Here is a 288,358-nt window from a genome sequence, read left to right as displayed (position 1 = left end):
ATTCAACATATTCCTTTTCCAAGGGTTCAGATTTGTGGAAGAGAAGAAAAAAAAACAAACTTGCAAGTATGGGATTTTCTTTGTTTTGCCATTCTCACAAGGTGCTTTAGAGATGGAGTCTGTGTCCCATTTTATGCCATTTTACTGTTCGATACAGCAAGTTACTTTTCAAAACACACACAGTGACCCAGACGTTCTGCAGCTTTTGACATTTGCTCCACTTGAGTGTAGCCCTGATATGCAGCACTGTCAGCATAGACAAAACTTGGTTAGCTGTTGTGAGTTCCAAACAAAGCAAAAAGAACAAAGAAATCTTCCTCTTCCTGAATGCATTGAAGTTCATGGCACTCATTTATACTCAGTAGAAAAAAAAAAAACCAGGTTTATTGGGTCTTAATCCCCCCAAAAAATTTTTCTATATATGATAAGATTATCTTTGTTTCTTTTATCCACTGAAAGAAAGGATTGTTTGTTTGTTTGTTTTGCTTCCTAAAATACAATTGACACAATCTAAGTACCTTATGGCAATACAGAGAAACAGATTTAGAAACACCCTCTGTCCTTGACATCACAGAACAGGCAACAATCTCTCTTTCATTTAAACTTGAACCCGGCTACAGTTAAGGTTTTTGTTCTCTCTTCCACTTGGTCATTTACTGTTTAATTCCTTGTTTTCCTTTTGGATCATTGCTCACTGAATTAACATTCAGAATTTACAGCCTTCAGAGCTGGCATGTTTGTTGCAAATGATCAGTTTGGAGTGGGATAGGTTGAAACCCAAGTGGGTGATAAAGAAATCCATTAACTTACTGACACACAAATCTTCCGTCTTCCTCTGTAATGTACCCATGAATGGTTAAAGGCAGTACCCTGGGGAAGAAGAAGGTTATTCTTATTCTCCTCCCCCAATCATATGTAGATAAATATTCATTGGGAAAATAAACCCTGACACGGAAATACAAATGTTGGCATTAATGCCCATACCAGGAGCCCATGCTGTGGAGGAAATGGGCTGGCAATCTGAAGATCCAATTTCCTTTTTCCAGGTTCTGCTACCAACTTGCTATTTCACTGTATACAGAACACATCATTTTTCCATTCCTCATCTTCTCCCTCACAAAAGCCTGACTGCATTCCACAGATGGGAATTGCCATGTACAAGCACTAACTACTTTCACTTGTTTAATTTTAAGCAGCTTCAGGATACTTACCCTGAATGCCAGGAGCACAGAAAAACATTGGGACAGGCCTGGGAATGCTTTGCCATCATGGAAAGCAAGGAGTAAATGTTCCTGAAGTGAAACAGCCTGTCTAGCTCTTGCCCCAGCCACACTTCTGTTTTGACACTTGACATCATCTTGAAGGAAAGTGTGGGTTATACAGAGAGGAACAGCACTTAAATTTGCCGTTTTCCCTAATGATTCCCATTGGTTTGATATATGATGAAGCCAGCTGAGGTTCCAGGCAATGGAAGTTCACATTTAATTTCCACAGTGCTTCAAACAATAGAAAGTTACACTTTTAAAAGTACTTCCTTTTTTTCCTCCTTGTACATTACTCTAATACCTTAATACATCAGGGATTGCCCCTGCCCTGTCTGTCTCTTTTCCTTGCTCCCAGCCTACCCCCTGCACTCAGATGGTTACACTGCCATTAGCGGGGATTTGGCCCAACCTTCAGCAAAGCAAAACCAGATCCTCTGTAAGCCCAGGACACCTCAAGGGTTGACATGAAGTGGAGCCGATGTCCCACTTCAGATGTCCCAAGCCTTGCCTTACCCTGGTGTCAATGACTGGGCCACAACCAGCGAGATTTGCCTGCCAGCTGCAAGCTCTCCTATTATTCAGCCAGCCTACAAGGTGAAACTAACTTCCTTCCAATTTCTTCTTCTAATCATTAAAAGGCCTAAAGCAGATTTTTCCCAGCAGAGCACATAAAGCTGTTGGGGCCTGGAGCATGGAGCCACTATACTTCAAAAGGCGGGGACTGCAGATCTTGGGTTGCAGTTCCTCTCACTGACCAGAGCTTGATCTCACATTAATGGATTTTATACTGTGTTAATGCCACTGACTTCAGTGGAGCTACTGATGTTTTCCTACCCAGGCAAGTAACATCAGAATCAGGCCCCAAGCCTCATGGTTGGTAGGGTCTCTTACCTAACCAGCTCAACAGTTGTTTTTTTTTAAATCCTCAACTGACTACACTCAAGGCCTCACAGTTTTCAGAAAGGAAGATGTTTGGGTTTTCTTTAAACCAGATTCAGCTTGTCTGCCAAGATTTAGTCCAATTAAGTCCCAATTTTGTATTATTTTTCAGCCACATGTTACAACAAACAACAGAGTAGAAAGCCACATATGGTTTCTGATATTAGAATAATGAAACTCAAAGAAAGAAAGAATTGGATTTCCTGTGGTTCCTTTTAAAAATATAAAATGTGTAATATTTTAATGGACTAAAATCAGTACACATGGAGTATTACTTGGTCCCAACTGAATACAAGGTTACGCATTAATGGAAAAGTCCTGCTGATGTAAATGAAGAGGTAGAACACTGTACTAAATAACTGGGAATTTATTAGTCAACCAAAACCATATACAGAGTTGGTACAAGTTAAATCCACTGGCAGACAGGGAAAGCATGTTCATGTTAAACGCAGCTGTCTGTAGCCAGTGGTGGTGGAGTGAGCTGATTCTGATCTCACATGCCTACAAATGAGGAGTAATTCCAGTGTTTCCACAGGGGCTGCAAGAGTGCAAAGCAGTTGTGGAGAAATCTTAATCAGCTCACGGTGTAATTGACTCCACCAAGTCCTCATGAACTCATCAGCAAAACATATGTGATACTGCAGTCAAACAGATATGGTCAAGTACATTTCAGTCCTTTTCAATGGCATCCCGATCCTGTAAATGGTCCACCTGCCCCAATATCAATTTGCCGTCTGCTTCTTTTGCTCTGCAATGCATGGATTTGATGAGGGAAGATTAACACCGGTTAATGCTCTACAGGTTCTTGAACATGAGGGCCTGGTGGTGTGTGTGCTACTGGTCTTTCCCCTATGCAGATTCCGCAGAATCAATGACCCCCCAGGGTGAGAGAGGTTTAGCTCAAGCCGTAGCCATTCATGCTTTTGACATTGGTTGAATCCACTGTGTGTCAGTAGTGATGCCAGTAATCATACATGCATCATGGAAAGACTCACTTCAGGGGGCAATGGCTAATACCCACAGGGCACAGCCTTCTAACCTGATGTCTTACAGTAAGCTGTGAAGACTAAAAGATGTCAGACTGGAAGGGAAAGAACTGCAGAACCCAAAGTGTCTCTTCTCCTTCCATCACTTTCCACTTTCCATGATGTTGGAAAAGGAAAAAAAAGTAAAATAACAGTGACCTGTGCAACACATCTCAAAACAGTCCTGTGTGAAGAATGTACCATAATTAACCTTCCCCTTGGCATACATTAATTCACAGTATTCTTCACATTTGTAGGGTCCCAGACACAGGAGCAAAACAACTGCAGTAAGTAGAAAACAGCACAAAGTAAAAATATGATTTGAGTCTTCCGGACAATAGTAAAATGCAGTAATCCACAGGAGTAAAGTGACCGTTTCAAAATTAACCGCAAGGATTTACAGCTAAGAATTAATTTCATCTCTATTATTATGTCAGGTAAAATACTCGTAGTTATACACTAATTTATATGGAATCACAAAGAAAATCCTATTTCATTAAGTGGATTAAGCATTAATGTATTACCCTTTCCATTTTTATCTTCATTTCATAAAGTGCCTAACACGAGGTCAAATTAAGAGACCAAATTAACATTTTTAAAAGTCATAGTGAATGCTATAGCACAGTGATTCTAACCACACTATTCTTTATCATGATGGTATCAAGGCTATTTTAGCCTTGGTATGGGAAATTAATAACGGTTATTTCCATGGGGAACCATTTTTCCTGAATGTAAATCATTCAACAAAGTCAGACAGAAGAAACAAAAGCATTACTCATTTCATACAAAGGTGTAAGCAGAACAGGAAGAAAGAAAGCAGAAAGTGCTAAATCAGATTCCCCATTCTCCTGGCGTGAGCCATATGAAGGAAGCCCTCACAAATCTCAACTCATGTTTACGAGTGAAACCAGCAGAGTCCACCCTAAGCCAGTAAATTGTATCAGCTATTTTGAAGGCCTTTCTTTAATTACTGATCATTCAAAACAAGATGACATGACCATTACCCACGTAAAAACGCATGCACGCACAAAGCTTTGTACACAGTTACCCACCAGCACTGTTCTCCAAATCAAATTCCAGCCACAATATTTTGTTTGCTCTGCTTGTTTGTGTTTCTTTACACCACAGGCATTGTCCTGCTAACACAGTTTCCAAGTCTGTTATTTGTTGTTGGTAATTCGTATTACCCTCAACTAACATTAAAGGTTTATCACTCCAATGTTATTAGATCAGTTTTCTGAGGAATTTCTATTTTATTTGTGTAATGGTGTTTATATGTCAAATATGTGTCAACTCTGAGGGCACTGAGAGTTTAATAGCTTGGAGTAACTAGTGAAGTCACATCTGGAAAACAGCATTTGTTGGAATCTGAATAATAAACTCATCTTACCATAATGCCAAACAGGAAAGATTTCTGTATAGAAATACATAACTTTGAAGAAATATTTTTTGTATTCCAGTCTTCAGAAGCACCAGTGCCAGATTGTAGCCGGACCATTCAATTTAATTAGCACATGTATTCACATCTGCTTTTTCCCCGCTTTGCTCATAATTTGCTTTAATTTGGAATGCTTTTATACAAGACTGAAAATAGATTTTCCACACCACGTGGGTAGGGAAAGGAGCAAGAAGAAAAGTACAAAATGCAAATTGAACCTGCCATCCTTCCACCCCCTTTTCCCACCAGCAAGCAACCCACATCCTCCAAGTCTTTTCCTAAGAGCCACTCTTTCTGTGCAAGCCATTTCACAAACTTCCTTTTCCGGCAGCGGCTGGTTTCTCCACCATCCATCTGCTCCCACAGACAAGCGTAGCTTTTCTATTGGCTGGTATTCTTCCTTCTTCATATTTTTTCTAATTTTTGGAGGGTTAGACTTCCTTTTCATGAGCTTCACCTCCCTCCTTAGAGACTTCCCACGCTATGAAAAGAACACAAAGACAGCTCTGAACTCTCTCTGCCAAACTCTTCTTCTTACTCTTCCTCTGTCTTTCAGCAAAGAGCATTCTGGGTCAGTTCCCAGCATGGAAAAAACCGGCTGATATCAGTGGCTGGTAGCTGTATTGGGAGAAGAGAGGAAACATAACTGTGGATGCTAAGACAAAGTCTTTCCCGGTCAGTCAGGATCTGTCCCATGGATACTGCAACTGAAAATATACCTAGAGGTCAGGTTACAGAACTTCTGCAACTTCAAGTTACATTTGGCTAATCCTAAGGTTTCAAAAAAGTAGCTTGCCAGATTCACAAAAATTTGTATCCTATACGTTTTATATATCCATAGCTGATAAATTATTCCACTGCTAAGAAATATTGCTGTCGTACTGCACAGGGATTCCAGGAAAGGAAAAGGCCAAGTATGAATGAAATATCCTTCTTTTTTTATTCAGCGTGGGAATAAGCAGCTGAATAAGCACCTTTCAACGTCTGTTTTTCACAGCTATTTCTAATATATATGGTCTTGTAGAGATGTTTAGGTAAGAAGTGCTAGGCTGGTCCAGCTGGCAGAATGGAAAAATTCCCTAAGGAAAAATTCCCTAAGGTAATTGGTTTTATTGTTCTGTCACAAGTATTCCTCAGAGTGAATCAGTGTTACTTGACTTTTATCTAGCCAGTTTGGCCCACTGTACATCAGGGACAAAATGCAACACATGCCAGGCAAATATGTCACCAAGATTGTGCTATTTGTCCTCTGAACGTGTTTCTCTCTCAGCTGACTATGGAGAGAGGCTCAATCACTTGTATAGACCACCTGGACTTTTAAATGCCAAAAGTGGAACAAAAGCATGTTCATGTCAGAGGCCATGAGTAAATCCAACACCATTTTATATTGACACACAACAGAAATATTTTTTTGTGCCAGCCCAGCCAGTTCAACTCAGAACAACAGAAAAGAAGAACAATGATGATGAGATGCTACTAGTTGTATGTGGCACAGATAAACCAGTCATCTTCTAGTCTTGCATGAAACAAATTCACAGATGTGTAGGTGGCGAAAGGAAACAGGTATGTGTTGGTACTAGTTTACAGTACATTTGAAAAGGCAAAGCTTAGGGAAGGTGTGTTCGATAAAAGTCACATTCTTCCCCTCCTTTCCATTCAGCCAAGGAGTCACTGGGCTGGGATCACAGATGGGACAAGTTAAGGAAAGTCACTTCAGCAGTTTAGGAACACAGAAGGGAGCTTGGAAAATTATATTCAATCTTCTAGAACTTGCAAACAATGCAGTGTAGGGCAGACAAACCATAACATTAGCAGGCTGGCAAACAGAAGCCGGCAAAAGGGTAGAGGAGTCAGGGGTTCAGAGAAGCTGCTGAATGAGGTTAGTATCTGACCATTTCTTCACCGCTTTATTGACCACATGGAAAGTAAGGCCAGAAAACAAGCCCAAATGGCCACACCAGCTAGTCATCCTGATGGCAGCCCTCCAACAGGTGGAGTGGATTATGGAAGGAAGAATGATCTGTTTTGTACAAGTTATTGCTGGATAGTTCCCAGATGTGTTAATAAAGCTGCAGGCTATTCAAACAGCATCTCTGGGTCTATCCAGCATATCTGGCTCCTCCTCTACCTCCACCCTAATCTTGAAAAAGCAGGACTGTTAGGTAAGCCAGTGACTGGCTTAGGAAGTCTCACCTTGTCCTGTGAAATAGAGCAAATTTTGTTTGGAAAAAAACATTAAATTTCCAGGAAAACCAGGAATTAATGGGATTAAGCTGACTGGCAAAAATGGAATGACAGACACTTGACACAGTTCCATATGCAAAATATCATCAGTTTCCAGAACTCAGAAATCCAAAAGAAGGGATTGGCTTTTTTATGTAGGACTACAAACAGAAGTCCAAGAATAATTTTGTACAAAACTGTGCAAGCTTACATGGGTCTAATACATTACGTGGGTCTAAAATACATTTCTTTCAGGTACCAGCAAAATGGCAAGATAGCTTACTGAGCTATGGCTTTCTGTTTTACACAGCAAGCTTCCATTCTTTCCATCTTTGGGAATCTGTGACTAAACTACAAGGAAGAAATGCCCTTCCAGGTATGGTCCCTGTCAGCTGTTCGATTTCCCTCTGCCAACTGAAATGAGTCTGCTAGTCCTGGCTTTTCAGCAAGCCCATGCCCAGCAGAAGTCAGGAAAACTGGTTTAGCTTGTGTTTTTCCCAAGCACTGAAAAGAGACATTCAGGCACACAGAAAAATCTGCAGACATCATGAGATTAAGGTATTCCTGATGATTTTGCTGCATTTTCGAAAACATTGCTTTTGTTTGAAAAACAGTGAAATTTATGGCCCTTTTTAATGCCTTCACTATGTCAACCAACTGACTCTGTGGCCAAACAGACTGAAATAATAGCTTTATTCATTTAATAGGGTGTTAGCTTTGAAGTTTAATTATCAGGGATAGGAACTCTCTGCATTGAGGGAAATGCAGACTGAAGTATGAAATCCAGTTGGCTGCAGATCATTTCTACTTGATGTCAGTGCAAAGAGGAATTTTGATTGCGTGCCTGCAGAAGTGAAATCAGATCTGTAGACTCTCCTTGTTGCCTCTTACAATCCCAACATCCAATCCAATCCGTACAACCTCTCGTTCATTTCCTTCCAAGTCCCGACAAATTCTACTCATTTTCCCCAAAGTGGCCCCTGGGAAGGGTGAACTTGATTGGATTGGATTTTTCATTTCTGCTGCTGTCTGTACTACTTTTTGGAGCATCCAGCATTGCAGCTTTGGCACAGACATCAACAACCACATCAAAAATCCTGAGATATTGGGAACCATCCCAACTGCCTGAGAACTCTCCCAGAAAACAGGGGGACCTTTCTCTGCTATTTAGCACATTGGGCACTCATCTCACCTCCATGAGAGAAGGTGTAACACACTCTCCTCCTACTGCAACAACGATTGTCACTTGGAATGCAATGATGCAAACTGGGTTGATTAATCCAGCTGGCAGATCTGGCCCATGCAACCCATCTACCCTGCTGCCTTTTTTTCCTGTGGCCTCAAAGGAGATCACGAACAGTTGTTAGGACAGCACACAGCACAAAAGCCATTTGGAAACGTCTTACGCTTCCAGCACATAGTCAGGTATTTGGAGCTATGAGTGGCCACCACCACATCAGACATGGGGACAGTCCCCAGGCTGGCATCCAGCCTGAAACCAGCTGAGAAAGTTGAGACACCATGAATTTTAATGATCCCAGGGAGGTAAGAAAGAACAACACGAGCCACATGTCTGCAGCAAGGCAGATCTGCTTGGGAAGAGACTTGTAAGGATTTGGGGCTCTGTGAATATCAAGTCTCAAGGCTTATAAACAGAATTCCAAACTTTCTCTGAAAATGTCACTGCACTTCATCCAAACAATCCAAATCTGGTGACAATCAATTCTATCTTTTCCAGCTTCAGCAATGGCCCTTCCTCCCAGTGCCCATTCTCAGTTTATAGGCTGAAATGTCAGCCAGTTTCCTTAGAGCCTGGTTCTCAAGCAATGCTTAAAATGTTATATTTGTTACGGTACACAAAATTTCCCTTTTTGTTTATCTCAAATACCTCAAAAAAGACTAAGGATTTAATTTAAACATTCCAAAACTGAGATGTGCACCCTAAAAATTGTTCACTCCTGTGCCACTGAAATCAAATATTACAACTTCTCACAGAAATGATTTGAAATCTCAAGGTTTATTTTTTTAAAAGTCATTCTATATAGTTGAAAAACACAATTATTTTGACTCAGCTATCAAATACATCATAGTAAGTATCTTATTGCATTATTTTAGGACTAAAATAGATGAACATATAATAGCAGTATGAAAATACAAGATTATGAAATTCAACAGCTTCACAGTGACTCTAATCAAGAATTTTAAGACATTAATCACAGCATTGATTGAACAACAATATGCAACAAACTGAACATACAAGTGTTCATGGTAAACAGCTCTGCAGCTTCTCCCCCAGCATTAAACCAAATGTCTCTTAAAAAAACAAAATAATCTCACTTCTGATGCATAAATCCCCTTAAGCTAAAAAAAAAAGGCAAATAGGATGCAATAATTAGGATGAGTTATCCAATATGCAAAACAGTTCCTATGGATTGCTCTGGAGCTGCTGAATGTTATTCAGCAGATTTATCCAGAGACAGTGGATACCTTTAAAAAAAAAAACAAACTGGGAAAAAAGCACAATGGAATGAATAGGCCCTGCCCCTTCACAGAACATCTAGCTCAGATGTAGCTTGCTAAAAAAATGTAAATGATTTAAAGAAAGGCTAAGCAGGAATGTACATCAAGCGCCTTTATTTTATCACCCACTTTAATCACAGGCCGCTGTTCAGAATGGCTTGGGATGTTGGTTGTTACAGCAGAGATTTTTTGTACCATTATTAGTACCTCTGAACAAATGCAGTGAGCAGGGAATAAGAAAAAAAGACGGCGGGGGGAGAGAGAGTGAAGGCGAGAAGGAAAATGTAGCAGCGGTTAAAGCATAGTTTAATAACTCCAATCTCAGTCACTTTTTTCATATGGATTGTATGTGCAAGTCCATAGTACAGCATAATGTGTCATAATTTGGCCTCCAATTCTGACAGCACTGCTTGACTTGGGCATTAAATCATTGCCCCGAGGAATTCACATTCTGGCAATTCCTGATGGTAGGACTGTCATCTCCTCCCACACATGACCTATCATTTTTGACATGATTGAATCAAAATTAGTCAGTACATTTAGATGTAAATTAGAGACATCCAAGAATAATAATGAGCACAAAAATATAGCTCTGTGTAATTGACACGGCAACAGCTTAGTACAGTCTTCCACAGTGTCCTCGAAATTATTAATATCATGATAACAGAAGTACTGTATCAAAAAAGTGAGAAAACTTTTCCTTTTTTTTTTTTGTGAGGGACATATTTAACTAACCCTTAAATCCTAAGCAAATCTGTGTGTTTGCTCACCCAGTGCTTGCATTACCCGGATGCTCCTACCAGAGACAGACACTGCCAACTGGCCAAGGAGCGCACCAGGGGTCCTGCGCCCTGTCCCTCACCTTCCCCTCTGTGTTCCCGTTAGTCACTGGCCACTGCCCACCACCCCATCCCCGTTAGTCACTGGCCACCGCTGGGGGTCCCACCAGGAGCACTGCCAGGCACAGCCAGGCCTCCGCTTATGCCAGGAGGTGACGTCTTCCCAGAACAGGCAGGGCACTTGTGTGCTTTCCAGCCCTGCACTGCAGCAGTACTGCTCCCAGGGTTTTCTCCCTTATAAGCCCCCTTTTTGTGTATTTGTACTGACCCAGAAGTGTGACGCTGTCAGGAAGGTGCCAGAAGCCACCGACATGCTGCCCCATGGGTCCAGCTTTCCCAACACCTCCTGCTATATACACCTGGGCAGCTCCAGCTGGACAGGACCTGGCCTACCCTTGGGTTCCCTCACACCTTCCCAGCCCGGGGGAGCAGAGGGGGAAATCCCCAGGGAACACACAAGGGCAGGGGCCAGAAGCTCGTGCAGAGAAACTGCTCCAGTCCGTCCCCAGAGCTCTTTTCCTCCAGCGGGCAAGGGCCCCTCCATGTTGCCCCCGCCCAGGGCAGGTGTGAGGGGTGTAAGAAACAGTTGCAAGTTTTAGGGAAGAGAGACATCCTCAGCTCTGTAAAAAGTGCAGTATGTAACACCACCACCCCTACAGGCCCCTGAAGTCCTCTTTCATCAGGTGGGAGGAGGGGGGAAACAGGAACGGTTCTTAGTTTTTTTCTTGTTTTCCCATTTCCAAAAGGGTTGGTTGCCCTCAGGCCAGGCAGGTGCCTGAGAAAAGGACAGGCCTTAAAACCAGAGCCACTGTACATGGCAGGCTGAGGCATACAAAAACAGGTGCAAAATTAAACATTCACAACCGGTTTCAGTCTTCCTACAAAATGGTGTTTAATGTTTCTGGTGGCAGAATTTTGTGCATGGGGTGTGCCAGTGCTGCTGTCCTGGTGGAAAGGCTGCCCGCCCTCAGCCATCCAGAAGCTGCAGGGCACATCTTGAGGGCAGAGCCTGATTTTGTTCCTATGTGCCCCACAGGAAAACAGTAACTGTTTAGGACCAAAACAATTCAGTGAGTCCTTTTTTTTTTTTTTTTGTAATATGGTGGGAGCATTTACATGTGTTAATGTGGCACTCAGTGATCTTGATAACCCCAGCCTGTATTGCTACCTTGAAGCAAACCTAAAATCTCCTGGGGTCATGCCAACATCTCAATGGTTGCGTACTGAGTATCTCCCTAAAGTCTTTGATTACGATGTTGCCGGGGGAAAAAAGAAATTAGCTGGAACAATTTCTGTGTCGGTTGTCTGTGATGAAAAAGGAAGTGCCCAAGATTACTATGTCCTCAATGCGCTTGCCATACCTTCACTGAACAGAGATGTTAATATTTTGAGTAACCAGGTGAAGCAAGTGTCAAAGCTGTTTTATTGGAATATGTTTTTCTGGGAGCCACAAATCATAAAACCATTTGTGAAACAATATTGCAAACACTACAAAAGTTTCCCTGTGCAGAGCATATATGGCCAGAAACACTGCTTAGTGAAACAAGTGCTGGTAAGAAAGAAAATTGTCTGCTTCTCGCAATTCAGTTTTCAGGGCTGGTTAGTAACTTGCGCCCTGAACACTGCAGTTTTCAGGTGCTTAGCCATCTGAGAACCTGGCTAATGAATGCACTTAATTTGTGAGATTTAAATGCCAAAGCTTACTGACTGAAGAAATCTTACAGTATACATGGCCTCACTAGCTCTGTTTTAAATAATAAAAATAAAATCCAGGGATATTTCTGTCAGAGAAGAAAGACACCAACAGTTCTTATGTACCTCAGGCAGATGGTCAGCTTTCACAGAAGCTGAAGGTAAAGAGCTTGCTTTCTACCTGTTTTTTACCCTAAAGTATCACTGGATAGTTACTGCCTTATGAATTTGCCGTAGTACCCAACATGGGCTAAAGTATCACATCTCGCATTCCTAACAAATCCAGTACAAGTTGCTTCTTGGGGTTGAAAATGATCCACCCACTTGTGACAGAAAGCCAGAGCAAGTATACCTAAACCCAGCTGCAGCTTGTGCCAGCTTTGGCTGTACGAAATTAGTTCTGTAGGACCTATGACAAAGTTCCACTGGACTCAGAAAAGGTGGTGGCAGTTAAACTAATAAAAAGACTCGTGCACCATACAAAGATTCACAGCCATATTAACATATCTATGCTAATTTATCAAAAATGAAGGGTATTTCAAAATACTCTTTGGATTTGACGCAGAATGCTGCTAAGAGGACTGGCATTTGGGAATGTAAAATAGTGTTCTCTGGTAACAAAGGGCTTTGAAATCACCACAGAATGCCTGGCTTTCCTTCAATGATTATGCCTGAAAATGGTTGTCATCTCCCACTTCTTAACAAGGACTGACTTATTTAAAAGGCCTGTCTCTTTTTGTCTAGTCAAGAAATGTTGCTTCTAGTAGAGATAACCATTGTGGTGGGAAGTGACCAAAAAATAAAAATGAGGTTAAAAAAAGGAAAGAGGAGCCCCTTATACTTCCCTATGGGGAACAAACTGAAGAAATAGGGCACAAGGAAGAGTGAGGAGGAAATAAAGTAGGAGATAGAAATAGGACTGGAATGCCTTTTCTGAGCAGCATTACTAGCTAGATTCAGAAGTTTCAGAAGAAGGAAAAATGAAATATTTGGCAAAGGACCGAGTGAAGCACATCCCCCAATTTATGGAGGATGCAGCTGAGACTCGGTGAAGCTCCAGTGGACTGCCAATGGGAACGAACATGGAGAGGGAAGGCCTGCATTTTAGTGTTTCTGGAGGTGGAAATCTGAATTCACCATCTATAAATTCAGGATGAGAACCTCTCATTAAAGTTGAAAACAACTAGGATGTAACCCCACACACTTGATAACATCCTGTTTGAATTTCTTATATTTTGGGAATGTGAATTATATTCTCTTAGCCTCTGGTAACACCAGTTCTGATAAGCTTCTCTGCAGTCTGCACTACATCTAGCAATCCAAAAACTCAGGACAGAAGCAGAATTCAACATCTCCAAGCTGCCACAGAAACTGGATGTTATTTGTGAAGTTACTTGAGCAGGCTGCTAAATGCTACACCAAACCCAATCCACACCCATGCATTTAGAATTGTTTGACTGACTCTCTAAGATATACACACCTCACCTTTGAGCCCCACACCTTCAAATGCCCTGGAGTTTAAAACAAGGGGAGAAACTGCCAAGTAAATCACTTGTGCTGTGCCACGCTTACCCAGTGTCGTGGTTTAACCCCAGCCAGCAACAAAATACCACACAGCCACTTGTTCACCCTGCATCCATCCCCACTGGGACAGGGAGCAGAATTGGAAAAAAAGGTAAAACCCATGGATTGACATAAGAACATTTATCAATTGAAATAAAATTAAAAAAATAATATAATCCTAATAAAAGGGAGAGAACAAAAAGAGAGAGAGAGAGAGAGAGAGAGGGAGAAATAAAGCCCAAGAAGGACAAGTGATACACAACACAAGTGCTTCCCAGCGAATGCCCAGCCAGTCCCTAAGCAGCAATCAGCCACTCCCAGCCAGGTCCCCCCAGTTTATATACTGAGCGTGATATTCTATGCCAGGGGTCCTTAAACTATGGCCCGCGGCCGGATACAGCCCCCCAGGGTCCTCAATCCCGCCCCCGGTATTTACAGACACCCCCTGCCCCCCCCGCCCCCCCCCCCCCCCCCCGCCGGGGGTTGGGGGGGGAAACCAAGCAGCCGCAGATGGCTGCCTGCCACTTCATCCATGTGCTGGTCCCCTGGTTAAAAAGTTTGAGGACCCCTGTTCTGTGCTATGAGATACCCTTTTGGCTAGTCCAGGTCATCTGTCCTGGCTGTGCTCCCTCCTGGGTTCTTGTGCACCTCCTCACTGAGCACAGCATGGGAAAACGAAAAGTCTTTGACTTAGAGCAACCACTACTTCGCAACAACTACAACATCAGTCTGTTATCAATATTATTCTCATACTAAACTAAAAAACACAGCTTACCAGCTACTAGGAAGAAAATTAACTCTATCCCAGCTGAAACCAAGACATCCACACAATGAAGCAGAAAAATGTTTCTTTGCTCAGTGAGAACACATGGGTGGAATTAGCCACCTGAAAGACAAGAAGTGCTCTGCCTGCAGAATCAGGGCCCCACTCGTTAGTCATCCAGCTGGTTGCATATGGTTTGGCAGATTAATTGCCAGAGCAACACTTATACATTTGTATCTGCCTTTTTTTCCTGTCCTACCTTAATGATACCAAGGAAACCAAATGCAAAAAACAAAGGTGTTAAATATTACATTATAAGAGAGAGCATAATGCGCCTTGATAAAGCTGACAAGCCAGACTTATGGGGAAATATTACAAAAATAATTCTCTTGCAAACTTTAGCTATGTTCTTTTGAAACAAGTCTTCAAAAATTGAGGCAAATCTCACCTCAGTTTGACAGGTAACAATAATAAAAGACACACATGATACACAATATTTCTGTCTGCTAAACAGATCATCCAAGCTACATTAAATTAGGTAATTAACACTCAGTTTGTCAGACATGTTTAGGGGAACAACTTGATTCTTGAAAGTGTCATTACGTGCATAGTCTCTTCTGACCTTTCTTTACTTTCTTGGTGAAGAAGAGCCTGATGTAGTTAAAACTATAGGGTCTCTCAGATACATTTTGAAGGAAAGAGTAAGGCAAACTATACAGCTGTATTTAATGATTGCCTCTACATTGTATCCATGACTGGTCTAACTAGGACAAGGTGAAAACCCGCCTCTAGCTCAGTAGAAGCAGGAAAGCAGAGTGTATGTTTATTATCGCCCTGGTGAACAGAAATTCACAAGTAAAATAATCACACATTGTTATAAATAAGGCAACTCAAAATCCACCTGCAAAGAAGAATATCAGTATCTTACAAAAATGCTTTGGCAAAATACACTATAAACCAATGAAACAAATTCTTTGGGAAAGGTATTTTAATCTCCTTTGCATCCTTAGGTATTTTTACTCGTACTTCCACTACAGCAAATGGGAAACATTTTGAATATTCTGAAACATTTCAATTTAATAGTTTACAACACATCAGGGAAAAATTCTGTTATTACAGAGCCCTGCAGAAGTGGTAGAAAAACTTACTTAATCCCCAGATTATGTTTTGTTTGCCTCAAGTAACCAGGCTTTTTGAATGGCAAGAAGTTTTCAGAAAAAAGCATTTATCTTAAACAAAAAAAATAACATCTTTCTTCCCCATCTTACCTTTGAAATTTACTGGCATTTCTTGGTTTACAGAAGATATCACAGAATGTGTCATTCTGTGAAATCATGGATTTATGCAACCCTGATACCAACTGTGTCACAGAGGACTGCATTCTGGAATGTCTTTAGCAAATTAACAAACACCAAGAGTATTTCACAGGAGAGAGAAAAACTAAGAGTTTCATACTCAGATGGTTTCTCTTGCATATTCCTCAAGGTGGTTCACAAAGATATTCTCACAGAAGTCTAACATTAATTCAATTTTCTTGTTAGCACACTTCATCTTCAAACTATGACAGAGAAAGAACAAATTGTTGTCATACTGTATGACAATTTTCACAGTCTCACATACAATCTTTTTTATAAAAGCACATTTTCACGAGGACTGGTGCATTGTTTAAAAGATTTTGGATAGATAAAAGGTCTGTATAGGAACAGTAACCGGCTTTAGAGTATTCCAGATCAACATATTTTATTTAGACCATGCTACGTCTTACCAAGATTTCAAAACCTCCCCTTCATTCACCCATACTCAAAACCAAAAATTTAAGACTAAGCCTCAGGAAAAGATCATCCTTTAATTCCCTGGGCTACCTTGGAACATGTTATTTTAACTGCCAGATTCTCAAAAGTTTTCCCTGAACCCTTTAAACACATTGTCCATCTGCATCTCAAATATCCTTGTTCCTGAATGCTGCACCTGCTCTTAGTCCAATCCACAGGTGTTTTTTACCAGATGTTGAAAAAAAAATGTTCTCAATAGGCTGCAGTACAGTTGGTCTCATCTTGCATACTTTTATTTATTTATTTAGTTAGTTTACTCAGTTCATTCCATGAGCCTTTCATCTACAAATTGGAGGGGGAAAATGAATAGTTCACATGAGCATGCTATGCACATTTCCAGTATAGAAGATGATCTACAGAAAAGCTCAAGCCACTCTGAACAAACATGCATCTCTTTTTATTGTAAACATAAACTAAAAACTACCCACAGTTACATTCTTAGGAGTGAACAAAAAACCCAGAGGAACTAAAAAAGTGTGATTGTTTAAGAACAAGTTCTAATGCCCTCTGTATTAACAATTATGGGTTTTATGAAATGCAGAATTCATCATGGAGAAGAAGACAGTGGCTTTTGTCTGGCAAGAAACAGAGGATCATTTTTGGGGAAAAGAATCACATGGAAAACAACAACCACATATTTCAGGTTTTGAATACTTTAAAGACACTAAACCCTGTTGATGATTTTTCTTCTTGTTCTTTGCTTATTTGGTCATAAGTTAAATAACAGCATGAACTCTGAGGCAGCCATCATTAGGCTTCAGAGTCAACAAAATATTGAAGTGAAAGGTGTGAATATAGGCCATTCTGAGCTGCTGTCTCCAGTTATTACAGAGGCTAGAGGAAACATGGCATCAATTTGCTGTCAGTCCAAGTAGGGAAGGCTATTTTTGCAATTATATGCTAGAGGCTATTTTTAATGAAGGATTAGAATTTGGAGCACAAGATGACAGCTTCCTAAAACAATAGGGCTTGTTCAGCTGCTGTGAGCCAACATCATTCATCCACTGAGTTGTGGCCCTGATCCGTCAAAGCATTGGATCTTCAAGAAGACTCTTTGCATATTTTTCAGTTTTATTACTTGAGCACCTGGGAGTTTTTTGTCTTGGGCAAGAATGCCACTGCAAAAGGCACTGTATGAACTCCAGCAAAACAGCCCTGTCCCTAGCAGTTTACAGTCTAAGCTTTCTTCAAGTTTAGGGTTCTGTTGGATCGAGGACTTCCTGTACCTCCTAATTCGGTTCTAGCAACGCAGATGTTATGAGACAGTGGGCAAACATGGTATTTCTCTCTTGCAAACTGCATCAGTTTAAAAAAAAACGGCCAGGGAGAAATTTTAAAATGACGGTAGGAAATCCTTACTTTGGCTAGAATATGAGTAGGAAAATGCAGTTTACTAGCCTGTAATGCTGAATCCAAGCTGGTGTTTTCTGCACTTAAAAATAAGAATGTGCTCTGTAATATTCTATTTTAGAAATTGTGCTCATTTCGAAGGAGTCTGCAGTTTGGCTTCCAAAGCCACCAAGTTCTTTACTATGTAATTAATTTACTCCATTAAAACATACTGCAAATTCCTTGGCTGAAAGCAACAGTCTTATTGAGAGGATGAGCTGGATTCTCAGCTGCCAACCCTGAAGCTTAGTGAAGTAACAAAATTAAAATGGGCTTAAATTGTCATTTTTGGAAGAGCACTGTTTCCCTTAGTGTTTTGGCTCATCACAACACAGACTGTTGACATACACAAAAATCTAATGCAACATGGTGAGTAAAATTATTTGGCTAGTGTCACTCTGCAGAAGTCTGTCACTGTGTTAATACCCAGATTTGATAGATTTTGGAAAAATGTCATTGTATATCCAGTGTTCAAGCTCTTTCTGCTGGGAGTGTAGTGAAAGCTATCGGACCTCTTATGTTACATAGAATACTTTAGCAGGCACTTACCCTGAAGTTTTGTGGTCATAATTTACCATGCAATTACAGAGTATTACAGAAATCTCATAAATTGAACAAACTCCAGTGTGACTGCAGCTCAACAGGAACTCAAAGTGTGTTACAGTGGCAAAAAAGCACAGCCCTTGTATGCTTAAACAGGAGAAGCAGGAAGAAGAGAAGGAGGTGATTTAAGACATTGGTGAGCAGATGTGGTGTTCATTCTCAAGGAAATGGAAAAAATGGAAAACGTGAAGAAAGCATCCCAAAAGCTAGAGAAATGCTTTATCATGAGACTCTCTAGGAGCTCGTATATTTGTTTTATTGAAGCAAGACTGAGAGGTTACATGATTTCGGTATGTAAACACCTTCTCACTTAGCAAATACTGTGCAAAATTCTGCAAGAGAGAAGTATAGAAATAACTCAAAGGCTAAGAAGCTGAAGCCAAACAATTCAGATCAGAATAAATGTATCTGGTTTTAATGCCACAGGATGGCAATTAAGTTTGGGAACTCTGTACCACTAGAAATGGTAGGTTTTTTAAATTCTTTGGGTTTTTCCATGGAAGACTGGTCACCTTTCTGAAGATATTATTTCACTGAAGTACAAGTTATTTAGGTTCTATACATATAATTTGGGATATGTAATAATCTGTGATAATACAGAAGGCTCAATGAGATGATCACTTCCTGGCCTCCAACTCTCCATGTTCTAGGAAAAGAACAGATACAATTTCTTACAGCAGGGATTTTCTCTCTGCACTAAACCATTCAAATTTAAAATAAAGTTATTCTCAAGTTCCTGATTCTGATCACTGAGTAAAATGGGAGCCTGGGTTGACTAATTCATGTTTGACTTTGTAATATCAGATTAGAAAATTCTGCCTACTAGTAGACAAACAAGATCACCATCCCACTCTACTCAATATTATATAAACAAGGAATAACAGATAACCACTACTCCCAAAATGCCACATTTCAAATCTGACAAACAAGGGAAAATTCTAGCATTATGACAGCAAATGCTCTGTTAATTTTACAATTATTCTTCATGAGAGGGTAGTGTAGTAGGGACACTGCCCTAGGAATACAGCTACCTGCTTTGCCTGTGTCACCTTCAATCTCCAAGGTGTTAGTTGTGGGACTACACATCAACAAAGAGAAAAAAAATTCCTGTGAATAGGTGGAAGTCATATCTTTCTCCCAGTGCTACTCGGCATCCCCTGGCCAAAGACATGTAATTCAGCTAATAAATAATTATGGGTTACAAAGGAAAAAATTACAGTACAATAAAGCATAGTTACCACTACAACCTCTACCCAACTGAGGCACTACAATAGTATTAATCCAGAAAAAGTCACTGAATTTCCTGAATTAGTTTCATTGGTTTCACCAGATTTGTGCTCCTGTAACTGGGAGCAGAACTTAGGGTATTCTGTGCAATCATTTGTTTAACATAAGAAATATAATGAGAGATCTGTTTGCTTTCATTTTTTTTCATTTAAAAACAAAGCTTTATGAACAAACAGACACTTTGTAAAAGATGGGGTATCCCTAAAGATTTCAAGATGAAGATTACAAAATAAAACAGAAAATGCATAATTTTTTACTTTCTTATACTGCCATATGACATTTACTGGCTGAAAGACAACTTTTTGTCCAGCTGAGCTAAACCAATGGCTGGCAGTATGGAAAATGCACACAGTAGAGAAATTTCTCTAAATACAGTTCTGAAATATTACTTCGAGCACAATTAGAAAAAAAGTAAATACTACCCAATGCAATGAAAATAACCTTTAAGTTGTTCTGAAAGTTCAGAGGACTGGGATGGTAGAAGGTAGCAGATTTTTGGAGGGACATGTCTTGCACTCAGGGTCCTGCTTCCCTCTCATTGAGCACAGGATAGGCAAAGGAATGATGCCCTTGACTGCATGTCCTTACAGGAGTGCTATAACTCCAGTGGCACTCAAATGAATTACCCCATACAGACCTTCCCTAGCTAAGAAAGCTGCGTCATAAATGCAGAACTCCATAATTGTCTCATACTCCCAGGTTTTATTTGGATAATACATGATATAACTGGTTATAGCAAATGAACTCCTAGAAACTATAGTTGTTGCCATCCTTCTGCACCGTATTTGCGCTAAATACTTTCTGTGGCTTCCAAGTTACCCAGTACATTTGTCTGGTGTAGAACCTTTTGATTAAATGTACATTTCTAATATGTGTATGTGTGTATAGCATTAACAGAGAGATACACAGAAAATTAAAATGTAGTAAAAGAAAAGAATTAAAATATATCAAGCTAAATATGAACAAACACACACACACATAAAAAGCAAAAAAAAGAAGTATGCAGAAAGCAATATTCATTTTAATATGAGAACAACAAAACAGGTTTTCTGCAGAAGCTACGTCTCACATCAGGATGCCGAAGGCTGCCACTGGCAGAGACAATCCCACAGAGCACCTGGGGCACCTGACCACCCCCTAGAAGATGCTGGGTTTACCCCCAGAGGATGTCCAAGGCCCCACATCCTGACTACAGAAAGTACGCTGCCCCACACAGAGCCATGTGAGGGAAATGCTTGAGAGAGAGGCTTTGGCAGAGCTGCATCTGCCCCATCACTCCAGCTGAAGGAGCAGACAGGGTGGTTTGCCCCTCCATAAATATACTGGGTAAACTGCAAACTGGCAAACCTCTGCTGGTTCCAGCTGGTTTTGCCTGAGTTCCACCATTTCCCCATCAGACACCCCTGAGCCTGATATGGCATGCCTCTTTTGGGGGTTTTAAATTACAAACCAAATTACAACAGATGTAAAACCCTTATAGTTTTGTGTCCTTTGAGTGCAAGATTTTAAAAAGTGACTAGTGATTTTGGAAGGCTTCCATATGACATATGCATGTCCAGCAGAGACTTCCTTAAAGTGACCCAACTTCCAGAGATCAGGTACTCTTCAAAGTCTAGTGACTTTCAAAGGTCTCAAGATGAGCGTTCAAATGCTGAGAAACATAAAATCACTAAATTGCTTTGGAAAAACTTCAGCTAAAAATGTACCTACCTGCAAGAGATTTATTTCAGCTGCTTGACATCAAAACCCAACAGTTGCCTTTTCTGAGGCCAAGAGCAAGGCTTACTTTCTCTGATAAAGTGTTCTCCAAAAGGAACTCATTGCATCTGACGGAAAATTAACACAGGGCAAAGAAGATCACAAAAGACTATGACCTTTCTCCTATATAAATATTTAATCAGGTACTTGACCTCACCGGATTACAAATTAACAGTAATTGGGACCCAAAAGGTTTCCTCCTCTTAACAATTTTTTTCAATTGAACATGTTATTAAATTGGTTCAACTATTTTTTTTTCAGTAGAAGGGAATTTGTTACTTACGAAAAATATATTGAGGGACATTAGGAAGACTGCCATCCCTCTTATCAGTTTTCTGAATCCATGAATTTATGTTCTGCACGAAGAAAGTCACCCATCCTACCTAACCTTCACCTGAAGAGACTGTAGACATGAGGCATAGTGTTGTTTGTCCTGGACCCCAGATTCCAGACAGCAGATGAGATGCTTAGGGACTCTGTTAATATCCTTTCCTCCTTCTACATGTACACAACAGAAACAAGGAAACTTCCTCCAAAGCTTCTGAACATTTCCCAAAGCAGCAAAGGATGGATTTTGATCTAAGTTGGGACCTTAGACCCATTCAAGACAATGATTTTCCAGCGTGAGAATTTTGTTTGTAACCATCCTATTAAATAACACGCACATGTCGTAAAAATTATATGGGCATGCCTGTCCACTCACAGAGCTCATGAGAGCTCTCTGCACTCAAGCAAAACTACCACTGAAGTTTCCAAGAGGATTTTTATTTTCCCCAGGCTTTCTGACTCCAAAAAATGTTTCTTTCTTTCTTCATTAGTGCAGCAGCCTCCGCTACTTATGTTATATTTTTATCAGCAACGCAATTATTCACCCTAAGTTTTACAGTGTTCATAAAGCATAAGAAAAAAATTATACGGAAGGAAACATCCTGCAAGTTTTTGGGATAGGACTTTTACTGGACATAAAATAATTTGGTTCATCTGTGTGCAAGTTAAAAGAGAAAAAATGCAAATATAGCAATTTTGTGGGATTGGATGCTTTTTCTTTATATCTGTAATTCTAAACCAGCTTTGAAATGACAACTCTGTGTTAGGGAAGAGATTCATTCTTGTCTGCAAAGTGCCATGGGCACGTTTAGTGCCCTGCCCCACAAGAAAAATCCCTGTGTCACAATGATGTCTGCCCTTCCGAACAAGAAGGGTCTCATACCCTGGGACTGCACATCTGCAGCTTCCATTTCAGAGGAGTTATAGTGCTCAGAACAGTTCATTTGCAGCCTTTCTGATCTAACAAAGCCTCCTTTGGATGACCAGAGACTGGCTTGGATACAGAACATGAAGAAGCCGCCTGTGGAAGGAAGAGCTCGGAGTGATCCTATCAGTGGCAGTCGGAGGCCATTTTACCTGGGAACTGGCCACAGCATAAGTGAAAGGAAAACTCAAATAAATGACTGTGGGAAACAGGCCTTCAGGTTAAATCAACTATTCTCTAAGTTAATCTCAATGCAAGGGCTGATGGAAGTACAAAGGTGACTTTGGAATCAGCCTTGACAGGCAAGTACTGGTGATCAAATAGCTGTGGTGTTCTTGAAGCTCCTTAGTGCCTCTTATTCATGTCCTGAAGACCAGAAGATTGAGGTCATAGTCACCTTCACCTGGCAATAGCTGAATCCAAACTAAACACCAGGCCCCTGCACACCACTTGTGCTGCACCAGGCTTGTGCTGGGCTAGCTAATCAGGGGATTTCTCCAGCTCTTTCATCAGATGACTTTGTAGGTCTAATTTAAAAAAAGAACAGGGATATCAGCCAAATACCAAAGTCTAAATAAGTTTTCCTATAAGCAGGATGTCGAGATGGCAAGTTTGTGAAGTTCATTCACTAGCTCCAATCTCAGAATGCAAACCAGGTGATGTACCTTCACTCCTCTTTTCTGACAGCAGTAATCTTGCCAAAGTCTGTATTTCTGGGCTGTGGCAAACACCTGGTGACTGTTACAGTTCTGTGTCCATTTTTCCTTCTCTAGGCTGTTTGCCAAAAATCACAGTTATATGTTGTTCTTTGATTACAGTTTATCTCTATGTCTCAGGTATCTATGCAAACTTCTATGGCTGATTTTCCCATTTTTTTCCCCAGGGTTCTCTTGTTCCAAGTGTTTTTGGATCAAATTCTTTCTTATGCAGAAAGTGTCCTCTGGTTTGCCTCTGAATATCTATGGTCAAAGGCTCATGTGAGTTGCTCACATATGGGTACCTATGGGATTTGCAGTGCCCTAGGGCATCCACCATGACCTCCAGCTGCCACTCTAGTAAACCACAGGTCTCCTTTAAGTCCTGCATCATTCCTCGTGGATGTTTCAGGTATGTCTGTGCATATTAAATGGAACAAGAAGCCTATATGTGGGCAAGTGAATCAGGCCTTTGATGTCTTGTTTTAAAATGCATACACTGTAGCAGCATTTGGGAGTTCAGAATTAGTGGAGTGCAATAATATCTACTCTTAACAGTTACGCATCCGTTGTAAGACACTTGATCACAGCTAAACCTGTGGTCTTTTCAATTAGTTATATGCCTTGAGAGATGCTATGCTTATCCACATAAATCATGTTTCACTTCTGATTTTGGAACCTGGAATATATGGATATTATAGACATTACAGTCTAACAGAGATCTACTCAATGCAGTTAAATCAGTCTTTATTTATGTTCACTATTTATGCTGTTTCTCCATCTGTGACTAAAGTACAGCTTCACTGATATGTTTTTTGACTAGTCATTCCAAGGTGTCCTTGTTGATGAATTTCTTTCCTATACTTTTCTTTGCCTTACTGTGATAACTGCCATTCTTGTACTTTTTGTGACTGATCTCCAGATGATCCAATGTGAGCATGAGAAGTGTTGGTTTTTACCTTTCTCTGCTTATTGTTCATATGACTGCTTGTATGACTCATCCCCATCCAGGGTAAATACAGAGCTTCATACATTTGTAGTGGTCTTACACTCTTACAGTTCATTCCAGGTCAGCTGGTTGCATGTCATCAAGCAAAGCATATTGTCTTGACAGCATACTTACAGCTACTAGTTAATGTCTCAGCTGGACCTCCACTTTCACAGACTCCTCCTACCCTTTCCAAAATAAAATTGCAGTAAGCTTGGCACTGTTTCACTGAGTCCTTTCTTGTGTTTCATAAAAAGCGATCTATGCTTAGTGCCTTATCTTTTGATTCTAGACCAAATCACAAAATTTTCTGTGGCTGTTGTACGTTCTACTTAGAATATGTATTCATATATCTGTCGTGTGTCACTGTCATAGCCCTTGAGGCCTCTGCTGTAGATGAGTTAGGCATCATTCATTTTGTGGTCTATTTCTCTCGTTAGCTTGAGATTGACAATTTGGTGTTGTTCAATTTAAGGTTGTTTCTTCTTGCAGTTTCCAGTATTCTCCACAATCATTCCTGATGTTCAATAGTGGTGCTGCCCCTTTCTATTATGTCATTCAGATATATTTTCATTCCTGGGAGACCTCCTAGTGTTTGGGTCGTTGTGCTGCAATATGCTCCTGGTGCTAAATGGATTCCAAAAGGCAATCTCAGGAAGCAGCATCTGCAAAATGGTGATTTCGAAAGCAAATTTTGAAGCATTCAGTGTCCAGGGGAATCTGCCAAAACCTTCTCTCTGTATCTAATCTTCTGAAGAACTTGGCTTCTGCCATCTCAGCAAACATTTTGTTCCTTGAGAGCAAATGGAAATGTTTCCCTTTTTAAATTATCTTGTTCAGCATCTTGTGGTCACTGCAAAATCTAAGACCAATCCTTTTTGCTATTTTTCTCCACAGCTATAAAGAGCAAGCTTGTTTTATTACCCTGGCCGATTCTGTGAATGAAGCCATCTGTTGTCATGTTTTGCTGCATTTATTAGTGCCACATGTAAGAGATTCTGCATCTTCCATTAACTGTACCTTGAATGTCACCAGATGACCCCTTTCTTCTGCAAGCACACTTCACTTCACGCATTGGCACATTCACGTCTGGTTCAGGTTTGTTCCGGAGGGCCATGAATCTACTGGGCTTTGGCACAAACGAGAGCAAGCTTATGCCCATGGACTACTTGCTCGCCTTAGTGCATTACCACAACGTCTTGTTTTACTCTTTGTGCCTTTGAACATCAGTGACACTTCACACTTGGCCAGGCCTGGAATTTGTCCCTTGCTTTCAGATTTCAGTCTCACCTTTGACTTCTCTAACTTTATACTTTCTTTTGAACAAGTGTGTTTCGGTTTCTCTCACTTCTTTCATTTGTGCTCCTGGGCCTAATTTGTGCATCACATGGAGGCCATTCGTGCTTTGTTTTATTAGCCATTCTTTTAACTTTGCAGCATCTTTCTTTGTTGAGCAATTGCACAGCTTGCCTCTGCACAATGTTTATTCGCTCCATTACCTGCTCTAGCCTAAGTGTTTTTGCAAACACACGGCTTCTTTTCCTTTCTTGATATTGGCACATATATGGACTTCTTTATATTTATTTGCATCACCTGACAAAGGTATTTTTGACCTTTCTGAAAAAAAAGCACCTGCATTTTTTCTACAGACCCATTTGGTGTTCATAGTCATGGGCTCAAACATTTAGTCTGAGTATTCAGAGAACTTCCAACCGATGCACCACAAAGTGTGCCGTTTTGAACAAGAGCATTTTTCAGTGCTCTAAATTCACAAGGACTAACCTGGTAATTTTGAGTGTGGTAAGTTACTGTATCTTTCCATCTGTATCATTGATAACACATCTTCTAGAGCCTTTTTTTTTGTCCTAGGGGAACTTTGACAGTCAAAGGTTCGTTTCTTCCACTTTGCTCTCATGAAAAATGTGGTATTTCTATGTACCAAACTCAGTCAAAATTTGTGCTTTTCTTCTATTTATTTGCCTTTATTTGCCTTTACAGCTTTCATATGTACAGCTTTCACTTTACATATCTGCCTGAGCTTTCTCCTTACCTTCTGAGCATTCACCACAATTTTAAGAAGTTGGAGACTTTTATCCACTCCAGGCACTGGCTTTTTAGCAGGGAGAAAAATAAACTTCTATTTTTCTGCTCAAGGAACAGCACCAGTTGGCTCTGGTTTTGTTTTTGTTTTCCTAGACCCTGAAATAGATCCTATTGGTGGACTGCTGATGAAATCGGGGAGCTACTCTAATTGTGTCTCTGTGTGATGAAAGTAACATCTCCCATTCATAAATCAGAAACAGCCCCATAAGCCATCCTGTGAGCGATCACTGCATTTCCAGCCCTTATGACTCTACAGGCAATCACAGAAGATTTGCAGACCTGCCAGCTCTCCACCAGTTTGTGAAAGTTAGCCCTAATGAGGACAGGGAAATGTCACACCAGATTACACTTCCCTGGTTTTTTTGCCAAATCCAAAGCACTCTGTTTCACTTTCCTTTTCCTCTTACCATTTGTTCCCTTTCTTGGACTCTTAACACCCTTGTTTGCAATGCATTGCATGGGCAGACCTTCAGACTGGTGTGCCAGTAAGGCAAACTATTAAATCTGGAGCTGCAGCTGATATGGCAATGTTAAACAACAGGCATCACCTGTAACTTTGTACTTTTAGTATTATATTTTGAGGGAAACCTCTGGCATTATTTTATAAATCAAATGAAAATGATCATGAAAAATGATGAATAATGAGGTTTGAAAAACAAGGTAGCACATTTGTACCCAAACAGATGGGCAAGTATTTAATATGCTGCAGCTAACCTGAGCCAACCTAATACAGTTTGTCTCCTCCTTTCTCAGAAACTGTCTTACCAACCTTTCTGTCAGGCTTTATGCAGAATCATTTTTAACCAGAACAAAGCTGATGAGTCTCGCCTCCTGTGTAAGAAAAAACCTCACTGACTGTCATCTATGAGTTCTTTCTGTTTCACTCACTTCTGTCCATATTGATACTGGGTTTTACTTTGCGTTTGTTATTATCACACTTGACAGAAAGTTGCATACATGGACCAGAAATAGATGTTTGGGTCGTAGTTGTGGTTTTTTGTTCTGTTTATTGCTTCCTTTTTTTCAAATGGAAAAACTGTTGTGAAAGTAGTAAACCGTATTCTTAACAAGCCTGGTGTAAGCACTCTGAAGTTCATTCAGAGCCTAATCCTTAGTACTAAATTACACCAGTTTATCCTGGAGAAAGACTTGCCACGTAGCTTTGGGATTTTAACTGTCATAATGTTCTTCAATAATGTAGCAGGTGGTCGAGGGCTGAAGTATTATATTCAGCCCTTTGAAGTATGCAGTGGGGTAGGTTGGATTGCTGAAATGAAAGTGAGCATGTCAGAGGGGTTACAGGGAGGGAGATAATGTTAGGACGGCTGTATTCCATTGAGTTAAAACCTTAGTTCAAACTTGATTTTTTTTCTGGTGTGCAGACTGCTCTGAGGAAACACACTTCTGATATATTATTGTAAATATATATAGGTGCCTTTTTTAAAAAACATACTGTTCCAAAGTATGCACACAACAGTGATCCCACATAATAATACTGATATGCTCTAATTCCCTTAGAGTGTTTTTCTCACCTGTTTGCTTTTGGAAATGAAAGAAATAAATTTCCAGCTTTGTACATTAGACAGTGTATTGTCTTTCATGTTTAATTTTTTATTCTTGGGATTTGACCTTAAGTGTCAAAATATTTGCACCTAAGAAAAAGGTATTCATCTCAAACCAGACCAGTTATGTACCTATGCTCTAAAACTAAAGAGTCTCTGGGTACATCATTTAAAACCACTTAAGTGACGTAGGTGCTTGCGCAAATTTCAGATGGAATTGAAGGATCTGGTGGTGAGGGACGGGACTGAAAGCCCCATCCAAAAGGAGGCATCAATTTTTAATTTTGTAACCAGAGTCAAACTCTAATTTAAATTTAAATTTCATTCAATTTAAATATTTTCAAAGATTTTGTGTTTAAAATGTCAATGATAAGTTAAGAGTTTTCCTGAAGCCACTACCATCCAGATGAGGTAACGTAAGAACAGCAAGTGAGTTGTGAGGCATATAAAAAAGTTTTAGAAGCAAAAATGTAAGATTAACTGGTCATACATGTTATCCAATAGGGATGAAAAAATAAAACTAACACAAATGATGAAAAGTTACTTTTCCCCAACTTTTTACCTCCTTCATTATATTTTTTTTTATTTTGTACATCATTTCATTCCTGATAATTTTCACATAAGAATTGTGCTTAATTTTAACAGTATCCACAGTCACACCCTTTATGTTAAAAATCCTATTCCTCTGCATGAGCCTCTCTTCTGTTAAAATACGCCATTGCCATGCAAGCAACCCATCCCACTGTGCATTTCACTTGTGCATTGAGTGTTCTCTGTAAATAGGAAGAAAAACCTACAAACTCTTAGCATCCAAACAATTGTTTCTTTTAGTGTAGAAACCAAAGATAAGGTCTAGAATAGGCAGATATTAAACACGATTAGGCTAAATATATGCCTAAGGACAGCTTTATGTTAATTCTACATACTGCCTCCTCCACAGTCCATTGAGTTAAAAGCAAAAGCACAAACATGAGGCAAACATGGAAAATGCCATCACAGTATTTTGAGAAAAGCAGCAACCCAGTGTCAATGAAAATTTAATAACCATTGACATTTTTTTTAATTTCTTACTGTGAATCCAGGACAAACTTTTATTTGACAACCGTATGTCCTTTAAAAGAGATCCATAAGTCTTCAAATAACCCAGACTGTTCCTCCCTCTCTCTTCCCTTCCCTCTCTCTCTCTCAATCTCTCTCTGTCTCCCTTTTTAATGCCCACATCTCCACTATCAGGAACAAATATGATTTCTGATTGAACATCACTTTATTTGCCAGTTCTGTGGTCTTTTCTTATCTTGTTCCACACTTCTCAGGCTTTGTGGTTAAATTATGTATTAAGGTCAATGTCAAAACACGGAAGATCTGTAATCTACAGGGAGCTCCCTTTTATTCGTTATTACAGTGAAGGCTGAGCACAACTGTCAGGGAGCTTGGGATGTGCTCAGCATGGAGGCTTGCTACACAGCAGGGCTCTACAAAGCCTCTCTCCTTGTTCTCCCAGGACGAACCCTTGATAGATTTACCCAGATAACCCATCTCACTTTAAAGCTCTCTTGTCTCTGCTTCAATCTGAAAGCTGTCAAGTGCACCTATATAGTAATGTCATAAATCAAACGTAAAATGTGTACACTGGAGACACTGCGAGTGTCATGTATTCACTTGTACTTTGAGATCTTCTAAAGTAAAATGGTGTCAGAATAAGGAAGGCTGGGAGGAATGTTTTTTTCCTTAAAAACGACAGAATAGTTGAAAAGGTTGGCTGTAAACTTTTTTAAAAAACTTTTGTTGTTATAAAGCTGAATTCTGGTTTATCCTAAATTAATCAGGGACAACTATTTAGTAAACAAAAAAAAAAAAAAAAGAAAAAAAGAAAAAGAATCTATCTGTAAACAATGTGATTTAATGCAAGACCATGTATTGATTTTGTTTCTTTGGTTTTCTTCTTGACAAGCATTTGTCAACACGGATTTGTATTAGTGCCCAGGTTTGTTTATTAAAGACGCATCATTCTTTTGCTGAACAAGAAACAATTCTCTTGCAGCAGGAGTACAACATCAAAGAGGGATCCTAAAACAAGATGCCAAGCATGACAAGAAAGAAAAGGAGCCCTCTATGTGGAATGTACCACCACTGAACTTAATTTTTTTCTTATCCTCAGATAAAGACAATTTTAATTTTTTATTGGCAGAAGAAGCTTACTATTTCTTATTTAGTAGAGCCTGCATTTTATTTTTCTCGTGGAGGAAGAGGTTGCATTTGCAACATCCAGGCTGCCTTGTAATCAGGTAACTCCTAGCAAAACATCCTAAAAACTTGTCCTGCAATTCAGACTTCCTTGACTTTAAGTGTTCTGGCTCAAAGCTTATCTATTTTGAGGCCAGTTTGCATATGACCCTTAACTAAAGGTACCTGTGAATCATAGAGTATTGGGAACTTTTTAATCTATGTGTTCCATACTGCATCCCAAATGAGTCTGACAAGTTTACATCGTTAATCTGCAAGAGCACTAGCATAACTTTGAAAGAATCTCATCCACAGAAGCCCTCAAAGAGGATTATCTCTCCTTTTAAATCATTTGGAAGTGAAAAGTATCCAGTTCAGCTGGGATCCAGAGTGTGTGCACTTTCTGATGGAGGGTGAGGGGAGGCCCAAGAGGTGTTCCACTCTGGAGACAGATGTGTGAGTCTGAGCTGTAAACCAGCTGGTGCCAAAGGTCACCCCAGAGGGTGCCAGATTTTTTAGGCTGGGGAACCAGCCCAAACAGGATGTGATACTAGTTTTTTCATTCCCTCTCCTAGTGCTGGCTGCAAATCTCTGCAGCTCCTTCACCAAACACACCTATGGTCTGCTTAGGTTCATGGACATACTTGGATCTCTCAAAGTTGTAAAATCATTCATCTTTATTTTGGTGTACATCTTGCAATATTTCAAAAAGCTTCAGGTACAGGCAGTGATGTAGTCCATACTACTAACAGAGACACCTTTGCTATATGAGGTGTTACTTTCACACTTTCCTAATCTGTATCTTTTGTCTTGTTTTCTTTTTTAAAAACGGCCTTCCTGCTTGATAGCATCTGTTACACCTTCTTGGAATCTGAAAATGATGCAGATATGCTTTGCCATCAAGATCTTGACATGATCTGTCAGGAGCCATAATATAAGAAAGTAAGCATGACCATGCTGGGTCAGATCGGAGGCCCATTTGCCCAGTATCCTGTCTCTATCTTTGGCCAGCCAAAGAGCACACAAAAAAGTCAAGTAATGATATTTCCACCAAACTGCTCACAGCCCCCAACAATCTGTCATTTAACAACTTCCTGAGCCAAACATCACATCTTTATGTTTACTAGACATCAATGGACATTTCTTCCATGAATGTGTCCACTCACTATGTCACTGTGTAAATTTAAGCATCCACAGAGCAATTCCACAGCCTAACTACACACTGTGTAAAGAAAAGTCTCAATTCACACTTTTGAACAATTTACCCAAGATCTATAAAACAGAAAAAGAGCAGTGGAATGCTAAAAAGCACCTGCCTTAAAGGGAGCCAAGAAGCGTTAGAGGCTGTCTTGTCTTGTCATCATCTGGAGTCTTCTGATTATTCCAAGCAGGAGAGAACTTTATGCTTTGTACTTTGAAGTGCATCTGGATATACAACTCTATTAGTGGTGTTGTGTAGAAAGACAAGGTTTTATGAGGAGAGCAGTCCCAATCTGTGCATCTCCTTTACTAGGAGAATTTTTTCTGCTCCCTCTTAAATATTTTATGCATTATTGAAGATGAGAAAGTCTGGGAAAAGCCTTTTTCCCATCATCCTTCAGCCAGATTTCTTTGGGGTGATTCCCAAGTAACAGCAATGCTCTGTGCTACTGAAAAGTAAATGACTGTGATCTCACCAATAGTATGTCTGCATTGCAGGTTTAAATTCTATTAAAGGAGGCATTGTCTACGAGAAAGAAAATATCTTGGCTGTATGAGTCTATGTACACTTCTTTCTCTGGTGAGTGACATTCTACTAAGGATGGTTATTACAAGAATTAAGGATTTGCATGTTGAGAATCATGATTTCCCAGACTGCTGAAGTATAGAAAAGGTAAATAAAGCTGTGCTTTTAGATAAAGGTATAGTTTAAGATCTTCATAGAAAATACACTTCTCTCTAAACCTACTTATTGGAATTGAAATAATTTCACTTTAACTGTCCAAGAGAAAAATACCAACCCACGTTCAAATTTTACTTAGCCCTTCCTCACAGAAAAGTTCTTGTAGCCTCTAAAAAGTATCTCTGTTCCAAGAGTACCTTGAAATTGTCTGCTTAGTGTAGTAACTAGTTTAACATGACTTTTTTTCCCCTTTTTGTTTTTAATAAGAGACAAGTAGGCTTGTTGTTCAATGTTCTTCCTTTTGTAGAAGTCAGAGGGCATACCCTAAAAGCTCATGGTTACATTATTATCAGCAGTAGCTGATCAAGAGAGGAATGAACAGTCAGAAATACAAATCACATTATCATCCATCATCCATATTTTGCATCTTCAAATTCTTTTCAGTGTCAACATTTCTAAGTGGCAGCATCAGTAAAAGAAAGTCTCTGAAACCCCTGCAGATTTTTTAACAGGTCACTCCAGAGAGCAAGTTTAGGGCTTTCTTTAAATTCATGTTTTTATATTCTCAAGCCATTGAGTGTCAGGCTCACCACTGCTCCACTTTATATATATGCTTTCCACTTCAGAAGGAAAAGCCATGGTGTATCTGAAGCAAACCCTATCTGAAGAGCCATGAAAATAACTTCTGACTACCAGGCCTAATTAATGCCTCCATGCTGACCTCTACATCCAGCCCATATCAAAAATGTTACAGCAGAGCTGATTCAACATGAACTCAAGATCAGGCAAGACCTGGTACTAATGAATACTAATGAACAGTAATTATTGGAACTCTGCCACAAAAACCCACTGCAGAGACATATGCTAATGGGCTTTACACAACCAGGCACAGGACTTCATATCCACTAAGAAACTTCTGCTAGACTAAGAGCAAAAGGAACCATATGTCACACACTACCCTGTTTGCACCCATTTCCTCCCTTGCCCCTTATGCCTGACATCCAGCTTATGTCCCCTATACAGGCCAGCTCAGGTCCAGCTCAGTTCTGGTTTCCTTATCAGGCCCAGGGGGTTATTTGCATCAATTTGGTGGCTGGGTTTGCTTTTCTGATCTTGTTTCTCCCTCAGGGTGGGCACAATACTGCCTACAGAGGAGAAAGGGATTTTAGTAGGATAGGTCTTGGTCTGTAACAATTGTGCAGATAATAATACTTGCCAGTGGGAAGAAATAATGGGAAAACAGATCCAAATGTGACATCCAGACCTTCTCTGATACATTTAATGAAAAAATTACCCTCCAGAAGGGACACGCGTGATACTTTTAAACATGGTGGTGGTTGGTTTGACAAGCTTCTTCCCTTCTGTAACATCCAGTGCTGGTCTTGCCCCACTGAGAGGATGTCCTGATCTCAGTAAAAATTGCTCCTGAGATGACCTTGAGTTACAAGAGTAAATGCAACATAATGAAGTCCCTGAGTGAGCTGTTTATGTTATAAACTCACTATTCTGGGCTAGTGCAAGAGGTCATTATGAAAAAAGCAATTCGACTTAGGGCTGGATCAAGTGTCTGCAGCTGTGAGTGTGGGGCAGCATGGAGCAAGAATACCCCAAACTGAGGACAGAAGAGGGATTATCTATTCTCCCCTGGACTCACAAATACTTGATTTGCACAAGCTCCATAGTATCTGTGTTTTTACTGAAGCCTTAGCTCCTGGAATCATGTAATTAGGATCTCAGCTTTCATTTTACTTAGTAAGCAATTTTCTAACCCTGGTGGGTGTGGGCAAAAGCTTGTAAATACGACCTACGTGAACACTAATGGTTCCAAAACAGAGTGCTAATAAAAAAGCCTAATGTTCATTAACTTTTTTTAATATGTGATTCAAGATAACCTCCTCTTTGGAGTAGATGTTGAATTGCAGCCCTTAAAACTTAGGACTTTGTACAGGCTGCACAGAGATTGTGCTCAGAGTGTTGCCTGTCAAATGATAAACAGCTTCAAGTTACGCCAGGGGAGGTTTAGATTGGATATTAAGAAAGATTTCTTCCCTGAAAGGGTGGTCAAGCATTGGAACAGGCTGCCCATGGAAGTGGTAGGATCACCATCCCTGGTGGCATTTAAGAAACACATAGATGTGGTGCTTAGCGACATGGTTTAGTGATAGACTTGGCAGTTCTGAGCTAACAGTTGGGCTTGATGATCTCAAAGGTCTTTTCCAACCTAAATGATTCTATGATTTGCACTCATCTTTGATCACAGTACACAGTGACTGGCCCCGCCGTCTCCCCCCAAAACCTTTCAGTTACCAGATTGTTGCCAATCATACCTCACTCAGGCTGTTTAACATGCCCTGAATTTGCAATGTGTTAGTCGTAGCTTCTGTGCTGGTCCTTGTGTCCATAAACATAGGAAGGAGTTTCTGTGAGGAAAAAATAACCATCCCTGCCAATTTCCATGGGGACAGAGAGCAAAGAGAAAGCACAAGTGCACACCGTAGGTTTACCTCTTCACTTGACGGAATGCACCTACCCATACTTTTTGAGAGGGTTTGACTTTTACCTAGTATGAGATGATAGCACAGCACATGATTACCATAAATAAGGAAGAGAAATGACTGATATGAAAAGCAGCCACATGCTGGGCCCTGAAGGGTCATGAAGACTAAGGAACACAGGGAGCTGTGGTTAGCACTGCCAGTGGTCATGTACCCAGCCACTGGCTTAGCTGTCATTTAGCACTCTGCCCATTCAGCTTTGTTGTTCTTTGTGTTTTTTTGGTGTTCAGTTCTTCTCCAAGGGTATTTTCTGTCTCTGATCCTCAGTCTCTGTCTCTTTCCCCCCTGCATTTGCCCCTGCTGTACGTAGAAGTATCCTAGTAACTCATGCTTTCTCTGGCTTTAGAGTTCACTGGTGAGCTAGGAATGGAGAGATTTTTGTATTTGTAGGGGTTGTTTTAGCTGGTGTGTTCACTTAGGAAGAGTGCTGGCTACATCTGCTTACATTTAAAAGTTTCTAGCCTTCTGGCTAGTAGAGAAATATTTCAAGTTTTTCCCCTTTAAATGAAAGCCTAAACTCTACAGAATCTGAACCTACCACATCATCCATAGAAATGCATCAAACAATAGAGAGCCATCCCGTGGGAGAGCTGTTTGACATCTGGTTCTTACTTCTGTACTTTTCCATCTCCTCTCCAACCTCCTCCCTTCTCTTATCCCTGCTGTGTTCATATCTTGCTAACTGAAATTGAACTAAACAGGGCACCACGATGTACCCATAATGGTCAGCAGAACAAGAGGTGTATTTGTCAGCTGTAACTATTTAGGAAAAAACATGCACCTGCCAGCCGAAAGACCTCAATACACTTGACCTTCAGTCTGAAACAGCAAGCTACCACCCAGGCAATGCATGAAAATCCATATTCTTTGTCCTCTAGGACGTTAGTGGAATTACCCCATTTCTAGAAGTGAAGGGGTCCTATACTTTCCTTGTCTCTTGACCAGCACTTTTCTGCCTAGCACTCTGGAACAGCTCTTGCTAATTTAAGTACCTCCTGGTATTCCCTGGGTTGCAGAGTTTACAGAAGAGGATGTTCTTTTTCCCCTCTCCCCGCCTCCTCCCCCCAAGCAGAAATATAATATATTTTTTTTTCTCCTCACTGTCTATTGTCCAAAAGCAAGAAATCATTTTAACTACAGGTGCCTGGATCTGACTGGATTATTTCTGGAAAAGATCCACAGTATCTTTAATTAGCTACTACAAGCTGAAGGAAACAAATGCAGTATCTGTCTGCTTTGGCTGTAGAGCAGCTTCTCCTCATCTGTTCACCAGAACAAAAGCTTTTCTTTCAGTCAGTAATCAAGCTGTTAAGCTAGAATTATGTCCTATTTATCAAGCATGTTTTACAGAATTCAACACATTAGCATTGTTGGTCATCTTCGTCAACATATGCCTTTCTTCCAGGTTTTTCTCATACAATTTTCCTGTAGCTGATATATCCAATGAAATTCTCAGTTCTAATAGGCCAGACTTCAGTAATACAAAGGAGGTACACATTCTGTCAAGTCTCTCAATTCAACCATAAAACATGGTAAGCATTCATTACCATTTTTCAAACTATTCAAGAGCAATCAGTGAGGTATTAAAGTCAACATTTAAACACCTGCTGATTTCAGTGGAACCAGCAAGTACATCTGATGGAAAGTGCTCCTGCCAACAAGGTCATTCACTTGTCAGGCATATAGTTCCACAGCTTGATAATTTATTCTTAGAGATGTTTGGTGTCCAGGCAGACTTTAAGAAGGTAGCGTTGAATTTTTTGATATATGAAATCCTAGACAACATTGGCCCTAAATCTTGTCAGCTGTCCATTTCTTCTAGTAGAGGGAGGGTGCATTTGCAAAGACTGTAGCAGAAAAAGTCAGCTTTGAGGACAATTTAATTCAACCTACTAGTCACAAGACACAGGTGCAGATTCACTAGAAGACAGACAAGGACAGTAGCTCCCAAACAGTCAAGGCCACTGAAGCACAGACATACTCCTAGTCACATGATGCTACAACACCTACACAGCTTTCCCATTCACTTTGCAGCTGTAAATGTCTCTGAAAAATTGTCGTATTATATCAGCTTGTCCAGTCACAGATATTAGTCCCTCTTACAAACTTTAACTGACTTGTAACCTTACATCCACACACATCCACACAGGTACCATAACACATCAACTATTTCTTATCAGAACTACTTTAACATTAGCAATATTCCTGAACTGTACCCACTGTACTTCAGGGTTTTTTTTTTCCCAAGAGATGTTTTGGAATTGAATATAGTGCTTTAGAGTTCATTAAGTCATAAAAGAACAGGGTGTTATGGCAACTTTGGTACTACCTATACCTTTTAAAAATAACTGCACAGGACTGGAGATAGAAAGATGTGAGTTCAGTCCCTTGAATACTTTGATATCAACAGTGCAAGAGCCACATATGAGCAGAAACAGATCTGTTTGCACATCAGCAATAAGCTTTGTCAGAAAGATTCCCATCCGACCTGGTAGCTCTTTATTGTAAACATACCATTTTCCTAATTTATCCTGCGAAGAACATGCTAAACTTGAGACGCCCTTGAAAGCTGGCCTCTTTCAAAAGCTCATCTGCCATTTCTGAGGTCTTCCTTTTCAGATGTGGTAAAACTTTACATGTATTTGTGAAGCATTTCAGGTTGCAGGGAAGCTTAGAATATCTGCTGCTTCATTCCTAACAAAAAGCTTCTCTAAATGTTAAGAATAACTTGCTTTCTACTCATCTTGTTCATCAGCATGTGAACAGTCTGGTAAGTACCTGAAATGCTTGAATGTTTCAAAATACAGCATCTTCTAAACCTAAGTGGAACTTAGCTTCAGCCTTCAAAGTCAAAACAAAACCAACAGCACTGGCAATATGTAGTGTTATTCCCTCCTGAGCCTGCTTCCCATGTCATGTTCTTTGAAGAGCTGCACAAATATTAGCAAAGCTCCACACTTCTCTGTTAAACCAGATATCATTACGGACTTTTCAAATATGATAGAATTCATGAGGGGTGAAAGAGTCAAACAATTTAAACCACACAATACATCAATTCCAGACTAGCACTTGAGGAATAAAACTTTACAGAACCAGGCTGCAAGTTAGCTCAACACATCACTGACAACCCTTAAAATACATGGTAAGCATAAAAACTTTCCACGTCCCAGCAATGGAAACAAATCGGATGCTCAAGCAGCAGGATTTTACACAGCATTAGTCATGAAGCACTTGAGCGATTCATATTTTAATGAACGATGACAACAGGTCTCGTGCTTGAAACTTGAAACCTTGAAGACGAGTCTCCAAGGTTATCAAGACAAAGGTCAAGTCGAGGTGAAAAAAGCATACATCTTGCAAGGCAAGTCACAAAGCACTGCACAACTACAATCCAAAGCAGAGCAGAATAAATATAAAGTATGCCAGATGTAGCGATTTTAAAAAGCTAAGAAAAACTATGATCCTACAAAACTTTGGCTGACATCATTCAAAACTAGTGGAATTCAACAGACCCTTCCCATTACTAGCTGGTTATGAGAGCGTTAAGCTATTAACAGTTACTACATCCTCAAGATGTTGCTTTAATATGCTGTCAGAACAACATGCACCCCTTAAATATTCCATAAAGAAATGAGAACCCCACTGTGAGGGTTTGATGGTATCCTTGTATTGCATCAGTAAGCCTGTGCTTAGATAACATGCTGAAATCACTGAAGTTTCTGGACTGGAAGTGGACCAAAAGAAGTATGTCATGAAAATGAATCACTCATCTTTTATGCTGTGTTGTAGATAGCAATAAGAAAGATCTGGACTTGATAATCAATGCTGAAAATATTCTACAAATTCTACAGATTCAGTGAATGGTAGGAATCTTGGTGACTGCTTGAAGAGCATTGTTACATGCAGATGGTTGCCTAAGTGAGTCCGCTGACTTTACTGTGCCATAGACCAGGTCCTACAGTTCTGGAGTCTAATCCAGTTACAGACAGATTTGTGAGTTTTTAAGCAAATCTTTGAAGATACACTCACTCAGGCTCAGTGTTTCCATGCTTCTTCATTTAATCATAGTTTGTGCTATTGTGTTTTACTGCTTTTGACAGGAAATATTATGACAGCATTTAAAAAAATAATTTTAAAGGGTGGCTTTCAGACATCGTTTCCGAATTCATGCAGTGTTTAAATGCCCAACTTATAGAAAAATAATCTCTTTCCCCAGTAATTTCATCATCTTCTTTTATCCTTCAATTTATTTAATTGTAAATCTGTTTTAGATATACCTCGCCTTGAGTCACCTGGTCACAATATATGTAGTAATTTGCCAGACAGAATTCTTTATACTGGTGGTAATTTCATTAAACTTGTTATCCCACAGTGTTGGAGAAGTTTCTCAGTAGTTAAGTCCCAGGAGAGCAACTGTGCCAATGGATATCTGTCTGTGGGAGGAATTTCTGTCAGGCAACCCCAAATTTCCAGTTTTGTGCAGGGAAAAGCTAATTGGAGTGTTACTGTTGGACCAGGAAACTGCTGAATGGCAACTACAGCCCTGCACAGAATCTTGTCTACACCTTTAGGCCTCTTCTCTTTGATAGACAGCACATTTCACAGCAGGCAACACAGGGACAGCCTCCAAGTATATCCATGTTTCTGCACTGAAAGTAGGCATGTATGTTCATTGTTGAAGGCTGTTACTCCTTACTCGTTCCTTTTCACCCTCATGAGGATGGGCACTTGTTAATATTACCAGAGGAATTGTATTTTACTCATATACCCATATTACCTTCTATTTATGGAGGTCCAAGCTTAAGACAAACCTGCTGAGGTAAACAGATAAAAAGAAAAATCATGCATGAATATGAATGACCATATTGCAAACGTGGCAACTTTTGGTTGTTATGTACAACAGAACCTACTTGAGATTCTTCAATCTTTCTTCTTTTTACAGTCAGCTCCACCAGTTACACTTCACTCTTCTGGAAGGGCTGTAACATCTAGCAAAACAAAACGTTCCAAAATGCCAAAGATTTTTGCTTTCACCTCTCCCATCTCTGTTAGAGGATCGGTGAGGTGAACAATTATATTACAGAATGTGACTGCTGATGTGAAGTAAAAATAAAAAACAACAAACCTGCTTAGTACCCTCTGTCAAATACAAAAGCAGAGACTTACTTCATGGTGCTTTCCCCGCACCTTAGGATACTCAGCTCCTGCAAAAAGTTGTTGCCAGGTGCTCTTTCTGGCATTCCCCACCAAGACGCCAAGCTCTATGAGAGCTCTATGAAAGCAAACACAATGGTCTTCTAAGAGTGGCAAAAGGTGAACCAAGGAAATGAGAAGGAAAATGGCTTCTGAGACCAACAGAGAGAGCTTGTAGCAAGACCAGCATGAAAACTGAGCTGCAGATCTGATATCAGACCTGTGTTTTACCTGCTGATAGCAGCGCTCAAGTCACAGGAAGTACCTGATCAGTGGCACCTCCCTGTCTATAAAAGAAAATTAAAGAAAAGGAAAAAGCCGTGGCAGAAATCTGTAGTTGCCAGAAACCCAAAGCCACTGAAGAATAATACATTCCTTCTTTGGTAGTGCAGCTGTTTAGTTTGTGCTCCCTTTTTTTTTTTCTTCTTCATAATGTTCCTGCCCTGATCCAGAAGTGTTGTCAGTCTGTGCATACAACAGAAATCTCCAGAGCTTTGGCACCAAACTTCCATGTAACGCCTCCCTTTGTTTTGCCACTAGCCTTTCTGCAGTCTGAAAGTACTGTGGATTCAGGTTACAGACAGTGAAATCCTGCCACCAGAAACTTAATGGAGATAGAGCAGAATTTACCCTTTAGTCAATCCCTGACTGTACTGCCTTGCCCTGCTGATACCATTCTGCTCTTTTTTCACTGTATCGATACTGTCAAAAGTGATAAGCCAAAAGCTTTCTTTTATACAGCTGAAAAGATATATTTCCCAAGTCTCCTTTCAGATTTGATTGTACAATTTTTATCACAGATGAGATTAATGTGTATATGCAAGCACTCTTCATCCTAGATTCTTTATTTTTTATTAAAACAACCATTTCCAAATTTTTCTATAACTTCTTTTTACTCTTAACAAAGATCTTCATGATCTTTCTCTGTTTCTTTTCTGAACTCAAGTATTCAATCCAATTAAATTATCATCTTTATCCAGTATTTAGCATGAAGTCTTACTATTTAATACATGCAGTCATCTCTTTCTTCTGTCCAATACTTGGTCTTTTCTTCAACTGTTTGTACCTTGAGGAAAATACATATTTCATCAAAAGATCCAATAACACATTAAACACATACCCCCTCCTACCTTCAAAAGATCATACTTAACCCCCTCTTAATTTGGTGAGGTATTCATCCAGTTTCTACTGAAGACAATGAAAATACAAATTCTGTCTTTAAAGCAGATAATGCAAGCCCTTGACTAGCAACCACAGCAAAGCCAGGGCATATCCAGAAGGAGGCATCCTTTTCATAAATGGAGGAAGATGCCAGTCTTGAAGCTATCAGTCTGATGCTCTCATGTGCTTAAAATCCATTAAAACTACTCCTTTAAAGAAATATAGATAAAAAGATCAGAATATCATGTGACACAATATAACCTATCACAGCAATAAATCAAAGATTCTGACCATGATTACAGACATTATCTCTTACTACCTGCAAAAGAAAATATAAACCAGATATCTTATTTCGTATCCACAATGTCTCTAGCGGCTTAGTAGCTTTCTAATGAATATCAGCTTAAAATAAGCTCCTTAGAGATCTGTTTCTGTGAAGACAATATTCCCAAAGAAAACCCGTGACTGCTAAGTAACCTTTGTTATACTCATATGGCAATGATCTGTTGGCCTAGGAAGCATGTACATTTTGTATATTTCTCACTAAAAGGTTTTGGTTTTTTTCCTGGGAGGATTTAAGAAAATACCCCTTTAAAATGCTGATGTAAAACTAATTCTCTTTCCTGACCGATTAAAAAAAAAATTATTAAAATAAATACTGTGGAGAAGAAATATCAATGAATGCGACAGCAACCTGGGCTTGATTTGAAAAACAGTAGGAGAAAGGCAAAAGACTGTGAGAGGAATATATAAAGGTAGTACTTTTCGAACAATCTACTTAGATGGTGTGAAAGCTTTTTAAATCTTGCATGTGAAAAGTGAGTTTTTATCACTTATGTGTACTTTGCACCAATTTATATAAAATAATCCTAGCGGCTCATGGTGCAATTTTTATTCATCCCATAAAAGGTGTTAGAAAGTTACCACATAGTACCTTTGGCTAAATAAATCAAATTAAAAGAAAACCCATTATTTTAGTACACTTTTCTGACAGCTACAGTGCAGCAACGAGAAACTTTTTCAGCAACTAATCTGTATCCAGCATAATTACAATGTTTAACAGTTTAGTTTTCACATATTTGTTACTTACCTCATTATCTTCCTATAAACCTAGATCATCACATTTAATGATATTTCAAAAATCCTCCATCTGTGTTGAAAAGTTTTAAGAAACAGTCTTTCCCTTGCTCTTTCAGTACCTCTGGGTTCTGTTGTTTGATTAGTGGATGCCCTGTCCCCGTTTAAATATGCTAAAAGACTCACCTCTTCTGATTAGCAGAGTCTGCCATGCAAAGCCTTTGTGTTGCACTTTCTGCTGATTTGTACTGCATTACACTGAGATCCAAGTATGTGCCTGCTCTTTTCTATTGAACTCATTTATCTTTGACGGTCAGCCTCACATGTGCATTTGGTGTCAAAGTGTGGAGAGAGAAGCAGGCACAGAAATGCCTCTTCTCCTTACTCTTAATTTTTGTACTGAAGGGAATGTGGATTCAATGTGTAGCAATCGCCTTTCAAGTCAGCAGCAGAACCACAGATAATTATCAGAGTTTGGATTTGAAAACACTGTGCCAGACAAAAGGCTTCTTGACAAGTCTGCCTCTAGGGGATGGGAAAACGTAGCAGGATGGAAATCACAGTGGCCTAGCACAATGAGAAAGCGTAGTATACAACCAGTTCTTGGGTCAAGCTCCCTCAGCACTATCAAGATATTGTTGGTACCATTCCCCATCCAGAGTCGGGGAGGGCTGAATAGGTGCTCTGTGTCTTGCTGTGTCAGCGTTTCTAGGATTTCTAATAAAACAAAAGAACTTCTGGCCTTTTCCCTGCTGGTTATCTTTCATTTCAGTTGATTTCAATGCAAATAAAGGGCTGAAGCCATAGTTACTATACGTGTCCCCCACCACAAAAACATATGGTAAAACGCAGCTTACTGAGGCAGCTCAGGTGGCGAAAGTGAAGCCTCCAGCATCCCTCCCATCCCTGTCCCACCTTCTGTGCTAACTGGGCAAATGTGGCAGCTCTGTGCTGAGCAAGGTATCCAAGCGGGGAAGAGGTGAAAGACCACTCAGAACTATGCTGAGAACAAAGAACTGGACCTGTATCTTCAGGTCTTTTGTACAGGCTGAAAATCCTTTGAAGAGCGATCAGGTGTGTCTCTCTGCTGAGAGACAGTAGAGCTGAAAGCACTCAGGTGTCAGTTCTGAAACTCTCATGTAAGTGTCTCCTCAACACCAGCTCTATTAACATTACCAGCTTCATGGGTCACACTTCGAGTAGGTTTTTTATCTAGCAGTCTTTGCTTGCCCCAGATGAGCACTCATGGAGCAATGTGTGTTAGCCCTTGAAGATACATAAGGCACATGGTACGTCTTACTGACTCAAGAGTCATCACACCAGCATCTCTGAGGTCAGAAATTAGTCTGTGGGCTGCAAAGCTCTGTCAACATTTGCCGATATGCTGTCCAAACCACTTAGTTGCATTTGAAGCATATGTGTAGGCAGCGTACTGCGGTCCATACAAAAAGCGTACCATCTGCAGAGCACCCAAGTCCCAACCTCTAAATAAAGCTCTGCAGCTCCATTACAACAAGGCCAGGAATGGTTAATCTTCCTCTGGGATGAATGGGGGATGCAAGCTGCCTTTATTCTGCCTGCATTGCCTGCAGCCTGGTTTTGTACTCTCAGAACTTGTAACAAACACTTACCTCCCCAAACACATCCAGGTGACACAGAGGTGGAACAAAACCCTCGTCAGTCCTTCCATCCCTGAAAACAAAATCAAATTTGGTCTTACTGGACAGTCAACTAGAGGTAATTAAGAACTGGGGATGGGGGTGAGGGAGAAGGGCATTCCTAGCTCACTGATTGCTCTGTGACAAATGGACCAGATACTGGGGAATTACTCTCAGAGAAGAATGCTGAGTTCCCATGAGGCAGAAAGTGGCCTCTTGGGATGGAAATGTTGGCAACTCTAGAACGTGCCAACTTCTCTTGATGAAGGTATTATTTTTCAATGTGCAAAAGCAATGGAAAAAAAGGAACCAAAAGAAAACACTTTCCCCCTATTAAGGAAGTCTGATAAAAACTGTTCTTTCATCTAGCATTTGATACTCAAATGCACTTTCCCGTTCACAGTTGGATGGAGGTTTTTTTTTCAAGTTCAACCCTGATTTATTTATCTTAAAGCAGGCAATGTACTGTAATTTTACAATAAAGGACTCCCAATCAAAGCTTACCTTATCCAGAGGTAATTAATACAAAGATTGTTGAATTAAAGATGTGAGTCTTGACACTTTGGCGGGGGGTAAGGGACATGGTCTCAAAGGCACAAATTATGCCTGAAACAGACCAATTAACACCATGTATCTTCTTTTATGTTAACTTCAATTAAGGTTTCTTAAAATTTTTAAAGTTATTTTCTTCTTTACAATCTCAGAATGTCAGAAATGTACATCAAAGAAAAACGCTTCAGTGTGAACACCATAGGTAACGCTCATTTGCACACAAATCTGCATATTGCAAAGGAGTTCAGAGCCCATTTTGCATGAATTATTGCCGGATGTGAGTCAATGAATTAAACAGCTGAAAAATAACAACCGTCCAAGTGATGATAAGCTGCACCTACTTATGTTGACATAATGAATTTCAAAAAAAAGCACATCAGAATTTGAGTTAAGTTACAGTGAAAATAAAGATGTGATTTAAACTATGATGCTAGTCAGGCCCATGTATTTTAAAATACTTTTCAAATTCATTTTGCTTATCATGATTCACAACACCTGCACTGGAAAACGATTTTTGTTTCCTACCAGTTGAAACAGAAAGGGATAAAATTTCACACTCTTGTCTCTCTTGGTTTTGACAGTAAATCCATTGACTTTTTTCCAGCATTACTTACAGTATGTCATCTATGTAGCTTTTATTCTGCAGTCATCCATCTATAAGATCACTTTGTCCTTGCACAATTCCTCTTGCAAGATGCTGTCTCTTCATTTGCCACTGATTGGCCAGAACCTCACTCTTTTCCTTGTGCTAGTGCAAGCAACGTATTTCTGAAAGTGTCACAGCAAAAAGGAACACAGGCTAGCATAACTACTGCAGAAACAGCTGACTAAAGAGTTGGTTCTTCAAAGAGTTAAATATGAATCAAAATAAAATCACCAAATAAAAAGCAAAAAATCCAAAAGTTTTCAGTGTAAAGTCTTGTGTTTCAGAGTCACATCTATCCCTTCTAGAACCTGTATGTGGCTCCCACTGGCTCCAGTGTGCTGGCTCCTAATCAGAACAGGCTGCAAACAATGGACTCCTCTGCTGGGGGTTTTTCTTTTCTCCTTCACAAATTCCCCACACATGGAGCAAGATAATTTTTTTTTTTTTCTAAGTGTGTATGCTCTTTGTAATTGTTTGACTGATTGCTTTTATGAATATATTTGGGTTTACGGATTTTCCACCAATATTCATAATGACTGTTCTACAGGGCTTTTGCCATTTAGAATTCAAACCCCAGGTCGTGTGAGTGGTTATATATGTCACTTGGCACGCTGCTTCTCTCCTCACTGGATGACACCCCTTTTATAAAAGAATGGTAGCTTGAGAAATCTGAAGTGGACTGCATTTTCAAAAAATGAGGAGGGGTTTTAAGGGAGAAAGTGGTAAGTAGGATTACAAAAATTCTGATTGCACTTAAGGGGAAAATATTCCATAGTGAGAGTGGTTATGAATGGGAACAGGCTGCACAGAGAGGCTGTGCAATCTCTCCATCCTTGGAGGCGTTCAAAACACGGCTGGAAAGGTCCTGAGCGGCCTGATCTCATTTGGAAGTTAGGCCTGCTTGGGGCATGGGGCTGGACCACACGTCCCTCAAAGGTCCTTCCTGACCTCAATCTGTCCATGGCTTTAACGTGTGACTCTATGGCCTCAAAATTAATGGAGAAAGATTTGCCAGAAATTGACTAGGCCAAAAGCCTGATGTAGTTAACAGCAATGTCTACATTTTCCCACATATTCTCTCTGCTTTCCTAATAGCTGCCACACTCACTACAACATTTAAGCCAGTGACAACCAGAATGCATGCCCAGAGCAGAACTCAAGTGGTTTTGTGAGTAGCAAGTCTACTGTGTGTTGCACTTTTCTGTAGGTTATTACATTTATTATAGTAATTATAGCAGCTTGCCCTTTAAAGAGCTTTAGGAGAAGTGGAGCATGACCCCAGCTTCCAGTACATTAAAAAAAGCTTAATCATTCCCAATCACCACAGGAACAAGTAATGGTTAAGGTCAAATGCAGGTTTTGTATGCACTTTGCTCTCTAAAGACCCTCAAGAGTTTGGAAGTTATAATAAATTTTACACCTGTATTACCTCCATCTTTTTATGTTTATGATCACAGGGCAAAAAGAAAAAAAAAAAAAGGGAAGAAGAAAGAAAAGCCAGCTCAGCTCAAACTGTAAGGGCTCAAATTCCATCTGTTTTAGCTCATTTTTTCTCTGAGATGTCAGTATTTTTTTAAGCCTGACTGTGATAAAACTTATCTTTGATCAACAATTCTGAAAACACTGGCCCTTGGCCAAAACTCCTCTGTTTCTCAGTTTGGGATCAATTCAAAAGTCTCTGCTTTTTCATGAACTCTGCCATGAAACTCCTAAAGAACTGCAGCTCCAATGGGAAGGAACCATCCTGTCCAGGTGACAGGTAAATTGTGCTATCCTTCCTACCTATGTAAGCCCTTTCCTGAAATCAGTCACGGAGCCTCATCCTTCTGAGCATCCCAAATCCCACTCATTGGGATAAGAAAATCCTATTTGATTAACAGCGAGTTTTGGCCTTAGTAAAGGAGACATCCTAATCTTTTTTGATTTTAAACCAGAGAAATTCTGCCTGTAATACGGACATTTTGTTCCTCAGTTGCAGACTGAGAAGAAAGACTGTGGTAGCTGGTGTTTAACCAGCTGATGGGATTGTATCAGCAAGTTGCTATTTTCAATGAAAAGTCTGCGTACAGGCATTTAGCTGTGAGGAATGCAGGTGGTCTTTGTGCTGTTTTAGGACTGACAGTGGAACGTGTTCCAAAAAGTTTGGAATCACTGGTTAAAACAGCCATCATTACTACAAAGAGAAGGGGGTGTCCATTTAGCACTTCTTTTGAAGAACTCAACATCTGACCCAGAGGCCCAGCCATTAGTGTTTCACCACCATAATACTGAGTATGAGTCTAATTCCTGCTCATGCAACCTCAAATAAAGCAACAGAGCTACAAAAAAGGAAAAAATATCTATTCTTCCTATGCACTTTTGCCTTACCAGGACATAAATAGTAAGTATAATCTCCACTACCATTGGTCATCCGCAAAAAAAAAATCTGATAGAAGGCCATTGGGCAAGTAGCATAATCCCATACAGTATTGTACCAGGGCAGGGTAGCAGAAGAAGGGCTAGCTAGCTGTGAATATTCATTTAGAGACAGGTTATTAAAGCTATTTAAGCATCTAACCTCCCATTAGAAATAAGCTGTGAGGCACCTGAATTGGTGCATTCAAACCTCAGGAAAACATTGAATGCTTTAATTTATGGCCAGCTCCTTATAAACAGAATGGCAGAATTCAGTCTGCAAACATCATCATTAACTAAACCCTACAGAATTCTCACAATTATTACTATTAGGCCAAATAATCATATCCAAAGGTAAATGATGGAAGCACTGTTACTTGAGTTATTTAAAGCTAGATTAGATAGTTCTCCAGGGAATATTTTTGGGGGAGAAAGTGGGGACTTTGTTGCGATTAAACTGAGGCTATAAATAGGAAGACATTAATGCAGTGCAACATTACTGAAACAGCTATGCTGTTTTATGTGTTTTTTATAATCTGAAACTAGGGAAATTCTCACTTCCCACAGCAGTCTCCACCATCCCCAATTGCTCCTATTACATTGACCAGTAATAACACCCTGTGGCTTTTCATTCATTCTGCAATGCTGTAACTTCTACCCTTTTTCTCATCAGATGTCAGAAACAGGGAGATCTTGTGCCTGTCCCATGAGCCTGTGTGTGGCTTTTGATTCCAGCATTTACAGCCCACATGTATTCGGTTGATCCAGTAGGGCTTGGACCCTAAGGCAGAAGTCTCAGAGCAACATGGTAAAAATAAGGGGAGTTTGGCACCTCTCTGGTGTACCTCCAGAATGAGGAATGCCTAACAGAGTCTCTGGTCTCTGCAATAAGAAGCAGTTAAAGATATCTTACCCATACCTTTAAAAGTAGCAGCGTTTCAGTCCATACTTTAATAGTCTTTGGAAAGTGTCAGGGTTTCATTTGGGTGGCAACATATATTTTGATTCAACTATCTGGAAGAGTAAGGTCAAGGTTAACAAGATGGAGACCTGGAAATAGTGGGGTGTCTCCTCAGCTCCCTGTCATTGTAAGGACTTATCTGCATGCAAGTGAAGGCAAAGCAGAGGTAGAAAGTGTTTCCAGATCAGAAAAACCTGTGCTACATCCCTGCTACCTGAATATAAAGACGTGCATCATGTACAAAGCACAGGAAGGTCAGGCTTTTCAGGCAATATATGCGATCCACAAAAGCAGGATTTCAAGGGAACCCCTCTCAAGAGGAGAGTTTGATGAGTTGAGAAACCTGCTCACCTGTTTTTTTCTGTCTCTTGTTTTTTTTAATTTAGGGTGAGAACTTCTTTGCCTGACTTTTGCTTGTTTGTTTCAAGAATTACCTCTGCCTTGTCAGTTCAATGCAGAGGCAGTGGAGAGTGTGAAAGGTGCTTCTAATTCTGACCCACAGCATTGTTACAGGAACTAACAGACAGTACAGCTTATCATTAAAACAAGCCTTTTCTTCAAGTGCTTTCTCCAAATGGGGTTTGTGTTCCTGTCAACATGAGGTGCATATGTGCACCTCCTAGATCCATACGCTTGATTCTGAATTCACCAAGAAAACTTGATGAGACACCCAGCACTATGGGGATATTCAACCATCTCCAACCCACCTGCATGCTTGGCTTGTCAAGGCCATGTGACTGTGCTCTCCACCAGCAAGAGCCCCAGAAACAGCACTTGGGGTGAGAATTTGCTTTTTTCCCTTTAGACTTTTGTGTGTAGGTTTAAGACAAAGCTGAGGAAAATGTTCCATAGGCACATGCACCAGAGCTGGGCAGATTGCTTCAGTAGGCTGGGTGGCATGCACACATGCAAACAAACATACTTGAATGCACACAGGAAAACTTTTAGCTGGCCTGATTCCCATCCTGCTCTCACTCATCTTTCTTGTAATGTTGCCATGCTTGTCGCATTTTCCTGCAGGAATAGCGGGTGAGTTGTGTGGACAGGTATATGAAATACCTACAGGAGTGCTATCAAGAAAATCACTGTTCATGGAAATAAATAATAGTAGCACTTCCGCTCTCCCCATGAATGCACAAGGGGACACACTGTGAAACATGTCAAACCGTTTACTAGTTCTTGTCTCAGTTCTTGTCGTAAGTCCCCACTGCTTCTTACTGAATACTAGTCCTTTTTAAGAGTTATAAAAATCCTTGGTACTGTGGCATTCCAGAAAGCACAAGCCATGCTCAGACCCCTCTTCTAGTGCAGTCAACATCTTTCTTCTTCTGCCTGAGCAACAGTATTTTACTGCAGCTCACACAGAAGAAAAGCCCAGCACCCCCAGCACTGTGACAAGTAGACCTTCAGAGACCAAGGCCCACCCCTTCCTACCACTGCTGTGTGTGGCCTTCGGGCTTTAAAATGCTTTCCTTTTGCCGTAGTTACTATACGTCTTAAGCCAGAATTTTAGAGATTTTCAGAGGAAAATGTTCTTCTAATTATTGTTTGAGCACCCAGGGTGAGGCAGATTCACTGCACACAATGCTGCGGAAATCCTCTCTGCCCTGTTTCAGCCCCTTGCAGACATGGCATACAGACTGCTTGTGGCATCTCAGCAGAAGACAACAGGCAAGCCTGGGAATCACCCCAAGAGAAGAAATATGGACCTTTCCTTTTTTCCCATTCTGAAAGAAAACTTTTTAAATGCAAATACTTGCATTTCACTTCCCCTCAGTCTCATACACAGTCAAAGTTATTTCAGTAACTTGATTTTAAACGTAAGAATGCACAGAGCACTTCCTCCCCCTGACCTGCACATACAGACATGCCACAAGACATTTTCCAAATCCCTCCTGCTGAAGTTGGTTTAAAATCAACACACAGACAAACAGCAGAACACAGGCTACGGTTGCTGTCCGCATTAACAGCTTCTTGTTGAAGACAGAATTAGCAGGAAGGCATTTCCCTGTTGAAAAGAGGTTTAAAAAAATCACTGTTGCATCTTCTCTGACACAGGCTCTGAAACACCGCTGCATGCCCGCTCTGATTACTTTTATTTCAAGTGATTTATTTGAAGGATCGCTCTGCTCAGCCAAATACAGATCCGTAACAGAAAGCAAACTCAACCTATAAAAACAGAGAGTCAGCGGGTCCGTTCTTATCACAGCTTAGTCTCATCCAGTGAATTCATTTTTCCATTTCCATTCAGCTTTATGGCCACATATTGATTATTTCCCATAGTACTAATTACATACATTTGTAGCATGGATATTTTCAGAGCTGCAACTTCTGCCGGGACAATAGTACAAGGAAAAGAAATTCACATGACTGTCAGGTTAAAAACATTTAGGTCTCACAAGAACTTATTTAGCATTGGATATTGGTGTCAGTGTTCAGTGCCATTGCTATGCTAGGACTCTGATCAGAAAACTGTCTTACAGGAGGCTGCCTTTGTCAATATCATATGATCTGGCAAATTTTAAAGGTGGCCTTCCGAAGCCAAAAGTAGACATCCAAAAGACCATGTTAGAAAACTGAAGTTCTTCCTGAAGGCTGCCTAGCCTGGTTTATTGTACTGCTAACTCTCACCCCCCTCGGAGGATTTTCATTTGATGCTTCTCAGCTATTCACCTTTCTTCATCCCACAACTCCTGTACAAACATGAGATTATAAAGTAGGAAAAAAAAATCTCTTGGGTCTATTTTGTAGTATTTTGTGGCTTAAAGTCTTTGTTTCTTTTCATGATACAGTGAAAATCTGTGTGATGGGTGACTCTTGTGACAGTTTCATTTTTTCACAGTGCTGAGCAGCCTAGAAACAAATGTGAGCTATAAACAAAAGTGCAGTAATTAAGCAAGTCCTAAACCCCTCTGGACTTTGAAATAATGTTTTCTACAAAAGCTGTATAGCAGAAGGTAAACTAACCTACAGGTGTCTGTCCCAACCAGAGCTGTAACAGCAAGGCTGCTTCTGCCACTCAAGCACCCTTCTATTCATTGCATTAAGTCTCTTCTCAGTATGTTTTGGATAAAACAATGCAATTTCAAAGCTGAAATTGAGAAATATGAACATAAATATCGAAAGGGTGCAAAAAGTCTTCTGTAATTACTGGCTGTTTTTATATTACAGTTATTCAAAATTTTTGCAGATCACAAGGCAGAGGAAAGTGCGAGGTGAATAAAAGGAACATGATTGCTTCTGTTTATCCAAGAAGCCCAAAGTTCACACTAAACATATTTTCTTAATTCTTTGAGAAACAAGTTATAATATATACGTAAGAGTGAACATACATCTCAGGTTAGGTTAAAAACATTAGGATACTTTTAGTCACTTTTTACACCAGTCTGCCAGTGTTTCGTTGGCGTGATGCTTATGTGTAATGCATTGAGTGAAAAGGGACCTGATTCACCACTTTTTCCTCTCCTGCAGACACTGATATCTAAGAAAAGCCCCATCAAGCCAGAAGGACAACATACAGTCCAAATAACTACTCGAAATGGCAGGCAGCATTAATGGGAGCTCAGGGAGAGATTCAGAGATGACATACATCAAAGTAATTAGGAATCTTTGTTTCTTGCAAGTTTTTTCCTCTACCACTTGCCTGGGACTTGTGGACAATATTTTTGCCCTTCCAGGTAAAAGGATTTAGAGTGGAAAAAAGTAAAGCAGATCATTGCATTTTTTCTCTGAAGCCCAGAGGGCTCTGTCTGGATCCAGAGAAATAAGTGTAACAAACTACCAGTGCAAAGACCAAGTTCAATATTATAATGTATTGAAATGCTGATTTAGGTACCCTATCAGTAGATTATACTGTCATCTAGTGGCAACTACTCAACTTGCATCCCAAAATACTGGAGACCAGCCTACAGACTGCAGATACCTGACATTGAATTTCTCTTGACCAGCTTTCTAAAACAGCCAAAACGTCCAAGAACACTTTCAAGGGATATCACCATAACAATAGAAGACAAAGACACACATTGTGGACTTGATCCTCCAGCATACATTGAAAACAGAAGGCCCCTAAAAAACTATCATCTCAGAAGATGCACAGCCCACCTAAACTTATCCTACCTCCTGAACAGTGGAAGGTAAAAAACATGAGTTGAAAGTTAGAGAAAAGCCAGAGCCCTCTATCATGATGCAAAGGCAAACATGCAAGTCCCTAACACATCAAATTAGGGACTAGCTGGTGCTATTTTACTCTTTTATAGGAATGCATTTTACTGGGATGTCACTGACATAAGAATGCATAAAGCCAAATATTAACTTGGAAATAGATTTAGCAATAAAGTCGAAGGAACTTCCAGATGTTCAGAGAACATAAGTTAATGGAAGAAAAGGACTAATTCATCACTAGCTGAATATGAGATGTGGTTTAAGCATGATTAAGAATCCACAGGCCTGTTTAAGAGCCACAAGTCTCAGTGTTCACCCCATTCTAACATAAAACTGCCCATAAAACATTTGATTAAAGGATTGTTAGAGTCAATCTGGTATTGACAGAGCCAGTCAAAATGAGTGCAGCGGCACTGAACAGTTAGGCTGAAGTACTGCCCAGTCTGTTCAGAGAAACACCAGATTTAAACATCAAAGAGCAAAATTCTATCCCCCATCAAAACAAAAAAAAAAAAAACCAAACAAAAAAAAACAAAAAACAAAACCAAAACAAATAAATAAAACAAAAAAACAAACCCGCAACACATTCTGGATTGCATTTGAGATTATTGTAAAAAACTAATGAATTCCTTTAAAGTACATTGAAGAAAACGGTGGTTTTCAATTTTCTTATGTCACCAACCAAAGCACATAGGCTGGAGTATTCTGCTGTCTCTTATTTTTCTGAAGGATGGTACAGGTATGAAAAAGAGCCATAAAATAAGTCCAAGGAGAAGGAGACAGAAAACAGCAAAGAAATAGTGGACTTAGCCTGAGCAAACAGTCATGGGTGGGCCTGAGGGGAAAATGGACAAGATCTGTGGGGTCAGATGCTGACTGAAAGTGAGGAGTGTGGACACAGATACCGTATACTGGTCTTTAGTTCCTTCTGGTGTCCAGAAACAGAGATGGGTAAAACTTAGGGAACGAAGGATGCACAGTCCTGTGGCTGTGTCCTTGTCCTGCAACTGAGACCCCCTGCATCCTTCTCCCATGGATATAGCTCTATGTGCCCAGGGAAACAAGTGTTTGTATATCCAGATTTGCACCCAAGAAGCAGCTGTTCCTATGCCTACAATACCACAGATTTAACCAACCCTTCTGGACCAGAAAAGTCTCATGGCTCTTACAGTCATGTTCTGCCTGCAGCGCTGTGCCAGTGTAACCATAGCTCATGTACAAAGTGTGTGTGTAAGAAAAAGCAGACATAAAAAAGTTATGTCTAGCCTGCACCAATAAGGCAGTCTTTCAGAAATGCTGCCGTTTTGGTTGTTATGTTGTTCGGTTTTTTTAAGGCAGATAGTTACTCTGTCTTTTCCAGCTATCTTGTAATCCATCTCTTGCATGTTCTGATGTATTGTTCACTTTTGTGGATTGCTGTGGGAGAGATACTAATATTTGTTAGACTAGACCTTTGGGTTGGACTTGTGCAGATGTCCTGCTTGTGAAATCCTGCCATAGTCCATTATCCATTATCCACCTCCCAAGCCACCCAGTTCTCCAGTGAATTCTCTTTTTATGGCTGTAACAAGTAAATTTTCTGGCTTTCATAAATGATGAGGAAAGACAGTGCTCCCTAATTTATTTCTACTTACATTTTTGTAATTTGCACAAATGAAATGATCTACAGGAAGGGATTCTCAATAGTATAAATACATGTTATCACAAAGAACACATTTGTAACAGCATTAAAGAAACTTCAAAACTAAAAAGCATTTTGATTGCAGCAGGCCATTTAATATGCATACCCCTTGCTGAAATTAAGCTACATTAGCTAATGTGTAAAGAAATAAGAGAAGCAATATCTTGGTATGAATTAACAATGCTGGCTCTGAAAGACAGCTAATTGAGATCTGAAACACAGGGAATTACAAACAAGAGACCAAAATATTCAGAATTAGCACATGTACTGAAGTTTGACAGCGCTTCCACTTACAAATTTCTTATCTTTTAGGAAGAAAGGCATGACCAAAAAATCAAACACCAAGGGATGACCATTCATCTAAATGAGGCTGTAGCTCAGGTTTACAGAGGAGAAAAGCGAGGGCAAAAGGAGAGGCAATTTTTTTTTACGTTGTTGTTTCTAGACCTGCATTATCATACGGTTACTGCTACAAGAGCAGCAGTCCGGACCAAGAACCTCCTGTGCTAGGCACAGGAAAGAGAAGAGGAAGAGACAGGCCTGCCTTAGCTGCCATCAGGAGACAACAGATGGACAGAGACAGACCACTGACTGAGAGGACACAACAAGCAGGCAGGAGGGACCACAGCCCTGGAGCGTGGGCAGCCCAGCACCTCTCTATGCTTTGAGAACAGCACTTAGCAAGGATCCTAAAACCTTCCACAATGGAGTAGCTGGATTGTCTCCACTTCATAGATGGTAAGACAATCTCAGCAAAAACACACCCTGAACAAACACACCTTTTATATATACAGATGATGACTACTGTAGTGCTTTTGGGGACGCATGTCAGGGAAGCCTGTGGCACCCCACAAAGGCGCCTGCCTACCCACATATAATGAAGGAAACCAAAAGCCCTCCAGCATAAGCATGCACTTGTGCATACATACATCTCTCTCCATCTCTTTGCCCAGCTCGTGACAGAGCAGAGGACTGGCTTGAGTCCGCCCATTCTCAGCGCCTTGCTTTAACTAGTGAAGATGGTAACTGCAACACACACCCTTCTGCTATCAGCTTATAGTTTAAGACACCTTACTAGATAATTTCAGTTTTAACTGCTGTAACAGTACAAGAATTGTATTTCTATGGACCAACCTAATGTTCATTTGTATGCTCTTATCACCTTGTATTGATTACACTGCACTTTTTCACTATTATTTTCATTATATTGAACTTCCAATCAGCCAGGGCAATGGGGGAGGCTGGAGACAGAATAACCCAGCTAAAGTAAGAACATGGGTAATAGAAAACAGATGTAAATTAGGTTGTAAGAACAGAGCAAATATGTTTAACTTTGCAAAAGTTGCTATGAAGAATGAGGCAGTAAACATAATGAAAATTAGGTGGCAGGGGGAAGTGGTTAATCCACAACTCAAATAATCTTCACACAGCTAATCAAAAGTTGATTGTGCATGTTTACACCTGCAGTAAGCCCCTCTGCTGCTCTTCTGACCAAAAACTGTAGGCCCTGGCTGGTGCAGGCCTGGGACTACAGCAGCTAGGGGGAAAAATTGAAGTCTGATCTGTCTTGATGAGGGAGATCCAGTCTCTCATGGATACAGACATTCTCAAACTATAATTAGTGAAGGTGGAAGTCATGGCTGGTACTTAATGTTTTGCAGACCACAGATTTCTAGCAGATCACAGACCTCTGGAGGTGGAAACTAATGGAAAGCAGCCCCCAGGCTCCACGGGCATGCTGCACTTTCTTCAAAGCATCCCCACCCATTGCTGGACTGCGACAAATTCAAGCATAAGCAGCCATTTTTGGTGCACTTCTGCAAAATCAAGATGTGTTTTAATCCCTCAGAACTTGTCAGGGAAAAAAAATAATCTTTAATTCTCCTGCCACAGCAAAAAATAAACTTCACCCCATCTCTTCTCAATGCAGGTATCAATTTCTTTGTGACAACAGTGCAGTCACAGATAGGTTTTTGTGCTCTGAGTTTTGCTCTAATAAAGAAGTAAAAGCCAGAAAATCAGAAAAGTCATGGAGATTTTATGACTTTTGAAATCTGCTCTGAAAATCTCCCATGCTAAAAAGACATTATGTCCCATCCAAACCCTGGTCCCCAAGGCCATACCAGAAACAACGCCAATGAAGAAATGACTGAAGAACATAGTGCCTGTTTTCAATACTGACTGAGGAAGGCAGGGAAAGAATGCCACAGGACCAGTGAGTCTGGAATATTTTAGAGTTGGAACTCCTGCTGCAACACAAACACTTAATTCAAGAGCTCCTTCTAGTTTCTGACAAAAAATCTTGTTTATTTCAAGAGGTTTTGGCTGTTCCTGAAGAATCAGGTTTATTTATTTGCATTGCTGTAAAGAGCTTCAGAGGAAAACTGGAAATGTGCCTGGTGTTGGATAAAATCTCGAATTTACAATCAAAAATGGATGGGACAAATGCATTCCAATCTTGCAAATGTGAAACCAAAGCCTCAAATTACACTGAAAGCCCTTGGTAGAGCTCAACATTCAATTTACATTCCTGAACCTGATTTAATGCCTTACCTACAAATATCTTTGTCTTTTAATTGTGGCAATTTACTTTATAATTTGCCTCATTTACAAAGGTTATTAAAATTGACAACTGAAACTAGAAACTGACACAGTTTAAAGCATGAAATAGGAGAACAAGCAATGCAATCTTGTATCCAGCACAGATTCCTACAGCTCAACTTTTGCTGAAGTTCAGTGCAGGAGTTCCTCCTGTCTAGGTACCAGTGATGGCCTTCAGCCAGCCAAGGGTGACTAACTAGCACTCACTTGGTTAAGGCTGGTACAAAACTAATGTAACCACAACTGTGTGCCAATATATCAAGACTTGTCCTCATTTAGACAACCTTTCTCACAAGAATGAATGATCTTGAACAGAAATATCTTAGTTATGAGAAAATTAGTAATGGCAGAGGTGAAGCAGAACTACAGGTGACACTAATACTATCCATACATGTTTAAAATTTACTTCCTTAGTTTATGTGAACATATCATTTGCATTAGCAGTCTCAAAATGAGATGTCAACAAGTCTTTTCAAGTCCCATTACTTTCAGGAAACGCAGAAACAAAGACCTGTTCACCTTGTGAGTGACACACATCAAATTGTTGCTTGTAGCTTGGCTCCTTCTGCCCTTTTAACCTGAGTCTGCACTTGCATTGATTGCCTTTAGATCATAAGGCTACATCCATACAGAGCTGCCATCACTCCAGTACCATGTGTCACACAACCACCCCAGGTCAAGAATCATCTGAGCTGCACGTTGCTGAAGGCTGGGAGACCAAATCCCCCAGTATGGGTGCTTCTCTCACACTTCTGCTCAAGGACCCACCCCGGGCTTATCTGAGATCCCTTTTTTCAGCAGTGGCCATAAGCAGATCTTTAAAGGAGAGTAAGAGTGGGCCAAGGACATGTGATCCTTTCCCGCAAGCTCTTCCAACTGTTTTCAGTTCAGGGAATGTCAGCTTGATGTGGTTTGTCTGTCTGGTAACCCCAATAGATCTGTCTTCTGAGTACTTACTCAGTCTCCCCTGAAACTCATGTAAAATTTTGGTTCCCACTAAGTCTACTAACCATGGCATGAAGAACAACCTCTTTCCATTTGTTTTGAACCTTGCTATGGAGCTCCATTGACCAACAATCTCACCCAGTACAGCTGCTCTTATATTCTTGCACAGACATTTGGTTTGTGAAACAAAATCTGCAGCTCATACCTAATTTTACCATGAAATGCAGAGAGAAGATCTGACTGCTTCAAATGGGATTCTCAGCAGCCATCTGGCCCACAGTGTTATCAAAACTAACTGATGGGGAAAGCTGGAAGGAAGGGTGTTTAATAAAACCCCTGACTTTTCAGGCTAACGTTGCTAAGGCCCCAGGGAAACATCTATGTCAGGTGAGGATTCATAGCCCTTACACTTTTGCTCTCACACCACCTCTGTCATTCCTTTCCAAGCTGCAACAGGCATCAGTTCTCCTTGCTGCGGTACAAGCGGAGGAGCAATTTGGCAATATCACTGGAACCGGGATACTAGCCCAGGACAAAGGAAACATTCAAATTCCACCTTAAACTTCCATGACTCTGTCTCCCAAGACAGTGCTCCAGCCACCCAGCAGCAGATAGTTTTGGTGGCTAAGCACTCTCCACTCATTCAGTCACTGCCCAGGCACCACGGCAGTGGGAACTCCAAAAAAATTGACATCTGGTAATGCAGGCGGCTGCTCTGGGCATTCCCTACCTGAGGGACGGAGAGACAGAACTCCAGACCCTCTTCCAAATGCTGCTTCTGTATTTTATGCTAAGCACCCTGGGCAAGGGCTCCCATCTCTAAAAATCCCGAAGTCTTAGTCAGAAGAGAGACGGAGAGAAGCAGATACACGCCAGGGTGGTTTCAGTCCTCTGCATTCACAGGAGCAGAAATTCAGGTGTTCATTGTCCACCTGTAAATACATAGTGTTACCTTGAGATGTCCCAGGGCATCTGGCCTAGCCTCCAGCTGTCTCTCCAGAGACAGCATGTCTGCCATAGGACCTGAGACACGATTGCCAGGCTTGTGCAGACATTTCTTTTATCCACTGAAATGTTTCAGATGGTATTCGATGCCTGGGTGTAGGCAACTGAGCTGAGCCCACCTATACCTTCCCCTGAGTCGGTGGAACTTCACAGTCTATATTGAACACCGTAAGATCAGACGTAGGATCTGAGGTCTGTACGTTGCCTAAATACATGAATTCTCCTTTAAATGCTCTTTAGGAACCTGTATTCTTCCACAGAGCAAGACTTTGTCGGCTGCCACATGTCACATTGAGGGTGTAGGGTAGGTGTCCTGCGTTGCTGATGGACTTTCCCTTTCTCTGTTATGTGATGTCACTCTGCTAATGACAGGAACGTGGAAATCACTTTCTACCTGATGTGATATATTATGTTTAGGAGTCACGGACTGGTATGGCCATGAATCTCATGACACTGCTTTAATATTTCCCTTACTCTGATTGCAAGACATTTCCTTATTGTACTAATAAACTATATATCCTTAAAGTGAGTGCTTGGAGTAGATTTAGATACTAATGGTTAGTGCTCAGCAGAAGAGCACTATTTTTCTCTAGGGGACAGATCGACTAGAGAGATATGAAGTGATGTCCTCATGAAAATTTTGCTCTAATACATTTCCAGATTTTGGCAAAGTATATCTAAAGGATGGATCTCTGCAGTTTGTTCCTAACTGGAAATTGAGCCTGCCTGTGAAGGATGTGAGCTTTCCTGGGACTTAATTTGCTGTTCAGGATGTTCACAGAGATTTGCCTTTCAGGATCTTCACAGGGATTTGTTCTTACCTCAGAGCTCACAGCTTGATCTGGTCACTCTGAGGCATGGAGAAGATCTGAGCCAGGACCTTCTATTCAAACAATAATTTCCACAGCTACCTACATTTTAATAGTCACAAAAATCATGTCTTTTGCAGAATAGATCATATGATCTAGTTTTAGGTAGTCCTGCAAGGAGCAGGGAGTTGCACTCAATGATCCTGATGGGTCCCCTCCAACTTGAGATATTCTATGATTTTCATTACAAATAAAGCATCTGATATATCAATCATATTTCTTTGACTATGAACCAGCTCTTACTCCTACTGATGTCTTACAAGTTGCTACAAATAGGTTGGACAAACAGGAGGTGGTTTGCCTGGATCATTTACTTTGAGTGATCCTCACCTTAGATCAATACTCAAGACATTTCTTCTCCTTGGTTCGATGACAAAATTTAATGAGAGAAAAAAAGTTACAAATAGATAATAAAGAATAAAACCTGTTTACATTAATATTGCATTACACATGTTACTTACCCCCAAACCCAGACATTAACAAATCCAATGTCAATGCAAGCCACAAACAGTTTACAGACATTGTCAGATGCAAGGGGAGTATAACCAAATTTTTTCCAAGTCCTTACATTGCAGCATCCAGGCAGCTCTAGCCTATACTGCTGTGGTGTCTCTTAAAAAAATAGGGTTATTTGTGTACACAATTGAGTGTTTTATAAGCCACAGGGGTACCATTTTTTAAGTCCCTTTTTTTCCTACCTCTTTTCCTTTCACCTAAAAATTACACTCATCCAGTATATTTCTGCAGAAACTTTACTCAAGATTTTTCTTAAGTACCTTTTTGAATAAGGGCCAAAGATCATAAAATTAAGAATTTAGGACTACAGAAATCAAACTAATAAGCTAGTGTGCCTGGGGGAGCATATAAGAAACCACCATAAAATAATAACAACATATGTACATAAGAATACAGGGGTGTGCACATGTATGTGTTTGTGTTTATACTTACAGCCTCTCTTCGAAAGGTGTATTACACAACGTAAGTTAGTAAAGCATCCATGAAAATTATTTATAGAAGACACAATAGGGACCATACAGGACACACTAATATTAAAAGTCATTAGTAATAGCTTCATGCATCAGGTATACTCTTTCTCATGTCATCGTGCATCTGATGGCAACGGCTTGCAGGACTAAACACCTAGGACATGATGGGCTTTTTGGCAGATACTTGCTGGTACAAAGACACCACATGAAGGAATCTTCACATTCCTGTGGAGCTAGTTAAAAGCGTCTTACAGGGAAACTTATTACAACCTCTGTTATGCATAATTTAAACTTACACACAAACACTTTTGGGGTCCTGATACAAAGTCTACCGAAACAGTGAAAAATATCCATTTCCTTTGATGAGGGTTGCATTGCTTCTCACTTTTTTGCTAAGTTCATGCCTTAGTTGGAAGTCCAGCTCAGCCATTCAATTGTATGATGGCAAACCCCAGCTTCACAAAAATTGTTCATGGCTTCCAGAAATTAATTTTCTAGCTAAAAATGGTAAGACTTCCAAATAGTCATGTTTGCCTTCTGATTTTTAGAGCCTATAGATCCAAATGTACTTGCATCCCATTTTAAAGTTGTTCCTACATCCCTGAGATTTAGAAATTCATTTTATTTTAATTTAATGAAAATGTCTCTTGCACAGACACTTGCTCTAAGTCTTTAACATAGACATATTTAATGAAAGCACAAGGGTTAGCTTGTGTTGACTTGTAGTTGTGTTAACTATGCTAAATAAGGCTGAACCATAGATCTGCGGGAAGTAGTATCACTGAACAGTAAATTGGGCAAAAACTGATTTTCTAAGGAGTGAGAATATTTGCCAAGTCAAATCAACTCTTACAGACGATTTTAGCCCCCCCCAAAATGAAGAAGTAATGCCAAAAATGTCAACACTTCTCAACATTTTTTGAGTGAAATGTTTTATTTCAGAAACATCGTCACCTTGTATCCTCATTTTCCAAATAAGACACTGAAATTTTCTATTTGGAAAGGCACTTTTTGCTTAAAAATTGAACTGAGCTTCAGAAAGGTGTTAGAACGGGCGAAATAACCTCATTATACACAAGGAATTGTCTCATGTCAGCGGGTCTTGGCATTGTTTTTTAAAACCAAAATCTTCAAATCCATTGTAACTAGTCGTGAGGAAACCTATAGCTTCTTAGCTGTGAGGAGATGGCTTAGTAGTTTGAAATGATTAGGAAGGACTTGTCTTCCTAAATTTGACTGCCAGTTTTGACAATGTTTCCGCAATGACCTTGAGTACATCACTCAATGTTATGTGCTTTAGCTTCCTCGTCTATCTACTTGGATTTTACTAGGATTGAATCGAAATCATCTTGTGCCAAGAATATTCATTTACCAGTATGGATTGTCATTTACTTATCAGTTTATCTGTGACAAGGCTGTCCTGTAATGTCGTTGTCATCTTATTAACTGGGAAAGTAGAGCTTTAGGTGTATTTTTATCCCACTATGGATTCCAGGAGTTTGGTTGGTATGGTTATTTCCATTCCTCTAAGTAATCAAGTGATTTTTCTAGTGTGTCTGCATGCATTCCTAAATTGTTCCAGCTCACATTTGCCCCTCAGAAGTATTTCCTTCAAAAATAATTGTACTGAACTGCAGAAAATAACAAAGAGAAACATCATTGCAGACACAGTACAGCACACGATTCCTTCCCTGATGGGGGAAGGTTTCTCGCGTGACCTACTCCATGCTCACGGTTTTTGCTCTCCTCACAAGGAAATTAAATGAATTTCCATAACCAAGTTTAACTGCCAGTAAAATACCAACCCACTGGCACAGGCCATTACCAGCAAGGCAAAGCAGCTCACACTGAAACAAGTACTTGTGCCTAATTTGTGCTCTGGGACCTCTCAGAAGTTTTGCAATATCAGTTACTGGGACTAAGCCTCCGGGAAGGTATTTGCCTGCAGCATGGTTCCAGATTCCCTTTTCCTTAGTATGCCACTCGGTGGGCCCCTGGACAGGGACAACGTGAGGCCTCTGCTCCCAGGGAACCCACGTGGGACATGGCATTGCTGCAGGGTGCAGTGGCAGCCCCAAGTAGTGCAGTTTCTCAAGCATTTGCTGACCAAAACTGTCTCTCTTCCAGCAACAAACCAGGAGCAAAAATACGGGACAATTCCCAGTACCATGAGTTTCATTACGTAGCAAATTGAAACATTTTGCTCCTGAACTGTAAGAACCTGAACAAATGTGTTTATCTAGATTGCACGTGGATTATTTCCCACAGTGCAGATGGCCTCTGGCCACATTCACACTGTTCCTAGGACCAGGAAAACCCTCTGGCTTTGCCCTGCTGCGTTCTGCCTCAACTCCTAAATAAAACAGCCCAGGGACTATTCTCTCTCACATCCGCACCCTTAAACTCTCCCCCAGCCGGGTGGCCAAGTCCAAATTGCCTTGTGTGAGCAGTCCCAGGTGGGCACTGGGCTGCCCAGCAGAGCACCTGGCTTCCCTGGCCAAAACCCACACCCTGCCCCTCGCTGAGGCTCCAGCCCTCCTGCCGCTTCTGGGGCAGCTTGGGGACACTGAGGAATTTATCTGGGAGGGAAAGGCAGAATCGTACTGCTACAGTCTTGAGGATGGGATGCTGGCACTAGCAGAGCTAAATGATATGCCTGCGGTTGCAGGAGTTGCCAGTGGGACAGGCAGGCAGAGGGCCAGGGCACTGCCTGGCCACCCCAACACTTTCAGCACAGAGCTGTCTTCTGAAAATGCAGATCCTCAGTACGCATCCTACAAGCTGTCCAGAGTACAAATGATCACAGCAACACTTCAAAAGCACGAAGGGGTAAATCTTCAGCTGGTGTGGATTCAATTAAGCTATGGCAAAGAGTACCAGGAGAGGGTGTGATCACACTCAGGAGCACACTCACTCGGGAGAAACCAAGGGGAAACTCAGGTCACCTGTGGGACCTACCATCTCTCTATGGAAAGCAGAATGGCTACTAGAGACTGGGGTTTAATAACCAATTTCATAGCTCAAGGACCATCTGTTTCACAGTTTTCCAGTTTGTGATGGTGAGCAACAAACAGAAAAAACTTCTTCCAAGCAGAAGTACATATATGTTTTTTGGGATGTTATTTGTTAAATATTTTAAATTAAATAATAAGTTTGGCTGAGGGTAATATTATATGTAGCTTCATGGGGTTTATTCAAAGCCAGCAATGATACCTCAGAAATTCTTAACTTTAACAGGACACAAGTACAGGCTTAACTGCTTTCCTGAACAGAAGTGGGCTTCATCATCCATCCGAAGATAAGCAAATGTTTCAGTCTTTGAATTCTCCCTGGACAAGAGGTCAGAAAAAGCATGTGCTTCCTTCTCAATCCTAATCCATATTCCTATTTTATTCATTTTTCTACTGGGATTAGTTCCAGATCTTTCTGTTACTTGATGAAACATTCATAGAATGTCTTCTATCATCTCATCCTCTTACAGAAATAAAAAGTATGCTTAACTCCATAAAATATGTGTTTAGCATTGAAACCTGTAAATTTGACTACCCATCGTTACGTTTGTTATACCTCTTTCAGTGCAGGAAGCTGTTTCTGGAAGACAGAATATGCCCAGGTTGCCAAACTAGTAATGCATATTTTTAACAGGGCATTGTATTTTTTTATAAGAGTTTTGTTTTCTAAGGATACCCTCTGCAGTAGTCATGTAAGCTTAGTTTTAAAGCTGCAGATTCAGTTCCTGTTGAAATCTACAGCAAAACTGTGGTTGAATTCTCTTGCTAAATGTTCAGCACCTGCCTCTTTTTACTGACTGCCAGCATGGACAACCTTTCATTCAAATACTTAAAACTGTGTTAAAACCTGCCATATTTTTTCTGAAGATACCACGGACGACTGAGAATTAGTTTATGTGCTACAGCCTTTTTTGGATCCCCATAGCTGCACATTGGATACTTGCAGGGTTGTTGTTTGTCACTGCTAGGTACCACCAGGTCTGCACGTACGCTTGCTGGGCTCTGCCTGCTGTTGTGATATCCAGGTGTTTTTTAACATAAAAAGACCTTGGTTTTAAATAGATTAGGGGAAAGCATTTTGATCAAAAGACCAGGTTTTGTGTTGTACTTTCAAAGAAGTACATATGGACAGAGCTTGCTAATTTGAAGCATGAAGTAGCCCTGATCGTCAGAGACTCCATTTCCTATGAAGGGATGTCTCCCAGAAGCAATCTTCCATTTCTGTTTATGGTCTGTGCCAGGAAAAATCCCAAAGAATTCAGCAGAAGCTCATCTTTATTGACTCTAAGGCTTGTCCTCCACTGACTGGACCACGAGGACAATCGAACTATCGGAGACATCTAAGAAACATACACACAGTTGCTGATGCAGAATGGCAAAAGCAAGACACATTAACACCTATGCTGCCACTGCTGTGCACTACACAACCCAGCAGAGAAGATTCTTAAGCAAGAAGGATTTTTCTTTGAATGTTTTATCTGCCTCAGGCTGGCTTAAAGAACTTTTTCTCAGAGCATATGTTTTTTTTTTTAAAAAATGGTAATTTTTAAAAAATTACCAGAACAGTACCTCTGAAGGTAAAAAAAACCCCAAAAACGTAGCAAGAAAAAAAGACACCTGAAAATTTGTTTTCAGAAATTCTGTGTTCTCCAGCACCGATGCTGATTTTCTTACTGACCTTGAGGAAGAACTGCTACATGCATTTTGGTTGGTCAGCAAAACCAAGCAAGAGTGACTGCCGGGTGTTCCAAATGCCTGCGCATCTTTTCCATTACATCAAGATTAATGCTGCTTTCTGTTACAAATGCAGGGTCTGGCCACATTGCCATCAAAGTCAGAGGGAAATTTCCCATTGGCTTTAACAGTGCAACACAGGGCCTTTACAAAACAGACAGGGCACCTTTGTATTTCCTACTGAATATGAAAAAGAAAAACCTGTGTACCAAAGTCTTTGATCAAAAAGAAAACAAACACATCTTATGGGCTTTTTAATAACTTTTTTCCCAATAAAAAGAGTAAAGTTGGTCTGAAAATATTATACCTGTTTGAACAGAAAGCATACTTTCTTCCTAGCTGGGCATTATATCATTCAATCTGTGAACAGAGAGATGTAATATAAAGTAATAAAGAGGAAATACAACATAAAGTAAGATTCAAACATATTAAATTGCTTAATGAAAACACAAGAGAAAAAGAGTGAGTAGAAAATACGGTTTCCTTTATTGAGAAAAATTCCTTTTCAAGTGCTTAATCAATAATAAGGTTCATATTTCCTGACTTGAGATATTTTTTACATTTAGTTTTTTAGAAAATTATTAAATATCTCTAATGAATATAGATTGTCATTTTTTTGCAGCCCAGCCTGGCAGCATCCTGGATAGATTGTTCTCTGCTTACTCGGTTTCCCTTCTGCAGCTGACTGTTCCAAGTAATGCATTTCATAATTTCATTTCAGATCATTCTTGTCACTGAATTCTATTGCATAAATGTAAATACACATTTGCAAATGCACCTGGGGAAGAGGAAATCCTGTAGGATCATGCTGCTGGTAATCTGGAGATGAGTCAAATCAACATTTGTTACCACTTAATGTTTTTATGTTCTTGCACTGCAGAGCAGATTTAGGCTGTAAGAATGTTGTAGTCAAACCACCAATATTCCTGTTTCCATATTCTTTGACTCTAATTCACCGTCCACAGATTATTTAAAAATATCTGGAGTCTAGTGACCAGGATGTAAGAATGTAAGACTCCCAACAGTGTGTGAGGCTTTAAACCCGCCTACTTCACCATCTTCTGCCCAAGTGAGTATCTGTTGTACGGTACGCCTCTGAACCTTCTCACACCACAGGGTGGAATATCAGAATTATCACTTAAAGTAACTGTCACCCATGGAAAGCTATGGAGCACTCATCTTCTCTCAGGATCCTGTGGGAACTTTATATTTCCCACTCAGCATGGTCAGATTTCTCCCAGTTATGGGACTGCAAGCACCCAGTGCAGTACAGTGTATTTGGGTAAAACCCAAACCTCTGCATGTAGTTCCCAAATTACAAGGAGGAGGGGGGAAAGTCATGGCAAATCTGTAAGATGACCTTAGCTGTGGTACCAGCAGGTTTGGAGCCTCCATGGTGCTGGCAGTCTTGCAGGATGCAGCTTCTGTGGCACAGGGACCTATGGAGATCATTGAGACAGAACAGAAAATTCCCAGTGCCTAGGGAAGATGGGATGGAGAAGGAGGCCCAAGGTGTCTGCAGCGATGGTGCAGGAAAAGAGATGTGGTTTGAGGAGTTCTAAGAGGTAGGTGTGTAGATAGGCAGTAGTCAGGTGTGTGGGAGACAAGAAGTCCCAGCAGGAGTACCCTCTGGGGCAGCGGTGGTGGGCACAGAGAGGGAAAGGTGCCGGTGGCTTTTAGCCATATGAAGATGTCAAAAAATTTGATTGCTCCTGGACTAGCCCATTTCTTCTCTATTTGTTCTACGATCTGACGTCAAGACAGCAATCTGGTTCCTACACATATGTGAGAACTGCTGTTTTGGATAGCAGGTATCCAAAAAATTAGTTCAGGGCCAGAAGACAAAACAGAGAACTTCTGAAAGGTGGAAGTCCTTCTGGATTGGGACCTGATTGCCAGCTGGGAGGCTTCCATGGCATCTATGCTTAGGTTGGAAATAACAATGTGCCGAGTGTGGTGCCTGGTTCAAGCTGCGGCCATGGCCCAAAGGCAGGCAGGTCAGGAGGGCTGGAGCACCCTATGGACTGCACATGCCATGCAGCGCTGGATACAGGGGAGGAGCAGCTCCTGGCGATGCTTTGGACGATTGCGCTGGGGGGAAGGAAGTCACAGAAAGGGGTCAGGCAGGCAGACAGTAATACACCATAGTGTATTGACAGAATCTTATTTACATATCCAAGTTAAATTTGGCTAGTTTCTAAGGAGTATCAATATAGGCAGTATGCACCCATCACCTGGAGCATCATCTCCTTCCGTTATAAACCTCTAATGATGGTTTATGAACAGAAATGCGGTCAAGCTAGAAATAACCTGTCACGCAAAATGCTGACATGTCCAAATACCAACAGTATCCGAGATATATTTTTTCTCATTAAAATATTGTATTTGTTTTTCTCAAAGGAAGTAGAAGTCATAAGAAAAATCAACATTAAATTATCTAATCTTTCTCATTTTCATTTTTAATTCCCCCAGCATGGGGCTGGGATAGCTCTGCTCCTTTGCACCGACTGCCATGACAACCAACAGATCCATCAGGTATCTGCATAGCCATTCGGCTTTTTACCTGGGGAAAAATGTACGCACCAAACGCTCAGACTCTTTTTAAACCTATTAAAAATAAATTACTAATATGATATGACCTAGATAGCTGAATGTAATGTATCATAACATCCCAATATATAAAAAAATCACACCCCTAAGTGTAAAGGCATTTATATACATTATGGAGACTAAGTAAAGTTGCTACGAGTACACCACTTGTATTATGTTTTAAGACAAGCTTTCTTTAAATGAAATGCTTTCAAAGTGAAAAATTTTTGTATGGTATTCGAGACGTGAGGTACTAATTCTATGCTATAAATACACATGTCCACGAACAGACAGTGTAGTTGAAGCACTTTGAACATATGTACTTTTATAAATTATACACACGGCAAATCTGGATAATTAGTATCCCCAAACAAAAATGTTTTTCAAGTTGCCCTTAGAGCTCTAGATTTCGCACCTTAATGGAACCAAAAGTGCACAGGTAAAATACCACAACTTTTAGCAGTATTCGTCTATGAAACAAGCTGTAGTTACATACACGTTCAAACACAAGTAAGCAAAACAAAGATATATGAATTCTTGCCACTAGCCATTACACAAACACCACTCATGAATAGGAGCACCTAACTCAACTGCTGGTCTTGCATTTCTCTTTCATCTTGCATTTAATTGATATATGCTAGAAATGTTATGCAATACCAATGTGCAGTTTGCATTTGATGTGCAAACACCTACAATATATCCAGATTTACTGCTTGTCCTTCTAAATTATGTTATCATTTTCACAGATAATGTATAAAAATGTCCTAATGTTTTCCTTAAGAAGCACCATCATTCTGGCAGCCTGCCTTTACAGAAAAACATAATATTGGCATCTGAAAAATGATAAAAAGCTGTAAGACCAAACCTGACACTCTTGAGCTGACTCAAGGCTTTCATTTAGCACACCTTTATCTCAGCCAAATTTAAAGGAATGCATTTCTTGGTAATAGAGGGAAAAGGCCTAGTACTTGCACCCTATGACCTAGGTAAAGAAATTGCTTTAATGATGAAGGTTTTGGGGTTATCTGGCTGATTTTAACTTTATTCAGTTTAATTCTCCTCTTCTCTAAGCAGTATCATCTCATTCTACTGCAGTTTCCTCAAACATCTTTCCACTTTTCTTCTCTCATATCAATGAATTCCTAAAACCTTTATTTTGTATTTGATTTTATTTTCTTCCCTTAAATGTCTTTCCAAACACTTAATCGCTTTTTCAGTTTCCCAGATAACATCCAGAGATGCTCAAACATTAATGGCTTTGGTTCTAGCTACTGACCAGCCATATAAATCTGGTTTACACACAATCCTCTTTTTGAAAATTGGGCTCAACTCTGTCCCAAACTTCAATACAAAATCTGTTTGAAATCCACTGACTTAAAGCAGCGTGCCACTAAAAATGCAGTTGTTGATGCAAAACAAACACTTCCATGACCCTAATGTTTTGACACATTTGAATCTGTCAGGAAGTCAAAACAAATGAATTTCGTTTGTAGCTGGGAGACAGATAAAATTCATTTGGGTGGAGGTTTCCCCATAAACTGATTCCATTAGACTCACCACTGCCTTTCATCTGGTACCACACTCATTCATCTTTTGCTCAGAAACAGGAAGAGGAGGCTGCTTCTTCTGCCATCCCTGATTCAGACCACATGAGCTCCACTGAAGATGCACAAATTGGCTTCAGGCTGCAATTGGGCCCACAGGAGCTGGTGAAATTACTGTTTCTCTGCTGAGACCAAACACCACTCACAGAAGCGCAGCAGAAAGATGGACTGTAGGAAAACACAAACTGCTTGTACATGTTGTCTATAATCTATTAAGTTCTTATTCCTCTGCTTCGTGACAGTCTAAGTGGGGAAAAAATAGATAAAAAGTTAACTAACATGTGAAAATACTCCTCAAGGTCACCCCAATTACTTATTGGTGAGACTTTTTTTTTTTTTTTTTTGGTTTGCAGTTGTTGCAAGAGAATTCCTTTCACTGAAGTATCCCCTGGCTGCAGGAAAACCTGTTAACTGGAATTGAATATCAAGACTACCAGGTATGCACAGCTGCACTACAGAAATTATGTTATCTGATCAACTCTTGCATGTTATTCCACTTTTTTAAAGTTTAAATGAGTGTTGGAAAGAGATTTAGAGATTTGAGACAAAAAATATGTAAAAACAAAAGCATCAAATAATCCCTGCTGAAGGTATTTCTTACAAAAAAAGAGAACCAGAGAAATGAAGGCCTATATATGACCCAGGGCTAAGTGTACTCAGCTATCTATGAAATATATGTACATTTCTATGAGCAGAAAGAAAAGAGTGAGAAATGTGTTCTCAGCAAATGAGGAAGACTAACTGAATGATGTACAAGCACCACTTGTCACAGCCCTTGGAGACCCAAGCCAAACAGATCACTGTTCATATGAGAACAGGCAGGTAAATAGACATTCCAGGAGATAATAAGCAAAAGCAAACAATGACAGTAAGTGATGTCAAGGGTAGAGAAATCAGCTGCACGACATGCACAGACAGAGGTACCAAGTTCTGGGAATTCTGTGTTTTGGGACTAACTGGGAGCTATTTTGCTGAACTAGTGGCTACTGGCTCTGGACTGGTGTTACCTTTATAGGCTGGCAACGTTGTTGAAAACCAGTTTTGGGGTTCAGTTGGAGGTGTTGGCAAAAACTGACATGTAGGTAATGTAGAGTCCTCTTCTGGCTGCCAGCTACCTGCTGCCAAACTCCTGCCAGCCCATACAGCTCCAGCTCTGCATACAGTAGTAACTATGGTATCTCTACAACAAATCCTTTCCAGTTCTTCAGCACCTGGCAAAATACTTGCTTCTCCTTCATGTGCACAGTGCTAAAGTTACAAACAGAAGTTACTTTAACTTATTCAACATGCTGTCCCCTCTCCTACGTTGCCGTTGCACTGGATTGCCCTAAGCCCAGGATCACTCTGCATTTCCCAGCTGGTCAGCCATTGGAGTTAGGCCAGGCTTCAAGCCCTGTTTTACACCTGCTCCTTTAGATAAGACAACCTTGTGAGGATAACATGAAAATAACTGAATAAGAATCTCCTCGCCCTCCTTTGGACACACAAAACTGGACTTTTGATCAGAACAATTCCAGGGAGAGGACACCTCAGGGACTGTTTCAGTGTGTGAGAAGTCCTGAGCCAGGCTCTTGGAAGCACATGAAGGGACAGATGCACCAGCCAAGCTTCCCAAACCTTTCAGTCCCAGGTGGACATCAAAGGAATCCAAGGCACTGTTGTGCCATGTTTGCATTTCAAACACCGACCACATGTATCCCACTCCCTTCTTCAGTGAATGCAGCCCACAGGAAACCAAGATATCGACAGAGCTGTTCTCTTGCACTACAGCAGGCCAACGTTAAGAGCTTCTCTGTCTCTTACCTTCAGCAAAGCATTCAGTTTACCAGCAAGAACCCTCATTCCGGTTCAAATAAGGGAAAAAGGCAGCTTGCTCTGGTATTTGCTGAGTACAATGTATGTGTGAGAAAGAAAAGTGTGTCCGTTTCTGCTGCATTTAAGGATATAAACTTTGGCATCTGAATTTTCTTCCTCCATCAGCCCAATGCTGCTTTTAAACATGTTGTTTTCTGGCTGTCTTCATTTTCAGTGCACTATTTCTGTCACTCTCACCATCACAAGAATCAATAGATACTAATACCATGACATGGGTGGGGGTGTTAGCCTTGCAATAACTTCTGGAGACACAGACATGTGGTTTATTAATTTATGATATATCTTTGATGGCTTTTTTCCCCTTTGCCCTCTTATCTCTTCCATGGCCTCATGCTAAGACTGCACAGCCCTGTATAATGCACACCTTTGTTTTACTTAGGTCAAGTGATCAGGAACAAGTTTTCTGTTCCTACAAATATAAAATCACCTATGCTAGATATTACACTAACTTGTACAAGCTCTAGGAATGACAAAACTTGCTCCCTGGTTTGTGAGACAGATATGTATGTGATAACATTTCTGCTCAAAAATTGAAATAAAACCACTATGACATTGAGAGTTTTGCCACATGGAAAATGGAAGATTACTAGTTCCCCAGTGAGTGTCAGTTCTTTCTCCTAGCCCTGGAAGAAGCCAACAAAAATGCTGAGAAACTATTTACAACCATATTTACAGTATTTTATTCTGCCTTACAGCACAATGCAGTTAGAAGCAGGGGGGATACACATAACTCTATTACCTTCTTACATGATAAAACAGATGGACCAAAAAGGCAAAAATCAAAGAAGATATGTTACTTGACTTTCACGTAGTAATATTTCACGAGCAACAGTTTCTGACATTCAGAAGTATGGACATTCCTGTCACAAATGTCTGTGTAAATGAAACCAGCTTATACCAGGAACCACTGACCAGGAACACCTGCTACTCCTAACAGCAATCCCTGTTGTATATGCAGTTTACTGACCTATTCCATAAACTGCATTTATTTCTGTTTATCAGTGTTGTTTATGTGAAACTAATTAAAAACATCAAGATCATTGTTTCATAGTCACTAATATATAGACAACAGAAATGTCATTTTAATGACGTGTTAAATAAAACACTGGTTTGCTTTTTCAGCTCTGGCTGCCTAAATCTGCACTTACCGTAAGGGTACAGGATCAGGCAGACTTGTCAGTACTGCATACCAGTGACAATGAATATAGTCAACCTCTGAGCTGCCACCAGCAACAACAAAGGACACAGAATGACAACAAGCCTTCCACATAAATACCCGTTTTATTTTTGCTGAAATCTAGATTTCTTGTTTCATAGCAATTTTATAGACTAGACTTCATATGCATTACATTACAGGAAGCATTTATGATGCAAGAATGTTGTTACACTCCCTTTTATAGTTGTATTATGAAATAGTGCAAAATGAAAGGAAAACACTGCTTCAGCAGCCCACTGAGGCAGCACTGTACTTCAGGAGAAAAAAATAGTCCAGACCTCTGTACCATTCAAAAATCTTTCCTCTGCACAATCGCAGGTTTCATTTAGATATTCAGAGTAAGATATACTCTGCTGTAAGAGACATAGATGCCATTTGTTACTGGGAGAAAAGTCTTTTATGAATGCTTGTATAAGACAGCTTTATGTGCTCTGACATATCATTTACCTGATCTGCCATAAATATATTGCTTCTTCAACTACCTTGAAAACAGCAACAAAAACTAGAGGCACAGTCAGTCAGTCACGAGAGTACACACTTGTTACTGCCTCACTAGTCGCTGGAAGGCTGAAGTTTCTGTTAAACAGAAAATAATTAAAGCAACAGATTGGAATTGCTAATTTTAACTCTGCCTAGCCCATCCCAAATAATACCAAATTTCCCCTGTGATTTGGAAATTACTACACATTTTAAGTGAATGAAAAAGGTGGTGAAATGTTACAAGGAGACAGAGAGGCAGGCACATGCCTTTTTATATGATAGAAGAATATTTATACCATGTCATTATCATTTGAGAAAGAGAGATATCTACCTGATGCATTGGTTTTGATTAAGGAGAGAGGGTTTTCTTCCTTCAGTGGATAGATAACATGGATATACACATATTTTTCTTAATTTACAGCTGCAAATACAGTTGCAAGTCTTCTCCTCATACTTTGTGATGCAATTTATAAGTTCAAATACAGAAAGAGCAAGTCTAATATTTCCAGTAAATGTTCAGGAATTTTGTAGTGCTGATGACATAACATATCGCTACAAATATGACTTAGAGTCACTGCAGCGGCAGTACGGGAGACACAATATGTGCACAGCCTCCAGCATGTGCAGGTGCCGAAGAGGAGAAGCAGCACAAAAATCCTTTCCCTTTTGTATGTTCTCGTTGTTCCCATTTCCTAAAAGACAGGATTAGGTATGTGCCAGTTACACCAGCTCCTGCAAGGTAGGGAAACAAAATAGATCCTTTAGCTGCAGCAGTAACAGAAAATTCTTGATATTTTTCTTAGAGAAACATTTTGGAAGAGCTGTCTTGCAACTGAGATCAGGTTGTATGTGAGGTTAATACAAGTTTCCACCTGTGTTAAGAAATGAAGATTCATGCGAAATGGAAAATAATGTTCTTAATTCCCTTCCAAAATAAAATTCACCTGAGAAGACTTCAGAGACTCTAGACAAGGACTACTGCTTCACTCCTTTAATATGGCTAGAAGTATCCCATCTTGTTTCTACAGCATGAGGAGGAACAGGTACCACGGTAACACACACAGATCCTTTACATCTTAAGTTATTTAGAACAAATGAATTTGAGGCTTCCTTATGCATCCTCAGAGGAGTTGTCAAAGGAGTTCAATATTCACAGTTATGTATTTTTAAGCAAAACATTTAAAATTGTATCAGTAGCATACCAGCTGATGGGTGTTTTATGCCCTGTTCATATAAAAGCCCGTTCAACTGACTGTGTTTCAGCCTTCGGGGATAGTAGGAAGGGAGGCTTTAGCTGATGAACTGCACAGAGTTACTACTGAGGAATCCCTGTGCACACCTCTAGCAATGTAATTTTCATGATCTTTCTTCAGCAGAAAACAACATGGTTATTAGAGAATATAAGAAAGTTTCCCAAAGCCTAATAGGCTTTTCCTTTCTACATCTAGCAGTAACATGCCCACAGTAAGCCTTTGTACTTGACTATGGACCCACCAGTATGGGTTTGGTCTACTTACACTTTTTATGTCCCAAGAAGATGCTTTGAAAGTCCTACCCTGTACAACATCATCTAAAGCTCAAAACCCAAGAGTTTTCACCTGCTACTTGATTTTTCCTATTCACTTTCTCCAACCAGAATCTCCCTTCCCATCAGGAAAGGCTAGCCAGTCCTTCATCACGCATACGTACTACTCTCAGCTGAACTGTGTCTTTGGCAATCAGATTGTGGTAAATAAAAGGTACGGCCTAAGAGGAGTCTGCTTTGGTTCTTTCTTGCTTGTGAAGCAGAGAAGAAGGAAATGTGTTTCTTCTCCCTTTGTAAGACCCAGGTACCAAAAGAAATTATTAAGTGTGGAAATTCTATATGTACCAATCTGATATACTTTCTAAGAACGATTATACTGTAATACACTTATGTAACTCAATTACATGATTTGGTTTATCTTTTTAGGTTTATTTCTTTCTCCCTGATGGCAAGCTAATCATTACACTCTGCACTTATGCAAAGCCACCTCTTGGACAAATTGTGCTTGAGGATTTTACCAAATGATGACCATATTTTAATAAAGCCTATGATCCAACAGACAACAAAAGTACACAGGAAAAGCTCTGCTGGAGCCAGGCTCTCTCCGGGCTTTTCAGCTGTTTCTGTATGTGAAACAATTAGTACATGTGTACATATTCATGTACAGGAGAGAACAAGTTCAGATTTAACTATCAATATGCCATATGTGCATACCACATTATGCACTTTGTTGTTAATAAAAAAAGCTAATAAACAATGCTTTGTGAGTTTACTTTTCATTAGAAAAGATCAATAAACACAAGTGCTGGCTTTCCTCAACATAACTTATTCTACCCACTGAAAATTTTCACTGTTTATCAGTTTAAAATTGATCACTCTTTTCTTGTTTACTGTTGCAATAACAGCTCTGCAGCTGAAAGAGAAGTGTTTTATTCTTATAAATAAAAGGAACAGAGTCATATTCACGTTAAGACATTTCCCTTGTATTGTAGAGTTATAAAAATGGAGGAGGAAACTGTTGAAGGGAGGGGGCTGCCACTCTGTAAATTTCTATTAAATGGAAGAAACAATTCCAGGGAGTATGGCTACCCAGTTCTGGCAGTCTCTGCCTGCTTTTATTCCACTTACATTTTACTGAATGAAACTGTCTTTTACTACACCTGCATCTCTATTGGTCCTACTAAAGCAGTATCCTGCTAGCTGCAACATCAAGCTTCACTGAGATCCTTGATAGCTGAGGGTGTTCAACATCTCACTTAGATTCTGATCTAAAATATACTGAGATAACTGATGCACTCTTCTTACATTTCACATCACAGTTCTGTGGGCAGGCCCTTTTTCCACTAAGTGGTCTGTTAACACTTTACACCATTTGCACACTTGACTCTTCAGAAACTGTGTTGTTGACATGTGTGTAGGAAATTCCCTTATACCTGAGGTGTACACAACGGCATGCTGCTAGCTAAGACCATGGCCCCTTAATGTCAGAGATGACTACTTCCAGCAGTATTGATGGGAGCCAGAATGGATCCTTTGGTCAGCATACCATGACCCACAAAACCGACAGTATTTGTAAGATGCTAACGTTGGAAACTTCAGAAGGAACAAAAGATATGTATGGGCTGGCACAGTCATAAAAAAAGTATCACCTACTCAAGTGAGCTCCCTCCAGCTGTCCCTCTCCAAAAGTATGTCTTCTCTTTGTGGAGTTTTCTAAATATCTTGGTAAAACAGCAGCAAATTTAAGAACAGCATTAGAAAGGGCAGTCCCCTACTATTAAGCATTTCATGCTTATTTTCCTTGAGTCCAGCAGGGGTCATATGAGGGACAGGGACTTTTTTGATACTTTTTAACCTCCGTTCCCTCACTTCTCCAGGGGCACAACCACAGGGGACAAGGTGGGAGCTCGAATAACTCCAAGGAGGCTGGCTCATCCCCTTGGCTGCCATCCATGATGCGGAGTGGTAAAATGTGCACCATCCCTTCGCCAGCATACAAGCCTTGCTGCAATTTGGCTCTAATGATGCCAGCCCAGGACCTCAGGGACGTGGAATTCCACACTGGCATGCTGCTCTAGCCAAGTACCTTGTCTTCCTGTTCCATCTGTGTAGTATTTTTCCCATGGTGAAATACAATAGGGCTGAGCTTACTGCCTTGCCCGTTGGGAACTCCTGACTATTGAATGCTTGATGTCATAATCTTAACACTATGTGGAAAAAAGGGGTTTATATTTAAAAGGTCTTCCCAAAAGTATTTAGGTAGGCCAGTATCTTATCTAAATGACGTATTTCCTTCACCCTACTATGCAGCAGTCATTAGGCTGCACTTTCAAGCAGTGTTTTACCATTTAAGTGATTTGCTTGCATTAAGCTGACACGCACATGCATGGCCTTTAACTGTTTACCTCTGGCCTTCTGCATCCTTGGTTTGGCCTTGCAAGCGCAAGCTGGTACCTGGCCTCAGCTCCCTTTGAGTTCAGCTCAGAGCTGAGGATCTCCAGCATCTTACAAAAGACACACAGTGCAAATCACCCATAGGCCCTTTGTATAACCCTCATCCTTCTTTGTTGCCTATACCTCCTGGCCCCTCTGTTCTTAAGGTGATACCTCTGAAGGGAAAGGAAAGTCTTCTATTATATCTCAACGCATTCACAATATATGTGTAGTTCTGCTTAACACTCATCTCTGCCTCACTGATGTTTTACTGCATGACCTCTATTTTGCTATTTTCCAGCAGTCCACAGTCCATCCAAGTTAGTAAAAAAAATGAATCTCCTCTCTACAGTCCAGGTTTTACTTCCCTTTCCCAGATCTTAGGACTTAATCATCAAATTTCTACAGAAGGCCTACCCCATGAAAATTTATTCCCAAACACTGAGGCATAAGTTTGCTTTGAAACATCAAGTGCACTTATTTTTTTTTATATTTATTTTGATATTATTTTATATAATTTATTTTAATTTTAATAATCACTTGGTTTAATTTTCTGCATTGTATATATTTTCTTTTTGTTCCCATCATCCAAGTAGTTGTTTAACAGTTAGCTATAAATTTGCATTTGTTTGATCTCAGGTGTATTTCTGCCTAAAGAATTAATGGTGCTTTTGATAATATATACTCCAAAGGTATATTGTTCTGAACAACTCTTTTGACCTACTTGTTTCCATAATGTTTGAGGTTTCTGTCAATGTGATTTCTCTTTATCATTTTTCTTCCTTTCCTTTTACCAGAGGCTGATTTTTTTCTAACATCCTATTTCATTTCAGTTCAGTAAAACTCCCTTTATTTTTTAATTTTCTTAGGTTATTGAAGTCCCCAGATTCCAAAAACATTAATTTTACATTTTGTCAAATAGAAGGAAGTTCAGTAGATTTAAATAGAACCAGACTGAATAATCTTACCTATGTAATGTCCTTTTTCGTTCACTTTGAAAAATTCACCAACCGTGGATGAAATTCTTGTTCCTGTGATAGGTTGAAAAGAAAATTAAAGTAAGTCTTATTTCATTAGACTTGAAATATAAAACTCTTTGTCACTTTTCAAAAAAATTAAAATTATTCAAATCTCTATGTAAGTAACATGCAGACACTTCTGATCCATCTAGTAGGAATTTTATTTTACAAAGACCCCAATCTTGCCATCCCATCTGAACAGAAAAGCCCTTTCACTTCCACTGAAAGCCAGTGAATCTGTTAGGCACTAGGCTTACATAGGTGTTCTGGCACTTAAAAATACAGGCAGGTGCATAGCAAGACCTTTAAAAATGTACAGAAAGTGAATTCCCACTGAAATAATTTAATTTCAGCTCATTTCATTGTCTTTAACACAACCTGTTATACTTAAATGAAACATGCCAACATTTTGTTTTACAAACAAAATCCAAGAATTAAGATTTCTGTCCCATGGAACAAGAAAAGGTTGCTTTGGGGCAGATTCAGGCCATGAGTTCTAAAGGGCCTATGAATTTGGAGGAAAATAATTCATCTCTGTGGACTCTGACACACGTTCAAATATGTACCGAGTACCACATCATTGTTTCTGCTTCCTAACAATACTGAGTGCACATGCTCACAAAGCAGCAAAAGGACTAATTTCACATCTGTACATACAATCCTTGCACCAACAGAGAATGAAGGCTGTGATTGCTAATTTCAGGTTTTTTAAAAAGAGGCTATTTTGTTGAAAGGCAGAAGAATTCCATAGTCAATGTAACATGCTTTTAATTATTACACAGCATTACAAATACACCAAAAAGGCAATGTTCAGATTCATGTTATTACACTTAGTTTGGAGATTTGCTTTCCAGGTTGAATGTCAGAGATGACTGCATTTGGCTTCAAGAGTAACACTTTCAAATTACTTCTCATAGAATAACAGAAAAGTTTCACGAAGTTCTAGCCAATACTGGATCCAGCTCAGAACTGGTGCTGCTTAGAATTAAAGTATATTTGAAAGTTTGGTTGCATATGGTACCATCTATTCTAACTAGACAGATTATAAATGGTACTACTAAAAACAATCACTTACCAAATACAGAAAGTTTTCTATAAATACCAGTGATTTTGTCTTTGGAAGAACAAATGTTTAGGAAAAGACTGCATTCAAAATGGAAAAGCACAAACACAGCATAAGAATTCCTGAGCTACCTCAAGCCAATTTGTTAAATCACCGTGTAATTTCTTAAATTTAGGAAGTTGCTAAATTAGCATTCAAGGATCTCACTGGAAATCTTCTCTAAACCTTACCCTCAGCATTAGCTCAAATGCCTTTAACAAGAGGAAACCTCATGCAGTCACAGGTGTACTGGCAGCAGCAACACCAGTCATGCAGCTGAGACCTGAGCAAGCACAGCAGCTCTGCTAAATCACAGCCTGTATCTGTAATCGCTAATGTTTCAGAGGTGGCTACATTGGACAGGATCTGGTTTATTTTCTGAGTTCTTGGTATCTGCACTAAAATTAAAAAATAAACTAAAAAATTTAAAGAGAAACACTAATATAAATAAAGGGAAAAGCAAACATTTTTATGGCATAACACCATCGTGCTTTGACAATTATTTTGAACATTTATCATTTAACATTATGAGTTAAGGAGGGAAAACAACAGAAATTGTTGTCACAAGCTGTCCTAGAGGGCAAACTGATTATAAATATTTGAGAATTGTTCTTTCCTACAAGACAATTTTATCCATATAAATTGTTGCAATTACGTATTCATTATCTCTCCTGCATTACTGATTAATAAGCTAAAACTGCAATGGTTACGGCTATGAAGAACTGGACACTCCATGTCCATATGGACTTTTACTATCTCTTTATAACTGATTGAGAATGTTTTCTGGTTTATATTTAAGGAAAAAAAAGTTGAAACTGCTTGACAAATATTTCATTGTCCTCATACAGCCCACTGCTGCCACTTGTTTGGGAAAATGAAAGGTAAGTTGAAAAATGCACCTTTTCCATTTTCATCTCTAATTGAATTCTCTCTTGACCCCCTTATTCCCCATGGCTGTATTTCAGGTTTTGATGATAAGAAAAAGAATTTTGTATTTGGATAATACAATTTTCTCACTTGCCTTCAGCGACCTTCAGCTCAATTTCCTCTCCCCAGAGACACTGTATATTACAGAATTGAATCAAATTCCTTATTCATAGAAAAAAAGTTCCAATTTAATCTGAATATTCAGCATTTTACACTGGTCAGGGTGATGGATGGCAAATTGAAATGCTTTTGGTTCAGGTAATCAAATGGTAGAATTCAGACTTGTATTGAAAAAAATAATGAAGTCTATTCAATATTCTCATAAGGTGCAAAAAATGCACATTACACGGTAGAACTGGGGCTTTTTCTTATTACCTAACCAATAACATCTCCATTGCAAAAAGTATAGTAAAACATTAAGAATTTATGTAGGTTAGAAAATGTGAAAAGCAGACACCATTGAGGGAAAGTACGGGCATCTTCCTAAGAGCACTCAAACGAACGAATACAAAACTAGGGGAAAACCAGGTCTGTTCCAGTATGTACCTGCATTGTTCAGTGCTAGCCTACTGAAGCCTTCTAATATGTTTTAAAATGCTTTTAGAGAAAGAAACACAACCTTTTTAATCACTTCAAGTAGTTTGATATACTAAACTACTGTAACGCTTCATTTCCACCCCCAAAAGTTTTGTCAAGTAACATTATCAGGTATCTCATTATTTCCAAAGGACTACTGGTTTCACTTTGGAAAACTGTCTTGCTGCTTTCGAAGTTCAACCCCACATATTGATGCAGCATGCTTGGACACTTGGACAAGATGTCTCCAGGAAAACAAGAAGATAATGATGCTGTGTAAACATGGTTTGGTTTGAAAACTTCATCAACAGCTCCTTTTTTTCCTTCTAGAGATGCATGGAGTTACCCGGTTTGGTTTTTAAATACTGTATTAAAGTTATGTCTTTTCTACTTATTTAGAATATTCAAGCCACAAGGAATGCTTAACTGTAGGCACCACTAGCATTTAATTAGAATTGCAATACAGCAACCTAAATGTTAGGGCACTGTGTTAAAAATGTAGTCCTTGCCTGCCTTTCCTGACTGTACTGTAACTTGTGCGAAGGGGGAAGCCTCCTCCATGTTTATGCTCTCGCCTCACACATAGGTGCCTGGTGCACAGCTGTTATCTGGGCCAGGCTGATAAGGGGAACTACCCTTCAGAGCAACTTCCCCATACCTGGCAGATGGGACGTGGCCTTCACAAGCAGGGGAGAACATTTTTCCTCCCTCCACATCACAAGCAGCTCACAGGGATGGCACACAGACTGAAGCTTCCTACAAGGAAACAGAGATCTCTGTGTGATGCTGGGTGTGCTCACTGTGCATTTATTTTCTGTGAGTAACCTGTCGATGGAGTTTACCTTAACAGCTTGTACAGTTTCACAGCCAAGGAAAAAGATGGGCTATGAGGCATGTGGAAAAAGTATGCACAGAAGCACTCTCAGGAAGAGGGGAAGTGCTCAGACCATCAAGGATAACGGCTACATTAGAAACATTTAAAAGTAGAAGCTCTTAATATTGAACTAACTCTTCCAAAATAAGAAACATTGGCAGGAAATGGTGAATGCTAGCAAAAACAGTAACATGTGATCAACCAGCAGAGTCATGGGAGAAGAGCTGAACCTAGAGAGCCACACAAATATATTAATTTCAGTCAACCCTCAGATTAAAAAAAAAAGATTGCATTTTTCCAATTTCACCCTGCAAGAGCAATTTAGGAACCAAACATTACACAGCATCAGTGTATTAAGGGCAGCGCTGCAGCGGAAGCCACAAACAGGTACACCGATGACTAAGAAAATAGAGCCCAATTACTGTTCCCAGATCTCTTACCTCTTCAGGACTAGCAGGAATAAAGTCACTAAAATGCATTATTTTATAGGTTAAAGTGAACAGACACCAAATAGATACACAAAGGAGTAAAGTGTGGGGTGTCTTACATAATCAGAAACACAAAAATGAACTTAAGATTTCATAGAACAGGATTTAAGCATGTGACCTTGATAAATTCAAGTAGAAGCTTGCACTCTGTACTGAATGGGATGGGAAATAAGCGCACGCTTCTGACTAACATGTTAGCTGCATTTCAGGGTCCAGAACACTAAGAACATTTGCTGCATGCACTCACTTCTGCTGACATTTATTTGGAACTTTTTTAGTGAACACCTCTGTGGGAATATAAAAAGTGTAGGACACATATATGACTGAAATCTGTACAATAGAGTACAAAAGGAAATTAGAAAAATGTTTTAATTTTGTTAAAAAGTTGCATTCAGATCTTTATCCTTTCAGAAGAAGAGTTCTTAGTGTCCTTCCTTGTAGAAGGGCTAGGTATGGAGTCAGGACAGTAAGGCTACGTGAGGAGGCACTTAAAAGTCAGGAAACGGCAGCATTAAAATACTAATAAAATCTGGTTTCATGTTACCATGGGGACTATTCCCAAAGGCTGTATTAGCCTGTGGACACTAAGCCCCACAGGAGAACTTTCACAACCAAGGGATACCAACAGGCTCTTCTGGAGGACAGTTCAGATCAGGAACTCAGCTCACACACAGAGAAGTCTGCATCACCCAGATAAATTTAGCCTCTGTGAATGCTCCCCATACATTCAAATTATAGTCTTTAGCCTCAATTATTTTCCCCAGGATCATGTGGGACGTTATGCAAGCTTTGTCTTCTTTCGCCTTGCACTTTTCTCATTTCCATAATAGTCCAGTATTGGATCTATATCTTGGCAGTTGCTGACTGCTGTCACATTCACTTCTCTTTTCAGCTGATAATATTAAAAGCTAAACATTAATTACAGGGACTATTTCTCTAACCTTGTCTCTGGGACAGAATATTTAGTTGGGAACAGTATAGTCCATCACAGCTGCAGTCTATTTGATAAGTGCTTCTTAAAAGCCAGACTACTTGTCTGCTGGGTATGCTGTCTCACTGACAACTGGGGGAGTTGGGGGCTCTTAAAAGGAGTAACTTGGCTCAAGGTAGCCATTTGGTAGTGCGCCTCCAGTGCCTTCTTCAGAGAGGACAAAATATCATTGTGACAGTGTGCAAAATACACTGGCCTGGCATTACAAAGGGATTTTGTTCTTCCTCTGTACGCTAACCCCAATGAACATGGAGGGGAGCTGAGGTTCCCATGTTAGCGGGCACACCACGGCATTAGTTGCTGATATGCCGTGTCTTGTTCACTGTGACTGTAAGCCAGCTTGGGTAGCAATTTAATAAAGCAGCTGAAGCTAATGCCATTTTTTGGCACCACATAAGAGAATTTGTTGTAGGGTCACATATATGCATATAAGGGGTCATGTACCAGCAAATTTTCAGGAAATAGTAGACAAGCACATTATTAGACTGAATTGCTGTCTGGCTCCAATATCTAAAATATGTAACCAACTCTTAACCCCAAGTCTCAGCACTCTGATGCATTTAAATCACAAAAACATGTCAGTTTTTTGTGTCTTAATACATTTCTAGAGTAGGAAAAGAATATAAAAAATGTAGCACCAGATTCTATACAGAAATACTTGAAGACCAATACTTCTGGAATTAGTGCCACTACTAACACAATATTTAGATTAATAAACACTTCTGAAAATCTGCAATTGCTTCTAAAAGCTTGATTTTAAAGAAATTAATCTGGGGCTCATACTTTTTTTTTTAATTAGAGTTTTTGAGCCATTAATTTTATATTTCCAAGACTTTCTTTGCAACCACAAGGGCTCTTTTTAACATACACATTTAATGGAAGATAATATTATTTCATAATCATGGGACTCTGGAGCTGGAGCTTTATAAGAAAAACACTAAATCTTATTAAACTTGTGATAAAATTATTGGTGTTGGCAACCTTGCAGACATATGCCTAGAGCTGCACAGCATTTTCCTCCTCTAACTACTGCAACTAAAAGGATTTTAATGAGAGCAAAAGAATGTGGCTCTGTCTGCCCAGAATCTTTTGGAATTTTCACTTTTCCCTAATGAAAATGAAAACAAATACTTTTTTTTTTTCCATAAGTTTTTATGGACATCTGAACTGACTTCTGTAATGAAGAAGGATTAAACAAACTCAGGGAAATTATAAATGTGGTTTGTATTAGTGTACTAATTAGCTCATAAATTTAGAAATAGTTAATCTTTTAGATTTGCTGAATGAAAATAGCGGTCAAATCGCAGATCAGATCTTGGAACTGGAATAATGCAGTGGTGAGCTAAAACCCCCTGAGCATAAGTGTCTGATCCCATAGCATTATGAAGACTGAAAATTTTGCTACTGGCTTTGAAGAGCAGAAGGTGAATTTAACCTAAGTTGTAAAATATTACTCAAGCAACCAGATACTTAACAGATAATAATTAAAAAATGTGATTGATTAGGTGTGTGCTTCTCATTGTGTTATAACCCAAAGATTAACTATGTTAATTATTTCCAGTTCAGTAAGCTAATTAGAGCATTGGTAGCTAGCATAATCCTGTGGTTTACTGCAGTTTTAATTTAATGTATATATGTATGTACATAGACATTCAAAGGCCATCACTTAGAAATATACATATTATTTCAGAAAGAGCTCTGGGTGCCAAGTCATAAAAATGTACTTGCCCATTACATGATTGACATTTCTTTAGAACTGTCAAAGTAGAAACAGGGTACGGGCACTATCTGTCTTACACTTTCCCCTTGATAATCTGATGACGAATGCTCTGATGAACCACAGAGAAATGTGTTTTCTATCCCAAAACAACAAGTTTAGGTCTCAGTTCTTCAGACTGAGCCCTGGCCAGGTGGTGGAGATGCAAGAGCCAAGCACCCGGGCATGGTTTGCAGTATGGTAGCAGACAAGTAACTGGCAGACATTGCAGGCTGCTGAACAAAACAGCTCAAGAGTCTCCTCTCCCCTTTAATGGTTGCACCAGGACAAGGTTAGAAGAGAAGTGGGCTCAGTAACACTCAATGTGGAGAATAAATAGACTCCCATTCTCACACCCCATAAACATCCTCATGCACACCTTGTTAAACACCACCCTAGAGACTGCATTTCAAGCAGTTTTCCATAAACTCCATGTGACCTGGATACAATGCTAGATAAAACCATTGGATAAAGTACAGCACTACAAGTATGTGAACCTGGGATTAGAAGATCAGGGTGACTTAACGTGGAACCAGCCTTCACATCTGGACTGCTGTAAACATTGCCCAATCCAAGCCCCCTGTGGAAAAAACCCACACCAACAGCAATTCAGTAAAATGTACAAGGAATGCTCATTGGTAGCCCTGCAGTGATATGCAATAGGAATTCATCTAAATTTGATGGCAAACAACTGCTGAACCAATTTTCTCCTTTGGCTTGTAGTGCACCTGCTCTTACAGTATCTGCATTTTATATTCACTTTTTTTCTTGCAGAAATGTAAATATTCCCACATTAAACCAACTGCTCGTGTAAAGAGAGAGCCAGTGACAAGGCCTTACTCTAACTACACAGTGTAATAAGGAGGAGATGAAATGTGTTTGCGAGTACCAAATGTTTAAATGCCTGTTACTTGTGACACAAGCTGGCAAGTTACAAAGCAATTTGTAATTATACCTCCAACTTGCTCTTAAGAAGCTGGGCAGCAAGCTATTAACCAGATCATATATTACTGCAGCATTCCAACTCAAAGTGGTAGGAGACGGAGAAAATTTAAGCCTCACATCTCAGAATTGGGCTCTGCTGAAAACATTGCTGGCTGCTGAACATGTGCATCAAGTCAGCATTGCTGACATTTTTTTGTCTGCATATGATGCTACTTCTGGAGGCCATATGACCTGTAGTTCACCATCTCAGCTCTATTTTTGGTAAGCTGCTGCAAGAAAGGATGAAGTGGCATGCTTAGCTGGTATGGATGCATAGTCTAAGGGATTCCCAGTTATCACCATTTTCTTAGCCTTTCCCTACAGTTTAAGTGAGGATGCATAAGGCACCCAAAGTCCTCCCCATTCCCCTCCAAAACAGTACCAGGACAAGCAATTTTTTTTGGAGGGACAAAATGCTAGACTTTACTTTTCACTAAGTGGAAAGCAACATTTATACTCTACTGAAGTCTCCCTGATTGCATCCATAAGCAGGTTTACAAGGAATATCACCTTGGCAGTGCAATCTCAGTGATCCCTTCTGGCCAAAACTTTCAATTGCAGTGACTTAAATAAAAGTGACCGGCTTGTCAGAGATATTCAACACACTTGCTTCCAACTAAGTTAGCACATTAGCAAATCAGGACACAGTTATTTTAGTGATTATATATAGGTTAGAACTGAACTTCAGATGCCTAAATTTGAAATTTGTGAAATGTGTCAGCAAAAGCATTATAAGAAGCCTGATCAAAACGAAATATTCTCCTTAAAGCAATGTTCTAAGGATGTAATGTAGTTCTCTATATGACAGGCACATGAAAAGCTCTAGAAAAAGGCCTTATAAAGATCCTGCAGTGCACTGCATTTTGATCTCAGGCACATGTTCCACCTCAACCTCACACTCTGGAACAATGACAACACTACTTTTGAGACTGGGTGAGACCACACCTAACACAACCCTGTGCAACCAGATAAATGTAATACTGCAAACACATTTATCCTACCTAACTTTAGGCTTTGAAAATGTTGTGTATACCTCAGATACTAACTGAGATTCTTATTAACTAGTGGAGAGGAACAGGCACTACTAAGTCAGGATACATCTAACCTAGGTTAGATGTCTACCTCAGGATAAAATTAACCAGGCCTTAGAAATGCTGCTTTACTCCCACCAAGTACAGAGGGAGTGGAAACACCTCTTACATACTCATATGTCTAAGTTGTACATATCCAAGGTTATCAGGGAAGAAGTCTAGGCCTCGCTGCAAAATGCTGGTTGGAAACAGGAATATTCCCAATGAACACTGCTGCCCTGTGTCACCATAGCAATGACAAATAAAGGCAAAGAAGGACTTCGGCATTTAGCCATTAGTGTATATTAGCAGAACTGCTAATATCACCTTGTATGTCAAGACCAGTAAAACAAAGTCAGAAATGAGCTGTATGTAACGGGGCCAACAAGAACTGGAAGCTAGTGTGGCTCTTCAGTTTCTGCAGCAGGGTTAGTACCTCCACGCACTACATGGAGGGAGATACTGTGCTACATGGACATACTTGCTTGGGAGTACTAACTCCACTGCACTGTGTTGTTAGGTCCAAGCACTCCTATTAATTGGCATGAGTTACACCAATACACCACTCTCCTGCACTTGTTAAACAGACCTCTGACTTACCTAAAATGTAGTCTGCAACTTTTACAATACTAAGTGTGACCCCATGGCTCTAATCTTCAGATATCAGTAGGATATTGCACACTCAGTACTTTCATATTTAATAATTATTCAATGGACTTTTAAAGGAGCCCATCCTTAAACCAGGCAGGTACATTACACGTAAATTGTAACATACTAGAAAGGATTTCTGATTTCCATACATTGAAAGCAACATAGAAAAGGCGCAGCTTCTGTACTTACCGTGCCAGCAAAACCAGGGAAATTGGGGTCAGAAAGGAATTCCAAGTTTCAATTCTTGGTGGAAGATCTGAACAAAGAGGTTCAATTTAAGTATTTTTCAACTTTTGGTCAAGTTTGGGCTCCTATATCTCTACAAACACACATCCCTAGCAGTAGATACAGTGTGGAGTAGACCCGATTCATTTAGAGACATGTTCAAAATATCGCTGTCAATTGCAAGTATCAGTACAACCTGGTGATAATGCCCAAAGCGCTTTATCAGAAGACACATGGAATTGATTTCTCTCTCATACCAATGTTAATCATGACAAACTCTAATAAAGCCAGAACTAGAATTGCTTTGAATATACACTAGCATGCACAAGAGAATACTGCAACTGTGTGTTTTTCTGATTTTTTTTTTCTTTTTTCTTATTTCTCATATTCCTCTGGGAGATCTCATTGCCAGCTTCAACAAAGAGCATCATCTCTATGCAGATGATATCCAACTCTACAACTCTGTCAACTCACTCTCTGATCCCCTTCTTGCCACCTGTCTTCAACATGTCAATCAACAGATGGTTACACCATCACTAAGGAATGCTTCAAAGGCATTCAAAATGTTTTTTTAAAGTCCCCTTTGTTCCATGTCTGTGGCTGTGCTATCAGTCTTCTTAATTCAGCCCTTCAGTTCTTGGCCAAAAATCTTGCTGCTATCCATAACACTGTGTTTTCGTTTTCTTTTCCCTGGCTTTAAAGCTACTTCCACACTATTTACCATCTACTTCCTCTGTGTTATGTTGAATGCTTTATTCCAGTTTAAAATAATGCCATTTTGTCCACTTCAGTTTTCTAAAAACATACTTTCTAAACTTCACCAACCAATGGGCAGGAAACAGAGAACTACTCTGCTTCAAAAATGGAGACTCCCTCAAGAATTTTCAACACACTATAGGTTTTCTTGAATGCTGAATTTTATTGTAAGACTTGTGAAAACATGTTTCAGTGTCTACAGTAGTAAGTCAAAGCCCTCTGACACACTTAAAAGAATAACACTTTTCTTACCAGATGATAATGTTTAATATTATGAAAATATAATTGTGTTGACTGTACCAGATCTCTCTCACAGAGTCTAACCTTTTGCTTCTCCTCTGCCCTTTCTTACCTCCATGTCCTCTGAGGCCCCAGAAATGAGAAAGAAAGCCCATTCCTTCATTCACTTATCCTATTTTTATTGTCTGCATTTTTAGGCCTTCTCTTCAAACCACTGTAACATGCAAAATGGTATCATCTCAGGTACTGCCTCAGTTCCACAGTAGTAACATTCCAATGATCCGTGGATAACAACACACCACACATCTGGAGTGTCTTTTGCAGTAAAGGAAGCGGAATAACATAAAATGAATAAGCAAAAGTGAAATGTACCCACATGAGGAAAACACAGTGTAGTGGAAGCAAGCATCTGACATAAAAACACAGCTTACTCAGTGTTAGACAAAATGCCAAGGAAAAGAACTATGTGGGGCAAGGTTCAGCTAACACTCCATTGACAAGTGCACCTATGGAGCCTCACGGGAGCACCCACAGAGGCTAGAAGTTACCAGCGTATGCTACCTAATGCAAAACGTGGCTGTAAACAGATTGGCACACATAGTTCTCTTAATGAGTGAATTACCTTCATACTCGCTACTGCCTCCACTTCCCTTTTCATCCTGTGATTTGTAATACTGTAACATTAGCGGCAGCCACAGCACTTGTGTAAAAATAGCATTTTGTTTATTTCTTTAACAGCATTTAGCAGCTGTTGCCAGCTCACATACTTTGCCAGCTCCTGGCAGAAAGCCAGTGAGGAGCAACCTGCGAGCCGCCCGTCAGAAAATTCCGTCCTGTCACAGCTACCCTGTAAATTCCATACACTGGAGAGGCCCTGGGACCACGGTGACACAGGCAGGCGGTACTGCAGCAACTCACCAACCCACATGCCCCAAGCCGGACAGCAGGCCACCTGTCTCGTAACTGACTACCCCGGGCAGGAGGTCCGCGCACTTCACACTCCCCCAGCCCGCCCCTAGTTAACGGCACGGCGCTGCTGCTGGGCTCTGAGAGGGGCTGCGAGGCAGAGGCCGACCTGGCCGCGGCAGCGCCCCAGCGCCGTGGGGAGAAGGCGGCCCGCGCCCCCGAGCCCCCGCGCCCCCGCTCCCCGCTAACAGCAACACCGCCCCAGCAGCCCGCCGCAAAGGCTGCTGGGAGAGCAGGCGACGAGGCGGTAGTAAAACCGCCGGAACGCTCCGCCGTGACGCCACGACGCACGCAGCAAGCGCCGCATGCCCCTCCCCCGCCCCGCCCCTTCCGTTACCATAGTGACCGCCCGGCGCGTCTCCAGCGGGGCGGAACGGGAGAGTTCTCGCGAGGTGTCGGCGGGAGGGGCGGGCCGGGCCGGAAGGAGGTGCGGATTTGAAGGCAGCGGCGGGAGGGGAGGGGTGGGACGGTGCTGCGCGGCGTGGGTGAGTGGTTGCGGCCGGTTCCCGCGTGGCGCGTGACCCGTCGTGCCCGTCGCTCAGGGGGCGCGGGGCCTCAGCTGCTGGGCGGGAAGGGACGGCGCCGCCCGCCACCCAGCCCCCTCCCCGGCGAGCAAGCGTGTGGCGGCGGCGGGTCCCTCACCGCTCCCGGGACGGTGCCGCCCTCTGCCCGCCCCGGCCCCTGCGGCGCTGCCGCTCCGGGCCGCCCTTCCTCCGGAACCGTCCGCCCCGCGGGGGTGGCTCCGGCGCAGAGGCGGTCGCTGCTGCCGTGCATTGTGCCCGCGACCGGCTCCGTGCCCGCCGCTTTTGGGCGGCCGGCGGGAGGCCTTCCTATCCTGACCAGCCCCCCCCGGCCCGGCGGCGGGGCGGTGCGCTCCGGCCAGGCCCGGCCCGTGCTGCGCGGGGAGCGCTGTGGGGGTGTTGGGCCCAAAGACCAGTGAAACAACTTGACCTTCAGTTTCAGCAACCGAATAACTTGACCGTTAGGTTATTAGACACGAAAGTTTAAAATATTTATCCGGTGCAGTATTAAAAAGTTTATAGTTCTGCCCGGGGATGAAGGCAGAGCTTTAATTTTAATAGTACGTTTGTTTGCTAGGTGTTGCGCCTTTCCAAATCTGAGTGCTTATTTTAAGGCTTTTTCAGCAAGGTATTTGCATATCTTTGCCTTCTACATGAAATATTTATAAAGTGGTTTGTTTTTTTTTAAATGAGGCAGAAGTACAAGGCTTAGTTAAACTGTATCAGATCATGAGGTAATTTGATAGCAGAGATGCCAACAGTAACTTGGGTTCTGTTCTCAGGATTTAGTTCTCTAAAAAAAACTTACTCTTTGTTTAAGGTGAGCAACTGAACCTGAAATTGTATGATCCCAATTCTTGAATCATGGTGCATTTCATATTCCCTTTAAAAAAAAAAAAAAAAAACAAAAAAACCCCCCACAATAAAAGCAAATGTCAAATAGATCAGTTCTTAAAATACCAAATGACTGTGTGACACCGAGTGGGCAGGCAAATCAAATCCTGAGGAAGGATCTCTGGGAATTCAGTTTGGTATCCCTCATATGGGAATGCATCTTGCACTGCAGTATGCAATGCAAGATTTTAAATCAGAAGCACAGACTTCAGAATGAAATTTGAGCCTTCAGCCTTAGCTCTAAAACCCTTGACTGAAAGGTTTGCTTCTTAAATCTTGATTCTATTATTACCAAGGCTTTCCCTAAACTACCGAAACATTTATTTCCTAGCAGGTTTGATTGTGAGTCTTTTCAAGGTGGTTTGTCATAAGTGTGGTTTTTAACACGTGTTCTGGGAGAACATTTGTTAGATAGCGTTTTGAGAAAGTCTATGTGCAGCCTCTGACCAGTCTCCATCATTTAAACAGTATTCTTTAAAAAGAAATTATCCCTTGGATTTGATTGTGGCTGATTAATGGCTTATACTTACAAAATGTTGTAGTCACATGGTAGTGTGTATGTCACAACTCCTGTTGGTTTCTTGAGGGAATAAATAGCAACACTTTGCTAAAACTGTACGATTAAATAATAATATTTTTCTTAACAGGAACCCTGGAGTCTGTGAAACACTTAAAGTCAAGTGGAATAAGTAGATAATTGCCAAATCTTTATTTTGAATTTGGTCCAACAGAAAAAGTAGAAAATGTCACCTGGGAGCGTTCTGCAACCTGTACTGAAAATGAAGGTGGATGAACTTTTTTTGTGCTGGTTGAGTCAGCCTGCAACTCAGCTGACACTAAAGGACTGCTTGAGAAGCATCAAGAATGAGGAGAGATTTGAGATTGGCAATGAAGATTCAGGAAATGGTAAAAATGAGAGGTTCGCTAGTAAAAATTCCAATCCCAAGCAGTGTGTGTTAGGAGATACCAGGTTGCCTTTGATGTCTTTTAGTCCTCCACAACTTTCTACTACTCTTCCACTGGCAACTCCAGCCAGCCCAAGGAACGTTTCTAACATTAGAGCAACACGTCGACCCTCAGGAACCAGAGTAGTAAGTTTGTTTCTTACTTACTAGACATATTTGTTTAAATGGAAGTGAGTTTTGTGTTTGTGGTATTGGCAAATTATGCAAGTAATTTATTGCCCCACAGGAGGTGTCGGGAATGGAGTGAAGCAGTAGTACTGAACATAAAACGTCTATGTTTTTGTGGCATTAGCACTAATGGCTACTTGGCTCCTTGCATCTCTTGCAGCCATACGTGTCTGGCACAGTGAAAAATTAATTGTTTTCTATTTCCAGTATTTTTTCTGTCAAGAGAAATATTGCCCTTTAAAACTGCAGAGTGGAAGGCATCTTAAAAATTCCATTATCTAGTACAGCTCATATTTGGTGTATCTACCCTGGTTTTCTTATAATTGCAAACATCATGCAACACTGATCTTTGGAACTAGTTTACATGTTGTGTTTGCTTCGGTGTGTGCAGCTTAGGTAAAGAAAAGTCATAATAAATGCTTCTTGCTTTCTGCATTATTGCCTGTCCTGCGCAGTAAGGTTAGGGCTAGTATCTGTATTCTTGCATTTCTTAACAGGCATGAACAAACTAGAAGTGGTGGAAAAGCCAGAAATAGCCTTATAATTAAAAAGTAGTTTTCAGTAATGTCCTTGCGTCCACTGAGCAGTGTCCAGTGTGGGGGAGGACCCATATTTAGAGTCAGAGAATGAAAGAAATAATTGTAAAAGCCAGAACTTGGGATACATAGTCAGATAGCCATGACTAAGCTGGTGTCATTCGCAAAATAAATCTCACACTTTATATTAAAAGAAACCTCTAGCATTCTATCAGATGTGGTAGTTTACAAAGTCTATTTAGTTCACTAAATGGATTGCAGGCACTGGGTACCTTTTGTTCACTTTTGCCAGGGGTAACCCAAACCAGGTGTTGATGCTTCAGATGCTATGCTTTCAGTAACAGGCCCTTCTACTGATAAATACAATCCCATTGTGGTTAAGTGTAAGCCCCTGTGTTTGTCTGTAGTGTTACTTTTATAACATACTGCCTTGACTGCAGATATTCCTTTGTCTAATGATGCTAGGCACTATTGTTAGTACAAGACTCAAATTTGGCTCCACTGAATCTGCATATTAATAAAGTAATTGTTTTGGTACTGCATGGTACACTCGGTGCTTCCTTTGTAAGGAGGTCTTGATTTACAATAGACAATGCCCTCTGTGCAAGGATAACACCCCTGCCCCCAACCTGCATCTAATTTCTAGCCCTTTTAATAAATTGTAAAAACAAGACTGGCTAGAAAATTATGTGGTGACTGATAGAACTAAGCATTGCATATATGATGTGCCTTATATTAAGGGAGTTAAGAGGCATGCTGTTTCTGCTATAGGACTATAAATTCATATCACTTAATAATACTGGTAAGTTGTAAGTGGTCATCACTCCCCATCACTCTATGTACTTTGGTATCTCAATACGCTGGACAAACCTCCTGGTGTCCCAGGGAAGCCTGCTCAGGGTGGTAGGGGTGGAGATGTTAGAGCTGAGGATGTTGAAGAGTATCAGTTAACTTCTTGTCTGTTACTGGTGTGTATTGAATGTGTATACTTACATTTTGACCCACAGGAGTAACAAAATTACTACTGTTTTGCACTAAAACATTAATCTGAAGTGTTACCTTGCTTTCATAAATACTGATCTTTCAAATTTAGCTTGACAAGTTGAAGTCTCAACTTCTTGATTTCAAGACATCGCACTTCCAATCTAGTTTGTCTAGATTGACTTTATAATAATAGGGACTAGTATTTTATGTGTGTTCACTAGCCAGACAGCAGGGCATGATTTATTTATAATGGTGTGAACATAAAGAAAAAAAATGTTTTCTGTTCTAGTGAAATATAGAAAGCTATTAGATGCTCTGTTTATTCTTGTATCAGATAAAATGTAAAGGGAGAATTTCCATTAAAAGCCACTGTTATTTGATGTACTTGATTACTAACGTGTACTGTAATTTCTCTGTGTGTCTCAGTTGATCACTTTAAGTAAATCCCATAAAGAAGAACTAGAAGAGATTAATGAAGAGTAACATTCTTTACTTAATTGGAATTGTTTGTGTAGTGCTGAGAGAGAACCTAGAGGGTTAGGTTGTTGGTGTTTTTTTTCCCCCAAGGACTTGGGCAGGGGGGAGTTTCCAAGCAATGAGAAATTTATTTATGGCTTTATTATTTGGTTGAATTGAAGCTTCATCCAAAAGTTTCCTGATCTTTAAGAAGTATAAATTACATTTGGAGCAAGCATCAGATCTTAAATTACCACCAGGAGATGCATAATTGCATGTTCTGCCATGAGTGTATTTTCTCACAGAAAGCAAAATATACCCTTTTGGTTCTCATACATCCATTAACTACTTGCTGCAGTGTAAAAAGTAATGCACCTGGGTTTGTGTACTTAATCATGGTTCACAAATTGAGCCACAATGGTTTTACCTACGTTATTTGAGTTTAAGTAAGTTTGAGGTCCTAGTCTCATTTCTATAAATGGAAGAAAATGTTTCAGACAGCTTTTTAAAAAAGAAAGCTTGTATTGTAGGTCCAGTAATACAGATTTAAGTTCTAAATAGCAGTCCTGGAAAATGGTAGAAGTTATGTGCTTAACTCTGTGTGCCTGAGGGTGATATTAAGAAAGGGCTTTTACATCCAGCCATGAAGACCTAGAGAATTTCTTTTAGGACTATATAAGTTAGCTCAGGTGGCATCTTATTAAACTTTTTCTTAACTGTATACAGGAATTCTCATAATGCAGCATACAAGCAGTAAACTCATTTTGGAAGGATATGTTTTCAGTATTACTGAGCTGAATCACTACATTTGATTATGGCTAAGGTTTCTGTACACCTTTTCTTGTTTCTTAGAATGTTCCTGCAACTTTTTTGAAGGACACCAAACAATAAAGCTGATAACAGAAACCTGCATCCTCAGGTTATTACTAGGTAGTAAGTATGAATTAATAGGAAACCACATATTCATGCTATAGGTTTCTGTACTTGTTAGAAAAAGAGGTTTTGCAGGGTGGGAAGCATTCTTGGAAGACCAGGCTTGAAACTAATATTTAACACCTTAAACTGTAGCATATGAGCAAAACATGTTGGTGCTCTAATGGCAACTGTTAAATAGCATTAAAAGTACTGTAGCTGACAGCTATTGTATTCAAGGAGATGTTTTATCTTTTCCAGCAGTTAACTTGTAATTGAGATTTGAGGTTTGTATTTTTTATCCAAATTTAGATATTTTTATCCAAAATTCAGAAGTTACCATGTGTTTTTGCTGAAACACTGATGTCTTGTCAGAGGAGAATTTGTCTTTCAAGATAGTTGAAGCCCTCCGCTGATTAGCAAGTCCAAAGTACTTTCTCAGATAATGAAAGAACCTACGTGGTCTTTATGTTAAAGATGAAGAAAACCTGAGGTACCTCAAACAGAAGTTTGTTCATCTGGACAAGGCAGTTAAAGCCAGGTTCTAAAGTTCAGAATAAAATGTGTCTTAATCCACATGCATGTTTTGAAATCTAGATAGAGCTCTACCATGAAAGTTCACTTTATAATGTGTTTTTGTGCAAGTGAAAACAAAACAATGTTTGTTTAGTGGTGTGGTTTTTTTCTTTAGGGGAGGTACTTCACTTGCATGGTATTCACAGGGAGATCAGTGTCTGACTGCATCCATTGTGCAAACACTGTAATTGCAAAGTTCTGGTCATCTTTGTTATGTGATGGAAGTTCTTGCTAGCAGTTATTATCCTGCAAGTAGGCCTGTGATTTGTATGTAGTATATGTATTAAAATAAGATCAGAGGCATAGAAAAATCAATGTTTAGGTCTTGAATATTTTATGAGGGTATTGTTGTGAAGAAAGGAAATTCTACAGCTGTAACTTTCAAACTGAAGAATAGCTGTTGTAGCTTTCTTCTGACTGTTATCACTACTGTACATGGATTTAACAGTGTTTCTGGCACTCTAGATTATCTTAAACATATGGGGTATACACAATCGTACACTGTTCATCACATTGTCAAAAATGCCAGGCCTCAAGGCCTAAAAGGTGCCGCAGGCAAGATGTTTAATCCTAACCAGCTGGTGTGCAAGGCATCTGGGGAAACAATTCACAGAATTCCCTGTGGGCATTTTTTGGGGGGGTGGGGTGCAAAGAGAATGTGATATGAAGTACTTCGAAGTTATTTTCCATTTCTCCGCAGTGTCAACCTTTGATATGAAGGCATCTCTTGGACTGGTTTCTGTATATCCTTTGCTTGATAAGCATACTCTTCCTGCTTGCTATGCTGTGACAATTGTTAAAGCTCATTGTCCTGTATTTCTGTAATTGTGATTTTTTTAAATACTTTATTTTCGTTCCGCATAGCTTTTTTCATCACTACCATTCTTGCCAAATTTTTGTTATCAGTTGATTTAAATGGAGTGGTACTACTAGAATCCATTTTAGTTTAACGGAGACCAGAATGAAACCTTTTAAAATCGACAGAAGTTTGAAAATAGTAACACTTAGCAGTTGCTTTTTGGAACAAATAAGTTCTGAGGACTTAAGTTAAAGGGTAGCTAGGCTTATACCTGCATCTGTTAGACTGGTGGTGGACTGTATCCATGTTCTGCAGGTGTGCTGTAACCACCTTCTACTAGCAAGGAGAGAACTTATGACAGTGTTTGAATTCTGCTAGCTTTTCAGTTAAGTATTTATTAGTCTTTGAAGTTCGCCATGACTTTTCAGGTGTCTAGTCTTATGTGTGGTCTGCGTGTGAATTGCTGCCTAGTATATACCTCAATACTAGAAGCAATGTTAACTACTGAGTCTGTGTTATGTATTAGCATTGCACTGTACGCCAGATTACGCTGTGCAGGACTCGGTGTAGTCTAGAACATACACTCCCTAACTCTGTGTTATGCAAAGCTACTGTTAATAGTGCCATGTCCCATTGCTAAGTGGGGAGGATGGTGGACTTGGCTTCCAGCGTGAGCCCGTGACTTGAAGGAAGACTGTAAATAACCCAGTATCAAACTAATGTACTTTTATGATGATAACAGGGTACTATGACAGATGTCAGCACTAATGTGTTCACAATAAAGCTCCTTCTATGGTGCCAACAGAGGAAGGGCAGCCAGAAGTTCATATTAAGGTCTGGAAGAGTGCAGCTATAGGTGTTCCTAGAAAATCATTATTAGTTTCAAGTGTGGTGAAATAATAGTAGCCAGCATAAGCAACGCTGGTAGTATGTTGTGTTATTCTTAAGCTTTGCTGTACTGAATAGCTTGGAATAGAAGAATCATTATCCCTATTAGAGAACCAGCTATTCATTTTATGTATAAATGAGAAACTGAAAGTTATTCACTGTTGTAGCTTTTTGGTAGTGCTCCTCATTCTAACTGCGTCGTGTACCCTGGGATATAATGTTACACTTAGCAGTAGTATTAATTGTGTTTACTTTGTTAGAAGAAATGGTCTTTGGTCTGCTTTCAAAGTGGTTAGAAGAGAAGATATTTCTGTTCTAGTGGAAACTCATAAATATTTCTTATATGCTGAATTCATTCTTAAGATGTTTTGGCATTACTAGTGCTGAAAAATTGAATTCAGAATTATACTTCGGCTTTTTTCAAATTTAAAATTCACCTGAATCCTGACACAAGACAAACTCAAATATTTGGATTAAATTTATTAATCGCAGGCACTCTCTCCTGTGTGAGTAACTATAACTTAAAAGCAAAAGTTCATAGCTGTATGAGATCATTACTTCCAGTTGCTTCTCTCTGCCCAGTCTTTCAAAACATTTAAGCTTAATTATAGCTTTACATCAGTCACTTAAACCATTCATTCTTTTAACAGGTGGTCCGCCTGGGAGGAAATTAGATATTGATGTAGAGGAGATAGCTTTCTTTTTTTCCTTCAGTGATGCTTGAGAACCCATCTTATATTTTTGACAACCTCTCCATATGCCCTACACTTACGCTGTCAGCAAGAAAAAAACCTTAGGCCAAAAGTATGGGCTTCAGTACAAAATGGTTAATGCAGTTCATCCAGTGAACTAGTTTGTCCACTGATAGACCTAATTGATGACTGCACAAAATTTTTCAGCAAGCAATGTTAAGAGAAAAATCTACAAAATGCTAATGGTTATATTATATGGCTAAGTCTTGCATATATAGAGGCTTTGCACACACAACTGTCTTGAAAAATACAATGAAAGTTAGGCAAGTAGTTGCATTGATTCAGGAAGATACCAGTTCAGCGCTCTTGTTGTCTTCTCTAGTCCACACAAGTCGTTACTAAATTCAATGTTCTAACTGTGACATAATATATAAATAACTCCTTTGTGTTGGGTTGGATTAGTGTGGTGTTTATTCATGAACTGTTAACCAGCTGGTACCTATGTCTGTCTTGGTAGATAAGATTAGTTTGTATTTTGTGAACAACAAATAAGTCTTAAAATGGGTCCATAAAAAGCTAACCAGTGATATTTTAAAAATTTGTTCTTGTACTTCATGTTAGATATACTCCTTTTGAATATCAATCACTATTCCATATAAAAAATGGCTAGAATGTATAGAGCCACCCATCCATGTACTGTGTCTTGACCACAGTTACTTGGAGGGTTAATGGACTCTTAAGGCTCTTGGGGTATGTGCTTAAATAACCTTGTGCATACTGCTTAGTTTCATTTCTTACGGAATTAGTCTTACATATTTGTTCTGTGCAGTTCTTTGTAGAATCTGGCTGATTTCATGCAACGAATGAGATGAGTTGGAAGACTACAAGGAGACTTTAACAATGTTTGTAAAAATCTACATGCAAGGAGAATACAGGGGAAGACCTCGTGAGTGGGTGATGAGGGAAACATTTGCAAAACATCTAAAATTGAGTTCTAAATGTGCCCACCGCGAACAAGGTTTGATTGGATCTTCTTGGCATAGTCTTGACAATAACAAGGCTTTTAGAGCTTATGAAATGGCTTGACTTGATCTGCTTTTGGAATTCAGCAGAACCAAGGGAACAGTTTCTAAACAGTTTTATTCCTCTAGAAGCTAGATTTGTATTGATAAACAATTAATATTCTCAATTATGTAAACTTTTCTATTACATATGATCATCACTGACATACTGTAAATAGTCATCCTTGTGGCATATTTCATTGGCTAAGAAAACAAACTATTTGAAATTATGTTGAAAATTCTTAACGGCTAGATTATTCTTTCATCTATTAATAGTCTTCATGAATACCATCATTTACAGCAAATACTTTTTAAGTCTTCTGTCGTAACTTAAGATTTTAAACAAAAGATCAATTTTGTTGTCTTTCGTGTTGTTAACACACTAAAGAATGCCTCCTTAATTTTGTACTACTTGCTTATTTATCAGGTAGTAACTTTAAGCTTAGTATTGTAGAAAGATCTTCTAGAATGTTTGAAAAAATATTTAGACTTCACATCAAGGCTTCCAGTGATGGAGAATGGAGGAAACTGCTAGTCAAGAGTACTGTTGCTAGTCTGGCAGTGTATTTGTGGTATACCTATGTAAGTTGTCTTATTTCTTCATGGTAATGTTTGCCCCTTTGGTTATCATACTGGCAGCTGAAATTCAGTTGGTTACCAGTGACCAGCTTCTTTGCTCAGTCTTCTTTATTTACTTTGTCCTTTACCACTGTACCCTGCTTGCACATTTGGAAGTGCGTGACTTTTCATTGAGCTCTGTAGAAACCAGTATAGTTTCTGCTGCCTCTGTTTCCTGTATCAGCAATGATTTCATACCAATACATGATCAAAACAGTAGTTAGTTCAAGAGGAATTATCTACAGAAGTTCTAACAGAAATCCCATTGATGGTTGGTAAATTACAATTTGCAATCTTTCTGACTTGTAGATCAAGGTCTGTATCTTAAAATTCCTGATTTGTTGGTTTTGCTTTAAGATCTTGGGGAGGGAAATCTCAAGTGAATGCATAAGCAAGAAGCTGTCCTGCAGCTGTCACTGACTCAAAATTATTGTCTTGTGATTTCAGGGACTAAATTACATGTCATGTTAGCCTGTGATGCTGGAATTAAAAGTAGTGGTTATACTTTCATACACCAGTCATTCTAGTTTTGGAAATGATGAAATTTGAAGATGTAAATGTGTTTGAGAGGATTAATTGAAAATTCAGTTCATGTCAAAATGATGAAGTACTGAACAGCTGGTGCAATGTTTAAATAAGTTTCTGGACAGTTATAAAACATTGTCAATCATGATCTTTATACCAGATTACTCTGTCAGCTTCTAAATTAAGGTGACACAAGGTAAATAATAGCAATCTAGAAGTGACTAAATATCCAGAATGGCCTGTGTGACTTTGAAAAGTTGCATAATGCATAATATTAGACTCCATTATAAAAGCTGCTGTCTCCTGTAGGAAAATCTCAGTGGCATTCCAAATCAGCCTGAACTGATTATTTGTTTCAACCTATTCTGCTATTCAGAGGCTTATCTTCGTAAAGTTAACGTTGTGGGCTGTAGCTTCCTCTGTGGATAGACTTTATAGCATCATGGTTCATCTAAAATGTAAAAACCCAGCATCTTATTAGAGCAAGTGTCACTTTAATTTGTACAATCCATACTAGATGTCTTGCTTATGTCTTTCTCTGTTTAATAGCCACCTCAGCAGCATCAATTCGGGTGTAACTGGTTTTCGTGATCCAATGAACAAGGTCATCTGAAGAGCATGTATAGTAAGGCTTCATCTGTAGAAGACTATTCCAACAAACTGTTTCCATTAAAACTCCAGTTATGCTATACAGAAATAAATAAAATGTAAACTCATAATGTTTTCTTAAGATGGCAGAGAATATGAGAATTGTTCTGAAAGGAATATGAACGATCCAGTAACTGTCAGGCTTAGGTTTTATAGTATCTAGTGTTGATGCTTGCTGAAGTTAGTCTGCCAGACAGAGTTAGCAATCTAGTAAGGGCCATGCAATGTCTTTGGAGTCCAGGCAGTGTAATCATAGCAAGGTGACATGTATCTTGTCTTGCTTATAATCTGGTAACAGCTTGTGGTGTGGTGTACATACATGGCATTCTTCTGGTAATGTGCAGAGAATCTGATCAGCCCATCCTTCCTGGGCTACCAAAATGACTATATATCTATCTCACTTTTAACTGGTGTCTATTTATTCACTGTCTTGCCTCAAAAAAATCCGGGATTCTCCCAGCAAGTGTGGGAAGAACTTCCAGGCATTGCTCTGCCTAATCCAAGAGTACTGGAAAATGTAAATAATCATTAGAGAAGGCTGACACATGCAAGACTCATGGTTTTTAATTGTCTGTGTGTTCTATGGGGGAGGCATTGCATCCTCCAAGAAAAGAAAAAAAAACACAAAAAACCAACCCCCCCCAAAAAACCAAAAAAAACCCACCCTACATCTAGACCCAGATTCACTTGAACTTCCTTCTAAAGCCAAAGGATTAGTTTCTCCCTGTGAAGGTGGATTTCTTAACTACACATCTAGCAGTTCATCGGTGCAACACACCATATTCAAAACACTGTCCCTAACTTTAAAGCAATCAGTTTGGGTAGCTGGTAGCTGGGTATGAGCATAATAACTTGATTCCTTCTGTGATCTAGACCTTGTAGTCTTCATCTTCCTTGGGTTTTCTCAGGGGTCACTCAGCCAAAGGAGAGTTAGGGATGGATAGTTAATAGTTCATGATTCTGTTCAGCTCACAAGTGCATTGTCCTCTTGTTCTCTTCCCATACAGAGCAGTTAGAAATGGAAAGTTACTAGCAAGAAACAAGTTGGATAAGCATCTGAAGAACTGGGAAAATGATCTTTTTTGATCCTATTAAACCCCTTTCCTTATCCATCAGCATAATGATAGATAGGTTTCAACCTTGTGCATCCTTATTTCAGGATAGTCAGGGAGGTTGAGAAATGAAGAAAAAAAAATAATCAGTATTTGTGAATTCAGTATTGAAAAGTCAGTATCAGTGCCCCCCCCCCCACACACACACAGAGTGGGTCATCTTGTTAATAGATGTTAATATTCTTAATTGTTTAGGCATTTATATGGATAAAACAGAATTTTCTTTGCTACTTCCCATTTAGTCATGTAATTTCCCATTGTCTAGACTTTTAATGTTTTACAGTACCTGCTCTGCTAAAATTCGAAGTCAGTAAGTCTTGCTATGTGCTATAGTCTCCTGAGAAGGGAATTTTTTGTTTATTGATCATAATAACATAAAATAACGCACTTGGACAACTGAGACTTTAGTCTGTTGCTATAAAGAGGTTTTCCTCTGCAAGGGCCTTTTTGAAGACTTCAGAGGGAGTTTGTCCTGGTTTCAGCTGGGATAGAGTTAATTTTATTCTTAGTAGCTGGTCCAGTGCTGTGTTTTGGATTTGGTGTGAGAACAATGTTGATAGCACACAGATTATTTTGGTTATTGCTGGGTAATGTTTATACTATGTCAAGGACTTTTCAGTTTCTCAGGCCTTGCCAGTGAGGGGGCTGGAGGGGCACGGGAAACTGGGAGGGGACACAGCCAGGACTGCTGACCTGAACTAGCCAAAGGGATATTCCATACCATATGGCTGAGTATATAAGCATAAGGGGGAAGAAGAAGATGGGGAACACATAGAGTATTATGGCATTTGTCTTCCCAAGTAACCATTTTGTATGATGGAGCCCGGCTTTCCTGGACACGGCTGTACACCTGCCTGCCCATGGGAAGTAGTGAATGAACTCCTTGGTTTGTTTTGCTTGCATGCATGGTTTTTGCTTTACCTGTTAAACTATCTCAACCCATGAATTTTCTCACTTTTTCCTCTTCCAATCCTCCTCCCGCATCCCACTGTGGGGGGAGTGAGCGGGAGGCTGCATGGTGCTTGGTTGCCAGCTGGGGTTAAACGATGACAGAGTTTTGGAATTCTTTCCACAGAGAAGCACTATCATTCTTCATTCATTTATTTAGGCTATGTCAATGCCGAGCATCATTCTGTATAGTGTTAAGCAGAAAGGTACTGCAGGTACTACCAAGCCTGCCTAAGTAGTGTTTTCTCACTTGGTAAATCATAAAATCAAATCTGAAATGGACATTACTTTCTAATATTTCCCCTCAGTTTTTGCTTAGTACCTTGAGAACTGCTGTTACAGTAATGATCCACAGGCTACCACTGGTCTGCAGTAGTAAGTTAAAGATCTACAGACTAATGTAAATAATGCATCTACTCAATGAGCATTTTGTTTACTGAAGTGCAGTATCACTTGCATCTACTGTTACACAACACATTTTGCAGAACTTGGGTTAGGTTTGTTAGAAGTTCAGTCTGACTGTGGAGCTTTGCTTTAAGGAGTTAGGAACCAATTAATTAATGCCTTCTATTTATGTAAACAATGGGGTGTATCTAGTTCCAGCACCTTTCAGTATATGGAAGGGTATGGACTGTCTGGTCTAGACTTAACTCATGATAATAGTAAATAATTTAGGTCATAGTCTAGTTACAATCTTTTGTGAAGACTGGGGTGGGAAGAACCCTGCATTCTAGGGGGTTTTCTATTGTTTGCGTGTTTTCTTTGTCTAGCAAAGAATTGCTGCTTTCCTTTGTCTGTCTTGTAACACATTTCTGTAATTTCTTCCTTGTCATTCCTGCCCCATAGTAGCTGTAGCTGCCTGCCTGTTTGTTTTTTTATATATCTTCCTAAACTATTTGATTGTACTAGTAGTGCCTTTTTTCCACTTTAAACATCTGAAATACCTCTTTAGTAATATTGAGAAAGATGCTACCTTGCCTTAGTTATCTTAACTGTGCTGTTCCACCACTCACTAATCAGTTACTTTTGGAAAGGGTTACACTAGTTGCATAACTCTTTATATTGGCTGTTGGGGCCATACGACAGTTTTCTTCCCAGAGTTAACCTAGGAGCCGCTCTGAATTCCTACAGCATCGCTGGCTGAGGGGTTCTGTTAGGTTGCACACTGTTGCCACTGGGATTGCTCATTCAGCCTTATTTAAACTGTCTCCAAAGGCCAAGCAGGCTTTCTTCATCCTGGTTCACATTTTACTGGATTGAAGACTAGACTTCAGCAACTAAAGGTTTTGTATGGCTGAATACATCTTATTACATATTTAACTTATTTTCTTGGAAGCCTCCTGTAATGCTGGGATGCTTTTTTCAAAGACTTGAGGTCAGTTCCTCATAACCTCTTAACACTTTAAATCCACTGTCAGTATATGCTTCTGACAAGAAATTGCATTTCTGTAAGCAAATGCTTAAAGTTTTTTGAGATATTCTTCAGGTTTCTATTTCCTCCAAATTACCAAAAATATTAGTGATCCTCATCTTTGTCTCACTTAAATACTTTTATGTTACTTTTGTGTGTGTTCAGATCTCTTTTGAAGTGGTAAACTCTTTAGCCACAGTCCCTTGAGTCAGATCCATTCATAGTGTGTATCTTTAGCTTTGGAAGGAAGCTCTGAGCATGCATCTTCCCCTCTGTTTGTTTATCTAGCTAATAATAAGCTGCCGGGGTACTTGAACAGCTTTTATGGCTGGCATCCAGCCCTTCACCCAGAAAAGGATTTTACCTTAGCTTTCACTGGAGAGAATTCAGGTTTAGAATAAATGTCACACTATACCTGAACACTCCTACTTCAATCTAGATGGAAGCTGACTTCCCCTTTCCCCTGTGGCTAATTCATGACTGAAAATGTTAAAACAGATCTTAGGGGGTTCTGGACCACATTGCTTTACAAATGCTTAGTCTCCTTAAATGTGGCAATACAAAACCCATTTCTGTTCAGATGGTGAAACAGAGATGATTGATAGCTGCCAGTGTACTTACCTTTCACAATGTATTGCAACTAAATGCTCAATTGCATGTAGATTCTTCATATATTGCAACCTGTGAACTTTTGACAACTATACTGCATACAGGCAAGTAAGCAAGTGCAAGGCTTGAAACCAGACTAGTGACAATAGTACTAAAATAATACTAGGCTAACAGTGGGATTGACTTAAATCTGCCTCAAGCAGTGAAGTAATATTATGACAACAAAATACAGAACATTCAAAATACTGGACATACTATGACAGACTTGGCTCCATTTGAAAAAAGGAGAGAAATATGCAGCTTTTTCCAAAATGGAGTTCAGAACACTCATTTCTTAGTGAGGCTCCTTGAGAAGGCTGAGGTGAACTGGAGCTCCAGTCTTTTAGGTTAGCTTTCCATGTGGCAGTCAATCATCTCAGTGACATACTACAGCCACCGCAAACAAGACTGTGAATGTAGTAGTGAATGGGAGTCCATCACCCCAGGTGAAAAGGGTTGAAAACAGCAATTTAGGTGAGAAGATAAGTTTCCTTACTTTGCGAAAGGCCTATTTTGCCCTAACCTGAAATGCAGTCTGCCTTGCAATACAACCTTCCTGACCTTCCTCAAACATCTTGGTCTAGAATGGGTATCTGTTGCCAGAGTGGGATTCTTCTCCTACTCTTAACACCTCAGTTGTTCATCTCAAGTTCCAAGCATGTTGCTGTTGTGTGCTGTGTGCCCAGCTTCCTGCTGGCTTCCCTGTGGCCCGAGAGTTATCATAGGTTAGTTGATTTGATCTTACTAAGACAGCGAGTAGCAGCCAGTTCTGCTCAATGCAGTTTGATAGCCTAGTCATGCCAACCACAACATGTCTGACTCTTGCCTCCTCAATTCCTTTCTTGTTCTCCCACTTCCGAAAGGGATAAATACTTCACAGCAAGTCACAATAAAGAAGGGGGACGACGATGATGATGACTGGATATTAAATTAAAAAACAGAAAAGCAGGGGTTTTGTCATCATTGACTTTCTAACAGTGTGTGATAAGCTAAAAAGAATCCAATTAAGACAAATCATGTTTTGCTAGTACTTTTTCATAATTTCCTTTTCTTAATCTTACAAGGATATTTACTGTGGGGTTTTAACATATTGTTACATGACAGAATGGCCATGAACAGATAAATAGGGCTAGAAATTATAGATTAGACTGCATGGGGGGTAAAATAATGCTGTCCAGTAAGAGAAATCTTGAACTTAGTGATAAAAGTGTTTCTTGGGCTGTGTACATCTTTGTGAGATCAAGAAAGGGGTCTTATTTAAAGCATGAGGGATGAAAACGGAGTAAGAGCAGCCAGATCTTTCCTTTTATGCTGTTAGTTAGTAAACTTGTGCGTGACAAGGTACAGATAATAAATGGGCAATATACCAATATCTTAAGAGAATTTGGGGATACTAAGAGTGTTCACAGCTGGAACGGAAATAACAAAGAGTTGCCACACCCATAGCTGTAATGGTGATATTTGAATAAAAGCTTCATCGAAATAGCATTTCCTAAAGATTGCTATGGTAAAGGTATACCCATTTAAAATGTGAAAACTTCACTAGTTACCAATTCATGTACCCAAAAAGCTGTAAAGGAGGAAGGACAGAAAGTCACTTTAATTTCCACAAAAGCTTATCAGATTTCTGTTTCTGTGAAGAATATTGCTGTGGACTAAAACATGGCCTCACCCCGCCCATAAAATGTATTCAAAATTCAATAAACTGAAAATAGAGTGGTAGCTGACGCTAGTGCTACTGAAATGTGACAGGTATGCAATTGAGTATGTGGATGTTAATGTTTATAAAATTCCTATGTAAGCAAAAAAAAAAAGTATCTTGTCAACTTTTTTCAGATTTTGTTACATCATTGATATTTCTAATGTAGCTTTTCTGTAAACATGATTTAAAGCAACACTTCATTGTGGTAACATTTACCTCATATCTGCTACTGCTTTCTGCCTTAGCATTTGAATGATTAGATTTGTGCATTACAGTAACTTAGACCTAGAGGAGTGTAAAAAAAAAAAAAAAATTTTATTAAACTACGTGAGCTTTCTGGAAGTCTGCCTGTAGCTTTTTCTGTTGTTGCCTTCATTTTGCCAGTGTAATAGGGTTGCAGCTAAAGGACTGAAGAGTTTAAAAGGAATTTAATTGCTGTGTAATAAGCCTTATCCTTCAGTGTGGTACTTCATTGAAGCTAGACAGTGAGTGTTTTGTGACAGAAGGAAAAGCTGAGGGGGATGGGAGGAGCAGGAAGCTACAAAATGACCATGGCTGGCCTCTCTGCATTCCTGTAAGGCTTGCTTTTTTAAAATTGGAAGCTGCTTTTATAGATGCTCCTCCAAACAGGTTTGTTTTTTTCCATACTGTCCCATTTAGACTTTGGAATGCATGTACAAAAGGGCAGGCCCTCTAAGTGACTTTCCAATCTGTTTTTGTGATTCCAGCCAAGTTCCCTTTAATGTATGGAACAGGCGAAGTTGAGCTGACTCTTATAATATCACAGGACTCGGACGCAGCTGCTGCTGTAAGTGGCACTGTGTGATAATACAACAGCTCTGCTATTTACTGGGACTCAAGTGCCTGGACTGGCACACAGAGACATTATATGAAATCCGAAAGCATGAGGATAAAGGAGATTTCTTTGCGGCAAGATCCTGATCTAAGAAAGGAGTTGGCATTGCTAGCTCGAGGATGTGATTTTGTTTTGCCTTCTAGATTCAAGAAGAGACTGAAAGCTTTTCAGCAGGTCCAGGTTTGTCTTTCCGTTCTTATACAACTAAGTTATTGGTGTCAGTTGTACCTTCATAACCATGGCAACTGCAGGAAATACATGGAAGGCCTTCGTAAACTAGCAGGATTTGGACAGTCTGTTCCACGTATGATGATTTCTTCTGTGTTTTAGAAGACTGTGCAGGTAGTTTTCTGCAAACAAAAAAATGAGGGAGGGTTTACTGAAATGTGTAGCCTAGCTAAACTACAGTGTTTGCACAGAGGCATATGCAGTGGAAGCTTGGTGTGCTTAATGCTATTAGACTTTTAAAGATTATTTTCCTTAATCTGCATAATCATAATCTACATGCATTTCCCTGGGGATTTAATTTACCTGTTACTGAAACTGGGCATATAATACACTGAAATAGGCTGTAACTTTACTAACTCAAACTTAAAAGGTGCTTTTGTACTTGCACGATGATCCTGAATTTTCTTTAGAGTATGTTTATTTTAGACTTTGTATTTGGATGCAATCAGTTGTTGCTACATGGTTTACACATGTGCCTCTGCTGTTTTGCAGCAGTGAGTTAAATCCACCATTTTAAAGTGAGCTCCTAATTGAGAATGGAAACATTTGAACTGTTTAATTAGAAGGAAAACTACTTATAGAGTAAATGTTCAAAGAAAATACCTTAGGGTAGGGGAAAAAATGTGGAACTGTTTTACTGGAGTAACTGAAATTTGGTATTTCCTCAAACACACTTAACCTTAAGGCTTTTGGTGGTATGTGAAGGCATTCACTTTGTCCTTACCTCACCCTCACTTCCAATTCAGGTACTAAAGGTATATCAGTGGTGGCGTATGTGAGGTTTTTTTGACCCTTCTTTAATTAAGGAAAGTTTAGCAGTTGAATAAAAAAAGATTTCTGGCTTTTAAAATCATTCTAAATATAGCCTGCTACTTAATTTTGAATTCAGTGCACTAGTGTCCTTTTCATGTGACCTTCAAGAGAGGGCCATTGAGCCCTATGACCCTAAAAATGTCTTAGCCTTCTGTCTTCTACGTTATTATTTCAGAATTGTTTCAGCTGAGTTATATAGGCAATGTTTATTCTTTTGTGCAAAGCAGAATGCAAGTGCTGACCCTTCTGTTTTATGCCATTCAGCATAAAATTGTGAATGAAAGGATTTTATGACTTGTATTGTTTGTGCTGAACTGGAGTCAGAGAAGGAAACATTTACTAGAGACAGCAGGAATAGAAAATACTATTTTAATTACATCGAACTAGCAGTATCAGTTAATATTTAGGCACCTCAGAGCATGAGGCCAGTTTAGCCTAGTCATGGCATCCTGTTGTAAACAAACACGCTACTGCCTTGTGTGGTGGCCCTTAACTGGATCTGTCTTTCATGAAATGATAGTTGGATCACTTGCACTTTTACAGTGTCTTTTTATGTTGAGCTAGAAAACATGTCAATGTAGTATGGCCCTGCATACCTACAAGCAACTAAATACTTCAGGAAACAGTTTGTCTAGCTGTAGGGTTTTTTTCTGTTTTAGCATGCTGCTGGCCGTAAGCTTACAATGCAGACAATGAACACATATTTTTCAATTTTAACCAGACTTTCACTTCTTGGGCAAATAGGAACTGTAGAATAATGTATATTAAACCACTTAATCATATTACAGACAAAACTCTGTGGGCAAAACAGATTTAATAGGCATACAAAACTAAAATCTGATGGCTTTCTTTGCTCAATTTGATAGCAAGTATTTTATCTGAGGTTCCTTTTTGAAATGGTATTTTGCTTCAGCCTCATGATTTTAAGGAGACCTTTTTGGAAGTACCTTGAAAACCTGAAATACGAGTGCTAGTAACTGTTGATACAGAAGGAGATGGATATTCTTTGCTTGACACTTCATGTTTTTGTCAATTTCAGCTTGTCCTTGTAGGTTAGGTGCATTTCAAAGAATAACTATTCATCACGTACATAGTCATGGAAGAAATTTCATGTTGAAATTAAAAACTGCTTAGAGCTTTTGTAGAATAACTTGAAAAAAATTTCTCATTTCAGTTGCTAAGCATCATTGCCATTGTTACAACTTCCTATACCACTGTAATACTGGCCTTTCAGACAGAATAGGGCATGAATATGAAGTAAATTAGAATGCTAAACTCAAGCAGAAATGGAAGCCAGTTTTTCTGTACTTCTGCTACACTCTTAAAACTTCTTATATCCATGCAGATTCTCATAAAGAGGTTTAGTGCTATTAAACCTAGTCTCTTAAAATAAATGAGTAATGATGGTAGATGGTGAGAGAACATGTGGCTCAACATGTGCTCTGAGGTGGGTTGGAGTGACTGGATCTTCTGCTGGTTCTAGGAATTGTAGGGCAGTGGCATTTTGTATAGAGCCATGGAAGTAATCTTGTGTAGGTAATACCCTGTGTTTTAGAAGGGGTGGTCATTGGAGCATAGCAAGTCAGGCTTTGTGAAAATCTTTACATAGACAACCAGTAATGAGGTGGGTCACTCTGGAAAGTAGTGGAACAGGCTATTTCTCAGTGGTTGCATTTGTTAATGAAAATGGATAAAACTGCACAGAGTAGGGCTTTCTGGAAAGATTGGTTTCTGAAAAGAAAGGTAGAACAATATACAGCTGTTGAAATGTTCTCCATTACTTTGGGGAACTGAATATTTGAGTAGATAACTCCGCATAAAACTCAACAGAACTTCAGTTTGTCTACTCATGATGTTGATTGTAAGACCAAGACCTTCCTTAGGTAACTTAACACTGACAGAATATAGCAAACTGGAAAGGCAGCACTTGAAGGGCCACCGTGTCCATCGAGCTCATCAATTTCTCTGAAACTCTGGAGGGAGAAGAAACTATCACCATGTCAAATGTACTGGCAACTTAAAGATGTGAACTGAAAGGCTTATTACCTGCTGATAGCTGAGCAGAGTGTTTTAGCCAACAGCTGGTGACATCCCTACCTGTCAGAGCTGGAATAGAAGCAGCATCATTACCCAGGCTATGGGAGGAAAATGTATCTGAAGTTGGAAACAAAATGCTAACAGAATAAAATACATCTGTATACACTGATATGCTTATACCCATGTAACTCTCTCAGCTAAACTAAGAAAATAGGTATTTTTTGTTACTCAGAGGCCACACCACCTTATAAAGCATAGGAGTTCTAACTTTAAAACTAGACATTTTAAAAAATTGTATTAAAAAAATTTAATGTTTTTTTCAAAATAAATTTGTGCTGAATGTGATGATTTAAAAGGGGGGTGGGGGGGAGCTGGCATGAATCTTATATTAATCCTTTGAATGTCAGTGCCAGAACTGAGTGCTGGCCTGTTTTCTGAAACTTTTAATGTATCATACCTTTATCTACTGTTACTACTCGGTGATTCCTGTTGTTGCATGTGTCACACCTCAGTGTGGAAATGGAGAACTACTTGTTCCATGACCACCTGTTAATGATATTAAATGCTGCTTACATGTGCTATTTCTGTCACCTGTATGCAAACTATTTCTTCAACTTCTGTAGAGCCTCAGAAGATTGGCTTTCCTTCTGAGTAAGTTTAGACATTAGGGCCTTTTGATCACTTTTGCACTCCTCTGTTACCAAAATGCTTTATAAATGCTTGTGGCATGTTCAAGACTACAAAAAATACATAGCCTGTGAGTTCTAATGTGTGCTGGGCTGGTGTGTGGTTGTGCTGTAGTGCACTGATTCTCCCGGTTATGAAGCTAACAGTCCCGTTTCTGAGGTAGAATGAATTTTAAAAAGTTTAAGTGAGGCAGTTGGGTTTACAGCTGTAGTCACAGAAGTAGATTGCGTAACAATGAGAGGCCTCTGGCAGGCCAGCTTTCCTGTGAGCATCTATTTCATATCATTTGGAGACCTTTTAACACCACAGAGGGAGGACCCGCTATCCATTTTTACATAGTAGTTATAAACCACACAAATTCCTTTTAAAGAACAAAACCCAAGTGTTTGAGGGGAGGGGCAGGAATACAAATCTCATTCTGACTGTAGCTAATAATTATACTTGATGCTAGTTTGCTGATATAATGCCAATTTTCTGGAGCAGATGTCAACATTTAAGATAGAATGACAACATGTAAGCTGCCTGCTGAGACTGGCTAGTTAAGAGGTTTTGCTTAAATGGTTCCTTGCTAAGAGATTGCCAGGTCTTAAGCTCTAACCTCTTAAAGGAAGCTGGAAGCAAACAGATAGGTTTTTTATCATTTCTGCAATGGAGACTCCTGGTTTGAACTTAGAAATGTATTGGCTGCCCTGTCTTAGCAGCTTCTTTACCTGCTTCTGGCTGGTAATAGGTTTATGCAAATGTATACTGTTTCTGTAGAAAAGCCAATATGGTGCAAGCTTATGTTATAGCTTACTTTAATTGCATGTGTGATTTAAGAGTCTAGATGTCAGTTTCCTCTGCAGCTAAGGTTTTTGACCCAATAATTCAGATGCCGAAAAGTTCTGATTTATATATTTTTTTCCCTTGGAATTAAAGTTTCACTAGCCTTTTCTCCATTTTAACATACTTCCCATACCTTTTTAATCACTAATGGTACTAACAGTAGATGTTCAGTGACTGTTGATGGTAGTACTTTGCATGCTAGAAAGTCTGAAACAGTTTGACACATTTTCATATAAAATATCCTTCAGCTTTTACAGGGTGAGAGGGATATGAGATTGTTCTTGCAGTTGTCAAAATCAGAATCTGTTGAGGCGTTGCCAGACAAGAAGTTGACAGAATACTTGCTCCAACTGTTGCTTCTGCAGCTCGGCAACAAAACTGAGCTTGTTGGTATTTTTCTTGTTTGAGAGGACGTTTCCAAAGCTCAGTCACATTGAGTGATTGAAACTTGTTCTGCTGTAAACATCGAAGGATGAGAAGCTATTGCAGAGTTTAAGAATTAAGTGGATGTCTGTCTTAGCTCTGTTTGTTACTTTTGATGTTGAACTGATGGCCTGTCCTGACAAGGGCTGTTTTCTGTAGGCAAATGTTAGAGTTGCCTCAGATGTAACTGTCTGTCAGGTTTTTTTCCCATTAAAATGATGTTTACGCAGTCATGACTCCTTTGCAGGTAGCGAGTCCCAGTGTGGCCCACTGGCTGTGTACAATCAAAATGATCGCGTACTAGGAGGATCTTGCCAGCTTGTCTCCTGCAATCAGCTGAGGTAACAGAATATACTGGTAAAGAATAGGAGTACTTATTCAACAACCAGAGTATTTTCTGAGCAAGCTGCAATTATGTGACAAACCGGATATATTAGTGACTGGGGTGCTTCATTTGATGTAATTCATGAAATGGCGGCTGTTCGACATCAAGTCACAGTCAATGAGTAATTTGAACCATTTCTGTCTTACCGCAAAAGGTGGTAGAAGTTGCCTTTCCAAGGGTAGATTTTTCTGAAGAATCTTGCTTTTTCTTCCATTTTATAATTAGTATCTTTTTGCTTTTGTAAATTAGCTGGGCATGTGGAGGAGACAAAAAGTATTTTCACTGGTCAGCTACGCCAAACTGTTAGAGGACCCTACTTCTAAAGCCTTTGGTAAAAGTTTTGTCAGCAAATAAGGTTACTGATGGACATGCATGTAATATGCAAAGGTCTCTTGTGCTCATTGCATTGCAGGGGAGGTAGCTACCTCTTCCTTTTCCCATTCCATCCCCACCCCAGGGCATTTCTGAATAAACCATTAAACTCTTTCTAACGGCGTAACTGAACTTTTTTGATGCTGAAACTCTATGTGGCTGTACAAAAAACCAAACATAGGCAGTCATGTCTGGAGGTGTTTCTGCAGCAATAATGCATTTGCAATAGCATCCTCCAGTTACTAGCAGGACTGCATGATTTATGTATGTTCGCTATACCAAGCTGCAAATCAGGAGAATCCTGGTATTTCCGAAATGAGAGTTGTAGAACTTGGGTAAGAGATCTGTTAGCACAGCATATGTATTACTGAAAGCAAGGAGATCGGGAAGTGTGTGCTATAATGGTTAGGTATCATGCAGAAAAGTGATGATAATTCATCTCAGATGGAGAGTTCAGTCTTCACTGAACTAGGGAAGATGAGGGGTTGACCATCAGAAAGTTTTCCAGTATTTGCTTGCTTATTGCATGCTACTCCTGTATGTGTGCATGTAATATGACTTGTCTCTGGTGACTAATTACACATACTTTTAGTTGAATGCTTTTTTAATTTTAATACGCACGATGGTGTGTATGGAATGTATTTCATAGCTTTGGGTGGAAGCTTTTCCTGGATGTCACGACCTATAGTCTGCTTTATGAGAATTAACACACTATCCCAGAGAGGTTTGTGTAGATTGTCCAAAGTTTGCATGCTCTGCTGAAATACTGAGGCTTCGGTGGACTTTTTCTTGAGGCTCATTTTGGCTGTTTCAATATGGCTTAAGTTAAAGGAGAAAAGAAATACTAATAGTTTTGCCACTATCAAAAAATTTTGAAATATTTTTTTAAATTTTAGTAAGACTTTCAAGAGTATCCCATGATGGCCTCTGCCATAGCAATTTCAAACTGGGTGAGGTGCTTCTTTCCCTGGCTATCACTGAATGACTGTTACTGGGCTGTTTGGAGACTTAAAAGGAGAAATTATCTTCTGTTACAACTAACAAAATCTCTTTTTACCTCAGAATCAGAGGTTACCATACAAACAGCGTTTCACTGACAAAATAGACCTGAATTCTAGTTTGCTAATAAGCTGAATTTTCAAATGTCAAATTGTAAAATGAATGTAGATTCTTATCCCTGCCACTTGGTAGCCAGGGGCACTCTAGAAGGATTGATATTTTGCTGTTGAAGTTGATTTTGCTCTCAACGTGGACCACATTAGTGGTGAGTTACTGCACTAAAGGTACAGTAAAATTTGATACTGAGTGATTAAAAAAAACCAGAAACCACGCAAATCAACTAACTTCTGAGCTTTCTAGTTGTAGTTTGGCCACCAGTTGCCAAACCAGGAAAGGTTTTTGCATGACTCAGGTTGTCAGTGGACCGAAGAGGGAACAGATCAATTACGTTCATCATTTGTTTTATCTGAACTTAACAGTAACAGTGTCTGCACAATGAACTTCTGAACACAATGAGCTTGACAGATAGCTAAACCAAATATACAAAAGGTTATCCATTCTTAGAGCTGGTTTTTATATGCTTATAGCAAATAAATTCAATATCTTTTTAGGCCATGAAACTCTAGTTTCTCAGTCATATTCCTCCTTCCTTCTGCAAGTTGTAGTGCAAGTTCAGGGTTTTCCTTAGACTTCATTTTTACTGTTGTCCAGGATCCTTCTTCACATTACTCCTAACTGCTCCAAGCCTCACTGGATCTCCTTTGATTTACTTATGGAATTGCTGCTTGGCTGGAGCATGTCAATCCGAAAAACTCAGGGCACTTTAATTACACCAAATGGGGCAGAGCAGTGTATGGCCCTGTCTATAGGGTAAAGTTGGTTTAGCATTGGGGGTTATCATTTCCATTGAATCACGAGACCAAATGACCATAGGCCTTTGTACAGAAATAGGCTTGAGAGTAAACTGCCAAGAACGTGCATAGATGACCTGAGAATGGTAGCAGTCAGTTTGTGTAAAACTGAGTTGCGTGCACAACCTGGCATGCAGGCAGGAGCCTCCCAACGTTTGTCTGGTTGGAATTTGAAGGTGAACATGGAATTACTAACTGAAACACAGACTACATTGTGGGGTTTGCTGAACCCTGCTGCCATCTGTTAATTCAGGTAACCATTATCTATAAAATCAGAAACAGTGTAGTCTGAAGTACTTTTTTTCTTATAATAGTATATGGCTAGAACTTTATGGAAAAGCATATTAATTTTTCCGTTTCCTTCCCCTTATTTCAGCACAAATTTTAAGTGACTATACACCAAACTGGATCAGGTAAACGATCTGAGTTAAGACTAACAGCAAAAGTGAGCTAGTCTAAAACTGCATCAGAGTTATAATTAATAATGCTTACCTTTTACATGCTCCTCTTTCCACAGTATGACAAAATTAGTTTCTATGGTACATGCAAAAACAGCTGCCAGACTGTGACTGAAGGATAGCAAACTGAAGTCTGGGATGGGAAGAAGCAACTGGGACTAAAACGTTTGTTGCCAGAGGAAGAACTTTCGCATAGATACCCAACACCTGTTTCTGGCATAGGTTCATTGTCTGTAGGTGTCTCTCTGAGCTTAATCATTCACATATGTCTTGTCTTTCTGATGAAGTCAGGCAAAATGAATCACAATCTTAGCATGGTTTTAAGCCTAAGGTAAGCTTATTTCAAATAATACTGCCACAGTATTCTTCTAATCTTCCTTATGTTAGCATCAGAACCATGTTGCTTCTAAGTGGACCCAACTGTGTGAGGTTGGTTGAGGACAAATAGAGGGTTTTTAACTTTGCTCTTTAGCTGTCTCGGTGACCTGAGGTAACTCACCATTCTGCTTTACTATCACTAGTACTGACACATGGGTCAGTAAACTGTGTCTGGGAGTGGGGGAAGGTGCAGGTCTACTGTGGTGTAGCTTGTTTTTTGCTGTGCTGTGAAACTTCATTAATAAGCTTTCAGATTAACTTACTCTTTTCAAGCTATTTTTCAGGGCATTGGCTAGATTCTAGAGAAATATTTAGCTTGAAAAAAACCAGATTTCGAAAGCTTTAAGTTGTTAGAGCATCATCTTTCGCAGAGGAAATAGTACTGTTAAGCTTATCAAGTTGAATGGGAAGTGGTACAGTCAGTGAACTCTTGCAGTAATAAGTCTGTCTTTTTAGGTTGGCTAGAAAGATGCTAATGAAGAGGATACGGAGAACTTAATGATAACATTTTCTTACATTCACAATTACCATTTAACTTTGATAGACTGTAGTACACCTTGTATTCTGTAAGACCTTACTGAATTTAATAAAGGAGGGACTTGTCATTAAAAAAAAAAAAAAGGTAGCATAAGCTTAGAATTCTCAAATTTCTATGCTAAACAGCATTTGGGTCTCTGTGTTGACTTCTATTTCCTACAGTGTATTGCTGAACTTCATGCAACATCTGCTTTTGTTGTTGGGTGATTATAAGCATTGTATGTGGGTAGTTGCAGGGATGTTAGGATTTAAAAGGCTGAATAGCATACCTATGCAGAAAATCCTCTTAGCTCATTATGCACTTCGTTTTATCCAGGTAAGTTTATCATAAACTGTGATACAGAAGAATAAAAGACCCAGTCTGTTGAATGCATTAACTTATGCATTGCACATTTGAAAATTATTGCAACGTTCCTTCCTTTTTTTTTTTTAATTCCTGAGTTAAAAATACTAAGGATTTGTACCAAACTTTTATTTATTTGATAGGTAAAAATCTCTTTATAGTATTTGTAGTACTTAATGTAATTTTTTGTTTGGGATTGTGGGCTACCACTTCTTACTAGAAACTTAATAGGCATAAATGTGAGGTAGAATTTTGGGGGGTCCTATTGCCTTGACCCTGTTGTATGTATTGCATTGAGTTTTTTCTAATATGGATAGCCTTATGGAAATTCATGTCAAATAATACAGCAAGAGCTGAACACTAAGTCTGTAAATGTTTAAAATGTGGGGGGTTTTTTCAGAGAAACAGGTGTAAGAAGTGTTGGTGTCTGTTAGATGCTAAAAGGCCGCAGCATTTCTGAATGGAGTTATCTTTTTCTGTACTCATGTCAAAACAATGCAAATACCACATCAATTCAGTGAGCTTGTGTATTAATCAGTAAGCTGTCTAAGAAATACTACATTCATAAACATATTTACCTTGTCTCCTTTTCCAGCAAGTCCTTTTCAAGTGAGGTTTCACTTAATTGCATTTGAATCCCCATATTCAACCCCTTTGTGGGGTTCAGTACTTCTGGTTGCAGGTGTAGATCTAGGCTTTACTGACTGTACAGTGTTAAAATATCTGGGAAAAAGCACCCTTTCCTTTTTACTTCAGAAATACATCCTGCCATTGAATGGCTCCATCATAGCATCAGCTCTTTCTTTCAGTTGAGAGAGAGGGGAAAATGGCACCTCATTTTAAAATCCCCGCTGTCTTCAATTTTGCTTATAACAAAGTTAACTGCCAAGTGCAACTCGTGTTGGTAGATAAAAGACTGTCTATGAAGAACGCTAGACTTCTCTCTTTGGAATGAGGTGTATCCATGTTCTCTGTTATTTACTAACATGTTGCTATATAGTAATTATAATAGTGGTATTATACCATTATTATAAACAGCTGCTGGAAAACAGTTAGCAAAGGATCTGGAGAGCTGCAAAATAAAAGGGGGAGTCTGTCCTTTGAACAGTGACCCCAGTGGGATATTAACTTCCACTTCTTCCTTTGTAAGGCAAGTCAGTTGGATAGCTGTGGACAGTCCTTTTTGTTCTGTATGTCAGGAATGAAAACTGGTTATGTGTTAAAGGTTTTCTTGAGTTCTGTTACAGACAAATCTTACACGGGTTGTGTTTACATTATTACAAATAAGGAATTTTCAAGGAATCGACACTTCTCATCTTTTACATTAAAAAAAACCCTGCAGTGGCAACTTTACAAAATGATTACAGATTCTGGACTTGACATGTACTTACTGCAAAGGCTAATGCACCATTTGGTCCTGACACTGCAGCACACATCTGCTTGTATGAGTTATTTGCAAGCTTGTACAGCGGTTATTGTTAACTCCAAGTATGTTATTGTTTGTGCTGTTTCTTCATTTGCCAAACCAGTCTCTTTTGTCAGTTTAGCTTACTGGTACCAGTATTAAAAATTTTAACTTAAAGCCGTAAGAAAACTTTCTAAATGTTAAATTGACCACTGAAATTGAATGAATATGTAAAAAGAATAAAGGACCATTGCTGCAGATCTTCCAGTCAAAGATTTGGTGTTAGCAGACTTCTAGCAGTTCTTGTTCATGAAGAAATTCCCTGGTTAAAGTTATAATTAGTTTTAGAACAGCTTAATCTCACACAATTAGTGCGTTTCGATTGCCCTGAAATAACAGAACTGACTCTTTCCATCAGCTATACAATATGTGCATCTACAGAAGTAACTAGCTGAAATTATAGAAAGTAGTAAAGCTTTTGGAGACATTTAGTATCACATAGAGCAGAGCAGCCTCAAGTTGTACAAGGAGCCTTTCGAGTTTTGGATGGGACTCAGGCTGAGAGAAGAGGAATTCCTGGCCCTTCTTGGGAAGGCAAGGAGAGAGAGAAAGGAGATGCAATACTAACTTTGTAGTACATTACTTGGAGCTAATAGTTTTGGATGACCTATTTCTTTCCTTGTTACAGGCTGTTAGCCCTATGTTGATTGACATTAACGGTGCAATTCAGTTGTCCAATTACAAGTTGCTGTGGCATTTAAGAAGCTCACATAGTGTGCCCAGAACATCTGCATGGCAGATATAGAGCCAGAGCTGTGCTCTGAACTGGCCGCTGGATACCACGTGGAACATTCAAGGTCATTTTGGTTTGTGCCCTAGATGGTATTCTGTCTCAATGCCTATATGTAGGCACCAAACAAATCGATCAGAAATGATTGTGATGTGATCATCCACTTTCTAATGCATTTTTACAGTTTCTTCTTTATAGTTTTTTTGTTTCACTGACTGAGAAACTAGCATGTAAAAATAGGCAATATCTTTCAATATGGGGAGCGTTATTTTGTCTTGCAGTAAGAAGTTTGTATTCTATACTTGGATTTAGGGTTTAATAAATACATAATATTTAATCTAGAAGACAGTATATTTTTATACTAAGCATGCTGAATTCAAAGTCATGCTCAAACATAACATTTTCATCTTAGAAAAATCAGTTTTCTTCCCCTGTATGTCTTATCTTCAGCTCTGAATATTTTGCTTAACTTCCTTATAATCATGGTCTGGAACATGTTTACATGGAACATGAAAAATAAATAAATTAAAAACCATTTTTGTGTAATGCTTTTAATTAACATCCAAGGAAGTTACTTGTACTAGGATAGGTCTTACTACAAATCCTAAACTGAGAACTACACGTACATTTAAGAACAGCTTTTGACTTGAACTAATGAAAATCATTTATTGTGTACTCTGAGGTATCTGAAGTAAATTAGTAGTTTCTGAAAAAAATATGAAGTTTCCAATGAACAAATAGTTCTGTTGATAGCCTTTCTTCTTCTCTTGGGACCTACTTTTCCTTTAAAAGAAACTTGTTAATCTGAGGCTCCAAATTTTCCTAGCTGTGGATTTTAAATATGCTTTGTCTGTACTAGGTTTTCTTGAAATAGTGATTTACCTTGTGTTACCCCACACATTCGGAGGATGTTAGTAGTCTGTAACTGACACCCTTTTCTCAGATGAGGCACACCTCATCAGGCATCTCTGAAGAACTGCAACTCCTGCCGCTTTGGTAGCAATTTGGGCTCATGTTGGGAGTGCCTATCCAGGCAGATCTTGTGAATAGGTAAAAGGGGAAAAAATAAAAATAACACTGCTGTTTGGAATGAACATAACAGTTTGATTTTGTTAAATAAAAGACAGTTTGATTGCCAGAGCTCAAAAGCACATTAGCTCTCTGGCTGTAGGGTACCAGTCCAAGGAATAGGTCTTTAGTCCACGGAGGGTAACTACTAGGGCTCAAAGTGCTGATATGTAGACCTGGGTTGCTAGAATGAAACAAGATGTTAATCCAATTATACACGTTATTTGTAGTGCTGGTGGCCGTGTTACTTACAGAATAAAATGCAGCTATCTTTATAATTCCTAAAAGTTTGGAAGGCCTATGGTTGGAACGGATTTTTGATGCCCTGTGGCACTCTTGTTCTAAGCTGATGCCCCGTTAGCTGGACCACTGCACTAATGGCAAGGCATCAAAAGCTGTAATTTACAGGATTCTTAGAAAATTACAGACACTGACTGTAGGTGTCACAGATTTAAGGTAAGGTTTTCCTCTGTGAAATAAAACTTGTAACTTAGCTGAGGTAATTCTGCAGCTGGGAACAGGAATTCTAGCTGAAATGCAGAGGAGGGGAAGGAAAGGTTAATTCAGGCTTTTTTTAGCGTCTGTAGCATGAAGGCTTCTGGGTTGGAACCCTGCAAATTAAAATCTGTTGTCCATAAGCACCTAGTTCTTTCACTGATTTAAGGAAGGACTTTGATTGTGGTAGGAAAGCTGGGTATCCTTACAAGCACTTTGTCAAAGGCGGTAAGGAGTAAAATGAGGGTTGGAGGTTTTGGGAGGGGTTTGGATTCTCCCCCCTAGTTCTGGTTGGAAATGCGAGATGGGATTCAGGATCTTGAACATTTAACAATAGGATGAGCCACCAAGTAGCATTAACCATTATTTTTACATTTGACTAGTGGCTTTGGGATGAAAGACTTCATGTTTATTTGCTAATTTTGAGTTGCCATGTAACTCTGTTATTGTGCTTGTTATCTTTGTTTCTCTGCCTTATTGGACTTCCTTTTGGAAATTAAGTACAAGGTAAAGTCTTCTTTAATGAAGTTAAATAAATTTAAATAAATTATTTCTCTTGTTACTGGTTGTTGGGGGGGTAGTAGCACAGTATATCACAAATTCTTCAGAAACACAATTTCTAAGCTCTCATAATTATGTATATTTTACAGAAGAAAAAAAATCATTCTGCAGGAGTCATTTACTACCTTTATAAAATCAAGCATTTTTAGGATAAAAAAAAAATCTTCACTGTAACTAAATTAAACAGGTTGGTCATTTGTAACAAAGTTTTCATGGTAATTTCAAAAGTTTGAAGCTGTAAAACTAGAAATATTTTAAAAGCAAATTGTTTCATGACCTGTCTGTTAAGCTAGAAATTGGGTTTTTTTCTTCTGAAACTCATAATATAACCTGAGTTATTTCTGATGTCTCCAAGAAGCTGCCTAGTGTATTAATTCTGAAGTGAATTAATTGATATGTTGAAGACTGAAGTTATTTTTATTAAAATTTTAACATCCTAGAAATCTTTCCTAAATGACAGGTTTTGGAAATACTCGTTAATTTTTCCAATGTGCTCTCATTCTTAAATAGCTTATTTAACCTATGATCACAAATCTTTGTGAAGGTGTGTTGTAACATATAATACCACGACATTCAAGTCATCTGAGGATAACTAATATATGTGATTTCATTGTACCTGACTGTCAAATGTGTATTTCTTTATTTAGGTTCAGACAAAGAAGGAAGAAACTTTGCCACCATCACTTAGTCAAAACATTCCAACTTTCTATTTTCCTCGAGGATGTCCTAAGGAAAAAGTGAATATAGATGCTGTGATTGCCAAAATTGAGAGAACTTTCTCTGAGTTTCCAAATGAGAGGGCAACGTTAGAAGACATGGGGAAGGTTGCAAAGGTGAGAACTTACTGGCTGTCCGCTTTTAGTACTGTACACCTATGGAAAGGAAACGAGTTCTGTGTGCTTTGTGTTCTTGGATTATGCATTTTCATCTCCTACAAGGTAGTACCAGTAAGACATCATATTCAGCATTGTTGATAGCAGAGTTATGTGTGGAAATCTTTGCATTAACTGTCTCAAATGGCCCTACATTTTGCTTACAAAAAGAAACAACATTAAAACAAAACTTGAACTATTTTTTTAGTTGCGTAAACCACCAGATACTGAGGGGCACATTGTATGTTGTTCTGTCTTACGTTTTGACCAACAGACTTAAGGCAAAAACACTGTTAGTATGCATTTTATTTTCAGGAGTCCACACTGGTTTCTCTCATTCATCAGTGTCATGAATCTCCATTGTAAAGACACTGAAAGACAGAATGGTTTGGTAACTTGACATTATAGGCCTCGAGTTATTACTGAAGAGCTAATTTAGAGTTATGGCACAGTGACAAAATACTGAGCTTAGAAAGCAGCCAATATTTTTCAACTTGTGTGTAATGGACAATAAGCTAGTTAAATTAAACTTGAATCTCCATTTTGTTATATTGAATGAATGCTTGAAATATCACTGCAAGTCATGGTCTTGGTTATGAGTCTCAGGTTCTCATCCCCCTTCCTTTCACTTTGCATTTAAAGTCCAGAGTCTAGAAAATAGAAACAAAGACTTCTCACAAGAGCAAGACTGGACGTTCAGAAACTCCTTGGTTGCCTCACCAGAAGTGTGTACCTGCTAAGCTGGGTGGTGAGATTTCCTGCCTTCCACAGCTCCTTTCCACACAGAAGTGGGAGGATGTGGAAGAGACCCTTCCCTCTCAGCAGGAAAGGTGGAAGGGTCCAGTCACATACAGTTCAGTGATGAAAGGCTCCCTCCTGAAGGCTCTCAGTCTGAGAAGTATTTGTCAAACTCACTTTTTATTATTTTTTTGAAGTACTGAACAAACTATTGCATGAGAAGTAACTGGCCTTTTGCTCCAGAGACCTTATACATCTTGCAGTATTCAATCTTACTTGAGATCCACATGGGTCTCAGAGGTGCTGGCATGTCTGACTACTCCAAATCATAGTCAGTTTTAGGCAAGAGATAGGTACTTAGCTGTTACGACTGAGGAAGCTTGGAGCAGACACAAGCAGCGCTGTAGGGATATGTGGGAGCAGTGAAGTTGTGAAGGTGTAACTGCTGGGTATCCTGAAGCAAGATAGCTGCTGCTCAGGGCAGGCTGGCCTACTACTTAAAATTGGATAGGTGACGTGCCACGCATGGATGCAAGGATGCAGATGAGTTGAGCCATCCTCTGAACCAGACAAATGTAAATTTGCTCCAGTTCAGAAGCTGTGTAACTGTGCTGTCTTGAGCTTAGCTTAGAGACACCCAGCCCTTTAGCAGAGCTTATTAGCCTGGACGCTGTTCAGCTAATTAGAGAGTGGACAGAGCAATGAGACTGCATTCATCTATTAGGAATGCCGCGAGTTGCCCTATGTTTTGCTTTCCACTTCCGGATTTCAGCCTAAAGCAGTCGCTTAAAATTAATTATTTTGGAAGGTGCAGTTGGTTTCAGAAACAGTTTACAAAAAAATTGGTGCCTTAATGTTTCTTTCTTAACACTTGTAAAATTAATTTTTGAAAGATAAATAAGAGAGTAACCCTCAGATAAGCAATCAATAAATTGACTTGATGTATACTTTAATTCTAGGCTTGTGAATGCCCACTTTACTGGAAAGGTCCTTTGTTTTATTGTGCTGGAGGTGAGCGAACAGGATACGTGTCAGTTCATAAATTTGTTGCAATGTGGCGGAAGTAAGTAGATTACTTTTTTAGAAGTACTGCATTTTTTTAATTGAAATGTGATATTTTAACCTCTGAATGAGATCCAGTCTGTAAAGGGGAATAAAACACTTTCCCATAATCAGCCATTGATGGCAAACTTGTACCTGGGAAAATGTAACTAAATCATCACTTTTAACATAAACAAACAAACAAATCTTTTTTTTACAGGGTTTATAGTTTTTAAAATATTTGGTAAATGACTGGCTGTTAATGGGAAAAGTGAAAACCATGGCCCTAACTTGCAGATGCCAGTTCTGGACAAAATGCTTTTTATTCTTTTAGTTTTCCTTCCCGTTCTAACTTTAAAATGTCCTTCTGTGTAATCAATTACATGGTGTACCCACATCCTTTTAACATAAATGTGTGAGACATACAGTTCTGATAAGTTCACTTGGAGTGTGCTTTGACATTTGTAATTAGCTTTTGAATTAAATGTTGTGGTTGCAGTTTCATAAACCTTGCTCTAGCCTGCCTGTAGAAGGTAGCACAAGCAGTTTTCTGGGTAGAGTATTAAATGGAAATACTTACATTTCAGAATACTTCAGACCTGCTATGATGATGCTGCAAAGTTTGTTCATCTTCTAATGAACCCTGGATGCAACTACTTGGTGCAAGACGACTTCATTCCTTTTTTACAGGTAAATGGCAACTGAAACTAGTTCTGGAAACACAACAAAATGATGAGCTGGCAAAGCCCTGAATTTTTTGAGCTAAACGTACCTTTTCATGGTCTTCATTAGAGTTTATTGATAACATTTAGTGTAATTTGCTTTGTATAGTCCACTGAGATGCTAGTGAGTGACTTCTTTTACAGTTAATAATTTTGTATAAGGTGAGGTCTTTAAGAGCTACAGTAAGGTGCATGGATTTAAAATTGCGTGCAGGAATAGCACATTTATCAGAGAACCCTTACTGTTTAGAAAGGCAGTTGAAGTTAAGGAGGGCATTTGGAGAGCAAAGGAAAAGTAGCGTATGAATTCAAGACCTAATACATCTTCTCTCAAACTGCAGCAGACACCACCTTTGCTAATGAATGAATAAAACCCAAATTGACTTTTACTGAATCAGTCAGCCACAGAATTACAAGCTACAGGACTCAGCAACATTCAAAAATCTTTAGCCCATCTAAAAACAGGAAAGCTTTTGTTTATCTGGCTTCTTTAAAAGATAATTTTATTTTTTAAAAGTTAGCAGTGTTATTAGCATGAAGCATGTTGTAAATGAAGTTAACATTAATGATTGTGGTACTGAATTTGCACTGTTTTGGTTAAGGAAGCAGATGTGCTGTCCTGTGCTAATATTTTTATATAGTCACTAATGAATGCTGTTTGGGATGTTGTTACTGCTTTTGTTTTGGTAGGATGTGGTGAATAGTCATCCCGGCCTATCGTTTTTAAAAGAAGCATCTGAATTTCATTCTCGGTACATTACCACAGTAAGTGATTTTTATTTGGAAAAGCTATTTTTTGTTAGCTAAGTAGGAAAATCAGAATTGTTAAGGTTAGTCAATATATGTAAGTATCTTTGCCCCTTGAGAAAAGTTGAGTATGCTGTCAGTCTTCATTTCTATGTAACTAGAAATCTTGTGAAGAATGACTCAGTTTCCTAAGCATCATAGCTTTTCTTACCATTTATAAGAAATTGTTGAACTTCATACTAGTATGAAGAGAAACACTGCATTGTAATAGTGTAGAATAAGTTAATGAACATTAAATGAAGAGCAGACTGTTATCTTAAGCACTTGATTGTGGCTATAGACTGCACTTGTTAGAATCCTGACCTTACTCTGGGATTAATTAAATGGAATTTTGAATGGAAGTTCTATATTAATGTGATTATCTTCAGTATTAAGTAAAATAACGATAATATTGAAGCTGCTTGCCACATTCCTCTCTGGGGATTTTTCTTTCTAAGCAGGTTTTATACATAAAAAGTTCCATTTCTCTCTTCCTACAGTTATGCGACTGAAGTATTCTTTCTGTACCCAAGGGAAAAAATCAGTGACATTAAATTTTCTGAACTATAGGCTAGACAGCCGATTCCACTGAAGTCTCAGAAGATGAAAATTCTTCAAAATGACATTCAGTTCACTTCTTTGTGCATGTGAAAAATAGCTTAATGAATATTCTCCAACAAAAACATGGAGAGCTGATCAGCTTATAGTTTGACCCAGACCAAAACTAGGGAAGCTTTTTTGAAAGCATTTGGTTTTGGTTCCTCATATCCTTCTTATAGAGACTCGCCAGCCTATCAAGTATGCCCTGCTGCATTAGGGTTTGCTTCTTGTTATAATGATTATGTGAGCTCCCAGAACTTTCTTGTCAGATGTTACTGAAAGCAGTGTTCTGCCCATGAGTAGTTTTCTTTCTTAATGGATTCTGGGTGGTAGCCAAGACTGCTCTGCTCTAAAATTGTGAAAGCTTGCTGCTTGTCCTGAAGGACCGTAGGAGGTAAAAGGTCCTGCCATTTCCAGTTACTTTTCTTTGGAGGAACAGCTCATTCAGGTAGGCCTGAGTCTAACAATATTGAATAAATCAGAGCTGGCAGTACTTTACGAACAAAATTTAGTGTAGTCTTCAGTAGAAATCAGTGTTTAATCAAAAATCTTAGAATTAAACTAGCAATGCTATGAATATAGCAAAAATATTTAGAATGCTATTTTGCAGAACAAGAAATGGCAAGAGAACTATTCCCTTTCTTGTTATATTTTAGGATGGAATAACAGTTGCTCAATACAGTCTTCTAAAATTCTGTCCTGCAAGTTATTATTAATAATTATAGATTATTTTCTCTAAGGTGAAATAAGGCATTTCATGCCTGTATTCACTTTGCTTTACCTTGCCTACGTGAAGTTTTATCTAAAGGACTTTGTAAGCACTGCGGCTGAAATTTAACGTCTGTTCGTGCTAACTTCCAGTTACAGATTAAATGATCCATTCTTCTGCTGCGTGTATTTGTATACATATATGCGTATATATATGTGTATGCATATATGCATTGCATACATCTCTTCAGCGGAGCAAGTGTCTTGTAAGTGTTGTTCAACCATGGAAGCAAAGAGTTCTGTCTGCTAAGGTATAGTGTAGGCTGGTTGGTCAGTCTAGTGGTGAAGTTGGGGACACCCATCCAAGATAAAGGTGTAATATGTTAAAAATGTTTGCCCTGACAAATCAGATACTATAATTAATCTGCAAGTACATTATGTATTCATCTGAACTGCGAATTCTTGAAATTGTAATCCCTGCATTGCACCATTTCTCTCCCTTCTGACAAACCACTGTTCAACACAGTAAAGAAGGCAGTTCTCTGACAGTTTGCTTATACTCTGCTTTGATTCACTTTAGAAAACTTTGTCTGTTCCCAGTTGTCTTTAGCAAATATCCAATTTTGTTTTTATTTTTAGACCAGTTAAATGTGTAACAGATGAGATAATGACATGCAGATGGATTAAGTTGCAAAGCTAAGGCAAACCTTTTTAGAAAAAATTGCTTTGTAGTATAAGCCAAAAATGGGCCTTCCTTAAACTCACAATTAGAATTAAGTTAATTAAATTTCAGAAGCAGGCTAGTCTGTTCTCCTTTCTGGATTTATTGAACCAGCTGTTCTTGTTAAAAGTAAGAGCTGTAGAGCTTGCTGCATACTACAGTTTAAGCTTTATTTTTAAATGTTATGAATATATTACTCTTCTATTTGTAATTTAGAAATTACTGGTTTGTTTAAACTGTTGATTTACTGCAACTAAAGTCTGAAGTGATAAAAAATTAAAGTCTTTAGTTGGGAAGAGGTTTTATTTGGGGGAAGAGGGTTCCTAAAGAGATGGGGGTTTTTAGCTAGTAACTACTGTGTTGCAAATTAAACGCTACACATGCAGTATTTAGTCTTGCTAATTAGCAGGTATAATCAATCTCCAATTAAGCACTTACAGTTCATAATATGTTAAGGGTTTTTGTCTGGTTTTGTTAGTGGTTAATGACTGACTTGAAATGTGTATCTGGTTGACTTAAACTAATTGAGGTGAATACTGAATTCAGTTAAGAAACAGAAAAAAACATATTTTAACCTCTTACGTTTGTAAACTAAAACTAAGAAAATTATGCAGAATGCATGAGTTGAGCAAAATAACGTATGTGTAAAATTGATTTAAACAAAGTGTTGGATAATTAACTGAATTGATTTGTTTCTGGTTCCGATAACCTGTCATGGCACAAGAACTACTCATCATTCTTGCATAGATATTTTTGTTCTTCAGTTATAAAACACTTATGTACTACTTTTAATACTGTTAACAAGTTTCTTTCAAGTAACTTTAAATAGAGTAAAATTAAATGGGGAAAAACATATTCTTTCTGCACCCGCAGGAAGTATTTCTGTCAAGTGTTGATTTGTTGTATTTGTGGACTTCAGAAGTAGTAACATCTCCCCTGTACTCTGATCCTTAAACAGTCCCAATTCTGTTGCTGTAACTTTATTTATGAAGTAAAATAATATTGTAGTAAATGTAGGTCTTTAAATCTGGAGCAATGTGATATATTAATAGGTTTATCAGAGAGTATCTTGTAGATCTGGAGGACTGGGAGGTGGTGAAATTGCCAATAGACATATTCTAGATTGCATACAAGTAGTTAGCAGCTTTACTGTGAGAGTTACGGGTACTGCAGCATTGAAATAAGACTTGCCATGATGAGTTTAGATACAGATTTAGAAATGGTTTGGTAATACAACATACAAGAGAAGCATCAACCTGCTAAGTAGAAAGAATATAGAAACGGGAAAGATGGAGTCCTGTAATGCAGCTGAGCTGTAAGACTTATCTCTGACAAACGTTTGGGAGGGTATTTAGTTGGCATACCTAACATGACCTTTCCATTTTCTGTTTCTTGCAGGTTATACAGAGAATATTTTATACAGTAAATAGGTCTTGGTCTGGGAAAATAACTTGTAACGAGCTCAGGAAAAGCAACTTTTTGCAGGTACATAATATCTAAAATTTTGCAAGACAGATGTTTCTACAAGTTTTAAAACTGCATTAACTAAATGCTTAAGGGACTAACATAAGCAGCATGTCTTCCTTTTCCAAAAACTAGTGAAGGCTCGATTGCCTTAATTCTTATACACAAGAATACGTTCAAATGTGATCTTTTAACTAGAGCTGTGTATATATGCATATTTGTTTAGCAGAAGTCTGACTGATCTCATTCTTCTGCGGATGCATTAATTTTCTACCTTGTGTTCAGTCCTTGCTGTCATGCTGCATGGTCTGCACTGTCTCTAGAGATAAAAATTGTTCCACTGAAATAGCATTAGATATTAACTTGGTTATGAGAACTCAGATGATTCAACAAATGTCTTACAAATTTTTTAATGTGTTCTATTTATCCTTCTGATAATAGAATGTGGCATTATTGGAAGAGGAAGCTGATATTAACCAGCTGACAGAGTACTTCTCATATGAACATTTTTATGTTATCTATTGCAAATTTTGGGAGCTGGATACAGACCATGACCTCTATATTGATCGGAAGGATTTAGCTCGACATAATGATCATGGTATGACTAATGAAGCGCCTTTGTTTATATGTATAAAATTACCTGTAGACTTTCAACTGAGGAAGTGGTTAACTGCCAAGTCCTGTGTTCATGAGTCTGTTGGTATAGCTGATCCTGCTGACTCAGTGAAATAAAGCAGAACATGTAATCTGCAGTGCTGCTTTGTGTCTATCAATACCAAATTTGAGGAAAATTCTGAATTTGACTTCTGATCTTGGCAAAGAAGTAGAGGAAAAAAATCATTTAAGTCTTGGTATATTATAAATGGCTGCATTTGGTGATTTGGGCTTGTTATCTTGGAAACTATCTTACTGATACTATTCAAGTAGCATGGCTCTTATAGCAAGGTATGAAAAGAGCAGAAAAAGAGAAACTCATGTGCGGGTAGTTCGCTTATTTTGAAGTTTTGCTAACTCAGCTGGCAGTACATTTTGGTTTAATACTACTTAGTAGCTTTACATTTTCTGCGTTCACAGTATACAATGACTGATTCTGTAGTCTTGTGCACTTGTACCTATTTCAAATATTCTTGTAGCTTGTATGGAAATGTTGGAGTTTTTTAGATGCTTTGTGTCCCTTGTCATCTTAAAAGCATTCCCTTCAGGACTGGAAAGCTTACTTAAGCACAAAGTGATTATGGAATATTATCGCACATTAGGAAGAATAAACACAATTCTAATTGATTACTTCCGAAAACATGCCTGCTGAAGTCTGACTACACTTTAGGACACTGAGGAAGGAAAGCTTCTTTCATTTAAGTGGTTGCTCTGCCGGGTTAGTACACCGTAGAATGGAAGCAGAACTGATATGATGTCACTTGCAATTTAGTTTTGCATCCTTTAAAACATGGAATATTCATTAAAGCTCAACAGCTGCTGCTTAATGATAACTAGGCTAAATAAGGGCATAAAAAGGATTTGGTAATCCAGCTTTAGTTTAAAACATCTTATTTTTGCATGTCAAAATTGCATAACCTTGTTTCATCAATCCTGTCCTTTCGTACTGTCACTGGTCTAAAATTAGGCTAGATCAAACACTTAAATGGAGTAAGAAAATACTAAAGTAGCTGTTGTTGAGAAGGTTGAACAACTTAATTGTAGATGAGAAGCAGCAGCAGCACATATGTCTGAAACAAATTGACTACCCTATGCTTCTGGGGATAAATACTAAGTGTAGGGACTAGTGTCCTTAGTAGAATAATACAGTGATAGCATCACCATAAGTACATAAAAAAGATTAATTATTTCAATGGTTAACCACCTGCTTTAATTATCGGTATTTCTGCAATGCTGAAAAAATATTTCGGAGGTAGAATAGTGAGAAGTAATTCTCCTTCTGTGAGAACAGTATCATGTGCTGCTTTCAGTACCACCTACAAATTCTTCAGGATAAATTGAATATTCTTTACAGCAGTAGTGCTCAGTTAAGACATTTCTACAATCCCTGAAATGCTTTCAAAATAGAAGCACTGATCAGAACCATGTCAGAAATAGACCCGTGTCAGAATCAGTTAGGTATGCTTATTGTGCATTAACATGCCAATTCTACTTTGGCTCTATGCCAAGGTTGTATGAAATGTAATGGCACTGGAAAACATGATTTACTTGTCAAAGAACTGGTAAATGCTGTCTTATTGATCGGCCGTTTTATTACTTTTATTACATTACTACTTTTGTATTAAGTCTCAATTCAAAGCTGGTTGATTTCTGGCTTTGCTTTGGAGACTTCATGTTAACTGATCCTCTCTAAGAGTACTCAAAGGGGTTGAGGAGCACTACACTTGATCTTTCTCACAGACGTGTATATGTAAGAGGGTTCCAGTAAACTCTTCAACTAGACAGTGCAAAGCAAAAATGACTTACGTATATAAGTGACACTATTTTAAACCTTTTTTTCACAGCAATTTCAAATAGAATGATAGAGCGGATCTTCTCAGGAGCAGTAACAAGGTACTTATTCTGTATGCTGATCTAAATCCAAATTGGTATTTGCTTGTTAAATTGTGTGATATTCCCAGAAAAAAATGCCTTCCCCTTGAAATGGAGCCATGAATGTCAAGATTTAGTGTTGTAGTTTACTCTAGTAGTACTAGAGTGCTCTTGGAACCTTTGGCTCAGTCGAGTTCTTTACTTTACCCATACGGACAGCTGCCATTGGATATTGTATACTTTAGCAGGGATGGGAGTGAGGAAGGGAAGAAATGTTGGCATTGTTGTCTTTCCATCCCTCAAACCTATAAAATTTTCAAAGGGAATTGGGCTTTTCAGTACTACTTGTAAAATCCATGCTTATTGCATCAACAAATTTACAAAAATGCCTCCAGTTGAGTTAATTCACATTTTTTTACAGTCATTCTTCATTTTTCTCACTTGGATTGACTTCCTCTTGGGTACTTACAGCATTTTACTCATTTTTGAAACTTTTTGCTAGCACGATATCTGCAGCTAGAGAGCAGCTGATAAACAGAAATAACAAAAGCTGAAATGAGTGAAATGAGACTTGGCAGACATGTCTAGAGATACTCCTTTTGCAAGTTTTTTGGGCAAGACAAAACATATACCATATTTTTCTAGAAATCTTGAGGATAAAACAGCAAAAATGGGTTTTAGGAAAGAAATGTAGAATGTCTAGGAAATGCCTACCTGACTCTTCATTAGACAGGTTAACCATGTGTCTTCAGAACATATTTGGATGCTGTGGTATGGGAGTAGAAAGGGGCAATTATGTTCTTGCCACTTACTTCCTGAATGTTTTTATTTCATTTTAATCTTCATATTTTCATTTCAACACTTTTAGCTGTGGAGTTCTGTACAGCTTTGAGTTCTCATCACTTCTACCTGAATTGGAAGTGTTATGTCTAAAAGGCATGTGTATTTGTATATTTATTTATTTATTAATTAATTGAGATATCTCTTTTGTTAATGCTGAAGCAGTGGTATTGCTGCCCAGGAAGGAAAGCGGTATGTCCTGGACAGCATGCTGCCTTACTTTTTACCAAATGGAACAGAGCATGCAAGCTCCTTATCCTGAACGAGCAAAGTATTCCGTGACAGGTCACCTTACAAACACTGCATCACTTAGGAGTAAATAAACAGTTAACAGCACCAAGGAAAATAATTCTTAATTTTGGTTAGTAAAAGCTAGGTGGTTTAATATAAATCTTCTCTTTCCTCATTCACCTTCAAGAGGCAGAAAAGCACAAAAAGATGGGAAAATTAGCTATGCTGATTTTGTCTGGTTTTTGATATCTGAAGAGGACAAGAAGACACCAACTAGGTAAGAATGAATTTATGTTTTAACAAAAATAAAGACTGACTTTATTGGTTTTTCAGTCCTTACATGGGGATCACTGATGCTCAGCAGGAACTGTGATGGAAGGAGCTAGACTATAAAAACAGGAGTGGAAAACTAGCCTAGTTCATTGCATCATTCTTATTTATCTCCTGATGTTGATGCTGTAGAAGTCTATTTTAATGACTTTTAAGAGGCTAAATATATGTTATTGTTCTTACATACAGGGTCATAGATAAAGGGAACTGCAGTTTTTGCATGATGCCAGTGACTTTGTGAAACTATACAGCTAGCATTAGCTGTAGCGTATTCATAAGAAACCTATTGCGTGACATATTGCTGTCTTGTTCAATATGAAAAAAAAGAACTTGTGGCCTGATGCACAATCCATTTTGATGCACAACCCCACGCAGCACTACAGGCTGGGGGGAGAGTGACTGGAAAGCTGCCTGACGGAAGGGTACTAGGGGTCCTAGTCAGCAGCCAGCTGAACACGAGCCAGCAGTGTGCCCAGGTGGCCAAGAAGGCCAACAGCATCCTGGCTTGTGTCCCAAACAGCATGGCCAACAGGACAAGGGAAGCAACTGTCCCCCTGTACTGGGCACTGGTGAGGCCGCACCTGGAATGTTGTGTTCAGGGTTGGGCCCCTCACTGCAAGGGGACGTGGAGGTGCTGGAGCGTGTCCAGAGAAGGGCAGCGCAGCTGGTGGAGGGTCTGGAGCACGAGGCTTATGAGCAGTAGCTGAGGGAACTGGGGGTGTTTAGCCTGGAGAGGAGGAGGCTCAGGGGGGACCTTACTAGTAGCCCCCTACAGCTGCCTGAGAGGAGGCTGTGGGCAGGTGGGGGTCGGTCTCTTCTCCCAAATAGCTAGTGACCGGACAAGAGGAAACTGTCTCAGGGTATACCAGGGGCAGTTTAGATTGGATATTGGGAAAAACTTCTTCGCTGAAAGGGTGGTGAAGCATTGGAACAGGCTGCACAGGGAGGTGGTAGAATCACCATCCCTGGAGGTATTTAAAAAAAGCCTAGATGGGGTACACAGTAGCATGGTTTAGTAGTGGACTCTGCAGTCCTGAGTTAACAGTTGGACTTTATGATCTCCAAGGTCTTTTCCAACCTAAACAATTCTATGATTCTAATTTGATTTTTCATTGGCTCCCTTGAGTTTCTGTGTAAAACCACATGTTCTAATCCTTTCCTCCTTCACCCACTCAATTAACAAGTGTGTTTTAAAATGAAGTAATGTGTGCCATGGCAAATGCCAGCAACTTACCACAATAGATGGTGTTAAAAGACTTTCTATGGCATTATGGAATGTAGTCTTCAGTCTAGTTTTGCATCTGTAAGTAGTGTAGCCTTAAAAACGGGCAACATCCATTCTTGAAATTCTATAATAACTTTGTGTAAGCAGTTCTTTGCTCTTAATTACTGAATTTCAGCATTGAATACTGGTTTCGCTGCATGGATCTTGATGGGGACGGTGCTTTGTCTATGTATGAATTGGAATATTTTTATGAAGAACAGTGCCAAAAATTAGATAACATGGCCATAGAACCTTTGCCATTTGAAGACTGTTTGTGCCAGATGCTGGATCTCGTGAAGCCACAATGTGAAGGTAAAATCCTTTTCCATCTGTAACTTCTGTTTTTCTGGATTAGGAGTTTAGTGCACCCTTAAGAGCATTCAATTACCTTTAAAAGAATATGCCTTTAGGTTGACTTTTCTCTGAAGTCTGTTAGAGCTTAATAATCGGATGGTCTTCCAATGGCATGCATAATTTTCATAGTAAAAATTAATATGGTGCTTTAAAATTCCTTGTAAGCTTTTATTTTGGGCTTGTAGCCATTTTGTCACTATGTGGCTAAGGTGATGTTCTCAAGAAAAGCTGTTGACTGTTCTGTTCACTGGCCTCTTACCTGTTCCAGTACTCATTTAATTGAGATTTCTTCAGAGGCAACAGTTTTTAAACAATGTTTGTCTCTAGATCAGTAATGACTTTTTTAGTTTAGAAGCTTAAGCTGCCCTTAGGAAGTTCATGCCAGTGGGCTTAAAAATAACTGAATCCTAAACTGGTCGTAGGTTTTTGGCTGTTTTCTACATTCATTTGAACCTTCATCAACCTGAATTCTGCTCTCCTGCATTTGACATATACGATTTTTAGCTGATGAAAATTCAGCTTACATTTTACACTGGAAAAAACCTTAGGAAGCGAGCATCATGCTCACTTCACATTTGCCCTTCTGTGCTGCTCAATACTGAAAATATTTTTGTATGCCTTAGTAGACATTTTACTGAGTGGTATCTTGTATGTTCATGACCCCTGTGCTGTTCCTGGTATTTGTCTTAAGTTGATAAAACTGTTGTAACCATGATGGATTAGTCTCTTCAGGGATTTGTTGAACTTGACACAACTGAGGTCAGCTTGTATCTACACTTAATGTCTCAACACTTGACCACAGTTAGCACTAATAACCCTTGTTATGGCTACACTTTTTAGTACGAATTTCAGTGTGTAAGAGGACTTGGAATACCATTGGTTGCTATTATTATGCAGACTCTGCATTGCAGTAAATTTAGAACTCGCCTATTTGCTCTTGAAGAGTTTGATAGCAGTAGCAACCTCTATCACATATACTAATGTTTGCTCTTTTTTGTGGTAGAAGATTGTTGACCATCTCTTTTTAATGCTTTTGCTTAGTGACTGTGGGACTGTGCTAGTGTTTCACACTTAAGACACTTCCAGATGTAGCACTGAGTTTTTCCTAGTTGAATGTCAAGTGTCACTATAGTTCCGTGTGTAAGATGGTGCTTCTGTTTACTGTCTGTACAATTATGGTTAGAGAATCAATTAGTAATAGTCTTATTGCCCACCTTCTTTCTAGTATTAAGAATATTTATGTTACAATAAAATCGATTTTATTTTAAAAAGGTAGTTGTCTCTTGTCTCTTACTGAGACATAATTGTTTGCATGCTGAGGGAATTGAAATAGCTGAAAACTAGAACTTAAAGCTTCATGCTCTTATTTAACCCAGGCTAAAATGTATTTTCTAGGTGACAACATGCAGATAAAAAAAAATTGTAAATGAAAAATTAGTATTAAGTATATGTAAACTGGAAACTCAATCCGAGGTATCAGTGGAATGAAGTCCCAGGCCAACACTATGATTGGTGATTTCCCACCCTGGGTGGTGGGAAACATTTCAGGACAAGTGAAGCAAGCTGTGAGGAACATACTTAGGTTATGTGGTTGCCTACAATAGCCTCCTGAACTCGGAGGTTCCCTTCCAGTCTTGTACGTTAGCTTCTGAAAGGCAGACATTTTCAATAATGTTTCTGTTCTGCATTTCAGATGGAACAAGACTGATGTATCTGTTCTGTGTCATGAAGATGATAAAAGGAGGCAGGGGAACACACCAAGATGAGAGTTACTCAGGGCAACAAAAATGAAAGCCAGTTGTGAAGCGTTGTTTGTTTATTATAAAAACTGAGTGATATTTAAAAGGTGGATTAAGAAAAAATTCTTCTGTTTTCCTAATGCAAAACTCAGCACCATAAAATGACATTTCAGCTGGTAGATTTGAAACAAAGAAGGTGTTTTCATACAGTTACAGCTAAACTGTGGTATAGTGTGCTACAGGATGCTCTGTGTACCAAAAAGCAAATCCTTTAATTTGTGGACACCCGAGTTAATTATCTCAGTTTTATTCTGGTTTTTTGTTGGCCTTTGAGAGACAATGGTAGGCATCTATGTGAGTGTTACATACCTATGCTCTCATTGCATTAAGTGGAAACCTGAGAGCAAATCGCTGAACCAAATTTAGGTGCCAAACTTAAATTGGGAACTTATATAACTAGGACTGAAATCGTTTGCTTGGTTGTGAGTTGCTGCCACTTGAGATGGCCCAGCACATCAGACATCTGTGTGGGTCTGACAGATACAACACAGGTGTCATGAGGGATTTGCGTCGTTCTGGAGCATCAGCTGTAAGCCAGGCAGAATACACTAAGGCCCTTCACATGGCAACAGACACAAGCGTGGCAACCATTTCCAAATGGGATTCAGATTTTGCTTCCCTCTGATGTCCTTGAGTTATACCTCGTTAGAGGCTGGGAAAGTATGCTGAGGAAATGTTCTAAGTCTGTCTTTTATTGAACTCTTCCGTAACACCTGCAGTTAGCCCCTCTCTGATTGACAACAGCAGATTTGCCATGTTTCAGGTGAATCAATAAAGGGGAGTTTTAAGGATAGTCATCTGTCTTTCCCTGTATATCAGGTATTTTTCAGTCTTTCTGCAGTAGCTTAATATTCAGCTTTGAAATAAGGTAATGTTTCTGAGAAACCTGACAAATACTTCTAACACTTAACAGATCTGTTGATTTGAGTCTTTAAAGTATCACTTTATAAAAAAACAAATGAAACACCACTAAACGTTTAGCTTTCCTCTCGAGCAGTAAATATTGATCAGGCTGGACAAGTGTGCAAACTGATTTCTACAAAAAATTCATCTTTATGAAGTATAGTCACACACTGTCATCTCTGTCATAGATTTTCAAGTCAGGGAAGAGAAAGGGCCGCTGCCAGAGGAGATACCTACCTGCTACCCAAGCAGTTCCTGGGAAGGAATGGCTAGCTCACTGGAGAGACTTCAGTCTCTTGAGGAAGCTTAGACAATTCTCTTAATTGATATTTAATAGCTAAGCGAGGTAGACTGCATCTCACTCCAGCGTATTGAAGGGCAGTAGGATGACAGTTAAAGCAAGTAACAAATCTGAAAAATTCCAAAGTTTTGTCCACTTTGAAGGACGCATCTCTAGGTGTGTATTTCATCTATTCACTTTTTTCCCATTGCATTGAGCACTGGTGACAAATGTTCTTGAGCATAATGATGACTTAACTTTTGAATAAAATTCCTCCTCTTTGGACAAAAGATAATTCCAGCTCTAAATATCTCGTCTCATAATCTTCTTTACAGGAAAAATTACTCTGCATGATTTAAAACGATGTAAGTTGACAAATGTGTTTTTTGATACTTTTTTCAACATTGAAAAATACCTTGACCATGAACAGAAGGATCAGTTTTCTATGATGCGGGTGAGTATGAAGCTTTAAAAGTCTTTTTAGCAACGTGCTTACAATTAATGCGGTTTTGTATAACTTGCAATGTGATTGTTTAGGATGGTGAAGGTGAAAGCCAAGAGATCTCTGACTGGGAAAAGTATGCTGCTGAAGAGTACGATATCTTGGTAGCAGAAGAGGCAGCAAGTGACCAGTGGAATGACGGGTAAGAATGTAGCGGGATGGTTGGTACAAATCCTCTCTACTAATGTAGAGCCTCACTGTCACTGCCATCCTTGATGCTATTTTTGTAGAACGTTGCTGTTTGTCATGTTTAGCCATGTGCTCCGTGAGGGGAAGAACCTTTCATTTATCTCAGATTAAATATTCCTTAACAGTTTGTGATCACATTGGTTTTGTAAAAGAAAAGGTCCTACTTCAAATTTTGGGAAGAAGTAAGACTTGAAAAAGCTTCAACTTTGAACAGAATACAACTATTTTTGTAGCTGCTTGTTAAATGAATTAAGAGCTTCATTAAGAGCTTTGGGAGGCAAATACCTCGCTTCTGAATTCCATTGTATCAGCTTAGAAGTATTTTCTCACAGTTCTCTAGGAGTAAATAAGATAATTGATCTTGCTGTTTCAAAATCACACTTTTACTTTTCCCAGAACCTCTTGGAATCCCAAGTCCTGTATTTGCCATTCATTGTTTTCATTATTTAAAAAGACAAGGAAAACAAGTACAAATGTAACTTAGTTTAGGCCTTAAGTTGATGGATCAGTTTAGAGAAAATATTTTCCTGCATTTCATGCATCGATATTCCATTTTAAAATATCTGGTTCTTGCCATGCATTGAGAGAATGACTAGCTTGATATTTAAGAGTGCTTTAAAGCCTGAGAAAGTAAAATCCTCTTAGCACATGGATTTCAAGAAACTTTGTCAAAGAAAGCACATGAGGAAAGAGAGAGGAGAGGGAGAGAATCGTTATCATCGCCCGGCCTCTTCAGCTTTAAGGGGGATCATGCTCTTTAACTTTTCATGGAATCCTCTGCTAGAATTGATTAATATTACAGAATTAACAAGCCAAAAATAACTGAAGCTTTGCTGTGCTGTAAGTTAGGCAATATTAAACCTTCAATGTTTTTTATCTTGTTTAATCTCTTAAGGTCATAAGCTAAGTTTGGGGAAGGTACAGCATAGGTATGTGCATTTTTGACTCTTGTTTGAGATGCTTTAATGCTGAGTATAATAGTTAAATGTGAGGGATCAGAGAAACGAACAGCTTCTTCAGTCTGGCTGGCAGCAAAATGCTATGTATTTGGAACTTGGTTGACAAAACAGGTGGGGTTCTTCTAAACCAGTGAAGAATTCAGATTTTTGGCCCTTCTGAAATTAACACATTTAAACCATCAGGAGTCAACATTTTAAAAAAGTTACTGGTGGACTTAAGCTGCTCCTGACAGGGTGTGACCAGCCCCTACAGTGCCTGCCACCCCTACAGCGTCTGCCGTCATCTCCGTGTGTCAGAGGGGCTCCCTTAATGTAACACAGTAAATCAGTGCATCAGCAGGTCAGCCTGAGAGTCTAAGCTTGACACAGAAATTAATGGCATTTGGAAGCCTTCAGGTACTAACGTCTTAAATCTTACCTAGAACCACTTACACCTTTATTTTAGGCTTGTTTTTTCTCTCTCCTGCTGGTCCGTCTGCTTCTATAGCAGAAGTTGTGTCTCCACCTTTCTGTTTTATAATTCTGCTGCTGATGCGACTTTATAGAATTTAAGTGGCAAGCCCATTTTTCCCATTTTCAGATATGAAGTTGTCAAATTCAGATGGTTTTTGACTGAATTTGTCTCAAGCTCACCTGAAAGTTGATAGTTAAACGCAGATCTCCTGGATTCCGTTAAGATCCTATTTCTCTGTCTTACAGCTCTTAAGGTCTCTTCTAGCTTTGCTGCGGAATACCCAGAGAAGCTAGGGTTGTTGTCACTTAAGACGTGCTCAGGGTTCAGTCGTATACTGTATGGTTTGTAGAAGCTAGGTGGCCAAGGAAGGGTTTCAACTTTTCCTCTAGCTTTCCCTCCTAAGACCGTATGCGGTATCTGAACTATATGCACCTGGAACTCATCTGAGGCAAAATATCCTTTTGACATTAGTAGTAAGGGACCTGCAGGTCAGGAAGTCATGTTACTCAGCACCTCTGATTAAAGGTTTGAAATTGCTGGGCTGTAGTAGACAAGTGAAATTTTGTAAAGTTCTAAGATAAACTTTGGGCACGATTTCACTCATGAGTGCAGATGAAATATAAAGAGCCTCGAGGTGCTTTTATTCTGACTCAGTTATATGAGCTCGTTGACTACAGCTGTTTCTGAGCTAAGCACAGTTTTGTGATTATTGTTCAGGATAAATTTGGGGGGGGGGGTTATGCATTTCCCATCCCCCTCCCCTCCCCCCAAGATATCTGCTCTTGATGAAAATAAAAGCTGCAAAATTCACAGCCAGTATCCTTTGGGTCAAATCACTTCTTTTCCACAAAAAAAATGTATGCAAGGTGTACCTGACACCATAGTTTTATGGCTTTACACAGGAAGTGGACAAAATGAGAAACATTTTGTATTTTAGTTTCTAAGTTAAACTTTTGCATTATATTTAAAAATTTACCTTAAATTTTCACTCTTCAGTAAACAGAATTCTAACAGGTCTTAGACACTTAGTTTTTCTGGTACTTCTATCAAGTTCATTCTCTCCATGGTATAGGCACAGCTGTCTTTATACGTCCATGTAATTACAGCTTAAGTAATACAGACAATGTTATGGAACTTATGGTATATAAAGCAGAATCCTAGTAACTCTAAAACTTGAAAATACGCTCCTTCACTGTGTAAATACACTCCTTAAAGAAAACAGTTTGGTGTTAAAAGAGTAGTGTAGTGCAGTACACTGGGATTTGGAGGAGAAAAGATGTATGATGCTGAAACATCCAGTTTCTCATTTCTTTTGAGCCTGGTGTTTGTAAACTCAAGCAACTTTTTGGTTGCATGTTGCCTCTGTTTCTGGCATTACTGGATTTGACACAGATCTTGTAGGAAAAAAAGCTGACAAAGAAAAAATATTGCATGCTCTGGAAGCACTGCCCAAAAAACCATGCATTTAACTAATTCCTTTCTGTATCCTTAGTTGGGTTTGACCATGGCTTAACTGTTGGCCCTCCACAGAGATGGATAAAAGTTGTTGGTTTTTTATCTAAGCGCTCCTGAAGTTTTGCTGCTTTGTTTCCTTGGAGTATAGATAGTAATGCTCATTGTCTCCATTACCTACCACTTCATAATTTGTCAAAGTGCCTCAAGTATCACATACACAACCGCGTGTAAGATGTATTTGGATTGACTAAATAGAAACAAGTATTACGCTTCATCTTAGCGATTTCTGCCTACCCTTAGGTCAGAAGCTTGTGAAAACTAAGTCACCATCCCTGCAGTTATTTTACAGATGTGTGGATGTGGTGCTTAGGGACATGCTTTAGCGATGAACCTGGCAGTGCTAGGTTAATGGTTGGACTCTGATCTTGAAGGTCTTTTCCAACCTAAAAAATTCTGTGATTTTACGATTTAAACTGCTGAATTGAGATTCTTTATTAAAAAAGAGCAAAGTTAGGATACTTTCCAAACTGTGTATCAAACACACAACTGAATTTAAGTTGTGAGCAAATACATAAAAATCTAGAGAGGAAAAGCATTCTGATCTGGCTCAGGGACGCATTGTCAAGTCTGACTAGGTTTGAATGCTTTCTAAAAGTGAAGGTTAGCAAAAGTGTCTTCAAAACTGAATACCAAAGCAGGACTGTCTGATCTATCTTGGGTTTTTTATACAATTGTCCTGCAATATGAAGCTTATTTTCTATTGCTGAATGTGAGAGGAAACACAAGACTACTAAAAGTTTCCTTGCCCCTGTTAGGAGAGTTTAATGAACAAAAACATTAACAAAAACTTATTATGAGCATCTTAAGTTATTGTGTTGTACAAAGACTTCCTTAAAATCACTCACTGTCCTTAAAAGGTTGTAATGCCTGCCTGAACTGAAGTGACTGTTTGACAAGCCAGTATAACCTTTTCATTTTATTACATCCTACAGTAAATATTTTCCTGGCATTCATATTAAAACAGTTGATCTGAAACTTGAGGGTGGTACACAGAAGTCTAGAAATAGGCTGTTTTCTTTACATTCTATGAGCTTTATAAACGTGAGGAGGGGGAAAAATTACTTTTTAGAGGTGTTGTCGATGTATGGTTGTATTTTTATAAAAACTTCTGTGCTGGGAAGTGGCAATAGACTTTCTAGTGCTGTGAGAAGTAACTCAAATAATTTCAGTGCCCAGATGTGTAACACTGGGACAGTGTTTCTAAATTACATCAACTTAAATGTCTTGGAAAGGAGTAGAAGTGATGTTCCACAAGGCCACCAAAGCCTTGGAAGAGAGTGGGATTTTAATTTGGTCCACTAATGTCTGAATAACAGTCTTCTGAGTACAGGATGGATAGAACCTGCAAATAGTATCTGAGAGATGCTCACGCTGCCATTTTTAATGACTGGAAAAGCTGCTGTCACCTCTCTGTATCACTATGCAATAAACAAATCCAAAAGGTACATTCAGGATGTTTTCCCTGTAAAAAAGAAAAAAAAAAGTCCTTCTAAAAAGTAGGAATTAATGGTGCAGAAGACTATAAGTTACAGGTGTGTGAGCCAAAACTGGTGTTAATGACAGAATATGCATCTTTCTTCCAAATCCTTTTCAAATGTGTAACTCAGTAACGTAATTCTTAAGATGACTTTTGTTTCCTGTGTAAATCAGTGGTGAGCTTGTGGGAGAAAGCCAAGGTATTCTGTTCACTGCCTAAGCACTGACTGATGCTCATGTAATTGAGACTTTAATACCTGTGGGAAGGATGAAGTAACAGAAAAGAAGGAAAGAAAATCAGGAACTAATTTTACTCACTGCTTAATCGTTACCTGATGTTGCTGAAGCATAATTTTTTATTTTTTTTTACGGAAAATGGTGGTGAAGCCAGCTTAAGATGTTTCATAGTTCATCGATGAAGTGTTTTAACAGAATTGCATTTGCAACTGAAAATGTTGTTCTGCTTCCCGCCACTGTTATTAATGCTACTCTATTATATCGGTCATAATGGATCCTTAGTACTTAACTCTTTGGGGTTTGCGGTTTTTTGGGGCGGGGGTTGGGGTTTTTTTGACCTGTCTTTCTCTGAAAGAACTCTTCTACTCACCATGTAATGCCATTATAAAGTCACATTTGAAGAAGATACTGCAACATCTAAAGCTCGTCCTTTGCCTAGTCCTGTGAAGTAGATGGAAATAATCATGTGCTGAGATAAGGTTCAGTAGCACTGGGGAGGGTGTACGTGAACCTGAGTCAGCCTAGCCCACGAAAGGGTTGCTGCTTTAATCTGACAAATCTCTGCAGAGATGTATATTTACTTTTTTTAAACAGCTATCAATTAGAGATTGATCCCACCTAAACAGTGCTGAAGCTGATCTTTTTTAAATATTAGCCTTCACTGACCTGAGTTAGTTAGACATTACATTTTGTTATCTGTCCGTTCATTTTCAACAGCAGCATGTGGTTATCAGTAATTTCTGGGTAAACAGTTGGCTTTTGCTTTCTAGCATTTGCTTTCAGTACATGGTTACTCTTGGTTCTTTGTACTCGGGCACATTGTAGTAAGACTTTCAATCCAGTATTTGTTCTCTTCTGTTGTATCTACTGTGGTTTGTTTAGTTTGTTCTTCCTAATTGAGCCTAATTTCAGCTTTCTTGAGAAGAAATTGAGGGCTTTCTGTCAAGTACTTAAGTCTTGCATTGGGCCATTTCTAACTTGCTCCAGCGGACTACTTGCAGCGCGTGCTTCGAATCCTTTCTGTAAAGCTGCGTATCTCAATGAGTTCTGCACGTGGCAAGAGTAAGCTAGCTTAAATTTAATTATTACAGAAACGTAGTGCTGCTGGCCGGTTACATTTTTCTTTACTGTAAATATAAAATATTGGAAATTATGTTCTTCCTGCAGGTGCCTTGTTAGCGTTCTAATTTTTAGGCACTTCCTGACATAGCTAGACTCTTTATCTCTTTTTGCTCACTCCTAGGTATGAAGCAGAACTGAATCCCATAGACCATCAGAAGGCCAATGTCCTAAAGTATCAAATGGAAAAAAGACCATTTTTTGAAATGCCTTCCCATCTGGCTGATGTAGACTTGGATGAGTATGACTATGAAGAGGACTTTGAGTAGCGGTTACCGATGGTCAGCACTTGCAGAAGAGAAGGGACAGTCTGCAGCAGGTCTGCTACACACCTATACATTTCAGTGGGGTTTGTTTCCAAGAAGTCAGCTTAGTTTTGTGCTAAAAATATTTAATCGCTACACTACCTTTTAAATAGAAGAAGCGCATTTGTATGGAATGATGAAACTTTTTGTATTTATTCAATAATCTATAGTTTGTAAAATAATTAAAATATTTATTTACAGATGTTGCGTAATTCCTTTTTGCAAGAATAACAATATTTGACTTTAGAGAAAAATAATCTACTGTTTTTAAGAGAACTGTATAATTCTCAAGTTGATGTGTGGTGCACTGACCATCTCCATGCCACCCGTGAGCAGGTATTCCTGTCCTGGTATGGGAGGTAAGGAGACAATTTATACCTGGCCTGCAGCGCTTACATGCTCACAGGCAGCCCTAGGGGTTTTATGCCTTGGCAAGGAAGGGACGCGACTGTGAGTGCGTGGCTCAGCTCGCATTGACAAGCCGAGTGTCTTAGTGCACGAGGAAAGTGAACACCTGAGACAAGCTGCTTCACTTCTTTGTGTAGTCCTTGTCTGCCACAACTTTCATTTTGCTTGCCCTTTTAAACTTCAGTGTTTGATTATTTAAAAATGAAGTCTGTTTTAGTGTTCATACTTGATCCAAAATGAGTGTGTTAATTCATGTAGAAGGAACCAATTTTTTTAAAATCCCTTGTATAAATGTTACTTGATCAGTGATGTGCACTAATTTGTTGTGGGCATTCATTGCTTTTGTCTGTCCCTCCCTTCAGTTGTTTGCTATTGACACATTCCATGGCTATTCATCGGTGTCACAGCAGCTTGAAATTGTTGCCTCACTCTTGCTGTTAAACAGATTTTGTTGGGGAAAAAAAAATGTACAAAAAGATGTAAGTTATTTTTTGGTTGCAGTGTAGATCTGTTTAAAATGTTTAAAGGTCATGTTTGTATTTTCAAATAAAGATTTTCATACATGTAATTTAACACTTCTAATTATTATGGTATGTACTGCATACAATTCATTTCTTACTAGTAATGAACGTAAGATATGATAGCTGAGACATATACGCAGTCTGGTCGGCTAATTACACCAAGCTGCATATTCAAAGCAATCGAGGTCTAGCAGGGTTTTCTTCATCCAAAAGACAGTGTTGGTAAGCAGCTGGAAGTGGTACAGAGAAATCTGTTCCACTCAACTCATCACACAATCTCATGTAGAGACTTACAAACCTCATTGTCTGCTGGGGAGCTTTACAAAGGAAAACAAGTCCTTTTAATACCCTTCAAAGGATTCTTAAAAAGAAAATCAGGGTTGATGATTCCAGTTTTAATGGAAACCCATCAATATAAAATTTCTGTTGGTCAGGTGGATACCTCTTACTACTCAACCATGGTTTGGGGTTTTTAAATGGTGAAGACACACAGAGCGTTTATGTTATGCTCTGTTCCCTAAGGTGCTGTGGGAAAGGATGACCAGCTGGCTCTCTGGAGGATCATCCTGAACTGCCCGTGCCGTTAAGAGATGGTGGCCTGCTGCTTTTCCGTGCCTGAAACCTTTCAGCTGGAACCCCTTTTTTTGAAAAAAAGGGGGCTTGAAAACAGGCAAGGGCTTTCTCATCACACAGTGACATTCCACCACTGAACAGAGCTGCAGTGCTGGGTGGCTGTCTTCCGCAGAGCTGGCAGCTGCTGTTGCCACTCTGTGTTTAACGAAGTGCCTGTCAAACCCTGCTCTCTATTATACTATCTCTATATATATGCTAGCCAAGTCCCTTTAGGAAAAAAGGATTTGCACAGGGCGAGTAGAGCAAACGATGGTGTTATTGTGGAAATGCCTTTTCTCACAATACACAAACTCTAATGATTACTGTACCTTTCCCCAGAAGGATAATTTCCATCCCTAGGCCTTTGTTACAAAAATTAAAGCATCCACATTTGATGGGGTCCTAGGTCTGACTGTTTGCCTAGTCCAGCTGTATCCTGCCTCCCTGCTACAGTTTAGGCCTGGATTCACAAATCTAGACGGCTGAGGGAAACACCGCTATCGCAGTCCAGGCGTACAGGGGGTTACTGACCAAGGCACAGGGGAACTGTGAGAGAAGTGGCGTTACCATATGGCGTCCTACCTGTCCCCTTGCATTAGCCTACCGCACACTTAGCTACGCAGACTGAAACGTAATCGTCTCACTCTTGCCCCTTCAGGACGGACGATACATGGGAGACAGCCGTGGCTTTCGCTTCTGTGTTTGCGAGAGCTCCCTTCTCAGTCTGCTTAATAACAGGGAAGACTAGAAGGCCAACAGCACTGCTGCTGTTCTTTCTCCGGGTTTAGTGTGGGAATAGCACTTGCACCTTCCATACTAATGGATAGCAATAGTTCTGTAGTTTATTTTACAGTGTTATCATCCAAAATATATATATATATATATATATAAAAAATGAAAGCTGATGATAGGATTAATGCAACGTACAATTCCATGGAGCAGTGCCAAAGGGTCAGCGAAAGCAGCCAGGACTCCCAAGCCTACTGCCTCTGAAATACTGAGTGAAGATCATTTGCAAATTCTTAACGGAAAAAAAACTATTTCGAAGGGCCGTATTTACAGTCTATTTACATTGTCTTTTCAGGTTTTCTGTTTTCCAAGTAAATACCATGTGATCACTGCATGAAGGATTTCTTCCAGAGGAAAATACTAAGTCAACCGGTCTGCTGTTTCTTTCTTTCTTACTTAGAAGCCGTGATGCAAGCCTCCTGGGAACACATCCTCATCCCTGCAGACCTCTAACCGTGTCTCTGTAAGCACTAGGATGTAGAAATACTTCCAGATGATTTGTTCCAGGGTTTCCATTTTACAGGCAGGAAATGGCACTGCCAAGTGCCACTGCATCTCCCAGCAGGTCACAGCGTTCACATCTGGGCCGGGCTCCTTCCTCCCTGGCATCAGGTACAAGGAAACAAGTAGACAGACACCCATCTTGGTCCTCTCAAACGGTAAAGAATCCCTCCAGCAGGGCACTGCCCCTGCGCCGATGTCAGCAAGCTTGTCTCATCAGAGGTTTTGACTCTGTATTTGTCAATACTCTGATTCCAGTCCTTAGGTTGGGAATTTTTCCAAGGCGGAATCAAGGACCAGGATACAGTTGAGTAACGACGTTCATAATGCCCACAGCCTTAGAAGCACAACAGCCAAGTCAGCAACCCCCACGCACAGCAGTGTGGAGAAAGCAGTGCTAGTAACTGGTTCTGGGTGGGTGCCTACAGGCAGAGATCTGCCTTGATACACGTCTCCTGCTGCCTTGGTTGATGCCGCCACAGCCCCACTTTCAGTTAAACAATTTGCAGAAAAAAAATCGGTAGCGTGTTCTTCACTTCCATTTATCCTATCGGTGTCTTAACTGTCCTATACCACAAGAAAAAAGATTTAAGTCAGTCTCATTCTATGAAGAAAACACCATGTAAGAGCACATAAGCATTCAGAGTGTAGCATCTGACCATCTAGCAGCTTGGCCGTAGCTGCCTCTTGGACAGCACTATATTTAGCTTCCCCAAAAGGGAAGAACCATTTCTATACCACAAGGAGCCCAGAAAAGGCACTGCAGGGAACAGCCACAAGCTAGGTAAGTAGTGCACTTTCTGTATGGCCTCGATCTTGGTCCATGGGTTTGAATTCTTTTATTATCTATCTTCAATAGGAGCTGCTCCCAGCACATGGTCCCAACGGTCTACATTTTAACAGGCATATGACTGGGAAAAAAGGTAGAAGTCTCTTTTCCTTCTAGTCCTCTTTAAAAATACCAAAAAAGCACACACCCCCTCAAATATGAAAAAGAAACCGTTTGCACAACTTTACAGGAAAAACTCATTTAAAAATAAGTCGGAAATCATATAAGGTCTTTGAATGTGGCTGTTAGATCCCAGAAAACCAGAGCCACTGGAAATCAAGGGGTTGCCTGACTCACTGCAAAAAAAAAAAAAAACAAAACTGTCTGCCAAACACTGGGTTTAACATTCTACTAGAAGTTCAGAAAGCAGGGGGAAATACAGAAGGAAAACCTGAAGGAACCACTCAGCCCCTTCCAGTGGCTGACAGTGCAAACCCTGAGAGGATGGGAGGGTTGCGATTAGCTGCAGCACAGGAAACCTCATGGCCTCTTTCATTTTCCCTCCCTTTCAGTACAGTCGCCGCTGCGAGACCCCTGGTGCCCACCACCTTATCTGAGTCCTTGCACTCCACTGGCCCAAAGGGCTAAAAGTCTTTCCCTGCTGCAAGTATCCATTCCAGGGCTGAGCTGACACCCAGGCAGACAGCTGCAGTTTTGCCAAACTTTTATCTGCTCCTAAGGGCAATCAGCGCCCACAAGACAACCCTCAGGCTACACTGGCTGCCACTCCAAGCCCACAGCCTTCGCATGCTTCCCTTCAAATCCCCAGCTGGTTTGCAGACTTTAATCTCCTCAAAAGCCTTGACTGGAAAAGGACAAGAAACAAGGGATACTCCAGCAAGAGCCCTGGGCTGACCAGTGCTCAGATACGTTCCGAGCCTCTCAGTCTGAAGAGCACAATGCAAATGCCACGTCTGAAGCAGACATTCCCTGCAGGCTGTGCAGCAGTGCCATCTCTGAAATGTGTCAGTAACATGAAGCAACTGCAGCAAATGGCTCTTAATCAAGAAGCTTCACAGTACGGGGCAAAAAGGAAACTGGATCCTCCTCTTAATGTGTCCTAGCTGGTGTTCGAGTACCCAAGGATGTCTCAATGCTACAGTAAGAATTGCCTTAAAAATGCAGATCAAGCTGAAGGAGACTGCAGCTGCAGCTGGGAAGGGAAGGGAAGAGGGGGAAACCCCTTTTCTCAGCCTGAAACGGACCACAGAAGACCAGCCCCTTCGCTGCTAGGTGGGTACGCGTAAGATCCTGAACTCGCACTCACCCACCTCAACTACAGCTGTCCTCAGAGCTGGGAAACCCGAGCCAGAATTACCTGGTCTGGACCAACCACATCAACATCGACATCTTCAGCTGTGTCTTCTGCTTGACTCTCCTTTGAGACAGCTTCTGTCTTAATCTCATCTTTGCTGGTGGGGGGCGGGGGAGGAATAAAAAAAAGCTAAGTCTTGAGAAACTTGTAACAGAGGTTGCACTTTGCACAAGTGTGCTTAAGGCAGAGTTGTTCACCTATTAATATCTGCTGCTGAGATATGCATGTAAGGTAGTTCGAAGTTTCTGGCCCAGTACTTCCCAGGTATGGAAGATATTATACTCTGAGGAATTTCCAATAAAGCAGTTCAGAAACAAAACGTTCATTTAAAAGGGGCTAACTTCATGTTTAATATGTTTTTGTTCTATTTTACTTGTATTCACCAGGTCTATTCAACAGGTGTCCAAAACTTGAAAAACTGGGATTTGCATTTCATCTTTTAACCTACCAATATGGGAACTGGCAGCTAAGACCTCAATAAATGAACGGTGTTAAAAGGAAAATATCCCAGCTGAGCACCCACGGTGCTTCATTTGCAGAGCTCAAAAGCAGACTCCAGCCTCCATATTTCTGCACTACCTCTCCTGCATCCAAGTTCTGTGGGGTTTCACTCAGATGTGTGCGCCTGCTGGACAGACATGCACCTCTCTAAAAGAAAGCCACCAGTTACACAGTAGTTAAGAGCAGATCTGCAGAGACACGAATCCTCTTTCATTTCCACAGATGCAGACAACACTCCTCATCCAGCTGCAGCAAACAGCCAGGTTCTAACAACTACCACAGCCCTGTAATCGGGACCAGAGACAAGAGAAATGGGACAGGGAACCTTCCTCCTTCCTTGTCTTTTTCTCCACACACTTGGTATTAAGTCCAAGAAGGCTTGGAAGCCCTGTGACAATGGGGGACAATGAGGCTAAAGCAGCAAATGTAGGTATTGGACTGAGGAAACAGAAAACCCAAGCTATCCTTGGAACACAGCCCATAACAGACAGGAGGGGCACACACCCTTTGCCCATGGAAGCATTACAAAAAGCAGAAACAGAGGTGGACAGAGGCCCCAACTGTCAATACCAGGACAAGTGAAGCAGCTTGTAAGACATAAAACTCTCACCAGTATTTTCTCTGCAGCCCTCCTGGACAAAGGAATGGCAAATGTTCCTGCAAGTGCATCTCCTGAGATTTCAGCCTCTTTCTGCTTTTGCCTGCTGCAGAGGCCAGCTGGGAAGCACACTGCAGCTCTGGAGCTTTGCTTGTTGCTTCAGTCTGGCTGGTTTCAGGCAAAGACCCTGTAACAGACAGTGAACAAGCTCACTCTTCAGCCTCACCCTCAGAGGTCTGGAGATGGACACTTCCAACACGTACCCCACAGCAGTGAAGCAATGAGGCCAAGCTCAAAGGGAGATTTGTAGCAAAGCATTCATTTATTGCAGGAGCCAGCTAAAAGCCATATAGAAGAAAATCCATTTAATTTGCCCACTGGTCACCTTTATAACCTAGATTTATGATCTTGGCCCCAGTCTGTAAGTGCTATCAGTACTGCTGAGTCTATATAACCCTCAAGAAAGGAGGGCCTTTGGGACACAAAGGAACAAACTTTCTGAAGGCAAGTCATTGAAAAGAAAATTTCTGAGGAAGGGTGAGAAAGAAACTAAAGGATGCTCTAGAAAAATTCCCTTTCCTCCACATACCAGTGCACATGTCCTCAGCACTTAGCACTTGTACTGGGAATTGTTTTCGTAATGGCTTGACTACATTTAACTGAGTCCCACCATATCCATACAGTGAATACCTCATTACGGATTAGAAGTCCATGACAGCTACTAAAGCCTGGATGCAGCCCACCTAACTATAACTCTTTAAGTCAGGAGTATAATCTTACAGGCACCCTAGAAATTCAACAGAGAGAAGGACCCTAGAAGATGATTTGTCCCAGATCACCTGGGCTGAAGATCTGAATCAGCTTCTGGAAATACATCTCCTGTCTCAATTATTTACAGGGCCTCAAGCAACACCACCTGTAACAACTGAAAGCGATGAGCCAAGTCTCCATGGCACAAACACCAGAGCTCAGTACAAAGCAGAATTCAAGATTACCTGAATTCGGCTTACTCAAAGTCTCCAGACAAATCTTACCGCTACCGAGTGACAAAGAGACTTTTAACAGCAACAAAGCTGAAGGAAAAAAAACACTGTTCAAACTGGAAAGTCTACAATATCCAGCATACTGTGGTACTGCTAATTCAAAGCGTGAAGTGCCTTTTAGCTGGGACAAAGCAAATACAGCTGATTCAGAATAGGAAAGCGGTCATACCACTGGAGAATTTCCTTTTAAAAGATGTCCTGGATGTGCCCGCAGGGGACCATTCTCCTGAACTGCTAAGGACAGAGCTCTCCTCATCTTCATTTGCCAATAAAGAGTTTCTGTACCAAATCAGTGGCTGCCATTCATCTCCTCTGCAAGGCAGTGGTTCTGCTATGTACCTCTGTAAGTAGGCATACCTGGAGAGAACCAAAAGCAAGCATAAGAAAACTCAGTATCTTTCCCCTCAATATCTAGGGAAGGTATTGTTAGAAAGGTATTTTCCCTTTGCTCTCCGAGGGTGCAGGCAGACCTGTTAAAGAAAAAGAAAGGGCATCCCTTTTCTCAGAAATATCTGACATCTCTGAATATTTAAAACGCAAATGCCTTTGAAGCTAACAGAGTGCTTGATTTTTAGCATTAGAAACAACACTAGATCCACAGGAATTACAGAATTACATCAGTCTCTAGAAAGAATTTCCTGTGCAGAAGTCACTGCCAATTGCTGCTGCCAGGAGCAGTCTGGAGAGCGCAGAACTCCGCGAATATGCACGCCTTCTCCTGGTGGCCCTTTTCTGCCTCGTGGACTGCAACACAAAGGAGATCCCAGGCAAGAGATGCTCCTTGTGATTCAGTAGTACAGCAGGTCAGGAAATGGGATATTTATGCCATGAGTGCCTGTTTTGTCAAAATTAAAACCAAGAACAACCAATTAAACCACTTTTCTGTAATATCATCTCAAACTCAATCCAATTCTCTCAGGTTGCCAGTAAAATTTCAAGTGTCTGCAAGAAGCAGTTAACAGCTCTGCAGTTACGACAACACACAGGATGTGGGAACCATTGGTACAAATCCCTGCTCTGCCCGATTCAATCCAGAGACTTGACACCAGGCCTCCCCGATTCTCAGGTGAAGCAAAGAGGTCTCCTTCAAACATCCTTTTTGAAAAACAGGACATTTCTGACAAAGTCTTTCTGACCTATTCCTACTGCGTAACAATAAGAAAAGAAAACCGGTGTCTGACTCGGGATTAGAAACTGAATATTCACCACATTTCAGGTACAGCTCGTCACTTTAAAATCAAGCCCAGTGTTGTTAAAACAGACCTCGCCTTAGCAAACACCAGAAGTGACAGTTTTAACACCAGCCTGTACAGTATATTATTCATTCTTTGATTAGGAGTGTGGCCTGGAAAATATCAGACATTTCATTTGCTTTGCAAAGCAAGAAAACCCATGCTGGGAGGAGGTTAGGGTAAGCACCGACTCTCGAACAGTCAGAGTCCTGGACTCTGGGGGCCCCAGGGATCAAGAAATCCTGGTAATGGAATTTGTTGGTTTCAAAAAAGCGTGTATTATAACTACTGTTAGGGGTCTGATCCAACTGCTATCAGTGTCAATGGAAAGACTCCTACCAATTCAGGAATCAGGCCCTTCATGCTGCTTGTTATTCAATAATTCATATATTGTGTGCATTTTGTGGCACAGAGCAATTGACAAGTCAGATATTTTACTGCTACAGCCTGGGCAATTACAGGGGAGGAGGTTAAAATCCATATACTTCGATGGTGTTGAAATATACTCCTTTCTAACAAATGCCCATATTCTGTATCTCATCTGTTACAGGTACATTCACATATGTTAACATACAGACCTGGACATCAATCCTACAATTAATAATAAAAATGAAAATAACCAGATGTTTATTTCTAAAAGTTCATGTTGACCTAAAACATTCCATCCAGTAATTTATGATGGAGCTAAAGCTAAATATTTCTAAGAGGAAATATAATCTCCAGCCCCTGCAAAGCATTTTAGGCCTCCCGGAATAGAAACTGTTACTCTAGAAACATCGTCTGAATGTAGTTGCGGATAAAACTGCAATTTCCCCCCTTGTGATTTCTATTGTTTCCCATTTGTTCTCAGCAGCAGTGGGAAGGTCCAAAGCAGTAGGAACAGAAGTCAAAGTGCATTCCCTGCTAGGTTCTGTACTTCCCGCAAATGTTTGCAATGAATAAACCTACCTGAATGTATCTAATACATTCAGGAATATACTTCTGGAATACATCCTCTGGTCAAAAAGTTAAATATAGTCCTAAGAAAAAAATTATCAGGGTTTAGCTTGAAATCTGCCCACGTTAATGATGAAATATTTTTCTCTTTAAAAACTGATCATTGGAGGTAAGTGAAGTGACAAAGTTTTTCAAGGATAGATTAACAAAAATCTGCTTGTTGCGCAAGTGTCACCACACAGATAGTAACGCCTCTAAAATCCAGAAACATGGACAGAGTTGTACAGAAACTGTATAAAAGAGGGCCTGGAGTACATCCCCTGTGAAGAGAGGCTGAGAGAGTTGGGGAGAACAGAAGGCTCTGGGGAGACTTTATTGTGGACTTTCAGTACTTAAAGGGGGTCTACAGGAAAGACGGGGAGGGCCTCTTTACGAAGGACTGTAGTGATAGGACATGGGGTAATGGTTTTAAACTGAAAGAGGGTAGACTTAGATTAGACACTAGGAAGAAATTCTTCACTCTGAGGGTGGTTGAGGCACTGGCACGGGTTGCCCAGAGAAGCTGTGGATGCCCCATCCCCGCAAGTATCTAAGGCCGGGCTGGATGGGGCTTGGAGCAACCTGGTCTGGTGGAAAGTGTCCCTGCCTGTGGCAGGGGGTTGGACTAGGTGATCTTTAAGGTCCTTTCCAACCCAAACCATTCTGTGATTCTATGATTCTATGAAAACCAATTCTAGTCATAGATCTCAAAGATTCTCTCCCAGGAAAAATGCAAGAATAGAAGTTACCACTACTCATGGATTATCCACTTGAAATTTACCAGGAGTTGTAATCGGTTTATGTAAAACATTTTTCTTCTGTATTTTGCATTTTGGGTTTGAATGCATTTTTTAAAATACTTTGTATGAGTATCTGGCAATCATTAATAAGTCATGTAAAGTAACAGGAAAGCAGACATTTTGCCACTCTTGACCCTTGTTACACAAAAACTGGTTGGTAACCCCCATGGAAGTTATCCTCCGATTTAAGACAAAGTAACACAAGAGCAAACAAGTTACACAGGGCTGAGCAAGATGTGATGGTTGGGTTTTTTCTTCCATTTCTGCTGACCTCTTCTCCGAAAGGAAACTTTTGCTGTCAGGTACAGGAGTGATTTGCTCGGAAATTCAAAAAGGCAGCTATGTCCTAATGTTTCATCTTACACTCCCATGTCTTCAAATATGCTCTCAGGAAAATGGAAATACCTGTTACATATTTTGCAATAGTTTTTACAGTATCTGTAAATAGAAGACTGAAGTGCAGAGATCCGGATCCCAAATAAACAGCACTGAACAGAGAACTAATGACAAAGGTCACACAGAAGGAAGAACATTACTTCCTTCTCAAAAATGACTGGAGTTGAGACAGGTGAAGAAAGGAGTAAGAGACACAATCATAAATCTCTCTGTTCAGATGCATACTGCCCCATGATGCCAAAATAAGGTTATCACTCTTGTATTATTAAATGTAAACATTTAAACCACTGTAAAACACAGGCCCAACTGGACCACAACATATTCCCCTGTAAACAGTAAATTCTTGAATTTGAATATCCATTATGAATACAGTCATGTATATTTCTATTCCACGTATATTCCATGGAACTCATGTAACTGAATCGTGAAGCTGTGGAATTAGATCATTACCAAATAATGAATGATCCAGGCACTCTCTCAGTCTTTTCTGCCTTACTTTTCTGTTCAGAAAAGCATTCTAGCCAGTCAAGTTGCAAATTCCTTTCACCAAATTAACACTCCCTTTCCTTTAGAAGAATTGCCGTATGTGGCCACAGCTATGTCTAGAAAAGATCTAGAATGCATACTGCACATACAATCCAAAATTACTACTACTACAAAATTCAACAAGTGTTTCTTCAAGCTAACAACCTCAGGTGGGGGTTGATTTTAAAGGTTCTCTGAAAAGCTCTTGAGCAACTTCTGCAACACTGACGGTCAAGAGTCCCACGTACAGCGATACACGAAACACAAACTGTGTATGACAGTGTACAAGAACTTAACTTACACTAGTCTTTTGTCTGACTTTAGCAGCTTGTTGGAAAATTCACTGATGATTAACAGAAAGCTCAAGTTAGGAGGCAAGCATTTTCCTTCTACTCCAGTAGCTCCTTGAAAAGCAAATTCAATCCCTTCCCTGTTGGAAGAAAAAAAACAACAAAAGAACAGAGTAATAAAACAGACAACTAACAAAAGCAATGACCACGGACAGTGACGTTACATGACACATACTTGTGTATCATGGCTACAGATTCTCTGGATTTCACTTGGTCCCAGCCAAACGTTAGTGAAAAGCGACGAGCAAGTTCTTTCATGTTTGTGAAGGAAGCAGAAGAGAAGTCCACACTGCTGCTGCTGTCTTGGCTTTCTGCATGTTTCTGAAACAGCTGCAAAAGAAGTCTCAGATAAGCCACCGTATGTAATCCTACAGGTAAACAAAGCACCAGGAGGACACAGAGACATGCACAGCAAGCAACAGTTAGCTTACACAGACAGAAGCCTTGCATGAGAGCAGGTAAGCCATGTGCTTCAGAAGCACACAACTGCAACAAGAAAGAACTGACACAATGGACACTGCTGTGCTTAACAGACAGGGACAAATAAAAAAATGGAAAAAGAAATGGTGTGCATAAACACAGAACCGATTCCTGAAGATGATGGCCCCAGTGACCCCATCTCCTGTTGGGACTTCTGAATCAAACCCCAGAGGCCTAATCTGCCTGAGAGACTTTCAGACTATCAGAATGCAGATATAAAGCAGCAAGTCTGGCAGCAGCGTAGTCCAATTTCTGAGAGTGAGACTAGGTCAAAAGCACATCTTGAGCCCAATTAACTATGTTCTGGGTTTTTCTCCTAACAGAACATGGAGGTAGCTTGTTCTCTTCAACCTGTTAACTTTCAAGGTCAAGCAAAGGCCAAAAAGGGCCTGTTGTCTATGTGATACCTAAACACAAAGTCCTGACCGTGTCAGCAGAATATATGTAGCCAAATGCTGTTTAGCCTCATCTAAGCTCAGATTTCAGAGGCTAGCTCGCAGATCTAAGCCCTCGGCAATGTGTGTGAAATAAGCGAAGCTCATGTATCAGTACCCCCTGGGAGGAGCCTGCTCTGTGACTTACAGCACGACTCCAAGCTAGAAGCAGCTCCAGTCATGGCCTGAGCCGGCAAAAGCAGCTGCTGAAATAGCTAACTGGCCTCATCAGTCAGCAGCTGCAAGCCCCAGCAACTTGAGACCCTTCAGAAGAGCTGCAACCCACTTCCAGTAAAAAATACTGGGGATTAGAGCTGGCCAGCCAGAGACACATTTGTGGTTCCTCAAATTCAGTAGGAATTGAGATAGTCCATAACCCACAGAATAATATCCTTAACCTTTGTTAAGGTGAAGGGGCACCTACCACGTCCCAAGAAATACTCCATAATCTCCCATCAGTCCTAACACACTATGCATTTAAAGATTAAAAACAAGACAAAAAAATGTGCACAAAATTACATTTTAAAACAGATTTAAGGATTTGAAAGGAGTTTTAATTATGACATGCAAAACCAACATACACATAGAAAGTACAGGCAAGGAATCGATTTATTCCACTAGGTTTTTAAATGAACGTGCATAATTATGGCAAGGTAGGTAAAAACCTCCACTATGAATAAAGCTGTCACAAGAGCCCCTAGCCTCGTGTTTTAATCTTAACCTTACCTGCTGCAGACAGAGAATCAGTGTCTTGGCACTCTGAATTTTGTTGTTGTGCCTTGTCTTGCTTAATGTTTCTTTAATTATGTCTCCAAAATCATTGTAGGTCTAATAACAGAAACAAAACAAATGAGGATTATCATTCCCCTTTTTTAGCTCTGGGAGTACACAAAGTACATGATTTGTGTTCATGCGACACAAGAAGTTCATAAAACACTCCCAATATCAGAACACCCAAGCTAAAAGATGAAAACTAGACTTTTTATATTCTTTTGTATGTAAAGCAATGGTATGCACCTTTAAAAGTAATGTGAAGATTAAAGTTGCACTGAAATTAAGTATTTATTATAACAAAAGAACAAAGCCTCCTCAGGAGAGAAATAGAGAGTTTTCTATATTTAACCAGTGTCTGCCTTGAGCCCAATGAAGTAAAGAACAAGATCCATATTCAGGTATTTCCAAAGTCCTGTTAGTTGGCTCAGGGAAACTTCCCACTCTGCTGAAACCCACTTCAGAGTAGCTGGAAATCTATCAGTTGTCTAAAACCAGGACTCATGTGAAAACAAGGCCATCTCCATATGGAGAGACTGTGGAGCTGCATGAAGCTGTATAAAGTAAGCTGACCACTAGTTAAAAACTTCTCCCAGCCATAAACCGCTTCTCTGCAATGGCCTCCCTAGAGATGCTGAGGAGCAGCTGTTCAGACAGACATACCCTCTGTTCTCAGTTACTTTGTCTGCTGTGAGGTACCTTTGCGGAGCAGAGAGATTTGTCCCACTCTTCCTTGATTTTATAGCCCTTTTGTGATTATACAAGGATTCTGAGCCGTAAGACTATTAACGACACCATTTTCGCAAACGCAAAGCAACCTTATCTAAAACATTACCTTCACATAATACTTATAGATCTCAGCAGCCGCAGTCATCTTTACCACATTATACACTATTAACTTGCAATATGCTGCAAGAAGGCTCCGCTTTTTGTGCAAGTCATCAAGTTTGCAACTTTCATCCTTTCTCTCCTTCTCTTCTGTCAGGTCTAGGGAAACAAAAGCAATGAAGCTTTGTTCTACACTTTATTCAAGGTATCTCAATTTTAATGACCAACTTTCATCCAAATAGCACAGACTCAGCTGTTCAGTCAACATGCTAAGGAACAGATGCTAAGCGCTCGTTCCTGTGTATATCAGAAAACACATGTTTATTTCCATTTCAAAGCTTGCAGCTCATGACAGTGAAAATGAGTTATTTCCACAGTCTTCTGCTCTGATCTTCATAGGGCTTTTGCATTTCTGCTAGTCAGAATCTCCTTGTACAACACTGCTCACAGCTACAGAACAGAACCAGAGTGCAGAATAAAAGGCACGAACACACCAAATGGAAAAGACCAGACAAATTGCAACCACATTTTTTTCCTAGAATAATACAGATGCTAGAAAACCAGCATAATATAATTCATCAGAAACCCTAAAAAAAACTTGTCATACACAGTCTAACAAGAGTTCAAATTAAACTCTTCAAAATGGTTATCAACAAAAGTGAAAGAAAAAAGTAATTTCATATCATTAAGAACATGTTACATCTCTGGAACATGGGTTAATTACTAGCGGGATAACTTGTGGAAAACAAACACTCTCGAGAGTCTTCCAACACAGCTATGAAGGTGGTTGGGGAGAGCTTCCTGCAGCAGGAAAGCTGATACACACTCTTTCCCGCTGTGAATGTAATCCACCTAATGCCAAAAGGCTTCAGGCTTTGACCTGTAATTTTGATACGGACTGTTTCTGCTTCTAGCACTACTGTGGGCCTGGATGCAAACATAAGGTAAATGACAGGTCAGAAGTATCTGCAAATTAGAGTTAAAACTAAAACAGAGCAGCTGCCAGCTGTGCATGCAGACAAGCACACCCATAGCATGAAAAAATCAGTCGTTTAGGAAGGAATCTGCAATGGGATGACAAGGATCCTTTTTGGGGAGAACTGAGAAATTCAAAGCATCACACAAAACTGGTTTGAAACAGATCGCAGGCTATCTAACCCAAACCAGGATCAGTTTTATTGGTTTCAGATACATAATATATGCAACCTGAAACATACCCTGTTTCAAAAACTCCCACAACTAGGATACTACAATCTTGACTTGAGCAATCTTTTCCATCGTGCCTCTACCTTTACCAATAAGGGTTCTCTTCTACTATCTCCCTGTGGCAATTTAGGCCCATCACTTCTTGTATATACACTGTGACTTGAAGAAGTGTGGTGCCCAAAACTGAACACAGAATTCCATCTGAACAGCTGAAGGACAAGAGTTTGACACAGTGATCTAGAACAGTGCTTGGTTTTTCAAAGCATGAGACTGGAACTCAGCCTCAAAACCACAATGAACTAACATCTATTTTCAAAATGCTTCCAAAAGAAACAGCCTTCACAACAGCCTCAATACGGCGTCTGAATGTATTTGAAAAAGGCTATAGAGCAACAAGCACTATTTCCAATTGGACTCAGAGCAGCCCTGAGAAGGACTTGAGGGTTTTGGTTGATGAGAAGCTCAACATGGCTCAGCAATGTGCACTTGAGGCCCAGAAAGCCGACCGCATCCCTGACTGCATCAAAAGAAGCGTGACCAGCACTCTGAGGGAGGTGATTCTCCCCCTCTCCCCCACTCTTGTGAGACCCCGCTGTGGAGCACTGCCTTCAGCTCTGGGGCCTCCAACATAAGAAGGACACGGACCTGTTGGAGCAGGTCCAGAGGATGGCCATGAAGATGATCAGAGAGCTAGAGCACCTCTCCTATAGAGACAGGCTGAGAGAGTTGGGGTTGTTCAGCCTAGAAAAGAGAAAGCTCCAGGGAAACCTTATAGCAGCCTTCTAGTACCCAAAGGGGGCCTACAAGAAAGCTCGAGAGGGGCAGGGTATGGGGGTAATGGCTTTAAACTGAAAGAGGGTAGATTTAGGTTAGGTATTAGGAAGAAATTCTTCACTCTGAGGGTGGTGAGGCACTGGAACAGGTTGCCCAGAGAAGCTGTGATGCCCCATCCCTGGGAGTGTTCAAGGCCAGGCTGGATGGGGCTCTGAGCAACCTGGTCTGGTGGAAGGTGCCCCTGCCCATGCCAGGGAATTGGAACTAAGGTCCCTTCCAACCCAAACCATTCCATGAATTATGATTCTATGAAATCTGCCCCACACCCCCCAAATGAAAATCCACTAGGCCTTTACTCTCATGACTTAGAAGTGTCCATGCATTGACAGAGCCACACTTTAACACTGCAAGGCCTTCCTCTAACACCATCCTCTCTACCATGAAAGTCAGTTCACCAAATACGTTTACATTCTCACCCATCCCTGCATTACATCAGCCCTTTTCATCCTACAAGTAAATTAGCAGCTATTTCCTGTGGTTGATCCACAGTGGATACACATCCGTGAATAACAGGTCTGCCACTTTGTTTGTAAAGGGGCCCAACAACAATAAGAAAATCAAAAAAACAACAAGAAAAAGACCAGCCTCTTTTCCCAATAGGTTCAGTGGAGATGACAAATGACAGCAAAAGTGGTAGATTCGATATCTAACCTTTGCTTTCCTCTTCTTCCACCATGAAAACATGTTCCTGGATAAACAAAAGCAGTTTTTCCTGAAGTGATGTGCTAAGATGATAATCTGGAAGTCCAACTGCTTCTGTGTTATTATTTGAATCCTGATGACTCAAAATCAGCAACCAGTCACAGAGTATCATGAAAGCCTGTATCAAGCAAAGCCAAAGAACGATTTAGAGACCATGTTACTCTTCACGACAACTCTACTTTGCATCTCCATCAAACACTGCAAGTCACAATCTAGTTTCTATCCCATTTCTTCGTTGCAAGCTGAAGATTTCTGTTTGCCCCAACATGTAGTAACATGCCACAGCTAAGCCCTTCCAGAACTTGTAACTTAGGATACAGTATATACAAGTATCATGCATAAATACCACCTAAAGATTTTCAAACTTCCATGGGAAGAAGAGCTCTATTATGCTAGAAAATCTCTCTTTAGCACATGAATCACCGGACAATTTTTCCAATTCTTTTTTTTTTTTTTTTTTTTTTTTTTTAAGTAATATTCATAGCAAGGCATTAATAAAGCAATAGTAGCAACCAGTACGCTGATTAGTCTAATCAGAAAATGACAATGGTTATCAACGGGCAAACTAAGTCATTCAGATTCAGGTCTTGATTCTGCAGATGCGCCCATGCAGACACATATCTATGTTTGATTAAAGCACTGACTTCTGTAGCATTTTAACTAACATAATTTTAATTTGCCTTTAAAATAATTAGTTGAAAACAGGGTTTTCTAGAGTTCCTTCTCTGCTAAGAGTTAAACAATAGCAAAAAATCAGTAGAAGAAAATACTAGTATGAAAAGAAGGGCAGGCATTTAAAAGGAGAACTGAGCATGAACACTAGCTAAGTGACAGAGCAACACAAACCTTTTCTCTTACATCTTTTTCCTTATGGTGGAGGAAGCACATGCAAATCTGACTGAAACATCTCAGCTCTCCTCTTAGTGCAAAAAGAGTCTCCTAAAAATGATTTTAGGAAAAGTGACAGGACAAATATGTTAGGGGCTATGATTCAGTAGAGAATTACAAAACAAACAACAGTTGCATCTTTCTTCCACTGATATTACTCATTTAAGACAGCACAGCCGATGGCATTACGAAAGGTGACATCTCACAGTAGCAACAGCTTATAGCTATGAACAACTTTAAACCCATCTCTTGTTTTCAGGTGCAACATCTGGGATATAAGGTCAACCCACAGAAATATGTACTTCCTCCCACACTCTGGTGCAGAAATATGACAAACAGTAGTAGGACGCGTGCATGTCACACTTGCTGAGGCTAGTGGTACTCAGCAAGTCACAAACTCTTCGCTTCTCCATCTGTAGTAAGGACAGCTCTCATAGCTTGTATTCCCTTACTTACTTCAGCTTATTTTTACAAAGCACAACGATAATTATTTCCACTTTAAACATGGAAGTCATAAAAACTCTGGTCCATCCCATCTAATTCTCAATGTGTACTGCCTTCTGGAGTTGCTCTTCTCTCTCCCTCTATCGACTACGGAGGCAATGCAGTTTAACTGCACTGCTAACTCTGGCACTCAGACTTAGACACCTCCATTAAGATGAATCCAGCAAGACAGACCATTTGATTTGCCCACAGCCACATAAAAGACTTTCTGATCCTTCACCAGGTCGCAGCTGTTGCACTGCACAGAGCTTTGAGCAGTCAACAGAAGAGGAACGCCCTTACAGGAGGGCTCAATTTCATGCTATGCAACTGCACATTTATAAGAAAGGGGATCCATCCCAGGGCACGCTGAAATGCAGCAGAGGGGGAGGCAAAACACTGCCTTGACATTATTGGGGGGGAGGGGAGAAACAATCCTAGAGCTGCTGTCCAGGAAATGCTCTTTTTTGCACTTGGAACTTCTCTCTCTGCCAACACCCAGATTTGGCCCTGCAGAGTGGGTTGTAGCACTGTGCTTCCAATCAAAATCTGCTCCCATATGAAAGGCCAAATTAAAAAATGTGCTGCCCCAACATCAGTCAAGCTAACCGTGCCTGGGCTGAAAGACAGAACATACTAGAGCAGTCAGAGATGCGGACATCCACACAGGAATGGAACAAGATGGGAATAGATATTGAATCAGTCACCAAACGGGTAACCTCCCAGCTAGCATTTCTCACACAAAACAAATGTCCATGTCACCGTCCTGTTCTGTACACACAGGAGCGCCAGGGGAAAGGGGCAGAACAACAGAAGCAGCAGCACTTGGTGTAGTCAGAAATCACCACAAAGAGAAGCCACACAGGTACACATTCACACATGAATCAAAGCATAAAAGAGTTTTCCTCTCTGGTGTCTTAAACTAGACTGTCTTCTGAAATACCTGTCAGAGCTTGGCATTTTATAAAACCAATTAATAAAGTAAATAGTCAGCTGATGAGAAAATTACCACTTTCCTCAAATTTTGTGCCAGAAACATGTAAGTAAAACGAGAAAATAAAAATGAAACAAAGCATCAAGACTTCCTGGAATTTTCATTGAATATTCTTTGCTGCTTAAAACTAGAAAACAACGAACTGTTTTGGCACTTGAGCAAGTTCCTTATCTCCATCAAGCCCCAGGAATTCAATGCACATGTTTTGCAATAAAAACAGAGGTGAACTATTGTTCACTCATTCTCTTGCACACTGAAAAAATAGAAATGCTTTTTGAAAAGAAAAAAAAAAAAAAAAAAGAGGGCAAGACAGAGAGAAAATGCCTCAGCTCAATTTGGTTTCCTCAAGAAAACACACAAAGCTTGTTTTTTTCTGGCAATCTGAGAACAGAAAAGCAACTTAAACTTCCAGAAGTACAACTCCGAGTTTCAGAATTATGTGAAATGGCCAACCTTGGGAGAATTTTCCGGAACTGCAGCTAGTTGCCACAGGAGAGAAAAATACATGCACTGGAGAGCTGGCAGGATAATCTGCAAATAAAAACACATGTTCTTTATTTACATGAAAGGGTCAAGAGCAAAAAGCTTAAGACTAAACAAAGCATCCAAGCCTGACATTCTGCATGTTGTTTGCATGACCATTTCTGCACTGTATTTAGACCCTCAAAATAAACTTAACAGGTTTACATAGAAGGAAACGTTGCCTCCTGAGAAGCTTCATTACTAAGGTGCTGCTTCTGCAGAACTCTGACGTCTTGATGAGTTCAGTGGAAACTAACCCTGTACTAAAAAGGGTGTTCACAGAGACTAACTTTAGCTTAGCTTCTCGGGATTTCTCTTCGGTGAAAGGCAGGCTCCTTCAAAGGGCAATTCAGAGCAGAAGTCAAACCTTGGTCCCGTGATGCTCCATCTAAAGGAGGCCACCTCTACCCACTGACTGCAGGCTCTCTCTATTCAACTAAATTTCAACCTTTCCCAAATAACCTCAAGTTCTCTCCTAAAAACAGGGGCTGATTAATGCACGACTGCTAAAATACTTCACCTTGTAATCCCAAGATATACACCTCCCATCTTGGAACAGCCAATGTTACAGTTGAGACAACCAGACAACCAAAAAGCTGCAGTTGAGGCAGCTGGTAATTACAAACCATCTTCACCAAGAGTCACTATGCAAGCAACAGGTCCAAAGTATTCCAGTTTCTGGTTACATGCTATCTAGAAGGGGCTCCTCAGGGTCCCAACAATTTCGTAAGTACTGAGGGCAAGACTATGCAATCAATGGGAAGTACAAAGCATGACAAAGGATCAATCCAGATGCCAGATGATTATCATAGTTTCGGACAATCTCCAAAAATAAATGAATCTATGGCACGAATTTACCGGTTCAAATAACGTTATACCAAAGACAGCTTCAGTTTCCCACACTGAGAAATGGAAACAGTATCTTCCTGCCTCATAGGACATTGATATACAAGTTTATTTAGTATTTCCTAATTTCCTGCTTGCAACAAGAAAAACCTCTTTCAGTGTTAAATATTCACAACTCACCAGAACAGGCAATCTCCCATGTTCCATTTCAAACACCAGCAACCTTGAAGTCTTGTCATACAGATTCCACTTGGTGAGATCATGGGCACTGCAAGTGAAAAAAATAATGATACACTAAGGAAGAAATGAAATTTCACCTGACCAAACAGATTAAGTGCATCCTATTTTTACCTTCATTTGATGTACAGCAGTAACGTTAAACAACTAATTATTAATTATAAGCAGGGGAAAAATGAAATTAAGTTTTTCATGATCTAATACTGCAACCTTTACAGCCTGCATTCCTACCACAGACTGCAGTGTCTTGAGGAGAGGAAAAAGCAGCTCTGTACCCTTTCCTGTACTCTATCCACACTCCCTAAGTGCTCCAAAAGATTTAAAGAACCTTTCCCCACCCCACTTTAAAATGCTGCTTCTAATACTCTTTTAGTGTTTGCACCTCAACATTAGACTTCTTTTTGCAAAAACAGAGCAGCCCTAGCACAAAGGGTAGGTAAAAGACACTGAAGAAGGCGGCCCAACTGCCCTACCCTCTACTATCTTGCATTACACTTTACTTGGTGAACTATCCCTGGAGAACCAAGCTTTTGAGAAATCCATCTTTTAACAAAAGATGATCAAATTAACTAAAACAAACAAAGCAGATCTGCTGGGAAAAAAGACTGCATTCACTATACTCTCTTCAGACTGACCACCAGCGTTGACAGTAACGTAGCGCAAAAGCCTCCAGCTAGGAGGTAGGCACCACAGACAGGACCTCTGTGTCCACTCTGACATCCCAGCTCTGTAGCACACACTTCTCAGCCACATTAAAACTGATGCTCCAACCTCAGTAATGAGTCAAAAACAACCCCATATCCAAGAGTACAGCTCTGTTAAGAGGAAACTAAACCTTGCAGCACCTCTCATAGGGATCATTTTCATTCTCTTGTGAAAAATCTTACTAAACCCAACAAATGAGCAATTCTCACTTGGCACCTGTTAGGCTGACACTTAAGTATATGGGAAAGTAAATTGTGTAAATAAAGATCTCACTTATGAAAAGCTGCTACTCTTCTCAAAGCAGAGTGCATCTGGGAAATTTCTCCTGCTTCCATACAAAAACCTTCTTCCTAAATTATGAAAGTTTGGGAAAAAGAAAGGAATTAGACAGTGTGGGGCAAGGCAACTGCCACGTTCTCTTCCCAACCAACCCACAAGCTTGAACTACTCTCCGCCAGCCCTGCCCAGTCCCTTCATCTTTAACAATGCTGTTCATGTCTTCCTCTAGAGTAAAAAGAAAACAACATGTTAACTGCACAGAAATTTTGTATACAGAAATGTCCCTGTCATTAATAAACCCACGGCAGTCTCCCTAGATTACAGTATTGCTAACACTGTAAGACTGAAAACCAGCAATTAGGCTAACACAGAAGCGCTAACCCTCAGACTCACAGGCCTCACACAGTTGTTAAGGATCTCTGGAAAGCTAACTGTTCACATGGTGCTGACTCTCCTTGCTTCCAGCTGCCAGATCACATTCAAAGATAGCTAAAAATATATTAAATACTTTCCCATAGATGCAATTGCTGTAGTTTCCACAAGTATACTACGTGATTATGGGAGACGGTATATACAATCAGGAATTAGAAGGGAGGGGTTCCAGAAGAAAATCTCTTTATTTAGACGTGGATCACACTACGAAGGAGTTGAAGAATCCCTGGTCTAGCACTTATCTTGTTTCTCGTAAGTTCACATTCTCCCACATTGACACAGATATCTATTTAAGACCAACAAAATAAATCCAATCTGTGGTTAGGGGACTTTTTGGCTTGACACATTTTACAATATCCCAGTGTCCAATAAAAACCTGACTGTTAACTCTCATGCCATGGCATGACACCTGTTCATGACGGCACAGTTGATCAGATCAGCTGCAGGCTTCTGTTGTTTAGTTCAGCCAGCAAGCTATTCATATCACCATCAGCTGTTTCTGCTTTTTAGAACTAATGAAAAACTTTGAGGGAGACTCTGCAGTCCTCCTTCAAGGGGAAAGTCATCACTTCAAAGACCCCAAATCTATACAATCTGTGTTACAGATTGCTGGCTTGTTTTTTTCCTAGTACTACCTCTACAGCCAAAGTGGCAGTACAAAGGATATCTTGTGTACAGTCAAATATGTCAAAGTACAGAACTATACCTTTTCGGGAACAGTCTCGTCACCTACAGATCCACAGCACTTATTAGCTGATCTTTCACACCGTATCTTTGGCACAGTAATGAAGCGACTATGGAGAAACTACGGAGCTTAGGTCCAGAATATTCAGAAGACATAAAATGCCCTGGTGCTGGTGTGGACTACCTCATTTATTTTTTTCCCCATTCTGTTCCTGCCAAAATACATCTGCTTCATTAAAATGTAAACTGTCGATCTTTTCAGAGGCAAAAACCCATCTTCAAAAGCTCTGCTCCCCTCAAGCAGAAACAGCAGGCAAATAAAAGTTCCATATCCCCCTCAATTTTTTTGTCTTCTTTTTTCATAGGGAAACAGTCTGTTTCTCTCTACAATGTCACACACCTTTTGCCAGAAGCCATCTAGTAGCTGGTTAAGCTGTCCCATCAACTCATCTATCAGCTGAGTTCGGGCACGATCCACCTGGCTATAGATGGCAATTTCTTCATTGCAGAGGATATAATAAGTCCTGGAGGAAGCCTCAAGGACAGATGTGTCGGAGTGTTTGGCCACAATGTCTTTTACCTCTCTCAGCAAAGCATGCAGATGCTGCAGGTGATAAAAAGGGTATTATAGGTAAATTGCGCAAAAATCCTCTTATGCTTTACATACATTTCACTAGGCCCATATATCTCTATAGGTCATATAACCAACATGAAATAAATGCCAGTCTAAGGAGCAGAAGGGTAGGATTAGAGGATACAAATTTTTTTCTGGGTTTATAGCTCTTTTTCATTCTTATCGTCTCTGGATCTTCCTAAAGAATGAAGCAACTGCTTTAAGTTCTACTTCAGTAATACACATTTGGCACTACATAAAAATTAAGACGAAGGTAGGGAATAAATGCCTTTCCAAAGGACAACTGTGTCTTCAAACAATGGAAGCTGTCTCCCTCAGCAGCAGAGGATGGAGAATGTATCAGATCATGTCAGCAACTGGGGTCTTCACTCTTAGTGGCAGGAGGTAACTTCTGCCATTCTGCTGACTCTCCCTCTTCCAGTCAACGTTTTGTGCTGAAATTAACCTAGGAGTGTTTGCCTACCATTACCTCCCTGTAAATATCCCTGCTTAAGAATACATTAAGCCATTTCAAGGATTTCATCTATTTGTTTCTGACCATTCCTCTCCCGTCAGCAGATATACTATCTCCATTCTTATCTTTCAGTTACTATCATTCCCCAGCAGCTGGGAGTCAGCCTTCAAGGAGAATGAAACCTATTCTGTAGTAAACTCCTGGGAAGCACCAGCTTAGATACACGGCATAACCCACCCTCTCTCCACCCAGCAATGAAAAACCCAGGGCCGGGCCTACTACATGAAACCACAAATCGTTACCCACCAGGGCCAGTCACAGCACATCAGAAGTGACAAGCACTAAGGCTTTTCTTTGGCAGCACTACATCAAAAAGTAAAGCCTGAATAAGACCACTTCGCTCAAGGTATAAGACCATTTCTTTACTTTTCTTTATATATTTTCCTTATATTGTTCCAAGTCCCACTAAACTCTGTACATTGTCACATAAAACTAGCACATTCCACATGAACCGACTACCCCAATTCTTATTCACCTTTGTTAGATGTCCTGTACTGTAAACATCTAAATCGTAATACTGAGGAATCTGCAGAAGATTTGCCACTTTTTGTGCATCTGTTGAGTACTGCAGAGAAAAAACAGGATATGAGTACACCGCAAGAATTTTAATGAAAGATTTAACATGCATTCACAGAGCAGCTGTTAGGTACCTTTGCCAAGAGCTGAGGAAGCACCATAATAAAGTGTTCCGTAATTTTGGTACAATCTTCCAATTGTATTTTCTTCTCTTTTACTGACAGAATCTGCAGATAAAGCATTTTGTATCAATTACAAAATCTCTTAGATTTGAGTGGAATTTTACATGTAACCCAAGGTTAACTCACATACCTTTGTCTAAACCATATCAAGCTCAGATAAAGATACTTTTTCATGAAGATGCTTCATTACTTTTTTTTTTGTTAACCTTAAACTAGATGTAAATTGCTAAACAGCTATATCTCACGGACAAAATGCTGACCGTTTGTCAATAACATGCTTCAACTGGCTTTCCTCTTATGCTCATCTCCTTCAACATCCACTACTAATAAGATCTAGAGGTCAAAAGACACTGTGTCATTTCATGAAAACAAGCCTTTTTTAAAAAACAAGCTTAAGATACACCTACCACTAGGAACACACTGTATGGCAAAGCATATAAGGCAAAGAGAATGTGATTACAGGACAATAAATAAGATTAAGATGCACTGACTTTTTTGGCTGCACCTCTGCCCACTGGAGGATGACCTTCAGCTGCTTCTCTAACCGTTGCGAGGATAATTTCAATGAGAGCACTTTCATGGGCATCACTCAGTGCTGTAAGTAAATCAGTCTCCTTTCAGCATCACACAAAAGAAAAATGAAGATGCAGCAACAGCTAATGTAAAGCCTACTCATTAATCTGAGCAACTGTGGAAGGACACTACAGAAAGATGCAGTGTTGCTAAATAAACACCTAGAGAATGTTTGATTTAATTTGAAGAAAATTATTTACTGAACACAAAACTAATTATTCCTCTCATGGCTAAACCTTTTAGGACAGTTAGGCTCCCAAAAACACAGGCAAGGTTAACAAGGCCTACTCCTACTGACTATTTTCACATTTCTCATACTTCTTTGAGTAACAAAATACTTTAACTCACTGGGTCTACAACTTTGATTTCAATCACACAACCACCTCCAGTTCCACTACAACAACTGTTCATAGAATCATAGAAAGGTTTGGGTTGGAAGGGACCTTAAAGATTTAAGTTCCTTTTAAAATAATTCCACAAAACATTCATCCTCTAGAGTGTTAGATGTTAATGAACTCAACATAGTACTTATTTTCTTTTCAGGCATAAACAGTAGCCCAACAATACTGCACTTCAATCAATTAACTCTTTTAGATTCTTAAGTTGTGGACAAACAAAAAAATTAATTCTGTGTAACAATTATGGCTTATTTATGCAAGTATTCTTGCAATGTTTCTAAACTACCATTACATAAATACAGAATACTGGATAAAACAAATATGTTGATATAAATATCACATTGGCAGTGCATTGAGTTGCATCTGCTTTGTGGCCCTTGGGGACCACAGTTTGGGATCAAGGGGTACTGCAATATGGAATGAACCTAAACTAGCTGAAGGCAAAGTTCAAAAAACAGTACCAAGAGATTCATTCAGACAAAACTAAGCTCTTTCCTTACCCACCTTCTCCATCTTCTTCGGCATTTTTTAATAGAAGAGTGGTCATGCACTCCCAGTCCTTCAGGAATTTGCCTGCCCAGTCCCACAAGCTGTCGATGAGGTATGCAACATGTTTGTGTAGCTAGGGATTAAAAACACAAGCTCATAGAAGCAAACATACCACTAAAAGAAACAGAGCTTCACATGTGCCTCTCCCTTTTTCCAATTACAAAGCTTTGTCATTCACACATAGATTCACACACAGTATTCCAACATATTTAGTTTGGAGCTAATCAACAACTCCATGCCTTCAATCTGATACAAATCAGGGAAGTGGGGGGAAAAGCAGGAAAAGCATGAAAAAAGCTTTTTCTCTTTTTAGGATACTTTCCCTTTGTAATTTAAGTAATCTCTTTAAAACTAGCTTCAGTATTGCTTTTATATTGCTGACCATAACAGCTGAAAATACAACCTTGGGACTAGAAACGAGTCAACAATTTAAGCAATGCCTCTGAAATTCTTTGCAGAAAGATTCGAAACTGCTGTGCCTAAGACACTTTGGCCAGATGTAGGTCTGCACCACTGCAAAAGCAAATAATGAAGTACAGCACTTTAGCTGATAAAACTCTCAGTAGAACTACGCAGTTCTTACTCAGCATACAGCCATGGCACAGCAACCCATATCTGGCTGCAGAACGACACACACATACCAAAACCTCCTCACTCAGTGGCATTAATCTTTCAGGATGTTTTCAGAAGCTGCTTCAGCACTGATTCTCTCCATTAGCACAGTTATAAATTAGTTTTAATACAACAGAACAAAATGTTCTCATTAAAAACTCATCCTAGAGAGCAAAAACATCCCAAACACCAAACATTTCAGAGTTCACCAGCAGGAATAGTTTTCAAAAGCAAGCCAATACATAACATGCAATGCTGGATTTGAAAGACTTACTGCAGGGGCTGTTCTCCTCACCTCACTCTCCAGGAAAAAACCTATTAATCTTTTCAACTGGTCAGTACTTGCCCCAAACTTCCCTCCTCCTTTGGGCTGAACTTCTTCATCTCCCTCATGACTAAGCAACCTGCCAACAGAAAAGAAAGTCAGTCCAGTTCTGCCACATTCTCCTTATACTCGTTTGCCAACGTACCACTAATTCTGTCAAGATCCCAAGGACTGTATTTCTTCTAAATGCCTACTTATTTACTCCAAATCATATTAGACATTTTTATCAGGTGAAAGGGAAAGAGATTCGGTTGTTTTCCATTGTGAGAGATCTGCTATCCCTGTGGATGCAGAGACTATTTCTGACAGTTTCACAGGTATCCTGCCAGCTTTCTGGACAACAGATGCAGATTCTACAGATTTGAACATACAATGAGGTAGGTATTTGCTCATGCTTGAAAAAGGGCTTGCTCTAAGCTGAATTTAAACCTTAACAATAGAGTAGAGATACTACTACCCAACCAGTATTCACATCATGGTATACATCTTGGAACTGAAACTTTTTAAAGAAAACACACTATCTTGTATTTCTAAAAGACAATTTAGTCAGCTTCACAAATATAGTGGAAAAACTGTTATTCCTCATCTGAAGTATGATGAAGCACAATACAACGCTTCAATTTCCATTTCCCTCTTTATCCAAAATGAGTGTGACTGTACTGCTCATCAAAAGTGCTAATCCCAGGATAAATACAGGAAGGCCATCCCCACAGATTAATGTAAGGCCCAAATGGCCTGGATTTAAGAGCAGGACCACACTTACTCAACGTCAGTAAAAGCTTATGCTTTCAGAAAGTGCTTCTACTGGTGTAATTTACGCCAGCTAAGTAAGTAACCTAAGCTAAAAATGCAGACATTGAGGAGATTTCATGCAAACCAAGAAGGGAGTGGGGGAGCCAGAAAGCATAAACTTTTATACTAAAACTTTTATAGTATGAGCAGGGAAACAGGGCGTCACTAACATCTCTACCACACTAGAACAAAGATATCTATACTGTCAGAAGTGCTGGTGACAAGAACTGGGCGAAGAAGAACAAGGATGAGATTTACAGGGTCAGCATCCACACTGCACTGGCAAGCTGGGTAGAAAAAGTAAAGTTATCAGGGCAATCACGTCAACGGCAAAAAGTAGCAGTGTTCCGAGAGCAGAAACACCTGATTTATGAAAGAATATTAGGGCCAACACAAAAGATTAAGTAAGACTAGCAGATATGATAGAAGACTCATCAAAACAGAAATTTATCTTCATTTGTCTTTCTATTGGACTTGGCTCCACAAACCCAAGAATGTCAGTAATTCAGCTAGACAGGAAAAGACAACTAGGAGGAGATTCTGCATATGTGGAAACACAAATCATTATTATTTCTGAACTTTTCCCCACAAAACTCTTGCCAAAATATTTTTATTTTCATTCCTCTTTGTGAGGCAAAATTATTTCTCAGCCACAGAGACAGAAAATTTATTTCTTCTCTTTTTAGCACGCCAACTCCATTCACTTCATGCAACCATTGTTCTAAGAAGCCCATTTATAAGAGTTACTCCTGGGGAAGATAAACCCTGTACTTCATTAACCTGACAGAAAATTGGGAGGGCTTTTTAATCTGCTGCATCTCTCATTATTCAAAGCCTTTACAATGTATAAGGCAACTTCCAAAGGGAGAAGAGGGGGCCATTTTTGTGATTAATCACCAAAGCTATGGAAATCCAGCAGATGCCAGGTGATGAATGAGCTCGTAAGAAGTAAAGCAACAGGAAAAGAAAGAAGAAAGGAAGTATGCTTTCAACATAGCATGGCATCTGTGGATCAGTCAATTGTTTCATATTCTCTGTGTTAGTCTTGCAACTTTTCTCATGCTTATTGTGCCAGGGCTGTGCAGGGGAACAAATGATTACCCCCAGACAGCATTTCTCTTCTGATTCAGCAGAAGAAAGCACATCTACTACCCTCATGGTACACACTTCCAACAGAAAAATGAATGCTTAATGTCCCTCTTAAATAAATCCACCTTCATTCTGAAACAAATGAGAACATGCAAGAAGTAGGCATGCAGGCAGGCAGGCAGAGATACCTTTTATAAAGGAATTCCCCAGCTGCTACTGCAAGCGGACGGTGTGTGGTATAAACAAACTGGTATAACATTTCACAGTCTTCAGCTGATAACACATCCTCACAGTTCCTAGGCAAAAATAACAACGGAAGTTATAGTTCAGGTTTATCTGCAAAGAATATTATGAATGCTATGTCCAGCTTTTAGTAGACCTGATTCTCCACAGCCATGCAACTTGTTTACACAGCTAAACTTTTGTAGCACATATCTAAACTGCTAACAAAATTGGCAGCATTCTTTTACTCACTGTGCAGAGAAACAGAGGTCTGTGCAAGCCATGATGAATCAGGCCAACTGCATGGACATGAACATTAATTTAAAGTACAACTAAGATTGATTAGTGGTCATGGATACAAAAAGTAACAGTAATAGAATAGGAAAATCATGCCTCTACTTTATGCTTAGATGTTCACCATAGAAGATAATAAACAGGAAGATGCTTTATTTTGCAGTACAAATTATTTTTAAAGTATTTATTACAGTATTTTAAAACTTATATTATATTACACTAAGCTTATACAGAGTCACATGTAAAAAGAAATCAAAACACATTCTTGATAGTGTGCTTATGACTGTGACCTTTCTGTGCAAACACACTCAAAGTCACAATTTTTTTCATTCAGCTACACATCTTGAGAATACCACATGCCAACTAGTAAACTTAAAATCCTCTATGAGCGCTAGAAATGGCATTAATATCAACCTTTTTTAAAAAGGAAACTGAAGCATCAGGGTTGAATAACCCACCAGAGAGATACCAGAAGAATGAAGCCCAAAGGATTACAGTTTCAAAATGCCTGCTTCTTACTGCCATAGCAACATCATTGGACTAAGCTGCTTCAGAGAACGAAAAAGAAACATACAAGAACCTTACACTCGCTACAGCCAGATAAGGGGAAAGGGTGTGTGTTTTTTTTTATTACTGCACTCAATTCTCAGGTAGTAACAGTTTAGAACCATCTATCTACAACTCTGGGTCTCTAAAACTGAGGATTTATGCTCTTCACTTGCTAGGTGTGATGTCTTACAAAAATTAGCAGCCCTTCCTGTGCTTGCCCATTTGCCTCCAAACCCACCACATCCTTTAGCACTCTCACAAGTTCACAAAGCTCCAGAACATCCTCCAACCTGTCTGCAAAAAAGTGAGCTCACATTAGGCGAGCGTTATCGCTGAAGTGACCATTGCAAAATATATTTTAGCACTGCCAGAGATTTAAGATCATTAGGGGGAAAAAAAAAAAAGAAGAAAAAAAACAACAACAACAAAAAGAAAAGACTGCACTCATTTCTCAAAGCCTCTCATTTATAGAAGTTGATACACCATGAATTTTAGCTTTACAATGTATTTACTCATGTCTGTCTTGAATTTTTCCCATTTTTTCCATGGCTGCTTGCAATGGTCACTGGAACAATAAAAAGGTCCTTAAATGGAAGTGCTGATAGTATGTCTCCAAAAGCGATGGGTCAAATCTTGCAAGATAATGCTTGTCCTCAACCAAAAAGAAAAGCTGCCTTACATACTTCAGGCAGGCTTTGATGGCCTCTTTTAACATGAAATTCCCTTGAGTATATATTTGCAGTAACAGGACATACAGAAAGAACTCTGAGTATATATATCATGAAATCACCATAAAGAAAAATATTTATGCAACTCTTATTCAGCCATCTACAGAACTGAGGAAATAGAGTAAAAATGTGTTTATTGAGGTTAAACAGCAAGAAATTGAAAGAGGTAACATGGTGCATTAGAGTATATGAATAAACACCGGTGCCTCCTGTGAAGCCATAAATGAAGTATCAAATTTATTAAACTACTACAAGTTTAACAACTGAGAATAAAACAAAGACTGACAACAAACTGCACTTACAGGAGTAAAAATACATGACATAGCAAGTCTTTATATTAAAAGGCTATGGAGAATTTATTGAAATAAACTAGCAGTCTGCTGACAAGGTTTCTTTCATTCTTTTTATTGTCAATTTATTATTTAGTTCTTTTAATGCAGTCATTTCTATGAAGTTGCCCTTATTTTCTGTGGGTTTTTTTAAAAAACAACTGTGGACAGCCTGAAGAAGAAGAAAGTTCTATACAAACACGTCCTGATCTAGAGTGGGCCAACACAGAATCACAGAACAGCTGAGGATGGGCATCCCTGGAGATCATCTAGTCCAAGCCCCTGCTCAGAGAAGGTTGCTGAGGGTTGTGTCCCTGATTGGTTTTGAATATCGACAAGTCAGAGACTCCACAACTTGTGACAACTTGTCCTAGTATTAGACCACTCCCACAGTAAAAAACTCTTTTCTTATGCTTAAATGGAATTTCCTGTGTGAACATGCCAGTCAAATGTACATTTTTTTATATCTGAATTTTTTATTACTTGCATTTCAGGTTTTCTCTTCTTAGCATACTTACAGAAATAGCGAACGCAACACCTGCATGCCTCTTATAAAAAAAAATTCCTTGCCTAAATTGTTGATAGCTTGAAGAGCTCAGCAACATGCCTGCCATCTCTTTGGATAGAAAATAAGGGCTCTGCCTTTCCAGTACAAATGAAACTGCCTTTCCTTAGGCAAGGACCTGGTAGTGCTGGTGGGCACCAGGTTGAACAAGAGACACCAATGTGCCCCTGCAGCAAAGAAAGCTAATGGTATCCACGGCTGACTTAGGAGTGCTGCCAGCGGGGTGAAGAGAGGTGATATGCAACATACGCAGACATGGACATACTGGAGAAAGTCCAATGAAAGGCCAGAAAGATTATTAAGGGAACACCTCTCCTATGAGGGAAGGCTCAAAAAGCTAGCACTGTTCAGCCTGGAGAAGACCCAGAAGGGACCTTAATGTGTGTAAGTACCCAAAGGGAGGGTGAAAAGAAGATGGACCCAGGGTCTGATCAGTGACAGGACCAGAAGCAACGGGCACAAACTGAAACACAGGAGGTTCCCTCTGAAAATCAGAAAACATGTTTTCACTATGAGGGTGACCGAGCAGTGGTACAGGCCACCCAGAAGGTTGTGGAGTCTCCCTCCATGGAGATATTCAAAAGTCATTTGAACATGGTTCTGGGCAAGTGTCTCTACATGGCCCTGCTTGAGCAGGGGGCTTGGACCAGGTGACCTCCAGAGACATCTTCTAAACTCAGCCAATTCTGTGGTTCTGAAATCCCCAAACTCCTCGTTCTCAAGTCTTCAGAGATTCTAGGAATCTGCCCCAATTACATTACTCCACAGCACTGTTATTTCCTACCTCCTCAGGAAAAGAGTAGGTCAGATACAACAGCTCCAGCCATGTATGAAGCACTCCCTAATAGCACAAAAGCAAAGGAGGGGAAAACAACCCGTTTTCTTTGCAGCATGGGCTGACAGACGCCAATTACACCATCTAGCATCTGATCCTTTTTTTTTTTTTTCCTTGAATGGGAAGGAATACCTGTATGTACAACTACTACTACTACTACTATTCACATACTGCTCACAGTACTCTATATGATACATGAGGTTTATACTCGTAACTTGCCCTTAAATGAGTGCTTAGGGGTTTTACTTGCCTCTGGAAGTAGCAGCACTTGACTACACCTGCTGCCACACACTACCACAGTAAAGGGTGCTTGTCTTTTCTACTTACATTCATAAGCCAATCACCAAACATTCACAGAATACTTCAAATACAGCAATAATACTGCTGCAAATTTACAGCCCTCAGAATGACAAGCAACAGATAAAGGTTAAGCCAGAAGTGTCTGACAGCGTTTAGGAGCCTAAAAATAAACAGGCATGGCCTTCCACATACCAATGTCATGACATACCATTTTCTCTGCACTTCAGAGTGAACATATCGTGAAGAAGTTGGGTTATTCTAGGGGGCAGATCATAGACCCATTTTGTCCTGCATATGGCACCAGATGAAAGACTTCATATCTTGCTTTTTGTTGCATTTTACTGTATACAAGAGTGACTGCTGGAGTTGCGTCTCTTGGTCTGTGCTATTGTTTATACCAAGGATAAACATCAAAATCACAACAATAAAATTGTACCTCATGCACTTTTTAAAAAAGGTTTTGCCACCTTATTCTTTTTGTTTAAATGGCTGCGCAAGGAAAGATCTGGCACACATTGTGGGAACATTGGTAATCCAATGTATAGCATCTCAATCAAAAAAATTCTGTTAATTTTGCATTTAAAATTAAAGTTAAACATCCAAATCTTCATATAAATTGTAAAACTATTATTCGTGCACTGAGCATTATCAACCAAAAATATATGTTGGAAGTATTTTAATGTCTGAGATAATAATTTTAAGTAGAAATACCAACTAATCTGTTGTATTACCTCAATTTCTACCCTGCTGTCATTGCAGATATTTCCAGACGATACTTCAGTGATCAGTGAGATAACATGGTTGCCACTACAATATAACAAGAGTCCTTTCCAATTCACTTTAAAATAGGATTAGCATATTGCAATACACTGTGCTTCTATGATTATGCTCTGACAGAATGCAGGAAGATACACATTGGACAGATGCTGTATGGTATGCTTTGGTTAAAAAACATAAGCCTAGGAGACATGCAATTCCTGTTTTTTCTTATTAACTCTGCAGACAGGAAAGATCAGAATTCAGAATAGATCTCAAGGTTTTTGACTAGAGGTGCATGATGACAGTAAATTGCTGAAGGCAGCTTCCAAAAAAAGCATGAACCTGAGAGGATGCAGAAGAGGATAAGACAGAGGAAAACATACATGCCCTTGTTCCATTTTGGTCTTTCACTTTCCTTTTGTTTGGAACAGGCTTGATAAAGCACTACCATAACTCCACCAGAATAGGGGTGTGGTGGACCTGAAGGAATCATAAAGGAGCTGCAAGGAGCTCCATGCCATTCTCTTTTGATAGTATCTGATCTGTGACAAGACAAGCAAGTTACTGATGCAAGAAATCAGAACTGTGTAGTACAATTTGCTTCACATGCTACTTCTATCAACTTCAAGATAACCGTTTCTTAATTTTTCTGAAAAGCCACTAAACAAAGGTGGATGGTTTCTTTATTTGTATGCAAAGCATGTCTCTCCACCTTATTTTTTACAATCACATGAAAACACTTCTTATACCAGCATTGAAGCCTTCAATAAACTTAACTGGTTTTCTGCACAATGTCTTGTCTGAATAACCTTGCTATATACAGTGCATTTGTCTAACAAACGTCAATTTCTACTCTGAAGTCCACGGCTTAGCTATGAAACAACAGTACAGAATCACCGAGTTCAGCTCTCTGATGACACTGAATTACCTGTCATGGGCCATCTACAACTAGAACTAGTAATATATATTATTTGCCATGGCATCCTTTGCCAAATGCAGTTTTCAAGTTTCTCATACGGTGTAGCCCCTCCCTCTCCAAACTAAAATATCCTTCAGCCTAGCTGAGAATCAAAAGGAAGATTAAGATTATTTTTTTTTTAAGCACAACATTGATGTACCCCTACTTGACTTGGGCCTCCCATGCTAAGCAAGACACTTGAAAGTCAAGAAACTGAGGTTGTAAACTGGATTAACTCTACTGACCAATCTATGCCAAACCACAGTGGCAAGAACTAATACATTTATCAGCTCCATTAAATAGTTTTAAAACTATTTATGTGAAGTCCTCAATGAGTGTAATATACTCACAGTTCTCACTAAGGTGGCTCTTCCAGATTTCAAACTTGAGTTTTGTGTTCAAAACTCAGTTTAATTTCTAGTTACATTTAACTAATGTAATACAAAGTCATATTCGCCTGTGCTATTTACATATTCAAGCTATTTGTAGATTTGTGCCCCTACCTGCACCACTTGTAACCATTCCTCATTCATCTGCTACAGTTACTTAATTACTTTTGCTGCTCTTTTCCAAAATCCCTCTACTCTTTTAGTTAAGTTAAGCACAAAAAATGAACAGAATTGTCTGGCAGTAAGCACACTAAACTAATCTGCCTCCTAATGGCCAATGTTTTCAATAAGATTCCTTGGTCTCCCGTCACTCAGGTTTTCTCCCTCTTTATTTCCTTCCTATTTCTATTCCCTCTCAGATCATTTGCAACATTAATGCTAACAATTATGCATAATTCAGTAGCATTAATAATTTCTATTATGCTAAACCTCATAGGCTCATTTCAGTTTCGGGATCACACCATGCTGTGTGAAAAATAGAAATCTACCACCCAAAGACCTTGGCATTCAACTGAGGCAACATGCAACAAACGAGAAGAAAAATTCTCAGCTTAAAGAGATAGACAAGATGAAAATACAAATATGGATTTGAAAAAAGCAGGTATATGCATAGCAAGAGGGTTTTAAATTAGCACTGGATTATTTTTTTTAATAATGCAACACATCAAAGTGAATTGAAAACATCAGTGTTTTCACTGCCTCTCTAGCTAGTAACAGAGAGAAAGTGAAGGGCAGCACAGCAGTAGGCAGAGTAGTCAATGTATATTCCACAAGACTGGAACACAGTGACAGTTAAGACATGGTCAAAGCTGTTACATACATGGAGCACAGCTCCACTGCGATCATAAAACACCACAAAAATAATTAACTGGAAACCAGGACTTTCTTCTATACTCACCTAAAAGACAACTATGGAAAACAGTAAGAGATGTTACTGATACAGTAAATTTTCCAAAGAAAGTCACAGAGCACCCAACAGACTAACTGGAGGAAAAAAGTTACTCCTGGCCTTGCTTCTTCCCAACACATGTTGTGAAACAACAAAAGATTTCTTCCAAGATTAGAGACATGTTTATATTATTTGTTAAAAATAATCCATGATTCCAAATCAAATGTAGGGAGTTCATGAGATAGAGGTTCTTGCCAGTAGCTTTAAAAATAGAAACTTGATCTGAAAGGTCTTTCATGTCTCACTAAAAATGCAAGTTGGGCAATTAGAAATCAGTTGCCAGATTTGTGGATGACAAAATTGAGCCATCCACAGAGAAACCAATACAGCTTGACAAAAGCGGCAAAAAGTTTGATTGCATCTATGCATACAAGTAGAACTGCCATTTATGCAGACTGTTGTTTATTATTCTTTAAAGGCAGGAGAGTTGTTGTCTCCAGCCCCATTTCATGCTTTACTGCACATATCAAGCACCATTACTGTTCAATATCCAGATACTGGTTTTGAGCCGAGTTGCACCTATTTGAGACACAATAGCCCTGAAATTTCTTTGCTTCTGCAATGACAGCAGCATGTCCTCTATGACACTATTGTAGATACTGAGGCATAAGCTTTTCCCCTGCTAGAAAAGCATCTTGATGCCAGGCTCTTGTTAAGAAGTCTGTACATGTGACTGTCTAATTGTCTGCACGGTCTTCACACAGGTTTTATAGACTGGTCAGTACTAGTCCTATCAAAGAGCTGTCACTGAATTTGCTTATTGAGTCCCCAATTCCCACTTTCATCACTCCAATAATTAAGCCAAATCAGCAGGGCTCAGAGCAACTTGGGGAGGAGGGGGGCAGAAAGGAGTATGGCTATGCAACAGATGAGCGAAAAGAAAGAAGCACATACTTCCTAGGCCTCCACACAGCCTAATTAAAAACAATTTCAAAATGTATTCATTTGTCTTATAAAAACTACATTTTATGATGGAAAAAATGTCTTTCAGAAAACTTTAGAAGGCATTTCTTCACACTGGAAATCATATTTAAGAAAAACTAAGAAAAAATTGCTTCAGGGAAAAAGAAACATTGATCAAACTTTTATAGCTGCAGTTTGCATTAATGAGAACATGATCTCTTATAATACAGCCAGAGATGATAAACAGCTGCAGTGCCAATATAGCACTTGTTAGTTCAGATACAGAATAAGGGCAGCCATAACTGGTGTACAGAATCTTTGTACTTCAACAATGGTGTGCTGCTCCTCCTAGCACAGGGACATGTTACCCACATAGACACAGCATTGTGCTTTGTTCCAATAGCTACGCACCACGGAGAACCAAGGGATACAGAAACGGACATTGTAAACACAGAAACAATGTAACCCTAGCTACTACTAGTGAGGCCCAAACAATGGTACTCCCTTCAGAAAAGCATACTATGTTCACAGCATCATGTGCTGCTCTGATGCATATGTTGAAACAGGCCTAGAGAAATGCCGCTCAAATCAACGGAGTGTGAAGCGACACAGGAGACCAGACTATAAAGCAGCACTTCAATATACAAATGTACTTGAAATTTCATGTAAATAACTACAATGCCATATGATTTGGTCCATTAAGGTCTACAACCTCATCTAGCAACGACCAAGAGCTCTGGCTTAAACGGAAAAGCAAATCCCACAAGGCTATTGGACAATGCTCCATGCTGTACGTGGAAGTACGCATCTGCAGAATTCAACTTACACTGAGACAGAAAAGACACTTACTGAGTCCTAACATCTCAACCGCATTAACAATGAAATGCAGTGGGGTTTTTATTCTCATTTTGCATTGAAAAAGAAGGACAGAGAACTTATTCTTCACATGTTTTGCAAATAAAGTCATTTCTAAAATAAACATGCTGCTTAAGGACATGTCAGAATAGTTTTCATATACTTCTGCAACATTAAGTCTAGTTTTTCCTCACACTTTCACCTTGCCATTAACCTACCAAATTTATGGCTGGCAGGTAATTCCCAAGAAAACTCTTCTGTTAGCTTTCCACTTCAGCAGGACCAAGATATCACTTGCTCATTTCCTGTCAGGCAGCCTGCTGTGGGCTCAACAGCCCACAGGTTCTCTGCCATGGAGCCAAGAATCTGGAAGTCCAAATTCCAGCAACAGCCTCAAAGCTCAAGGCTTCTTGTGTCAGGTGGGGAGACAGGGAAGATGGCAGAGTTCCCTGAACTCCTGGTCAAGGCCTGGCAACCCTGGGACAGAAGATGGAGCGGAAACCCCATCTTTGGTGGGGACCTCCCCTGAAACAGGCAGATGCTCTATTTGAGAAAAGCCAAAATATGTGGAATTTCCTTTCAGAGGGAAGTATAAAGATATAAAAACATAGTTTTCATACTGAATCTCAGCAGCACAAGGGTTTTCTTAATATTGATACTTCCCACAGAAAGAAAATGCCATGTCTTGAGCAGCTTTAACTGTAACTCGTATCTTGCCAGGAGCAACTGTTTCCCAGCATGTAACTGATTACAGGAAGATTCATCAGGACTGTATCTGGATCTTGTTGCCATTCAAACAATACAGTAAATTAAAAAAGAAATTATTTACTGTGACATAAGCATCAAGAGTTTCATGGCTTGAACTGCTACTTCATGGTCCTTGTCCAGAGGCATGGACACAATTCGATCCTAATGGATGTAAAATGACAATAAAAAGATGTAACATGGTTTGTTCTCAATAAACACATATTTTTGCTACAGCTAGATCATCTACACTAGTAGAGCAGAGATTTACTTTTATTTCAGCAGCTATTTCCTAAGAGACATAAGGCAACTTGATTACTATCAAGTAGTTCCCCAGCCCCTGAAAATTAACAGCATGTTAATTTTTTAACTGAATTAATCATGCAGTAATATGATATTTTTTATAGATGTAATGTATGCGTTCACAGGAAATCAACTACAGTCTACAAATTAAAAGTGACTGACAACTTGTTTCTAAAATGTTACTACTGGCACTTCAGTATGCTAGATGAAGGTAAGCCTCAAATTACAAACATTATATAACCAGTTTCTCCCATCAACAACTAAGTACGTGTACCTACATGTTACAGAAGCCAGTGTCTTGCTGGAAAGACAATTAGGACTTGAGTCATAACAGTGCTTCATGGAATAGCAGCAATATCCCTGATCTCCAGAACTCACACTACTGTAACTTGGTACACATGCAAACACCTCAGAAAACAATGGAAATTTTCCTGTTCTGTGTACCCAAGCACTTACACTCCTCAGTGTGGCCCACATCTTTAAGGTACATTAAACCTTTGGACTTGCTTGTTTTGGGACTAACAGCTTTCTCACTTAACATGTGTCTCCGAAACAGCATGGCCAACAGGACAAGGGAAGCGACTGTCCCCCTGTACTGGGCACTGGTGAGGCCGCACCTGGAATGTCATGTTCAGGGTTGGGCCCCTCACTGCAAGGGGACGTGGAGGTGCTGGAGCGTGTCCAGAGAAGGGCAACGCAGCTGGTGGAGGGTCTGGAGCACGAGGCTTATGAGCAGTAGCTGAGGGAACTGGGGGTGTTTAGCCTGGAGAGGAGGAGGCTCAGGGGGGACCTTACTAGTAGCCCCCTACAGCTGCCTGAGAGGAGGCTGTGGGCAGGTGGGGGTCAGTCTCTTCTCCCAAATAGCTAGTGACCGGACAAGAGGAAACTGTCTCAGGGTATACCAGGGGCAGTTTAGATTGGATATTGGGAAAAACTTCTTTGCTGAAAAAGGTGTCAAGCATTGAAGCAGGCTGCACAGGGAGGTGGCAGAACCACCATCCCTGGAGGTAATTAAAAAATGCATAGATGCAGTGCTTAGTGACATGGTTTAGTGATGGACTCTGCAGTTCTGGGTTAACGACTGGAACTGATGATTTCAAAGGCCTTTTCCAACCTAAATGATTCTATGATTCTATTATATCATTTCTAAATCTCTAGACCAATTTTACTTTGCACCTTCCTTTTTCTCACAACCCAGCTGCAAGCTGTGGAAGACCATGAATCCTGAGTTTGAATACTCAAGGGTAAAAGAGGGAGCATCTGAAACCCCCACTTCTGGGAAATGTATTGATGGTTATATGATTACATTTCCCACCACTGAGAAAGCATGATTTAAACTGTGAAAGATTCCAGATCAGTCCATGTTCTGTGTGTCACTGTTTGGGTTTCTTCTGTTTAGAGGGTTTTGGGTTGGTTTTTTTTTTTTGATTGGGGGATGGAGTTTGCAATAATCGATTTATATAGCATCCTCCACACAGAGGGAAATTGCAGTACAGACTGGAGCTATTTCATCAGTCTCTGAATACCAGTCCTGCAGTTGGTTACACAGCTTACAGCAAGCAACCTTCTTTTAGAAAGAAAGATGTGGGACTACCACGTAACAGTTTAGAACAGGTTAATTTTAGATAGTCAAGTTTCAGTCTGAATAATTTATTCTTAAGATACCAATATTAATCTATTTCTTGTTCTTTGAGGATGTGCTACAGGTGTTTTCTAGTATTAGCAACTGCTTTGGTATACAGGTAAGCCCTGCACCTCTTGCAAAAAGAACATGATTACCACCACATGCAGGCACTGATTATGTACTGATTCAGAGGAACTGAAATACCACTAAAGCATCTTGAGCTTTCCTACTCAAATACTGAAAAGGTGCTGCCCCACTGGGATAAGAGTAGCTGACAAAACCATTAGCAAGGACAGGATTAAATAAAGGAAAGGGCTTACTTCCTCAATGAGTCAGGGTGCTGGAATATGATAAAGGCAGTGTACAGGGTCAGTGCGGTCACAGAATAAGCTCTCAAAACTACAGCATATCACCTGACTTGTTCAGAAAGGAGATAAGGGATCCTTCTTCAAGATTCATACTGACATGGTAGATCAACAGAGAGCCATTCCCACATCAGTGTGATACATGGTTAGCCAATCCGGTATCTACAAGGTTAACCCATTAACAGGAGCAGGAAAAAAAAAAAAAACAGGGACCTTTAGAGTATGAAATTCTTTGTCATCTGCCAAAGACCCATAAAAAACATCTGGGCCATACCGGATGAACGGTGGAGATAACTGACCACAGTACATGCTAACACCATTTTGTGCACGAACTAAAGTGAAACAGAAAGTTCCATGGAAACAGAGGGAAACATCTCTGCAAAACTCCTTCATCCACTCAGTCAAACAGTTTCTGCAGTACTCTAAGCTCCTGTCAGTCAGGACAGTGGGGAGATACCTCTAATTAAAGCATCAGACCCTGTGTATACACCCATCCCAGACTTAACAAATAGCAAACAGTAATCTATTTACCTTGAATCTGCTAGTAAAGAGATCCATCCTGGAAACAAGTTCTTTTTGGCTATAAATTCCCTGCAGTCCCAGAAGACATTTCAACCGCACTTCAGCTTGCTACAAGACAAAGAGAAATCAGCTAACAGTATAAAACACGTATTTTTGATGTTATTCGCTATTGGCACTTATAATATGTAAATAAGAGTTCTTTGTGAGTGCCTATAGCAGACTACCCAAACACTGCCTCATCTTCTTTATTAGTGGTACCAGCCCCATTTTGTTTGTGTGCACATGCATCTCACACACACACAGAAGCAGCCTGCAGTCAGCCAAAGTTAAAGGTGACATCAAAGGTTGTGGTAGGATCCCTAGGAGTCAAAAGAAACTCTCACAGACCCTACAGCTAATAAAAGCAACAGAATGCAAAAGATTCAGGAATTGTGCTATTCACCTGGTAAATATACAAAGACAAGAGTACAGATGACCTACTTAATACAACCAGCACTCTTCCGTACATCACTTTGCTTGCTTCCTCTCAACATCTGATTCAGGGAATCGTTAAAACACTGACAAGAACTCCAAGAAATTCTGGATCATTTCCAGAGGAAGAGGTACACCTTTAGATAAGAACTCTAAATGGTAAGCGAGTGCCTACAGAGTTAAATTCTATGCCTTCTCCTTGTTTTACACTAGAATGCTGTATTTTAAGTGTTCTAAGAAGAAAAGGGTTGCTTTGAATTTGGCCTAATTAGTTAATTTAGGCAAAACATATTTATCATGCAAGGTGTTATTTCATATTATTAGTACTGCTGCTTCATAGATGACTCAAAAAAGGAGTCTTTTGCTTATCCAGCTTTTAAATTATCTCATTCATATTGCTACACCTTTCAAATGACAAAGCTTTAAATGGCACTAGGAAAATCATTTTGAGGATCTAACACAAAAATCACTGTGTTCTATAAACTTGCAAAGCTAAGGATACCAGCAGAGACGTTTAAATGAACTGCAGGCTTTGAATCGGTCTCTTCATATTTCTTCCTTAATTCCTCTTGCTAACAATAGCAGTAAGAATAATCAAGGAAACCCAAGAAAGGAGACCACCTACACACAGCCTATCCATTACTACAAGTTCCTGTTCAACTGCTTAAATGGAAAGCAAAGGGTGATAACCAGGAACAGGCTTTGACCAACAGATAGCTTTTTGCTAGAAATACAAAGTTAAAGATCAACAGGTAACAATGAGTACTGCTCTCTAATCTGCCCATGACACACCAGTAGTACATACTCTACATTGTACTTGAAAATTAAAGGCCTTGTCTGAGAAGGAGACTGTTGCCTGCATCTGCTGCTTCCTACAGCCACTCGTGGCTCCACAGCACAGAACTCACTCACAAATGGCCCCAGCTTGCTACCCATCACTGCACACTGGCACAGACTCAGTTCAGCCAATGCACTGCCATCTTTGCTTCAGCTGCCCTCAGTATTCTAGCACAAGGCTTTGCTTGTGAATAGGGACTGCATTTGTGCTTGGGGAAAAGGAAAAAAAAAGGAAAAAAGTTAGTGATGGTTTTTTGGATGGTCATATAGCCCTTAGCACACAGCTAGTAGTGTCATTTCCATTTGTCAGTCAGGTGGCATTCAAGCATAGGTCTGGTGATAAAGTTTAATATGTTAAACTGCACCACCTGCCTCCAAAGGTGTCCCGTTCTCACCCAAAAGCTCTCAGTCATTACCCTACATGTTTGCTTATTTCAAGAGTTGAAAAAATTAACTTTACTGACTATGAACAAATTACTTCTACTATGACTAATTCTGCTGTTTTCCTGTGTTTTCAGTTGCATTTTCTCCTTCTCAGTCACCTCTCCTTTTCTAGATTCGTCACTCCTCATAGCTTCTTGATCATTCAAAACTACTTCACATCCTTCTAAAACTATCTCTCTACTTCAGCTCCTTTCAACAGTAACATAGGCTAGTACGAACATCCAGCCATCAACTCCCCTCACCAGAACTACTAACACCTGCCTGTTTGGTCTTTCAAAGCTGTGAGAGCGAAGGGGAGCAAGCACATTTTCAGAACACTGAACACACGCTGTCCCTCAGCTGTATCATAGCATATTTCAACCCTAACTTGCAAACAGACTGGCAAAAAACATCAGTAAGATGGTGGGCAGCTCTAGTGACTTCAAAGAACTCTGCATGGGCTCCAGCACCACTTAGACATTTTCAGTTATGAGACTACAGCCTCACCATTATCACAGAGGTGGGGCCATTCAATAAGCCTTACAAATACAGGCTGGGACTGGGATGGTTTGATGGGGTCATTGGGTCATTTTTTTCTCCTCACCCCACCCCAGATAATAAACTGGGAAAACTAGGTCTACTTCTGAATTACTCCTGAAGAGCAAAGACAATTCAACTTACCTGCCCTGTTGAGGTAAAACAATTCAAAAAACTGCCCTCCCCCCAAAAAAACTTGGTACATACGCACAGAGATGACCTATGGAACAGAAACCCACTATACTAACATGACCATTTGAAGAAAGAAGTATTTCAGAAGTAGCCGCAACGGGACCAGTTTCTATAGCCATGCTGAAAACGAGGCAAAACTAAAAACCCTTTCAATTTCCTGAAATTTCCCAGGAGGATCACATGGTCAGGACACAGAAGTTCATTTTAGTGCAAGTTCCTGTTTCCACAGGATTTCTTTGGGTGTTTATCAGTCTAGTGAGAAAACCTCAACAACCTGCCTGAAGTTCCAGACAAAGCTAGTCTAACATGGTAGGAGGTCCCAAGTGTGTATCTCCACTGTCTTTGCCTTCCTGTCTCCTTTTACTTTCCCTATCCTTATTCTTCATTGTCTTTATTTTTCTGGCCTTTAACTCTGAACTTTTTACACAGCACTTCCCTTCAACACCTGCTGCTCAGATCAGCACTGTTTGACTAGATCTGGATGTTGATTTACTAGCTATATATTCCCTTGGTAGAACACTAGCGCCTTTGAGCACAAGTTAGGTGCCTAGGTTTCACAAATGCACCGACAGGGGACTCTGCTTACATAGGACATTGTTCAACTGCACACAGCTGTCAGACTTAGTATCAACTGTTGTTTGGTCTACAAACATAAGTTGAATTATTTCTAGCAGGTGAACATAAACTACTCGAAAATGTGTCTGTTCCACAACTCTTACTGGGCCAAAGAGAGATCCTCATATGCAATTTTGAGCATATTACCACTGAATCTGCAGCATCTTCTTGCACCTAGGATACAGCCTTTCACATAAAAACATAATGTTTCATATCAAGGTATAATGGAAAAATGGTATCTCATGGGAAAGAAAGAATGATTATATTCAAATAAAAGACTGTGAAGACAAAATGTTAATTTTATACTTACTTCCCCCTTGCCTCTCCACTTTAAAGCCTCCAGACTGACTGAACTTAATCTCTGTTTACAGCACTGCAGAGGATCCTGGCCAGGTTTTCCCCCACTGTTAGAATACTTTTGTGGTCGTTCCACTCTGGGGCCTAAATGATTTGGCAAACTTCTCCACGTTATATTCTAAAAGAAAATTGGCTCTGGGAGATATCATTTTCTTGCCACCCACCCCCAAAAAGATGGGATGGAAACGCTTATTAAGGAGGAGTAGTGGGAAATAACATGCAGATGTATATAAAAGCACTGCTGCCCCTGCTGCTGCCAAAAATGCGCTGCTCTCATTTTGGAATCAGGCAATTTAACAGTGGCTGCAAATCACAAAGCACAGCCGGGACTGCAACCACCAGTAGTGGCACACTACCAGGTCTTGGTCAAATATGAAATGTGGAAGACTTTTCACTTTATCTCACTCTGTTTGCATCTGCATTGCTTTCAAATAATAAGCTTTAGAAAAACAACCATTTCCAGTTCCCAATAAATGACACTGGATGAGCTATATGCATTAATCTGAGACACCAGCTGTTAATTTTCACCGTACAGCACTGGGAATGAAGACACATCATCTTCAAAAATGACTTTTTCTTTGGCAAGTTCTCCCAACTGAACATATACAAAAAAGATATTTTGATCAGATAAATTTTATGCAGGAAAAGACGACAGTTTTTGATAGATTTGTTGTTCTAAAAATCTAAATACTACCTTCACAGCAACGGCACGATGCAGGGAAGAGGCTTTGTGCTCCCCCTCCTGGCTTTGTGGTTAAACTACAATTTTATTCACAGAACACAAATGTAACCTAAAGCTGACAAAATCGAGGATGTTTCAAAATTTATACCGAAGCTATATACCCCTGCAGAGTGGCGTGCAGAATTACAGCGTGCCAATTTTGTTAATCAGCCATTCATGATAAATATTCCTATCCCTTTAAAATCTCTTACACATTTTAGAAGCATGAGAAAAAGCGAATTTTTGAGTTACTTTTTTCTTTTGGCTTTTTGTTATTGTTGTTGTTGTTTGGTGGGTGGGGGGGTGTTTGTTTGTTTGTTTTTAAATGTGCCTCTACTCAAGAAGAAAAAACAAACCTCCCATAAGGAAAAGGAGAATAACCTTTGGAAAATGACTAGACTTCTGTAAATATTTTCTGTACCAGTGTAATTCCAAATGAGAAGTGCAATATTAAAGACTAATTTTACTATAGACAAAATTTGTTCATTTTTATAAAATGAAACAAAATTTTAAATGTAGCCATCAAATCTAAAAGCAGAATTTTACTCAACATTTAACGCTGCATGTGCTCAAAGTGTATAGGCCATTTTGCAATTTAGTAATAGTTCCCAATTCAGTAACATATAAAAATAACTACACACACAGGAACACACTGCTAACAGAACTGGAAAAAATGTTCTGCTATTTAGTGCTGCAATGGCTTTAAAAATAAAACCTGAAATGGGGAAGAAAGTAAATTCTTTTTTGTAACACCACAGTCTTAAATATCTACTCTCAAGAATTTAAACATTAGGATTCTTTAAAAAAATATTCAAAAATTTCCACCTACTGCCCCCAGTAAGGAAAAAAAACAAACCAACTCTACCTTGTCATACAGCATCCACCCCATGTATTTTAAGTAGCTATCATTTAGAAAAGCATCTGGGTATGTTTTAATCCAGCTGCCAATTTCTTCAATACAAGTTGCTCGGATCTCGGGGATCACATCACTGTGGAATTATAAAATTGTGATATTAATATATTTTAAAAGCCTAATATATACTAATTACATTATTTGCAATATTTTTATTTTCTTGAATTTCAGAAATATGTATAATCCAAAAATATTACAAGTATCTTCATATTCATGTCCTAAGTTAGTCTTCAACGGACAGTTAGGCCACTTTTAGCTACAAATGTTTCATGCAATAATTACTTGTAATTCTGGATATCTTCTCAATCACAAAGGCACTGCTCTATAGCCAGCAAAAAGAACTTAAGAAAGGTTCTTTTGTAAGTCCAAATTGTTTAAAATAATCAAACTGCTACACCTTTCTTGACATCATTAGTGCGTTTAGGATGTTTACCTTGATTCAGGTATCTGTTACCTCGACAATTTGAGCAAGAGTTTCTTGGGCATGCAGATACACACCACAGCTTTATTTTTATTCTTACCGGTAACGGTTTAGAAATGTCCTTTTGAAAATAGCATTCATCATGTTCTGTATCTCTAGAAGCTTATGCTCATACTGAAATACAAAGAGAACTGAACGTTAACATTGGTTCCACAATTCATTACACAAAAAATTTGCATCAGTACTCACAATACTACTGTGGTGCAAATTGCTAGCATTTACACATGGCACTAACATACAAGCGGTCTGTAATGACATTTTTGATGAAAGGTTTACCAGATACCAACTGCTAACTTGGATAACAAGGTACTTGTTTGACATAGTAAGTCTTGATCTATCAATACACAGAAACATACAGAACAACTATTAAATAATCTTCACATATAGGTCAGGTCCAAATTCTCTTTTTATGCACTTAAACAGACATGGAAGAAAGGCATACAAGGGAATTTTCAAAATGCACCTATTCCACAATGAGCATGTATTTTAACCAAGCCCTGAAAATCTAGTTAGGAACTTCTGCAAACCCAAGTCACTTACTAAAAACATTCTCTCATCAACATCATCAGGAAGGGTGACCAGTTTGGGTTTTTCCCCCAAGCACACATTTCCTCTGTCCTTCCCGTAAGATCAGCCTTACAATAATACTAAAAAACCCTGTCTCATCCAAACACGGCCTTCCACAAAAAAAGGGGTTGTTTCTAAGACAGTCCATGGGCATCCAAAGCTCAGAACAGAGATAACCGATTCTAAGGTCAAGAGAAGGATGTCCTGGTTTCAGGTGGGAAAGAGTTCATTTTCTTCCTGATAACTGGTACAGTGCTGTGGTTTGGATTTAGTATGGCAATAGTGTTGGTAACACACTGATGGTTTAGTTGTTGCTAAGTAGTGCTTACTCTAAATCAAGGACTTTTCAAGTTTCCCGTGCTCTGCCAGTGAGGAGGGGCACAAGAAGCCAGAAGGGAGCAGAGCCAGGACAGCTGACCTGAACTAGCCAAAGGGATATTCCATCCCATAGAATGTCACGCTCAGTATATACACTGGTGGAGTTAGCTGGGAAGCACTGATCACTGCTCGAGGACTGGCTGAGCATCAGTCAGTGGGTAGTAAGCAACTGTGTTGTGCATCACTTGTCTTTCTTGGGTTTTATTTCTGTCTCTCTCTTTTTGTTGTCTCCTTTTTCATTACAATTATTATTATTATTATTATTATTTTTATTTCAAACTGTTCTTATCTCAAGCCATGAGTTTTACCTTCCTTCCAAGTCTCCTCCCACCACAGGGTCGGAGGCAGGGTGTATGATGAGCAAGCAGCTGCGTGGTACTTACTTGCTAGCTGGGGTTAAACCACAACAAGTGTGACTATGCTTGATGTTCATGCATAGTCACCTCCACCCTCAAGCCAGAATTATTTCTTACATACATATATAGGCCTGTCTCTGTATGTTGATAAGAAGCTGTCTGGCTGAGCAGGGAAGAAATGACAGAAACTGAACAGCAAGAAAGATACAGGTCATACCTGAAGCTAGGAATATTTTTACAATGCATTACTTATCTGGAGATGACAGCTATCCTGGATCCTTTTGCATTCATTGAAATCCAGTTCTTGAACTAACATTTTGGCTTGTAATTTGTATAAACATATGCAAAGCTGCACTCCCACAACACTAGAGCTACCAATGAAACTACCTGTGAGTGTAAATCCATATTTGTGTAGAGGTCAAGGGCTAATGAAGCCAATTTAAAGCAGCAATTAGTAGGACAGACATCACACGTTAACAGTACATAGGGCAGATACTACCTTAGTCATTTCTGTACCACTTAATCTAGCCAGTCATAACTGCTCTGCACCATGCATTAGATAAACATATAAACCTCAAAGAACTGCAGCGACCCAAAAGCAAGCTGTCACTAATCCCTCTATTCCATCTTCATACATCTCCCATACAAGACACCTGCCTAACCTCTTTCCTTTTTTTCTCTAGCTGGTCAAGTCTGTAATTTGTTCTCTTGCCACTTATCCTCTTCTTCTCCACCTCATATAACCTTTGAGCATTGTGCTTGTTGACATCAAGGTTCAGATGTACACTAACAACCGCTGTCAGAAGCTTCATTGCTAAAAAGAAAACAAAGCCAACATATTTAGCTTAGCTGAGCGATATGAGCATAAATATATTCATCACTTTACCACAAAAAGGATATGGTTAGCCAAATCCAGTTTGTTATCCAAAATATGAACATTACTAGATTATAGTAATTTATTTCAAAATACAGTATTTATTTTAAAGGCAGAAAAGGAGCAAAAAAGGAAAATGCAGCGATACTACTGGTGATTTACAGCTTTTGGCCAGAGTTCTAGTCAGAGAAGTAATTTACTGGGCAACTCTTCTCAGTTTACGTACTTTGATTTTTCTGCAAAAGAATCTAGAGTTGTAGAACTGGTGATTTCCAGTGACAATAAAAAACAAAACAAAGAACACACACCCCCCAACAAAAAAAACCCCCACACCATCCACAACAGTGAAGCTGGCCAATAAAAGCCTGGCAATCTTAATATTTTACTTGAAGTGGCAAAAATGCACATTCCTCTAAGGATCACTAGATGGTTTGCACAGATGTCAAGTGGGGGTTTTGAGCCTTCAAAGCAAACAGTGTACTTCAGAACAAGTTATATTTTAAGTGCTCTTTGTATGGCAAAGAACTTATTAGCTGGCTTTGGGGGGGGGGGCGGTGGGGAGGGAGGGGGGAATGTAGTAGCTTTAGTATCATCATGCTGCATGGAACAAAAATGTGTAACAAGCAATGTTCTTTCTAGCACAAATACCACAAGAGTAGCAGCTTTCCAAAGGAAGCTTTTTTAGGTGAAGCATTTAATGCAACTTCATCAGATTAATTAGTGGAGGGAGGAAAATAACAGAATATAAAATTGACCGTGAAAAATCAGTTACTGGAAAAAAAAAAAAAAAGAATCTGAACGCAACAAAATTCTAAAGTTAGTCATGTCAGGCATTAAAGAAAACATAAAGGAAAAAAAAATCATATCTATCCTATCTGAAGCATCCAAATTCCATTCAGATACACATAGGAACAAGTAATTTATATTACAGTAACATATATTAGGAGGAATGCACTGTCAATGCATAAAATAGCAAGTTCTCCAGTAAAGAGAGCTTTTCAATTTTGAGCAGTTTTGTTTGTACACATCAACAAAACTCACAATCTACAGCAGCTCTGTGAGTTACTTTACCTGCCAGAGTACTTGTGTGTCTAAACGCTCTGACCATGGAGTCCGCTAAGCCTGTAAGCAGTGAAATGACAGTGTCCATCAAGTAGCTATCATACAGGATGCTGCACTGGCACTGTTGGACAAACACTGCAATAAATTCACAGAAATTGGCCTTGAACTTCTTCCAATAGGGTCCTGTTCTGATCAGTGGGTAGTCTTCATTGTCCTGCACAGGAAAGAAAAGGCAAGAGAAAACACCCCAATTAGTTTTGTTTGTGCACACCATTTACGTCTCTCTCACTGAATATCAGAGTTTTGCTGCCAGCTTCACCTCGGCCCATCCATAACTTTTTTCACGATTATTAATACGAAGTAGGGACACGCAGCTAGGTTACAAGCAAGCACAGAGACTAACTAGCTTCATTAGAGCTACCCCGTCATGCTAGCCCACATCTGAAAGCAACGTGTGTGAGGTAGCTGTGAATGGACAGGGGAGAGGGCATATGAAGCCTCAACATCATAAATAACTTTCACTTGCATCAATCATGAGCCCCTCCTGGACTCTTTTACTTCCTCACAGATAGCAGTGCTTCCCCACTTCCCTGTCCTTCCTGTTCCTGCAAGTGCATGGTAAAATCCAGGAGGAAACTGAAGGGACTGAAAGGTGAAAACAAACTGTGATGTGAGCAGGATGGGACCATTTTGCTCAGCAGCACTGCCAGTTTAAGGAGTTTATCAGGTTGCAGCTTAATGACAAATAGTGAGTCAGTCATTCACCTATACCACCAGCACCTGTGTCTGATAACCTCCGCAGAAACAGTAAGTAGGCAATACCTTTGACATTATGCAAAAAGCAAGTTACAATAAAACCACGAGAATATTCACAGTACAGTTGATACTGCCAGCAAGAAAGCAGACAGATGGCAGTTCAAATGATTTCTCACACAAAACGGTGCACCTCATGTGAAGAGCGTACTAGGAAGACTTCATAGATGGCAACCTCAGGCAGCATGAACATTTATTTCATTCGCACCTCACAGATGCCAGCAATGGCTCTGAATATGAATTTGCATCTTGATGGTTTCCAGGTGTGAATGGCTTTGGGGAACTCCAAAACTTCACTCACTATGGAAAACTTCATCCCGAAGGCAGGCCACTACTCAGCTGTTGGTCATACACCTTCTCAGATGTATTCTACCATGCAGCTTCACACCCAGAATAACCTTGTGTACTTATAAAGCGCACTTTATGCTCTCCTATTGTAACTTTCCCTCCAAAACACAGGACCCACTGCTCTCTTGAAATATAAATGCAAATACAGACTGGCCTCAGAGATGCCCACAACCTAAAGCACATTGGGAATATAGAATGTATTTCTGATTGTAAGAGTAATTTCAGAGCCTAACCATAGTAGCAAGTACTAAGACAGAAACATGAGTCCCCAGCAGGCCCTGTTTAATGCTCCTTGATCATGACAGAAACTATAGAAAGACAACCTACAGCTTCAGGAAATATGTACTTTATCACCACAGCTTACCCCTCAATCTGAAAAGCAGCACAAATACAGGAAGACATTTAAGAGCATTTCTACTGTCCACATTTATTACACTGGGATACTGTTTAATGGTATACTGTAAATATAGTAAAGCATACATAGGCACACCAGCACAACAGGCACACCACCTAAATTTAAGAACCTAACCTGGGATTCCCTTAGATTCCCTCCATAACAAGAGAAGCAACTCTGCTTCCAGAAACCAAGTCAGATAACACAAGGTTCTTCCAGAGAACTATTCAAATCACTCAGCTGAGGCTCCTGCTCTGACTCATCCTGCAAATGTTTCTTTCTTTCATAGAGTCTATGGAAAGAGAGGAAAGTGAAGTGCCAACAAGGAGCCAAGACGAATTCCCCACAATGCTGCAAGTGTTGTATGGGAAGAAGCATTACAGAAAAGATGTTTCTGTTCTCAAAATATTCTCCCAATCAAAAATTTATATTTGCAAGAGAATGTTTTGATGAAAAAAGCCTTTGAACAAATCTGCCAAAACATCTGTGTGCAGACATGTGTGTGTGCACATATGCATGCAGGCACATGTGTGTGTAGAGCTCACTGGAAGGGATGGGAAATGAATTTGAGCACCACTGCAACTTGACATACATCAGTCTGTTCAAAATGCTGATGGCCCTTTGTCCTAGTTTCAGCTGGCGTAGTTAATTTTCTACTTAGTAGTTGGTACAGTTTTGGATTTAGTATGGCAATAATGTTGGTAACACACTGATGGTTTAGTTGTTGCTAAGTAGTGCTTACTCTAAATCAAGGACTTTTCAAGTTTCCTGTGATCTGACAGCGAGGAGGGGCACAAGAAGCTGGGAAGGAGCAGAGCCAGGACAGCTGACCTGAACTAGCCAAAGGAATATTCCATCCCATAGAATGTCACGCTCAGTATATACACTGATGAAGTTGGCTGGGAGTGGCTGATCACTGGTCAGGAACTGGCAGGGTATCGGTAAGTGGGTGGTGAGCAACTGTTGTACATCACTTGAGGTTTTTTTCCTTCTTTTTTCTTCCCTTGGGTTTAATTCATCTCTCTCCCTCCCCCCCCTTTTCATTACACTTGTTGTTATTGTTATTGTTATTAATTATATTTTACTTTAATTTGATTATTAAATTTCTCTCATCTCCACCCACGAGTTGTACCTTTTTCCAGTCCTCCTCCCCATCCCACTGCAGGGAGGTGGGGGCAGATTAAGCAAGCATCTGTGTGGTACCTAGTTGCTAGCTGGGGTTAAACCACAACACCCTTTGACATCAACAGCAAGAAACAGACACTTCAAAAGCATGAGTGTGGTCATCCAAACCAGAGCACTAAAACAGATCACATGAGGCAGACCTCAGAAGTGCATGATGAGCTCCATTCACTAATGCACAGTTTAAGATGACGAGTTCTGAGGTATTCACCTACCATGGAAATGGGAAATACAGCCACAGAAAATGCTATACTATAATCGCAGAGAACTACAAGAGTCCTACCATGTCCACCGGCCAAGTAACTGTCAGGATCCAAGGATAGGCCATGAATTTCTTATACTGCAACCCAGTTTCCTGTAACGCAGGAGACAAAAATTTAGAAGATTTTTTATGAAATGGCACAGTTAATTCGTAAAGACAAAAGCATCACAAATCATGCATCATATTTAAAAGGCTATTAAAACTTAAGACATTGTGTATACAGGTGGCTCATGCTCATACAATCCAATGCATTAAACAAAATCCAGTTCCTTCTCATCTCGGTATTTTTAATTTATAACTAATGATAGAAGAAAAACACACTTTTATATAAAATCTGAGTTTTCTTGCTACAAGAGACAGCTTGTTTTTAAAATCTATAAGCAAACATATACAAGGTATAATCCTCATTATTAATTCTAAGATACGGCTCCTCAGCTATTCTAAGTATATATCCCTTCCCAACATTTAGTAACTGGATACTGTAAAACATCCAAACTCAAAAAAAAAAAACATTCCAAGCTTTCTGAATTATAGAGAAATGTTTTCAGCACTAGTGTGACTTGATTCAGAGATGTTTCCTCAACTCTGCAATTATTCCAAGACAAAAGGCATAAAATCAAACTTTCTTATTAGGATCAGTGAAGCACAACAAGTATTTCTATCCCCATCTGGCTGTACAGTATCAAATTTAACTCTTCCATTGCTAAACATTTCAGCAACAAAACAGGAAAGGGAAGGAAACCTACAAAAGAATGAAAAATTGCAAGAAATAAAATGCCACATACAGGAAGAAAAGCAGGAGAGAAAAACAGAATAGTTTAAGAAAGAGGGAAAACAAAAAGCAGTGGTCCTGAAGTCAAGCCTGTCTCTCTACTGAGGAATACCACAGCCCACAAAGAGGAAATAAATGCCTCAGTGACCCTATTAAACCCATTCTCTGCTTCCAACACCAGTATGAGTTTTCACAGAAACTGAGAGGGACTCTGTGAGATCATCTAATCCAATCCCACCTGCTCAAGCAGGGTCAGCCAGAGCAGGCTGCCCAGTGACATGTGTGATCAGTAACCCCTGTTCCCAACACCATTAACGTGATTAGCATGACTAACACCATTTTATGGGGCAAACAGCCATTCTCTGTGAGACACCAGGTCATGTATTTGTTCCCTTTCCCTCATTATCAGGCCCTGAAGGTCCTGTGAACCAAGACAAAACAAAACAGACTTCTTCCCCTCCCTACCGTCTGAAGATTCCTAGGCGCCAGGCCGATTACTCCCTTGCTTACTGGCCTTGAAGGTCCCAGGCACCCAGCCAGCCAGGTGGTGGTGACAACCCCATCAAGAGAAGCTTCACAACACCCAGAGCACAGTCCATAAAATCAAGTGGTTGCAAGACCTATGTGGGGAACTTGAACAAGAGCTACTGCTAGACAGAGAGACCCGTGACCTGCCCAATGGCAGGGACACCTCCACCATCATCTGTTTCCTCTGAGGACTGACTTGTATTCTTTTATATGATTTTTCAAATCTAAATTATGATTGTTATTTTGATACAGCAAACCATGTATTACGATTTGACCCCACCTACAGAAGGTCTAGATGATGAGAAATAGTATTATAATTGTACTACAAATTCTGTATCACTTAGGTGATTAGAAATCGTAAGTTAAATTGTATTAAAAATTCTGTATTATGCTACTATATTGATTCTACTTGTAGAAATCTTGTGCCATTATAAAATCTGTGCTACACTAATAATATCCTGTTAAGAAAATAAAGCTTTAATTGTAACTACAACTAGTGCCATCATCATTCTGCCAGGGATCCCCTAAAAGAACCTGCCTGTCCCCTCAGTGTCAGGTGACATCATGTGCAGTCAGCTTTGTAGTATCTTCACATATGGAGATTCCATAAGCTCTCTGGACAATCTGTTCCACTGTTTGACCACCCACATAATAAAGTGTTTTCTTGCATTCAGGTGAAATTTCATAACTTTGTGCCTATAGCCCATCTTGGCTTGCCTTTGTGCTCACTGTCTCACCGGACACCACTGAATAGGCTTCCTCTTCCTCATTCTGTCCCACTGGGTATTTTTACACATAGATTAGATCCCTCTGAGCTACTTCTTTCCAGACTGAATAGGCTCAAGGTTCTCAGCTTCTTCTCATTTGAAAGATCATTAATCATCTTTGTGGCCCTTTGCTGGACTCACTCCAGTAAATCCACCTCTCATACCAGAAACCCCAGGACTTGACTCAGCACTCCAGATGTGGTCTCACTAGTGCAAGCAGAGAGCAAGGATCACCTCCCATGCCCTGTGGGCAATGCTTTCCCTAAATGCAGCCCAGGGGGTTGTTGACTGTCTCTGCTGCAAGGGCACACTGCTGGCTCATGTTCATCTTGTCATCCACACAGACACTGAGATTCTACCCTGCAGAGCTGCCTTCCAGCCAGTCAGCTCCCAGCGTGTACTGGTACATGGGGTTATTCCCCCTCAGGTTCATAGGGGTTTCCTGTTGCAGAACTTATGAGCTGAGGTCCCTCTGAACAGCAAACCAACCTCCTGGTCTAGCAGCTACTCTTCTCAGTTTTCTATCGTCTGCAAACTTGCTAACAGTACACTCTGCCCTACTGTCCAGGTCATTGTTAAAGATGTTAAACAGCATCAGCCTAAATATCAACCCTGGGGTACTCCACTAGTGATTAGCCTTCAGCTGGACTTTGTGCCACTGATCACTTCAGCATGGGCCTAGTTGTTCAGCTAGTTTTCAGTCCGCCTCACTGGCCACTTAACTGATAATTCATCAGCTTATCTGCACAGATTATACGGGAGACAGCGTTAAGTTTTACTGAAGTCAGGACAAACTCTGCTGCCCTCTCCTCATCCACCAAGCTAGTCACTTCATTATAGCAGGCCATCATGTTGATTAAGCACAATTTCTCCTTTTTAAATCCACACTGACCACTCCTGATCACCTTCTTGTCCTTCATGTGTTTGGACATTATTTCCAGAATTAGTTGCTTCATCACCTTCCCAGGGATCAAGGTAAGGCTGACCAGCTGGAGTTCCCCAGACCCTCTTTCCCACCCTTCTTGAATACAGGGGTGACATTTGCTTTGAGTCTTCCGGAATCTCTCCCAATCAATATGACCTTTAAAGATCATCAAAAGGGGTCTCGCAATGACACCAGCCAGCTCCCTCAGCACTCCTGGGTACATTCTGTCAGACTACATGGTCTTACCCATGTTCAGTTCATTTAGGTGTTCCCTAACCTGATCCTTGTCCACGGAGGGTAAGCAGTCTTTGCTCTGGACTTCCCTCTGGTCTCAGGAACCTCGTATTTCTGAAAGCCGGTCCTACCAGTACAGCCAGAGGCAAAGGCAGCATTGAGTACATCAGACTCTTCTTCGTCCTTTGCCAGCAGGGCCCCTGCCTCATTTAGCAGTGGGCCCATGTTTTTCTTGGTCTTCCTTTTGCTGTTGATGTATTTGTAGAATCATGTGCCCTCATTGCCCTTCACATTTCTTGCCAAACTCACCACCACTAACATCTCCCACTACTACTAGTGAGAATTTTGGGAGGATGCACTGATTGGTACAAGGATACAGTGTTGCAATTAACTGAACAGTAATGCAATGGTTAAGTCACTGAAATGATCAAGAGCAAAGAACTATATATAACCCTGTAATTTTCCAATCTTCTGAATGCTAGAAACAAACAACATAAATCAAAAGGCAAAATGAGGTGCTCTGGCAGATACCTGGTAATATTTTCCACTCTCATTACTACTTTCACTACTATTATCATTTGTTTTCAAAAAATACTTTGAAATCACAGGAAGTCCTATATGGCACTACTTCTCAACTAAATTAATCGCTGTCACGTTTCCATCTTTATTTATGAAAACAATGAGTGAACTACATGTGAAAAGAAACAAAAAGAAGAAACAACTCGACTTTAAAATAACAAACTACTTTGCTCTTACTCTTAAAGAAATTGGTTTAATCCTCTAGAATTTTTTCAATCACCTAATAACCATGGCTAACAAGTGGTTACTTCAGACATTTTTTTCTATATTAGTGCTGGTTTAATGCTAGGCATAACATATCAAGATTAAATTAAACAAGCTGACAGATATTGTCTTGAAAAATACCTAATTCTGTATAAATAATCTTAGGAGGTTTTTTAGAGTCCGTTTATCTAAAAACAGAAAAGAGAACTTCAGAATTCACCAGATTTAAAGAAAAAAAATACAAAAAAAAATACAGACACTGAGTGTTTATCACAAGGATTATCACTTGGTATTTTCATTGAAGCACAGAATGGTTTGGGTTGGAAGGGACCTTTAAAGGCCATCTAGTCCAATCCCCCCTGCAATGAGCAGGGACATCTTCATCTCATCCAGTCTGACCCTGACTGTTCCCCGGGATGGGGCATCTACCACCGCTCTGGGCAACCTGCTCCAGTGTTTCACCATCCTCATCACAAAAAATTTCTTCCTTATGTCTAGTCTGAATTTACCCTCTTTTAGTTCAAAACCATTACCCCTTGCCCTATTGCAACAGGCCCTATGTTGGGAGAGGTGTCCGCCGGAGTCAAGAAATTACTCAATATGAGTTATGCATCTTGCTCATCTTTATTGGCTTCTAACACTTCTTATATAGCCTCAATACACAACCACGCTCCCAAAGCAAGCATATAATTGGTTATTAGCCCCTAAGCACGCACTGCTCTCACACTACTAATTATCATGATTAGAACAAGCATTCTATCCATGCAGCTATTTGCGTTAGCTATGTTTTAGCCTTGCTGTTTGCTACTCCCTTTATTCCCATCCCGCTCCCTATCTCCCTTGGCCTTGCACATGTCTTCCCTAACAGCTGCAGCTTGTTACAGCCACGGCCTGTTAGTACAACAAAGTTACTTGGTCTCGGGATTCAAGAATAGATCAAGGCCACTTTCTTGTTAACTTCAGCACAACAACTTCAGCACAATTCTAATTCCAGGCCTATTCCAATTCCAGGCCTGGATTGTGCAGATACTTAGGGTTTCTGTGGCCACGCTTCTGCAGCCATTCTCCTACAGCCCTACTAAAAAGTTTGTCCCGGTCTTTCTTATAAGCCCCCTTTAAGTACTGAAAAGCCACAATATGGTCCCCCCTGAGCTTTCTCTCCAGACTGAACAGCCCCAACTCTCTCAACCTGTCTCCACAGGAGAGGTGCTCCAGCCCCCTGATCATCTTCCTTGCCCTCCTCTGGACCCACTCCAACAGGTCCATGTCCTTCCTGTGCTGAGGAGCCCAGAGGCGGACACAGTAGTCCAAGTGGGTTCTCATGAGAGCAGAGTAGAGGGGGAGAATCACCTCCCTCGACCTGCTGACCACACTGCTTTTGAGGCAGCCCAGGATACGGTTGGCTTTCCAGGCTGTGAACACACATTGTCAACTAATGTCCAGCTTTTCACGTGCCAGTACCCCCAGATCTTTCTCCTCAGGGCTCCTCTCAATCCCTTCAACCTCCAGCCTATATTGATAGTTGGGATTGCCCCAATCCAGGTGCAAGACTTGCATGTAGCCTTGTTGAACCTCATGAGGCTCACATGGACTCACTTCTCAAGCTTGTCCAGGCCCCCCTGGATGACATCCTGTCCCTCAGGCACATCAACTGCACCACTCAGCTCAGTGTCATCTGCAAACTTGCAAAGGGTGCACTCAATCCCACTCTGTTTCATTGATACTGGTCCTAATACAGACCCCTGAGGGACACCACTTGTCACCAATCTCCATCTAGACATCGAGCTGTTCACCACCACACCCTGCATGCAACCACCCAACCAATTCCTCATCCACCAAACAGTCTACCCATCAAATCCATCTCTCTCCAATTCAGAGAGAAGGATGTTGTGGAGGACCATGTCAAAGGCCTTCCAGAAGTCCAGGCAGACAACATCTGTAGCTCTTCCCTTGCCCACTGATGTAGCCACTCCATCATAGAAGGCCACTAGGCTGGTCAGGCAGGACTTGCTCTTGGTCAAGCCATACTGGCTGTCTTGAATCTCCCCCCTGTCCTCCATGTGCCTTAGCATAGCTTCCAGGAAGATCTGTTCCATGATCTTCCCAGGCTCAGAGGAGAGGCTGACAGGATGGTAGTTTCCAGGGTCCTCCTTTCTACCCTTTATAAAAAGGGGAGCAACATTTCCCTTTTTTCCAGACAGCAGGGACTTCACCTGACTTCCATGACTTTTCATGTATCATGGAGAATAGCTTGGCAGCTACATCAGCCAATTCCCTCAGGACTCCAAGATGCATCTCATTAGGTCCTATAGACTAACATATGTTCAGGTTCCTCAGGTGGTCATGAGTCTGATCTTCTGCTACATGGGAAGGACTTTACTCCCCCCCTACCTGTCTTGCAGTTCATCCACTTGAAGTCTAGGGAGAGGTTGCCAGTAAATACTGAGGCAAAACAGTTGTTGAGTATATCAGCCTTCTCCTCATCTGTTGTTACCCAGTTTGCCAGTCATGTTCATTGTGGGGGTATGCTTTCTTTGACAGTCCTCTTCTGGCTGACGTACTTATAGAAGCCCTTGTTATTCTTTGCATCCCTTTTTTTCCATCAGCAAAATGTTTTGCTAGAGTAGCATGTTACTACACTGACCCAAAACCAAAGTGACTGTTTTTATAGCACGCGGAATACAGCTTCTAAGGCAACCCTAGAAGCTTTCTTTTGCCCCACCAGGACAGGTGAAAAGGTTACAGAGCTGTAACACATCCAGGCTGATAACAATAATCACATCTTTGTACTTTCCAGAGTGCCTACCCTATCATGAGTGCTATTCAGGGCTAATTAGTTGGGAAAGAAGTACCAGATTACTAATTCACATGGCCCAACACATATTGGTCCATTTCTATCAAAAATTAGGCCAAGTGCTACTACACTTCTAAAATGAAGAAAACCATGTTGGCAAATTCATCCTCTGTGGGAATCTCTAGAGCAGCTGGTCTTTGAGAGATGCTCAATTAAAACAAGGCTGATGGCTGCTGCTTGACAAATCAATTCAGAGGTGGCAAATACAGGGGGGAAAAAAGCACAGAAGCAACTGAGAGCACTGCAGAAAATTTGATGTTAGCATAATTAGTCAGGGAGCAGTCAAATGAGAAACAGTATTGTAAAGCTATGCATTTTTCTTAACAATCCTCAAGAAATGATATATTCAGTATTGTTTTGACAATTATCTAAAAATCAGAAATGCATATCTTCTTGCATATGAAATACAGTTATAAAAATTAACTATGTCAATAAAACAGAAAGAAAAGATTCAAATAAACTATCATCTAAAACATATCTTTGAATTAGCTCATCATTAATCCACAACAGTATTTTTAAAAGGACCTATCAATGAAATACCAAAGGAACCATTTACCTGCTGCAATGCCAGGTTATATTTACCTCAATATTAAGTCACTATCAAAAGAACTCCTAAGAGAAAGCCAGATTCAGGAAGACTGCAGTTAGATAGCCCTAATAAAACTCTGAAAAATAAAGGTGACTTACAAAAAAAAAAATCCTGCTGCTGCTAAAATAGGTCATTACAACACCAAGTTTCTTTTGTGAAAAATAGAATTATTTTCCTAAATTAAGGTAGTGGGACACAGCTCCTGAGAAGCAGCAGGAACTCTGTCCAGGTTGATTATTAAGTAGAGCCTGTTGTTTACATGAGAAAGGCATGCAAAGTCAAAGCTGTGCCTACCTCATCAAAGGTCTCTGTCATTTTTTGCATTACATCCTTCTTGTGCAAACTTTGAAACATCTCTGCTGTTACCATGCCTAGAAATGTTTTACACAAAAAAACAATTACCAACAACCTCATTACATTAACAAAGTCCAAACCACAGTAAAGATTTCGTTTTAATTTAGAAACACCAGAAAAGTGGGACTCTTATTTCCATTTACACTGGTAGGGGCAACATATACATAGGGAAACACATAAATCCATTCATACTAGAAAAAAAGTGGTGAAACAGAACTGAAATTCACATTAGAGAAATCTACCCTGTGCCCGTCTGGCATGACTATTTTCTCTGTCCATTCATTTACTTCAAGGATCTACTAAAATTCTGCCCACTGCTAGTCAAAGACTCCCAAAACATTTCCCATAAGAAAAGGCATATTAGCCAAAGACCTGGAAAAAAAAAATCTGAAGTATAGAAGGTACATTTTAACTGCTTAGATACACAGAGAAGTTTCAAACTAACAGAGCAGACTTCTTAAATGCTTACTTGACATCCTGAAGCATTTCGCTAGCAAGCTGTCCCCAAAAGTCACTGTGTCTCAGTGTTTGTTATGAAATAGACAGCTTCACGACCCTCTGGTAAAAGTAAAGGCAACAAGGCAAGAGACTGTTTTTCTAGCCACCAAAGCAGGGAGTTTAATTCTCTAGTTGCTTATTTTCAAACAGTGATACTAGCAAAACAAAAGATACTAGGAAATTACCAAATAAATGGCAATTGAAGCATAGGATTTTAATCAGCATGGTCATCAAAACCATCTTCCCTATGTGGGAATTCTGCAAAGCAATCTGACATGCCACTTCAAGAAACCTGACCTTGCAAACCATGTTCACATACAACTCTGTTGTATTTCTTTCAATTTCAAAAAAAAAAAAAAATACAACTGTAAACACAGAGTGAACAAATGTAACCAGCAGCTTGCTTTACTATTAGCTCTGCCCATCTGGAGTTTGTCTTACACAGATTGTAAGTACATGATTTGCTGGAGAGAATAATTACATTTCAGAAAGCACACTTCAGACTACTCTCACATACAGACAATGGAAAAGGCTACTAACGAGGTAAATTACCTTGGCAGCCTGAGCACTGAATGAAGAAGTTGATCAGATCTAGAAGTGCCACGTTCCTGTCCTGTTTATAAGCTTCAACCCAGTCATCTACTACAGACTAGAACAGATTAAAAGAAACTCATTAGCCAGGAGCTGAACACAGCATGCTGTACTCCACTGACAACATCCAACATAAAGACACAAACTAACACAGTTCCATCTCCACTGAATTACAAAAATTAGAATAAACTCCACACCATTTAGTTCCATTTCTAACAGCACATGCAAAAGACTCCTTCTGGAGCAAAATGAAGTCTTGAACTGCTTATTCACAGGTTCTGCTCTACGCAGTGTTGTCATCCACAGATGCTTTGCTCCCTGTTAACAGGGAAAATAACCACAGTTTTAATAAATTTAATACACAAAACCCAAAACATCGTCCTCCTGACTTCTTGACAGCACTGCAGTAATAGTTTCATTTTTAAAATAAAAAAAAAAACAACCCAACCCCACACACACATTTAACCTCTGTACCATCTAATAATTAGTATTAAATTAATAGCAGCAATTGTCCCTGGGAATTATCGTCTTCACTAGCACCCAGTTTGTGCAGTAGGCTGAAACAGTTCACATACTACACTTAAACTAAAAAACAACTCCAGATTTAATTTCTAGGTCAGTACAGCCCTGTCTATGTGACACAGGCCTGCTGGGACAAGCCATTCAGGCTTCAACCCACCTGTAGTGCCACACATGTCTAATGAATTCTAGCAGCAGCAGCCTGGACTCAAGCTGTTGCCTTTCCAAGTCCTTCACATCATGCTTTGCAAAGCAGAAACTGAGCTTAGCAGAGCTCCCTGAATAAGTTACCACAGCTGTAGCATGGCAAAAGTCCATCCACACAAGCATCTTTTAAAAACTAAGGTCTTGCATCCAAAATGTAAACGTATTTCTCATGTGTGCAGACACACACCTTGCTTAGAGGAACTGCATACTGGAGACTTGTATTAACTCTGTATAAAAATATCTGGGGCTCCTGATTTTAATCCCTCATACACATATACGAGCATAATATACATATATGCTCAGAGTATGAGGAGGTAGGCTTCCTCACACTGAATAAAGTTGGTAACTATATCGATGCACAGGGAACCTGACTATCCTTCAAACTGCTGTCAAACTGCATTGGAATGAAGGTAAAAGACAAATACCAAAAGGTAAGTTCGGGGGGGGGGGGGGGAAGCCCCAATTTTCAGAATCCTGAGCAACAAAAAATTTCTACTGATGAACCTTTTCTGTATTTTTTAAAATAATTCTCCTTTTGTATGTTGAAGACATTGATTTAGGAACACTGGTTTAGGTACATATTTCCTTCCTCTTTTTAAATATCTGACAGCTACTTTTCCATTAATTTCTTGAAGATGCATGCTTTTTAAGAGCCATGCTCATAACAGTTTTCCAATCAAACTTGTTTCTTGCTCACCTATGCCAAAACAGAACAAAATTTCAATGCTCCAGAGTATAAATAACTGAAACGACCACTGTTTATCCCTTTTCCCTCTGCCAATTCTCAGAATTCAGAACTAGAAATACCTGCATGGCCCGCTTCCCCATGCTAACCACTTCAAACAACGTAACTGCCTCAACCACTTCGCCATTCTGCAGCTGGCTCACTCTTCTTCTACTGGAAGAATTCCTCCTTATGTTTTCACACTGTTCTCGGACCTTCCGTTTCTCTCTCTGAAATGAGTCAAGCAAAGAAAGTATGTGAAAAAATGCAACATGTAACAGCCATTCACAGATACTTGAATTATCCCCTAACAAGTTTTATTTTACTCTCATGGCAATAATCTCCCCAGGGCACTAACTCTTAATCTTCAAGGATAAAGCATTATCAAACATTACTGTACTAGAAGGGGATGAAAGAAAGGATTTACCAGTTTGAACATTTTCTCAGCAATGAGTGATGAGCATAGGAAGGTATAAGAGCCAAGAAGCTTCTGAGCAGTTAGTTGCATGCTACCCAGAAGGCATTTTTCAGTGACAGCTATAATTTCTGAAGAACAGACAGCAAGCACAGCAACTCTCCCACATCTTTTCACTCACAGGGTAAACACACAACCTGCAAACTAACACCAGCTGCACACAACACACAGCTAAGGAAGAGCACACACTGAAATGAACAGACTGTTCAAAAGCTAGCCTTGAGGCTCTGATGCCAGTGGAATTTGGGGGTCAAGCTGTATCCAGTGACTAGATTTTACATGTGCTGTATTGTGATTGTTTTATGTAATACTCAATTTTGTAACAACTGAACGAGACAGAAGATAAACTCCATAATTTAATTATTTTTACAAAAAAACCCCACAACTTACTGGTGTTTTCAGGTTGCCATTTCTCACACAGCTGCCATTCTGCACAGCAGACTCGGGCACAGTCTCATCATGAACAGCATTCTCTCTGAAGTGTAACAAACACATTGGGATTAGCAGTGAGAACACAGAACTACACACTTCAATACAAACAACAAAAGAAAATAAAAGCATATAAATGTATTTTAATATTTTTAGTGAATCATTTGGAAGTTTTGTCATTTTGTTACTAAAAGCCAAACAACTAAAAGTACAACAGAAATTTAGGGCCTTTTTGAAACTATTGGCTTTCCTGTAAGGTATACAGATAATTAGAAAACTAGCAAAACAATCAAAGATATCAAGGAAGTAGAAAGTAAGTAAATGAACCGGAAAGCTGATGTTGACTTAAGGCAGCCTTTGTTGACTTAAGAGCTTTGCACCATAAATCAATAACACAGGTATTCGTTCAGTTCGTGGGTGCTCTAAACAAAACAAGGCAATAACATTTGGTGGGTCTACAATTTAAAATGAGAGGAAGAAACTGTTCTACTTTGTCTATAAAACATGCTGAAGAAAAAAAGACACATAAGAAATTTCATTTGCAGGTCATTGCTAATACAACAAAGGAATAATTTTATAAATAAAAATGCACCTTCTGGGAGATCTGAAGCCATACATTTATCTGCAATGAAATCATGCCACTTTTCATCATTCCCAATGCTAACAATATGCTTTGCCAAAGGTCATGTTTGGGCGGACGAGCTGGATCCCACTTGTGCAGCAGGTCCAGTACTGGTAGCTGGCTGCTATGGCCTCCTTTTAAACTACTGTGGCCAGGACATGAAGCCAGTTGAGACTTGTACTATAAGAAGGCACAAAAAGAAAGTAAATATGAGACTATACAGTCACTTTTATTTTCGTGATACTGTTGCAACAAGAGAGTGTACTAACACAAGTGAACACTTTATGAACTAAAAAAAGCAGTGTATTACACTGTCAGATAGTCAGCTCTCCAATATCCAGTGTTCACGAACCCAGATGGAGAATTAACTATGAATGCAGAGCCAGCTCAACTTCAGCTAGGTTTATCAATGCCAGATAAGCACTGTGGTTGATGTTCTTCCCGAGACTGTTTCAGACACTGCCTCTGCAAAGCAAATCCTGAGGATGAACAGCATCAACTACAGGACCAAGGTCCTGATGTTATTTTGTTACTGAAAGCAGACAGAAGTTTTTATTTAAACACAACTCTACGTACTTTTTTGACCTGTTGGGACACCTCACTATATGACGAATTAGGCTTCCAAAACCTCCTATAAAAATCCTATATAAATATGAAATTCTATAAAAAGATATCAAATTGCTAAATACAAGTTATACAAATACTGAACTTCCCTACAGAAAAAAGTCCCATGAAAGTTAAATTAAATTAACGTCTTGTCATAGAAAAGTTCAAAACACAGCACAGTGTTTGACAGATGGAAACCAAGAAAATATTTCAAGATAAACCAATCCTTACATTAGCTGTCTGCACTTCTGCATGTTACAGGGAAGAAAAAAAAAAAAAAAAAAAAAAGGGATGAACTATATAGTCCACCACTGAGTCAGTATGCAATAAGCAACAGTTTGCAGAAGACTTCAAGTGTTTTCTTTGATTTGTAATTGCAAGCCACAGAGATTAAGTATCTCAAGCACCACCAGAGACTTCCTAGTTGAAAAGAACAAGCAGCGAGAAACAGCAGTATCTATCACTTTTCTGATGCCAGTTAGCTCTTCACAGATTCTTCTACAGACCACAAATAAACAAAAAGAATCCAAACATGTTTCTCAAGGAGCTGCTTCTCCTGTGTGATTAAATCCTTTCACTCTTGATTTCAAAGCAGAATTCAACATTATGGGGCTGGACTAACAAGTTCTTACTTGCATTGTTTCACTAGAACTGTAACTCAGATGCCAGCCAACATTCTGGCAATGTGCGTTACCTGTTTCTGCACTATACCTCAACATAATCCTCAACACACTCTCAAACAACTTTCCTGAATTGTTTGCTTGTACTATTTAGCAACTTGCTCCATCCCATAGCAAAAATAAATGCACTGCATTTGATTACAGCAACTACAATTGAGTCCAAGTTGAACTAAAACATTTAAGTAATAAAAAAAAAAATCAGACCTGCTGCAGGATAGTACAGTCAAGTACTGATCATGTACTGCTTTTAGTATGTCTGTCTAGAATCTATGTCTTTGAAGCTTTAACTCATGCATCTTTTTCCCAAGAACATCCTGAAGGATGGCACCACAGATGGTATCTACTGGTCCTGTGCCACCTACTTTGTCAGCTTATGCCAGGCAACATGTACCTGTAGCAAAAGGGACTCAAAGTAAGTGAATGCCTGGTATATGAAACAGCACATGCTTACCAAAGCTCAGCAAAACCTGCAAGAATGAGAAGACTGGTGATATACATACAGCTTCCTCATGTTGAGCTAACAATGCCAAGTAAAACAACCTCTCTGTGATGAAACCAGTCAGCGTAACTTTCACACATGCACTAAACATCTGTCTTAAACACTCAACAAATGTAACTAAGCACTAAATACTAACATTAAAAAGCCATTCAGGTTCTGAATTGTTTTGGTTCTCAGTGCACCACAGCACGTAGCAATGTCACAAGACACACCGTGCTACAACAGACAACCTACACAAAAGTAAGATACTTTTTAAACCTAGATACTACAAATACTCACATTTCTTTGTTTGTTTGTTTTTGTTTTAATACTGATGTTTCCAGTAAGGCTATTCATAAGGCAGGTACTTAAACATTTGCAGGAACTAGACCACAGCCAAGAAACTGAACCCCATGAAACCACTTACAAACTTAACAAGGTATTTCAATGGAGTTTTTATTTGCACAGCTAAGTTTCTGTTGAAGAACCTGTTAAAAGAACATCCTCTTATCTTCTTGAGCAAAATAGGAACCACTGTACCTAGTTGAGGATAACATGTGATGACTTCTGCAGTGATCCTCATACATGTAACATCTTTTCAACTATAGAAGTTCAACAGTAGGTTTGACAAATTTTGAACTAGGTTGTTTTTCTTTTTGCTCCCCTCTGTTACTCTACACCATACTGAGTATTTTTGCATACCTAAATTCACTGCCGCACGCACTGGTAACCGTTTTCAGCCATTTACTTTGTTTCCACCAGCAATCAGTAAGAAATCACAGGCAGAATTCCATTCCTATCTCATGCTAACTTTCACCTTTATACCCTGTTCCACATGGCTCAGATGCATTTCTATCTCGCATTCCTGCCACTATATAGTCCTTTCACTAGCACCTGAAGTATTACTGATAAGATACAAACACTTGAAGTAGGAAGGAAGTAAAGTCCTTTGTCTAGTCTTCAAACAGACTACTACCGTGAGAATTTCCAAATTCCATTTTCTCATCTTAATAAAGATTTGGAGCAGATTTAATGATTCACACTTAAAAAAAAAAAAAGCTCTTTCTTTAACAAAGAGATAACATATTACACTAGCTGTGTAAGAGGAACAAGAGGAACAATTATTCTATGTTACTGGATCTACTACCTGTAGATTCTTAAAATTGTAAATTTCAACAAAACTGCTTCATGTTTTAGAAGCAACATAAAAATCTCAGCTAAACAACTGCCAGGTGCCTTCCTGACACTTCTGAAACCAAGAGGCTGGCCTCAGATGAAACATAACCAGAAAGGACATATGGGAAGCTCTATTAGATGTCATCACAGACTATGAGGAACACATCTCTCAGCTTTTGTTAAAGCTTAACAAAGCAAAAGACCTGTAGCAGACTTTTTCAGAAGGTGGTAAGATCAAAAAATATTGGGCTGCAATAAGTTCAAAGCATGCCACACTGGACACCTAAGAAGCTTCACTCTTTGAAACTAGACAAGATATGCCCAAATGCTTTACCTTTTATTTTTTTGTATCTGCTCTAGTAGAGATAGAGCTTCTAAATCCCATTCTGTAAGCAATGACATGAACAAATTTGGTTTATAGATCATCTCAACTGATGACTGAAAAAATACATCACGAAAAAGAGGAGGCTTGATGCATCTCTGATAAAAACAGCTACAAAGAAGCAATGCTCCCTTTAGTGCAAATCGGGAGGCTACAGATTACTTAGCACTCCTCCCCCTCAGCATCCCCAAACTCACCACTAAAGTGAACACAAGTTGGCTATGAATTTGCCTTTTTTTTTTCCCAAAGTAGGTTCATTTGCACCGTAGCGAATAAGGCACAGAAAAGCTTGTAAGGCTCTCTGTCAATCAGCATAAACTACTACATTTAAGAAAATGCTAAACAACACATAAAAGGGAATAAAATGAAGACATTAGTAACAAGACATAGTGCCCACCAAATCCTATTTTCCCCCCCTCCCATCCAAAATAACACATTGCAGACTGCCCCAGTATCTGCAGGGCACAAACTCAAGGGGCAGCACCCATTTACCAAAAAAATGTTACCGGCAACCTGTGCCACGTCTTACTTTCGGCCGGGAAGGTGGGTGGCTGCGTTGGGCTCGGCTATCATTTCTGCTGCATTATTTCAGCAGCACAGACAGCAGGCTAACATCACCGGCACCGCTCCCGAGGAAACTTCACCGAGATCGGTGGTGTTAGAAACCTAACAAAGCTTTGGCTCTTGCGGGCGAAGCAGCAGCCAAAAACTGTCAAGAAAAGAAAACAAAGCGAGTTAATTCTAGGCAGCTCCCTTCAAACAGGAAAGTCCCCCGCAACTCCAAGTCGCAGAAGGGGATGCAACTTCGAGAAAAAAATTAATTCGAAGAGGAGAACCGGGGGGCGGGAGCGCTGCACCTGGCGGGAGCGCCGAAGAGCCAGCGCGTACAAAGCCGCCGGCCGCCAGAGCCGCCAGGGCCGCAGGGCCCGCACCCGCCGCCCCTCGGGCTAGCGCCGGGACGCCGGCAGCACCGCGCCCCGCACAGGCCGGCCGCCTCAGGGGCGCCGCCGCCGGGAGGTGACGTGACCAGGCGGCGGGCCGGCCCGGGACCCCCAGCCACCCGCACAGACACGCGCGCAGCCGTGCGGCGGCGGGCCGGCCGCGGAGGCGCTCGCTGCCGCGGCTGGGGGGGAGGCGGCGGCCGCGGCCCAGGCGGGGAGCGCGACGGCGGCCGCGCGCGCCACTCACCTGCCCCGCGGATGCCGCTACGCAGGGCCGTGCGCGCGCCCACACCGCCCCCCGCCGCAGGGGCCCTGGCTCCGGCTCCGGCCCCGCATCAATCACGGCCGGCCCCGGGCGCCGCCCGGCCTATCAGAGGCGGGATCGCTGTCACGTGGTCCACTAGCGGACCGGTGGGCGGGGCTGCGGCGCCGTGGGGCTTCCGTAGCGGCCGGGGCGAGGGCGGAGGGGCGGGCCCCGCGGCGGCCTCTCCCCGCAGCCTCTCCCGTGGCGGGGCTGGCGAGGCGCTGCCAGCAGCCGCGTGATGGGGCCCGGCCGCCTCTCGCAGTCGCTGCTGCTGCGCTGCTGGCGGGCGGCGGCGGCTCTCGGCGGGGCCCGCTGCCGCGCCGGGCCGTTGTGCACCCGCCCGCTCAGCGCCGTCGTTCGCCTGCGGGCTCCCCAGCGGCCGCCGGGCAGAGGCGGGCCACCGCGGGCGGGCGGCGGAGGGTGGCGGAAGGGGGTGGCGGGGGCCAGCGAGGAGGAGGAGGTGGTGGATGAGCTCGATGAGGATGAGGATGAAGACGAGGAGGGTGTGGAGGAGCTGCTGGGCCCCTCCCCGCTGGCGCTGGGGCCCGGCGTGCAGCGCGTGGCCGTGGTGCACCCGGCTGTCAAGTGGGGCCCGAAGAAGTCGCCGCTCACCTCGGGTGCGTGGCGGCGCCGGGCTGCCGGCCGGTAACACCCCCGCCCCGACCCCCCGGGTCCCGGCAGCCAGCCGCCACACCCCGCCCGCCCCCCGCCCGCCTAGCTTCTGGGCTTCCCTCTGCGCTAGAGCCCCGCGGCCCGCGGGGTGGCGGGCAGGGCGTTGGTGCCGGTAGCGTGAGGTGGCCCCGGTCTAACGGCGGTAAGGCTGCGTGATGGCTGGGCGGTGGCGAGGAGCAGGCTCAGAGGAGCGCTCTAGGCCGCCGTGTTTGTTCTCTGATGACCCGTTACGAGGCGGTGTGCGCTCGGGCTTGGCAGCCCCGTGCTCTGACCCGTGTGTCTCGCTGACCGGGCTTGGGCAGCAGAACGGCTCGGCGCGGGGTGTTGGGGCTGCTGTAAGGACACGGCCGGGTTTCCTTGGGAGCCGCAGGGTAATGGCGTTCAGCCCTCAGCCCTGCGGCCCAGCCGGGCAGGCGGGAGCCCTGCGGCCTTAGGCCTGCGAAGGAGCTGGCTGAAGGAGCAGGAACTCCCTCCTGTCTAGAAAAGAGAGCGCAGTGAAGGTGAGGTCCTGTGTAAGTCCTCCCGTGGGCTTGAAGAAGTGCCTGTGTGCAGTTACTTAGCGATGCAGTCACCAGTAATTCCTCTGTAAGGACCTTGGTTAGCGTTGCTTTCAGATTTCTCTCAGAATTCCTTGTAGCTAGCTAGTATAGGTTTATTAATTATGTACAATTAAGATACAGGATGAACGTGACTTCGTGATTCTCCAAACACTTCTCTTAATTACAAAGTTGTGACAGAAAGAACAGAGCATCTTGTAAGTTAGCTTTTTGTAGACAGTTTGAACGCAACAGTAACTACCGTGTATGTATTTATTATGCCATGAACCTAAATCTCATTTAGTTTTATTAGTGCTGCTAATCATAAAAAATTACCACGTTGCAGAGTGAAGTTTGTAACTTTTTCAGAATTTACATAAGCACTCCATTTTACAACTGAAAAATAAGTATGAAGGCACCTTTCTGTCCAGGCATACAGAAGAATAGCAGAGATCCCTTTCCATTTATTTAGGCCCTCCAGATGAAGAGCCTGAAGTCTGAACAAATGTTTTGGAGTGCTTGTTGAAACACCACAGGTGCAACAGGAAATCTGTGCATTTTACAAGCAACACTAACAGTATGAGGAGAAAGAGGATCATGGTTATCTTTAGAAATATATTACCTTTTGGACCAAGGTAATCTATTTAATACACAAATCATGTTTTGCTATCCAGAGAAACTTGACAAATGTGTTACGAAAAGGGGGAAAGTTTGGCAAATTGAAACTAGATCTACTGATCTGATATTATGCTGGTGTAGTCTTCATGATTTCAAGTCCTCAAAAACCAATGCTTTGCCATGTAGATGTTTGAAAAAAAAAAAAAAAAAAAACCAAACTTGATGAACCAGAATACAGGATTGGAATATGCTGGTTTTAGCAAGTCATAAATCAGTGTAGGTCCTTTATGAATGAGTTGCAGTGAAGTTAGCAGCTGGATAAGCTGTATTAGTAATCCTTTAAAGCAGGGGTCCTCGAACTTTTTAAACGGTGCCAGCGCGTGGATGCAGTGGCAGGCAGTCATCTGCGGCTGCTTGGTATCCCCCCCCAACCCCTGGCAGGGATGGGGTGGGGGGCTTCTGTAAATACCGGGGGCCGGATTGAGGACCCTGGGGGCCATATCCGGCCCGTGGGCCGTAGTTTGAGGACTCCTGCTTTAAATATTGCCACAAAACAGCAAGGAATTAATCACATGGGTTTGTGCTCATCTGAAATAACAGTTTATTTTCCAGCTAGTTACTCATTTCACTTGTTGAGGCAAAAAGCTTGGTAATTTCTTTGCTGACAATGCAAATAAAAATTCTTCTAAATCAACAAGCAAGGAAATAATTTTTACTGGCAGAAAGATGCTTTGTGTGAGAAAGTTGCATCAAACTAGAAGTTTTGTTGCTCTGATTAGCAGTAAGACATTTTGCTCCTGGTGCTGGCGGTTGAAATCAATACCATAGTAGAATTTCAGTGTAGCTTAGTCTCTCTGTTATGCACATACCAGTTATTGGAAATCTGAACAAAGTTAATGATGGTATATTACAATATTTTTTTTTCTTTTGTGTGTGTGTTCCTAAAGCTGAATTACAGATTGCTGAAGCTGTTGCTCTTGTAGATACACTTCAGAACTGGACAGTTTTAGAGAAAATAATTATTCCTACAAAAAATCCTGACAAGAAATTTATTTTTGGCAAAGGAAACTTTCAGATTTTGACAGGTAAGGACTGAGATTTTTTTAGCAGTGCATGATTATGAATGGAAGACTTCTGTGGCTGAACTGTGTAAGGATAGGTATGAAAGCTGAAGAGAGTGACAGCTTTTTTAATCCATCATACAGGTTTGCAAACAGTCTTCAAAGAATATTTTAAGGTTACAAAAGCAAGAGAGAAATAACCCCTGCTCACTGAAAATGTGTGAGGCAACTTAATCCCAATGTTTATGTGATTGACATAAGTGAAACTGGCAGGTGTTCTTGACATAGTACTAAATTAGTGCAATTACAACTGTGAACAGAGAGAATGTGATGCCATTTGATATTTATGAGCATTCTGCTCACTGGAAAATCATGTTATAATCTGTGAATTTTAAAAAGAGATTTGACATTTAACACTGTATTTTGCAATGGTTATCCATCTTTTAGAAAAGATTAAAAAATTGCCCCACGTGACAGCTGTCTTCTTGAATGTGGAAAGAATATCTTCACTAACAAAGGTAATTCAGTAAGATACCAAATCATATTCTTTACACTTTTATTATTTGGAAGCTGTTTATGTTGTGAGAAGTAGGGTCAGTTATGACTCTGAACTTGCAAATGGTAATATATGAAGCCGTCTGGACTGAGTGTTGTTGAAAGGAAACTTAATTCCTATTACATTTGTCCAGTTGATATATGTGTTTCAAGCTCTCATGCCTGGAGTTTTCCAGCAGCCTGGTAGCCATTTGGTATAGACTCTGCTCCTGTATTTCCCACTGGCCCTGCTTAAAATGTTAGAAAAGTTACTGAAGGTCTCTTTTACAAAACAGAGGTGATAACACAGCTTTTGTTGCAAAGAATGTCAGCATTTCAGATTAGCTATATTCACAAGTTTCTATACCTATATGGATCGTGTATTTATGTCCTAGAGTTCTGTGGATACTGTGTTTTATTTTGAATATGAGGTGCAATTTTAGAACAAGCTTATACTTGAATGTATCAAATATTTAAACTTTCATGCCCAACCGTTAAAAAGAAACCACATTGTAAATGGATGGATTACACTGAGGGAACATGCTTCACTTTTTTTTAACATGGCAGTAAAACAATTGGTGCATGAACTATATATTGAAATGCTTAGACAAACTGAAATAAATACTTAGGGGTTTTTTGCATGTACAGCATCATGTGGGGTGTAAAGTGCCTACAAACTCTGCAAGCAAACAATGCTTTGTTGGTAGTTTTGAATGCTCTCTCTGATTATAAAATGAACAGAGATGGTAAATAGCTCTGATAGTTATGTCAGGCACTTCAATGTATTGATGAAAGGGAAGTTGAAAATGTTTGATTTTGATTTCCTAATATTTATTCCTTAATTTATAGTATGAGTTCTTTCAGTACTATATTTGTTTAAGAAAATTTCACAAATCTAGATCTTAAGAGCAATTTAACACTGTTGATGGCCCTAGACATGAAGTTCTATCTTCTAAACTCTCTTTATCGCTTTTCTTTGTGGTCAACCAAATTTTGCCTTTGCGTGCTTATAATTGTTGCCCATCCATTGAAATGGAATCCTGAGATCCTCTTGAGTTCAGGTGTCCATCAGCTAATTGTAGTGCTGTGTCAGAACTGATCTGCTGTTACTGTGCGGGACAGAAGACATATAGGTTATTTTGTCTTGCATGGCTAAAGAAAGAACTAGAAGATGCCTGGGGCGTGAAAGTCTTTGACAGATACACTGTTGTACTTCACATTTTTCGTTGTAATGCCCGGACCAAAGAAGCAAAACTTCAGATAGCGTTGGCTGAAATTCCACTCCTCAGGTACCTCAAGCTCCGCAAACCACATACTGATATTGATATATTTTAGTGACTGTTTTCTTTAACAGAAATGGTAATAGTGTACTGTAAAGAAAAATAACATTGTTCCAGTGCTTGCATAGTATGTTCAATGATTGATTAGATCGTAGAAATACTTGCTATGTCTTTGTTCAAGCTTCTGCAGTGCTAACAGGCAAAACCCGGAAGTGTTCAATAGATAACCTTACAAAAGATATTTTTCATTAAAAGTCTCCGTTCTTTTTAATGTGGAAGATATATAGGAATTGGATATGTGTATCCCATATATATTATTGGTGGGTTTAGTAAGGAAGGCTATAAACAAGGAAGATTAAAGGCATTAATTTGTATCTTAATTTTCCACATTTCTACATTAAGTGGCATAGAAATATTTGTACATGGCAGATGGTGTGAGTTGCATGGATTTATCAGAGGCATCTTTGGCTCTGACATTTCAGAATAGCGGTTATAATTTGCTAAGATTGTTGCATGCTCCACAATTGAGGAGCCAGGAAGATATGGATTTTTTTCACCAGGCTTCTCAACATGACCGTGTTATATTTAGAGCTCTGTCATTTAGTGTTTTTATTTGTACTGTTAGAATATTACTCCTGCTTCACATTTGTTAGGCTTTTTAGGATAGCTTGATTAGGCTTTTTAGGATAGCTTGATTAAAGTAAATCGCTTCTAATTAACTGTTACTCCATTGCCAGATCAAATCTGAAAAATGAGGTGTCTCAGCTAGATCAGCAAAGAGGTGGATCGAGATACATCATGGGCTCAGGTAAAGTCTAAATATTCTCATGAATTACAGGATTTTTTTTCTCAGTAGCCTTTAAACAAATTCTGTTGCATCTTACTTTATTTGGAGGAGGCCAAGAGGAAAAAACTGTTTGTGTTCTGCATCTAATTAATTGAATGTACAAAGATTTATTGGAAGGTAACCTAAATAATAAAGTTTTAGTCTGTACTGAGTCAATAAGTGGCTGTGGACAGACTAATTGCTGCCAGAGGGGTTTATCATGAGTGTACGTGGTTATTCTAGAATGCTTAGCATATGTTTTGTTAACTACTTACCACTTTGACTCTTAGGCAAGAATACATGGGTTTGGTTGCTTATTTATAACTTCATATGCCCTAGTGCCAACTCACTTGATTTCCAAATGCACAATATCACTTGGCTTACTCTTCCTTTTGTAGGCTAATCTGCCAATTATTCATTTGTATTTTTCAGGTGAAACATTCATGGAGACACAGAATCGTATCTTGAAGGAGAAAGAACTTAAAATTAGGAATGCCCTGGAGAAACTAAGAAGAAAAAGGTCTTTACTTAGAACTCAGCGCAGAAAACGCGAGTTTCCCATTATCTCAGTAATGGGCTATACTAATTGTGGTAAGCAAAAACTCAGGAAGTCGTAACACAAAAGATCTTACATTATGTAATTTCTAATTAGAAACTCTAGCCAGAATCTTACTTCAGTGTGAATAGGCTTTGTATTTTAATTATTTTTTAAATTGTGTAATGAATGTATGTCAATTAGGATATAGTTAGGAAAGCAAATTATGCTTGTTGTAGTTATATTTGTATTAATTTTTTTTTCCAGTCTTGAGCACATTTTGGAGAAATGCCTAGCACCTATTGCACTAAAAATATTTTACATATACTGCTGAGGACTGTACTGTTAGTGTTCCCGTATATGAATCTCTATTACTTGATTGAGAATGGATAGAGTATGTGTAAGTAAAAGTGTGTGGGTGTTTAGGTTGCTGTGAAGGCTTGAGGCATTGGAGGAGAATTAGGGAGAGTTGGCAGTTGATCTGAGAAACGTGCTTAAGTACTGTAGCTTTTCATTGATTGACATATAGTGTTCTGAGATGTGTTTATAAAAGAATCTAAAAAAAGCTAAACACTTTTTTCCTTTTTTTTTAGAGCTTATACAAGTAAATTCATACACAAGGCATAAATAGACTTTGGGCTAGACACTTTTTTCAGGTTACATTATGTTAAGACCATTTCATTTTCTGAGTCATCATCTTTATAAAAACAAACTTACCTTGCACTAATTTTGTTACCAGTTATACACTCAAAGATTTGGATTACACCATATGTTTTTCTTAAAGTCTTACCTCCATACTTTTAAAATTGGAGAATCAACAAAATGTGTATATATATTACAGTTTTGTGCACATAATCGAAATACTTTAACTGGGGTATATACTGAGCACTTCAATGACTAAATTCTGTGAAATACTCATTGAGGTAAATTAATGTCTCAGTGTTATGTTCATAAGGAAGCACCCAATAACAGCATAAACCTAATAAGCTACATATTATTAGTGCTTCTGTTTACTGTTGGATTTAACAAGTAAGTGTTGAATTGTTTTATTTGGTAACAGAAGCACTGAGGAGTGCAAATGTGTGTGCTTCCTGGTGCTGTCACAGCAGTGCTCTTCAGATGGTCTTAGAGGTGAGAGGTGTGGGTAGGTCGCTTTGCAGGTCAGCTCAGTCTTTGATCATTTTATGATTTCACAGCATAGCTTCTAGATGTGGCCTTAAATCCAAGTCAAAGTTATAAAAGTAAAGACTTGTGTTTGGATTTCCTAACATCATATAGATACCTAATCATAGGCTAGATTTAAATTGGTGAAATGGATATGAAAAGATCTGTTACATCATACAACTCACCTGAGCCTTGCAAATTAGATTTTTACATGAGACAAGCCATTAAAATCTTGTCCTTTTTTTCTTTAATTAGGAAAAACTACCTTAATCAAAGCCTTGACTGGGGAAGCAGGACTTCAACCCAGAGATCAGCTGTTTGCCACTCTTGATATTACAGCCCATGCTGGCTATCTTCCTTCGCATATGGCAGTTATTTATATTGACACCATTGGGTTTCTGACTGATCTTCCACATAATCTGGTTGAGTCCTTTTCGGCTACATTAGAAGAAGTGGCTTACTCTGTAAGTTGTTGACTATAAAAATTGAGAAATCAAATGGATTTCCTTTCAGATAATCTTCACCCTTTCAGAGAAGGGAAAGTTAATTGGTATGCTGTTCTTAGTGAAGTAGCTGACTGACTATAGGAATCTTCTAAGATAATGAGGTAAATATCTTACCATAAGCCATTTTTCTGAGACTTGAAATTATACAGAACTTAGAGATAAGAAGATTTCAGAGTTTATTTGCAGTATGTGTGTCCTTGTCCACGATACATAAACCAGATAAATCAGATTTTGCTGATTAAATATCTGAAAACCTGAACAGTGCATCTGAGTAAGTTGAGGCTACCTTTCTTGAGAATTAAAAATTAAATAAAGCCTCTGGAATTACCTGTTTTTAACTTAAGTTTCCTGTAGCACTAAAAGAGGGTGATTGTGATGTGATGCAGCCAGCATGTAATAAACAGAAATGTATTTTTATAATCATTTTCTTATTAGTTTCCTGTGTTGTAGCACAGTGTAAAGCTGCATCCACACAGACATTGGAGACAATTTGTACTCACTGTGAAGTGAAAGACTAAACGGCTACGTTTTTTCTGCCAGCACAGTGCAAAAAAACCTGGTTTTGTAGTTCATTTTACAGTGTTAACCTGCCAATGTATTATCTAATGGATAGGAAAGTATCTTACATGAATTAGCAATACAAAAAATAGTATAAAATCTCTACTACCTGGTAACTGCTGTTTCATTAAGTAACTGTCTTGTGTACTGATGCTTTCTAGGATCTGATCGTTCATGTGAGGGATATTACTCATCCAGAAACCATCCTCCAGAAAGCAACCGTTCTGTCAGTTCTGAAGAATCTTAATATTCCCAGCCATTTACTGGACTCAATGGTAGAAGTTCATAACAAAGTGGATTTGATAGAAAGGCAAGCAGAAGATGCTAAGTGTACTTACAGGTCTTATGTTCTGAAAGCTTGTTACGCTTAGTCTAGAAAAGAGCTCTCACACTTCTAAATACATTTAATAATGTTACTCAATCTTTTGCACATGTAGCTATGGTCTTAAAAAGAATTATCTTTTAACTACAAAAGTCATAAGAGAGATGGCCTCTGTAGGAAGGTGCTAGTATAAAGTAAGACAGTTCAATTATCCATGGAATATTTTCACAACCTCGTCTTCACGAGCAAGTGTATGAGCAATTGTTAACCTTTCAGGTATAAACCCACTGAAGAAAACGCTTTAGCCATTTCTGCTCTACATGGACATGGTTTAGAAGAGCTGAAAGAAGAAATAGAGAAAAAAATTTTGACAGCAACAGGGAAGAAGATTCTGACAGTCAGCGTCAACTTAGAGGGACCTCAGCTAAGGTAAATAATTTTTAATTCTATAAAGGACTTGGAGAAATATGAAACTCTTAGTCTTGCATGTCTTAATGTCCAAATCATATCATTTTAATTTTAACCTGCATTAAGAATTACAGGGATAATTATCAAAGTTTTCTGACCCATTGAGAAAAAATACCTCCATTAGATACCCTGAAGTCTGCTGCTGAAAGTGTCCTTCATAGAGTTCTCTGTGTTGGTACAATAGAGCATAATTCCTGAAAGACTATGCCACTGCTCCTGGAGCCAGATTTCTGATAAAAACACAAATCTGAAAGGTGTATGAAAAGATTATACCCTACAGCAAGTAGTAAATAAAAAGTTAAGTGGAACACTTAGCCTTTCAAGTGTTAAATGACCTCAATTGGAACATGGTGACCTAAAACAAAGATCACATCTTATGCAGTGTCATACTTTCAAGATGCTAATTGCTTTTACTTTTACAGTTGGCTCTATAAAGAAGCGGCAGTTCAGGAAGTAGAAGTCATGCCTGAAGATGGCACAGCCAAGGTGAAGGTGATAATCAGCAGTTCTGCTTTTGGCAAATACAAAAACCTCTTTCCCAACAGTAAGATTTTTATGCCATGAAGATGCATCCTTTTCTAGGAAAGAAACTGATCTCTTTTTAAGAGGATGTGGAATGAAGTTAATGACCTGTTAGTCTGGGTGTTGAAGAGTATATTTCTTCCCCAGTTGATGTTTTTGACACATTTTAGAAATGGACATTGTTTCTGAAGAATTTACGTTTGAAAACAGTAAGAGTTTTGGGCTTCATTCTGTCAGCAAGTGCAAGAACAGCACTGAATTTTTAATGTTGTTGGATGTAAGCTGTGGACCTCGAACACATGGACATCACTGGATGGCATCTGAATTAACCTTCAGAAAATTACCAAGTTTCTTATATCATACAAATAAAGCTTTTTACCCCATTTTTCCGAATAATACTTGTTACGGTTTGTCAGATGGTCCTTGGAAAATGGAAGTTAGTGAACAAAATGTTGTTGGCTATATATAAATAACAGATAAATATGTGTTCAAGCAGAATACATGAACCTAAGTAAAATAACTGCCATGTCTTACTGCAGCGAAGCAAAAAAAACACACAATTTTTATAAGCAATAAATAAAGTTAGCTGTGAACATCTTTTACCCATCCAGTTTTCTTTCCTACAGTGATTTATCCACAATGCCTATTACTGTGTCAGCTGTTAGAGAAAACATTTAAGGTACAGCAGACCATGGATTTTCTGTTAAGTTATTTCACAAAGGGGAAGAAAAAAAAAAACCAAACCTGATTCATTACTTGAGTTAAGAATTACTACTGGGAACCAATAAAACACAGAAAGGGGAGGCAAAACTATTTCAGTCCATATTACACAGAGAGATCAAGTTTTATTAGGTAGAGTAACAAGCCACTCGAGGGTACAAAAGACAGGCAGAAAAACATTCTCGGTATGTAGAATATAACACTTCATGCAGGTAGTGACTCCAAAAAAAATCAAAACTGAATGCTCAGTATGAAGTATGTAGAGGTAAGAACAAGGATAAAAAGTACTGTAAAAAAGCATTTAGAAAGTCTTCTTTCTAAGTTTAATGTTTAGGTTTTTACTCCTACATATTCTGCAGTTGCCAGAGATTGCATAAGGAGGTAGCGTACTAGCCTTTCATGCTGAGAAGTCTAGGGTGAGTTTGATCCAATGTCAAGTAGCAGTTGATTTAAAGCTTCTGCAAACATTAACATCTTTGCTAGCCATCTGAACTCAGCTTTTGCGTATAGAATGCATCTAAAATTGAAGTATGTTGGTGAAGCTGCATAGTGAACTTTACACAATGCCTGTTTTTATTTTAGTCCCAATGCTTGCCATTTCTCTTCACAATCATCTGTTACTGCACAGTTCATTTAAAAAAAATACAAAAATGGGATTAATATGCAGTGGCAAACAGCATAAACCCCTTAGTTTTTACATAAGCAAAACCTGCTTATTGAGAGGAAAAATAGTTACAGAGCTACTAAAAAAGCTAAATGAAAGACCAGGCATGAATCCCCAAATGAGCATGACAGAAGCCAAGAATCTATTTCTAGAGCAGTATGAGTTTAGATAAGGAATTTGCTTCATATGTATTTTCAACATAAGGCATATTTTGGCAACACCTAATAAAACAGTTTTCATTACCACAGACAAAACTGCCTAGGGGCCTAGTTTTGGCATCTTTATCACTGCAGTACCGGAATGAGTGATAAAAAGAGGTAGGTGTTCAAATACCTCTTATAAATCCTAAAGAATTTTTTTACTACCCTGTTGGTAAAGGGGCTCACAACTGATACTCAGCACACATCAACAGTACAGCTGCTTCTAGATCTCTAGTTTTAACGATGTATTGTGTGTATATAAAAAAATACATCAAATAGGGTTAATACAGTATCTGATCTATCAGAAATATTTTGAAACTGTTATTTTTGTATATTTAACATGAACTATGAAAACAAGTCAGTTTCACACTGACCTAAAAGACTGAGAATTGGGATTGCAAGTACTGCAGAATATCTTTACAATTGTAAGAAAGATAAAATCTTACCACAAGATAATTCATGCAGCTACTGACATATTTCTCCTTTCACGTATGTAAAATAAGGTTAAGCTCTTGGGACTTCCAATATTGACAACCACTACAGAATCTAAGCACCTCCAGGTAAACTATAGCTGTGCCATAGAGATTTCAGCAAGGTCTGCCTGCTCTCTTTTCTGTGAAAAGGCCTTGAAATCCTGATGATGCTGAGAGCACTTTTCTTACTGAGTATTTAAAACTTCCCTGGTTTAAGCTACTTGGCCCTTTATGGGATCCAGGATGTTTAAACCAGGGCATATTAAACGCAGACAAAGCCTTTTCAGCTTTTCACAGGTTAAGAAGCTGAGAATGAAATGCTATTTGTTCCAGTCCCTTTACTTTGACAGTGTAACGGAGGATTAATTTTTGTGTTGAGTTCTATCACATCTTTAACAAAATCATGGTTTCCTATGAAGTCTCCAGCAATGATGTTAACACATTCTTTTTTTGGTCCTGGATACTGCTGCTTTATCCAGATTTTCAAGCATGGAAGACTCCGGAGTGTCATTTTCTTCAATGATCCAAATGGGTGTACAAGAATATACCTTAAATTTTCAGTAAGGTTAATCCCCGCTACAAAGAATTTTTCTGAAACAAAAATCGGGCAACATGTTAAATATTCCGTTAAGGAGAAGCTGTTCAGCATTGCAGTAACTCCAGATCTTGTTCCTCTGGGAATCATTAAAATACTAAATTCACACTCTATTATTCATATCCCTAGAACTGTTTCTGTAGACCTGTCTCCCCCTGTTGCAACTGCCGACTGTAGTAAACAGTTACTGAACCAAGCCTGATTTTGAACCATTCCAGTTTAGCTAAATTTATCTAAATTATCCATTGCAGACTGAAGGTTCTGCACTAATTAATCCTCTTTTGTAACTTATGTGTTTTGCTGCATTTTTTTTTAAATTTATCATTATTATATATATTATATATATATAATAAAATAAAATTTTAAATTATGTTTGTTTCTGCAAGGGTTGCTTCCAAATGCTTAGCCTTCCCCCATGACGGACGGGAACACAGAGTGTACCTACATGAGCGCTTTCCTCTGGCCGAACTGTGTGCTTTTGAAGCAGTTCTGCTCTTCATCACCCCATGCATCCACATCACAGAGCTGCGCCAGAGGTTACAAACGGAACCTCTTTCAGCTTAAGACCACACCAGCATCCTTGAGTGTTGCCATTTCCTGACGTAGCTACAGCCCTCACACACCACTCGCGTAGGGGTTTCTTTTCACAATGAGTCTAGCATAATGCATTCCCCTCATCGTCAGCGCTGCCTAAAGCGGCAAGTGCTGGATTGAGGGAGCAGTCGCCTACCTGTGAGACAGGCAAGACAGCACCAGCGAGCTGGTCTGTGCCGAGGGCTTCTTTTCCACAGGATCTCGCAAGTGAAGCGGCTGCCACAATTTATATAGGCTATACATGTGACCTACACTGACTCATGTATTCACACCACCAAAGAGGAACATTGCTCTCGCCCATGGGTGGGCAGAGCCCTCAGCAGCACAGGCACCTCGTGCACCCAGCGTGCAGAGTGGTTATATCCCCTAACATCCCGACTCCCTATTTGTTTTGCGTTGCTGTACACGCCCCTTGTTTCCTCCGAGCGACTCCCTGTGCCTACCTGGACGGCCCACCTGCTTCATGCGCTCTAAATACTGGATGAGAGCGCGAGTGGCGGTTTTGTTTCCCCACCAGTATGGGATTGCTGGCCACAGCTCACGGTGCTTGTCCACTTCCCCATCCTCTTCGTACGAGACTATAACCTGATGGCCACGCTGCCACATGGTCCGCAGCGTCGGCACCACCTAGGAGAAAGCATACCCAGACTGAAGTCAACAATACGGCAGTGTTCCCAAAGTTCAGATATTGATGTGTGACATAGCCTTGGCAGAGAGGCACAGATTCAGTTCAAATAAAGCTCTTATGCATACAGTCTGGTAGGTGACTGGCTGGGTTACAAGCTGCAAAGGCAATAGGAGCCTGGGAACTTCAGCAGATTCCTCCTTTCCTCAAAGAATTAAACTATGGTAAAGTAAACTCAAGGTCTTACAGCCGTGTAAAGAGAAATCATCCCCGTGGTGGCCCTTGTGCACATACTGCTGCTGAAAATTTGTTGGAAGAAGAAGAGACAGGCCATTTGGTGAAAGGAGGGGGGAAACACGTAGGAATACAGACACAAAGAAGCAGGAATAATTTTGGCAAATTCCCCACATTGGTCCAAATTTGTTGCTGTAGCCATCAAACAGAATTGAACTGCTTAAGACTTGAAATATAAGTCTTCAAGAGAGATGTCAATTCTCATTTCTCCAAGTAGAAAGTTTCTGCAATTGGGATACTCCAAACATTTTGGATTGGGAGAGGGGAAGACTTGAGTAAAACCTTGTTAGACTGACAGATGGGCTGAAGCAGGTCTGTTAGGTGCTTCAATATGAAATGACATTTTCCAGTCCTCAACTTACCATCAGACAGAACCGAGGCCCTCTGACTAGTTTTATTTGCAAAACCAACATACTTAACAGGTATTGTTTTTTTAAGAATGTTGTGGTTAAAAGCTGTGTCTGTTGCCTGTGAAAAGGAAATGGTGGCTTTTTGATGTTCCAGTTAACTTATTAATTAAAATAAAAGCCAAAGGCAGTTGAAAATATTTTATGTAAATCTTTGAAGACAGCCAAGGGTTGAATGAACATGGGAATCCATCTTCATCTAAGAAAGAGAGAGTGCAAGCCCCAATTAAGTCAGAAAATACTGCAAAATTAAGACACAAGCTACTCAAACTACAAAAATCTGTGTTTGACAGAAGCCTTTGCTTTATTCCAGCTGCCTTGCTAAAGCTGGAACCTCTTAAAAAAAAAAAAAAAAAAAAAAAAGGTGTGGGATAGAAGCCAAAGAAACGTTACCAGAAGTGTGTACATGAGCACAGGTGCTTATTTTGCAAACAAAGCAGAAGTGAAACTGCAGGTGTCTAACAAGGGATTTTTCAACCCTAGTAATCCAGATCAAAGGAAGACACCTTGATAGTTAAGGCAATTAAAATTTTAAACACAATGTGATGTTGTCACGCTGTGGCCTGTGCCAGTACTACATACAGTTAGCAGTTGCTTCCTAAATACTTTGACTCTTTCAACAGAGCTGCAGTCTTGAAAGACAGTAGGTACCAGATTATTTTAGAATAAGTGAGCCAGCACATGGTTAGTTGATGTTAAATCTGAATCTGCAATCCTGAAAAAAACCACAGCTACCTAACCTGCAACGCTATCGCTTGCAAAAATGGTAAGATCCATTGTGCTGGTCATAGACCCCATAAAAATAAAGTCTTCCTGCTGGAGGGAAGTACTTGGCTTCCCTCTTCTCCAGTGCCCTTCCTCCCTCCCCCTGGGCACAACTAGGAAATGTTCTTCTGTCTTCAGTCAGACGATCTCAAACCATTAATTCATCACCTTTCTTCAACAAACTATCAGCAGCTTGCCCCTTTTGCAGCTAATAACTTATTTTTAAGAGCCGGCCATGTGTCTGAAAGCAAATTTGACTGCCTTCTCCAGTACTGCTCTGCTCATCCATGATTTACGCACTCAGGTTATTTGGGGAAACAATAAAACAGTGTCACTTAGGTCTTCAGTTATTCAGCTGAGGCCTGAATATTCAGAATCCCCTAGTTTTGCTGAGAATTGTTCTATTTTAACTCTGCTGTACAAAATGCTTTGAAATGGTAATACTCACCCGTTACTGATACACCAGCTTCAAAGGCTGAATTCAAATCGCAAACAGGGTCATCATTATCCTGTACCCCTCACATCTCCAGAGAAAACCCTCTGTTCCTGTGTATCTTTGAAATGTTAATTGTTTAACTATGAAAAGTTCCCGCACCTTGTAGAAAAAGGGGATGTTAAAAATCTCAACTTCTAAAATTTAGCAATCAAATAATTTCTGATTATTTCAATTAAGGCTTTTCTGGAGCTTTGGGTGACTGAAGGCATATTAGGCTGGTCAGAAGGTCAGCTCCAGCTCAAGTCCAGGAAAGAAAGTCAGTGCCACCAGAAACGCACGGAGGGCAGAGATGCTATTAAGAGGAACCTCAACAGGCTGGAGATGTGGGCTGACAGGAACCTCAGGAAGCTTAGCAAAGGCAAACGCAAAGTCCTGCGTCTGAACGAACTAACCCCACACAGCACGACAGACTAGGGGCAACTGGCTAGAAACCTGCTTTGCAGAAAAGGACCTGGGGTTCCTAGTGGACACCAAGCTGGACACAAGCCAGCAGCGTGTGGCAAAGACCAATTGCAGACGGCGCTGTATTAGAAAAGGCACAGCAGCAAGCCAAGATGAGTTCTTCCCTTCTATCCAGCAGTCATGGGACTGCATCTCAAGTACTGTCTCCAGCTGGGGCTTCCCCAGTACAAAGAAGTCACTGACATGCTGGAGTGAGTCCAGCAGCGTACAACAACCAGAGCAAGCAGAGGCTGGAGCATGACACACAAGGACAGACTGAGAGAGCTGGATCTGTTCAGCATGAAGAAGAGAAGACTATGGACAAGCCTAACATGCAGATGTACAGAAGACTCCTCAGATATGCATAGCAGAAAGATGAACTGTGTCAGTGGACACAAGTTACAGCAAGAGAGATTCTGATCAGATAGATAAGGAAAACACATTTATCATGAGAGTGGTCAAATGCTGGACCAGGCTGTGGAGAAAAGTTGTGGAATCTCATCCTCTGAGATATTCAAGAAAGGGTAGGACACAGCTCAACATAACTTTGAAGCTGGTCCTGCTTTGCATAGTGTGGTTGGGCCAGATGACCTCCAGAGGTCACTTCCAACCTAAAATATCATAAAATCATAGAATCATTTAGGTTGGAAAAGGCCTTTAAGATCATCAAATCCAACTGATAACCCAGCACTCCCAAGTCCACCACTAAACCATGTCCCTAAGCACCACATCTACATGTCTTTTAAATACCTCCAGGAATGGTGACTCAACCACCTCCCTGGGCAGCCTGTTCCAATGCTTGACAACCCTTTCAGTGAAGAAATTTTTTCCTAATATCCAATCTAAACCACACCTGGTGCAACTTGAGGCCATTTCCATTTCTTCTCGTCCTATCACTTGTTACTTGGGAAAAGAGACCACTTAAAATTAGTGCTGTGAAAAGGCAGAAAATGGATTCTTTGAATTCTATAAATATAGTATGGACTGCATTCATAACACACACCTATTTTTTTTAAAAAAAAAAAACAAAACTCAGACAGGATGACAGTTGTCTCCCTACTATTGCCCCATAACTCAACAGACATGACAGTCAAATTTAATTCTAATTTTAATTCTTAAAAAAGGAGGGGTGAAAAAAGGACCTCATACTTACATTTCTGGGACAGAGTTTACACTGGAAAATCTCTTTTATACAGGCAATAAGAAGACAATGAAGTTTCTTGGTTAATCCATCAAAATTCCTGCAGGCTAAGATAACAACTTCCTGAGGATGAGTTTCCAACCACCTTAACACTTCCCACAGAATATCCTACAAGAGAGAGTCATGGCAACTTAGAAAATCCTCTGTGCTGTGCAGGGGGAAGGACATAAAACTAACACAGCATTGATGTTAGGGTAGACTTGCAATCACAATGATGAAAACTGGCGTAGGTTTCTGGAGGATGGCCACCTGACTGCCCCCAAGGTGGTCCAGAGAGACACACACCAGGAAAACCTACTTTCTGCAGGTCTGCACTCGTTTGCTCTAAATGTGGTTGTAGCACACCACACTTAACAGCTTTGTATTTTGATCATATCCATGAATCTCCTACTGCCTAGAGGCAGGTTACCGGTAAATCCATCTCCCCAAGCTTTTTTAAGGACAAACAGCATATTAGTGGCAAACTCAAAAATGGAAAAGTTCTGTGCTTGCTTAAATACTTTTAATTTTGTAAAAATGGACCCATTTTCCACATTTATTATGGGCAATGACAATTTCTTGAAGACCGTATGTAATTAGTCGGGCACTATGTCTAACTGTTTACATGAGCATGCCAGTCACCATGAAATCTCAGCATACGAAGGGTTCAGACTCACGAGCATGAAATTGAAGTTTAGCCACTTAGTCTACAAATGAAAAGCTGCACTAGCTGGCTGTGCAGGTCCCAGCAAATGGAAAGATGTAAACTACTCCACAGTGACAGAGCACATGCAAAGAGCAACTCACAGTGGTTTCTTCACAGCAGCTGACAGTAATTTGATCATGGGATCCAGACTTGAGTCTCTCTGTCTTTCAGTGAAATACTTTTTCCTCAAAAAAAGAAGTGTTTCTGAGATTTTTGGGGCTTTTAATACCTTCTTCTCTTTAATGCTTCTTTCCTTACCAGGGAAAGAGGATTGCCTTTGTTAGCATCCTGGGACAACACAAGATAAACTCCAGACACATCAGGCACTTGGCAGGGGCTAGGCATTTAAAAGCAAGGCACAGCGACTCCAGTTTGAGGATGAGGAACTGATTGATGATCCGGTCTCACTTGCAGCTGCTGGAACTAGCTTCCACCCCTGCTGATTTTCTCTAGTTTGAAGTCCTCACATTAGGAAAGCAAATAACCTACTCAGAAGACCTTGGGGCAGCATTTTCAGATTACGATGGCTCTTAAATAAAAGAAACAGCACTGTTTTTATAGCCATCCCAAAAGGTAAGGACAATACCTGTACAGTAATGGTTGTGTAAACCATATGCACGAAGTACAAATTCGCAGAAGGATCGTTAGCCTTGTGGGCAATCCTGAAATCTAGATACCTAACTCCTGCCTCAAGCTGCTCCGTCACAGTCAGCACCTGGAAGGTGAAACAGAAGACAAAGGTCCTGAGAGCTTGTAAGAGATTTGTTCCTGTAGCTTAGGAAGCTGAAAAGTGTGTATGAAGGGAACCCGATGACATTTTTCACAGGTCTTTCATCTTTAAAGTGGCACTATATAGAACAAAGTTGCAGCTTTGAAGTATTTTACTCTCTGACAAGAGGGATCCCAATTTCCCTGAGGTATATGCTGCAGCAACAGAGTAGATTTCTCAGACCTCTGCCCCTGTTGTGTTCTGAAAGTTAAAGATCCATTAACCTGTAGGTAAATACATGATCGGTCTTCACAAGACTATTCATATGAACAAAAACTGCAGGATCAGCACCTTAGAAATGCTGTATTTATTTTGTTAGATCAAAGACTTTACCATGGTTGTCTCTGTGGAGCTCACTCATCACCAACAGAAGGAAAAACAAAAATAGAAAAAACTACTGGCTATTGTTCTTTTTCAAGATAAAGTCTCTTTAAAAGTTTGAATTAACCTGTAGAAACCCTGCAAAACAGAGGTCCTCCTCTATTTTCCACTTCCTTCTGAATTTTTCTACTGGTATTGAAGGCTGAATGAAACAGGTGATAAAGCTGAGTTTCCCAGGCAAAAACACCCAAATGATGTCTCTAAACTATATCAAGGCTCTCTTGATATAGAATCAAGAAAATAGAATAAACTTAATTAAATACATTTAAACACTAATTTGTCTCAGTTCAACCTGCTATGTTCAGTTCAACACTTTCAGGTTTCAGAAAGCATACGCTGTAGTGATTTAAGTCAGAAAGGATTCAGCGAAAACTAAATCAATAAAAAGCGTTGCACCTGAATAACCACATTCATAGCTTTAGGGCCAAGACAGAGCTTAAGATGCTTACAACGTGGGAGGATGCTCACCCTTCAGCCAATCTACCTTTCTGCTCTTAGGACAGGAATTTAATCTCCCCAGGCTGTGCCTGAGCTGCAGGGCTGGGGAGCAGCCCAAACAGCTGCTCTGAACTGCCCTTTGGATAAATTAATTTCTTTCTGTGGACTGCATGGTAAAACAAGACAAATTAGACTCTCTGATTAGTCCCCTGGGTTTGGATACTGAATTAGACAGTGTAAACGTTGCCTCCCAAGCGCAAAATTGGGAAGCCTTGGGGAGCGACGCTGCCCAGTGCTGCAATCTCACACCAGACATCCAGGGCACGCATGGAAGTTGCACACCTGACATCAGCCATTGCACAGAAAAAATTTGAGCAGCTAGAATGACACCCACAACAGCCAGCACCTAAGCCAGGCACTGCCTCCTAGGCACCGGGCCACCCAAAAACCTGTGGGCCCCACCATCAGTAGGGTTCCCTGATGCCTGTTCTGGATACCACAGGTGGAGTCACCTCCTGACAAAGATAACTCAAGTACGGCAGAGCTAAGGAAGGGCAGGATTGCAGCCATGCCTCTTTCCGATCGGCACCGGGCTGCTTCCCACCTAACACACTGGGTTTGGACCAGAAAATTACTATAATGGTATAAGGAGCTTGTTTGTCACCAGCAGTGTCTCTTCGCTGGCCAGCAATGCACAAGGCAGGAGGTATCTAAATCTTTCATCGGCTTAAGTCCCAAAGCAAAAAGCAGCCCAAAACACGGCACTCTGCTAAGCAAGTGCCTTTCCATGTCAACTCACTGCTGCCATTACATGCTGGATGCCTGGTACTATCGAGGACTCCAGTTTGCCAGGGCTGCTCAAACACAACAAAAGAAGCCTAGGCACAATTATTTATCAGTTATTCAGCTTTAATTCCCTAATAATTAACTACTCCTTCAGCAAGAACAAAAGTGGAAAGTTTTTTGGTACCTCTTTGATGCCAGGAAAGCTGGTTGTGTAGAAAAATCTTCAAAAGATCTAGCTTAAATCACAATACTCCACTTTGTCTTGAACATACGCTTGTGAGGAACAAAGAGATCACTACTAGCTTAACATTTAGACATTTTTTAAAATTAACTAAACCTTACATGAGGGACCACACCTTCATTCTTTTAATCTTTATAGAAAAAAAATTCCCTTCAACAAGATTGTTGTCTCTGATACTGGGTGAAATACTTAAGACAATATAGGTGGGGAAAACTGACGTCTCACACAACAGTGACAGCAAAAATGACAAGCATTACCTTCTGGAAAAAATGCAAGAGAAAAACCTCTTTTGATTACAGTAATATTAAATGTTATTTATAACAACAATACATGTGAAAAAGAAGACGAGTTTCTAGCACAAGTGGTCAGCTTTAAGCAGCATCTTTGTCATGTATCACCCCTGCCTCATCTACATGCTTTTTCCCTGCAAAAGAAGATCTTTCTTGAGTACATATGGCACCTATCTCACACTCGAATGTGCTAGTTCTGGCTGGGGTGCAGCTGATTTTCTTCACAGTAGCTAGTATGAGGCTATGTTTTGGATCTGTGCTGAAAAACAGCAATGATAACACCGGGATGTTTCAGCTATGGCCAAGCAGTGGTCACACAGCACCAAGGCCTTTTCTGCACCTCACGTCACCAGCAAGGGGGCTGGGGGTGCACAAGGAGGTGGGAGGGGGCACAGCTGGGACAGGTGACCCCAGCTGACCCAAGGGATATCCCATACCAGATGGGGCCATGCTCAGCAATAAAAAGCTGGGGTAAGAAGGAGGAAGGGAGGGACATTCAGAGTGATGGTGTCTGTCTTCCCAAGTAACCGTTATGATCTGGCTTCCCTGGGGATGGCTGAGCACCTGCCTGCCAACGGGAAGTGGGGAATGAATTCCTTGGTTTGCTTTTCTTGAGTGCGTGGCTTTTGCTTTACCTATTGAACTGTCTTTACCTCAACCCACGAGTTTTCTCCCTTTTACCCTTCCAAATCTCTCCCCCATCCCACCAAGGGGGAATGAGTGAGCATCTGTGTGGGGCTTAGTTGCTGGCTGGGGTTAAACCACAACACCTGGGCACAGTATCTCATGAGTACAGGTATTTCTGGGCAGCAGGCTACTCTTCCATTGTGCATGGGAGGGTGTGACCACTGAGCACTGCAGCACAAGCTTCAACTTTGCCCAGGCATGATAAGAATGCTAGATAACAGTTACCTGTGTTGTAGACCACTTCATGATAATGGGGCGCACAATGCAGGGCATACATTTGTTTAAAAACTTCACCAGCTTGGATTCATTGCCACTAATATCAGAGGTTTTATCCAAGCAGTAGGTCATAGTGTCATGACTCCCTGTAGAATACAAAAATAAATGTACAGAAAATGTCATTTCTTAACTACTCAAGACTACAATACACAGTTGTATTGCATGCACACACCTGACATGCCACCCCATTTCCAAATCACTCACCTATATTGCCTGACAGCCTATGTAGTTACAGCAGAAAGGTGGGCTCTTCTACAGAGGTTAAGGTTAGTGTGAAATCCTCGTGAAGGGAAGGCACTGAGACTTTTCAATAAAGCAGTCCCCGTCTAAACTGCACATCATTGTTGTTTGCCTCAAACCACAATATAATGACCTGTTTTAACTATCATCTTCCACTGAAATAATTACCTTGATGTGAAAATCCGCTTTTTTTCAGGGAATAAACAGCTTAAGACTGAATTTATCTAGACTTCGTACTGTTTTCAGAGTTGCCCAAATGCAGGATTTCATACTCCAATCCCATCATCTCTGCACAGGAAAACATGACTGAAAGCAGAAATCCATCTTAAACCTTTGACTGGACCAACTCCTAACGTGGCACTTTAAGCATTTATATCTTAAATATCTGGTTAAAATGCCCTCCCTGAACAAAACACCCACATCCCCCTACAGAAAGAATGTAAGAGGTGGGAGCTTGAAGGTTTCAGAGGCAAATCCAAGTCTATGTTTACATATGATAGATGAACAAGATCCACCTTTGGTGGAATTCAAAAATTACTTGACTCTTTCCAGCCCAGGGAATTACATAGAGGCAGGCTAAGCATCAGAGCCAGGTACAGCCTGCTCAAATATTTTACTTCTTTGAAGTCTTAATAAATCTGACCCATCTCTTGCATCGTGTTTAGACGCAGCTCTGTTTCAACTCACCATTTCTTCAGGACAGGCAATAAGTGATTTTGGTAACTTTTTCTGTTCATTATTTCTTCTAATTTTATAAAGCATCAATAAGAAAAGCTAACACTGCTGCAGAGTGACTTGCTGGGATCTGTACAGACTATCAGCAAGGAATTTGCTATCATTTTGTTAAGTCTTCTGTCAAACAAATTGTTCACTGGTGCTAGGAACTGCCTTCTTGAACAGTCAGTCTTACTGGTGCTAAAGGCAGTATTTTTAGTAGCCAAAGAGAAAGGACAAGATTGTATTTGAAATAAAGAAAACTCTTTGAAACTATCAGTAATCGTTTAATGTCTCACTCAATTTTTTCACCTTTTAAAATTGGGTTTCTGTCTATCTTCCCATTTTAAACACCCAAACCAAGCTCACTGCAGATGGAAGACTGATAATGAGGGCATGCAATCAAAGAAGTTTGTCTTAAAAGACATGAGTCAAACTGTTAAATACCCATGGACCAAATCCAAGTCTGAGAGAAGTGAACAGGATTACATCGATGGGCATTGCATCTACTGATGCCAATCAGCAAACAGATAGTAACCTTTTATTTAGGAGCCTTCTTGCAATGTCAGTGAGTCACAGTAATGAAAGGAAGATGGGTATACCCACGACACAACAAACATGATGCAAAGATAAGGAGCTAGCATCAAACCAGGTATCTTCAGAGCTTGAAGCAGCATCTCTCCAGCAGCACTGTGCTGAACCTGGTACAAACATAACACTAATTACTGAGACTTGCCTCTGTCTCCTCGTCATGCTCTCAGAATGCACTCTCTCATGTTTCTTGCACGCCTTGTTGTCTTTATCTGAGATAAGCTTCCACTTCCAAACTGGGCTTCCTCCAGTCATTGCTCCCTCTGAAAACCTGCCAGAGCTGTCTTGACCTGGTTGGTCTTGATCTGCCTTTGTTTTGACCTGGGCTAGACCAGTTTTGTAGGTCAGCTGGACAGCCACCAAAATCTTGCAAGCTAACAGCCTGCAGTGCTCTCGAAAAGGTTGCTGAAATGGGCTCAACTGTTCTTTTCTTTGTGCCTGTCCTCCATGCAGGCATATTCACAAGAACAACAAACATTCACAAGAATAGCAAGGTCACTGTTAGAAGAGCCAGGAAGTCAAAGGCACACCTCAGCAGGTTCTCAGTTTTCTACAATGTTAAAGAAACACCACTGTGAAAGGTTTTTAGAAACAACATGGTTCCTTTTTCCACAAAAAAAAAAAAAAAAAACCAAAACCAAAAAAACCTGAGCATGCTACTGACTTTTTGAAGGATTTTTGCAAGAAGAACAAAAAAGGGGGAAAAAAGAGGAGAAAAAAAAAGAGAAGAATATTACCTTCTTTCTTCTGCACAAGATAGATACTTATTTTCTTCTCTTGATGGTTAAATAAGAAATACAATTGGTTTTTTTTATGATGTCTATTTTGAGGTCCTCTTACATAGGCTTTATCCAAACCAGAGGTGTGCTCGTTTTGAAGTTAACATCTATTTAAATTACACATCCAAGAAGTCACCATGAAATAAGTTTCTGGGTTTCAACTTTAATCAAAACTCCACACTCCATTAGTTTACAAAAGGCAGGGGAAAAAATAATCCACCACAGTTCTAGGTCCTCCCAGGGCTCCACCCACTGAAGACAAGACTTCACACTTCCAGATATCTCTGAATACACATCTTTGCTAAAGTCAGCCTACAATCCTGTAGCCTACATAAAACAATCATCTACATACTATGCTGAAGCTGGACTTTTCTTAAGCACCATTTTCATTGTGGTGGCAAAGGGAATCATTGAAGAGCTGACAGTCCTCCAGTGCCTCCCCACACACCAGTGAAGTGAAAACAGGTTCCTCTGTAGCTACTTTGGACAGAGTGAGGGAAACATGTATTTTTTTCAAATCATCTATTCAAGGCAGCAGAGAGAAGCAATAATATGACCAAAGAAAAGCTAATGATACACAGGTCTGAATGTAGTGCCAATGAGGACACCAGCCATAGCACAGCTGTATTTACCCATAATAGGATAAATCCAGTTTTCATAAGCAGGGCCGTGCAGAAAAATCATACTCTACATTAATAAAACCGTATGTTCATTAAAAGTCTTCATCCTCTTTTTTTCACACCTTCACAACCTCCATTTACCAAGACAGGTAAAATGTTATTTCTCTCCTTTTGGAACCACTTTATTATGTAGGAAGTGGCAAGAACTGATTAGGAAATCTCACCACTGCCCAGATAAGCAAATGCTGAGATTATTAACACCGACCTGACAAGATGATGCACAGGGACTGCAAAATGTCCCTCTTTCTTTCCTTCCTTAAAAAAAAAAAAATCTCCTTTTTTCCCCCTCCAGTGCAACAACTTTACAGACCAGAAGCATTCACACACATGTACACATAACACAACTCCTCCCCCAAGCCCTTCTCCCACACAGTGACCCAAGTAATAAACATAAACGTTGCCATCCTGAAATGGGACAAACAGGATGTTCTAAAGCTTAAATAACATGCTAAGAAAATAGTGGAGACCAAAAGTGAATCTTTACCTGGAAGAGCTAAGTTATAGAGGGGAATATCCCAGAGCTTCTCTGGTAATCGTGACATCCATTGACCATTTCCATGGCAGATGTGAATGGAGGTTTGCAAAGTGCCTTCCATCAGTGCCTGCTCTAGGACTTCATAGGGTGTTCTGGGAGGGAAAAAGAAAAGCAAAAGAATAAACCATTCTATATACTGTGGTTGAATTAATGCCACTGCACCCGTGTAGAATGGATTTATACACGCTATAAAATGTCAGCCCTCCTTTCAAGTATCAAGCAAGGTATCAAGAGCTTCTCGGCCACAGCATACACTGCTTGTGGTAACAGCTGTCTCCCAGCACAACACCAAGGGAGGGTTCCAGGCTTCAGGCTTGTAAACTGATGAACTGAAAGAGAGAACAGAGCCAAGACAACTATGTGCAGCTTCATTGGTATGGAGAAATTACTATCTACATTGGCTCCTGAGACATCCTACCTCCAGTGTGAAACAACCTCTGTTCCCTGACCCTTTGCAGCCCCAGGAGCATGGCAGCAGGACTGATGGGAGAGCTGGGACAGGGGCTGGGTCTGCAACCCTCAGGTCGCTGGAGAACACTTACCCTGAAGCATCAATTCAGCTGCCACAATACCTCTATAAAAAGCCTTAACAAAGAAGTCAGGACATTGGATTGTCAGGTCATGCTGCCTTCTGGGGGCAGAGAGGAAAACTTCCATCTTCTTATTCCCTGTTCTGAGAAATCTCTTGATGTCTGTTCTTATTACCCATACTGAGCCCATGATCACAAATACTTCAGTCTGGTCAGAACTTTCTGAACAATACAAGCCTCTCTGGGATCTTCTGCAAAATTTGCAGTGGTCATGCAGGAGTGCCAGTGGATAAAATCCATCTGAGAAATCATGGTCATCACCAAGGCCTGCTAGAGTATCCTGTTCATTTTTCATTTTACATTCTCCTGGATGATGCAGAACATGAAGACAAGTTCTTCATGCCTTTTTGTTGTGGGTTTGGGGTTTTTTTCCTAGGATGTTCCTGAAGTTCAGGTGGTGTTTTGGGGATGAAAGCCTTCCTTCTCCTCACTGTTTTCAAGGCCTTGGCTATTTTTTCACAGCTATGTAGCGGGACACTTTAATTTAGATCATGGCAGAGTGATTACCTATAATAATATCACACCTTCCTTTTTAATCCTTTTTTTAAAAGCTGTCACTGTGAATGGTTCCTTCTTGCCTGCTAGAGCACTGGCAGTGAGGTATGTATTTGTGCAGGTTTTGTGCTCTGCCAAACATCCTCACTGGTCCCCGGTCCCTTTTGCTGCACCTTGGCCCGTTCAGTCCCGAGATTGCTTCTCCCCACAGCATCCTTCGGGCTGCTTTTGGGAGGCACCCCAGGCTGGAGCGGGGGAAGAGCAGGAGGAGGAGGAAGCAGCAGAAGCAGCCTGTGATGAACTGAGTGCAACCCCCATCCCCTGTTCCCCTGCACACTCGGGGGAGGAGATGGAGAAATCGGGAATGAAGTTAAGCCTGGGAAGAGGGGAGGGGTCGGGGAAGGTGTGAGGGGTTTTTCTGATTTGAATGGCAATGAATTAAACTAATTTCCCCAAGTCAAGTGTGTTTTGCCCATGACGGTAATTGCTGGGCCATCTCCCTGTCCTTACCTCGACCCACCAGACGTGTGTTCCATTTTCTCCCCCCTGCCCAGCTGAGGAGGGGAGCGATGCAGCAGCTTTGGTGGGCACCTGGTCAACCCCCCACAAGCACTCCCACTCCCCTTGTTCACGCCAGCTTCCTGACCTGACCTCAGGCGGTCCCGGTGCAGGCAGCAGTTACATTTTGAGGACTCTTACCGGGACACAAGAAGAAACAAGTAACTGCCAGCCGCCAGCGATCGCCGTGCCCGACCCGCGGGACAGGGCGCACCGGGCGGGCCCCCCGCGGGCGGCACTCGCACCCACCGCCCCGCCAGCGCCACGGCCCGGCACCGCGCAGCTCCGGCAGCGAGGCAGAATTAACGAACGCCTCATGATGACATAATTGAAACATTTGCTGCAGCCGACCCAGAAGCCCACTGACGTCACGGGAATTACAAGAAACGCTGTGACGAGAAAGTACCCGCAGCGCCCGAGCGCGGAGCGGCTGCCAGCCCCGCCGGGGGGCTCAGCACCCGCCACCCCCGCCGCAGCCGCCTCCGCGGACACGCGTTTCTCCCTCCCTTCCCCCCCCACCCCCTTTATTTTTTTTTTCCTTTTGTTTCTTTTTAATTGTTGTACTTACTCCAGCGGACGGTTTCGCCCCCATGTCCGCTCTCCAGGAAGCCCCACAGAGCTCAGCTCCCGCACCCGGCTGCCCGCACCCGGGCGGGGGCTGCCCCTGCCCTGCCCGGTGACCGCAGGTTGCAGGAGGCGAGGGAGGGGCGGGAGGGACGGGGACGGAGCGGGAGGTGGCTCTGGTGAAGCCAAGGTGCCGGCGGCGCAGCCGGGAGCCGCTCGGTGGACTGCGGGTGTACTGCTGCGGGAGGAACGTGCGGGGCCGGGCGGGCACCAAGCCACCGCATGTCACCATCCCGCAGCTGCGTTTAAAATCTATTAATGCAAAAAAGCTTCGCGTATATATTTATATAGATTATGTATTTTAATGTATCTATATTATAAATATATGTATTATATAAAAGTATATATTCATAAATATATAAATATGTGTGAAGTACCTTAATCGCTTGCTTTGTCCAACGGAGTTTCTATTTCTTCAGTTTGCAGAGCTGATACCCGACTCATTAATTCTTTCCCTCCTCTTTAGCCTGCACATCCCCTGCCTCGGCTGTGGTGAAATTCACTCATGTCTGTTACAGCACCTTGCAGAAATCTAAGCAAGCTCCTCAAAAAGCTTTTCTGTGTAAGGAGGCAGGGGGTAAATAAGTGAGCAAATGGCATGTAGGGGTGAACGTGCAAGCCCTCGGTGCAATTTTGGAAGCAGGATGCCTTCTCAGCCTTCCCAGAGTGTGGTGGAAGCTCCCCTAGTTCACCTCCTTGTTCCAAGAGCACATGGTTACTCTAAATGAAGAATGGTGAGCTGAAACTCCGATGGAAAGAATGGATAGAGAAGATTTAACTTCCCTGTCTCCTCCACAGGACCACCCAGAGGGTCACCTACAGCGAGCTGGGATGTGACTGCTCCAGGAGCACAGCATGGTCAGGACTAGGGGAAAATTCAGGCTGCTGCAGTGTCGTCCTTAATGCGAGGATATATTTTCCAGATACTCCTTTTTCACGATCTCCTTCTTGTGGGCAGAGCAAAAGGAAGGGCAGTGGTGATGCACAGAGCAAAACTTGCTGTGCCAACAACAGCAGCTGGAGCAGGTTAACGTTCAGCTAACCGGGTTGTTCCCGTTGGTGAGTCCCAGGTCAGCAGGGCTGCCTGGGCTTCGGGGGTATGCCACAGTTCAGTGCTGTTTATGTATCAGCTCTTACAAAAAAAAGGACAAAATGCCAAAAGGGATGAAATAGAGCAAAGGAGAAGGTAAGAAAAAAAAGATGCTATTTAAAGGCTGTGTGGGTTTTGCATCTCCATGATAGAAAGTGGCTGAGAGCAGTTATGGAAAAGTATCACTGTGCTCTTCATGGAACGAAATATATGGGAAAGTATTTCAAACAGAAAAAATTCAGAGGAAAAATCAAACTCGACTCTAATTCTTCATCTAATTAGAAAGTTAAGATGTGGAGGTGTGAAAAAACAGCAGCCAGACAGACTCTGGACACTACCATAAGAAATACAATACAGCCAGATGTGGTTCTGGTCTTGTAAAACACACCCGTGTGAAGTTGTTGGGGCTGGTAGGGAAAACATGACTGTGAACAGGAAAATTTAAAAGCTATTTTTGTGTGGATTTGAAATGAATAACAGAAAACTCAAAAAGAACCATGAAACTGAAATCACAAAACATTTTATTCTCGAGGCATTTATAAGAGGACTTTACACCATAGTACTGTGAAATACCTGCTGACTGATGGGGAAACAATCTTTTGGGTCTTACCTCAATGGAAATACTCTATCAGAAAATCTCAAGACATTTCCAAACCCTCCAAATTCCCACTTTCAAGTCTGAGTTTGGGTCTCCGTTCTTCTTAATTTGCACTGGAATTAATAGAGATGTCAAGAGAGTTGCTGCTGGTTTAGTCCCAAGATCACAATCTCTCTAGAGGGATTTAGGAAGCCCATAAAATGAGGAATGACAGGAAATCAGTCAGCAAGGATTAAGCCCTGAGTCAGCATGTCTCCTGAGGAGGGGTCAAGGCAAGAATAACTTTTAGCAGTATTTGCAGAAATAATGATAAGCAGATTTCAAGATGAGGAAGCAGGGGGGATGAAAAAGCCCAAGATTTCTCAACCCTCCTCACAAAATAAATGTCTGCCTTAAAAAGACTGAGAGTGGAGTTCAAAAGTATTGCGCGCTTAGCCAGAAGGAGCTTACCAGGTTTTGAAGCATTCAGTACTGAAAAGTTCTGAAGCTGGTAGCATCTAAGAGAGTCAAAACAGACACATACAGAAGCTTCAGCATGGGCATTGATGGAAATGTTGGTCTGATTTATAGCTGTGGATCAGAGTGAAAATTTCTGGTTTGTTACAGTGACAGCCTTCATTTGGACATTATACATTTGAACAGCTTTGGCCTACCAAAATGCAACAGAGTCAGTCTGAGAAAAATCAGTTGATTTTCCAGATGACTTAAAGGTTTGTGACATTTCTTTGAATGGTTACAATATTGGGGATGTTGCGTAAGACTTCTTTCTTCTACCCCAGTTTTTTTATTTTCAGACGTAGCACATCTTTTCTCTATGCTGCAACATTCTGTTAACATGCTGTAAACTCAGGATTTAAACAACCTTAACTGAATTCCTGGATTTGGGGTGTTTGTTCTGGGGATGTTTGCAACACCCTGGCAATGGGTGTGTTTTGCTCCTGCCCAGACTTACTGATAAGTTCTCTCAACCTTCACCTAATTTCTGTCCTTGTGAACAAACAGGCAACTAAATATTTCTGAAGGGAGGTTGTATATCTAGCAGCAGCAGCCACGATGGCTCCTAAGAGCAGGGCAATTGGTGGGGAGGCAGCCTGCAGCACCAGGGAGGTCACTCTGGGCAATAAAAAGACCTGGGAAGAAAAACACAACCTGGACCTGCTGGGAGCTTCTGTGTTTGCTTCTGAGGTTACTGGACCACAATGGCTACTCCAACCTTGCAATGCTGTGAGCAGGACCTGATGGGGATGAAGAGCACAGTCTGGAGTCCGTTGCACCTGGTCCCCATGCTTGGGGCTGCCTGTCAACAAGGTGCCTCTGACAACCTGACACCAGCCAGCAGGAACCTTAGGCAGAAAGGTTTGGATGGGATTTATTTTGCCCAAACACATCACAGCATGCCATGCCATCAGGAAGAAACAACCCGGGCTTTATTTGCAACAGGCAAACTCAGTGATAAAATACAGTGGCTGGTAAAAATGCTACTGTGATGGTTAGGCATGGGGTGCAATACTGCTCCCTTCACATGATGGATTCTCAAGAGCCAGGGGTACATGGGATGGGCTTTTTTCTTACCCAAGTTTTGCAAGGTGGGGGAAATGTTTTGACTTAAACAACAGGAGAGGCAAAATTAGAGTTGAATTTCATTAGCAAAATTTTTTTTTCTTTTTTAAAACTTTCAATTAAAAAGAGAAAAAAGTCCTCAAGTTCCTCCAATTTAACCCAGTCCCACCAATGTTAAGCAAGGCTTCAGTGGGCTTGGAGGAAGATCCAGGCAAAACAATTTTCCTCTTAAACAGAAGCAAATGAGATTTTAATTTCATAATGTAGTTAATTAACTACACCAGTATTGATAAAAACAGTTAAGATGCCCTAAAAAATGTTTAGTAAAGCCAGCTTACTTCATGTCTGACACCAGCGGTGTTTGAAACAAAGCATTAAAAGCCCTTCCAAGAGGCACAGGAGAGCTGCTCATAACGTCCTACCAATAAGAGAAGCTTAAGGAGGAGATAAACAAACCTCTCAGATGCAGCATCTGAGAAGACAGGAGCCAGAGGAGAACCAAGCTGTGTGCTAGAACCCATTCAAACAGAGATAGAAACTGGGGAGACACAAAAAGTAAATGCATTCCTGTCTACTAGAAAGAATTTCCAGTTACAGGAGAAGGGAAACCTCCTTCTTTCATTCCTCCCTTTGTTCTGTTAGTTTGTTATCTAGTCCTTCAAAATTGTGCAAATGAAGTAAATTCCTGAGCTATTTTCTCACCATACTCTTGCACCATTCTCTTTCTCTTTTTTTTTTTTTTCTCTCTCCTATCTGGAACCGGTCAGAAACAAAAAACAAAGCCCTTTACTCTGATGTCCTGATCCCTGGAGAAGCTAAGTGACAATGTAGACCAACACCTTTCATCCAAGAAGGCAACCCTCAGAGCTGCACAAGAGGCATCAGCCTGGGCAGGAGGGGGGCTGCAACATTACCCTGAGAAAGGCAAAACCATCAAGACACTGTGCCCTGCCCGCGTCTTTCCCGTGTGCAGCTCCTAATCTAGCAGCAGCCCATAGGGAGGAGGAGGAAGGACTCTTTTTGCACTTAAATTCCTCACTATGGTGAAAGCTGAGGAAGTAAGTCTGGTGTCCTTCAGCAGCCATGAACAACACCCCACCTTCTTCCTGGGATCAGTTTTGAAAACCAAGTGTCTTTGTGTCCTCAGGAACAAATTTCCAGTACCTTTGACACTGGGCAAAGGTTGAAGCTAAGAGTGTCTGGGTCTTTAAGCCATCCAGACCTTAACTCCTATGGCTCTCATGTAGGTTAAGCCTTGATGGCTCTGGGCTCATAATGGATCATTGAGAAATAACTGTGAATATTCTTCTAAAGTTGGTGGGTTCTTTTCCCCCCATGCATTACTGATTTGTACTGTCAACCATAACCATAGACTGCCATGGAGCAAGACCTCTTAAGGGCCACACTTCAGCAGAGATGACTCACAAGCTGATACAGGTCAGATGATAAACTGGGTCCTCAGTGCAGAACCAGCCCTATTCCATGCCCTGCAAAGCTGTGCCTGTTGCAGCTTCATAGGCTTGTTGCACATGAGCAAAAGCATGTAAGGATGGATGTCTTGGGCAGTGCAGGCATGATCTGTGGTGACCTGCAGTAGAGGTTCACCTTCCAGCAGAACTTCACGCTGCAAACAGTACAAGTCATCCATGGCAGAGAATTTAGGTGCAGGGCTAGTAGCAGCTGAGCTCAGGATGTCAGTCTGGGTCAAACATTGCTAATATTAAAGGCTAAGATCTACAACAGAAAAATGACATGTTTCCAAAGGGGTCAGATAACCTAGGAAAGCACCTCATCTTTTATTATGTTTCTTCATTTTATTACAGAGTAACAAAGCACCATAGTGACCTCCCACACTACCACAGGGCACTAATTTATAGCATAGTCATTTATAAACTACTTTATTTATATTACTTGGCCTTTTTCCTCTATCAATATGACCTAAACCCCACCATCCATCGGTGGATTGTTTTCCACCAGTACTTGTATCAGGAATGTCGAGCTGAAGAGTTGCACAAGATACACAAGGGCTGCAGCTGCTGGGGCAGTCCCTTTCTTGCACCCTCAGGATGGCAGCTCTGCTGGAAATGTTTGTAAATGTAAATGTAAAAAAAAGTTAACACTTCCCATGTATAAACTAAGTCTGTGTTGTATTTTATTTTGCCTGAGCTAATTCATCATTATCCAGATATACACTCAATATGGCCAATCTTCCCCAGACTTTATAAATATGATATAATAAGTACCCTTCAGGTTGTTACATGGTATTTTTAGTTAGGGGATGTTGCTAGCACTGCTGTGCACAACAAACAGACTGCAATGTTGTCTGACCACAAAAGCAGATTTGCCAAGTCTCAAAATACAGTGTTAACAAATCACCTTCTATTAAAACTAACGGTAAAAAGCTACCCCGATGCACTGGAAGCTCAGCAGCTGTGTGAATGATTGCCACTGTGTGTTTGAGGGAGGATGCACAAGCAGATAGAGAGGACGTGCTCCAGCAGTGGCTAAACCCTATGTGACCGGTATTTGTTTCCTCCCGCGAGTTATTTTCCACAGCAATTTTCTTCCAGTTGGACTCAAGACACACTAAGGCTTCAAACCCCACCCACCCCCATCAGGAAAAAAACTCCACTGCCTCTTATAAACAAATCAAATCACAAGACTTAAATCTGAAGTCTTACCTGGTCTGACAACTAGCTTTTCCATGGATTAGGCTGTTCCAGACTGTCAGGTTTTGCTATAAAAGTAAAGCAGTTTTTTCTTACAATTGTATACCTCTGTATCTATTTTACCTGCAGTGATCATGGCAATGGCAACTGATCATAAAGCACAGTAATAAGTCTCACTTGCAGGAGCATATGAGCACATTTATTACAGCACACCTTAGAAGCTGCAGGGAGCAAGGACATTTGCGGCAAGTTGAAATGCAAGTTTTTCCTGTTCCCTGGTGACAAGTGAAGAACATGATGGCGCGCCCGCTGTTCGCTGTTGCACTTGTTAAATTTTTTGTATGAATAGCTGTCTTACTGAGATGAGAAAATTTCATTCCGTTCGTGGGTGTGATGAGAACCATCAGCTACAGATTCAGACATTCCTATAAATATACTTGAAGCACTTCTGATCCTGAAATGGTCCTCAGGTCCTCTGACCTAGTCAAAACTTTGTATCAGGCTACATGGTTAGACCCTTGTTTTCTGCTCCATACTGAAAGGAAGCTCATGTAAAGAACAGGCCTCAGCTAGTTGTTGACACAAATCCAAAATACTGGTCGTTTATAGGAAACGGAACTTGGCAACTTGGGTTTTTTTCATATTAGCTTTGGGGTTTTTTTTAGGGAAATGAGATCTATGCAGTTGCCTTATCTTGTACTGTCTTTCTTCCCATTTTCTTACCCCCAGCACTTTTTAAATCACAAGCTGAGTTCAGCCAAAATGGTATCAACCATAGCATGAGGTTCTTGATAAAAGCCTTTCTTTACTGTTTTGATAACCTGATTAACAGGCTCTTGGGTAAGGGCCAAATGCAGAGAGGCAGACATTGCTTCTCTCCTGTGGAGGTCACACAGTAAGACTGAGAGGGCAAAAATTCAAGAAAGTTTATTTTCTCTTTCTTCCCTCTGCCATAGCTAGAGAGGGCCGACCGCCTTGCAGACAGCTGTACACCATGGGGTCTGCTTGCTGCTGGGACCCTGTGTAGAAAAAGGTCCCAGTGATTCAGCTTTAAACATCTACATTATATTGGCCTTCACATCTGTGATCCTGCAGTCATCTCCTCGTGTAGTGGTGCTGCAGCACCAAATGGACCAAGCTCTGAGCAACCCATCCCACCCCAGAACTGCTCAGTTTTGGCAGGAGGTTGGACTCAAGACCCCCAGGGGGTCTGAAGAGGGGGGATTTAGGTTAGATATAAGGACGAAATTCTTCACTAAGAGTGGTGAGGCACTGGCACGGGTTGCCCAGAGAAGCTGCGGATGCCCCATTCCTGGAAGTGTTCAAGGCCAGGGTGGATGGAGCTTTGAGCAACCTGGTCTAGCAGGAGGTATCCCTGACCGTGGCAGGGGCATCAGAACTAGGTGATCTTTAAGGTTCCTTCCAACCCAAACCATTTTATGATAATTCTATGATTAAATGCTTGTGTACAGCAGGAGAACAGCATACTTGCAGCTTATTTTTGCTCAGGTGTTAGTTATGGGCTCTGTATGCTAAACAGATTAACCCTGATAACAAGCATTGGTGGTGGTCAGGATGTACTTCTTCCCCCAGTTCCTCCTGTGTGGGCTTTCAAAGAAGCACTAACCAACAGCGGCGCAAACAGACAGAGCTGCTATCTTAATGGCTCACATTAGTGGAACCACCCCAATAGCAGAAGTCCCTAATTTGTGCAAGGCCTTGGCATGATAATCACAACTAAGCAGAAGTATTTGCACAATCTCCAGTTATTATTTAATCCAACACCTAGGGCAAAACATCAGGCTATTGTCTTGCAAAAGTCCAGAGTGATGTCAAGGGCCGTAAAATTCCTTACATGAGCTTTCTCAATTCAGGCTCAGAAAAACACAAATAAAAACATGACTCATGTTCTGACAGAGCAGCCGAGTCTCATCCTCCACTTTGAGCAGCAGATGAGCAGGCATGTCCCTGCATATTACCATCCTTCTTGTCTTGATTAGGCAGGTTTCCTTCTAAAACAAAAGCTAATGATTTTGCTCACTACATGAGAAGTGAAAGCTGGAGTTTCTTTCTCCAGTCTTCTTCAAAACTTACCTCCAAAGAGTAGCCCTCAGGCAACAGGCACATCTCCTTGAAACACATGCAGACTGACAGAAGTACACACAAATTATAAATTCCTATATATTCCCCATAGTTAGCCAGTAAGCCTAGAAGTCTCGGGGGAGCTTGTTAAAAACACACAATTCCCCCCCCCCCCAACCTGTGTGTGCAGGTACCCCCAGGAGAGCAGGGAGGAATATAAACAGAAAATTCACAGGTGTTTGGTCCTTGCATAGGCAGACAGCAAAGGGAAGCTCTTCCATCAGGGCAGCCAAAGTTCACACAGCCATCTCCCACCGCCATCCCTCCCTACACCCACGCAGTCTTTGTTTTCCTGGGGGTATTATGCTATTTAGCAGCATTTTGGTTGCTTCACCCAGCAGATCTTGGCATCACCTGGAGTTTCATCTGAGAGAAACTTAGCATGTACCTGGAAGTTGTTCCCACCAGAGGATTGGAGCCACACAGCAGAGGCTGTTGTAGAGAGCAACCTCTGGAGAACAAGTCCTCCTATCCCCAACTGAAACCAGACAAACTGCAGCTACCAGGCTCCTTTAATGCTGATGGCAACTAGCTCCCCTGACAAGCCATCTCCAGGAGAGGAGAAGCTCTAATTGGTGCTAATTGGTCAAAATTGCTTTCAGGTGTTACAGAGAAGTTGTCTGCTGACATCAAGCCAGCACTTCATGAACGTCAGGCAGACCTGATGGTTCATATTGGATCAACATACTATGAGATGATGTGGTAGTACAAAACAGACTGGAGTCAGGCATGGGCATGCAGGTCACCATTAGCCAGAGCATCTGGCAGAAACGTGCGTGCTTTTTCTTTACAAGCCTGGCTTTATGCCAGCTGCAGGAAAGCCAGCCAATACCCGGTCCATTACAGAGCCTACTGGTACAAGAGAAATCACCCCGCTTTTTTAGCATATTTAAAACATCTGATTGAGGGGTTTTTTTAGGAAGCAAACACTGTGTGTCATTATAGCCAAGAGCTATGAATCGGTTGAAGAGTCATGGTGTTAGGTTTACTGTGACATCAGAACATGGCTTCATCACAAATTGAGTCTCCTCAAGTCTTGTCTCAGATGTATCATCTATTTTCTAGAGTACCAAATTCAACATTTAAAAGGACTTTCAGTAAGAAAGGGTTATGCCAACAGAGGTCAGTGCATCACCATAACTCAGTCTTTCCTAATCTTAACTGGTAGATTATTTTTTTAATGAGAGGAATTATTTAAGAGGTATTTTAAGAGGAATCATCCTAGTCACTAGCTCATCCCAAGAACAATAATAGAATAATGAACAACAAAACTCCCTGTTTTTAAAGGAAAATAGAGAATTTTAGTGAACCTAGCATTTTTTTACATTAATTCCTCCTCCACCCCTCAACCACACACAAACATTTAAAGCAGATGCTGAAAATAAATGAGAAGCTCATAAAATTACCCTATGTAGGTTTATTAGAAAAGTCACTAATATGACTGGAAATGTACCTGTCAGTACATTCCACATAATGAAGAGAAACTACAGCTCACCTTAGGACATTGTCTTTACATCAACAAGCAACTGTATGTCAAAACGTGTAGCTGAAATGGATAAAGCTGTTTGTTAAGCAGGAAATCTAATTTCTGCCCTATTAAGAAACCCCTAGTGACAGATTGTAGAAAATAGGAACTCTTTCTTGTTGACCTGCCTCTTAAGGAAAATCAAGAACAAATTCCTAGCATAGCCACCTCAAAGCTGCCTTTGGCAGCTTTGGTGCCTGCTTGCTAGGCAGAGATCACCCACACTGCAGAGGTGAGCGGTAAGGACACAGAGCTGACTCAAGTTACTCCCACTCACTCCTGTGAAAGCGGGTGCAAACAGACCTCATTGACATTGGCAGGGTGGGAGGAGGATGGAGCAACAGCAGCAGCCAGAGGAGGAAAGATGGGGTCTGCAGGGCTTGCTATCAGCTTTCCTGGGCATTAATTTTTGCCTTCCCTTCTCTCAGCAGCTACTCCCACTATGTCCTATTACCAACCTCTACTTCAATCCCCATGTCGCCAGAACCCACCAGGTGTCAGTGGAGTAGGAGGCAGCATATGGGCCTCTCCAAATCTGCTAAAGATTTCTTAAGTAATCCTGCTTGTGCCTCAGTTACCCAAGAGTGGGGATGATAGCACTGATCTCTTTCCAGCTCTTCCAGGCAGACAGTCTTTGTGTATCTTTACCAAGTTTTCTCTAGCAGGGTATCATCTGTCCTTGGTGTTCCTCATACCAGCAGCAGTGTAAAGAACATCACGTGCTTCAGAGAGGCTTATTGATCATGAAAAATGAAGCTCTTATCAATCAAGGGGAAACAAATTGAGCAATGCCAGGCTCCAGCATCCCTTAACTGAGAGGACTCCTGTGCCAACCTACATAAACCTCCCCTTGAGAACAGAGCTTAGAGAAGTCCCCCAAGCACCCAAAAGGTAGAAGTGACCACTGTCACTACTTAGTTTTCCTGCCCAAAGGCACAGGCCTATGCCATCACCCAGTAATCTCCCAGGTCACATTCTAACCTTTCGGCCAATGCCACCTACATTTGAGAGAGAAGTCCAGGTCACCAGAACATTAAGGTGAGATTCAGCTCATCCAGCTCCACAGATACCTGCAGTGCAGGTGTCTACTGATGTCTAAGGATGTCCACAACCCAGCTAAGATGCCTTTTGCAAATTAAAAGGTGCAATTCACTAGCCTCGAGTAGACATCTAAAATCAGTCTGCTGAGTTACACCCTAGAGCTGCCTGTTTCCCACACAGTGAAGAACTTGTTTGTTTCAAAGCAATAACTTTCATTAAAGAGCACAAACAAGCTGTCTGGAGAAGCAGAAAGAGCCCTGGCCCAGGCAGAAATCTGGCAGAGGGGACAAGAGCACACAGCCATGGACAGTCATCCCAGGAGCACTGCCGACAGAGTAATAAGTGATCCCACACCGGATCCACACAATTCCAGACCCCAAATTGTTCCAAAAGTACAACCTTTCCCAAACCAAGATAGCACAGTCAATTTTGTCCATAGTACTCTTTTTTTTTTTTTCACAGAAACAGTAATTTATGCCAAATCACTCAAAAAACCCCACAACCCCACTGTACCAGAAAATATTAATGCTACAGTACCATCTCAAGCTAATCTTCATGTTTTTCACTCATTTTCTCCACAGCAATATCCCAGGTCATCTGGAGCTTCCATCATTGGTTTGTAACTCCTAAGAGAAAGCAAATACCTACTTGAACCTTTCTGTACATGCATTGAAAGATAATTTTATGTCATATTTCCAGTGATTGTGGCTGTACTGGCTTTCCTGAGTTCCCATCACATAAGCAAGTCCAAGCTGCTTCAAAGAAGCATGTACAAGTCCTGGGGGAGGATAGGGTAGAAAGAAGACTGAAGGGGGATCCAGGTACAGACAGAAAGCATGGCATAAGGCAGGACTGGAAAAAGTTAGTCTGCCATTTTCCTGCCACACAGCATCTGGCAAGGCATCCAGGAGATAGCTTAAAACCCACCTGTAGACCTTTGCAAATGGGGAAGAGTAGTAGGAGGAAAGCCACTGTAGTTGATTGGCTCACATATATGCAATTAATAGAAGGTCAATCTGTTATTTGACTTGCAATTTAAACAAAATACATAAATATCTGTAATGAAAAACAAGAAGGGATTTGAAAAAAACAGAGGGTGTTAGAAATAGTTAATAAAACCTGGCCTTGGGAGAGTCATAAATAAATCAAGCTAGGGCACAAGATAATCTCAAGGAGAACCAAATGGTTAACGAGACCAAGCAGAAAATTCCTTGAACTATGTGTAAACTATCCTAACTGGCATACTACGAAGTCCACCCTCCAGCAAAGAAAGCCCCTTACCAACAAAGGCCCCTCCCCACAGAACATGCAGGGTGAAAAAAAGAATGTTGTATCTTTAAATGGTGACCGGGCTTGTAAGAACAAATGAGAATTAAGTGTGAATAAAGGTAATTGTAAACAATTGTTCAAAGTGTATAAAGTGGTTTACTATGGCTAGCTTTGTGGATTTACCATGCAGCCCCCATCTCTGTGCAGACATGCAACGAGTGGTCTCTTGGCTCTGAGTGTGAGATTGGCTTTTTGCCCAGCGGGTGAAGAACTCTGTGAGACCACACCACTAATCAGGCTTTCTAGCAGGAACAATATAGAAAGCTTCTGGGTCCATACACACCCTCATTTTCCTAGAGCAAAGTGAAATACTCTCAGGCAAGAGAATGCTTCCCAAGATACCCAGCATGCCAAAACAGAAACCAGCCCAGCACCTCATAACGCAGGCAAGGCTCCCCTTCTCTGCTCCAGATCAATGTTAAAGAAAATGTATTTTGAATTGAGAAATTTGAAGTGCTGAAGCTGCTAAATGGCAGAACCAGGCCTCGTCCCTTGTATAGCCCTAATCCAAGGCTGGTTTAAAACTTAGTCAAGTTGATCAGTAGGACAATAGAGAAACAATAGATGATCAATTTGTGTACACAGATGCTCACAGAAACACAGGTGTTTTTAGAAAAAATAGTATATGTGAATGGGAATTGCTTGTTCAAAGACTAAGTGTGCTTGAAGGATTGTGTGAGTTAAAGCAGGCAGAAAGAGTGATCCGAGGAGGACCTTGGAATCGAGGCAGAGACTGGAACTGAATAGATGAATCAAGTGGGACAGGGTCAGGTGATGGATTCACAGAACTGACAAGACTAAAGGAAACTTCTAAAAACTTCAGACACTGACTAATAATTTGATAAGTGTACATAAGCTGTGCTGTATCCCTTTGTTCTCTACCACTCACTGAGGTGGTGGTCCAGCTCTGAGTCGTGATTAAAGCAAGTGCAGCGGTACCCACGTCTGTGTGAATTTTTCCTTTAACAACCAACCTCACACTCCTTGGCTTTCTTGTAGCTGGCCTGTCACTGCTCCAGATTCTTAATGTGACCGTGTTACCCCAGTGGTGTTGATGTGGGGATAACTCCATCATCGTCCAGTCCCACACCCTGCACTTACACTCCTCACCAAGTTAAATACAAACAGGTCCATTGTGTACCAGCCCAGCTTTTTGTGTCTGAGCTTTCTGAGTGTCTGATTTAAAAAAAAAAAAAAAAAAGTATAGGTCTTTGCAAAAAGTATGGGAGAGGGCAGTGGCAGTTCAGCTTTTCTCCCACTGCTGTCTCCCTTTGGGTACAATAAACTATATAAAGCCCTGCAGAGGATGGAGCGAACATCTTCAGTTTTCTCTGACCCCTATGTGTCCCTCCAGGTACAATTTTTCCAGTTCAAGCTTTACTTCCACATTATGGAGCCCACCCTCCTGTCACTTGCCTTTTACCACACCTGCTAGCAACATGTTCTTCCCCTTTCTGTGCCTTCACCACATTTTGCTTTGTCATCACCTCAGCTTCCATGTTAAGTCTCACCTCTGATAAGTCTTTCTCTTTCCGTTCATCTTAAATTCTTCCAGTGTATCACTGCCATGATATCAGCTCTTTCCAAATGATACCACAGTCTTGACAGGGCATTCATCCGTATCTTCTCTTCCCCAACATGACTTGGGTACTGCTAAACACAGTTGAACACTTTTTTCTTTAAGACAGCAGCTGATGAGGATGAGGGACTTACACCTCCTCAGAGGTTATCACAGCTCAAGTGAGTCTTATTTGTGTGCAGGACGAGAACCTGACATCAACACCAACTTTTTTTTATTTTGAGGTTGTCAGTGCTGCACCATGCAGCACAAACAAACTCAATAAACCAGTACTTTCAGCAGCTCAAGCAATCTATCATCTTAGACAAAATAAATTAATCTACAGTTATTTCTGCCCTTCAGCCATTCTTTTGCAGACATCCAGTTCCTGCTCATATACCTCCCAAGGAGATACCTCTTGTTCCTGCAGCTGTTTTCCCAGTCAGACCCATCTGTTGACCAAAGTCACCCCACAGGTCACCCAGTAGTCCCGTTAATAGTTCATAGGGCAAGTAGCTTCTCATTTTCCAAGAGTATTTTCATGTGAATAGAGGTTCAAAGTTCAGTGTCTCTCTTTTGTGGGCTGTGCATTATTACCTCTGAAATCCCAGTACACATTGACACAGAGATAACAGCAAGAAGGTAGCAAAGATCTGGATTCAAAGTTATATTTTTGACACTGATGTGAGTATGCAGCATGATAGGGTCAAGTAAAAAAAAAAACAAACCAGCTATGCAAAGCCAGGTCATTTTAGCAGGGAAGCTACCTTCTTGTGTTGCCAGGGACCTATTTACCCACAGCAGGTAGCACTTGTGAACTTTTTATTTAAAGTCAGCTGTTTTGTGTCTGTCCCTTCCCTCATTAGCAAAGAGACAATCTTTACAGTTTCTCTTTATGATGAAGTAGATAATCACAACAAGAAACAGATAAACAAAGATTGCTAGAAAAATTATTATGTCTCCTTATCCAGGATTAAGAAACATTTTCACATCTTCTTTCCTGCCTGAAGTCCTAGGCACAACAGTAAAAGGCAGTGAAACAAACACTACATCCCTGTATTTGCCGGTTCCAGGCCTGTGAGAGCACGTGGGTGCAGCGGCAATGCCAGCACAGCCGTGATGTTTAACCAGCTTCACTCACATCCTGGCTGCACTTACGAGTATTTGGAGATCCTCGGTTTAGATTCAACAGGTTTTCTCAAAGACATGTCTTTTTGGGCAGGCAAGAAAAGGCAGATAGTTTGTCCCACAAGGATTAGAAAACACAGGGATCAAAATCTTCCCAGTTGAAAGCATACGCCCAACACACAGAAAAGCATGCGAGAGAAGTAAGATTTATCCAGCCTGGTATGGGTTAAATAATCATTAAACATAGCAAGTACTTAGGAAAGCTTATAAAAAGCAGGATGTACAGACCAATCCCTTACAAAGGAAGTCGGCTCCCATCGTCACCACTGTCTTATTGACAGGCTGTTTTACATTTTGCCTGTGATCGATGTTGGGGAGATACTCCATCAGCAGCTTACCCCTGGGCAGGCAGCGTCCTCCCTGCCATGCTTCTCACTGTGCAGGGCTGACCCACACCAACCACATGCTCAGTCATCCAGTAACCACCTCAGAGCGTATCCTCACCAAGGAATACAGACACCGTGTTGTTCCCTACACACACAAAGGGAATGAATCCAGTCCTATACCCCCTTCCTTGATGCCTTCGCCTGGCCTAAGGCAAAGGGTCTTTGCTTCATTTCAGTTAACAAGGCTGGAGAACAGTCCCACCATGGTTTTCAATCAACACCATTTTAGGAAGCAAAATCACAAAACAGCAACTTCTGAAATTGGAAAGAGAAGTAGTGGGCCTTTGGGTAACAGAGAGAAATTCACCTTCAAACCTTTCTTTAATTTGGGAAGCTGCGCTATGAGACATCCCAAAACGCTTGGACCTTGGAGTCTGAGTAGCACGCACAGTGTGTCCCTTTAGAGATGGAGGAAGGTGTGACTGGGGAATTACAAACCAGTGAGCCTGACCTGTGCGCCTGGGGAAGCTCTAGAAAAAAAACCGAGGGTATTAAGGATTTCTCAAGTGCAAATTGTTTCAAAATTATCTACTTTCCTTTTCTGGCAGAGCAAATAGCCTAGTGGGTAGGCAATTTTGTAAATAACTGGATATTTTTAATTAAATAAGGCATCTGCACACACTTCCTACATTATTTTTTTTAATTAAAGGTTAGGACACTTGACTTGCCTCCAAATGTCATGCCTTGCATTCCTCTCCAGGTGGGGTAAACAGGAAATCTTGCATAATTGTCAGGGCTCCTTATACCAGTTTGGTATTGACATGGTGCCAAATGGCATTTAACACCTTTACTCATAAGAACCTTCAGCAGCTTAATTACTATTGGAATTATGACTAGGAAAAAACCCAACAGCTCAATTGTTGAGCAAACATTAAAATTAACCGAACATTTTATTTCTCAGTTAGGTTGTCTTTCTGCAGCATTATGGACTCACCTCCCTTCCAGGGCAAGGTAGGAGTGAAGCAGAGTGACGGGCCAAGAGCCTTCATCCTGTTTTACTAATCATCTGGTCAAGTATCACAGGAGCAAAGTGTTTGCTAACGACCTAAAATAATCGTCTAGAATAAGTGTTCAAAAAGTACCTAACATGGATTTTACAGTAGACTTCAGGTAACTGCACTGAAATAAATGTACTTCAGAAAATTCTGTTCAGTGATCAAGTATATTCAATAGTGCTTAGTGAATAAATCTCCCTTCTTGCCCCCCCTGGATCTCACATTTCTTTCTGGACTATGGCCTGGTTCAACTGGGGGGGCCAAATATACCACCTAACCTTCCCCATGTTACATCCTCCTTCAAAACGGGTAGGACATCGTCCTGGGACATATGGTTTGGGCTGCCCTCTGCCTGATCAGAGCTCAGAACCAGATCTCCTGCTTGTCAGCTGGCCAGAAAGCTACCACATAAGAGAGTCGGATGTTATGAGCATTTTAAAAGAAAGCAAGCAACCCAGCCTGGTTCTTTCAAGACTGCTATGAGGGACCCCTGGCCAGGAGAAAGATGCTGGCTATGGAGAAAACAGCTAATTCTAGGGGCAATCTGCATACAGCCCCATGGAAAATAACACTTCTGCATGGCTAACCACAGTTTCTCTGCTCCTCCATGCATGGGTTATTGTGGGAGGTTATCCTCGTGAGGCATTGAATACTTACTCCCTGCTCATACTGTCTGAGGGCTTACTCAAGGCTTGAATAGCAGTGGTGGAAAGGCCAAATACCTCAGAGAAAGACACTGAAACCTAAGTCTGGTAAATGATGAGTATTATTGACTTCTTTGTAACATCACAAAGTGTCAGCGTTAAGGATCTGAATATGTATTATGTGCTGTCTTCCCAGGCAGTGAAAAGATAGCAAATTCAATGCAAAGGCTAGATTTCACTGGATATCTACAGGTCTCAAGCATTCTTAAATAATGAAAGGATCACAGAGGTTCAGTGAATCCAACATAGTGTTGGGTCATTATTTAAATAGCCTCTAAAAACACACCTCGACATTGTGCTTTCTGCAGCACCAAGGTATAATCAGCTCCTGCTCATGGAGAAATGAACTGAAGGTCACGGAGATGTAGGAGACAAAATAGCTTTGTCAGGGCCCAGGTTTGCACAAAGCCAAGGAAAAACTGAGAGACCCCCTCCACTGCACTCTTTAAGTTTTTCACAGACTCATCTGCCAGCATTTTCCAAAGTGCATTTCATTTACTTAGATGCAAGGTGCTATTTCTGCTCTATCTGCAGACCATCCAGTAGAAGCAATGAGAAGAGGTGAGCAACTTCTCCACTTCCATTGCTCATCCACTCAGGCTGGCCAGATTTTGGCCAGGACCTGGCTCACTGCAGGTATGCAGAGGCCTTCAGGAAACCCCCAAATTCAAAAGCTTTGATGTAGTCACTGGTGTGGGAGAAAGCCCTGTACAGTTTGGGCAAAGGGAGAAACATTGATAGGCCAGATTTTCATTCCCAGGGAAGAAAGAGCAGGTGAGGGTAATGCAGCGAGAAACCTGGGCAGATATATACAGCATTAAAGACAGGGACAAGGATTTCCAACTTAATACTGATCAATATGGACCACAAAGAGACAGCAGAAAGCTGGCAAAAAGTGAGATTAAGTAGAAAGAGAAGCTCAGGGGGAAGAGAAGAAAAAGAAAATCTGAAGGGAAAAAGGAGGAAAATACTTGAAACAGCAGAGGAAGAGCTTTATAAGAAGAGGAATAAGAAACCATGCATGCAGTAAGAAAATATGTAAAGCAAAGGGAAGTCCATGTGTATAGGTGCAAATATGACCCCGGACAGGACAACTCTAGGGAGCATCCATTTTTGGTATCAGGCCATCCTGGCAGCTCACAGCCTGTTTGTACTCGGACTGTGTGTGGTCACTCAGCATTTTCATGGTAATATCTGAATGCAGGGAAAAAAACAAACCGTAAGCATATTTTAGGTGTGATTGCATAATTTATTTTCAGCAGCATAAACCATGTTCTAAAGACAAGATGGAAGAATTTATGACAAGGCAAATGGAAACAGGCTAGCAAGGATGTAAAAAAAATAGAGTCTGGATACTACAAATAGGTCTGATCACCAAGAAAACACCTCAGGGGGAGTCCCACAGCAGAGGAGTAGTCCAGTTCAAGCCATCACTCTTACAATATTTATTAAAATCTGCCATGTCATTGCTGGTAAATCACTGTAACATGAAAAGACAAACCAGGAGTCAGGTTCTTCTTTGGGAACACACAACCTTGAAAATCCAGAGCTGGTCATCAGAAAGTTCAACAAAACTAAGCTCAGGCTTATGTAGGTTTATGGAAAGTCACAAAAGCTATCAAGGTGTAACACAGATTAACTTTACCTCTCTAACCTATTGCGTCAAGCCACAGGCCCACGGAAGAAAGAATATCTTCAATTCCAAACAAGCATGCTTTCAGTTTAGAAATCCTCACAGATAAATTCTGTAGTTCATTGGACTTCTGCTTGTCAGAGCTACTACAAGATGCAAGCATTTCTTCTTTGTTATTTAGTGTCAATGTTCAAGCAGCATAGAAATTCTGTGGGATCCCTTTCACACCCAGGCCTGTTATCTGTTTAAAAATTACAAAAATAAAAAAAGGAAACATCTCCAATTGAGTACAATGAAAACACTCAAATGTTGTACAACAAAAACCATAGCAACCTACCGCTACATGGAAGGTCTCCGGCTTCAAGAGGAGACCAAAATGAGTCATTACATGGAGTTCTTTAGAACTCTTTAAGACTAAGGTCTTTATTAGCACCACTCAATAATTTTGATAATTTACACATTATTTGTAGCCCTTACATGTTGTCCCTATCTCTGCATTGATGAAATCACTCATAGTAACTTTTAATGTGCTTTGCCCATGCAAGACAAATGTGAGTTTGGAAAATATAAATTCCCTTCTAGAACTGGAGAACTGAGGAACAGAGATAAAAAAAACAAAGCTCCTAAACTCTGCTGCTTGAGAAATCTATCAATTCTCAGCCATGAGAAATCTCCCCCAAACACTGCTTTCAACTATAAGGTCCCAGATCCCAGACTAGATCTCCAGCCCTGCTGGAACATGTCTTCATCCTATTGCCAAACTGATTACAGTCTGGGTTTGTTTGGTTTTTGTTTGAGTTTGTTTGGTTTTTTTCATTTCCACTCATTTACGACCCTTCCCTTTCCTGCTGTGGTCAGCTTTCAGGGAATGAGGGCAATTGCTCATTAAGAACTGCATTTTATTCTCCTGATGTACTTTTTGCTAATGGACTGAAAAATGAAGAGATAAACAAGTTTTGGATTCAAGAGCCCTGGACAAAAATGTAGATTATTAGTTTCTCAAAATGTAGCAACCACTTTTAACAAACTAAAAAAATCCCACAAGTTTTGGGATTCGGGTGCAAATTGGGTGAATTTAAGAATTTAATTTTTAAAGGAGCAACCTGTGCTGTAAACATCTAGATTTCTTGTCACAATTAAAAACTGAGAATTAAGGGAGTGAAATTTCCAAAACTGATGAAAATATAGGAAGAAATAGGAGCAAAACTCAAGTCCTGACAGTGTATTACAGAATATGTTATACAGGGCAGATCCAGATCCACTGGCTGCCTTCAGCCCCTGACTGGATATCAACTTCAGCTAACCAACATGTCAACACTATTACCAGCAATTTCTTCAAATCTTCCTTCCAAATGCACGAGCAGCTGTGCAAAAGCAGCTGTGCCTGGCCAGTGGACACGGAACGCATCTGGACCAGCACATCAGGCCAGTGGGATGAGTGAGGGCACCTCACTCTCAGAGCATGAGGCTTGGCAGGTCTGACATACAGAAAGAAAGGAAACGTGCTCACCTTGAAGATCTCTCCTGCGTGAGGTTCCTTGGCTAAGGTGGCCTCATCCAGTCCATCGTATGCAGAAGTCACATACATTTCTGAGTAGTCTTTTCCACCAAAGCAGCAAGAGGTGATCCTCGGAGTAGGCAGCCTCACGGTTTGGATTCTTTTTCCTGGGAAAAAATGTGCAATTGTTTCCTAATGTTCATTTTCTAGGAAACATATAAATATGAATGCAGTACTAGTGCACATGGCACAGATGTGGTATTTACTCAGAAGGCATCTCCCCTACAGACAGGGGCCATATGCTAAATGACAGTTTGTGGGGAAATCAAATTATTTCATCTGCCTCATGTCTAACTAGTTTTCAGCCTCTCCCCAATATCTGTGAGGCATCGCTTCCTTTTCTCACAATGAAGCAACACAGTATGAGAAGCCAGGAAAGGCAAAGACACCTGGCCTGGGATGGCTGTCATTCCCTAACAGCATTTCCCAGTTAAATGTTTCAACACTGAGAATTTTTTCTCCTTTAATTGCAAGTTTGTAGTATTTCTTGTAATAAATGTGCAGTGCTTTTTGTGGGATTTTAGTGGCATTATTAAGAAGAGGGTGTGGTGCATCAGCAGCCCACAGGAGCCAGGGTACCCGTGTAGAGGCAGCGCGGGGCTCACTCTTCATGTGATCAGGGTCTGGGCCAGTGATGCTCTCGACAACCCATGGGGCAGAACTGGGCAATAAATGACACCACCTCATCTCACCTTCAAGGCATTCCTCCTGGGTGCCTTTCCTCTTGCGTTCATGGCATGTAGCTGACACTCAATACACAGGTGCTGGCGGAGGCCTTACCTGTCTCTGGGTCTATGCGAATGACTCTCCCACCATCGATACAGGCCACCCAGAGCTTCCCTTCTGCATCTATGCACATCCCGTCGGGCATTTGCTCCTCCTTTTCTAGACGGTACAAAAGTTTTGGGCAGGCTGCAGGGAGAGTTACAGAGCTGGTGTTACATGGGCTGGTACCAGTTCTGTATCAGATCCCAGTCTAACATATTCCATGCTCTTGCAAACTGGTAAATTCACTTTCTGTGAGAAAAATGCACTGGAATATGTATATCATGTGCACATTTTGCAGATGTGTTAAAAGTCTAACTGAGCCTGGCAGAAGCAAGCCCCCAGCAGAGCCATTGCAGTTTGGGATTGTACTGAATTAGGGCTCCTGTTATTTTACCAAGGGAAAAGAACCTGTCCTTCCTGTTAACCCACTAGCTGCTTGTCATGCCACAACTGCTGCAAGAGCAGTGACTTTTCCTGCACTTCCATTGATCATTACAGCCTGGATTTCTTTTTATGAGCAACGCATCACACACATAATGACTTGGGTTTAAATGCTGGCAATAAGCAACTTCTGCCAGCTAAAGATCAAGAACTTTACTCTTTAATGGCCAAGAAAGCTACCAGTTTTGATTAAGCCTGGACACCAACTGCTGGCAGTCTAGGCGGCAGTGCAGATGGCTTGGTGGACACGTGCGCAGTCCGTGGACCAGTGCCCATGGGCAGAGGTCTGCTTGCTCTGACCCAGAGCTTTCTGGCCATTACACTACCCAAAAATAGCCAAGGCTAGGAAGTTCAAACTAGTTACATTTTTGTATTGGGGGGGGGGGGGGGGGGGAAGTTGGACTAAATCTTCTTTAGAAGCCTTATATCCTGAAATTTATAGAAATATATTTTCTTAGCAATTGTAATCTGAGTGAATATAATTATTCTGTATGATATTCACCCATGATTACAAAGTCCACGCTAATTAGAGTGTGGATAACTGGCTAGCTGAAAAGGGTCACATAGACATAGTCCAGCTGGCTGGACAAAAATGCACATCGCTCTCAGCTTATCTGAAGTAAAGCAAAAATACACTATCCTTGGCTGTTCTTGTTACACAATAACAGGAAGATTTTGGTGGGAAAAGAATGTTGCAGGTGGGAACAGATAACTACAGAAGAGAAACTAGGGGCGGGCTTGGTATTTAGGCAACTAACCAATAATGAGCTTAACTTTTGTAATATGTATGAGCTAATTATAACAAGGCATAAAAGGTGACTGTAAGGGACAATAAACGAAGTCTGCTGATCACTCATATTGAGTGACTGTGTCTTCCCTCCGTCGCGACATTAGAGTACAAAGGCACTTCAGCCATTTAAATTTCCACGGAGTATAACAGATCGATATAGCTCCAAAATATTTCATAGAGTTTTGAAATGGGTTTGCACCCATTTCGCTTGCACCTGAATTTTCCTTTTTGCAGATACAATAAAAGATGTTTGTCCAGAAAATGAATTTAAGTGAAATTTGCCAAACATCTGAAGGCAATTTTAATTTCAGAATTGGGAAAACTTAGTCACAAGGATAACTTCATTCTTTAAATATATTTCTGTGATATACATGCATGCATATTCTGTATTTGTATTTATGGAGCTAGTACAATCAAAGCTTTCCAGTAGATGGCACTCAAGAATAAATAGCATCCTATAAATTAATTTTCACCCTGCAGTACAGATGACTTCTTCCCTGCAACTCCTTGAACGGGTCTAATATGATTATTTATCCAGATTAAAGTAAATGAAGGATTGTCAAAACTTTGTTCACCTGGTGTGTAACTATATTTGAGAAAAATCACAATCAGCCTGCTGACAAGCTGTAACCAGAAGATATGAGATCTGTCAAATAAATCACTGCATCTTACATGCCCAGGTCTCACTGCAGAAAGAGTAAGAGTCATCAAACTTGTCACCAAATTTAGAAGAGCATGTGTACCAATCTTTCCAGTGTGCACATCATAGCTGAAGGCATGCACAGCATATGCCAGGCTGTCAATGTGAAAGAAGGTCCTGTGGTCCAGGGACCAGTCCAGACCATTGGAGATGTCCACCTGGTCTAACTGTTTTATTACTGAATGGTCAGGGAAAAGGGTATAGAGAGCGCCTTGCCGGCTCGCTCGGACCCCTGGTGCCGTCTCTTCAGCCATTGTACCTGAAATGGAAATGGGAGCACTGGTTAGAAAGTAGAAGCTTGCTCCTCGTGCTTGATTAAAAACCTCCTCTAAGTGTTACTAAGAGGTCCTAGGGAGAAAGGGACTAACCCGGTCTTATCAGATTGATGAGAAGGAGGAAAAGGAGCCGAACAGGAGCAGCTGTGTCCCGCAGAGGTGATGCTGACTGATGAAAGGATGAGCTTCTGCATTGCTGTTTGAGTCATAGACACCAAAGACCCAAAGGAGCACCACGATGCACCAGGGGCCGAGGTTCTGCTCACAGCAAAAGCCAAGATGCAGGCAAGCATCATGTGCTCTTTTTGTTGTTGCTCCTCATAGGCTACTTTCATCATTTAAATGGGCTGTTACCTTAAAATACAGGTGCTGTAAAGCACACTCATCTCAGAAGCAAGTGGAGAATGCCACAGAAGTGAGATTTTTTTCTCAAGGAATTTATGCCTCAGTGTTAACCCCGTTAGGTATTTCCTGATTCTCTCTCCTCTGGAGAGAGCTCTGCAGTGATGGGATGGGAAGCACTCAAGGAGGACATTACACCTTCTTTTAAGTATGACAGACTGCTTCTGTTGGTCTCCCCTTTCAGAAGCCCTCAGGAGCTTATTTTACAATGCTTGGCCAAAACCCCTGTTAAAAGCATTGATCCTCCATGCACAGCTGGGAATGGGTGTGCAAAGCAGGTTTTTCTCTCTTATTCTTGCCCTTAACTCCAGTGACACGTTATCCCTCAAGCATAATCATGAGTCAAATGAATTTCCTGACTTTTGGCAAATTTGAAATAGTAAGAAAAGGCTGGTTGGCAAAACAAATACAGAGCCATTTTCATTCCCATCAGTCGCTCTCCACTTCCAGCTTGGATTGCTATGCTTGGCTCATCATTTATATGACAAAAAGCACAGGGGCACCCTGGCTGCGTTGCAACCAGCGGGAAAAGTTCCTCTTGCCTTCAGGATGCCAAGGATCTCTCACCACATCCCTGTTTCCCATGGGCTAATCAGGGGAGGCTGTACCTGAACAGTGCAACCCGCAGCTCATCATCTACTCTAGGAGCTGTATCCTCCTCTATACCTCCAAAAACCTTCCTGTCTACATGTCTACCTTCACCTGCTTTTCACTTTCTGTGGAGGGAGATGTTTGAAAAACACCATCTTCCAAGTAGAAGGGGAGCCTTCCGCCAGATGACCCTTGTCCACAGCCTCTATCTTCATTATAAGTCAGAGGATGCGGCCAGCATCTCTTGTCCTCCCCATTGGGCAGTAACTGAGCAGAGGGTTTACAAGATAGCTCATGCTCACGACAGTGGTTTTTGCAGGGAAGTCAACAGAGGAATTGAGAACATGGAATAAAATGCACTATATAAAACACACGGTAATTAGTTCCTCTTTGCTCTTGGGGAAATTTCTGCCAGAAACTTACCAGCAAAAAACCTCCCCTTTGGATCCACTTTCCCATCATTGAACCTGTTGTTGGGCTTATCCTGCTCAAGCTCAAGGATGGTGGTGACCACCTGGGTGTCCCAGTCCAGAAAGGCAAACCTGGTTCCCAGGGCGATGACATAGCCCCCGCACTGTCGCAGTGCCACTGAGCCGACACGGGCATCTGAGGGCAAGAGGGAACAGGAGATGGTGGGCAGCTCCAGGGCCATCAGCCAGCCCTACCCCTCCCCACCTCACCGAGGTCACCTGGGTTTGATTGGGACATCCCTGACCCAGGACAGGCTTAGCTGATGCTAAGATCCTTCTCCCCTGAGATCGTTAGCACATCTCGCTGGCTTTACAGTCCCCGGATCCTTCCACCATCTGGGCAGACACAGCCATTAGGACTGCACCTTTTCCTCTGCAGGTCCCAAAGGAAACATGCCTTCCCACTGGGGCTCAGCAAGGGCAACATGGCCCTCCACACCTCAGCATGGTCCCCTCTGCTCAGCTGGCTTAGGCCACACTGTGCTTAGCAACACGTCAATGAAGGACAGGGCATGTGGCCCCATGGAACATAAGGGAGACCACCATGCCGCAGGATTCCTACTGGGAGGGATGGGCAGGGGCAGGCAGAGAAGACTCCCAGGATGAGGTGGTGAGTACGGACCCTTACCCACAGACACACTCTGCACCTCATTGGTGACTGGGCTCCAGCGGCAAACTTTCTGTGAGTTAATGTCTACGTAGATGAGCGCGCTCTCCCGTTCTTCCCAGACGGGGCACTCTCCCATCCTGTTCTTCTCCTTCACAACAGATTCAATTTTGATGGAGGAGGACATGGTCTGAGGGGAAGAGAGTTGACAACGGATTTAAAGAAAAGCTCTTGTGTGGATTTTTTATGCCTGTGATGCTTAAAAGCAGGGTTTGTAAATGGAAAACCCTCTAAATCCCACATGATGGAGTAATTTAAGAGGCTTCATGGCTGGAACTCAGCTTGAAGTGCCAAGGCTTCTCCTTAGCAAACCTTTCCTAGGTGAGAGGCTTTAAGCCAGAGCTGCTGATGAGGAACTTGCCTCCAGGCAAGGGAGCGCTGGGACAGGGCCCTGAGCTGGCACCAAGCTGTTGGCTGGGGATCGGTGATCCCAAGGGCCCCCCAGACCATGGGGAGGGACTGGCAGGCAGCAGCACCAATGAGCCAGAAGCCTTTTTGTGGAAAAATGAGGCTCTGCCTTATTAACACAGATGCATTGATGTGCTCCACAGGAAGACATGCATGCACCCACAATACCGACTGCAGTTTGCCACCGAGGCCACCAAAGACCGAGTGCCTGTTCCCGCACAGAGTCAGCGTGCATATGCAAACACTGGAGATGGCTCCTGCCTTTCATGCTCCTGCGTTTCATCTTCGCTGCCCCCCTCACTGCCCCAGCCACGGCTCCAACCCCTGCTGCAAACTCCGAACTTCACCCTGTGCCAGGCTGCAGGGTGTGATTATCCCGGCTGCTACTCCGGGGGTGAAGCCACCCGTCTGTGAAGCTCCCAGCCCAGGTGCCTGCTCCTGCCAGGGGTGTCCGTGCCCCGGCTGCCCCGTACCCCCATCCCTGCCGCAGCAGGGTGCCTGTGAGGACACTGGCCACTCTGCCACCACCCCGGCACAGGGTGCCCAGTCCCTAACACTTGTGTTCAGAGCCCGTTGATGGCCTCCAAAATGGGTAGCTGGGCCCCAGGGCCTGCCCTGCCCCAGCTGCGGTGCGAGCAATACCCTCCGCCATTCAGCTCCTGCAGGAGAAAGGGGCCTACTCGACGCCTCAGTCACCGCTAATGGAGACACTGCTGCTGCTGCTGCTGCTGCTGCTGCTGCTGCTGCTGCTGCTGCGGCTGCGGCTGCGCTGCGGCACCCACCAGCCTCAGCACATTTTTTCCACAGATCACAGAGATATTTCTTGGGAAGCAGCCAGTCCCTGACATAACACTATTCCTACAGATTAGTGTCTTCAAGCGGGCATTGTTTCTTGGTAGGTGAGCTGGTGATAAGGTTTACAGATAATTAATTAGCACTAATATGCTTCTAAGTATGTGGGAAGAGCCAGTCATCACTCTGAGTGGAAACAACAGGGCTGGAGACCCCTATCTTCCCTGCTCCCCAGCCCCAGACATGCATGATAAGGAGTCACCCTGCCAAGGTAAGGTCCAAACAACCCATTTATCAGGTATACCCTTCCCCCTTCCAAGAAAAATGGCCAGGAGAGGCCGGGCAGTGAGTTGCTCCCCTCAGGCAAACAGCATCAATCTAAAGTGTAAATAAGGATACGCAACGAGGTGCCAGTAAAACCTCCTAAAACCTGTTAAGCCATGCTTAAGCTGGAGGAGTGAGTTTCTCTTGGGTTAAAGCCTTATGTCATGTGGCTGCTGTATTTGGGACCCGAGGCTTGGAGATGCATGCTGACTTTATTGTATCATGGTCTGGGAAACTCAGACCTGCTCACCCCCATGGGGAAACGTGGTTCGGCAGCAGCCCAGCATCCACACAGCTCCCACAGAGGCAGAAATTCTCCAGATCTGCAACAGTCGGCGTGCATTTCTCTCATCAGTTGTTTCATTGACCTAAATGAGCGTTACTAAACCTTTCTCTTCCCACCAACTCCCATTTCACTTACCGCCCTTCTCCAGGTTCTGCAGCAACAAAACTGGGGCCTGGCATGTAAGCCATGGTGAAATACTGATTCACAGACCCATCCCGCACACCACGTAAAGAGTACGCAATCACGCCATTACCAGCTGTTTCACAAGGCACAGGCAGGGGAGAAACCAACCTGCCTGCACCAGCTGCCTGCTTACCCCTCTCGCACCCACCTCCATGATACTGCAGAGACCTGCCCCATCCCACAGAGCCTCAGCACGTGTCTGCCTTCCCCAGGTGTACATCCAGCCTCAGCATCTCTCCCCCCCACCAAAGAAATAGGCCCCGTGTGTCCCTCCAGCTGTGGGGTTTTATTCAAACAGCTGAATATTTTGTCTTAAATTGCCCTGTTTTGAAGAGGGCAACTAGAAGGAAAGATCTGTGCCTTGCTGGCTGAGGTTTCACTAACTTTTACAAGCAGCTGAAAATGGAGGCTCTTAGCAGGAAGGTTTGTCCAACCCTAAAAGGCAGCACTGCCCTCCGAAAGCATCCCCACAAACTGGCAGCGATGCAGCCCCCAGTTCCCTCTGTGCCAGGTGGTCCACCTCCTGCTGCACCCTCCCTGCGGCACTCCATGGAACTACGCAGCAGCAGCATTTCACAGAATACAGCGGCTCAGAGGGAAAAATGAGGAAACGACCGCAAAAAGCCTCGTTCAAAACACCACGTTTGGCTTCATCACTCCCCAGGCCTCCTGCCACCTGGCACCTTTTTGTGCAGCACTTCACACCCTGCTTGGTGCAGCACTGATCCATCAGAGATAAGCATGCAGGGGAAAAAAGAGCAACTCCAAGCAGAAAGCACAAAATCCTGATGTATTCTCCCCAGATAAAATCCCTGCAGACAAAAACATCACGTTCACCCTGCCTATATCCTCTCTGCAGTATTTTGTTGGTGTTCTAGCCTCCTGGACTTGTGCCTAAACTCCTTATGGAGACTAAGAGGTTGACGGGTGTCCCTGAAACATTTTCCAAGTTAAACTGTTATCAGAATAACAAGCTATCAGAATTTGAAGACTGTAAGAAAAATTTCCTATTAGGAATCAAAAACTAATGTAAAAACATCCAGTCTGCTCTAAAACCCAAAAATCTCTTTCTGGTAGCTATTTAAAAACAGCCTTTCTAAACCTCAGTTACATCCCTTTTCAAACGATCTGGACAAAACCTGGTCATTTCAGTACCCCTAAGATACAGGTAAAATACAAACGAATGACTGGCCTTAAAAGGTTTCTTTGCTGTTTCTCTCCCTCTCTCCCCCCTGCAAGCACACATAATTTCATTTTTAATTTTAAGCTGAAGCTTTGAATAAGCAGGCAGACAGCTAAAGCTTTTAATGTGCGTACAGTGAAATAACTGTCTGCATAAACCAAGGGATTTTAAGAACCCTTTTGCCTCAGTCAAACAGCTGAATATTTATATCAAGCTGGAGGACGCCTATGCAAAACTTTGCAGTTCATCACATCAACACACCTGCTGAGGAAAATATTGCAAGACCTGGGTTGGTATCCCTTTTCCAGCGCTGGTCCAATGAGTCCGGCTGCTGTTTTCAGCGACAATTAAAAACATGCAATAGTTGATGTTATCTGCACCGAGCAGGTAGCCTTTCACATTTTGTATTCAGTCAGCAGTCACATGAATGATGAGGCATGGACCAAAGCCCTTCTGAATGGTCTGGTTTGTGGTGCCAGCTGGTGCCAGCAGCAGAACATGTGATGGGGAAAACCCTTGCTCAGTATTTTTCTCATTTCATGAGAGTGGGAGAGGGAAACTGAGACATTGCACCATTCTGTCACCCTGAGGGCTAGCCCAGTCTTCCCAAATTTAGGGGCAGATGAACATCTCAGGTGATAAAAAGGGGAGGTTAATAAAAGATGCAGGGGAGGGTTTTGTAGTACCAGTCACTTTGAATGATAAGGAAAAAAATATTCTTGTGATTAAGGCATACTAGCATCATTAAGGCTTGGCTCCTTTTCCCCGCTGTGCCACAGCCTGCTTGGGTGCCGAAGTCACCTGCTCTCCTCACAGGGCTCCTCACCTCGAATATGCAAAGCCTGAATCCTGCCTTGGCAGAGAGCTGCAGCACGCCCCAGGAAGGGCTTTGGCCACAGAGCCTTGGCAATTGCCACGGATGCTGCAGGACAGCAATATCTTCTTTGGCTTTGAAGACTTCTATTTTTTCCTTCTTCAGTATTTGCGACTTTCGTCTGTGGTTAAAAGAAGACACCAAGTGCCTTCTCCTACCCAGCCCTGCTCAGCAGAGGCAGGTGATGGTGGGTCCCCCCTGTGGCTGGTCCAGCAAGGTGGGGGCAGGGCAGGCTTACCATGGGGACAGTCCAAGCCAGGTGGTGAGCTAAAGTGACCACCAGCATTTTAGTGGCAGGGCGCCTCCCCCAGTCCTGCATGCTGCAGCAAAGCAGGGAGAGGCAGGAGGCAGGTGGCTGCTAGCAGGCACTGCCCTCACCACACTCAGCAGGGGCAGAAGCCACCTGGGAGGAATCAGACCCAATCCAACAGGCAAGAGCAATGCATTTCTTTACTTGTGCAAAACTTCAATGAACATTTTAATTTGATGTTCAAATGATTCACAGGATGAACATTTTTCCCAATTAAGCAAATAGCCGAGACAGACCTAGTATTAATCCTATCATAGTCACCATTGATCCACATTTAGAGATTAAAAAATTACAGCCTTAAGCCAGAGACTAATTCAAACATTTCTAGCAAAAAAGCTGGCAATATTTCCAAGCCAAACTCCTGCCAAGGTCACTGCATTACAAGCAAAGTGCTTGTGGGCACCCTGAGGACTCTCCTCAGCCTTCCTTGGCCTCCCAGCCCAAGCTGTCAGCTCCATCTCATTTCAGCACAAACCTTCTGTCTCTGCTTGCTCTCACAGATCTTTTCACATTACTCTCTGCTTTCCTTCTTTTAAACTAAATGATAACTTTGAAGGGAGGTTCATGTAGAATAATATACTTTTTTTTCACAGCATTTTCAGCTGCAAGACATTCAAAAGGAAAATTCTGGTTTGCAATCATTTTAACTGCTTCCATTTAAAAAGAAAATGACTGGTTCTCAAGTGCAGGAGAGAAAAAAAAAAGTAATCTTTTTTTCTGCAAAATACTTCCCAAAGCATTTTTTCTAAAGCAATTTCGGTGGAGAAAACCACACTTTTCAGTCAGCTCTTTTCTTCTGGTGACTTGATTGACTTCCCCACCACAGGCTGCGGCAAACCAAAACCAAGTCAGGCAAAGGGACAACACATCTGCCTCGCTGCAACTTAAAAAAAATGTATGCGCTGCTTTCCTGGCGAGCAGCTTGTATGCTGGATCATCAATGGCACTAGGCAGGACAGCAGCCGGGAAAAATACTAGCAGAGCACGTTTCTCTGATTTACTTGGGAGGCTGAAAATGCTCTGGGGACACCCCCACCACATTTAGCACCATCTCTTATTCCTACCCCACTGACTTCTAGACTACCAGCAGAAGTATCACATCTCCCACCCTTGGCATGCCATTTCAACATCCCCCACGTCTACCTTTCCAGAGGTTAGCCAGTTTAGGACAAGACACACCTCAAAGGTTTTGTGGATGCTGTTGATGAGTGGTGCAACCCCCGAGCAGCAGGTGCATGTGTTTGTTGCTAGCCAGCCAGCAATTGTTTTAATTATTTCTACAAAATAAAGAGCCTGCCCCTGCCGCGCACTTCATTTATTTCTAATGTTGCTGAGTTGCAAAGCAGAAGTTTATAGTGAAGCTGGCCAAAGGCAGCCGGTACCTCTGGCTGGTGCCTCACTGCAGTGTCTCCTTCTGGGGTGGCTTCCTCTCTCCTTTCCCACTGCTTCAGTCTCCTCTGATGCAACTCCTTCTACGTCTTTTCGCAGTGCCTATTTTTTATCAACATAGTGTAGTTGGGAGAGTGTGTCAAGGCGTTGGCACACTGCATATATTAACGTCATATTTAAATAGTTGTATTTGTCTTCTGTTACCTACAGGCATGTGCTCAGACAGTAGCTCTGAATTTGTTCCGTGGCTTACAAATATTTAGTAAATCCATCGCTCCCCTCTTTTTTTCCACAACTCCCCCAAATTACACTTGTGTTGCTTATTCCCCTTGAGAGTCCATCCCAGGTTTCGGTACTCCAGAAACCCAATTTCACATGTAATTTAATTGTCCCAATCTCTCAAAGTCATTCTTCACCTAGACAGAGTCTCCCTTTTGGAGATGACAACAGGCATGGTTAGAGTTAATGAAGACACAGTTATTAAAATCCTCAGGCAGGGAGAGGTGTAGCTACTCACCCCAGTGATATCCCACTCAACAGCGTTGTCCAAAAGTGAAGCCAAGGTTTATCTTCCTGTGGCTTTGCCCTTCTGTAGGAAGGGCCCGGTCCCTCCCTGATGCTTGAGATGGGAAGAACTGGAGCTCCTGGGCAGTCAGTGCCGCCTGCTTTTATTTCAGCAGAGCTGTTTTGCCAGCAAAGGATTACCTGAGTTTTCTCCAGCTTGGTTGGGAATAAATACGCTTCACCTATGACTATAGATTTTGGTCACGAGGGTGAAGAAACCCTTCAGGGCACAGCAGCTGCTCCTCCTGATACAGCCGTTCCTGTCACTGGGCTCTTGCTCAACCCTAATTGAAATCAGTGCAAGTCTGTGATCAAAGAGGTGAGCGCCATTAATAAGCAAGGGATTAAACAAAAGTCAGGAAGCCTTCCTAATTGAGGGAACCAGCAACTGCTCAGCTCCAGTTTGCTGGATCCGGCGCTCTGTCATGGGACTCGTCAAAATATGCTGGCAGCACCTGTTTGGGCTCCTCGGGCTGCGGCGCAGGAAGCAGCTACAGGCTCTGCACTGGAGGCTGCGGCGAGACATGCTCCCAGGACATTTCAGTTGATGTTAAAAATACAACTCTCCTGGCAGAGTTGGCTCTTCCTGCTCATGTGATGCCCGTGAAACCAGTGTAGCAAAGCCCAGCGGGTGATCTTACAGGAGGAGGAGGAGGTGGCATTTATTTACCATGTCTGCAGATGCTTATTTTACCTTCTCCTGCTGCCATGTTTACAAGCACAAAGACCTGTGCGCCTCAGACATTTGCCCAGGGCCGCCCATGCACAACATGGAGGATGAGGGGCTCCAGCAGCCTCATCCTCCCTGTCTCCTGGGTGCCTCTTGACCAGCAGTGACCAACTAATCTTTGACCGGACCCTTCATGCTTGTATGAGCACTTGCTGTTACCTTTCTAGCACAGCAACAACAAAAAAGGATCAGCGGTACCTTGTGTTGTGCTGGCCATCACCCTACTGCCATTGCAGCGGGCTGAGGGTGAGCACAGGTACAAAACCTCATGGTGTGTGCAGGAACCTCTGCAACAGGATAGCCATGGTAGAGCAGAGCTTATTTGTGTTTATGCCTATTTATTGCTTATTTGTGTTTATGCATATTAGTTTTCCACTGCATCTCTGAATGTCCATTAGCAATCAACGACAGCAGCCCTACAGCCTGCAGTTATCACCAGGTTCATGACTTCAGTGAGATCAGAGCCCTAAATTTGCCACCTTCACCATCTTCCTCAACTCATAAACCTTTCCTCTACCATGCTTTGGGATTATCTTGTAGCACGTACAGTAAATGAAGGATGGTAGACACTCAAACAAACAAGTCCTAGCTTACTTCACCACCTCATGCTCATCTTCTGCCCTGAAGCAGGGCTGCTTAAACCTCCTGCTTTTCCAGCTGCAGAGACATACATACCCCCACATGCTTTAAAGAAGGAAAACGGTGACTTGCACAGTCACCTTTCAAATCTTGGTTCAAAGCAGCACCAAGGCCTTGGTGTGGTCCAGGGGCTAGGCAGCTGTGTCACCCACCGCACACTCGAGGGGGCACAGCAGACACAAGCAGATCCAGCAGAGAAAAACTAACTCCTACAGATTTGCAGGGACACACTGGAAAACCACGCTGTACCAGTTCTTGGAGCTACCTGCAGAGAACACACACAGCCACTCTTGGCCAATGGTGGGTTACCCTCACGCAGCAGGACAGGGATGGACAGCTATTCCAAGTGCAAGTGGAGGTGCATGAACATGGGAACATGTCACAGGCCAAGAGCAAAACCTGCAGTTCACAAACCAACTGAGCTACATCACAGCTGTTTCAGCACAGACAGGCCTGAAGTTACCAGCAAAAAGGCAATCCAGTAAATAAGCTTGCCCTTTACAACAGGTGCTGTGAAGAAAGTACAATACACCTTCCATTCTGTGCACATTCGTAGAAGCTGTGGCCATTTGGGCATGTGGGCCCCTCCTGCCTCTCGGGCTGCTCTGGGGTTTGGTTCAGCAGGACATACGTGCAGGTGGTGCTTTCTTTTATACACAAAAGACCAAGGACACCTAACGCTTTCCTGTCATCACACATCTCCCTGGAACAGGGCTGAGATCTTCAGAGGATAAAAAAAAGTATGGTTCTTGATCCTAAACGTTTGGGTTTACATTTAAGAAAATGAGTGACATAGTGACATGCATTGGGGAGAGATGATGATCAACACCAGATGACCAGAGTTAAATTTAAGTACAACCACAGCTGAGGCCTTAAAAATGTAATGCAAAAAGGAAGCTGCAGATGCACCATAATAGGTATTAATGCTTCAGTTGTTGAGAACGTTATGGAACAAATGAAGTTCCAGTTAAAGCAGCGGTAAGACCACAAATGGATATTTTATCTGAAACTTTGAAAATATGTAAAAGAGACAGTACAATTAAGCAATAAATCAATATAGCCTAAGTCGCAAATGAGACAGGAGAATAAATAATAAAAAGAAAAGACATTGAAACATTATTTAATCATAAAAGAAAGTTACAATATTCAGTAGTTTATTAGGGTGAGAATCTTTTTAGCACAACAGGAAAAGTACCATCAGATATTTAATGTCATAAAGTTTAAAGGAGAAAAAAAAGATCAGTTTTTTAAATTCCATGTATTTCAGTAGTTTTTCATCCTTCCCTGATGAGGTATTGTGTTATGGTTTCAAAGCAAAAAGATGCTGAGCACCAGAATATGCCCTTCCAACTTGTCTTCCTTATGTCAGTCCTCTAATCCATTCTGAAGAACATATATTTAACCTGCAAATGGATACGGTGGGACTCCTTTCACCCCTAGCCCTGTTATCTATTAAAACAAAGGGAAAAAAAAAGATTAGTCCAATAATTCACCACTATCAGACACTTGCTTTTCTTTCACAACTAGACGTGCTTTAATTTAGAAAAGGACTGTGTTGTCCAACTTGACATCCTGCTATATTTTGCACACAGCAGCTCATCACAGCCAGGAACTTCAACCTACACTCTTTCTCTAAAGCTGAGTAACCTCAGGCCAGAGTCCATTCCCCAAAAGCCTCTTCTCAGATACTACTAAGCCTTAATTCTGCAGTTTACAATGTAACCTTTGGTATGCAAACATACGGAAGAGCAGGGCTTTAAAACAAATCCCACGGTGACAAATTTTTAAGGAGATAATTTAGTTTTAACTAACTAGAAAGTAAATAAAAGCAGATGGTTTTATTTGCCATTGATTAAGACACAAGTATTTACACATTCCTTCCATAATAGAAATATGAATAGAAAACTGAAACTGTGTTGGGAGGGTGAGAAGCAAAAAGGTGATGGCATAGAAAATTTGCAATATCAGCATTGTTACGAATTTTAAACCCAGAAGTATTTTCAAATCTCTTTTAACTTCCTTGTCCTGCGACAGGAACCAAAAATACAATCAATAGCTTAACGTACATAGCTTCCAACACAGCAAGTTCCATCTGAATATGAGGAAAAATATCTTTACTTTGAGGGTGAGGGAGCACTGGAGCAGGCTGCCCAGAGAGGTTCTGGAGTCTCCTTCTCTGGAGACACTCAGAACCCTCCCGGATGCAACTCTGTGTAACCTGCTCTGCGTGAACCTGCTTTAGCAGGGGGTTGAACTAGATGATCTCCCAAGGTCCCTTCCTACTCTGACCATTCTGTGGTTCTGTGATACATATATATATGACTGATGTTCTAAGAACCACTCTTCTCCTGCTTCCCACCAGTCCAACTGGTTTGCTACCTGAAAAATGCAGAAAGGAAAAAATGACCTTCTAAAACAACAGGGAAAAGTTATCATTCACCTTGAAAATCCCACCAGCCTGTGGTTGCCGTGAAAGCCACTCTTTATCCATCCCATCACGGGCAGAAGTCACATACATTTCTGAATAATCCTTTCCTCCGAAACAGCAGGAAGTTGTCTTGTCAACAGGAAGCTTCACAGTCTGAAGTCTTTTTCCTGGAAAAAAACATACATGACATTTCCTGTTCATCTACCCACAACAAGAAATTTAAACAAATTATTGTAAATAACTGGCGTGGAGCCAGGTGGTCCACAAAAGCAGGTACCAGGGCCGGGGAAGGTCCCATGCTGAGTTTCAGCATACCGCTGAGCACTGTGACAGGGAGAAACCAGACTTCTGTAAAGTGCGTTGTTGACGATGTGTCATTTGACAAGTTTCAGCCTCAGTTATCACAAAAAAATCCCACCCCCAATCCTAGCCTATCCTCTAATTAAAAAGCACAGACATGTATCTGAGCTCATCACCTCAGCTGCCCGTGCAGTCAGTCAATGGAAACGGGATATAATTCTTCCCTAAAACAGGCCACATGAATTATATCCTAGACCTGCTGACTTTTCTACTTCTAACTACAAAGGAAGCCTGGAGCAAGCAGACCTCATGCAGCTCGACTGAGGTGTATCTCATGCAACACCTCCAGTGCCTGCAATCAAGGAAGATTAATTCCTGTAAGTTTCTCCTGAAATTTCAATAGCCTTTCAAATCAAGCTTGAATAAAACAGGGATCATGGGACATATGTGAAGTTTACAAGAAACTGCTGCTACCATAAATAATACCATGCATTTATCATATCAACAAATAGCTACCGTCCTAATGACAGTAGTAAACAGATTGCCTCCAGCCTTAACCAGAAGACTGTCAAGACACCCTTACAGCAGACTTTTATAAAATTCCTCCTAATTCTGGGCAGTAAGTGCTTATACAAATCATGCCTATTTTAATCACTTACGATTGAATTTCTCTTTCTAGAAATAGGCTAAAGCACATGAATCTCCTTACAAAATGTGCAGTTTCCCTGGCCCCCCAGTTGCACGTGCAAAGGGCCTGGCCCTCTTACAGTAACTAACTGTTTAACGATGTGTTGAAATAGCAGGGAAGTAACTTTGATGCTGGGAACTCTACAAGGATAAAGAAAAAGTGGAAAGTTTGGCCCACATAAGACCTATGAGAAGTTCTCAGTCAGCTTCAGAGTGGGGCACCATTTCCCAGGAGGTGTTTTACCAAAGCAGGCACCTGTCTTTAAAAGCTGTTGCCTCACTCAACAAGCTGTGCCTTGGTCCCTTACAATGACATAGCAGCACTGCAATGAACTGACAAAAGCACAGACCAAATGGCTTCACCTGTACTACAACACTAAGTGGATCATAAGCACAGGTAAAAGCAGGGCCACATTATTAAGCCATTGGTGCAGTCCTGGTACAATTTTGGCCCACCTAGTTAGGTAAGCTGCTCCCCAGACACAGTCTGGGCTTTGATTTGGTGTGGGAAGACAGCCTGGTCGTACAAAATAAGCTATGAGATGCCTGTGGTGCAGGACTAAAGGGTATTGCCTGATCTGTTTTACCTGCTAGTATGGACGTAAGCAGTACATCCAGAATACAGCACCAAGGGGGAGGAGCGGAACTGTCTTTGCTTCTGACAACCCTGACATGAGGGCTGGATACTTTTAAACTCTCTTTTAATCCCAAAATAAATAAAAGAAAAGAGCAAGTGAGCAGTGGTGAAAGAGCCTCTTGTATGTAACAGTCTGGAAAAGCTGAGTACTCTGGGATTCCTGATGCTGTATAATAAGCTTATTTGGCACACATTTTGACCCACAATGGCCAAAGGAAAAATCAAATTCAAATTAAGAAAGAAATAAAACCCACTGTAATAGTGTTTAGATTGTCAGAGATTATTTGCACGTCTGGTTAACTTTTTTTTTTTCCCCCCTGAGAAGACCGTATTTTTCAAATTATCTAGAAAATTGGGACAGAAGTCCTGTCTGCTGCCTGGCAGTAACAAGGACCAGTATGAATCTCAAGGCAACGCTCCTGCCAACTTGCTCTAGCAACATGTCATGGTTATCCAGTCAGCTGGCAGTGGAAGGATTACATGGTGGCTTATAAAATGCTTCAGAGGACACCCCTGAAATTGGCTGACACCAAGTCTGGGAGAAAACGAGTGGGAAGGGCATTCAAAAGGAAAACACATGCACTCTAGAAGAGGCATGAGCCCCAAAGACAAGGGGAGAGACCCTGAGTGCACTTGCATTACAAAGCTCTGAGATGAGCAAGGTCTTCCTGGAGATGTAAGCAAATCTGCACCTGCATGCTCTAAAATCTACCTGAAGTATTCATCTATGCTTGACATCTATAGAAACGTAGCAAATCTTTTAGACCCTATACAATCAAAGGATATAAAAATACATTCATTAAGGAAGAATTGGAAAATATTTAATTCCTAATAAAAAACCACAAGTGCATAAAACTAGCAGGTCAGTAAGTGACCAGAAGGTATGGCAAGACTTGGCAACATACAAGTTAGACATCTTTTCCAAGCCCTTTGCAAACCTGGTGGGATCAGTCATCACAGCCTTCCCCTGCAGCACACCCTGAATCTAAAGGCAGCAGCTATCTAGGCTAAAGAAGCCCAGACCTGAATAACCACTTCACCCTGAACCTCAGAACCTTCACTTAGAAAAGACACCAAACAGATGTCCTCACCCATCCTGCTAAAAACACAACCCAGGCTTTGCTATCACTGAAACCTGAAACCTCCTCATGTGCTTTAGGTGCGCTCTTTATCAGTGGATGTATCTGCAACTGTCTGGCAGTCATTCAAGCCACACTTAACAGGTATGTGCATTAAAAGAGAGGCTTTCATGGAGTTCTCAAACCTGACTGGGTTATCTCCCCAAACAGTTGCTATTTGCTCAGAATTCAGCAAACTGCAGATCTTAGATGATATTACTTTAAAATGATAACACAGAGAGGGCAGATAAACATGAGATGTTCAAAAAGAAGGTGGCTCTTTTTGCTGCGAAACTTCTTACTACCGTTTGTTGTGAGTGCTAGGAGTTTTATGTGGGCAAGAGGAGACGGAACAGATTCACAGAAAAGAAATAACTGGCACCTCCTGATACATTGAAATCACATCCAGCTTTGAAAGACCCTTATCTGAGCATAGTTAAGAGACTGGAAGTGCATTAGGGATAGCTGCTCTGCTGTCAGTGTTCTCAGTCCCACTATGCATCTGCTTATGGACACTATTCCCTTTACCTTTCCCTTAAAAAAAAACTCCAATAGGAGGTGGAAAGGGAAAACAAGGGAACAAAGGAAGGTGAAGGCCAAGGAGGGAAAAGGTGGAAATAGTGAACCAGAGAGGAAAAAAATGGTAGAGTCCACTGCTCCAGGAGGGTATTCAAAGGGCTAGTGGAGGTCACCAAGGAGTGCTCTGCCCACCAAAGCAGGAGGATGTGGGACCAGAAACAGATCCCAGAGCTGCTGGGACCTCCCAGCTGGATTTTCCTCCTCCTAGGGTTGGGGTGCAGACTCTGCAGGACAAGAAAAAATCCTGCAGGTTGGCAAGATCTTGGACGCATACAAATCAAAAGGTGAGGGGGAAAGCACAGCCTGAGCCTCAAGAGGTTCCACCAGAGTCAGAAGAGAGGCTGCAGCCTGACCTGCCAGGTGCACATGTGTGCCAGGGTCCGCTGTGCACTATAGAGGGGGCATGCGTCAAGGGACACTGGCATCCCTGAACCTGCAGCCCCACAAACCCCCAAGACTTCTGTGTTTGGGCTGGACCTGGGTTCAAGAGACCCCAGATGCAACCCAGTGCGGTTACTCCTATGCTGCATTATGCAAACCTGTGCTGTCTGGGATCTGTCAAAATCATGCTCCCATTCTCACCCACTGGCCCCTTGCAGACAGTGTGGCTCAGTCTCCCTGAAGTCCTTTACACCTTTTTTTTCACCCACACTAAATTGTGCCTGGCAGACCACCAAAGTGCAAATGAGAGTAGCAATGAACAAAAGGCTCAGACAATGGGCACACCCAAGACATTACTGTGGGAATGATAAAATGCTGTGGAATTCATTAAATATTTTTTATTATTTCAATTGCAAAACTTATCATGCAAATAATTTTCAGCAAAAAAATGTTGTTAGCATCAGTGTCACGTGGGACTTGCATTAACCTCAGCAGGCTGCCCAAAATAATACACTATGCTGAAGAAACGAGGCCAAAAAAATAGTTTAAGTCATCTTTGCTGTTTCATGGCTTATTCATTCTCATCTACATCATTTATCAATGACGTAAACACTGATCTTAAGTTTGGAGGATGCAAGAGGATGCTAAGTCAAACAACTCACAAGTATAATGGTAATCTCATCAGCAACTTTACCTTTTCCAACACAACAGAGGCTGGGAACAAAGGGCACTTATTTACAAAGCCAACTTCTGAGAGCAGAGACTTGTAATTGTTTAAATAAACAAATAAATAAAGAGTAGTGTTTTAAGAAGGGTAAATATACCATTTCTGTGAGGTGGAAAAAACCCACCTCTCATTCTTTGCTTTCTTTCTTCTTTTTTTTTTTTTTTTAAATAAAAATAAAAATAAACACAAAATTCCAGTCCACTTTTTGCAAGGACCTACCTGTCTCAGGGTCAAGGCGAATTACTCTCCCACCATCATAACAAGCTACCCAGAGTTTGCCTTCTGTATCAATGCACATCCCATCAGGAATGCTTTCCTCTTTTTCCAGTTTGTATATACTCCTACGGTTGCCTGCAGGGCAGAAAAAACACAACAAAACTGAGTGAGACAATTGTTAAAATTTTTATCAGTCACATTCCAGCAGTTATTTGTACTATTATTCTCAAAATCTGTGCTGAAGTCCTGAGCTTTTTCATATGAAAGAAATAGATCATGCCTGCTGCCCTGTTTGTTTCCCCGAGACAGTTTTTTCTCAGCGTGAAAGCCTGGGGATGAGTTTCTATCCATTGAAAGTATCATCCTTTTTTCTGGTGTACTTTTTCTAGTGCACTGCTTATGCTCCCTACTTACAATATTAAATGAATAACAGAATAAATTAATGTTACAGATACATATTCAGAAAATTAATTACTTGTTCTAAAAGCAGTTTGGATCATTTCAAGTATGGGTCACTTCCAGTACAGAACTGGAGACTTTTCAAACAGGCTGCTGGAACGTGCCAATAATCACTATTCTAACACAAAACTGACCTTCAGATACATAAACTGAGAGTTTATATAAACACAGAGTTAGGGAAAGCATCAACTTCAAAGGCATACTGTCAACCTAAAACCAAACAATTCTATCTGAACTTTTATCCACTGTTATTAAAGAAAATTAAAACAAACTTTCCAACATTGTTTATTTTATGCTCTGACAACTTCAATGTTTCTCATATGTAGCAATATTTTAAATGAGTTTCCTTTGTGCTCCTGGGGATTGTCAGATTGCCCACAGAAAGAGAGCAAGCCAGCGTGGGTGAGAGAGAGGAGAACCGCACTATTTACTAAAGAAAAAATCACTTGTAAGTCACAGCAGAGAGACATTGGGGGACAAGATGCTACGCCTAAAGTGAGTTTAAATTCACGGTTTTAAAACTAAATCCCAAATTGGCAGGGTTCTTTTAAAGCAAAAGCAAAAAGCAGTCCGTGTCCTCAAAAGCAAATTATTAGTCCAAGTCACCGGAATTGTTCTTTTGCCCAAGCCTGTAGAAGGCCTTAAGGGGTTGTGTTGTTTTGTTTTAAATAAATGAAGGAAGAAGTTTTGAGTTACTGCTTTCCAGCTGTTCTTCATCTCTGTTTGCAGAATCTTCATCTAAGAGCTTATATTTCAAAACACAAAACAGAGTGAAAAAAAACCTGAAGAAGCTCTCCGAGGTTTTGCACAAGACTAAAAGCTTTGTGTTATACTGCCTATACTATCAGTAATAAGAAACATGCAGCCACAGAAACATACAAGCCATACAAGAAACAGTCTGCCCTTTTTGCACAGGCAGATGAGATACGCGTTGTGTTTAGTAACAGTCGTCCAGATTACTACTTAAACTCTGCCACACAATTTAAATACTTTATAATATTACCAACAGCCTCTGCATAGTTCAAGCTAGGAGCCGATGCAGGCACAGACAGATGTTAATGTGGCTCCTGCTGTTTTGTTCTAAGGAGGCTTCTGAAGAAGCACTCCCAAAGCTCCAATCACCTCTGCATAACAACCAGAATGGAAGCAAACATCACAATCTTTAGGCACAAACAATTATTTTGGAATACAGCCAATTCATACCAATTTTTCCAGTTTGGAGGTCATAATCAAATGCATCCACTGAGTAGGACAAGCTGTCAATGTAGAAGAAGGTTTTGTGATCCAGTGACCAGTCCAACCCATTAGAAATGTCCACCTGATTGAAGTGCTTCACCACTGAGAGGTCAGAGAAAAGTGTATACAGAGAGCCCTGGCGTCTTTCCAGCACGGCAGGTCGAATCTCCTCAGCCATCGTACCTGTGCAGAGCCAGCGGGAACAAAGCAGGTTCAGAGTGAATGGGCTTTCCTCCAGGTTTGGTGGCAGCCCCTTGCTAGGATGATGACTGCACTGCCAAAGTAGAAGGGAGCAGTGCAGGGGCTTCAGAAATTCGTGGAAGAAACTGAGTTAAAAGCAAAACAGAAAGGTAGATTTCAAAAGTGTTTGCTTTTAGCAGATGAAAAAACACATCCTTTGGGTTTTTGTTGGACTGTGGCAAAACCGGTATGCAGCAGGACTTCTGCAGAGCTTTTTATTCAGTCATTCAAATATGAAGAAGGGTGTGGTCAGCACTTAACTTCCCACAAATCTTAACATCTTGTATAGCAGAGAGAATGGAAAAAAAATTTCCTCTTCCCTCAGGATGATGAGTCTTACTAAAGCCCCTTCAAAAACAAACTCACCTTTGTGGCTCGAAGTTGGCAACTGATACTTGCTCTTTGAGAGGCTTGGTAAATGCAAATTAAAGAAAGCCTGCAGACCCAGTCGCACAGCAGATGCACAGAACAATGTTTTAAATAACAGGACAGGATCACAGGACAGCTAGGGCTGGAGGGCACCTCTGGAGATCCACCAGGTGCACCCCCTGCTCAGGAGCAGGTTTAGCCGCTGCAGGTTGCTCAGGGCACTGCCATGTCTTGAAGGTCTCCACAGACAGAAACTCCACAGCCTCTCTGGACAACCTGTTCCACTGTGTGATCATCCTCACTAAAAGAGTTCTCTTACATTTAAGCAAAATTTCCCGAGTTCAGTTTGTGCCCACTGCCTCAGGTTCTGTCACTGGGCACCGCTAAGCAGCTCTGCCTTCTCTACCCACTTCTCTACCCACACTGCCCCCCCATCAGCTACTTACACACACGGGCAAGATCCCCTGAGCCTTCTCTTCTCCAGGCTGGACAGTCACATATTTTTTAGCAATACCATCTATAAATTCTGATTTATTAAGAACAAAACCCACAATGTCATAAATTTCTTACTGGAAAAGTATTTTTTATTGGCACTCTGCCAGTATTCAGACCACACGTGCCAACAGGGATGAGGCAAGACTGCTTAGGCTGGCTCTGAACAGTGGGTCTCAATAGCCCTGATGAGACGGTGTCCAGGTGATACATGTAGATTTGTAAATGGGATTAGACACTGCTTGAAGACAACAACAAAAAAATATCCCCACCATTTAACTATGAACAAACACTTGCCACATCTGCAGCTGATCACTGCATCTCATCACCAAAACCTAATGGAGCAGTGGAAGCAACTCCCACAGCATACCTGCAAAATACCTCCCTGCAGGGTCCACTTTCCCATCATTGAATCGGTTGTTTGGTTTATCCTTGTCCACGTGAGTAATGGTGGTTACCAGCTGCTCTTCCCATTTCAAAGCAGCAAATCTGGTTCCCAGGGTGATGACATAATCCCCTGATTTCCGGAGAGCCACAGAGCTCACAGGAGCATCTAGAAACAAGGTGAAATGGAAAAGAGGATTCTTTCATGTGAAGAGGGCATACTTAATGCATACAGAAAGCTGCTATGAAGAGAATCACCAGTTTGGGACATATAAACTCAGGGAACTTTACCAGCACCTGGTTCTACTAGATGCTTAAAAATACCCCACAAACAAACATAAAATGGGGTACTGATATGGGCATGTGTGCTTTTTACAACAGTTTACTGTGTGGGTTCCCCCCTCCCCAAGGGAAAAATCAATTGCCACTAGAGCTCTGGTGCAACTGTTTGTTTAGCACAGCTCCTGGGTAAATCTGCCCTACCATGGCCGTTCAGTCATAACTCACGGAGACAAGAGTATCTCTGCAGTGGGACAGGTCACACACCCCCTGGCACCACACTGCTGTGCAGTTCCGACATGCCTCCAGCAGCACCAAAAACACACCAAGGAGTGACAGAGCTTTCCAAGAGGTAGAGTAAAACAGAAGATTAGTAAATGCTCCATGGTTAGTTGACACTCATTTGAGCTATTATGCAGTAAAACCTCAATTGCAGGTTATTATAAAGGACTTGGTAAAAAAACCGGATAAATGAGTGAGAAGATAACATTTATGTTAAAGCCTACAATCAGATGCAATATAAGGAATAATAACTTTAAATATGGCAATAAAGTCTGCCATAATATTTAATATGCATGGGACTAATCGCCGACTTTCTAATTTAAAAATAAAACATTTTTTGTATTTATAGTTTTGCAGAGGTATAATTAGGCCATAGTTTCACAAACACTTATAACCGCCACCACTGCTGCCAAGAGAAATCTGCTCCCTTCTGCCTGCTTGCTCTTGGCTCAGGATGCCCCTTCCCTTCACAGCCCCAGCTGTGACCACGCCAGAAATCTGAATGCTATTTGCCCCCAACACCCAAGATGCACACCTGATTGCAAGCTCAGCTCTAGAAATTCCTTCACCTAGAGGCATGTGACCGCACTGCTGAAGCTGCTGGCGGTCTGGGCTCATCTACCCTGGGCGAGTGGGTGCCGCTTCTCCTTCCCATGCCAGCACAGAGGTCAGCAGCATGCCCTCAGCCGTGTGTGGCACCCGCCAAAGGAAGTCATTGTGCTGCTCTTCCAAATGCCAGTAACCACACCAATAAAAGCACTTTTCAGCCTGCAGCAGCCCCAGGGGCTTGGCCTGCAGAGCATGGGAATGCAACTCCCAGTCTGCTCTCCAGCAAAACACCTGGGGCCACGGCCCACAGGAGCCCTTCCACCTGAGCAGCCCCAGGGCCGGCCTCCCTCCCTCCCCCATGCCCAGCAGCCTGTATGCCCCTACCTGGTTCTCTCTGGAGGTGTTCCCCCCCCCCCCCCCCCCCCCCCCCCGTGCCCCTACAGCCACAAGAACAGCCCCATTCCTTGACAAAGTGCCCCAGGGGGAAGGGATGTATCAGGCTAGCGAGACAGACACAGCCACCCTACTGTTCACTGCACAAATACTGCACACAAGTGAGCCAAAAGGCCCTTGTACCCAGCTCAGTCTGCTGCCACCCAAGGGGCTTCGTTAAGCTGCATCCACAGGAATTGATTTACTTGCGACACCACGTTATGCCAAACAGAGAACACTGACCACAAGGTCTCTGCCCTGGGCACCGTTATGTATGTAGTGCTGTTTTCCCTGTGGAGTCGAAAAGGGCATTTGAAGTTGTTGCAGAGTGTGGGGCTGCTGTAATTCTCTATAAGCTTCCCTAATGATTAACTTCTCAGTTTCCACTTTGGACGTTAACCTGCTGTTTTAATCACATGGCACTCTTCGGGTGTTTGAGGTCTTTTGGCCTTTTAATCATGCTACACCCAAAGGCACAGCTATTAATTGTAACTATTTTATTACTAAACAGAGGAAACAGAAGAAAGTAGGAGGGGAAAAAAAAAAAAAAAAGTAGCTACTTCAGTTACTACCCCTTCTACATCTCCAGACAGGCCACGTGTAAAAGACTACACCTTTGAAGGTAGGTCTGAGCTGGGGGAAGAGGCAGGGAGCACATGTTCCCTCGGCTAAGGTCAGAGGAAGTAAGTTTGGGAAGCTGTATTTCCAAAATTACTTTCAGGCCTTCTCTCATTTTAGAACTGGTAACTACGGTAATTCCAAGGGCAGATAAGCCCAAATCAACTTTTTTGAATAATGTGAATATCTTATGGGTGGACAAAAGTGATTTTCACCAAGTATTACTGAACATGAGGAAGTAATAAATACAAGTACTTAAACCAATTAAGGAGCTGTCTTCAGACAGACAAATATTTATACTATCACATCCAGAAGTGAATCCGCAACTCCTTTAGAAAAGTTCCTTCTTAGAGTTAGCACTTCCTTCCTGGAACAAATACCTAAACTATGTTAAGTTAACTCTAGCTGGTGACACTGTTACCTTAAAAAAATATCATCTTCTTAAATCGTTATGGGCCAACTTCATCTAATAAAGAAAATGTTACCAGGCATTACTCATTCACATCGGTAACAAAACTCCCACAGGCATCAACAGCAGAACTTTACCTTTGGGACAACGCGGGAACAAAAGAAAGCGAGTTGCGAACAACTCAGAGGGAAGGGAAGCAGGTCAAACGTAACCCGGCAGCACAGAATATTTAGTCCTCGGCACGAAGTCTGGCCAGTGCCCAGCGTCTGTGCGCAGCGCAAGCCCTAGCGTCCTCCTCGGCCTAGGAAGGTCGGGGTTAGGGAATGGTCTCAAGCAGACGAGCACCATGCCGCTGCTGAGGGGCGCAGCCCCAGCACCCAGAGGAGCCGTGCCCGTGCCCCCGGGAGGCCGGACCCCGCCGGGGGCACAGCCGGACCCCGCCGCGGTGCCGGTCCTTACCCACGGCGACCGCCTGCGCCCGCCGGCTGAGCGCGCTCCAGCGGCACACCCGCCGGCCCGCGATGTCCACGCACAGCAGCGCGTCTTCCTTCTCGTCCCACACCGGCGACTCCCCGATCCCGTAGCCCTCGCTGGCAACACACTCGATCTTAATGGACGACATGCCTGTAGAGAAAACCGTGCCGGCTGGGCGGGCGCCTGTCAAGAGCCGGCGCGTACACCGCCAGCCCCCGGGTCTCGGCACCGACGGCCGGTCTGCGGCCGCTCCGGAGCCGCGTTTCCAGCCTAGCGGGGTTTTACCCGTGCGGAGCGCCGGGCAGCGGAGCCTGTCGGTGCTGCTGCTTGCCCACCGCCCGCTTCCCGCTACCTAACGACCCCCACCGTCCGGCGGCGGGTGGCCGTCCCCCGGCAAGGAGCACGGCCCGGCGCCCCCGGGGGGCTCGCACCGCTGTCATGCCGGTGACACGGCACATTCGTGAAGGAAAGGAGTGGGGGGGGTGGTGGGGGGTGTCTTAGGGAAGGTGATAAAAGAAAGAGAAAAAAAGAGAAAAAAATAAATCCGGGGGTGTGGGCGGCCGCCGGGAGGGAAAGGCCGGTCCCCGCACGCCCGGCTGCTCAGGCGCACCTCCCGCGGCGGCGGCATTGCTGCCGTGCGTGGGCCGGTGTAACTTAGACACTCGCGTGTGTGTATGCGTGTGTGTATATACATATATACATTCACACACACACACACACACACAAGAGAAAAGAGAAATGGTAGAACTCCCACCCCCTACAGGCCCTACCCGCTCCCAGCAGCGCACCCGCAGCTCCCGGCCCGCCGCCGCCGCCGCCGCTCTTATAGGCGGGGAGGCGCCGCGCCGCGGGGCTGGGGGCTGGCGGCGGCCCGGCCGCGGGTGCCCCCGCCAGGGGCCGGCCCCTCGCCCTGCCCTGCCCGGCCCGGCCCGGCGGGGGCGGCCATCTTGAGGCCCTCGGCGCCAGTGCCGGGAGGCAGGCGCGGGTGGCGGGTGGCGGGTGGCAGCGGTTGCTGGGGCCGGGGTGGCTCGGCCGCCCCGCCAAGAGCTGCGGGGGGAGGACGAGGGAGCGGAGGTCTCTCTCCGCGGCGGCCCGGTTTCCCGCTCCCCGCAGAGGCCCATTACCGAAAGGCTGGTTCTTGCGTGCCGCCTTGCTGTGGTTCAGGCGTTTGCTGGGCCTTGGCCCCAACTTCCAGCGCCGGGCATCTTTCTCCACAGCTCCTGCAGCATTGCCCTGCTTATTCAGAAATCCAGGGCCTTCAGCATGCCGTGCCCTCTTTTGCTCCCCTTGCTGTAAAGCCTCAAAAACTTCCAAAAGCGTGAGGCAAAGAGCTAACATCAACATCTCCGCATGCAGTTCTCCATTGCACCTGCCTGCCTCTGTGTGCTGTGGCCGCTGCAGCTCCCCGGCCTCCAGTCATAAAGCAAAGGGCAGCTTGTAAATGCCAGTGCTCCTCTTCAGCATCCCACAACAGATCGCCTTCTGACTTGGATCCAGTCATCCCCTGCGGGGATCTGTCATCTAAAAGTGCCTTCAGTCTCGCTGCTCTGTGTCTTGTGTGTCTTCTGGCAACTTGGGGTGCACCACTTAAGTGCTGG

The 288,358-nt window shown here is 41.0% G+C and overlaps 7 protein-coding genes across 21 annotated transcripts; 2 read left to right on the top strand and 5 right to left on the bottom strand.

Annotated features, from left to right (window-relative positions):
• The first annotated feature begins 90,015 nt into the window (after positions 1–90,015).
• Positions 90,016–144,924, top strand: PPP2R3B (protein phosphatase 2 regulatory subunit B''beta). 3 transcript variants are annotated; one of them, XM_027804478.2, is made up of 14 exons: positions 106,964–107,072; positions 107,171–107,478; positions 121,661–121,846; positions 123,583–123,686; positions 124,252–124,354; positions 125,077–125,151; positions 128,600–128,686; positions 129,107–129,263; positions 131,164–131,212; positions 132,450–132,539; positions 133,993–134,168; positions 137,528–137,646; positions 137,730–137,836; positions 143,768–144,924. In XM_027804478.2, exons 2-14 carry the CDS (start codon positions 107,332–107,334, stop codon positions 143,910–143,912), a joined length of 1,545 nt encoding a protein of 514 aa, XP_027660279.1. In that variant the 5' UTR covers positions 106,964–107,072; positions 107,171–107,331; the 3' UTR covers positions 143,913–144,924. The 3 variants fall into 3 exon arrangements, with proteins under 3 accessions (XP_005438611.1, XP_027660279.1, XP_027660278.1); XM_005438554.4 differs by lacking the exons at positions 106,964–107,072; positions 107,171–107,478 and adding an exon at positions 90,016–91,884; XM_027804477.2 differs by having other exon boundaries at positions 106,971–107,478.
• Positions 144,925–146,313: 1,389 nt separating this feature from the next.
• Positions 146,314–213,331, bottom strand: LOC102057979 (cohesin subunit SA-2-like). 7 transcript variants are annotated; one of them, XM_055701117.1, is made up of 34 exons: positions 213,210–213,331; positions 212,551–212,730; positions 208,670–208,879; positions 208,039–208,123; positions 207,257–207,403; positions 205,685–205,781; positions 204,575–204,651; positions 196,850–196,921; positions 193,839–194,043; positions 192,556–192,707; positions 190,633–190,706; positions 190,064–190,187; positions 185,055–185,153; positions 182,317–182,396; positions 173,041–173,148; positions 170,942–171,050; positions 169,990–170,107; positions 169,006–169,109; positions 168,467–168,559; positions 168,292–168,381; positions 167,069–167,272; positions 165,547–165,623; positions 164,512–164,599; positions 163,417–163,494; positions 161,445–161,537; positions 160,548–160,716; positions 157,864–158,015; positions 156,984–157,085; positions 155,519–155,673; positions 155,295–155,423; positions 151,235–151,422; positions 150,035–150,209; positions 148,927–149,020; positions 146,314–147,346 (listed from the first exon to the last, which is right to left on the bottom strand). In XM_055701117.1, the coding sequence occupies exons 3-34, from the start codon at positions 208,693–208,695 to the stop codon at positions 147,338–147,340; spliced, it is 3,573 nt and encodes a 1,190-aa protein (XP_055557092.1). In that variant the 5' UTR covers positions 208,696–208,879; positions 212,551–212,730; positions 213,210–213,331; the 3' UTR covers positions 146,314–147,337. The 7 variants fall into 7 exon arrangements, 6 of the variants coding, with proteins under 6 accessions (XP_055557092.1, XP_055557090.1, XP_055557091.1 ...); XR_008730744.1 differs by lacking the exon at positions 208,670–208,879 and having other exon boundaries at positions 149,372–150,209; XM_055701115.1 differs by lacking the exon at positions 208,670–208,879.
• A 115-nt stretch (positions 213,332–213,446) lies between these two features.
• Positions 213,447–223,465, top strand: GTPBP6 (GTP binding protein 6 (putative)). Of its 2 annotated transcripts, none has more exons than XM_055701959.1 (10): positions 213,447–213,883; positions 216,040–216,177; positions 216,601–216,671; positions 217,846–217,976; positions 218,705–218,775; positions 219,226–219,384; positions 220,748–220,956; positions 221,718–221,866; positions 222,155–222,307; positions 222,769–223,465. In XM_055701959.1, exons 1-10 carry the CDS (start codon positions 213,505–213,507, stop codon positions 222,908–222,910), a joined length of 1,602 nt encoding a protein of 533 aa, XP_055557934.1. In that variant the 5' UTR covers positions 213,447–213,504; the 3' UTR covers positions 222,911–223,465. The 2 variants fall into 2 exon arrangements, with proteins under 2 accessions (XP_055557934.1, XP_055557935.1); XM_055701960.1 differs by having other exon boundaries at positions 213,751–213,883; positions 214,947–216,177; positions 221,718–221,896.
• Positions 223,466–223,687: 222 nt separating this feature from the next.
• On the bottom strand, positions 223,688–241,674 carry PLCXD1 (phosphatidylinositol specific phospholipase C X domain containing 1). 4 transcript variants are annotated; one of them, XM_055701961.1, is made up of 8 exons: positions 240,220–240,551; positions 238,689–238,764; positions 238,385–238,527; positions 234,846–234,982; positions 231,615–231,743; positions 230,296–230,451; positions 226,558–226,741; positions 223,688–225,516 (listed from the first exon to the last, which is right to left on the bottom strand). In XM_055701961.1, the coding sequence occupies exons 1-8, from the start codon at positions 240,413–240,415 to the stop codon at positions 225,224–225,226; spliced, it is 1,314 nt and encodes a 437-aa protein (XP_055557936.1). In that variant the 5' UTR covers positions 240,416–240,551; the 3' UTR covers positions 223,688–225,223. The 4 variants fall into 4 exon arrangements, with proteins under 4 accessions (XP_055557936.1, XP_005438612.2, XP_055557937.1 ...); XM_005438555.4 differs by lacking the exons at positions 238,689–238,764; positions 240,220–240,551 and adding an exon at positions 241,080–241,674; XM_055701962.1 differs by lacking the exons at positions 238,689–238,764; positions 240,220–240,551 and adding an exon at positions 240,647–240,847.
• Positions 241,675–258,908: 17,234 nt separating this feature from the next.
• On the bottom strand, positions 258,909–269,394 carry LOC102046027 (regucalcin-like). Its single transcript, XM_005438556.3, has 7 exons — positions 269,220–269,394; positions 265,744–265,912; positions 265,069–265,251; positions 263,421–263,636; positions 261,459–261,590; positions 260,631–260,785; positions 258,909–259,361 (listed from the first exon to the last, which is right to left on the bottom strand). The coding sequence occupies exons 1-7, from the start codon at positions 269,313–269,315 to the stop codon at positions 259,311–259,313; spliced, it is 1,002 nt and encodes a 333-aa protein (XP_005438613.2). The 5' UTR covers positions 269,316–269,394; the 3' UTR covers positions 258,909–259,310.
• Positions 269,395–274,568: 5,174 nt separating this feature from the next.
• On the bottom strand, positions 274,569–287,630 carry RGN (regucalcin). Of its 3 annotated transcripts, none has more exons than XM_055702814.1 (7): positions 287,531–287,630; positions 286,746–286,910; positions 283,704–283,886; positions 282,200–282,415; positions 280,541–280,672; positions 275,905–276,059; positions 274,569–274,913 (listed from the first exon to the last, which is right to left on the bottom strand). In XM_055702814.1, exons 2-7 carry the CDS (start codon positions 286,906–286,908, stop codon positions 274,863–274,865), a joined length of 900 nt encoding a protein of 299 aa, XP_055558789.1. In that variant the 5' UTR covers positions 286,909–286,910; positions 287,531–287,630; the 3' UTR covers positions 274,569–274,862. The 3 variants fall into 3 exon arrangements, with proteins under 3 accessions (XP_055558789.1, XP_055558791.1, XP_055558790.1); XM_055702816.1 differs by lacking the exon at positions 287,531–287,630 and adding an exon at positions 287,127–287,149; XM_055702815.1 differs by lacking the exon at positions 287,531–287,630 and adding an exon at positions 287,046–287,062.
• On the bottom strand, positions 287,042–288,104 carry LOC129735405 (splicing factor, proline- and glutamine-rich-like). Its single transcript, XM_055702742.1, has 2 exons — positions 287,531–288,104; positions 287,042–287,256 (listed from the first exon to the last, which is right to left on the bottom strand). Exons 1-2 carry the CDS (start codon positions 288,102–288,104, stop codon positions 287,042–287,044), a joined length of 789 nt encoding a protein of 262 aa, XP_055558717.1.
• Positions 288,105–288,358: the final 254 nt, after the last annotated feature.

This window comes from Falco cherrug, chromosome 2, assembly GCF_023634085.1.
Source record: "Falco cherrug isolate bFalChe1 chromosome 2, bFalChe1.pri, whole genome shotgun sequence".
Taxonomy (NCBI): Eukaryota; Metazoa; Chordata; class Aves; order Falconiformes; family Falconidae; genus Falco; species Falco cherrug.
Note: the sequence above shows the minus strand (reverse complement) of the source record. Positions and strands in the feature narration are given on the sequence as shown.

Excerpts from the sequence above, each read along its gene's own strand:
- PLCXD1 (XM_055701961.1), bottom strand. The coding sequence starts at position 240,415 with ATGTTTCAATTATGTCATCATGAGGCGTTCGTTAATTCTGCCTCGCTG. Across the intron at positions 238,765-240,219 it reads TTGTTTCTTCTTGTGTCCCG|TTCATCAGTTTACAAGCCTG; the intron begins GTAAGAGTCCTC and ends TCTCTCTTTCAG. Across the intron at positions 234,983-238,384 it reads CTATAACTTAGCTCTTCCAG|GGAGTCATGACACTATGACC; the intron begins GTAAAGATTCAC and ends TGTATTCTACAG.
- PPP2R3B (XM_005438554.4), top strand. The coding sequence starts at position 91,537 with ATGTCACCTGGGAGCGTTCTGCAACCTGTACTGAAAATGAAGGTGGAT. Across the intron at positions 128,687-129,106 it reads GGAAAAGCAACTTTTTGCAG|AATGTGGCATTATTGGAAGA; the intron begins GTACATAATATC and ends TTCTGATAATAG. Across the intron at positions 134,169-137,527 it reads CGTGAAGCCACAATGTGAAG|GAAAAATTACTCTGCATGAT; the intron begins GTAAAATCCTTT and ends TCTTCTTTACAG.
- GTPBP6 (XM_055701959.1), top strand. The coding sequence starts at position 213,505 with ATGGGGCCCGGCCGCCTCTCGCAGTCGCTGCTGCTGCGCTGCTGGCGG. Across the intron at positions 216,672-217,845 it reads GAATATCTTCACTAACAAAG|AAAGAACTAGAAGATGCCTG; the intron begins GTAATTCAGTAA and ends GCATGGCTAAAG. Across the intron at positions 219,385-220,747 it reads AATGGGCTATACTAATTGTG|GAAAAACTACCTTAATCAAA; the intron begins GTAAGCAAAAAC and ends TTCTTTAATTAG.
- RGN (XM_055702814.1), bottom strand. The coding sequence starts at position 286,908 with ATGTCGTCCATTAAGATCGAGTGTGTTGCCAGCGAGGGCTACGGGATC. Across the intron at positions 280,673-282,199 it reads CCTCCAAACTGGAAAAATTG|GCAACCGTAGGAGTATATAC; the intron begins GTATGAATTGGC and ends TCTGCCCTGCAG. Across the intron at positions 276,060-280,540 it reads TCGCCTTGACCCTGAGACAG|GAAAAAGACTTCAGACTGTG; the intron begins GTAGGTCCTTGC and ends GTTTTTTTCCAG.
- LOC129735405 (XM_055702742.1), bottom strand. The coding sequence starts at position 288,104 with ATGTTGATGTTAGCTCTTTGCCTCACGCTTTTGGAAGTTTTTGAGGCT. Across the intron at positions 287,257-287,530 it reads GGGTGCGCTGCTGGGAGCGG|ACACCCCCCACCACCCCCCC; the intron begins GTAGGGCCTGTA and ends ACCTTCCCTAAG.
- LOC102057979 (XM_055701115.1), bottom strand. The coding sequence starts at position 212,594 with ATGATAGCCGAGCCCAACGCAGCCACCCACCTTCCCGGCCGAAA. Across the intron at positions 185,154-190,063 it reads GGTGGATGCTGTATGACAAG|CAAGCTGAAGTGCGGTTGAA; the intron begins GTAGAGTTGGTT and ends TTTGTCTTGTAG. Across the intron at positions 157,086-157,863 it reads TCTATAAGTATTATGTGAAG|ACCTACAATGATTTTGGAGA; the intron begins GTAATGTTTTAG and ends TTCTGTTATTAG.
- LOC102046027 (XM_005438556.3), bottom strand. The coding sequence starts at position 269,315 with ATGTTTTTAATTGTCGCTGAAAACAGCAGCCGGACTCATTGGACCAGC. Across the intron at positions 265,252-265,743 it reads GGTGCAGAGTGTGTCTGTGG|ATGCCCGTGTCGGCTCAGTG; the intron begins GTAAGGGTCCGT and ends TCTTGCCCTCAG. Across the intron at positions 260,786-261,458 it reads TCGCATAGACCCAGAGACAG|GAAAAAGAATCCAAACCGTG; the intron begins GTAAGGCCTCCG and ends ATTTTTTCCCAG.